This window comes from Homalodisca vitripennis, chromosome 8, assembly GCF_021130785.1.
Source record: "Homalodisca vitripennis isolate AUS2020 chromosome 8, UT_GWSS_2.1, whole genome shotgun sequence".
Lineage (NCBI taxonomy): Eukaryota > Metazoa > Arthropoda > Insecta > Hemiptera > Cicadellidae > Homalodisca > Homalodisca vitripennis.
The window spans coordinates 28,699,402-28,987,759 of record NC_060214.1 but is presented as its reverse complement, the minus strand read 5'-3'; the positions used below and the strand labels follow the sequence as shown (position 1 = coordinate 28,987,759).

General features: G+C 32.6%; 3 protein-coding genes, 1 long non-coding RNA gene and 2 pseudogenes across 12 annotated transcripts; all 6 read right to left on the bottom strand.

Moving 5' to 3' along the window:
- Positions 1-5,644: 5,644 nt before the first annotated feature.
- Positions 5,645-10,381, bottom strand: LOC124368095 (annotated as a pseudogene).
- A 7-nt stretch (positions 10,382-10,388) lies between these two features.
- On the bottom strand, positions 10,389-16,816 carry LOC124367455. Its single transcript, XR_006922901.1, has 3 exons — positions 16,664-16,816; positions 13,225-13,399; positions 10,389-11,132 (listed from the first exon to the last, which is right to left on the bottom strand). It is a non-coding gene; the product is annotated as an uncharacterized LOC124367455 (long non-coding RNA).
- A 13,905-nt stretch (positions 16,817-30,721) lies between these two features.
- Positions 30,722-37,738, bottom strand: LOC124367451 (annotated as a pseudogene).
- Positions 37,739-84,027: 46,289 nt separating this feature from the next.
- LOC124367453 lies at positions 84,028-184,678 on the bottom strand. Of its 8 annotated transcripts, none has more exons than XR_006922897.1 (4): positions 151,560-152,053; positions 146,239-146,390; positions 139,281-139,485; positions 84,028-84,204 (listed from the first exon to the last, which is right to left on the bottom strand). XR_006922897.1 is itself a non-coding variant. In XM_046824276.1 (4 exons), exons 2-4 carry the CDS (start codon positions 147,662-147,664, stop codon positions 142,061-142,063), a joined length of 348 nt encoding a protein of 115 aa, XP_046680232.1. In that variant the 5' UTR covers positions 147,665-147,717; positions 151,560-152,064; the 3' UTR covers positions 141,883-142,060. The 8 variants fall into 8 exon arrangements, 2 of the variants coding, with proteins under 2 accessions (XP_046680232.1, XP_046680233.1); XM_046824276.1 differs by lacking the exons at positions 84,028-84,204; positions 139,281-139,485 and adding exons at positions 141,883-142,181; positions 147,590-147,717 and having other exon boundaries at positions 151,560-152,064; XM_046824277.1 differs by lacking the exons at positions 84,028-84,204; positions 139,281-139,485 and adding exons at positions 141,883-142,181; positions 147,595-147,717 and having other exon boundaries at positions 151,560-152,064.
- Positions 175,322-184,574, bottom strand: LOC124367449 (gastrula zinc finger protein xLCGF3.1-like). The gene is made up of 4 exons (XM_046824272.1): positions 184,435-184,574; positions 179,776-179,950; positions 176,670-178,120; positions 175,322-176,165 (listed from the first exon to the last, which is right to left on the bottom strand). Exons 3-4 carry the CDS (start codon positions 177,355-177,357, stop codon positions 175,966-175,968), a joined length of 888 nt encoding a protein of 295 aa, XP_046680228.1. The 5' UTR covers positions 177,358-178,120; positions 179,776-179,950; positions 184,435-184,574; the 3' UTR covers positions 175,322-175,965.
- A 61,300-nt stretch (positions 184,679-245,978) lies between the features above and the next one.
- Positions 245,979-256,362, bottom strand: LOC124367452 (zinc finger protein 513-like). 2 transcript variants are annotated; one of them, XM_046824275.1, is made up of 3 exons: positions 256,228-256,362; positions 252,033-252,204; positions 245,979-247,235 (listed from the first exon to the last, which is right to left on the bottom strand). In XM_046824275.1, exon 3 carries the CDS (start codon positions 246,728-246,730, stop codon positions 246,110-246,112), a length of 621 nt encoding a protein of 206 aa, XP_046680231.1. In that variant the 5' UTR covers positions 246,731-247,235; positions 252,033-252,204; positions 256,228-256,362; the 3' UTR covers positions 245,979-246,109. The 2 variants fall into 2 exon arrangements, with proteins under 2 accessions (XP_046680231.1, XP_046680230.1); XM_046824274.1 differs by having other exon boundaries at positions 256,187-256,358.
- Positions 256,363-288,358: the final 31,996 nt, after the last annotated feature.

Below are 288,358 nucleotides of genomic sequence, written 5' to 3'. Positions count from 1 at the left end.
CACATTTTTATTTCAAATTTAGACGTTTTTGGCTAATTATCTCATGTTTAGTCCATGTTTAATTTTGCTGTTTCAATTAGTGTGCTTGTTCTAATGTTTTGAGGTGAACTTGGTTTGAATTTTGATGCATTTGCCGAATAGGTTTGACAGAATATGTGTTTTAAAAACTGCAATTGTGGTTTAGATCATGAGTGGCTAGAGTGTTCTTAAAATCTTGGTGCTTATAATGGAAACGGTGTTCTGCCATTCTTGTCCTAAGGTATTTGTAGTTGAGCCGATGTAATCTGAGGGACATTTGTTACATTGAATTTTGTAAATCACATTTTTAGATTCACAAGACAAGTTGCCAATGATAGGATATGCCTTACTTGTTTTGCTACTAGTGAATTTTGACGAATTTGGTTAACATTTTACAAATCAAACATCTTGGTTTGTTACATAGATGTGATCCGTTTTGTTTTTACGCACACACCTGTGTAAAAAACTCACGGAAATATAGAACTTTTGTGAATAACCGCTACCGAGCGAAGACTTCCGTTTTCAAACGAAATTCTCCCACGCCTCCTAATTGCTCACCTGGTTCTGGGGCAGTCTAGCTCTAGATTCTGTAAGGGTAGATCAGTCTATGGGTATATTTTTAAAATGGAGGAAGAAGTTATTGAGTGTGTAGGCATTAAAGGCGGGAAGTTGCCTAACGTGTTTTTACTGCTCAACTACTAAAATAACTGCATGTATAGTCCGGTCAATTTAGCCAAAACATAGGGGTAACTTTGCATTAATTCCCAGAAACCTGAAAATTTGCATAGATGTTAGGGACACCATTGTTATGAAATTGTGAAAAGTCTCCATCGATCCCATGTCTGCAAAATATTTATTCAAGATCTAATATCACAAAAATAGGTTTTTTGAACTTTTAAGCGAAACGGTTAGGTTTATGAAAAAAATGTCAAACAAAAATTGTAGACAATGCAATTATCTACAAAAATGCTCCTTATACTTTTTTTCATAACACTAACCATTTTTGAGAAAAAACAATTACAAACTTTCTTACACTGTATTGTCCATAATAAGCACGACTAAGCTGCCTATGATACAATTGGGAGTGTAATATAAGTAAAACTATAAGTCTGCGTGACTAATACATTCATATTGACTGATAATTCTGAGAATATGGTATTAAAAAAACGGAGTACCTAATTTTAAGGGACCATGTGCCCTTTGAACAACATCTGCCTGTCATTCCATTGTTCGAGTGCCCGTTCCGTCTACCTGCTTTTCTGAGGTCGCACCTAGATCACCGTTAGTCTCTAAAATTTCTGCGTAGTGAAACATGTAGTTATTTCAAATATTCTCTGCTAAAGTTTGTGCTGTATTCACTTTTTGTTGAAAATATGTCGCAATAGTGTTTTATTTGCACTACACTTTTATCTTCAAGTGAATGTGTTATTGTTGATCGCGGCATGAATACGTTACTTAACGGGAGTATTCAAGGGAGGAATCAATTTACTGATTACTTGAAGAATGTAAATTCAGCGAGAAATCATGTGCAGTGTCTCAAACAATACAATAGAAAGAGTACAATTGCAGCAGCAAAACAGCAACATGAAGAGGAATAAGCTAGTACCTCTCAAAAAGTCCTCCTTGTACTAGAGCACATGTAAGTGAGTCATACTTTTCTTTTAAAAATTGTTTATTTTGCGCCGACAAGTTGAGTGAGGAATACAAAAAGAAACAAGCACAGAAATCTCGTCGTAAAATTTGTAACGATATAACTCATTCATTTAAAGACTCAGTTTTGAAAGCAGCTCAGTCTCGTTCTGATGACACCGCAAAAACTATTGCTCGCATCGGGTTTGAACACGATTTAGTTGCTGCTGAAGCTAAGTACCATAATGATTGCTTTGTATAATTTTTTAAGCCGACCACTGGAGGCTAAGTCGGCCGTCCTCAAGATGAAGCATTGTATCTCACCACGGGGGAAATATTTTCATATATTAAAAGAGGTCATGACTGCCAGTTTACGTTAGAAGAATTAGAAAATATAACGTAAGTGCTGATAATAGAGAAATTAAATTACGATTGAAGTTAAATTATGGTAATAGAGTCATTATTACTCAGAAATTAGGACAATTAACATTGTATGTGTTCTTGTTAATTATCATGATATTATCAATCAAGCTTAGAGTGAAAAAAATCATAAAGGCAAAGAAGAGCAATTGAAGGTCCTATCAACTGCGCCAGCAATTATTCGGGAAGATAACCAATCGGTTCAATCAAATCCAGTTTTTACATGCTATGACTGGATGTGATACAACACTAGTAATGTTTCGAAGGGGTAAAACAACAATTTTTTAATTGTTTGAAAAAGAAAATTTTATTACATCTGTACAAGCTTTCAAAGATATCAACTCTTCACCAGAAACTCGCTTTCTTCTGTCTTTATATGGAGCTCAAAAATTTACTTCCATAGACAAATTACGTTACTTATCTTTTGCAAAACAAACACGTAATTAAAACGTGTGCAATTAGCCAGCCTTCCTCCAACAGCGGCTTCCGCTCACCAACAGTTTTATCATGTATATTACTAGGTTCAGGTGTGTGGCTTGGTAATCAACTGGACCCAGAACAATGGGGTTGGAAGCATATCCCACACGCTTCTTCCACCTGAACCAGAAAACCTCATTAATTCTGTTTTTTGGAACTGCAAAAAGGGGTGTAACTTAAGATGCGGCCGCAAAAAAAGTAGGCTTATTTTGTTCACTAGCGTGCACCACTTGTCAAGGCCAATCGTGTTTAAATGTTGAATATTCAACAGAAGGTTTTTACATGAATGACGAAACAACTGATTTATTGCTGTTAGTACAATTTATGTCTACTCAAGATGAGGAAGAAGAATAAAATAGAGAGAGAAAAGAAGATGAAGGGGAAGAAGAGGAAATACCTAATGACGATGAAGATTAAAATCTGTTACAATCAAATATAACGGGACTTGTCACTCGAGCTGTACCTGATCGACAACGACCACACTGACAAGAGTGCAACGACTAAAAAGAAGAATAACCAAAGATTCATTAAATTTTACAGGAATAGACTGTGAAATAGGCCTACTGCGGAAACCACATTAAAAAATTGCGCTAGGTACACTAACTCATAGGTGGCGTGGAAACGTGTTCATATTATAGACAATACAGCGTAAGAAAGTTTTGTAATTGTTTTTTCTAAAAAATGGTTAGTGTTATGAAAAAAGTATAAGGAGCATTTTTGTAGATAATTGCATGATCTATAATTTTTGTTTGACATATTTTGTCATAAACCTAACCGTTTCACTGAAAAGTTCAAAAAACCTATTTTTGTAAAATTTGACCTTGAATAAAAAGTATTGCAGACATGGGATCGATGGGGAATTTTCACAATGTCATAAAAATGGTGTCCCTAACATTTATGCAAATTTTCAGCTTTCTGGAAATTTTTGCAAGGGCCAATGTCTAAATTGACCGGACTAGTATGTAACGATTAAAAAAGGCTCGATAATTATTGATGCATTTTTCAATCATTTAAGTGATACAATTGTATCAATACTCAATCTTAATTTTTGTTGTCAATTAACATATTTTCTTTGTTAGTTATGCTACTGTAGTTATCTTTTAACAATTTTACGTTTAGTGGCTGTTATTAGATTGAGTAAAATTGGTTGTATGTAACACTAGCTACCCTACTAGCTACCAGTTGATAGGCCTACCCTTAGATTCACACGCAATTTTGCTCGCATGACAGATGCGTCATGGAGATATCCTTTTTAATGGCAAATCAGGCATTTCCGACATAAATGGTGGTTATTAAAGAAAATTCTTCGTATAAATCCATTTTCGATTAATTACATAATTATAACAGTAACGATGTTTTAGAATTCAGTTGTGACCCTAGTTGCCTAAAAGATCCTATGAACAGCTTAAAGTAGGTCGTTGTCTCAACGACCCTCTTACTATATTTTATCCATTGAATTGAAAATGGGTTGCTGTCGCTACGACCCATTTACACATTGCTTATATATTGCTATATTTCGGTCTGTTGACACAAAGAATGGTTGAGTAAAAGACCTTGTTCTTTCAATATAAACATTTAATATAATTTAGGGTCGTTGATACAATGAAATAAAACTAAAATAGGGGGCTTTTGAAATATTCAACTAAACAGGCAAAACGTGGCGTTGTTGCTACGAATCTAGTTGATTAATTGACCCTCTTCATTCAATTTAGTGGGTCGTTGTAACAACGAATATTTAAAAAATGTTTATAGTCAAAATTATACAAAAGCCAGTACAGTTATAAAAAATGTACAAGACGCCAACTATTTTGCTATATATGTAAAAATTTCAATGGTTATTTTTTAAACGAAATCCGTCAATGCATAAGCGAGCACGATCACTTTTAGAGTTATGTTTACATAAGCCACGAGCAACAAACACTTTCTCAGTTGAAATATATCGGTTTTGCATCAGTTATACAAATTTTACAAGATCTAACTATCTTAATTTTTTTATAACCATTCAAACGGTACTTTTTTCAACGAAATCCGTCAACGCGTAAGCGAGCACGATCACTTTAAAGCTACGCTTGCACAAGCCAGGAGCAACAAATAGCCCTTGCCTCTCATCTGTGACATGATTGTTTTTTTATTTATATGAGTCATTGTATTTTTACATAAATTTTCTGCAACAACACAAGGAAATGTGAAGAAAACAGGATCTTTCTGGATATAGGCCTCAATAGCTGCTTGTCTTTTTGCACTACTCAGTTTTCTTATTTTAGAAGCAGGAGACAAATCTAAATTGTAACAAGCATAATCTAGTTTTTGAATAACTTCTTCATTAGGAATATAGGCATCAGCCAAACCTTCATAAGTATCTGATGACTCTGGATTTGAAACAGTAGTTAATTTTGAAAAACAGTTCGGGCACAGAGATTTTCCAGGGATTATTTTAAGTTTTGTTTCAGAATCATTTGGGTTTTACAAGGATAAGTGAAGTTTTATTTCTCTTAGGCCCTTAGAAATAGACTTGCTATGAACTTTTAATGGACCATAGCAGTATTTACCAAAAATATTTGAATATGTATTTCAGTTCATGGTAGTCACATATTGTTGAAATAGAAGAACTTACTGTTATATGTCGTTTTAATCCTAATTGGAAGCCAATTTAGAAAGTAGACAGTCACCTGGATATTTCTGTAGGGCAACACCCTTCCTAACATCCTTTCTTAGAGCATTAAGGGTGTCTGGGAATGCAGACAGAATTATCAGAAGTTAGGACTGGCATTAACTATATAGATTAGTTTGAGAAAGAATCTAGTGAAGATTTCCAGGGAGTTACACACTTTCATAAAATGTCCTCAGACAGTCTTGACATTGAGGGGTCATAAGCAGTAAAAATAACATTATCGAAACCATTATCCAGGATGTCGGCTCACCACTAATGGTCCGCTGTGGGAAACCAGTTTCATCCTTATAGGTCACACGTGAAGCCCCGAAAAATCCACTGGCCAATCAAGACTCAGAACTCTTAAGGTGCGGCATAGTAGGGGAGGCCCCGCCTCCTCTGGAGAGGGAAGCACCAACTTAGTATACAAACCAAAACTTAGACGTGAGTTCAGACTTCAGAGTCAGACAAGGGCACAGAGTCCAGTCCAGAGTTCTGCCCGGTGTCGCTCGTCGTGCAGCCATGTCTGTTGGGCCTCTTGACCATGATGCTGGGTAAGTCACTCTATCCTTCAGCTCTAGAGTACATCTGGTAGTCTCCAGTAATAAATAACCCTTGTAACAATAACTTTAGATCAATGCTTAATTGTCAAGTAAATGTTACTATTGCTTTAGATTAATAAATATATTATTCACTCGAGCACTTAAAGTTTGCCCAGTATTTGCCATCCTGACATAGAAAGTACAACCCACTCATACTTTTAACATTACTATAAATTTAAACAAATTTTGATCACTTTCTTCAAATTCATTTAAATGTTTCAGGGTTTTAGAAATGGACGATAAAATGATTTGTAACAATCTTCACTTACTAATTTTCCAATAGCACATTCTTCATCCATTTTAATAATAAAACAATCTATGTAAAAGTTTAAATGGGAAATATTTACAGCATTACTTTAAATTTTAAATTCAAAACTAAACTTTAAACCGATTAAAAAAATACTTGCACTCACTTAAAAGTAAAACTTCAAAGTGTCTTAACCCACACAACCACACATTATGAAGTATCTGGACTGACTGAGCAGGTATGTCTGGTATTGGAGAGGGGATTTCATAATCAAGTACAGACTTGTCCACTGAGCTCCTGTCCAGACTTGTTTACTGATCTGACTCACTGATGAGGATCACATAGATTTTGTTCTGTATTCTTATTGATGTTACTTTTATTATTATAATAGGCTTTTTATAATTATTAATTTATTATAATAATATATTATTATTATAAGTTATTACAATAATAACTGTTATTATTATAACTACTTTCGGTTTATTTGTTTCATAAACCATTGTTCATTACTTTCATTTCAATTTAAAACTATGTCTAAAGAACTAGAACAATAGCTAAAAAGTTTTGTTACTAAATTGTAGTCATATTTTAACACATTAAGTACATGCATTGAGATTAAACCTGCAATTCATCAAACATAGGCCAATACCACCTTTATATTTAAGTAATTCGCGTAATATTAACATTGGCGACAATATCAAATATCAAAGTTCAAATGTATACACTACTTTAGCACCATATATATGTACATGCTGTGAAAAAATCGGATTTATATATCATGTTCCACCAGAGATATAAAGCTTTAAACTTTCAAAAATGTATAAAAAAATTAAGGAAACATGTATTAAGGCTAAAACTCTATTTTATATTGGCAATCTATCCTATCTAACCGTACAAAAAGTTTGAACTGTGATAAATCATCCCTTCTTGGGTTTTTAAGATTCCAAATAGTGAACTTTGCCAATTTTCAATACCTAACTTTGGGGACGATTTTAGGAGTTAAAATTTGCATTTAGAGCTATGAAGAAGATAACAAATATTGTAGAAGAGATCTTTCTGAGAAGAATGGTGTTGGTTTGGAAGCTCTAGCATAATCCAATTGAGTGATAATCAATCTAACGCTAATGTCTACAAAACCAAAAATTGCAAGATTCTCGTAAACAAAAATGCCTACCATGCATAAACGGTAAAAGATAAAATTATTTAAAAATAATTTTTGAACCTCTTATGAGTATGGTAAATTTATAAAAAATTAAAATATTTAAAAATAGACAAGCAACCAATTTAACTTTTATTTGACCACTTCATATGGATTGACCCTACATTTATCATCTACGCTAAAACTAAATAACTAACAAATATAAGAAACACTTCCCTCTTGGTAATGACAAATAAACAAATGTTTTAATACAAGGAAAATATAAACTACTTTTAAAATGGCTAAAAAAACATTGCACAACACATAATTACTAAGCATTTTTTCAAGCAACTGGAATCCGATAAAAATGGATCACCCATTGAAAATAGGCATAATAAGTAAATTGGCAGTTGGAAATAATAAAATATTTATAAGGAGGTTACTCACAAATTACAGGGTTTTTAAAGTTTAACAATAAATCTAGTAAGCAATGTAAGAAAATACAATTAAAGAGTATCTAATTTATACAAAAATATGTACGGTCTGCGTGTACACGTATTCGTGCAGTTAAAAATGTGTCTATATAATTACAGACTACATACTGCTGAAGTGTTAACAAGAAAATAATCTAAATTGGTCAATTAAGTGCGTAATTAGAGCTTAACCATTACTAAGCTTAAATACTGTTTAAAATATAAAACATAATAATATTCACATTAAATCTTAGTGATGATTATACAAGGCAAACTAAGACGCAATGAATGTAAGGTCAGTAAGCTGTCTTTCATGTATGCAGTAATACTTAAAAAGATTTTTGACTGCATTGAATGATATCTGTATGTAATAACTAATTAATAACTATTTATTTTATTCAAGAACGATATTGATTTACTAATGTATATCTAGTAAAATATATCATGGCCTTTGTAATATTTTTGAAGTGTTACAAGTGTGATTTCTTACAGCACAATAACATGACACAGGTCATTTGGCAATATTATGACAGGTTGTAATCTATTAATAAATTACATAAAATAAAAACCGCAATAGAGAGCACATTTTAGCAACAGATACCACTAAAAATTTTTGAATTAGATTATTATTTGATACGGAATTATGTCTCAGTAATCTCAATAACTAGATCATCACATTTTCACTCAATACATTATTCATTGAAGTTATCTAATGTTATATTTTAAAATACAATATAAAAGCCATCCAAATTAACGAGGCAAATAAAAACAAAGTGTAGTAGGGAAGTTAATAAAAATAAAAACTTGCGTTAATAAAAATAAACGTTTAATTGTTTTCTAACTAAAATACAAATTAAAATTCATATGGCTCAGATATAATTCTATACAAATATTTAAAAGTGATGAAAACTTTATTGCAAGAAAAAAAACATTTTAGACTATTCAATACATTTATTTTAGTAAAGCTTAATCACAATGAATAACTGAAATTAAACTCTTTAACATCATCGATCATTTAAGATTCTGTATAAAAAACAATAATAAGAAATTACATAATCAAAATGTGTTAATAATTTATAGCCACGGATCTATTTGAATTAAGCAAATACGTTTTAATGTGACCAAAAGTTATATTCTACTCAAATTAGTATTTCTTTAACAAATCAGGTTTTGAACAATTGAGACTACCATTTAAAGTATACTCTCGTAGGTAATCTATAAATATTAACCAATATTGCGATAAACTAAGTTATATAACCTACTAACCGCTATTTCTGTATAACATTATATGAACATATCGGTAAATAATAATACATTACATTTTAGGGGGTTTAACAAAATATACAGTTTTAATCAATATATAGTAAGATTTTCAACGCATTAATGACTACTTAATTATTGAATTATTACTTATTGAACTTACATTATGTCGAATATAGAAACCTAATATTGGCTCTCTTGAATCAATGCAATGTAATGTATGGCAATCGCGGCGAATCGTCTTCACACACAAACTCACACTCCTTGACGAATTCACTGTAGATTATTTTCCGTTATATAGCATCATTATTGAATATTTCTTGGCCAAGACTACACCAATGAAGGAACAACTTTGATTTGGTTAACTCACATTTCACCTGTGTGAGTAAACATATGCTTTTTTAACTCACGTTTCACCTGTGTGAGTAAACATATGGCTTGTTTAGATCACGTTTCTTATTACATGCATAGCTGCACAGGGAACACTTAAATTGTTTCTCACCTGTGTGAGTTAACGTATGCATTTTTAAATTATGTTTCACATTACATGCAAAGCTGCACAGAGAACACTTAAATGGTTTCTCACCTGGTGTGAGTTAACATATGCTTTTTTAAATCATGTATCTTAATACATGCATAGGTGCACAGAGAACACTTAAATGGTTTCTCACCTGTGTGAGTTTGCATATGCGCTTTTTAGATATGGTCATCTCCGAGTGCTTGAATAGATTGCACAGTGAACACTTAAAAGGTTTCAAACCTGTGTGAGTTAACATATGCGTTTGTAAATGGTGACTCCTAATACTTGCATAGCTGCACAGAGAACACTTAAATGGTTTCTCACCTGTGTGAGTTAACATATGAGTTTGCATATGTGCTTTTTAATAGGTCTCTCCGAGTGCATGAATAGATGCACAATGAACACTTAAAAGGTTTTTCACCTGTATGAGTTAACATATGCGTTTGTAAATTCTGACTCCTAATACTTCCATAACTGCATACAGAACACTTAAATGGTTTCTCACCTGTGTGAGTTAACATATGTGTTTTCAGACGTGCTTTTTGAGTGCATGAATAAATGCACAGAGGACACTTAATTGGTTTCTCACCTGTGTGAGTTAACATATGCATTTTTAAATTATGTTTCACATTACTTGCATAGCTGCACAGAGAACACTTAAATGGTTTCTCACCTGTGTGAGTTAACATATGCTTTTTTAAATTTGTCTTTTAATGCATGAATAAATGCACAGGGAACACTTAATTGGTTTCTCACCTGTGTGAGTTAACATATGGTTTTTTAAACTATGTTTCCAATTACATGCATAGCTGCACAGGGAACACTTAAATGGTTTCTCACCTGTGTGAGTTAACATATGCTTATTTAAATCACGTCTCCTAATACATGCATAGGTGCACAGGGAACACTTAATTGGTTTCTCACCTGTGTGAGTTAACATATGGTTTTTTTAAACTATGTTTCCAATTACATGCATAGCTGCACAGGGAACACTTAATTGGTTTCTCACCTGTGTGAGTTAACATATGGTTTTTTAAATTAAGTTTCCTATTACATGCATAGCTGCACAGGGAACACTTAAATGATTTCTCACCTGTGTGCATTACCATGTGTCTTTTTAACTGTTCATGTTTGGTACATGTATAGCTGCACAGGGAACAATAAAAAGAGTTATCATCTGTGGGAGTGGACATAATTTAATTTGGAAATAGTAATACATATACATAGCTATAAAAGCACCAAAATTAGTTAATATGTGCCCTTTACTTTTGCAATTTAAACCACTACTATTAGTGTAAAATATTTATTCTTTTAATTGAATTCATAGCTACTACGTACACCGAAAAGTGAGCATTAAAAGATTTATTTTTAAACAACCAATTGTAGTAAATAACATGATAAAATTGGAAAAATCATTATTTATCGCCTGTTTGAATAATATCTCTAAATTCATGTCATTGCATGCTAATCTTCGAATTTCTCATGTGTATGTGTTATCTATTATAAAAAAATAACTTTTAGTACTTCCTTGCTCAGGGCAATGGAGCATTTTAATTCTTTGTGGGTAACAATATGTTAAGTTTCCTTCCAAACTTGGGGTAGAAGTATTGCTGGAAACCATTGTACACTTCACCAGTGTTCATTAATAACAGTGAACATTTTGTGTATACAATTGTAAATTTATTGTGGTGCAGCTATCTGAAAACAAAAATATTACAGATGAGAAATAGTACTTTCAGTAAAATACTTTTACATATGAATAAAATCAGGTTGGTAGCTTGTTAATTATTAAAAAATGTATTTCATGCATTCGTTTTATACTACCATTAGTTATCAACAGCTATGCATTATTCCTAGTTAAAGTATATATATTTAGTTGGTAATTACTTTGAAAAACTGTTTTTGTATATGTAAAAAGCTGACTACTTAACGAAGTGATAAATCGTATATTTTGTTGATGTACTTGTGTAATAATGCACACAAGTATGTAGTGCGTACTGTACCTCACTGACCTGTGAGTTGTTTAAAACCAAATAAAAATCTTTGATATTATTGATTAATGAATAACTTACTATTAAAAAAGACTTGGAAGAATTCAATTACAAATATCTGCAAGAGGTGTCTACAATGATGCAAAAAAAAAAAAAAAAAAAAAAAAAAAAAAAAAAAAAAAAAAAAAAAAAAAAAAAAAAAAAACTGTGAGTACACAAAATAAATGTCTTAGTCTAAATAGATGTTAAATATTATTTTGCTCTTTAAAAAACGTTACTCTCTTAATTTAATTATTTACATACACTGACCAAAGTAAGTTTATTCTGATATTGAACATTATATTTATATAATTATAGCTTTATACTCGTATTCGAACAATAATATACTGAAACAATCTTGTCTGGGACGAATCGCTATCTGACTTAATAACTATACAACCTTTAAATCAAAACATAGTCGTATAGCCATTAACATTTCCTTTATATTGACGCAGAGCACCAAAATAAATTTTCCAATTAAATATTTCCCTTTACCTTGTCCTTTCATTTGATTCCACTTTACGCTGGTGATCATGAAAGCTATTAATCTTAAAGGTTGACTAAGAATATTGACCACAAAGTGAATGTCGTCCATGAACCCACCAAAAGCAACGCAAAAAACTAATTAGCTTTAAACCAAATCGAGATATTAATTAATAAAAAAGAAACTGTTTCACCAAAAGTGTTAGTCACGTCCAACTGCACTACTGGCCAAAATCATAAAAACAATGTAACAACTGAATTACTCTGCAATATATTAATATTAAAATGAACAGGACTTACAAACTAATTATTATAGGCAAAATTGGTAACTACGGACAATGTACATGGGAATTTGGTTTTTTGACAGAGATAGGTCAGTTTGTCTAATGGATATCACCAAACTTATACCCGAAGTAGGAGTTTAACCTCTTCAGGAATGACTTCCTTTAAAAATTTCAAAAATTCTTGATATTTTTTTCTTACAACACACACACACACACACACACATAATAAATTATTTACTTGAATATATTTTTAATTGTATAGTACAAAAATAAAATGTGCCAAAATGGACACAACAAAGCCCTAATTTGAAACTCCATTCTTTGTAATCAAGATCTTATATTTTTCATTTCGTACATTTTGGATGTATTAATACTCGTGTTTTTAGTGCTTTATTAATAAATTAAGTTTTATAACATACTAATAAAAAAGTAAAAAGAGCTGCCAGCCAACTAGTATAAATTGATTGCAACAACCTTATATGAGAACTGTTTTGAAAATTTTAATGTTATGCATATTAGTTTAAAATGCTAGCTAACTATAGATAAAAAAATACTTTAAATGTTAAATTGTTTTAATACTCACAAACAGTATATATATATATATATATATATATATATATATATAATATACACATAATTGTAGAAATTTCCTTGTGTGATCTAAAAGCACAAATAGTCATAGATTATCAATTGAATGTAATTCTTTTTTCTAATTACTTCTTATTTAACAACACTCAAATGCTCATCAAAATAAAGTATAAAGCACAAGGAAAAAACTTCCAGACTTGTACATATATTAAAAATGCATCTAAAACATTAAAATTGAAGCATTACACACTTCAGGCACAAGGCGGCTGACAAAATCAGCTGCTAAGCCAACTAAAATAACATATAATTGCTTCTGTTGTTATTGTTAATTATTATGATTCATTATTATTATTATTTATTAATAAAAAACATCACCTTTTCAATGGTGTGTTTAATTTTTCCTACCTTTATTAAAAAATACCCAAAAATTATTTTGTAAGCATTGCATCTAATTGTGGTTCAAAGGAAAACAGGACATGATGTAATTGCAACCAAATTTCTTGTATGAAGCAACCAACACTCTCATTTATCCAAGGAAGTGATGCTTGAAATAAAGCCAATAGATTCAGCAGATCTCCTTCTGGAAAATATAGTGCAAAGAGTCAGTCAATAATGCAATTAGTTCTGCTAAAGCAAAGTAATTCTTAGACTATCCGTACTGAATATTTGTACTAATGTGTTCAGAATTACTGATATCCAACATCTTGATGAATACAATCTCATTAAATCATGACCTACAACAAGTGGTGTTTGTTTACAATATCATTTATCTTATCTCCTATAACCACTATTTTAATGACATTCATTTTTATACTGTGTTTATGATGTGTATACTGATGATTAACACAGGAATATTAAAATATTTCGTTTCTTGGCTGCAGTATAATAAGTGACCACCACAACAATCAATTAGGAATGTTTAATTTGAAAAAGATTTTACCAATTGATATTCATAAATAATAATTGTTAGATATTTTGTAAGTTACCAAATAACAATATTGATAAAAAGCGGCCAACACGATATTAATGATTATCAAATTGATAGTCATGAGTAACACATCCCTGATATAACTACTGAAATCAGATTACGTTAAAAGTATTTCAAATTACAATATAGCTTGGCTATTTTTATCTTACAAAATAACACATTTAAAGATGAATAAAACACTATCTTGCCTTTATAAAACTTAAGTGACAAACAAAATAGTGCAACGTTTAGTTACTTTTTACTATTTTAAAGCACAGACACGTCTTACAAGTTTACCTATTTTATTTTACATTCCGACACAAAAATCCGTTGTTTACAGTTTGAGCAAAGCAATTAAAAAAGTAGATAAATATAGGAAATAGATTTTAGAAGGGTCCAAAATATAAAGAAATCTAACCAATTATTAACAATGCAGATGAAAATATGAACAATGAATAATTGACGTAAATAAATTATTACAATATAACAAACAATAAAATCAAAGATACGAATAAATAATTATACATAGATCAGATAACACAAACACAATTTACACATGTACATTACCATTGTACTTGGAGACATTCTTTACTCAAATACCTTACACGTGATTTTACTTTGTTTGAATTAATTTTGAACAGTTATGTCAAACCAAATTATGTTATAGACTTTTAACATTGTGATAAACAATATAGTTATTCCGTGAAATAAAAACGGGTGGGAACTACTAATTATGATTATCTATAGGTTAAATGTTTGTAGCCTATATTAGATATTTCTGATTAAAGTGATTCTGGAGGTGGTTGCTTATCCTAATTATGTATTTCGATACCTGTTGTTGTAGTGGCCACTTATTATACTGCTATCCACTTCTTGAGCTTTTAAACAAAGATTATCGCATTTAATTTAACCCCTAGAACGCCGATATAAATTTAGTATTATTTTAGATTTACTCACATTTATTCATAAAAATGGAGTATTTCAATAAAAACAAATTCGGGTTTGAGAGTAATCAAATACATGTGATGAAAAATATGAAAACTATGTAAAAGGATAAGAAAGCAAATAAAGTGTGATATTCTGATCTTAATTAGTTTATAAGTTCTGATGATAGATTTTGCAGTTGTATGGTAAACTTCAAAACACAAATCGGGATGAAGCCATGGTGTAAATACAACAGAAAATAAACAATTAAAACTTGACTATAATACCTAAAACATAGTAACAATACATTTTTACAACTGTTTGTATAAGGAATGCCAATGAAAGAACACTTCCCAAAGGCACAATGCGTGCTCCACTGACAGTCGGTAGTGGCGGATAGTATCTTCATCGACGTACAGACAGGAGTGGGAGAACACGTACCAGCATCAAAACAATTTATTGTTTATCTACTGCGGCCAGCTGACAGCTGCAACTGAATTATTTGGTCAAGCCAGTACATTACTTAGTATTGTGGCTTATATATTGAGCTCATAAACTTCAAAAACAGTTATAAAATATATTTTTATTGATTGGCGGATTATTTCGTCTTTGGTGTTGTAAGACCTAACAACATTGCGGTTTATTCTGTCTCCGGTGTGCTAAGGGTTAATTTGATATTAGTTGTAATAAATAATCAATAAGTATATAATCTATAAGTAAAAAATTGAAAGAGTACAATAAGCAGACCCGGTTTTTATATCGATTAGTACAATTCATATTCAATTATCAAATACGTGTTTTATATCATAGCTACATATCTGTAATCATAATAACAATCATAATTTAAATTAAAATAATTAATATAATGCTCATAGTGATAATCTTTTAAATGAGCACTAACGATCAAACAAACAATTAGAACTGGAAGTAGGCCTAGGAAAAAATTAAATAAATAATAATTATAACAACATAACAAACATTTATAACAGGAAATACGAAATATGCGTGATTATTTATTTGTTGTCTCCTGTGTAGCAATGATTGTTGAAGAATCTTCTCTATAAAACCGTACTTCTCTTCTGTACAAATACTCACAGAGATGATCTGCAAACAGGTCGGTTGATATGTCACTTTTAAAACCATTTCGCGGTCCTCCACGAGCTTTCCACTGTCTATTATTAAGTATAAATTAAAATATATTTACTATTTGAAAGTGTGTATAGCTTATACAAGTTAGTTAAAAATCAATATCAGTTGGTTATATCGAAAGTTATAATAAAGTAATGTTGTTTGCTAATATCGATATAAAAAACCGGGTCTGCTTATCGTACCCTACCCAAAAATATATATCCCTAGGTTAAACACTAATTCCCCATCTCAACTATATTATAATAAGCGGCCACCAACACGATCGGATATGTCATTATAAACAAACAGGTGTCAAAACATTTGTTGTGTTATTGTTTTATGAGTTTGAAAGCAAATATTTGTTTTCTTTACTCTACGCAACATTTAATACTATCGTCATGGTGGCGTGTAATATATTACTGCCATAATTTGAAATAACTATAACATTATTTGGTTCAACATTTTGGGTTTAGTAGGTTTAGACAGCGTAATTATTAATATTGATGATTCAGTTGTTGAGGTGGCCACTTATTTTACTGCTGCCCACTTGAGCTTGTAAACAAAGATTATGGTTTTAAAATTTAACTTGACATTGGTGTTTTTTTTTATCTACAAGTAAAAAAGGTATTATATCCTTTCTTTAACACTAATTCAAGGCGCTTTGAAAAATAGAAGGAGAATTGGGTCATTGGGTGTAATATTTCAAAATAAAAACACATAGGTAACAATACCAAGATAGGCATTCAAACTTCTTGTAAGATAGATGTTTGTTTCATAGGCTTACCTGGAAGTAAACTTGTACTAGAATAACTAACAGATGCTTACCTCAAAGCTGTATTTTCAAGTCCCACATCATATCATTGTATGCAACACCTAAAATATGATAAAATATGTACAGTATGCTGATACTTTTATATTCTGCACCTAAAAATTTAGTACAAAGTCGTTACAAGGTGTCAACAACCTTTTTTTTAATTTTTTTATTTCTTCTGGTTTGCTCAAAAGAGCAGGCTTTGAAAAAAACATGCAGCCTCGTAGTTCCATAATATATGTTAATTATTCAATGTTAATGGAGTGGGATTTACATTAATGTTGTGTATTTGTTAGTTTTAAAAGAGGAATGTGATAATTAAGGGAGTGAATTTAAAGGACAGGGCTCTTTTGGAATCTTCATGGCCAGGGGTCCATCAGGCCAGCTTCCTAACCCGAAAAGATTTGGACCTCGGTTTTTTTTATTTTGTTAAGACTCCCAGGTAGGGTAACAATTATGTGACAGAATGGAAGAGATGATTGTTTTTATGTTTAAATGTCTTTTTTAATTTTAACAAAAAAAAACATTATGGTTGCCTGTAAAGTCGGTTTTACGGGCGAAGATTTTACGTGACAACGTCTTTTTCTCGGTAGAATATTTATTGATATGAATATTATTAAATTGCACAATAGGAACAAGGAATTGAATGAAAATAAGAATTGCACAAATTTTAACTATAGAAATATATTTTGTTTACTAAAACATTGTACATAATTTGAAATTAATTAAAATTTTTTATTGTAAATGGTAAAGTTGAATAAAACATTTACTAAAATTGGAATTTGAAATTCTTGCTAAACACAGTTAAATTCTAACTCCGCGCGTGGTGATTGGTCGGTTTAGTTCGTTTGTTTGGTCGCACTGTTATGACAGGTTAGAGGTTATAATTTGTTATTTTAAATGTTTGACTAGCAATACGCGCTTTTTCTTCTCAATCGACTGAATTACGATTGATTGCAGAGTGATTTAAACTAATAATTTACTTAACACTATCAACATTTGTCAATAGTATGACATAACCTATAAACTCAGTTTCTCAACATTTGTGTCAATCTAACAATTAATCAATCAATCATAGTTTACGATAATGAAATATCAGTGTACAATTATTTACCTTTATTGTTGTAGTTGTTGTAAATGACGAATCTAAGCACTCCACATTTTCACGAATAAACATAGTTATCTGCTTTATTCCGTGCGGCGGACCCACAGTTATCTGCTTTATCCCGTGCGGATCCCGTGCGGCGGCCCACTGGACGGGCATCGTAACGTTACCGGGCGTTACACTTTTTCATGAGTGACTCCGAGCCGCAACCTAATTTAAGACGTAGGGGTGATGTGCGTTCCAATCTCCGCATAATAAGCAAAAGCCTTTTTAGAAAATAAGTTGTCTTGCCAAAATTTTTTTTGTACTTTCCTATTTGTACAATAAATATTGTATATGGTTATAGGGGCACTAAAATTATTTATTGTTATTGCTAATAGTTGCATGTTATCAGTATTATAACTTATTTTCTTGCTAAAGGTGACATTTCTATGAATAATAAAAGCTACTCCTCCATAGCCATCAGACCTATCTGTTCTAACGATATTATAATTATTATTTAATAAAATGTCTGTACTCTGTAGCCATGTTTCTTGTAATACACCTATGTGTATTCTATTGGTATTAAAAAGTTGTATGATCTCTGGCCATTTAGGTTTTAGAAATCTCACATTAAATTGAATAATGTTTAACTCATTTATTTCCATATTCCTTCAAGTACTATGTGTGTGTTTTTTTTAAATTACCTGTTGTACTGTTGAGTTTTCCCTGTCTGTCTGGTGGAACTATACTCTGGATTTTTTTAGGCTCATCTTCATTTAAATATGATTGTAATACCTCATCTATCTGTATTTTAGTTTTAATATTTGAACTTTGGATTTTCTTCCTAATTTCAGCAATTTTTTCACTGATTGCTGCTTTCAATTTAATTTTTTCTTGTAATGTTAGTTTAGAAGTGAGTTCCTTACTAGTTGCCATATTTGTTTGATTTTTATTTATACCTACACCACCCTGCTTACCTGATATAGGATTTTTTAATAGCGCCTGTGTTACTTATTTTTCTAGATCTGGAGTTGCCTATTTTGATGTATGAGCTGTTATCCTGGCCTTCCTCATGTTCTTCTATTTCCTCTATCTCTCTTAGGCTATTAAAGCTATTAGTAGTGGATATATTGTACTTACTACCTGTCTCTGTCGGGGTTAAATTTCTTAGTGTGTTGTTTGTTAAGTTTGGGTAGCTTACTTTGTTTGTAAAATCTAAGTGAGATTTTGTAACATCGACATAAGTTTGTAATCTAGCGTACTTAGTTTTTTTATAAGTAATCGGAAAGTACTTACTAGCTGTAAAGTAATCCTCCCGCATAGTGCTCATGCGCTCCTTTATTTGTTTTTGCCTTATATATTCAGGACACTGCCTGGAGTTACTGCTATGAGGGCCATAGCAATGCACACATTTTTTTGGCTTGGAGCACTCTTCTGAATGATAATTATCACCACAATCCCGACAAACACGTGTTTTATTACATGGCGAGTTCATTACATGGCCATAGGAGAAACAACGAAAACATTGTTTCACCGGAATTATATATGGCTCAATTTGCATCCTGACATAATTTAAATAGACTACTCCTGGCAGCTTGTCTGTTTCAAAGGTTATTTTAACAAAACTAGTGTCTACTAGAGATCCATTAACTCTTTTTTTTAGTCTTTGTACGTCTAAAATAGGGTACTCACATTTTGTCTCTTATAGGATTTTGTCTTCTGCAATATCTCTTTCAACAAATGCTACACCTATTGTATAAATTCTAGTTGTTGGTACAAATACATTAAATTGGGTCAAGTGTACTGATGTCACTATGTTATTAGCCGCAAGATAAGATTTACAGGTTATAACTAAATTCTTACCTGCTCTGGTGATAAAATCAACATCGGTATGATGGGATTGAATTATTTTGCCTACACGAAAAGGATTGATTTTTTGTTTGTTTTTGTCTTGAACAATTACTTCAAAAGGACCAACATTCCACTCATTATACAATCTGACAATATGTTGTTTTTTATTTTGCGAAAATTCTGGTACAGGATTGTCTAGTTTATTTTGGCTTATTACCTCAATAGGGTCATAAATATTTTCTGTCTGATCACGTTTTCTTTTATTTTTATTCTTGTGTCTCAGTTACGTCCATGTTAAGTTCAGAGTAATTATGGTCAATAATAGAACTTACCGCTATTTTGATCTCGTCACCCTCCGCATTTTCAACATTCATGTTGTCTGGGTTGGCTAGACCTGCAGACATGTCAGGTCCAGCAGTAACAGGTTTGTGAAAAGGTTACCTCTCTCTTTTGATATTCTATAGACTAAGAATATGTTTAAAATGTATAATATAAACTAAAAATTTCACTGATACAAAACAAAAAATAAATGTTAATTTTTTACATACTTAATACTATATTTGCCACACAGTGACAAACAAGGGATGGACACTAATCTCACGAGGCTGCAAAGAAGTTCTTTAACAGTACGTTGACTACCTATCAGAATGAACGGACACACACGAATGGTCAACAACCTTCTTGAGAGTTTTACAACGCCTAGTCTTTTTTTTCTCCCTTAGGCTTTGGAAATTGCACGAAGCCGCGACGTACACTTGATTTCTCAAATATTCACTGAACTATTGCATATATTTAAGTGTTGTGGTTGCCGATTCTTTCTTTCCAGATCCTTTGAGGGTTTTAAATGCTATATTTTGTTATTGGTTAATGGATTACATTTATGTTTATTTGTTCACAAAGTGTTATTGTTAGTCTAAAGATAGAGTTGGAAAAGTTTTTAAAGAAGGGATTTTCAATGCATAGGAAGATTAGGGGTTTGGTTTTTGGATTAGTGTATGTTTTTGTATTAGTAGTCATGGATTTATTTTAGCAGTTTTAATGTATGAAATTATCTCATTATAAACATCTAAATCATTTGTGCGTAGAATGTCTATTAAACTATGGAGATACTTACCGCATTTATTTTTAATATGAAAAAAGGTTTGTTCTCGAATATATTCGTGCTTTGGGCAAACTAGAATTAGATGATCCAGTGTATCCTTCAACACCTAAGGTGCAATTTAGGCACAATGATGTAAAATATAGCTTTATCCAATATAATCTACTGTTATTTCTGGCATGGCCGAACCTTAGCCTACATATACTTACTATACCAAATCTACTTATCCTAATGTTTCTAAACCAAGGTTGTTTAGGAGGTACAGTAACTATTTTCTTATACCATCTACCTGTTGCACTAGCGGTGAAGAGTTGCTTGAATTGTTCTAATGCTATATGGCTCGTCAATGATTTATGGTCTAGTAATGGTACCTTGATATCTACGTCAAGCCCATCAGTTATAGCTTCTTTAGCTAATTTGTCCACATATTCATTATGTAGGATACCACAATGTCCTGGAACCCAATGTATTACAAAATGTTTGTCCTTGTTCACTACTTCATATAAAACACTGAGGGCTAAGCAATCAGTAGCATTGAAACCGCGTCTTGTTTTCTGTAGTAGTCTTATAGCTGCTTGAGAGTCGCTGTAAATGATAACATGGTCAAAATCGTTGTCATTTGAATATTCAATAGATTTTAATATTGCTATTAATTCTGCCGTATAGTTTGACACATACTTATTTAGCTTATATTTACATTTAACATTCATCTCAGGTATGTAAAAGGCTGCGCCTGCGCCTTCAATGGTCTTTGATCCATCGGTAAATATTTTGACACAATGATTGTTTGGAAAGTTTTGGTTAGAGGTTATGTTGTTAGCTAGGAAGCATTGTTTTAAAACCATTTCGCTATTTTGTCTTTAACTTATATTTCCGCCAATCGTGTGAATGCAAGTGAGTTTTACATTGCTTCTGACCAGGGATTTTTCAAAATCCTGTTCACTTTTGAACTCCCTGTACCTTTCAGGACTTCCAAAATAGTTGTCTATGTTCCCCAAGGATTGTATATATGAGGGAAGTTTTTTCTTCCGCCAATAATCCAGGTTTGAGGTTAACATCCTTAAGTACATTAGTTTATACCAGGCTGGATGGTCCTTGTTAGTTCTTATCTTATAAACTAACCTATCAGTCAACATTTGTCTTCTTATATCTAGTGGCCCTATTCTACATTCAGCTTGTAAAGCAATAATAGGTGTGCTCTTCATAGCCCCAATTGCAATTCTTAAGGCTAGATTTTGAATAAGGTATAATTTTCTTAAATCCTTCTTTGAAGCCGTACTTAATATAAAACTGCAATAGTCAAGTCTGGGTCTTATAAGACCTTTATATACTTTTAAGGCCAGTTCTGGGTGAACACCTTTTTTCCCACATGTGATAGATTTTATTATATCAATATCTTTTAAACAAGTCCTACTTATATTCTCAATGTGAGATCTTAAAGTAAGTTTACTATCTAATATGATTCCAAGTATTTTGCATTGTTCGACAACAGGAATAAAACTACCATCTACTAAGAGTTTTATGCTACCAACATTTTTCTTTCTTGAGAAAATTATAACTTTACTCTTTTCTTCATTAAATTGTAAGTGTAATTGTTTAAAAGATGCCTCGAGTGATTCAAGTGCATGTTGAGTATTACATTGCGTTTGAGCACAATCTTTACCAGATGTATATATAAGAACATCATCCGCATATTGTAATGATTTGGTTGGTTTTGGAATATAATGATTAATCTGTGCCATATAAATTGAGAACAATATAGGGCTTAGGACACTCCCTTGAGGGAGGCCTTTATAAACACGTCTTTTTATTACTGAATTTGAGCAATTTAAAATTAATGTCCTATCAGATAACCATTGGTGGCAGTACTTAACTAGTTTATTGGTAAAGCCAAACTCAAGCATCTTTTTACATAAAGTCGGAATGTCAACATTGTCATATGCACCCGAAATATCCAATGATGTGGCTATTAGTGTCTCATTCAAAGATAGTGCAGTCTGGATTTCAGTTAAAAATGTTAAGATATAATCATTACAACCTTTTTTCCTCCGGAAGCCATATTGGGTGTCAGGTATAATATTCATGTGAACCACTCCAACCTATTTTTAATCATAGTGTTGAGAATTTTAACCATACAAGGAATAAGCGATATAGGCCTATATGAGGATTCATCATATTTATCTTTTGATGGTTTCAAGAGTCCGAAAATTCGAAATTGTTTCCACTTTGGTGGGATGTCTAAATGGCCATTCCAAATATCATTGAATATGTTCAACAGAATTTGTAGTACATTTGGTGGTAAGTGTTTAATCATTTTATAGGTTATACCGTCCAAACCTGGGGAGGTACTCTTCTTCTTAGAATATATTGCTAGTTCTAATTCCATTATAGTAAAATTATCATCTAAAATGCTATTACGGTTGAACACTGGTCTAATACCAATTCTCTTTTATTTGGGACATAATCTGATGCAATTTTTTTCATAAATTTATGACATAAACTTTCATTTTTGGCTAGTTCATTCTGATTGATTTGTGGTACTTTATTGGAATTTAATTTAATCCCCAAATTCCAAGCAAGAGATGAGGACTTTTGTTCACTTATAAAATTACATACTTGGATCCAACCTAATCGTTTTGCGTTTTGTATTGTTTCTCTAGCTTCCATTTGTGCCACTTGGAATTTGTGGTAGTTGAGGGCTGACATATTATGTTTAAAAGTGGTGAATGCTAATCTCCTGCGTGCTACTGCATGAGAGCAATCATCAGTCCACCAAGCCTTAGGCCTAAAGATGTATTTTTGGTTATTACAGGTTTGAACTTGGGTATAGCCACCTCAGCGGCATAAAATATAATATCATACAGGCCTTCAACTTATATATTTAACAGTGATCTTGGAATATTATTAATCTTATCTTCTATTATCTTATTGAATTTTCCCCAGTCTGCTTTCTTCAAGTTATACTTGTTTGAATTATTTACATAAGAATCGAAGTTGCTATCATTGCTTATGCTAGACATGTCAAATTGAATTAAAATTGGAAGATGATTACTTCCTAGTGAATCTTTATTAATTTCCCAACTCACCAACATTGAGTGCAATTTAGGCGAGACAAAAGTCAGGTCAATAGCAGTAGCTTGATGAGATAATGTTGGTAGAGTTGTAGGCCTACCATCGTTAATACAAATAAAGGATGAATTACTGCATTCATCAAAAATAACATTACCTCTAGAATTAGCCCTTTGAAAACTCCAAAGGGGGTGGTGACGATTCATGTCTCCACATATAATAGTATAACCATGATCATTATTAAAAATCCTTTCCCTCCAGAAGGACCGGGGTATATATTTGTTCGTACAGTATACATTATATATATTTATGGGTACTTTAAAATTAAGTATTTGAATTGTTAATAATTGTAAAGAATTGTCACTGTACTCATAAGTTGTTTTATACCACATAGTTTTATGTAGAATTACGGCTACTCCACCGTAATTGTCATCTCGATTTACTCTAAGTATGGTGTAATTACTATCAACTAAAGTATCATTATCAGTTAGCCGTGATTCTTGTATTAGTCCTATATGTATTTGTTGTTTATTAAATAATTGAATGGCCTCTGGCCATTTAGGATATAGACCTAGCATTCCACTGTAGTAGGTTAATATAGTTCTGCATACTTTTTATCTCTTATAGCTAATATTAGTACCTTTACTAGTGGCTGGTTTGGTTACTTTATCTGGGTGTTTAGCATTTTTCCCGGAGTTAAGGCTATCGCTTGAGAGCCACGTAAGGAAAAGTTCAACTTTTTTTTTGTTGTTAGCATTAGAATAGTTAATTTTTAAACATTTTCCTCTCATTTCCTTAATTTTCTCGTGTAAACGAGTTACCAGCAGTACCTTGTTTTCCGTATTTGTCAAATTTACAGAAGTTGTTGTTGAAAGTGAGGTAGACTACTTATATTTTCTGATGGGGAAGTATTTTTGGAAGTACTGTATCTATTGCTAGTATGTTGCCTGTAGTTCTTATTGCTAGTGTAACTAGCAGAATTTTCCCTAGATATAGGTTTTGTATTATAAACATGCGTGTTTATGCCAGAGTTGTAATCATTTACTTCCAAATCGTTAAAAGGTGAAAACCTATTGTTAAAATTAGTGTGTATTTGTCTATTACTTGTTAAGTTGAGTAATTCTGGATAATCAGTTACATAATTTGTTTGAGCTGTATCTGCATAGGATTGTATTTTAAATTGATTGGTTCTGGTTGCTTTGTAAGTAATGGGGTAGTGTAGACTAGTCTTAAAATAATCTTCCTTGTTCGAACTCATCCGATTTTTAATGAGCTTTTGTCTTTTGAATTCTGGGCAGATCTTAGATGAGCTGCTATGTGGGCCATAACAATGTAAACATTTTAGGGGTTTTGTGCATGGTCCCGAGTGGAATTTATCTCCACAATCCCTACATAACCTCTCTCTATTGCAAGGTGAACTAGCCACGTGACCATAGGAAAAGCATCTAAAACATTGTTTTACTGGAATAGCAAAGATCTCAACCTTCATGCGTACATAGTTGAGTTTTATATATTCAGGTAAGCTGTCTGACTCAAAAATAATTTTTGCAAAATGGGTATTATTTAAGTCATTATTGACTCTTCTTTTAATCCTATGAACTTGTACTATTGGATATTCACTAATTACCTCGTCCAAAATTTCTTGTTCAGTTATGTCTGGTTCGACATAAACGACTCCAATCGAGTGTATTCTTATAGAGGGAACAAATACATTTAAGTTAGTCAGATACTGAGAGTCAATTAAATTGTTTGCAGCAATGTAATTTTTGCACATCACTGACAAGTTGTTGCCTGCACGAACAGTAAAATCTATATCATGGTGATGTTGGTTAATAATTTTGCCTATTTGAAAGGGGTTTAACTTTGACTTTTCTTTGTGCTGAATGATGATTTCAAAAGGTCCTTTGTTACTTTCTTTGTAATATCTTTTTGTATACATTTTCTTAATGTTACTCTCATTGGTAGTTTTACCGTTTTCATCTAGATCTCTTTCATGCCTTTTTCGTTTTAAGTCATTTACATTATTTTCGTTAGTGTTAGTATTTACTAGACCGTAATTATGATCTGTTTCCATGTTAGGTGTAAGGATACTTTCAATCGCTCTTTCGAGCTCAGAGGCATTCATAACCTCTTGCTCTGGGTTGGCTAGACCTGATTCAGACATGTCAGATCCAGCCGAGACAAGCAAAAAACTCAACTGTCTATCTAGTAAGGTGTTTAAATAGAAATGAAAATGTAAGTAAAATAAATGCCTTGTATTGTTAGAATTATTAAAGTAAAATTAATGAAAGTGAGATTACATTATTTTACTACCCAACAATGCCATAAGAAGACAGAAGTTCTATAAAAAGGCTCTAAGTATAAGGTAATTAGTCACGGGAAATCGGCAACCATACACTATACTCAAAATCCAACACGAATTTGAACTCTCGCACCACAAAGGTTTTTACGTTATGTACACATCCGACACTATACTCCACCTGCTGACGATGGTTGTGGCGCTGCCTTCCTGATTCCTCGGACCAATACCACTGCGTTGTATTCTCTTAGCATATACATGTCTAGTTATAGTTCCGAATTAATAGCTATACTGTATATAAAGCAATGCAATTTATCAATAAAACCCAATATGATAACGCAGTTATATGTACAGATTCTCAAGCTGCTGTTACAGCAATATCTAAATATACCAAAGATAAGAGTAAAAACCAATTAATTACAAGCATAGTATATAAGTTGAAAGCCTTGAATAAAAATATAGTATTCGTATGGATTCCAGGACATGTCTCACTGGACTTTAATGAAAGAGTAGACAATTTAGCCAGGGATGCAATAACGACAGGTGTAAAAATTCCAGAAATTAAAGTCCCTTTAGGGGACTTTAAAGTAGCAAGAAACAGAAAGGGGATGGAACACTATCAGGTAATCTTTGAATTAACTCCAAAAGCTCACTGGTATAAAAATATTGTAAAAAAGGTAAGTTATGTTCTTTGGTTTAAAAATAGTAAACTATTAAGAAAGTAAATCGTCACATATCTCGTTTTGAGACTGGGCCATGCCAGAGTTAACAGTAAGTTGTTTGCAATAAAAAAATACTTTACTCCATTATGCTTAAACTGTTCTTTAGGTGTAGAAGAAACAATAAACCATGTAGTACTACAATGTCCACATTATGAATATGCTAGAAAAGAATGTTTTAAACTAATATCAGGTAAGTTCAAACATGGAAACTATGACATAAAGGATGTTCTTAAAACCAATGATTTGAATATATATAAGGAACTAGCAACATTTTTTGTTAAAATTAAAAAAGACATTTAAACAAAAAACAATCATCTCTTTTATTCTGTCACATAATTGTTACCCTACCTGGGAGTTTTAACAAAATAAAAAAAAACCGAGGTCCAAATGTTTTCCGATTAGGAAGCTGGCCTGATGGACCCCTGGCCATGAAGATTCCAAAAGAAGCCCTGTCCTTTAAATTCACTCCCTTAATTATCACATTCCTTTTTTAAAACTAATAAACACACAACATTAATGTAAATCCCACTCCATTAACATTGAATAGATAAAAAAAAAATTGGACATAACATATATTATGGAACTACGAGGCTGCATGTTTTTTACGAAGCCTGCTCTTTTGAGCAAACCAGAAGAAAAAAAGGGCCCAGGGTCCAGTCCAGAGTTCTGCCCGGTGTCGCTCGTCGTGCAGCCATGTCTGTTGGGCCTCTTGACCATGGTGCTGGGTAAGTCACTCTATCCTTCAGCTCTAGAATACATCTGGTAGTCTCTAGTAATAAATAACCCTTGTAACAATAACTTTAGATCAATGCTTAATTATCAAGTAAATGTTTATATTGCTTTGGATTAATAAATATATTATTCACTCGAGTACTTAAGGTTTGCCCATTATTTGCCATCCTGACATAGAAAGTACAACCCACTCATACTTAAATTTACTATAAATTTAAACAAATTTTGATCACTTTCTTCAAATTCATTTAAATGTTTCAGGGTTTTAGAAATGGACGATAAAATGATTTGTAACAATCTTCACTTACTAATTTTCCAATAGCACATTGTTCATCCATTTTAATAATAAAACAATCTATATAAAAGTTTAGGTGGGAAATATTTACAACATTACTTTAAATTTTAAATTCACAACTAAACTTTAAATCGATTAAAGAAATACTTTCACTCACATAAAAGTAAAACTTCAAAGTGTCTTAACCCACACAACCACACATTATGAAGTATCTGGACTGACTGAGCAGATATGTCTGGTATTGGAGAGGGGATTTCATAATCAGGTACAGACTTGTCCACTGAGCTCCTGTCCAGACTTGTCTACTGATCTGACTCACTGATGAGGATCACATAGATTTTGTTCTGTATTCTTATTGATGTTACTTTTATTATTATAATAGGCTTTTTATAATTATTAATTTATTATTATAATATATTATTATTATAAGTTATTACAATAATAACTGTTATTATTATAACTACTTTCGGTTTATTCCTTCAAAAACCATTGTTCATTACTTTCATTTCAATTTAAAACCATGTCTAAAGAACTAGAACAAAAGCTAAAAAGTGTTGTTACTAAATTGTAGTCATATTTTAACACATATAAGTACATGCATTGAGATTAAACCTGCAATTCATCAAACATAGGCCAATACCACCTTTATATTTAAGTAATTCGCATAATATTAACATTGGCGATAATATGTTTTTTCTTAACTTTTGAAAGTTTGTAACTTTGCTCAGAATCAAATATCAAAGTTCAAATGTAATACACTACTTTAGCACCATATATGTACATGCTGTGAAAAAATCGGATTTATGTATCATGTTCCACCAGAGATATAGAGCTTTAAACTTTCAAAAATGTATAAAAAATTAAGGAAACATGTATTAAGGCTAAAACTCTATTTTATATTGGCAAGCTATCCTATCTAACTGTATAAAAAGTTTGAACTGTGATAAATCACCCCTTCTTGGGTTTTTAAGATTTCAAATAGTGAACTTTGCCAATTTTCAATACCTAACTTTGGGGACGATTTTAGGAGTTAAAATTTGCATTTAGAGCTATGAAGAAGATAACAAGTATTGTAGAAGAGATCTTTCTGAGAAGAATGGTGTTGGTTTGGAAGCTCTAGCATAATCCAATTCAGTGATAATCAATCTAACGCTAATATCTACAAAATAAAAAATTGCAAGATTCTCGTAAACAAAAATGGCTACCATGCATAAACGGTAAAAGATAAAATTATTTAAAAATAATGTTTGAACCTCTTAGAGTATGGTAAATTTATAAAAAAATAAAATATTTAAAAATAGACAAGCAACCAATTTAATTTTTATTTGGATTAACCTTACATTTATCATCTACGCTAAAACTCAATAACTAACAAATATAAGAAACAGTTCCCTCCTGGTAATGACAAATAAACAAATGTTTTAATACAAGGAAAATATAAACTACTTTTAAAATGGCTAAAAAAACATTGCACAACACATAATTACTAAGCATTTTTTCAAGCAACTGGAATCCGATAAAAATGGATCACCCATTGAAAATAGGCATAATAAGTAAATTGGCAGTTGGAAATAATACAATATTTATAAGGAGGTACTCACAAAGTACAGGGTTTTTAAAGTTTAACAATAAATCTAGTAAGCAATGTAAGGAAATTCAATTAAAGAGTATCTAATTTATAGAAAAATATGTACGGTCTGCGTGTACATGTATTTGTGCAGTTAAAATTTGTCTATATAATTAAAGACTACATACTGCTGAAGTGTTAACAAGAACATAATCTAAATTGATCAATTAAGTGCGTAATTAGAGCTTCACTATTACTAAGCTTAAATATTGTTTAAAATATAAAACATAATAATATTCACATTAAAACTTAGTGATGATTATACAAAGTAAACTAAGACGCAATGAATTTAAGGTCAGTAAGCCGTCTTTCATGTATGCAGTAATACTTAAAAAGATTTTTGACTGCATTGAATGATATCTGTATGTAATAACTATTTATTTTATTCAAGAACGATATTGATTTACTAATGTATATCTAGTAAAATATATCATGGCCTTTGCAATATTTTTGAAGTGTGACAAGGTCAGTTTAAACAGATTTCTTACAGCGCAATAACATGACACAGGTCATTTGGCAATATTATGACAGGCTGTAATCTATTAATAAATTACATAAAATAAAAACCGCAATAGAGAGCACATTTTAGCAACAGATACCACTAAAAAGTTTTGAATTAGATTTATATTTGGTACGGAATTATGTCTCAGTAATCTCAATAACTAGATCATCACATTTTCTCTCAATACATTATTCATTGAAGTTTTCTAATGTTATATTTTAAAATACAATATAAAATCCATCCAAACTAACGAGACAAATAAAAACAAAGTGTAGTAGGGATGTTAATAAAAATAAAAACTTGCGTTAATAAAAATAAACGTTTAATTGTTTTCTAACTAAAATACAAATTAAAATTCATATGACTCAGATATAATTCTATACAAATATTTAAAAGTTATGAAAACTTTATTGTAAGGAAAAAAAAACATTTTAGACTATTCAATACATTTATTTTAAAGCTTAATCACAATGAATAACTGAAATTAAACTCTTTAACATCATCACTCATTTAAGATTCTGTATAAAAACAATAATAAGAAATTACATAATCAAAATGTGTTAATAATTTATAGCCACGGATCTATTTGAATTAAGCAAATACGTTTTAATGAGACCAGAAGTTATATTCTACTCAAATTAGTATTTCTTTGACAAATCAGGTTTTGAACAATTGAGATTACCATTTAAAGTATACTCTCGTAGGTAATCTAGAAATATTAACCAATATTGCGATAAACTAAGTTATATAACCTACTAACCGCTATTTCAGTATAACATGATATGAACATATCGGTAATTAATAATTTATTACATTTTAGGGGGTTTAACAAAATATACAGTTTTAATCAATATATAGTAAGATTATCAACGTATTAATGATTACTTAATTATTGAATTATTACTTATTGAACTTACATTATGTTGAAGATAGGAACCTAATATTGGCTCTCTTGAATCACAATGCAATGTAATGTATGGCCATCACGGCAAATCGTCTTCACACACAAACTCCTACTCCTGACGAATTCACTGTAGATTATTTTCCGTTATATAGCATCATTATTGTGTATTTCTTGGTCACAACACTTATATGGTTTCTCACATGTGTGGGTTAACATGTAGTTTTAGATATACCTTCTGAGTTCATGAATCACAGCTACAGAGGGAACACTTAAATTGTTTATCACCTGTGTGAGTTAGTATGCGTTTTGAGACGCACCCTCAACGTGCTTGCATACATACAAAGGGAACACTTCAATGGGATTTTCCACTGTGAGTTTTCATATGCATTTTTAAATTCCTACTCCTAATACTTGCATAGCTGCACAGGGAACACTTAAATGGTTTCTCACCTGTGTGAGTTAATGTATGCATTTTTAAATTATGTTTCCTATTACATGTATAGCTGCACAGTGAACACTTAAAAGGTTTTTCACCTGTATGAGTTAACATATGCGTTTGTAAATCCTGACTCCTGATACTTGCATAGCTGCATAGAGAACACTTAAATGGTCTCTCACCTGTGTGAGTTAACATATGTGATTTCAGACGTGTCTTTTGAATGCATGAGTAGGTGCACAAGAAACACTTAAATGGTTTCACACCTGTGTGAGTTAGCATATGGCTTTTTAAATGTGCTTTTTGAGTGCATGAATAAATGCACAGAGGACACTTAATTGGTTTCTCACCTGTGTGAGTTAACATATGGTTTTTTAAATTAAGTTTCCTATTACATGCATAGCTGCACAGGGAACACTTAAATGATTTCTCACCTGTGTGCATTACCATGTGTCTTTTTAACTGTTCATGTTTGGTACATGTATAGCTGCACAGGGAACAGTTAAAAGAGTTATCATCTGTGGGAGTGGACATAATTTAATTTGGAAATAGTGATACATACACATAACTTTATAAGAACCAAAATTAGTTAATATGTGCCCTTTACTTTTGCAATTTAAACCACTACTATTAGTGTAAAATATTTCTTCTTTTAATTCCATTCATAGCTACTACTTCCAAACTTGGGGTAGAAGTATTGCTGTAAACCATTGTACACTTCACCAGTGTTCATTAACAACATTGAACATTTTGTGTATACAATTGTACATTTATTGTGGTGCATCTATCTGAAAACAAAAATATTACAGATGAGAAATAGTAGTTTCAGTAAAAAACTTTTACATATGAATACAATCAGGTTAGTAGGCTGTTAATTATTAAAAAATGTATTACATGCATTCGTTTTATACTACTATCAGTTATCAACAGCTATGCATTATTACTAGTTAAATCATATATATTGCATTGGTAATTACTTTGAAAAACTATTTTTGTATATTTAAAAAGCTGACTACTTTAGGAAGTGATAAATCGTATTTTGTTGATGTACTATGTGTAATATGGCACACAAGTATGTAGTGCGTACTGTAACTCACTGACCTGTGAGTTGTTTAAAACCAAATAAAAAAAACTTTGATATCATCGATTAATGAATAAATTACTATGAAACAAGACTTGGAAGAACTAAATTACAAAATATCTGCAAGAGGTGTCTACAATGATGCCACCCAAAAACAAAAACTGTGTGTCCACAAAATAAATGTCTTAGTCTAGATAGATGTTAAATATAATTTTGCTCTTTAATAAACATTAATCTCTTAACTTACTTATTTACATACACTGACCAAAGTAATTCTGATATTGAACATTATATAATTATAGCTTTATACTCGTATTCGATCAATAATGTACTGAAACACTCTTGTCTGGGACGAATCGCTATCTGACTTAATAAGTATACAACCTTTAAATCAAAACATAGTCGTATAGCCATTAACATTTCCTTTATATTGACGCAGAGCTCCTAAATAAATTTTCTAATTAAATATTTCCCTTTACCTTAGCCTTTAATTTGATTCCACTTTACGCTGGTGATCATGAAAGCTATTAATCTTAAAGGTTGACTATGAATATTGACCACAAAGTGAATGTTGTCCATGAACCCACCAAAAGCAACGCAAAACTAATTAGCTTAAAACCAAATCGAGATATTAATTAATAAAAAAGAAACTGTTTCACCGAAAGTGTTAGTCACGTCCAATTGCACTACTGGCCAAAATCATAAAAACAATGTAACAACTGAATTACTTTTATGATTTACTTTGCAATATATTAATATTAAAATGAACAGGACTTACAAACTAATTATTATAGGCAAAATTGGTAACTACGGACAATGTACATGGGAATTTGGTTTTGTGACAGAGATAGGTCAATTTGTCTAATGAATATCACCAAACTTATACCAGAAGTAGGAGTTTAACCTCTTCAGGAATGACTTCCTTTAAAAATTTCAAAAACTCTTGATACTTTTTTCTTACACACACACACACACAATAAAATTATTTACTTGAATATATTTTTAATTGTATAGTACAAAAATAAAATGTGCCCAAATGGACACAACAAAGCCCAGATTTGGAACTCCATTCTTTGTAATCAAGATCTATATTTTCCATTTGGTTCATTTTGGATATATTAATACTCAAATGTTTTTTGTGCTTTATTAATAAATTAAGTTTTATAACATACTAATAAAAAAGTAAAAAGAGCTGCCAGCCAACTAGTATAAATTGATTGTAACAACTTAAAATGAGAACTGTTTTGCAAAATTTTAATGTTATGCATATTAGTTTAAAATGCTAGCTAGCTCTAAATAAAAAATACTTTAAATGTTAAATTGTTTTAATACTCACAAACAGTATATAAATATATATATATATATATATATATATATATATATATATATATATACATAATTGTAGAAATTTCCTTGTGTGATCTAAAAGCACAAATAGTCATGGATTATCAATTGAATGTAATTCTTTTTCTAATTACTTCTTATTTAACAACACTCAAATGCTTATAAAAATATAGTATAAAGCATAAGGAAAAAACTTCCAGACTTGTACATATAAAAAATGCATCTAAAACATATTAAAATTGAAGCATTACACACATCAGGCACAAGGCGGCTGACAAAATCAGCTGCTAAGCCAACTAAAATAACATATAATTGCTTCTGTTGTTATTGTTAATTATTATGATTCATTATTATTATTATTTATTAATAAAACATCACCTTTTCAATGGTGTTTTTAATTTTTCCTACCTTTATTAAAAAACACCCAAAAATTATTTTATAAGCATTGTATCTAATTTTGGTTCAAAGGAAAACAGGACATGATGTAACTGCAACCAAATTTCTTGTATGAAACAACCAATACTCTCATTTGTCCAAGGAAGTGATGCTTGAAATAAAGCCAATAGATTCAGCAGATCACCTTCTGGAAAAGATAGTGCAAAGAGTCAGTCAATAATGCAATTAGTTCTACTAAAGCAAAGTAATTCTTAGACTATCCGTACTGAATATTTGTACTAATGTGTTCAGAATTACTGATATCCAACATCTTGATGAATACAATCTCATTAAATCATGACTTCCAACAAGTGGTGTTTGTTTACAATATCATTTATCTTAGCTCCTATAACAGCTATTTTAATGACATTCATTTTTATAGTGTGTTTATGATGTGTATACTGATGATTAACACAGGAATATTAAAAAATTTCGTTTCTTGGCTGCAGTACAATAAGTGACCACCACAGCAATCGATTAGGAATATTTAAGTTTGAAAAGATTTTACCCATTGATATTCATAAATAATAAATGTAAGTAGCCAAATAACAATATTGATAAAAAGTGGCCAACACGATATTCATGATTATCAAATTGATAGTCATGAGTAACACATCCCTGATATAACTACTGAAATCAGATTACGTTAAAAGTATTTCAAATTACAATATAGCTTGGCTGTTTTATCTTACAAAATAACACATTTAAAGATGAATAAAACATTATCTTGCCTTTATAAAACTTAAGTGACAAACAAAATAGTGCAACGTTTAGTTACTTTTTACTATTTTAAAGCACAGACACGTCTTACAAGTTTATCTAATTTATTTTACAATCCAACACAAAAATCCATTCTTTACAGTTTGAGCAAAGCAATTAAAAAAGTAGATAAATATAGAAAATAGATTTTAGAAGGGTCCAAAATATAAAGAAATCTAACCATTCATTAACAATGCAGATGAAAATATGAACAACGAATAATTGACATAAATTATTACAATAGAACAAACAATAAAATCAAAAATACGAATAAATAATTATACATAGATCAGATAACACAAACACAATTTACACATGTACATCACCATTGTACTTGGAGACATTCTTTACTCAAATACCTTACACGTGATTTTACTTTCTTTGAATTAATTTTGAACAATTACGTCAAACCAAATTATGTTATAGACTTTTAACATTGTAATAAACAATATAGTTATTCCGTGAAATAAAAACAGATGGGAACTACTAATTATGATTATCTATAGGTTAAATGTTTGTAGCCTATATTAGATATTTCTAATTGAAGTGATTCTGGAGGTGGCTGCTTATCCTAATCATGTATTTCGATACCTCAGTTGTTATAGTGGCCACTTATTATACTGCTATCCACTTCTTAGGCTTTTAAACAAAGATTATCGAATTTAATTGAACCCTTAGAACGCCGATATAAATTTAGTATTATTTTAGATTTATTCACATTTATTCATAAAAATGGAGTATTTCAATAAAAACAAATTCGGGTTTGAGAGTAATCAAATACATGTGATGAAAAATATGAAAACTATGTACAAGGATAAGAAAGCAAATAAAGTGTGATATTCTGATCTTAATTAGTTTATAAGTTCTGATGATAGATTTAGCAGTTGTATGGTAAACTTTAAAACACAAATCGGGATGAAGCCATGGTGTAAATACAACAGAAAATAAACAATAAAAACTTGATTATAACACCTAAAACATAGTAACAATACATTTTTACAAATGTTTGTATAAGGAATGCCAATGAAATAACACTTCCCAAAGGCACAATGCGTGCTCCACTGAAAGTCGGTAATGGCAGATAGTATCTTCATCGACGTACAGACAGGAGTGGGAGAACACCGGCCAGCAACAAAACAATGTATTGTTTATCTACTGCGGCTGGCTGACAGCTGCAACTGAATTATTTGGTAAAGCCAGTACATTACTTAGTATTGTGGCTTATATATTGAGCTCATAAACTTCAAAAACAGTTATAAAATATATTTTTATTGATTGGCGGATTATTTCGTCTTTGGCGTTGTAAGACCTAACAACATCGCGGTTTATTCTGTCTCCGGTCTGCTAAGGGTTAATTTGATATTAGTTGTAATAAATAATAAATAAGTATATAATCTATAAGTAAAAAATTGAAAGAGTACAATAAGCGGACCCGGTTTTTATATCGATTAGTGCAATTGATATTCATTTATCAAATACGTGTTTTATATCATACCAACATATCTGTAATCATAGTAACAATCATAATTTAAATTAAAATAATTAATATAATGTTCATAGTGATAATCTTTTAAATGAGCTCAAACGATTAGAACTGGAAGTAGGCCTAGGAAAAAATTAAATAAATAATAATTAAATTATAACAACATAACAAACATTTATAACAGGAAATACGAAATATGTGTGATTATTTATGTGTTTTCTCCTGTATAGCAATGATTGTTGAAGAATCTTCTCTATAAAACCGTACTTCTCTTCTGTACAAATACTCACAGAGATGATCTGCAAGCAGGTCGGTTGATATGCCACTTTTAAAACCATTTCGCGGTCCTCCACGAGCTTTCGACTGTCTGTTATTAAGTATAAATTAAAATATATTTACTATTTGAAAGTGTGTATAGCTTATACAAGTTAGTTAAAAATCAGTATTAGTTGGTTATATCAAAAGTTATAATAAAATAATGTCGTTTGCCAATATCGATATAAAAAACCGGGTCTGCTTATCGTACCCTACCCAAAAATATATATCCCTAAGTTAAACACTAATTCCACATCTCAGCTACAGTATAATAAGCGGCCACCAACACGATCGGATATGTCATTATAAACAAACACTTGTCAAAACATTTGTTGTGTTATTGTTTTATGAGTTTGAAAGCAAATATTTGTTTTTTTTTTGTTCTACGCAACATTTGATTCTATCGTCATGGTGGCACTTAATATATTACTGCCATAATTTGAAATAACTATTACATTATTTGGTTCAACATTTTGGTTTTAGTAGGTTTAGACAGCCTAATTATTAATATTGATGATTCAGTTGTTGAGGTGGCCACTTATCTTACTGCTGCCCACTTGAGCTTGTAAACAAAGATTATGGTTTTAAAATTTAACTTGACATTGGTGTTTTTATTTTTTTTTTTATCTATAAGTAATAAAGGTATTATATCCTTTCTTTAACACTAATTCAAGGTGCTTTGAAAAATAGAAGGAGAATTGGGTCATTGGGTGTAATATTTCAAAATAAAAACACATAGGTAACAATACCAAGATAGGCATTCAAACTTCTTGTAAGATAGATGGTTGTTTCATAGGCTTACCTGGAAGTAAACTTGTACTAGAATAACTAACAGAGGCTAACCTCAAAGCTGTATTTTCAAGTCCCATATCATTTCATTGTATGCAACACCTAAAATATGATAAAATATGTACAGTATGCTGATGATACTTTTATATTCTGCATCTAAAAATTTAGTACAAAGTCGTAACAAAGTGATAACAAGCCTCTTGGGAGTTTTACAACGCCTAGTCTTATTAAACAATTGAAGGGATAGAGAATTTTTTTTTTCTTCTGGTTTGCTCAAAAGAGCAGGCTTTGTAAAAAACATGCAGCCTCGTAGTTCCATAATATATGTTAATTATTCAATGTTAATGGAGTGGGATTTACATTAATGTTGTGTATTTGTTAGTTTTAAAAGAGGAATGTGATAATTAAGGGAGTGAATTTAAAGGACAGGGCTCTTTTGGAATCTTCATGGCCAGGGGTCCATCAGGCCAGCTTCCTAACCCGAAAAGATTTAGACCTCGGTTTTTTTTTATTTTGTTAAGACTCCCAGGTAGGGTAACAATTATGTGACAGAATGGAAGAGATGATTGTTTTTATGTTTAAATGTCTTTTTTAATTTTAACAAAAAATGTTGCTAGTTCCTTATATATATTCAAATCATTGGTTTTAAGAACATCCTTTATGTCATAGTTTACATGTTTGAACTTACCTGATATTAGTTTAAAACATTCTTTTCTAGCATATTCATAATGTGGACATTGTAGTACTACATGGTTTATTGTTTCTTCTACACCTAAAGAACAGTTTAAGCATAATGGAGTAAAGTATTTTTTTATTGCAAACAACTTACTGTTAACTCTGGCATGGCCCAGTCTCAAACGAGATATTGTGACGATTTCCTTTCTTAATAGTTTACTATTTTTAAACCAAGGGACATAACTTACCTTTTTTACAATATTTTTATACCAGTGAGCTTTTGGAGTTAATTCAAAGATTACCTGATAGTGTTCCATCCCCTTTCTTTTTCTTGCTACTTTAAAGTCCTCCAAAGGGACATTAATTTCTGGAATTTTTACACCTGTCGTTATTGCATCCCTGGCTAAATTATCTACTCTTTCATTAAAGTCCAGTGAGACATGTCCTGGAATCCATACGAATACTATATTTTTATTCAAGGCTTTCAACTCATATACTATGCTTATAATTAGTTGGTTTTTACTCTTATCTTTGCTATAATTAGATATTGCTGTAACAGCAGCTTGAGGATCTGTACATATAACTACGTTATCATATTGGGTTTTATTGATAATGGTTTAATTGCACTGCTTTATATATAGCTATTAATTCGGAACTATAACTAGACATATATTTGCTAAGAGAATACAACGCAGTGGTATTGGTCCGAGGAATCAGGAAGGCAGCGCCACAACCATCGTCAGTTTTGGATCCATCAGTATAAACATAAACATAACCTAAATATGATAGTGACATTTTTTCTAACCACAATTGTTTTAGAGTTTCTTTACTCGTATTCTTTTTACTTACTTCTAAATTTGTTAATCTAGTATCGCCTTTTACACTATTTTCTTCCATAAATAAACTTCTTCTGATTCCCAATGGCATCACAGCGGCTTCAGCTTGTAGGGCTATAACTGGTGTGGAGCAAAAGGAGCCTAAGGCAAGTCTGAGTGCCTGATTTTGAATTAAATCTAGTTTACCCAAATTACTTTTTGATACATGACCAAACAATGCACAACAATAATCTAATTTTGATCTTATTAGGCTTTTATATACTTGTATGGTGAAATTAGGGTTGCAGCCCTTTGTTCCACAAATAATAGACTTAATAATATTAAGATCTTTAGAGCCTCTATTTACTAGGTCCATAATATGTTGTTTAAAGGTTAATTTATGATCCAGTATAACCCCTAAGATCCCAACGTTATCTCTAATTGGAACCAGGTGACCATTAATTGTAACTTGTTCAATATTGTCTTGTCTTTTCCTTGAAAAACATATAGTGTTGCATTTTGATTCATTAAAGTATAATTGTAGGCTATCAAATGCAGTAATCAGTTTGTTTAGTGCACACTGTAAGTTTTTACTTACCAATTCTCCTTTTTTGTGTGAAAAGTATATGACTATGTCATCAGCATACTGCAAGGACTTTATTTCATTGGGTAGACTTACATTAATTTGAGAAATATATATAGCGAATAACAATGGTGATAGCACACTACCTTGCGGAAGGCCCCTTGTTGTAGTCCTGGATAAAGATATATAAAAAATTATATATAAAAAACCGGGTCCGCTTATTGGACCCTACCCTAATTACTTGATACATTTACCTGTCTGTCAGTTAGCCAGCTATGTAGGTACCTTATAAATTTACTGGGAAAATTAAGTCTAATCATTTTATTGCATAGCTCAGGAATGTATACATTGTCATATGCTCCAGTGATATCAAGTGAGACTACCATGGTTGTCTCATTATATGTTAAAGCTGTTAAAATATCAGACATAAAATTTACAAGGTAATCATTACAGCCTCGTTTTCTCCTAAATCCATATTGGGTTGGAGGGATCACTCTTAATTTTTCAGAGATCCATTCTATCCTATTTTTTTATTATTGTATTCATTATTTTAACAATACAACTAATTAAAGATATAGGCCTATATGAAGTTTCTTGTAGCTTATCTTTAGTTGGTTTAAGAAGGGCTATTACTTTGACTCTTTTCCATTCTTGCGGAATATTTGATATTCCATTCCAGATGTCGTTAAAAATACTTAACATAAGTTCTAGTGCACTATCAGGTATACTTTATCATTGTATAACTTACCCCATCCATTCCAGGAGATGTATTTCTGGTTTTAGACTTAATGGCTAACTTAATTTCATTTATTGTAAAGTTTTTTTCCAATGGGCTATTTGTCAAAGGGAGATTTGGCTATGCAATTCATTGTAGTGGGGTACATAATCAGCTACAATGTGTTTTATAAATTTTTCACAAAGTTCATAGTTGTTTTGTATTTCATTTTGTTCAGTTAGGCTATTATTATTGTGTAATTTTTTAATTATTCTCCAAGCAAAAGATGTGTTTTTCTTATCATCTATTTTACTACAAATATCCTCCCATCCATATTTTTTTGCTAATTGTATTTCATTTCTCGCTTTAAGTTGAGCCATTTGAAAGGTGTGATAATTTTCCACTGTTATATTTTGTTTAAATTTTTTGAAAGCCAATCTACGGTAGGCTACCGCCCTTGAACAGTTTTCATTCCACCACATTTTGGGTTTAAATCCTTTTGCATTTACACTCGGCTCCTTATGTCTGGGAACAGATTTATCTATTGCTAGGCTTATTGTATTATAAAGTTCCTCAATTTTACTTTCTGTTGTTAGGATCTCTAAGTTTTTGAGATAGTTATCTATATAAGTAGCATATTGTCCCCAGTTGGCTTTTTTAAAATTTCTTTCATTACTACTACTTATATTAAAATTAACAGTAGTGGCTTCCTTCTTAATTAAATTAACAGTATCAAAAGATATGTGTATTGGAAGATGATTACTGCCTAAACAATCATTACTTACCTCCCAAGAATTAAGTATAGAGTGCAATTTGGGTGTGGCAAAAGTTAAATCCAAAGTAGATGACTGATGGTATAGTGTTGGGACTGTAGTGCCCTGGTTATTATTTAATAATATAAATTCAGAATTTGAGTAAGCATTAAAAATATCATTACCCCTAGTGTCTGCTTTGGCAGCACCCCAGTAGGGGTGATGTGCGTTCCAATCTCCGCATAATAAGCAAAAGCCTATATTTTTAGAAAATAAGTTGTCTTGCCAAAAATTTTTTTGTACTTTCCTATTTGTACAATAAATATTGTATATGGTTATAGGGGCACTAAAATTATTTATTGTTATTGCTAATAGTTGCATGTTATCAGTATTATAACTTGTTTTTTTGCTAAAGGTGATATTTCTATGAATAATAAAAGCTACTCCTCCATAGCCATCAGACCTATCTGTTCTAACAATATTATAATTATTATCTAATAAAATGTCTGTACTCTGTAGCCATGTTTCTTGTAATACACCTATGTGTATTCTATTGGTATTAAAAAGTTGTATGATCTCTGGCCATTTAGGTTTTAGAGATCTCACATTAAATTGAATAATGTTTAACTCATTTATTTCCATATTCCTTCAAGTACTATGTGTGTGTTTATTTAAAATTACCTGTTGTACTGTTGAGTTTTCTCTGTCTGTCTGGTGGAACTATACTCTGGATTTTTTTAGGCTCATCTTCATTTAAATATGATTGTAATACCTCATCTATCTGTATTTTAGTTTTAATATTTGAACTTTGGATTTTCTTCCTAATTTCAGCAATTTTTTCACTGATTGCTGCTTTCAATTTAATTTTTTCTTGTAATGTTAGTTTGGAACTGAGTTCCTTATTAGTTGCCATATTTGTTTGATTTTTATTTATACCTACACCACCCTGCTTACCTGATATAGGATTTTTTTTAATAGCGCCTGTGTTACTTATTTTTCTAGATCTGGAGTTGCCTATTTTGATGTATGAGCTGTTATCCTGGCCTTCCTCATGTTCTTCTATTTCCTCTATCTCTCTTAGGCTATTAAAGCTATTAGTAGTGGATATATTGTACTTACTACCTGTCTCTGTCGGGGTTAAATTTCTTAGTGTGTTGTTTTTTAAGTTTGGGTAGCTTACTTTGTTTGTAAAATCTAAGTGAGATTTTGTAACATCGACATAAGTTTGTAATCTAGCGTACTTAGTTTTTTTATAAGTAATCGGAAAGTACTTACTAGCTGTAAAGTAATCCTCCCGCATAGTGCTCATGCGCTCCTTTATTTGTTTTTGCCTTATATATTCAGGACACTGCCTGGAGTTACTGCTATGAGGGCCATAGCAATGCACACATTTTTTTGGCTTGGAGCACTCTTCTGAATGATAATTATCACCACAATCCCGACAAACCAGTGCTTAATTTCTAAAATTTTAGGTGTGGGAACTCTTAAAGCGGGAAGCTCAGACCGGTGGGTATGGAATACACCCCAGGAAGGAGGGGGGCCCTCACCCAGGAAAACTTTTGAAAATTATAACTGTAAACCTTTGTTTTTAGGCCACCCAGACATAATAATACATTCATTTTCATAAAATACCAAGTGATATTTTAATGCTGTTTATTTTCTTTAAGGTGCTTGATTAGGATGTAAGAAAATAAAAACATGAATTTAAATTATTGAGTTTACTCTCTACTCTACTCTACTCCATTAACACCTTGTTGCCTACTTTAAATTTCCCAGAAATATTTGGTTTGATTTCATTGACCATTTTGTTTGAATCAATGAAGCTCGCCAATATTAATTTTTTAAGAATGGTAAAATAAAAACAAATTGAGCCTTATTCACAGTTTTATTTATACACATTACAGTAGTAATAATAATACATATTAATATGTAAATGGATGTTTGTTAATATAACAGCTTTTTTACAAGTTTGCATATTTTACAAAAAATTGCATACCTTATGGGTACAAAACAATATTAATACATTCAAAATAAACCAACTTCTTGGAAAGGAAAAGGAAGCGTTTAACTACACACAAAATAAATGACACACAGAGTGGAGTAACACGGTTTCATTTTTTTAAATTTAGTGTAGTTTTAAAAAGTTAAGGTTGATTATTTTATTTGCTTATTAGTTATTATAACAAATATGTACGGATTTGTAGTATAATATTGTAAGACAATGCCAAGACTGTTGGTAAACTTAGTTTTAGTTTTTTGTTAATATTTTAAAGTGAAAACTACAAAAGAAACAAAACAACAATACACAAAACTAACTGTAAGTACAAAAAAGAACTCAGAAACTTGAGTTCAGAACACAACTATAAGTTAGGCATAGGCTAGTTATTTTAATGAAAACTTATGTTCTGAAATTCTAAAAGATATTTAAAAAACAGATTTAGGAAAAAAGTTCCCACAATGCAATGCTGTCTTCATGGTAAGTTTTCTGCCCTCGTTGTTTCGACTTGGTGTCAAGTGCAGAATGGTGTCCCTTCGCCAGCCAGGTTTTGACGTGTCGCTCGGGATTGTATCTAGCCACAGGAGGTCCTAGGAGCCTGATCCGCAATAAATCGCAAACAGTGCTAATGTAGAGTGAAGATCTAAGAGGAGACATAATTAGATTCATTGCAGAAAACCCACGTTCACATTCAGCACTAGACACTGCAATACTATTTATGATGGAAATCAGTTTCTTAAACGACGGCGGTTGCTCTAGAATAGTAGGTTTCTCTCCACTTAACATAGGCTTCAGTCCCTGCTTGAAGTGTCTGAAGTCTCTAATTATATCCTGAGAGCTGCTAATCTTAAATCTATCGCAGATTCGCTGGATCTCACATTCTCCGTAGGTGATGGATAAGTCTTTTGGCCAATACATGGGGTGGATCACTTTGATGTCATTCATGCTATTGGTGTAGTGTTCAGCCGCATTTGAAGATGATGATAGCAACCTTGAAGTCAAGTTGTTAGCGAGGCTCCGATAGAACTGTTTTTCTGGAATACTGGGTATCTTGGATCTTACACAAAGTTTAACATCTTGAAACATCAAATCGTCAATAGCAATTTTAGCTTCCACTGAACGTCTACCCATGTTTTCAACTCGGTTTTCAAACACTTTGATTAACAGTGTTACATCACTGTGGGCTTGGATAAGGTTGAGGCTTGATTTTTGAAGCTGTAAGGACAAATCCGATAACTCTTCTAGAGCATCGAACATCAATGCCAGGTTGTGTACAAAAGTTGTAGAAGATAATGTACTACAAAGCCCTTTGTAAGTTGAACGTTGCTTCGAGTCCCTTTGTTTGTCTTCAGATGCTTCAATGAAATGATTGTACAAAGCTTTAAAATCTGTCCAAACTGCTTTCACCGCCATTAAGCTGGAGGCTACCCAACGAGTATCTAAAACACGGCCGATTTTCAACATTTGCTCCTCTAGTCCTTTAGCAACTTCTGCCAACTCCCTGCTGTTTTTCGGTGAGCAACTAAACATGTTTCTAATTTTATCCATGAATATCTTAAAATGATTGATTCCAGCTACTTCTTCTATGGAATCGTGCACGGCAAGCTCTAAACGATGGTTCAAACAATGCCAAATGAACAAGTTGGGGAACGTTTCAGTAAGCTGTATAGCAAGGCCAGATTTCTTGCCTAGTAGCACTGAAGCACCATCACAAGTTAGAGCAATCATATGGTCTTTCATGAATTCAAAGCTTAGACCTAATGCTTGTAACTGATTTAAAAGTTCTTGTAATATACCAGCTGATGTTGTGCTATTTAGCTCAAAAAGTGTTAAGAACACTGTCATAGGGTTTTGCATTCCCTTTAGAACAGTTCTGATATAAACCACCAAAGCATTTTTGTTCGAAACTGAAGTGGCTTCATCCAAAAGCAGGGAAAATTTAGAGTCTGACTTGATTAGGCCATTTATCAAGTCTGATTTCATTTCATCAGAAATATGATGAATTATATTGGAGCAAGCAACATTTGAATGTAGGATTCGCCCCATATCGAAGCCATTCATTATTTGAAGATCAATTTCAGTTTCAAACTCAAAAAATGGCCTATTTAGTTTAGCTTGCTTATAAGCCGTGCGGAAAATGCGCTCAGTTACAATCTGCTGCTCTTTATGCATAGAAGCAACAGCTTTTTTCATTGTATCTTTCTTAGCTTCAATGAGTATTTTTTCAGCTAAAGAATGAGCTCGAGACCCACGGTGTAAAAATATCTTTTTCCTAAGAGAGGATTGCTGGTCTTTTTTATTGTTTCCATAAGCGGTAACAGTTCCTAAAACCCACTCTTCGCTAATCTTTAGGCCCTTCGTTTTCTCTGCACCTAGAGTACTCACACTACGGCAAACGTTGCAACCTAGTTCTCTGTTCACAATTAACCATGGATTTTTAGCTTTAAATTCAACAATTTGTTCTTCAGACCAACAAACTGGCTGTTCACCCCTATTAACAAAATCATTATTTTCATTACTAACCTTAGCTTCGTCTGCATCAGATCCCAAACCCACCAACCTGGATACTATTTTGACCGACGAGGAAGTCGAAGGGGAATGGTAATCGCAATTATCCTCATTGATCCCGATTGCGTCTTCTTTTTTATCTTGATCAACGTTTTAGTTGCATTCGCGTTTAAGTTACAAGTTGCATCGCATCCCATCACGCTTAAGTTCGTTTTTGAGTTGCAGGTCGTTGATTGTGTGTGATCACTGGGGCGGTGGCGCGGTGAAGGAATGGAGGGGGAAAGGAAGGGGGTGGGGTGGGTATTGCTTTGTTATTGAGAGGCGCAGCCGCGCATGCGCGAACTAGGATGACTCGCCCGTCACCTTCCTCCTGCCTGATTCCGTGCAAGACTCATCACAGCACAGCTCACAACTGCTTGTACGGGCGCTTACTATCTGCTTACGAGTCACTCGCAAACAAAGCATAGCATAATATTGATCCTAACTACAATTTTTTTTAACTAAAACTTGTACTCATAGTTTTAAAAGCGTTCCCTTGCGTTCCGGCACTCTTGGGAGGTAAGGGAACGCCGTTCCCTTGCGTTCCCACTGAAATTAACCACTGCGACAAACACGTGTTTTATTACATGGCGAGTTCATTACATGGCCATAGGAGAAACAACGAAAACATTGTTTCACCGGAATTATATATGGCTCAATTTGCATCCTGACATAATTTAAATAGACTACTCCTGGCAGCTTGTCTGTTTCAAAGGTTATTTTAACAAAACTAGTGTCTACTAGAGATCCATTAATCCTTTTTTTTAGTCTTTGTACGTCTAAAATAGGGTACTCACATTATGTCTCTTGTAGGATTTCGTCTTCTGCAATATCTCTTTCAACAAATGCTACACCTAATGTATAAATTCTAGTTGTTGGTACAAATACATTAAATTGGGTCAAGTGTACTGATGTCACTATGTTATTAGCCGCAATATACGATTTACAGGTTATAACTAAATTCTTACCTGCAGACATGTCAGGTCCAGCCGTAACAGGTTTGTGAAAAAGTTACCTCTCTCTTTTGATATTCTATAGACTAAGAATATGTTTAAAATGTATAATATAAACTAAAAATTTCACTGATACAAAACAAAAAAAATGTTAATTTTTTACATACTTAATACTATATTTACCACACAGTGACAAACAAGGGATGGACACTAATCTCACGAGGCTGAAAAGAAGTTCTTTAACAGTACTGTCCGCATCTGACTTGTTTGCGTGCGCGGGGTGAGGGGGACGAGGGTGAGGACTCCCCTCCACAGACAATACGTCACCGTTGCCCCGGCAACGGCGCTACTAGTCACCTCCGCACATTCGCCCGCGAATACCTTGTAGTAGAGAGTTGTGATTTCACCAGTGCACCTCAAATTTGTATTATTACGTTTTAATGTATAACATAGTGTAAATTCATTAGATGAAAGGAAGTTTAATTTAATATAGTGTATATTTGTGAGTTTTTAGCTTTTAAAAATGGCTTCGGTTCGCAAGAAGGGACAGACAATTCACAGTGAGGCAAGGGATGTTATAAGGCGAGTTATTCAAAAGTGTGATGAAGAATCAAATACGGGTACTCTCCAACATAGACTGAAGCAGAGTAATATCCGGGTAGCTAATTACACGGGTATATCAGTGCGAAGTGTAACATCTATAAGGAAAGAAGGTGTCGAAGCCGGTAATGAAGCCTTAAGTACTCCTGGGAAAAAAGACCACATTCAGAGGAAAAAAAATTTCACATCGATGAATTTGACCAGAGAGTGATTCGTGATACCATTAATGATTTTTACATTGTACAAAAGAAAGTGCCAACGGTACATAAATTACTAACGGCAATTAAAGAAAAGATTAACTTTCCTTGGGGAGTACACACTTTACGACGCTTACTTCATACCATGGGGTTTAAGTGGAAGAGATGTGGAAAAATCAGGAACGTTTTAATAGAACGGCCTGATATAGTAAACTGGCGTGCTCGTTATTTGCGAGAGATACAGAAGTGTAGACACGAGCAGGACATGGACATGAAAATGGGAGGTACAGCTGTTTTTGGAAAAAATCAAACCAGTGCAAAAAGTCATAAAAATTCTTAAAATTGGAAACAAAATATCAGAAAGAAAAAAACTTTGAGTGTTGTGAAATTAAAGCGTCAATTGATGATAAAATTTTTATTATAGGTGCGCTGTATAGAAGCCCGGATGGGGATATAGACATTTTTAAGCAAATCTCACAAGTTACTTGAGAAACCTAGATCTAGGTGGTGGGAAAACTGAGGTAATTATTGGAGGTGATTTTAATATTAATCTCTTGGAGCCAAACAATAACACAATCGATTTCAATAATATTATTAGAAGTTTTGACTTAATCACCACAATTAATGAGGCCACGAGAGAAACTGAACACTCAGCTACATGCATTGATAATTTTTATCACCAGTCTGGAAAACTGCAACTGTACAGTTATTGAACCTTTTATATCTGATCATCATGGAATTGTTTTAAAATTTGATATAAACCATAAAAAAAATCAGAAAATTAAAAAGACTATTAGAAAGCTAAATCAAAACAATTTAATGGAATTAAAGGCTAGACTCAAAGGTGAAAGTTGGACTGATTTTGACAGAGAGACAGATGTAAACCAAAAATATGAATCATTCATTGAGACATTTTTGTATCACTATAACATATCATGCCCAGTAAAAGAAGTCTATGAAAGAGAAAACTCAACAAATAAAGTGGCAATGCAATGATGTTTTAAGATTGAAGAATGAGATGACAGCTTGCTACAGCCTGTGGAGAAATGTTAAGTCTGAAGAAAATAAATTAAGATACACAATGCTGCTCTTAAAAAGATACAGGGACAATCTTAAAAACTGAAAAAGCTAAGTGGTACAAGAAAAGGATTGAGGAATCTGATAACAAACCAAAAGAGTCATGGAATATAGTAAATGGTATAAGAGGAAAAAGCAAAAAACAAATTCTGAAAAACATGTGCATCATAAATCAAAATAAACAAATATACAATCCAATTCAAATATGTGAGCACTTTAATAAATTTTTTATCAACATTGCAAATGAAATTAAAGGTGATCTACAAGTCAATCATGATGTACATGTTCATGCCCAAGTAGAAAACAACCTCACACTTGATAGTTTTAAAACAATTGATGAAAAAAACTATAAAACAACTCTTTGTCAACTTCAGTCCTAAAGACTTCCTCTGGAGTTGATGGCCTCTGTATGAAGGCACTCAAATTCTGTCAGGAAGAAATTACTCGACCACTGGTGGATCTTGTAAACACATCAATTAGTAGCTGCACCTTCCCAAACGCCTGCAAGATTGCCAAGGTCAAGCCTCTTTTTAAGAAGGGGGATGTTATGGATGTGTGTAATTATCGTCCAATATCGCTCCTACCAGTGATCTCAAAAATTCATTGAAAAAAACCATCTGTAACCAGCTGATTGACTACCTTGAGACAAATAAGCTTCTGGTGGAGAGACAGTATGGTTTCCGAAAATCAAAATCAACCAAATTGGCTCTTATTGACTTTGTGAATTATGTCATTGAGGCAATGGAGGCTGGTGAGACTGTAATGGCTTGTTTTGCAGATCTCTCAAAGGCCTTTGATTGTGTCAATGCTGAAATTCTTATTGGCAAACTTTTCGGCCCTGGGCGTTCAAAATTATGCCAGAGATTGGCTTGCCTCATACCTGTCAAACAGGTATCAGGTAGTTGAAATTATGCACAAAACAAAATCCCAAAATCAAAACCTTTCAGTCTAAGCCAGAATTGATCCTAAATGGAGTTCCACAGGGGTCAATTCTAGGTCCCCTTCTTTTTGTTGATCTACATAAAATGACATCACAAAATCAAATTCCAAAAGAAAACCTTTACATGTTGCAGATGATACCACTCTTGTGACCAAAAGTAGGGATTGTGAAATTCTTGAATTAGAATTATTTCACAAAACAAATGTACTAGCCCAATTTTTTTCAAAAAACAGTCTTAAAATGAACCCCGAAAAAACAAAATGCATTTGCATCCAAACCAAACAAATGAAAATTTCAAAAAACTTTTGGACTCCATCCTTGTTCATTGGTGACACTGAAGTGGATATCTCAGAGTCATCTGAGCTGCTAGGAGTGGTGTTGGGACGATGTTATGGACTGGGGCAGGCAGTTGGGAAAAAGTCACTGGAAAATTATCCAAGGGCACCTTTGTTCTTAGGTGTCTCTCTGGACTCAATAACTTAGACCTAGTTCAAAAGCGTATACCACTGCCTGCTTGAGTCACACATATCCTATTCAATCATCCTCTGGGGTGGCAAAAACAACAAATATCAACAGATTTTTACCTTGCAAAAAAAGAGCAGTCAGAGCTATGCTGGGTTTACCGCCTCTGACTCACTGTAGAAATCTTTTTATTGATTTAAATATCCTAACAGTACCATGTTTGTATGTCTATGAGGTGTGCAGTGTATATTAAAACACAAAATCTTGAATACCAAAATGATGTTCACTCGTATAACACCAGGCATAGAAACAATTTTGCTGTATACCATAGGCTTACTATTTTTGAAAATAACCCTTATTATTCTGGAAACATAAATTTTTCAAGTTCTGCCTTCTAGTGTAAAAGATTTAAATTCTATAAAAAAATTCAAGTGTGAGCTAAAGAACTTTTTAGTCTTAAATTGTTTTCTACAGTGTAGAAGAATTTTTTGAATTTTGTGAGGGCATTGTACCTTACCCACCCTGACCCTTTCCTGGGGCAGTTTGACTGCAGAAGCCCAGTTTGGGCCAACTCCTGCGGAATTGGAAGTACGAAGTACGAAGTACGAAGTACGATAAAGGATGGACTAATAGAAGACGTCATTGACCACTTCGTTATTGAACTTGGTGGCGTGGACTCCAGTGAAAGTGACGACCCCGATGACGACGACCAGAGTTCTTCTGAATCAGATCTCGCATGTCCACTCGACTAAGGTTAGAAAACAAAACGTATTTTGTGTCATATTTTGAAAAATATACGGACTTTTTATTATAATACGTATGGTTTCAAGTCCCAACATTTTTCAAGATAATAAGTAAAACAACTTCATGTTGCTATGGTTTGAATAATAATTTATAATTTAAATAACTTTACAGTTTTAGGATAAGAGCAAACAATGTTATAGCTCATGTAAAAAATGTCATTATACCCAAAATATAGAATTACTTAAATACACCAATTTCCTGGCGTTATAATGTGACAAGGAAATAACTAATAGTTTTAGGCCGGGTAGTAGTGCGGGAAGTGACACCTGGTCGACAGCCTCAGCCAATGGCAGGTGCATTCCTTGAGCTCGCAAACAAGTCAGATGCGGACAGTACGTAGACTACCTATCAGAATGAACGGACACACACGAATGTAGTACAAAGTCGTAACAAGGTGTCAACAAGCTTCTTGAGAAGTTTTACAACGCCTAATCTTATTCTCTTATTAAACAATATTTAAGGGTTAGAGAAAAATAGTACTAACCATCACGTTTGTGGCCAGGACTACAAACACCATCTTTGAGGTTTTTCTTCTTCTTCTTTTTGCCTGTTTGATAGCCTTTATAAACTTATAACGCGGCCACGTAGTACACTTGTTATTACTTCATTCTAATTATTTAATGTTATTTGCCGTATTCACTTTTTTAAACATGAACCTTGTGGTTGCTGGCCATACTGAGAACATTCAGTTAGTCTTTGCATTTCCAAGCTATGTGTTTTTTTTTGTTTTTTTTTTTTTGAAATTAACTGTATTGCTATGACTCTCAGATGTTTATGTTGTTTTGTTTGTTTTTGATGAAGGTTATGTACAGTAAAATCATACCCTAGAACCATGATTTCTAACCTGTTCTGTGTAATTTTATTGTTAGTTAAGAGAAGGAAACACTAAGGATATCTTTTTGATTGGATTATAGGATAGGGGTTTTGATATTCTTCACTGCCAGGTGTCCCTCAGGCATAACCTAATCCGAAAGGAAGGACAACGGACCAAGGACCTAGGCCATTTATTTACGTAACAAACATGTATTCTAAGTGTTCCATAACCTAATCAAATTTACATGGTTCTACTTACTATTTTTAAAAAAATTCATTCATTTCTTTATATATTTGAGTGCCTGCTTTTCGCAGCAAATCGATAAGTATAATTTTCGAATTCTGTAGATTGGCTTTGTATCTTGATTGATTTACTTTTTTGTAACTAAGTTGTCTGGCATAAAAGTACTTGGGACATTCCAGCAAAACATGTTCCATTGTCTCTATTTTAGCCATTGTGCAGTTTAGGCATAGCGGAGTGAAATATCTTTTTATTCTGTATAGACATGAATTTACATTGCCATGACCCAGCCTCAATCTACCGATATTAATGATTTCCCACCTGCTAAAATTACATGATTTAAACCATGGGTATTTTGTAAATTGGCTCTGTATCTGTTTAAACCACCCAGCTTTTGAGGATTGTTGTAAGAGGTTTGTAAATTGTACACCATAAAATTTTTTCTGGAAGGCTTTAAAATCATCAATAGGTACTGGCAGGTATTGTGTTTCCACTCCATAATCAGCTGCTTCCTTTGCTTATTTGTCCACTCTCTCGTTATACTGGATTCTCATATGTGCAGGTATCCACTGCATATATATTCTTTTCTGTGTTTCCACCAACAGTTTAAAAATCATCATAATAATACCACTTTCTTCATATCCCCTACTGCAGTTTTCTAATGACATGATGGCTGATAAAGAGTCAGTGCATATAACTATGCTGACCATTTAAAGGACAGAACAAACTCAACTGCTAAATATATTGCATATATTTCTGCAGAGTAACTCGACATATGCTGGCTTAGCTTAAATTTGTGTTCTATTTGGAGTGATGGAATATAAACGGCAGCTCCAACCTTTTCATTGCATTTTGAACCATCTGTGAAAACTGCCAAACAATCTTTATATTTTACTAGCGGGCCCGGCGCGCTTTGCTGCGCATTTCAATAATTTTTTGCAAAAGTTGCCCGCGGCTTCGCACGCAATTTCCCGTTGAAAACAGTACACTATATTCACTTATTCTTTTTCTATCACATTCTAAACATTGCTGAGATAATTGATAGTCGTTCCATCGTGAGCCTCTTGGGCGTATTATGAAGGTATGTACCATATTCCTGCCTCTATCTAGCTGTTACCCACGGCTTCGCACGCAAATCTTAAGAACCGAAGTCCTTATATTACTTAGTAAATTTTTTTTTTTACTGTAATAAATTTTAGATTAAATTAGTTATATCTTCGATGCCACGATTGAGCTTGCTTTGTTGTCTCGATCGAGAGAATATGTACACACGGAGTTTTGAGAACCATACTTCTGTCAAAAAAAACAACTAAGGTTGATTTTATAACATTCTTTATATTTGTAGCCAACGTAAGATAGTAATTATGATATCTGCATTGCTCTTCTGATCAAGCATGAGCATGGTTTATATTAAATAAATATTGCAGTTAAAGGTGAATTTTTACGTCAAATTTGAATTGTATTATCTGGATAGTAAAGTCTATGTTTAACAGTGATTGCAGAAACAGTTTAAACAAAATTTGTCGTTTCTCTTAAGCTTACTCTATGCTTTAAAACTATAAGTGTAATATATGTTTACAAAGAACAGCTGATTAAAAATTTGAAAAGACGTTAACATATGTTTGCTGCAATGCATTTCTTATGGGTATTTCTGTAACCAGTGGGGCGGAATCCTGAATCGGGAAAGGGATGGGCATAGCTTATAAACCTTCTCCGTGGAAAAATACATATACGTACAAATTTTCATCATGATCGGTCCAATAGTTCACGATTCCATAAAGGACAAACATACAAACATTCATTTTTATATATATAGATTACAAACATTCTATCTATGCCCTGCTGGATTACAGCCGCATTACAGGTCTTTTTACTGTAACTTTCATTATCTATTAATGTATTAAATTCTACATTTGGATTGGTTAATAAAATTGGACGGTCCAAATCCCAGTGGTTTGGTATTTTAAGTTTATGGTCAAAGTAATTATGATCCACTTCTCCAATCTTATGTATGGCTTTTATATAAAGGGGGATTTTCTTATTCTTCCAATAACTTGACATGCTGATTAATAGATTGAGATAATTAATGTTATAGTGTGCTGGATGTTCTTGATCATATACTATTTTGTATATGACTCTTTCTGCAATGGCAGTACGCCTCATACTTAATGGTAATGTTGAGGTTTCGGTTTGTAAAGCTATGATAGGTGCAGATTTAAATGCATTCATGGTTATCCTCAAGGCTTGATTTTGTATAACTTCAAGTTTATCTAGTAACTTCGCAGATACGTAACCGAACAAAAAACTACAACAATCCAGTTTAGCCAGTATGAGACCTCTGTATACTTTAATTATGAGGTCCGGATGAGATCCCTGTCTTCCACATGCTAACAGTTTAAGGATATTTATGTCTTTTTGACATTGGTTGCATAGGTTATTTATATGATCTGAAATTGATAGTTTATTATCTACTGTCACACCTTACAGTTTGATAGTATTTTTAGGTGTTACTTTGTGACCAGTAACATAAAAATATCCATACTGGCCATTATCAGTATTTCTTTTCCTTGAAAATACTGTAATATTACTTTTGGTGGCATTAAGCTCAAGATATAGTTTATAAAAACTTTTAACAATGTTGTTGAGTGCAATTTGCATTTTGTTGAATGCTATGTCATAGTTCTTATGACAAGTGTAAAGAGATATATCATCGGCAAACTGTAATGTCTGTATTTCTTCAGGTAGGCTGTTCTTTAAATCAGAGACGTACATTGAAAAAAGAAGAGGACTTATTACACTTCCTTGAGGCAAACCTTTGTAGGCATGTCTGGTAATTGTTTCATTTGAAAGAATCAGATGTAGACTTCTTCCTATGAGCCATTTACTAAAATGATGTATAAACTTTGTTGGTATACCGTGCATGTATAATTTTCTCAGTAGGAGTGGTATAGCTACATTATCATAAGCACTTGAAATGTCAAGTGCTGCAACAATAACATTTTCTCTTTGAGTTAGCGCAACCTGTATATCTGTGGTTAAGGTAAGTAAATAATCTGAGCAGCCACTCTTTTTCCGAAATCCAAATTGATTTTCAGGAATGATTTTTTGCTTGTTAACTAGCCACTCAAACCTATTCTTGATCATTGTATTCATGATCTTCATTAGACAGGAGATTAATGAGATAGGCCTATATGACTGTACATTACCTTTATTTTTTATTAGGTTTAAGAATAGCTATTATTTTTATTTATTTCCATTGTACAGGTAATTCCATTTTATAGTTCCATATACTATTGTAACAGTTTAGCAGAATACAGAGTGCACTCATTGGGAGGTTCTTTACCATACTATAATATGTGACTCCGTCTAATCCTGGGGATGTATCCTTTTTCTTAGAATAAAAATAGCATTATGAAGTTCTTTCATATTAAAACTATCTTCAAGAAAGCTTCTTTGGCTGTTAATATTGATTATGGGGTAGTTAACTTGTGCTATATAATCTGGAACAATATGACTCATACATTTTTCTGCTAATTCAATATTATTATCAAATTCATGATTGTATGTCATTGTATTGTTCCTTAGCTTTTTAATAATTTTCAAAGCATAGGTTGATGACTGTCTGTCACTAATCTGATTGCGTAGATTAGACCAACCCTGCTTTTTCGCTTGTTGAATTACTACCTGAGCTTTGTGTTGAGCAATTTGATAATTTCTATATGTAAGTGCAGTCATATTAATTTTGTTTAAATATTTTAAAAGACAGCCTCCGCTGAGCAACTGTCAGAGAACATTGCTCAGTCCACCAAGTTTTAGGAACAAAACCTAACTTTTCCGCAATGTTTCCCTATTTTGCACAAGGAGTTGCCATATTTATTGCCTCCGTCATCAAGTTATAAAATGTATTTGTATCTACCGATGAATGGTCAGGGATATCTGCTAACACCTGCTCTATGTAGTTTGTATACATTTCCCAATTAGCTCTCTTAACATTTCTAGTATAATTCTTGTTTCGTTTTATGTTAGAATACAATTAATTGACTAATTTGAAAGCTGATTGTAATTGGAAAATGATCACTCCCCATTGGATCATGTAATATATCCCAACTGAGCATCGTTGAATATAACTTAGGAGAAACAAATGTTAAATCTATTATAGACTGTTGTTGGGATAAAGCTGGAGTTGTGGTTGGATTATTTCAGTTTGCAAGTATGAATAGGGGGTTATTGTAATGGTTGTATATATCATTACCTCTACTGTTAGCTTTATTGCAATCCCAAAAAGGGTGGTGGGCATTGAAATCACCGCAAAATAGAGTATACCCTTTATCATCAGAAAATAAATTTTCAAACCAAAATTCATCGTTTATTTTCTTCTTGATGCTATACAAGTTTATGATTTTAATTGGATACTTCAAATTGGTGGTAGTAATACTAAGGAGTTGGGTAGATTCTGTATTAATTTCTCTAACTACTTGAGTAGTTATGGCTTTGTGAACTATTAGTGCTATGCCACCATATCCATCAAATCTATCTAGTCTTAGTAGATAATGATTGTTGTCAATCAACTTGTCATGATTGGTTAGCCAAGTTTCTTGTATAGCACCAATATGAATGCCCTGATTGGAAAAGAATTGCATTACCTCAGGCCATTTATATTTCAATGACCTAGCATTCCACTGAAATACTTTTAAATTATGTATTTCCATTGTTGCTAATATTGTTAGTATTAATCCGACCTAGAAAGTTGGTTAGGCCCTACAGTTTATTTGGAGCCTGTGGTACTATGTAATGAATTACTGCTGAAATTGTCCCTTGTAGGGGTTGCTTAAAATTAATCATTTTTGTTATTATTTGTATGATCTCCGGATAATTTAGTTTTAGAGATCTCAAAGTAGATTGATGAAGGTTAAGTAAGGTTGACATTATTTAGTTTTAGTAAAGCTACTGCCTTTATTATTTATACCTATTTTGTTCGGTCTTTCAGGAGGTCTTACATTATCACCTTTGCTTATGTTATCTTTATTTATGCCTATAAGGTAAGAAGAAAAGATCTCTTCAATTTGTTTTTTTGCTGTGTTAGTATTCGATAGGTTCATTTTAAGGCATTTACCCCTTAACTCGTTAATTTTTCCTGCAAAAGGGGTTTTAATTGCTCTCTATTACTTTCATTGTCTGTTGACTGTGCAGAGTATGTTTTTTCAATGTTGTCTGAACCTGTACCTTGATTTGGCTTGTTTGTGTTACCAAATCTATTTGAAGGGATTTGTCTGGAATTCATGTTACTACTGTTAGCAACTTAAGGTATTTACTTTAGCTCTAGGTTTTCTGTATGTGTAGGCGCTAGAACTAGCAATATTATCATTTTCAACTAGATCACTCAGAGGTGAAAATCTATTATTAGGATGGTAGTAAGATGGTTTGTTATTTCCAGTTACAGGTAGTTCTGGACAATCCGCATCATTGTTTGTTTTAATTTTTTCTGCATAAGATTGTGTTATAAAACGGTTATCTCTTGTTATTTTATAGGTTATAGGATAGTGTGCACTAGCAGTAAAATAATCTTCTTTATTAGCACTCATTCTGTTTTTAATAAGTTTCTGCATTTTGAACTCCGGGCAAAACTTAGATGAACTACTATTTGGACCATAACAACGTACACATTTCATAGGTTGTGAACAAGGTTCAGATTCTGAATGGAATTTGTCTCCACAATCTCTGCATAATCTATCATTTTTACATGGTGAATTAGCCACGTGTCCGTATGAAAAGCATCTGTAGCACTGTTTAACAGGAATAACAAAAGTTTCAACCTTCATACGAACATAATTAAGTTTAATAAAATCTGGAAGATTATCTGATTCAAATGATATTTTTACAAAGTTTGTATCAACCAAATTATTGTTTACCCTTCTTTTAATTCTATGAACTTGAATTAGAGGGTTTTCACTTACAGATTCATTTAGTATTTCATCTTCGCTTACATCAGGTTCTACATATACAACTCATACAGAATACATTCTGATGGAGGGTACAAACACATTGTAGTTCAATAATTTGTTGTGAGTCAACTAAGTTATTTGCAGCAGTGTAATTTTTGCAAATGACAGATTATTACCGGCACGTGTAATAAAATCTATATCATTGTGGTGTTGTTTGATTATTTTTCCTACTTGAAATAGATTTAGTTTGTGTTTATCTTTATGTTGAATAATTATTTCATATGGTCCTTTATTTTTAGCTGTATAGTACCTTTTAATAAAACTTATTTTTACATTAGTTTTGGTAGCTAACCCATTTTTATTATTTAATGAAAACAAACAGCTCTGACTTTTTTCTTTTTGCCTGAAGGCTGGTTTTTGGTAATTTCCACGAAACCTCAATGTATACTGCTATTTTGTTAATTACGATTACCATATTTTTATGTAATAAAAAACATAATAAACACAATCACTTGGTCATTGTGGTTGCCTGTAAACTGTGATTACATTAGTAGGATTAGATACATGTATACATAGAGTGAATAATTTGTCACATCACCATTACATTATCCCCAACACGAAGTTATTACATTTTCCTCTTTGGTAGAACGTTCCTCTGTAGGAGAAGGTTCCTCTATGGTAGAAACGCATGCTATATTTTCATTTAAATCTCTATCTAGGGTTGTTGCAATATGAGGCTAGTTCCGATATTTGTTATCGATATCAATAACAAGCTTGGATATCGATATACCGATATTATCGAATCCAAATATCGATATATCTAATATCGACCGATATCGATAAATAAGGGAAGGGGAATGATTAAATTGAAGGGGTCGGACTAACAAAGTGCCAACCATCATTTTGTTAGTTTTGAGTTATTTCATTTTGAAAGTTTGGTCAAATCTAAAAATCATAATTTTTAAAACTATTTTGAGAAAATATTATTAAATATAAGCTTATGTAGTTATAAATCATTTTAATAAGAAATATTTTAATTTCTTTGGTCCAAGTATCAGAAAAAAAATAAAACAAATACAAAAACATGAAAATGATGGTTGGCACTTTATTGCACCTTAGTAATTACTGAAAAATCTTAATTATTTACAGGATTAATAAAGTGCCAACCACACATTCCACGTTATGTATTAGGCCAAAAAAACTGTTACGAGGTAAGAAAAAACTAATGTGACACAGGTAGTTGGAATTAAAAACAAAAAAATCATTAAAATTAAAATACATTGTTTTATTGTTTCTAGTTTTACAATGTGTAACACGATTTATTACAACGAGGTAGAAGGTTTACACACGTGGGATAAGATTATTATAATATTCGTGGAAAATTGGAGGAACAAACTTTAGCAATTGTTTCACGTCATCTAGTTTTTTCTTCTCAATTTTATTTGCTTCTCTGTACTTCAACTGCAGAACAGGATTTCCTTCTCGTCCTTTTTTCTTAAGGCTTACAGTATTGAAGGCGGCATTCACCCTATGTTTAATCTTCATTTGAAGATGGTCCTCAACCTCAAACTTAAAGCATAGAACCTTAGAAAACAAAACTTTAGACTTATCATTGCAACACGATCGCTTTGTGTTAATATTTTCAGAATATTTTGTTAAATTCATGATGTCATTCTGTGTCATTGTTGTAACCATAAATCCACCACTATTAACGACAACATTCTTCCACTCATCAGGGCTATATACATTTTGATATTTCCTGGCATGCTTCTCGATTCTTCCGAAGTCACGGTCAGATGGTAGGTATGTGTGTCCAGGAATGAAAAACCAGTGTTCAATTTCTGAAAAAAACTTGTTTTTTACCAAATAAGACCACAATCCCATGATGTTCCAATTCTTATTTTGGCCTCCACAATTATCAGTGAAAATTACCAACTTCTTTGCCTTGACATTAGCTGATGTTACATATTTAAGGATACAGCTACCAATTTCATCGCTTCCTCTTTTTGCAATGGATTCATCCCACATAAACATAAATCCCTTCCCTGTACCACAGTTGTTGATTCCAACATTGTAAGTCCACAATTTTCTTTTATAAAATGCCGGTCCACTCGACAACTTTGGCGTAGGAAGTGTTTGCTGTAAATCAACAGTTATTACGTGGACATCATCAGGTGAATCCTTAGCTTTGGTTGTATAATCTTTCAAAACTTCTCTTACACTTTCGGCATAACGTAAATGAAGTTAATTTTTAGTTGAAGCAGTTTTTTTCTCTTCTTCACTAGCATCAGGATTGTTGATGATAATTTGGAAACTATCACAAGTAGCACATGTATCAGACTTTGGAAACTTAAATCCAATGTTGTACTCTTCACAAAATATACGGCGGTATTTGTCCATGCTTGCTGGTGTTAAATTTCTTTCTTTACAATACTCTACATAAAGTTTGTACAAAATTGAAATATTCAAATCACTGCCAAGGTACACTTTGTTTGGATTTTGATGTCTACTATAGTGGGATTTGTATTTAGGAATGACATCGATATGGTCATGGACACTTTTTAAAATATCATCAGGGATACTGCGTGGCCTATTGTTGTGTCTTCCACGTTTGTCAGATGGTGGGGTTACGTTGGACTTAATGGCCTTTAGAACATTATTTATTCTACCCCTTGAATTTTGGAGACCATGCACACTCATGAAAGATTTTTTGCATAGCCTTACAGAATCTCCGTTGATCTTCACTTTGAACAGGAAACTATTCTGCTTATAGGATTCATCTGGATTTTTGCTGTATCTTCGTTTAATTGCTATTTTTCCTATACAACCAAATAGGTATGAATTTTGAATACTAAAATCACCCATGTCCCAAAATTCATTAAACAACTTGCTTTTTTGAAAATCATTAACTTTTTCTTCACATTTGAGAGGACAATTACACATTGGTCCTATAGTCCTTGATTCTACAGTTTTTTTTACTTTTTGTAATGTATTCCCGGCCCTCATTTCGTCTTTTTTTGTTTCTTTCTATTCTAGTAGCATGAGACTTACGTTTGCGTTTCCTTGGGCTTTTAGCAGGAGACAGAAAGGGTACACGTGAAGAGTCCAGAACTGAGCCTCCTTCCTCTGTATTTTCTTCCATCTCTAAAGTAGGATCATCTACATCTTCACTTTCGTCCGTTAATGGGAGAATGTTTCTTGGATTGGCTTGTTTATTTCCCATTTGCCCAATCTGGAACCAAAATACATATTTTTAATAATAATGCTTCACAGACTTAAACTAAATAAATATCCACAGTAGGCCTATCGTAAATAAAACTAAAGTTGGCTGAAACAAGAATATGTTGCTGTCGGACAGCATCTAAAATACCACGTTAATTGTTTAGTTTATTTGGTTATCATCCTTTTCAACATAAAACATTCAAAAGTTTCAGTTTTTAACGTCAGTGGTGTTTTCTAATTTTTTTATGGCCTAAGTTAGACAGCCACCATATACTAGAGAAAAAATATGATTTTTTTGTAGTAAAGGAAATACCGTAATAATAATTTAAATGTAGGCCTACCGGTATGTTATTAGTTTTTCACTCATTCAAAACTATTGGTTTTCTACAATTAATTATTTAGGTATAAGAAAGTGCCATCCAGCAAGAGGTAAAAACTAGGCCTAAAACAGTGCCAAGCAACAAAACACTATGTCATAACTTTTACTTCTTATTAAAGTTTTTTGGGTAAATAAACCACAAACAAGTTTAACTAAAGCTTCCTCTGGTAATAAAAATGCATTAAAACTAATTTAAATGAACTAATTATACACTAAAAGTACATAAATGCTAACCAACAAGGACATTTCTTTGAGGTTAGGATTAATAAAGTGTCAAGCAACACTTACCTTAAAACTTAAATTTGTCCTTTTTTCCGGTGTCCCAGGGATGAAATCTGGATCCAAATCACTATCATCATTAAATAAGGGTGAGTCACTAAAATATAACTTTTTACGTATTTTAGGTATCTTCTCCATTTCTATTGCCTTCTCCTAAATGCTGTTTGGCACTATATTCATCAAAACAATTGTGAATGAACAGCTGAGCTAATAAGAAGCAAACCTGTTTCTAGAGACATCTAGCGGGAATTTAAGAAAACAGATCAGCACTTATTAAAGCTTACTGCAAATGCCCACAGATCGTGCTCATAGTTCCATTTGGCTAAAAATGATGGTTGGCACTTTGTTAGGCCGACCCCTTCAATTGGTGTATACAACCTTTGATTGTATGAGTGTGTGTAACTAGTATAATCAAAGATACAACTTACGAGTTCATTTCCAAAATAATGTTTTTAATACTAGTACAACTTAATACGTTAAAAATAAACCATTATTTAAAGATAAAAAATAAATTCCTTAAATTATTCTATTTAACATTTTTTAACTAAGAACCATTTGAAGCACAATTATTTAAAAAACAATTGTCAAAGTAAGAAGAAAATTACAATTTTACATTTCAATATAAATGTATAAGAATCTAAATTGAGTTTTAAGAACAAAAATTACATTTTAAAAAGCAACTATATTATATATGCTTAACTGAACCAAGCATCGTCTGGTTACTTTTTTACTTAATCCGCAAAGTTAATTTCTTTGATGGCATTGCATTTAACAACAGAACAAAGCAAGCTGTTTGATTTTTGCTTTTGTAACTAATAAAACCAAAATAATAAATAATTACAACTTTTCATTAAATAAGATATCGAAACCCCGATATTTGTATATTTCTTCCGATATCACGATAATATCGGATAATTTATATCGATATCAATATAGGAAATATCGAAACGATAATATCGATATATATTGATATCGATAATATCGCAACATCCCTATCTCTATCTGTGTGTGTTGGTTTCTCGAACATAACCTAAGTTAACCTAAATGTGTTATAACCCTATTATGTCCGTTAGTAAATAGAAATAGAATAGGATTTGCTAGGGATCCCTAATATATATGGATGTTAAGGAGCGGATAATTTAATGCGATCTTCTCTACCTGGTGTCTTTCAGGCATAGCCTATCCCGAAAAGGTGGACAACGGGTGGAAGAACCTAGGCCAGGATAACATTTATGTGTACTAAGTGATCTGTTGTTCTGTGTGGTTAGATTTACATTGTTCTTTGTATCATGGATAGGAATTTATTAATTTCCCTGAAGATTTCAATGTCTGTTTGTTTCAACAAGTCGATTAATATATTTCTTGAGGATTGCATATTTATTGGACTTAGTGGTTTTATTATCTTGAAACAGTGTTGTCTTGCATAATTGTACTTGGGACATTCCAATAAAACATGTTGTTTTATCTTTTGCCATTGTGCAGTTCAAACAGAGTGGAGTAAAGTATCCTTTTATTTTGTACAAACAAGAATTTACATTTGCATGTCCTAGCCTTAGTCTGCATATATTAATAATTTCCTTTCTGTTGAGATTGCATGCTTTAAACCATGGGTATCTAGTAAAGTAGTTTTGTATTTGTTTAAACCATCTAGCCTTAGGTGATTGCTGAATAATGTTTTAAATTGTTTTCCATATATCTTTTATTGGTAAGCTTTATAGTCTTCAATTGAGGCTGGTAAATGTGTAAGATTTCCATTACATGAGGCTTCTTTGGCTAGCTTGTCTACAATCTCATTATGTTTTATTCCCACATGTCCTGTAATCCATTGGAAAATTATGTTTTTATCTGTTTCTACCAAAAGTTGATAAATCCATAAGGACAATACCATCTTCTTTAAACCCCTTACTGCAGTTTTCTAAAGCTTTAATGGATGCCTGAGAATCAGAGCATATCAGTACATTGATGATTTTTTTTTTTTTTTTTATCTTTTTGTTTAGCGTTAAGGCTAATAGGCTTTGGGGAATCCATGAAGCCTCGATTTGCGATAACTATTATTCTGTGGTTGTCATGTTAATAAGGTATTCAGCAGTATTAGTCAATCCATATACATGTATATCTAATAGACATAATCGAAGATATTAATGGTTAATACATGGAATGTTTCAGTAGTGTACTGTAGTGTTTCGTTAGTCACTCAAAAGATGGGAGTTTGGGAATCTAAGACATATGTGGGAAGATAGGGAAATGGTGGGGTGTTAGGAGAGCTTCTCGCCAGGGGGCCCATCAGGCATCCTATCCCGAAAGGAAAGGGCCTCGGTTGAAGTGCCTATTCCCAAGGTTTACATGTATGTAGTATGTTGATTTCTGTTGTGTATAATTCAGTTTAGTTATATCCTTCGTTTAATTGCAACTAGAAAACTATTTAGTTCTTTGAAAATTTGACTATCATTGGTTTGTAATACTCTACATAAGTTCACATTATTTAACCCAAATTGTTTACTAATTAATTTGAAATTTGTGCTTCTAGCATGGTCATTTGCCGGGCATCTGAAAAATATATGCTCTAAAGTTTCGTTATTACCCAAAGTACATCTTAAGCATAACGGAGTAAAATACTTACCTATAGTAAAAAGACTACTATTTGTATTAGCATGTCCAACTCTTAATCTAAGTAGGTTAACTATCTCCCATCTTTTAAACTTGACATTTTTGAACCAACTTTGTTTTGGGACTGAATCTACAATTTTGTTTGTACCATTTTGCTTTATTTGAACCTAAAAAGTATTCATTAAATTTAGCATGGTATTAGTATTTTTTGATACGCCTTAAAAAATCGTCAAATGGTATGTTAAATTCTACTAGTCTGATGCCATCTGTTATTGCTTCCTTAGCTAAACTGTCCACTTTTTCGTTTTCCAGCGATACCTATGTGACCCGGTATCCACTGTATAATGATATTTTTCTTTGTCACTAATATTTCATAAACTATTGTTATAATAATACTTTGATTATCATTATTCGACCCCTCCATGCTTTTTTCTATGGCTATTACTGCAGCTTGAGAATCAGTTAAGATTATAAAATCGTTGTTATTTAGATTACTTATGTGTTGAATACTTTTCAAAATTGCTACTAACTCCGCAGTATAACTTGAAGAGTACTTATTTAAAGTATATTTGGCTGAGATATTAAGTTGTGGTATCCAGAAGGCAGAGCCAACCCCTTCTACAGATTTGGATCCATCTGTGTAAACACGAATGTAATGTAATCTTTGAAGGTTATGTTTAGTTTGTCCTCTTACTATTTGTTTTGTAACATTTTCATTTTGTTGGTTCTTGATAATTTTGTTGTCTAGTATAAATGCATTACTGGTAGGTTTTTTACCTTTCTATTTATTAAGAAGAGGGGTTCATCAAAATCCCAAATATTCTTAAATACTACATCAGTAATTATGTTTATATTAATCTGACTAATATTATTCAAGGGACTGTAGAAATAAAGGGACCCTTTTGTTTGCCCAATATTGCATGTCAGTAATATATTGAGCTAAGATACATTAAACTTGTATAAGCAGGGTGATTATTTTGCGAAACTATTTTGTAAACTACCCTATCGGCTAGTAGCTGTCGCCTTAAGTTTAAAGGCATTACAGATGCTTCTGCATGTAATGTTACAATAGGGGGAAGATTTAAAAGCCCCAAGGGCAATTCTCAGTGCCTGATTTTGTAAATTATCAATCTTATTCAACTCAGTTTTAGTGCTATGTCCGTAGAGGAAACATCCATAATTCTAGCTTACTTCTTATCACACTCTTATAAATCTGTAATATAAATTCAGGGTGAGCTCCCTGAGTTCTGCAACTGACAGATTTAAGGATATTCAAGTCTTTCCAGCATTGTTGAAGAATACTATTGATATGAGTCTTAAAAGTTAGCTTATTGTCGATGTATATGCCTAACACTTTAATTGTGTCTACTACAGGTAAACACTGATCTTTTATAAAGTACTGTAGATTAGGGTCATTATTTTTTTTTTTCTAGATACAACTAGTATATTACATTTTTTTTGCATTGAAGTCCATGTGTAGGATCTCGAAATATTCAACCAGCCCATTAATAGCTAGTTTGCATATGATTTTGAACCATGTTCATAATTTTTATGTGCGGAATATAGCAGTATATCATCTGCATATTGCACAGATTTGACTTGAGGTGGTAAAGCATATTTTATATGTGATGTAATAAAGGGAGAATAACAAGGGACTGAGAACACCAGCCCTGTGGCAAGCCTCTGTTAACTACCCTAGTGAAAGTATACTTAGGATTAATAAAGCTTTAATTTTCTATTTATCAGCCAGTTGTGGCAGTATATTAAGAACTTAGATGGAATACCTAGGCTAAGATAATCTATCTATCAATGCCGGTATAAAAACATTATCATATGCACTAGAAATATCTAATGCTGCAGCAACAGTTGTTTCGTTAAATGATAAGGCTGTTAGAGAGTGTCGGTTACAAAATGTAATTAGGTAATCACTACAACCCTTCATTTTTCTGAAACCATATTGAGTCATCAGAGACCAAATTGAGTTTTTCGGCCAACCATTCTAACCTATTTTTAATTAGTGAATTCATAAGCTTAGCTAAACAAGATATTAACGAAATTGGTCTGTATGATTCTTCTGAGTTCTTATTTTTTATTAGGTTTAAGCAAAGCAATAATCCTGAAATGCTTCCATGTTGTGGGTATGTCTATATGTCCATTCCATATTTCATTAAATATTGCAAGGAGCATTTTAAGGGCATTTTCTGGCAGGTTTTTAATAATTCTCTGTACGATATACCGTCAAGACCTGAGAGAAGTGTCTTTATTTTATTTTTGATAGCTATCAGTAATTCTTGAAAAGAAAAGTCTTTTTCTAGTGAATCCATCAGAAGGTCTGTACAATTTCCTGTCAATATATTGCAATTCATTGACATGGGGCACATAGTCTGGGACTATGTGTTTTCATAAAACCTTCACATAATTTTTTCATTGTTATTTATAAAAGTGTCATTACTGTTATGACATTTGTTTACTCTTTTAACTTGCCTACAATTTTCCAGGCAAATGAGCTTGTCCTTTTCTCCCCTATATCCTGACACGTTTTTTCCCAACTCAATCTTTTGGCCAACTGAATTTCCTCTCTGGCTTTTAACTGAGCTATCTGAAATGTACGGTAGTTTACTGCCGTCATTTGTTTTTTCTAAATCTTGTAAATGCCAGTCTCCTTTGAGCAATAGCCCTGGAACAATTATCTGTCCACCAGGGTTTAGGAGAAAAACCCTCTACTATTGTTTATTGGCATTTTAATTTTTAGGTATGGATGTCTCACAGGCCTCTGTAATTATATTATATAGCTCATCCATTTTATTAAAGGATGTTGAAAGTTTTAATTCATTAACTTTATTTTCTACTGTCTTAGAAAAAACAAGCCAATTTGCTTTCTTAAAATTAAATTTGTTATGACTAATATTTTTCCAATCTAGGTTATATTTACATGTTAAGTTAGTCATGTTAAAACTTATAACTATAGGAAAATGGTCACTACCCATAGTATCTTGCATTATCTCCCAATTTTCTAGCTGTGAGTGCTATTGGGTGACACAAATGATAAATCTAAGGTAGAAGTGTTTTGATTAGAGTAGGTATTGTAGTGTGTCTGTAATCATTAAGTAAAATTAGAAGGGATTTGTTATATTCCGTAAAAAATATCACTCCCTCTTGGGATTGGGTGATCTGGCTCCCCAGTAAGGATGGTGAGCATTTAGATCCCCGCAGAAAATTGAGTATCCATGGTCTTTATTAAACATATATTGTTCCCAAAAATCTTCTCTTTATTTTATTTTTAGGTTTACAATATATATTGTATATATGAACAGGTTTATTATAATTGTTTATTTCAATACCAATTAATTGTGTTACATTGTCGTTGTAACTTAGTGTTTTTGTGTAAGTTACTGATTTGTGTATTATCATAGCTACACCTCCATATCCATCAATCCTATCAACTTTTTCTATATTTATAATTGTTTATCTTTGATGTTATCATATTCTGTTAACCAAGTTTCTTGGATTAAACCTATTTGAATTTTATTTTTAGTAATATTATATATAAATTCTGACCACTTGGGTTTTAGTGATCTTGCATTCCACTGAATTAATTTTCAATTCATTTAACATGTTTTGAAGTTGTTACTGCTGAAGTATTGCCAGTACCTTTATTTTGGTTCTGTTTTAGTGTCCTGTCAGTGGGCCCATTGCCCCTAGTCTTGGGATTACTGTCCGTAACCTTAAAAGGAGCTAAGAAAATCTTCTATTTTGTTTTTTTATTATTAAAAGTAATAGGTTGGTAGATAGTAATTTGAATTTTTATGTCATCTATTTTTTTGTTAATTAGGGAACGTAAATGTTCCCTATCTTGTGATGTAGACTCAGGTTTTTGTGTATTTTGGTTTAATCGTAAGTGAGTTCTGTTTGCCAGTTACAGTAAGTTTACTGGTATTATTACGGTTTGTATTTATGCTAGTGGTCTTATAATGATTATTACTGTGACTTAGTCTATGGGAAGCATTCCTACTTAGCCCAACTGTAGATCTAGGTTTTTTTAAGGGTTAAAGTTACTCTCACTGCATTGGCTGTGTTGTTCCGATATATACTCTTCAGTTAGGGGAGAAAACATGTTGTGTGTGACTACTGGGTGGTAATTTAATTTATGATGCTGGTAGTTCAGGATAATTTACCTGATATTTGTGTATTTTAGTAGCAGCAGCGTAAGAGCTAGGCCTTATAACATGATTTTTAATTTTTTTTATATGTTATAGGGAAGTATTGACTAGCTGTGTGGTAGTCTTCCCTCATTGAGCTCATTCTATCCTTAATATTTCTTTGACGAGTAAACTTCAGGACAAAATTTAGAGTTACTACTATGAGTACCTAGGCAGTGAATACATTTTAAGGGGGGCCTGGCATTCCTCTGAATGAAAGTCCTCCCCGCAGTTTCTACATATTCTATTATTGGTACATGGTGTGCTTGCAACATGTCCATAAGCAAAACAACGAAAACATTGTTTTAACAGGTATTCTGAATGTGTCTACCTTCATACGTACATAATTAAGTTTAACATACTGTGGTAGTATGTTCTGAGTCAAAAGTGACTTTTACAAAAGAAGTTGGAACTAGGTCATTATTTACTCGTCTTTTAATTCTATTGGCCAAATAAGATTTTACTCTCACTTTCCGTTTCGTTTAAGATTTCTTCATCAGAAATTTCTTTTTCAACATTTATATATACTCCTACAGAGTAAATTCTAATAGAGGGTACGAAGACATTATATTGTGTTAAATATTGTGAGGTCAACCAAATTATTGGCTGCTTCATAGTTTTTGCATTTAACAGACAAATTTTTGCCAGAACGTTCAATATGATGAATGTCTGAGCAATGGTTTTTAATTATCTTACCAACAGAGAAAGGGTTTAACTTACGTTTATCTCTTTGTCTTGAATGATGATTTCATAGGGTCCCTGATTGTCATACTTGTAATACCTTTCTGGTAAATATTTTTTTTTAATTCTGGAGTATTTTCTATCTGGTCAGTGGGGCTACATGGGTCATTGTCTCTTTTTCTTTTACCTTCATTATTATCTTTAGCAGTTTTATTTAAATAATCATGGTCTATAATAATAGATTGAACCGCTTTTTGAGTTTCCTCCTCCTCGAGGGTTACCATGGCCAGACCTTCCGACATGTCGGGGTCCGGCCGGGACAGGTTTGTTGTAAAGATCGTGTATGTATAGGTTAGTGATTATTGGGCTATGTGAAATTGTAAACTGAAATGTAAATTAAATTGTATATGTTAGGAATAAACAGAGATGGAAGAGATTTACATACTATTAGTTTACCCAATACAACAGGTTTGAAAGGAATTCAAATACACTTAACGAAGGAACTTGACAACCACAGATGAAGAACACCTTTATGCACCAAAGTTCACGTACGAATGCTCTACATTGATGATGTTTAATGTAAGTGGGTAAGGTACGATAAGCGGATCCGGTTTTTTATATCGAAATTGGCAAACGATATTACTTAATCATAACCATCGATATAATCAATCGATACTGATTAATTATTTTGAACTATTAACTTAAATAATCTATATCAACAGCTGTAAACACTAAAATAATACACTTATGATAATATTTCAATTTTACATAAGTAATTCTGATTATTAAAAATAGCAGTCAATTTTAGAAAACTACACGACGTTGCTTTTTCGTGGCTTCAACATGTTGGACTCGTACCGAAAAACCCATTATGTGAAAGAAACAACTGTAACTTTGAGAGGAGTTGTAATATGGTTGTCTTCAGTTTTCCTAATTTTGGTTATAACAATTTGTTTGATCACTGTAAATATTAAATTCATATTTTAATTTAAAGCATATGATTGTTATTGAGGACTATAGGTACTTTTATATCGATTGACAGTCTAGGGTTTGGGATGTGAATCTAATATTCACATGACTATATTCTTCGATATAAAAAACCGAGTCCGCTTATCGTACCCTACCCATGTAAGTACATACTCAATCGCAAAGTAAATTGCATACACTTCAGTCGAGTAATTTGACATATTTTTGTTTAGCATAAATTTACTTTGTTTATTTAGTGATGGAATGTAGAAGGCTGTTCCAGTACTTTCTTCATATTTTGAACCATCAGTGTGTACCATCAGATAGTCTTTGTAGTTTGTTTCCAAACACCTATTTGTGATTTGCTGAATTATAATATCACTACAATAATTTTTACTGATCTTCTCTTCATTGAGTGTACTGTTAAAAGCTATATTAGGACTGTTCATTAAAATTGGTAGATATAAATCCCAATGATTTGGGATATTTTGTGTTCGGGTCATGTAATGAGGGTTGAAATCAGCAATTTGGCTTTGTACAGTGGAATTTTCTTTTTCTGCCAATAGTCTGATATATTAGTTTGTAGGTTAAGATATGATATTTTATGGAATGCTGGGTGTTCTTGATCATTTGTTAACTTATCCATTACTCTTTCTGCAATAATTTTTCTTCTTATACTTAATGGGGAAATGGAGGTTTCTGTGAGTAAAGATATAATAGGAGTTGATTTAAATGCATTCAGAGCCAGTCTCATAGCTTGGTTTTGTATAACATCTAATTTATTTACCGTAGTGTGAGAGACATGACCAAACAAAAAACTACAATAATCTAGCTTTGCGAGTATCAAGCCTTTGTGTATTTTAATTATCAAGTCAGGATGAGCTCCTTGACTGCCACAGGATAACATTTTAATTAAGCTTAGATCCTTTTGACACTGATTGCACAAGTTTAAAATGTTCTGTAAAGGTTAGTTTACTATCAAATGTTACCTCTAAAAGTTTAACCGTACACCAGCTTCTAACATTGATTGTTTTCTATTATCACTAGACACTTTTGTTAATTTCTTGCATAAAAAGTATCCTTTCAGCCATTTTATTATTTCAGGGGATTTCAATATTGATATTTTAAAAGATGATTTAAATACTAAAAGCTTCTTAAATCTATTACGCTCTTTTAATTTATATTGTTTGAATACTGAATTCACTAGAAATGAAGCTTGTATTGATAATATTTTTACTAATATGTTAAAAAATAATATAGAATGTAAAGTCATCGAGCCACATATCTCTGACCACTCTGGTGTTTGGGCAGTCTTTCATGATATTCTTAACAGTAACGTTAATAAACAAACAAATTTGAAGTTAGTCAGGGACTTAACTCCCAAAGCAATTAGACTTTTCAGAGATGTGTTAAGTGAGGTTGACTGGACATACCTAAGAACATATAATAATAGTATTGACTTTATTTTTAATGAGTTTATAAATTTCTTGACAACTTCTTTTGAAGAATGCTGTGTTTTAAAGAGAATAAAAATAGATTTATGAAAAAAGAGGTTTAAAAATAAGTGGTTTACATCAGAGTTGAGGTCATATAGAGATTTTGTCATGTATTCATATGACCGTTACAAGAATAATAAAGGTCTTGTAGAAGAAAATGTACACAAGGATGTATACTTAAAAGCTAAAAGACATTATAGGGCAAGAATAAAACAGGCAAAGATAAAATCTCATGAAAATTACATTCTTAGTTCAAAAAACAAGTGTAAAGCTGCTTGGAATGTAATTAAGGTAGAAGGTAATTTAAATTCAGTAAATAAAGAAATAAGAGTTGATTCTGACATTTTTAATGACTATTTTTATTAATTCTACAATCACTCAAGGAGTAACTAATATGAGTAATTGTAATAACTCTGCTATAAAATTTTTGATTACATACACTTCTAATTTAAATATTAGAAATAATATTTTCCACTGGAGACAGATATATTCAAGTGATGTGCTTGAGTGTGTCTCTAGATTGAGCTCATCACAAAGTGAAGATGTTTATGGTTTCTCCAACAAAATAGTTAAAGAAATAATAAATATTATACTTGAGCCCTTAACTTTTCTTTTTAATTTGATACTTGAGAAGAGTATTTTTCCTGATATTCTTAAAGTGGTCAAAGTTATACCGGTTTACAAAAATGGAGATAAATCATGCCCCTCTAGTTATCGCCCGATTTCACTAATACCTATATTTAGTAAGATTCTTGAATATTGTATGAAAGAGCAATTATATAACTACTTTTAGAGCAAACTTCTTTGTAAAGAGCAGTTTGGTTTTTTGCCTGGTAAAAACACTATAAAAGCGGTTGAATTGGTTGTTGAAAAAATCTTGAAGCTTCGAAAATAAGGAAACATTATCTGCCACTTTAATTGACCTGTCTAAAGCATTTGACAGTATATCTCATGATTTGCTTTTAAGAAAACTCCAATGTTATGGTATACAAGGTAGAGAGTTACAATTAATGACGTCCTATCTAAATAATAGAAGGCAAATGGTAGCTCAAGACACTCATGTATCTGAGTTTAAAACTGTTAAAATAGGTGTCCCTCAAGGCTCTGTCCTTGGGCCTTTTTTATTTGTTATAGCCATAAATGATTTTGCATTTAATGTACCCTGTATGTCTGTCTTATATGCATAAGATACAACCTTACTCAATTTTGGAAAAGATTTAACTAACTTAGACATTGTACAGAGTAATGCTATGAGGGTTGCTTTTGAATGGTTTAGGGCAAATTATCTAAATATAAACACTAATAAAACTGAAAATATTTATTTTAGTTTAAGCTCTGCTGTAACAAATATCAATAACTCAGTTAAGCTGTTGGGGGTTCATTTGGATGACAGGCTTAGTTGGGATACTCACACAAGTAGTTTATGTACAAAGTTATCTAGGGTTACTTATTTATTGTGTAGGTTAAGTTTATGTGTAAATAGATATATGTTATTAACATCATATTTTGCCTTTTTCCACTCACTTCTGTCATATGGAATAATTCTGTGGGGCAACAGTAGTGGAGCCCAAAGAGTTTTCCTGTGGCAGAAGCAAGCTTTGCGGTTGATCAAGAATGTGAAGGGTAGAGAATCTTGTAGACCAATTTTTAAAGAGTTTTTAATAATGACTGTACCATCGATGTATATATATATATATATATATATATATATATATATATATATATATATATATTATTGTTTAGTTAAAGTTAAAGAAAATCTGAATGAGTATGAGATGCGTCATGACATTCATAACTACAACACAAGGGCCAAACATATGTTGAATTTAATTCCTGTAAGACTTGAGAAATTTAAAAAAGTCACTGCTTTATGGAGGTTCAGCTTTTCAATAAGTTACCTGATAGTGCATGGACAACAACTATCAATAAATTTAAATTTTTTCTTAAGAATTGGCTTAAGATGACTCCATTATACACTGTTAATGAATTCTTTGCCTGTGATACAAGTACCTTAATATTTTAACTGTAAACTTTGTTGTTTTTAATTTTCTTTTATTATCTGTCTGTAACTTTGTTTTGTTATTTATTAGTATTATTTAATTGATCATTTCAATTGTTTTATTTTAAGTGTTAACATTGAAGCTTTCTAGTCACACTGATAATACTAAGTTGTTTTATCTTCCTATTTTGTGAATTTTTATTTAATAAATTATGTATTTTATTTGATAAAATTTTAATTTTTACCACTAGATATAGGTTAATATTTTTCTTCAGACCACAAATTTGTTAATAATTTAAAGGAAAACATTTTAGTGTAATCTAGCTTATATTAGTATTATAGTACATGCTTACTATGTTTATGACTATGTCTAATGACAATAAAGCTTCTTGATTCTTAATACTGTTTCACACTTTTATTTCTTGTCCAGATATATATAAATGCAAATTATTTGTGTTACATGTCCTTTTTCTTGATAAAATAGTAATATGACTTTTGTTGGCATTTAATTCTAGATGTAATTTATCAAACCTTTTAACTATATCATTTAGGGTATACTGCATGTGATTATGGGCGCTATCATAATTTTTGTGGCTTTTATATAGCGTTATGTCATCAGAAAACTGGACTGAATTAATTTCTTTTGGTAGGTAGTTTTTTATGTCCGATATGTAGATAGAGAACAGGATAGGACTAATAACACTTCCTTGCGGTAAGCCCTTACATGTATGTCTTATAATAGTATCATAAGGAAGTATCAGATGAAGACTTCTATCAGTAAGCCATTTACTGTTAAGTGAGTAATAAATTTGGTTGGAATACCAGCGATATAAAGTTTTCTCAGCAATGTAGGTATGGATACATTATCATAAGCATTTGTAATGTCAAGTGCGGTAACAATAACATTTTCTGTATGGGTTAATGCAACATGGATATCCGTTATCAAGGTCAGTTAGTAATCTTGACAGCTACGTTTTTTCCTAAATCCAAATTGAGTATCAGGAATAATTTTCAATTTATTTACAAGCGACTCAAGTCTATTCTTTATCATTGTGTTAATAATTTTCATAAGGCATGATATTAATGAAATAGGCCTATATGATTTTTCATCATCCTTATTTTTTACTGGGTTTCAATATGGCGATTATTTTAAGTTCTTTCCACTGTACCAATATATCTTCCTCATTTTTCCATACTTTGTTGTAGATGGTAAGTAATATTTCAAGAGCATTCTTTGGGAGATGACTGATCATGCTCTAGGTATCCTCATCAAGTCCTGGGGCAGTATTTTTCTTCTTCGTTTTAATGGCATTAAGAAGTTCTTTCATATTGTAATCGCTATCCAAATTGTGGTTGCTGTTATTGATTAAAGGATATTTTATTTCATAGTTTTGAGGTACGTAATTGGGCACAATGTGACTCATAAATCTCTCTGCCAAATCAATATTATTATAAAGTTCATGATTATGAGTGCTTGTATATTATTTTTAAGTTTTTTTACTATTTTCCATGCATGAGTTGTAGATTTTGTATCACTGATCTGGGTACATAATTTTATCCATCCTTGTTTTTTGGCATGTTGTATTACTTCCTTGCCTTTAGATTGGGCAATTTGATAATTTCTGTAGTTCACAGCAGTCATATTTATTTAAAAATTTTAAATGCTAATCTTCTATAGGCTACAGCTTGAGAACATTTTTCAGTCCACCAAGGTTTGGGTGAAAACCTCAACTTCTTGTTATCAGTTGGCAACGTTATATTGGGAATAAATGATTTAGCAGCGTCATTTATAATGTCGTACAGCTCAGACATTTGTATGGAAGACGTGTTCGAGATGCCATTTATCCTGGTTCGTACATAGGCAGTATAGTATTCCCAGTTTGCTTTTTTAAAATTTCTAGATTTGGACCTATTTAGTTTAGGATTAATATACGAATAAATCTGATTAATTTGAAAAGACATTATAATTGGATAATGGTTACTGCCCATTGGATCCTGCAGTATATCCCATTTCTGTAATGATGAATATAATTTAGGTGTAGCAAATGTAAGATCAATGGTAGACTGTTGATGAAATAAAGCTGCAGTTGTTGGATTGTTTGAATTGGTTAAAATAAATAAAGAGTTATTATAATGTTTGCATATATCATTACCTCTGCTATTGGCTTTATTGCTTCCCCCAAAAGGGATGATGGGCATTGAAATCGCTACATACAATGGTATATCCTTTATCATCGAAGAATATGTTTTCAAACCAAAAGTGTTGGTTAACTTTCTTATTAGTGCTATATATGTGTATAATTTTTATTTGATGTTTTAAATTGGTAGTTATGATACTCAAGAGTTGAGTTGATTCTGAATTCTATTCTTTCTTGGTTGGTTAGCCAGGTTTCTTGAATAGCACTTATATGTATTTATTCTTTTGTGAATAAATGCATAAGTTCAGGCCATTTAGGTTTTAATAACCTGGTATTCCACTGGAATACTTTATGTCTGTTAATATCCATGATTTATTTCTTAGGATTAATTCATTCATTTTTTTAGTATATTTTATTAAGATAGTATACCATAAATTGTAGATTTGTTTATATGTTATTACAGCACATGAAGTTTTTATTATTAGATTAATTAATAATATACACTAGTGATTAGTGATATATGTATTTCTAGTTTATGTATTATATTTTTAATAATTTACATAGTCATATTTAAGAACTATGTGTAAATGTGATTTGTTTTTATCTATAATTTAATTTACATGTCTAATTTTGGATCACTTAAGTTGAATTAATCTAAAATTATACTGTACAAGTTTAAGTTCATTAACATTTTTATCTGGTGGTAATGTTTTTTTTTTGTACCTGTACTTCTGTTTTGATTTGGTTTTAGATTATATATTTTTGGGCCAACACTTGTTTTTATAGCACCGGTACCAAACATACACGATGTTAAAAATTCATCCATCTGTTTTTTTTGTGTACCTGTAAATTGAGAAATAGTTTGCACTTTGGATCTTACTTCTTCAATTTTCTTATTTAATAAATATTGTAAATGTTCTTTATCCTGTACAGTAAGTTGTGGGCGGACCTCTAATTCTGATCCTGAAGATGTTTGACGACTGTTGTGTGTTAGGTTTTGCGTAGAAGCTACAATATTAGTAGGCCTATTATTTTTAGTTTTTATATTAAGGTATCTATATGTATTATTTTTATTTTTATTGTGAGAGTGAGTCCTATGTAGGCCAACTGAGTTGGATGAAATATTCTTTACACTAAGGTTACTTTCACTACATTGGCTATTTTGGTCTGGGTAGTATTCATCGCTTAGAGTTGGTAGTATTCATCGCTTAGAGTTGAAAACCTGTTGTTTGTTTCTAGGTTTTTATATGAGGAAAGTTCCGGGAAGTTTGAATCATATGTGCCATTTCTGCTAGCTTCTGAATAAGAATAGTAATTTAGATAGCTACCTTTATTTTTTTTTATAGGACATAGGGAAATATTTTCTGGCTGTAAAATAATCTTCCTTCATGTTACTCATACTGTCCTTTATATTTCTTTGGCGGGTATATTCTGGGCATGTTCTAGAGTTACTATTATGTGTTCCTGAACAATGAATATATTTTGCTGGTATATTACATTCATCCGAGTGATAGCTTCCCCACAGGTCCTGCATAGTCTATTGTTGTTACAAGGGGTACTTGCAACATGGCCATATGCAAAGCATCGAAAGCATTGTTTTACAGGTATTATAAATGTATCTACTTTGATTCTAACATAATTTAATTTAACATATTCAGGTAGACTATCTGAATCGAATGTTAGTTTTACGAATTGTGTGGATGTGAGTTCATTATTCACTAGCCTTTTAATTCTTTGGGCTTGAATTATTCTACATGGGCTTTCAGTATCTGAGAGAATTTCTTCATCAGATACCTCACGTTCTACAAAAATTACACCTACATAGTAAATTCTTACAGACGGTACAAATACATTATACTGTGAAAGATATTTTGAATCGACTAGATTATTTGCTGCCTCGTACGTTTTACATTTAACTGATAGATTTTTACCAGCCCGATCAATATATTTAATGTCTGAGTAATGTGTCTTAATTATTTTACCTATAGAAAAAGGGGTGTAATTTACGTTTCTGTTTGTCCTGTATTGTAATTTCAAAGGGACCTTTGTTACGTTTGTAGTACCTTTTAATAAACATTCTTTTTATATCATGTGTATTTTGATATTCCTTGCTATTCTCATTAGGTTGTATGTGATCTGTATCTCATTTTCGTTTATTTTCATTTATTTCAGTATTAGTGTTATTACTATAATTATGCTCTAAAATGGTTTCTACGGCTTTTTGAGTTTCTATTTCATAATCTGCCACAAGGGCATCAATGGCCAGACCCTCCGACATGTCGGGCCCGGCCTGAACAGGTTTGTGATGAAGACTACTTACTGGGTATTTGTGTTATAAAATGAAATTAAAATTATACTGAAAAGAAACAAAAATTATTTTATTACTTTAGGGTAGAAGCAGAGTCAGGAAGATTTTTACATCTCATCTTACCTTACCCACACAAATAGTGTACATAAAACACAAATAGTATAATACAAAGTTTTATCACAGGAAAATTGCAACCACAATGTAACGCTACTCGAACCGCAATGCAGATTGCAGAGTGCCTCTCTCATCTGAGCTCTGATTATAGTTTTTTTTTCTCGATTTAGCTCAGAAGACTAAAAGGCGTCGGGGAAACCCATGCTGCCTCGTAGTACACACATTTTACTGTGGTTGTCCCTTTATTATTAAAAAGTCACTGAAAATTTTTATTTATTTAATGAAATATTTATTTTTTTGAAAAATTAGTGGTATGAACATATATGTTTCGACTTTTCTAAATGTTTTGTATTTTATGTGATTTAGTTTAAAGAGGGAATAAGAGAAAATGGTTATAGACGGGATAAAGGATACTGTGAAGGTGTTTGGTTGCTTCTCGCCAGGGACCCTTCAGGCATTCCTATCCCGAAAAAGAGGGCTTCGGATATATACATAAACAAACCATTTCCAGGATACATACATGTATAGTGTAGTGTTAGATAAGCTTAAACGTAAATAAATTTTTTTATTAGGTTTAAAAATTTAATAATTTTTTTGAAGACTTGTATATTGTTGGATTACAAAATATTGATCAAATTCTGCTCTCTGTTTTCAAAATTGTTTATAATTTGTTTAAAATTTTGATTTCTTGCATATTTGTATTCAGGGCAAATAAAAAATGTGTGTTCTAATGTTTCTTCCAGACCTAGAGTACATGTCAAACATAGAGGTGTAAAGTATTGTCCGATTCTAAAAAGATTACTATTTGTTTTTGCATGACCGAATCTTGCTCTACATAAATATTTATCAAAATTCTAGTCTTTTGAATTTTACATGTTTAAACCAAGGATGTTTTGGTATTGAATTTTCAATTTTTTTGTACCATCTAGCTTTATTTTGACTTAGAAAGAATGCATTAAATTTAAAGAAATACACTTTTATTTGATATGCTTTGAAATTGTCCAGTGGAATGTGAAATTGTTCATGTTCATAACCTTCCAGAATAGCTTGTTTGGCAAACTTGTCCACTTTTTCGTTGCCCGCAATGTCTATGTGTCCTGGAATCCATTGTAAAATTATATTTTTATTCGATAAAGCTAATTCGAAGGCTACTGATAAAACAATACTCTGAGTTGCCAAACCTTCATACATCGTCTTTTGGCTGGGAACACTCTTCTGAGTGATAATTATCCCCACAATCTCGACAAACGCATGTTTTATCGCATGGCGAGTTCATTACATGGCCGTAGGAGAAACAGCGAAAACACTGTTTCACCAGAATTATGTATGGCTCAATTTGCATTCTGACATAATTTAAATACACTACTATTGGCAATTTGTCTGTTTCAAAGGTCATTTTAACAAAACGAGTGCCTACTAGAGATCCATCGACTCTCTTTTTTAATCTTTGTACTTCTAAAATAGGGTACTCACATGTTGTCTCTTGTAGGATTACTTCTTCCGTGACATCTCTTTCCGCAAACGCTATCCCTGTTGTATGAATTCTAGTTGTCGGTAAAAACACATTAAATTGGGTTAAGTGTATTGACGTTACTATATCATTAGCGGCAACATAAGATTTGCAAGTTCTTACCTGCTCTGGTGATCAGTGTCGATGCAGTGGTGATCAATCTCATCGTCCTCCATATTTTCAACATGCATGTTATCTGGGTTAACTAGACCTGCAGCACGTCAGGTCCAGCCGTAACAGGTTTGTGAAAAAGTTAATTCTACTTTTGATAATTCTTAAAAGGATCATCATAAATGTATAATAAAGACTATGGGTTTTAGTGGTACAAAACAAAAAAGTGTCTGGTATTTACATACTAACTACTGTATTTACCACAAAGTAACAAAAAAAACATACACACTGCTCACATGAGGCTGCAAAGAAGCTCCTTAACATTCAATGATTCCAAAACTGCAAATACCGGCTTCAAAAAACAAAGTTTACTCAATTTTCAAGACCAAATACAGAAAATAAACAAATCTATGAATAACCGTACCCCAAAAACCTAAGAGTCGATTTCGATAAAACTGTCTATACATGTGCAAAACTATGTGATAATACAACCCTCATTTTTAGGCCGTGCCTATTTTCTGAGCTATATTGATTTTACAGGTCAATTATTACTAAAAAAAACATATCGATGGCCTTACCTATAAAAACGTACGAGCCAATTTTGATAAAACTTTCTATACACCTTCAATACAAAGTCTACTATTTTATATAACTATATCTTAGGCTAGACCCATTTTCGGAGCCACTTTAATTTTACAGGCTACGTGCTGAAAAAACAAATCTATGGATTGCCATACATCAAAAATGTACGAGCAGAGTTTTATAAAACTTGCTATATATCTACATTCAATACATAGTCTATTATATTACGATACTCATTCTTATCCCACCTATTTTAGAAGCTATATAAATTTAGGCTCTCATGCCTCAGTCGCAAGTAGACACAATTAAGAACAAAGTTCTGCCTTATGGTTTAATTGATGATCTTAACTTCTATGTGCCTTTGAATAATTGAGTCTACTATGTTGTTTTATCTTGAAAGATCCAATAAGTAAACATTATGTATACTTATAAGATATGCAAATATTGAACTCATAGTAATGGATTACTTCAGACATTGTCGTAGGTGTTAGTTTCATGCTTCAGATTACGTACCCACATACAAACAGAGTACTGTTTCATGATGACAATTTTGGAACTAATGTTCTTAACGAAGGCTAATATTATGATAGAGAACAACACTTTGCGTTACAAAACTCAATAATCACAGAGCACACAACTTATATTTTTCAGTTAACACTAGTGGTGTTCACTTGTTAACTGTAGTGTGTAGTGGTGTGGGGTCTTGTTTATGTAAAAGAGAAAACACGTTTATAGGCTACATAGATCCTATGGATGATCCTGATAATGTAACTGAAGAAATTTAGACTGAAGAAAAAAGGGCATTTGATAGATTAACTACATTTTTTGCGCATTTAACAAAACAGGAGCATCAACGATGCGTTAGTTAACAATAAACGAGCAATGCTGATCTTTCTTGACCTGAAAAAAGGTTTCGATTCCTTTGACCGGAATATTTTACTAAATTCTATCGGTATCCGGTAGATTGCTTTAAAATGGTTTAAAAGCGATTTCAAAGACAGACTTCAACGTGTGATTATTGTGGGAGTAAATAGTGATTCCATGGAGGTAAAATACGGGGGTATTAGTACTATACAGAGTAGAAGTACTCACAGATAAAAGACAATTAATAAAACGGCCTATTCTGATTTTGTTCGATCCATACTTTCATTTGGTATTATTGTCTGCGGTGCCGCTTTCAAAACTATCCTTCAGCCACTAATTATTGTACAAAAAACAATATTTAAAATAGTGTTCATTAAGAGTAAAACATGTTCTTAAGAATTACTGTTTATCAAAACAATGCTTATTTACTTACACTCTCACTTTCATACTATTTTGCATTGGCAACTCATCCTCATAACCCACGATACTCGCAACAAGTCGCTATTACAGTTCCTATTTTATTAAAAAGATTCAGCATAACAAATTCGTATTATATTTTCCATGTTTTGTAGCGTAACGTGTGTTTGAATTGCAACTTCGCTGTTGTCATGGCCATTGAGTCGGATTAAAAATAAATTCGATAACACTTTAATAATCTAAAAATTACAAAAGTACTGTTTTTATTTACTTATAATATTTGTCCTATTCTAAATTTTAGGTCCTATATTTACCACCAGAGCCTGCGCACAGGCCGTAGGCCCATGTTTTACACGGAGAAGGTTTATATGCTATTCCCATTGATGTAACTCACCACCGGGCGGCGCTGCAAAAATGTGTTTTCAAAGCGCCAGCACATTCTAAACGCAATTACGAGACAGTAACGTATGTTACATAGCCAAACATTATTTGAAGACGCTAGGTTGTGACGTCTTTGTTATTAAGATAAATTTCTGGTTGAACTTAAACCTTAAGTATTAGACCACTTTATAGTACTGTAAAGTACGTGTACAATGGCTTTAAATATACACAGATTTTCTTGATCATAGCAACAAGGCAAACTCTACATCGGCATTGGAAATATAATTCAGTTGAACTAGAAGTGCACATACGACGGGCAAAGCTTAGAAAAGCGTACGAAGCCGCAGGAAACAGCTAGTACGTAAGTGTAATAGGGAAGTTAATAAAAATAAATACTTGCGTTTATAAAAATAAACGTTTAATTGTTTTCCTAACTAAAATACAAATTAAAATTCATATGGCTCAGATATAATTCGATACAAATATTTAAAGTTACGAAAACTTTATCATAAAAAATTTTTTTTGCTATTCAATACATTTATTTTAGTAAAGCTTAATCACAATGTATTACTGAAATTAAACTCTTTACCATCATCAATCATTTAATATTCTGTATAAAAACATAAAATAAGAAATTATATAATTAAAATGTGTTAATAATTTATAGCCACGGATCTATTTGAATTAAGCAAATATATCTTAATGAGACCAGAAGATATATTCTACTCAAATTTATTTCTTTAACAAATCAGGTTTTGAACAACTGAGACTACCATTTAATTAAATAATACTCTTGTAGGTAATCTAGAAACATTAACCAATATTGTGATAAACTAAGTTAAATAACCTACTAACCGCTATTTCAGTATAACATTATTTGAACATATCGGTAATTAATAATTTATTACATTTTAGGAGGTTTAAAAAAATATACAGTTTTAATCAATAAACAGTAAGATTTTTAACGTATTAATGACTACTTAATTGTTGAATTATTACTTATTGAACTTACATTATGTTGAATATAGAAACCTAATATTGGCTCTCTTCAATCAATGCAATGTAATGTATGGCAATCGCGGCGAATCGTCTTCACACAAAAACTCACACTCCTGACGAATTCACTGTAGATTATTTTCCGTTATATAGCATCATTATTGTGTATTTCTTGGCCAAGACTACACCAATGAAGGAACAACTTTGATTTGGTTTCTCACCTGTGTGAGTTAACATATGCTTTTTTAACCCACGTTTCACTTGTGTGAGTAAACATATGCTTGTTTAGATCATGTTTCTTATTACATGCATAGCTGCACAGGGAACACTTAAATTGTTTCTCACCTGTGTGAGTTAACGTATGCATTTTTAAATTTTGTTTCCTAATACATGCATAGGTGCACAGGGAACACTTAAATGGTTTCTCCCCTGTGTGAGTTTGCATATGTGCTTTTAATAGCTCTCTCCGAGTAGTTGAATATATGCACAGTGAACACTTAAAAGGTTTTTCACCTGTATGAGTTAACATATGCCTTTGTAAATCCTGACTCCTAATACTTGCATAGCTGCATACAGAACACTTAAATGGTCTCTCACCTGTGTGAGTTAACATATGTGTTTTCAGATATGTCTTTTGAGTGCATGAGTAGGTGCACAGAGGACACTTAATTGGTTTCTCACCTGTGTGAGTTAACATATGGTTTTTTAAATTAAGTTTCCTATTACATGCATAGCTGCACAGGGAACACTTAAATGATTTCTCACCTGTGTGCATTACCATATGTCTTTTTAACTGTTCATGTTTGGTACATGTATAGCTGCACAGGGAACATTTGAAAGAGTTATCATCTGTGGGAGTGGACATAATTTAATTTGGAAATAGTAATACATACACATAACTTTATAAGAACCAAAATTAGTTAATATTTGCCCTTTACTTTTGCAATTTAAACCACTACTATTAGTGTAAAATATTTCTTCTTTTAATTCCATTCATAGCTACTACACCAAAGTGACTATTAAAAAGATTTATTTTTAAACAACTAATTGTAGTAAATAACATGATAAAATTGGAAAAATCATTATTTATCGCCTGTTTGAATAATATCTCTAAATGCATGTCATTGCATGCAAATCTTCGAATTTCTCATGTGTATGTGTTATCTAATATAAAAAATTAACTTTTAGTACTTGCTTGCTCAGGGCAATGGAGCATTTTAATTCATTGTGGGTAACAATATGTTAAGTTTCCTTCCAAACTTGGGGTAGAAGTATTGCTGGAAACCATTGTACTCTTCACCAGTGTTCATTAACAACATTGAACATTTTGTGTATACAATTGTACATTTATTGTGGTGCATCTATCTGAAAACAAAAATATTACAGATGAGAAATAGTAGTTTCAGTAAAATACTTTTACATATGAATACAATCAGGTTAGTAGCCTGTTAATTATTAAAAAATTTATTACATGCATTCGTTTTATACTACTATCAGTTATCAACAGCTATGCATTATTACTAGTTCAAGCATATATATTGCGTTGGTAATTACTTTGAAAAACTATTTTTGTATATTTAAAAAGCTGACTACTTTAGGAAGTGATAAATCGTATTTTGTTGATGTACTATGTGTAATATGGCACACAAGTATGTAGTGCGTACTGTAACTCACTGACCTGTGAGTTGTTTAAAACCAAATAAAAAAAACTTTGATATCATCGATTAATGAATAAATTACTATGAAACAAGACTTGGAAGAACTAAATTACAAAATACCTGCAAGAGGTGTCTACAATGATGCCACCCAAAAACAAAAACTGTGTGTACACAAAATAAATGTCTTAGTCTAGATAAATAAATTTTCTAATTAAATATTTCCCTTTACCTTGGCCTTTAATTTGATTCCACTTTACGCTGGTGATCATGAAAGCTATTAATCTTAAAGGTTGACTATGAATATTGACCACACAGTGAATGTTGTCCACGAACCCACCAAAAGCAACGCAAAACTAATTAGCTTTAAACCAAATCGAGATATTAATTAATAAAAAGAAACTGTTTCACCAAAAGTGTTAGTCACGTCCAATTGCACTACTGGCCAAAATCATAAAAACAATGTAACAACTGAATTACTTTTATGATTTACTTTGCAATAGATTAATATTAAAATGAACAGGACTTACAAACTAATTATTATAGGCAAAATTGGTAACTACGGACAATGTACATGGGAATTTGGTTTTGTGACAGAGATAGGTCAATTTGTCTAATGGATATCACCAAATTTATACCAGAAGTAGGAGTTTAACCTCTTCAGGAATGACTTCCTTTAAAAATTTCAAAAACTCTTGATACTTTTTTCTTACAACAAACACACACACACACACATAATAAATTATTTACTTGAATATATTTTTAATTGTATAGTACAAAAATAAAATGTGCCCAAATGGACACAACAAAGCCCAAATTTGAAACTCCATTCTTTGTAATCAAGATCTATATTTTCCATTTGGTTCATTTTGGATATATTAATACTCAAATATTTTTTGTGCTTTATTAATAAATTAAGTTTTATAACATACTAATAAAAAAGTAATAAGAGCTACCAGCCAACTAGTATAAATTGATTGCAACAACTTAAAATGAGAACTGTTTTGCAAAATTTTAATGTTATGCATATTAGTTTAAAATGCTAGCTAGCTCTAGATAAAAAAATACTTAAATGTTAAATTGTTTTAATACTCACAAACAGTATATCTTTATATATATACATAATTGTAAAAATTTCCTTGTGTGATCTAAAAGCACAAAGTCATGGATTATCAATTGAATGTAATTCTTTGTCTAATTACTTCTAATTTAACAACACTCAAATGCTCATCAAAATAAAGTATAAAGCATAAGGAAAAAATTTCCAAACTTGTACATATATCAAAAATGCATCTAAAACATGTTAAAATTGAAGCATTTCACACTTCAAGCACAACAAGGCGGCTGACAAAATCAGCTGCTAATCCGACTAAAATAACATATAAATGCTTCTGTTGTTATTGTTATTTATTATTATTATTTAATAATAAAAACGTCACCTTTTCAATGGTGTGTTTAATTTTTCCTACCTTTATTAAAAAATACCCAAACATTTTTTGTAAGCATCTAATTTTGGTTCATAGAAAAACAGGACATGATGTAATTGTAACCAAATTTCTTGTACTAATGATTAACACAGCAATATTAAAATATTTCGTTTCTTGGCTGCAGTATAATAAGTAACCACCACAGCAATCAATTAGGAATATTTAATTTGAAAAAGATTTTACCAATTGATATTCATAAATAATAATTGTTAGATATTTTATAAGTTACCAAATAACAATATTGATAAAAAGCGGCCAACACGATATTAATGATTATCAAATTGATAGTCATGAGTAACACATCCCTGATATAAATACTGAAATCAGATTACGTTAAAAGTATTTCAAATTACAATATAGCTTGGCTGTTTTTATCTTACAAAATAACACATTTAAAGATGAATAAAACACTATCTTGCCTTTATAAAACTTAAGTGACAAACAAAATAGTGCAACGTTTAGTTACTTTTTACTATTTTAAAGCACAGACATGTCTTACAAGTTTTTATTTTATTTTACATTCCAACACAAAAATCCATTCTTTACACTTTGAGCAAAGCAATTAAAAAAGTAGATAAATATAGAAAATAGATTTTAGAAGGGTCCAAAATATAAAGAAATCTAACCATTCATTAACAATGCAGATAAAAATATGAACAATAAATAATTGACATAAATTAATTATTACAATATAACAAACAATAAAATAAAAAATACGAATAAATAATTATACATAGATCAGATAACACAAACACAATTTGCACATGTACATCACCATTGTACTTGGAGACATTCTTTACTCAAGTACTTACACGTGATTTTACTTTGTTTGAATTAATTTTGAACAATTATGTCAAACAAAATTATGTTATAGACTTTTAACATTGTGATAAACAATATAGTTATTCCGTGAAATAAAAACGGATGGGAACTACTAATTATGATTATCTATAGGTTAAATGTTTGTAGCCTATATTAGATATTTCTAATTAAAGTGATTCTGGAGGTGGCTGCTTATCCTAATCATGTATTTCGATACCTGTTGTTGTAGTGGCCACTTATTATACTGCTATCCACTTCTTAAGCTTTTAAACAAAGATTATCGCATTTAATTTAACTCCTAGAACGCCGATATAAATTTAGTATTATTTTAGATTTATTCACATTAATTCATAAAAATGGAGTATTTCAATAAAAACAAATTCGGGTTTGAGAATAATCAAATACATGTGAAGAAAAATATGAAAACTATGTACAAGGATAAGAAAGCAAATAAAGTGTGATATTCTGATCTTAATTAGTTTATAAGTTCTGATGATAGATTTAGCAGTTGTTTGGTAAACTTCAAAACACAAATCGGGATGAAGCCATGGTGTAAATACAACAGAAAATAAACAATAAAAACTTGATTATAACACCTAAAACATGGTAACAATACATTTTTACAACTGTTTGTATAAGGAATGCCAATGAAAGAACACTTCCCAAAGGCACAATTCGTGCTCCACTGACAGTCGGTAATGGCGGATAGTATCTTCATCGACGTACAGACGGGAGTGGGAGAACACCTGCCAGCAACAAAACAATTTATTGTTTATCTACTGCGGCCAGCTGACAGCTGCAACTGAATTATTTGGTCAAGCCAGTACATACCCTTAGTATTGTGGCTTATATATTGAGCTCATAAACTTCAAAAACAGTTATAAAATATATTTTTATTGATTGGCGGATTATTTCGTCTTTGGCGTTGTAAGACCTAACAAGATCGCGGTTTATTCTGTCTCAGGCGTGCTAAGGGTTAATTTGATATTAGTTGTAATAAATAATCAATAAGTATAAAATCAATAAGTAAAAAATTGAAAGAGTACAATAAGCGGACCTGGTTTTTATATCGATTAGTACAATTCATATTCAATGATCAAATACATGTTTTATATCATACCTACATATCTGTAATCATAATTTAAACTAAAATAATTAATATATTGCTCATAGTGATAATCTTTTAAATGAGCTCTAACGATGAAACAAACTATTAGAACTGGAAGTAGGCCTAGGACAAAATTAAATAAATAATACTGAAATTATAACAACATAACAAACATTTATAACAGGAAATACGAAATATGCATGATTATTTATGTCTTGTCTCCTGTGTAGCAATGATTGTTGAAGAATCTTCTTTATAAAACCGTACTTCTCTTCTGTACAAATACTCACAGAGATGATCTGCAAGCAGGTCGGTTGATATGCCACTTTTAAAACCGTTTCGCGGTCCTCCACGAGCTTTCCACTGTCTATTATTAAGTATAAATTAAAATATATTTACTATTTCAAAGTGTGTATAGCTTATACAAGTTAGTTAAAATCAGTATCAGTTGGTTATATCGAAAGTTATAATAAAGTAATGTTGTTTGCCAATATTGATATTAAAAACCGGGTCTGCTTATCGTACCCTACCCAAAAATATACATCCCTACGTTAAACACTAATCCCACATCTCAGCTACAGTATAATAAGCGGCCACCAACACGATCGGATATGTCATTATAAACATACAGGTGTCAAAATATTTGTTGTGTTATTGTTTTATAAGTTTGAAAGCAAATATTTGTTTTTTTTATTCTACGCAACATTTAATTCTATCGTCATGGTGGCCCTTAATATATTACTGCCATAAGTTGAAATAACTATAACATTATTTGGTTCAACATTTTGGTTTTAGTAGGTTTAGACAGCCTAATTATTAATATTGATGATTCAGTTGTTGAGGTGGCCACTAATTTACTGCTGCCCACTTGAGCTTGTAAACAAAGATTATGGTTTTAAAATTTAACTTGACATTGGTATTATTTTTTTTTATCTATAAGTAAAAAAGGTATTATATCCTTTCTTTAACACTAATTCAAGGCGCTTTGAAAAATAGAAGGAGAATTGAGTCATTGGGTGTAATATTTCAAAATAAAAACAAATAGGTAACAATACCAAGATAGGCATTAAAACTTCTTGTAAGATAGATGGTTGTTTCATAGGCTTACCTCAAAGCTGTATTTTCAAGTCCCATATCATTTCATTGTATGCAACACCAAAAATATGATAAAATATGTACAGTATGCTGATACTTTTATATTCTGCATCTAAAAATTGAGTACAAAGTCTTAACAAGGTGTCAACAAGCTTCTTGAGAGTTTTACAACGCCTAGTCTTATTCTCTTATTGAACAATATTAAAGGGTTAGATAAAAATAGTACTAACACTAACCATCACGATTGTGGCCAGGATTTTTTTTTCCTTCTGGTTTGCTCAAAAGAGCAGGCTTCGTAAAAAACATGCAGCCTCGTAGTTCCATAATATATGTTAATTATTCAATGTTAATGGAGTGGGATTTACATTAATGATGTGTATTTGTTAGTTTTAAAAGAGGAATGTGATAATTAAAGGAGAGAATTTAAAGTACAGGGCTCTTTTGGAATCTTCATGGCCAGGGGTCCATCAGGCCAGCTTCCTAACCCGAAAAGATTTCGACCTCGGTTTTTTTTTATTTTGTTAAGACTCCCAGGTAGGGTAACAATTATGTGACAGAATGGAAGAGATGATTGTTTTTATGTTTAAATGTCTTTTGGAGTTAATTCAAAGATTACCTGATAGTGTTCCATCCCCTTTCTTTTTCTTGCTACTTTAAAGTCCTCCAAAGGGACATTAATTTCTGGAATTTTTACACCTGTCGTTATTGCATCCCTGGCTAAATTATCTACTCTTTCATTAAAGTCCAGTGAGACATGTCCTGGAATCCATACGAATACTATATTTTTATTCAAGGCTTTCAACTCATATACTATTCTTATAATTAGTTGGTTTTTACTCTTATCTTTGCTATAATTAGATATTGCTGTAACAGCAGCTTGAGAATCTGTACATATAACTACGTTATCATATTGGGTTTTATTGATAAATTGCACTGCTTTATATATAGCTATTAATTCGGAACTATAACTAGACATATATTTGCTAAGAGAATACAACGCAGTGGTATTGGTCCGAGGAATCAGGAAGGCAGCGCCACAACCATCGTCAGTTTTGGATCCATCAGTATAAACATAAACATAACCTAAATATGATAGTGACATTTTTTCTAACCACAATTGTTTTAGAGTTTCTTTACTCGTATTCTTTTTACTTACTTCTAAATTTTATTAATCTAGTATCGCCTTTTACACTATTTTCTTCCATAAATAAACTTCTTCTGATTCCCAATGGCATCACAGCGGCTTCAGCTTGTAGGGCTATAACTGGTGTGGAGCAAAAGGAGCCTAAGGCAAGTCTGAGTGCCTGATTTTGAATTAAATCTAGTTTACCCAAATTACTTTTTGATACATGACCAAACAATGCACAACAATAATCTAATTTTGATCTTATTAGGCTTTTATATACTTGTATGGTGAAATTAGGGTTGCAGCCCTTTGTTCCACAAATAATAGACTTAATAATATTAAGATCTTTAGAGCCTCTATTTACTAGGTCCATAATATGTTGTTTAAAGGTTAATTTATGATCCAGTATAACCCCTAAGATCCCAACATTATCTCTAATTGGAACCAGGTGACCATTAATTGTAACTTGTTCAATATTGTCTTGTCTTTTCCTTGAAAAACATATAGTGTTGCATTTTGATTCATTAAAGTATAATTGTAGGCTATCAAATGCAGTAATCAGTTTTTTTAGTGCACACTGTAAGTTTTTACTTACCAATTCTCCTTTTTTGTGTGAAAAGTATATGACTATGTCATCAGCATACTGCAAGGACTTTATTTCATTGGGTAGACTTACATTAATTTGAGAAATATATATAGCGAATAACAATGGTGATAGCACACTACCTTGCGGAAGGCCCCTTGTTGTAGTCCTGGATAAAGATATATAAAAAATTATATATAAAAAACCGGGTCCGCTTATTGGACCCTACCCTAATTACTTGATACATTTACCTGAAGGAAACAGGATTTTTCCGGACATTTGCCATCGTTTAAGTGAAACAAGAAAACAGTAACACTACGTTTCGAGATCTGCAATCTGATCTCTTCTTCAGGTAAAGAACTAACCTAATACATAATTACAAACTAGGTTAAAATAAACAAATCTTACTAAAGCGTTGTGGCACGCCTGAGTCAGGAATCACAACCTACATGTTGTATGTCAACTTCACTAACACTAAAGACATGCACTTAATAAAAAAACTATACAAAACACCAATCATTAAACTAAACTACGGAATACAGGTCACAATATGTCTTCACTCGTCTACTAACCATTTACGACTGACCAGAGGGGGTAGCCAATGGTAATCGTGACGGCCGGCTAAAACAAGATGGCGGAAATACAAGGGAAGGGGAACAGGAATGGGCCCTTTCGTTATTATTGGTTCATGCGAGATGAACTTCTTAAAACCATATTGTGACTCCGCATTGGTTTATTGCAAATATCCGATCCGTTTGATACTTTTGGTATTCTCTTTAGTTCATTTTTTAGAATTGGCAACCAAAGCGGCCTAATCTCGACTGATGGTTGACTGATTGGTTGGTCTGCCAATTTAATGTATGTTGCCTCAATTAATTTCCTTTTGAAGAAATGTGGTTCCCGATGTATTATGTGGGCTTCATCCCAATTCATATGATGGTCTTCGGACCAACAATGGTGTGCAATTTTTGACTTTTTCTGTGAAACCCTTTCTCGTGTTTTCTTTGTGTTCTTTTATCCTTATGTTTAGTGGTCTTTTTGTCTCGCCTATGTATTCCCTATTGCAGCTACATTTTATACTGTAAACACAGTTTTTGGAATCCTGTGTGCCATTTTTTGGTTTTGTTTTTACGAGACTTTGTCTAAGAGTGTTGTGTGTTTTTAAAACGCGGTTCTAATGTTGTACTTTCTACCTACTCTTCTAATTTTCTCCGATAATCCCGGCACATAAGGGATTGACATAAACGCAAATTTATCACAATTCTGTTTTTCTGACTCAGGAATGATTCTTCTGGTTCGTTTGCACTTATTAATTACTAATTGAGGGTATCCATTGCTTCTGAGATCCGATTCAATTTTCTTAAATTGTTTTCTTGTTTCACTTAACGATGGCAAATGTCCGGAAAAATCCTGTTTCCTTCACAATCCTTCCATCGTCAAAAATAACCTTCAAACAAAGTACATTTACCTGTCTGTCAGTTAGCCAGCTATGTAGGTACCTTATAAATTTACTGGGAAAATTAAGTCTAATCATTTTATTGCATAGCTCAGGAATGTATACATTGTCATATGCTCCAGTGATATCAAGTGAGGCTACCATGGTTGTCTCATTATATGTTAAAGCTGTTAAAATATCAGACATAAAATTTACAAGGTAATCATTACAGCCTCGTTTTCTCCTAAATCCATATTGGGTTGGAGGGATCACTCTTAATTTTTCAGAGATCCATTCTATCCTATTTTTTATTATTGTATTCATTATTTTAACAATACAACTAATTAAAGATATAGGCCTATATGAAGTTTCTTGTAGCTTATCTTTAGTTGGTTTAAGAAGGGCTATTACTTTGATTCTTTTCCATTCTTGCGGAATATTTGATATTCCATTCCAGATGTCGTTAAAAATACTTAACATAAGTTCTAGTGCACTATCAGGTAAATACTTTATCATTGTATAACTTACCCCATCCATTCCAGGAGATGTATTTCTGGTTTTAGACTTAATGGCTAACTTAATTTCATTTATTGTAAAGTTTTTTTCCAATGGGCTATTTGTTAAAGGGAGATTTGGCTATGCAATTCATTGTAGTGGGGTACATAATCAGCTACAATGTGTTTTATAAATTTTTCACAAAGTTCATAGTTGTTTTGTATTTCATTTTGTTCAGTTAGGCTATTATTATTGTGTAATTTTTTAATTATTCTCCAAGCAAAAGATGTGTTTTTCTTATCATCTATTTTACTACAAATATCCTCCCATCCATATTTTTTTGCTAATTGTATTTCATTTCTCGCTTTAAGTTGAGCCATTTGAAAGGTGTGATAATTTTCCACTGTCATATTTTGTTTAAATTTTTTGAAAGCCAATCTACGGTAGGCTACCGCCCTTGAACAGTTTTCATTCCACCACATTTTGGGTTTAAATCCTTTTGCATTTACACTCGGCTCCTTATGTCTGGGAACAGATTTATATATTGCTAGGCTTATTGTATTATAAAGTTCCACAATTTTACTTTCTGTTGTTAGGATCTCTAAGTTTTTGAGATAGTTATCTATATAAGTAGCATATTGTCCCCAGTTGGCTTTTTTAAAATTTCTTTCATTACTACTACTTATATTAAAATTAACAGTAGTGGCTTCCTTCTTAATTAAATTAACAGTATCAAAAGATATGTGTATTGGAAGATGATTACTGCCTAAACAATCATTACTTACCTCCCAAGAATTAAGTATAGAGTGCAATTTGGGTGTGGCAAAAGTTAAATCCAAAGTAGATGACTGATGGTATAGTGTTGGGACTGTAGTGCCCTGGTTATTATTTAATAATATAAATTCAGAATTTGAGTAAGCATTAAAAATATCATTACCCCTAGTGTCTGTTTTGGCAGCACCCCAGTAGGGGTGATGTGCGTTCCAATCTCCGCATAATAAGCAAAAGCCTATATTTTTAGAAAATAAGTTGTCTTGCCAAAAATTTTTTTGTACTTTCCTATTTGTACAATAAATATTGTATATGGTTATAGGGGCACTAAAATTATTTATTGTTATTGCTAATAGTTGCATGTTATCAGTATTATAACTTATTTTTTTGCTAAAGGTGATATTTCTATGAATAATAAAAGCTACTCCTCCATAGCCATCAGACCTATCTGTTCTAACAATATTATAATTATTATCTAATAAAATGTCTGTACTCTGTAGCCATGTTTCTTGTAATACACCTATGTGTATTCTATTGGTATTAAAAAGTTGTATGATCTCTGGCCATTTAGGTTTTAGAGATCTCACATTAAATTGAATAATGTTTAACTCATTTATTTCCATATTCCTTCAAGTACTATGTGTGTGTTTATTTAAAATTACCTGTTGTACTGTTGAGTTTTCTCTGTCTGTCTGGTGGAACTATACTCTGGATTTTTTTAGGCTCATCTTCATTTAAATATGATTGTAATACCTCATCTATCTGTATTTTAGTTTTAATATTTGAACTTTGGATTTTCTTCCTAATTTCAGCAATTTTTTCACTGATTGCTGCTTTCAATTTAATTTTTTCTTGTAATGTTAGTTTGGAACTGAGTTCCTTATTAGTTGCCATATTTGTTTGATTTTTATTTATACCTACACCACCCTGCTTACCTGATATAGATTTTTTTTAATAGCGCCTGTGTTACTTATTTTTCTAGATCTGGAGTTGCCTATTTTGATGTATGAGCTGTTATCCTGGCCTTCCTCATGTTCTTCTATTTCCTCTATCTCTCTTAGGCTATTAAAGCTATTAGTAGTGGATATATTGTACTTACTACCTGTCTCTGTCGGGGTTAAATTTCTTAGTGTGTTGTTTTTTAAGTTTGGGTAGCTTACTTTGTTTGTAAAATCTAAGTGAGATTTTGTAACATCGACATAAGTTTGTAATCTAGCGTACTTAGTTTTTTTATAAGTAATCGGAAAGTACTTACTAGCTGTAAAGTAATCCTCCCGCATAGTGCTCATGCGCTCCTTTATTTGTTTTTGCCTTATATATTCAGGACACTGCCTGGAGTTACTGCTATGAGGGCCATAGCAATGCACACATTTTTTTGGCTTGGAGCACTCTTCTGAATGATAATTATCACCACAATCCCGACAAACCAGTGCTTAATTTCTAAAATTTTAGGTGTGGGAACTCTTAAAGCGGGAAGCTCAGACCGGTGGGTATGGAATACACCCCAGGAAGGAGGAAGCCCTCACCCAGGAAAACTTTTGAAAATTATATCTGTAAACCTTTGTTTTTAGGCCACCCAGACATAATAATACATTCATTTTTATAAAATACCAAGTGATATTTTAATGCTGTTTATTTTCTTTAAGGTGCTTGATTAGGATGTAAGAAAATAAAAACATGAATTTAAATTATTGAGTTTACTCTCTACTCTACTCTACTCCATTAACACCTTGTTGCCTACTTTAAATTTCCCAGAAATATTTGGTTTGATTTCATTGACCATTTTGTTTGAATCAATGAAGCTCGCCAATATTAATTTTTTAATGAATGGTAAATAAAAACAAACTGAGCCTTATTCACAGTTTTATTTATACACATTACAGTAGTAATAATAATACATATTAATATGTAAATGGATGTTTGTTAATATAACAGCTTTTTTACAAGTTTGCATATTTTACAAAAAAATTGCATACCTTATGGGTACAAAACAATATTAATACATTCAAAATAAACCAACTTCTTGGAAAGGAAAAGGAAGCGTTTAATTACACACAAAATAAATGACACACAGAGTGGAGTAACACGGTTTCATTTTTTAAAATTTAGTGTAGTTTTAAAAAGTTAAGGTTGATTATTTTACTTGCTTATTAGTTATTATAACAAATATGTACGGATTTGTAGTATAATATTGTAAGGCAATGCCAAGACTGTTGGTAAACTTAGTTTTAGTTGTTTGTTAATATTTTAAAGTGAAAACTACAAAAGAAACAAAACAACAATACACAAAACTAACTGTAAGTACAAAAAAGAACTCAGAAACTTGAGTTCAGAACACAACTATAAGTTAGGCATAGGCTAGTTATTTTAATGAAAACTTAATGTTCTGAAATTCTAAAAGATATTTAAAAAACAGATTTAGGAAAAAGTTCCCACAATGCAATGCTGTCTTCATGGTAAGTTTTCTGCCCTCGTTGTTTTGACTTGGTGTCAAGTGCAGAATGGTGTCCCTTCGCCAGCCAGGTTTTGACGTGTCGCTCGGGATTGTATCTAGCCACAGGAGGTCCTAGGAGCCTGATCCGCAATAAATCGCAAACAGTGCTAATGTAGAGTGAAGATCTAAGAGGAGACATAATTAGATTCATTGCAGAAAACCCACGTTCACATTCAGCACTAGACACTGCAATACTATTTATGATGGAAATCAGTTTCTTAAACGACGGCGGTTGCTCTAGAATAGTAGGTTTCTCTCCACTTAACATAGGCTTCAGTCCCTGCTTGAAGTGTCTGAAGTCTCTAATTATATCCTGAGAGCTGCTAATCTTAAATCTATCGCAGATTCGCTGGATCTCACATTCTCCGTAGGTGATGGATAAGTCTTTTGGCCAATACATGGGGTGGATCACTTTGATGTCATTCATGCTTTTGGTGTAGTGTTCAGCCGCATTTGAAGATGATGATAGCAACCTTGAAGTCAAGTTGTTAGCGAGGCTCCGATAGAACTGTTTTTCTGGAATACTGGGTATCTTGGATCTTACACAAAGGTTAACATCTTGAAACATCAAATCGTCAATAGCAATTTTAGCTTCCACTGAACGTCTACCCATGTTTTCAACTCGGTTTTCAAACACTTTGATTAACAGTGTTACATCACTGTGGGCTTGGATAAGGTTGAGGCTTGATTTTTGAAGCTGTAAGGACAAATCCGATAACTCTTCTAGAGCATCGAACATCAATGCCAGGTTGTGTACAAAAGTTGTAGAAGATAATGTACTACAAAGCCCTTTGTAAGTTGAACGTTGCTTCGAGTCCCTTTGTTTGTCTTCAGATGCTTCAATGAAATGATTGTACAAAGCTTTAAAATCTGTCCAAACTGCTTTCACCGCCATTAAGCTGGAGGCTACCCAACGAGTATCTAAAACACGGCCGATTTTCAACATTTGCTCCTCTAGTCCTTTAGCAACTTCTGCCAACTCCCTGCTGTTTTTCGGTGAGCAACTAAACATGTTTCTAATTTTATCCATGAATATCTTAAAATGATTGATTCCAGCTACTTCTTCTATGGAATCGTGCACGGCAAGCTCTAAACGATGGTTCAAACAATGCCAAATGAACAAGTTGGGGAACGTTTCAGTAAGCTGTATAGCAAGGCCAGATTTCTTGCCTAGTAGCACTGAAGCACCATCACAAGTTAGAGCAATCATATGGTCTTTCATGAATTCAAAGCTTAGACCTAATGCTTGTAACTGATTTAAAAGTTCTTGTAATATACCAGCTGATGTTGTGCTATTTAGCTCAAAAAGTGTTAAGAACACTGTCATAGGGTTTTGCATTCCCTTTAGAACAGTTCTGATATAAACCACCAAAGCATTTTTGTTCGAAACTGAAGTGGCTTCATCCAAAAGCAGGGAAAATTTAGAGTCTGACTTGATTAGGCCATTTATCAAGTCTGATTTCATTTCATCAGAAATATGATGAATTATATTGGAGCAAGCAACATTTGAATGTAGGATTCGCCCCACATCGAAGCCATTCATTATTTGAAGATCAATTTCAGTTTCAAACTCAAAAAATGGCCTATTTAGTTTAGCTTGCTTATAAGCCGTGCGGAAAATGCGCTCAGTTACAATCTGCTGCTCTTTATGCATAGAAGCAACAGCTTTTTTCATTGTATCTTTCTTAGCTTCAATGAGTATTTTTTCAGCTAAAGAATGAGCTCGAGACCCACGGTGTAAAAATATCTTTTTCCTAAGAGAGGATTGCTGGTCTTTTTTATTGTTTCCATAAGCGGTAACAGTTCCTAAAACCCACTCTTCGCTAATCTTTAGGCCCTTCGTTTTCTCTGCACCTAGAGTACTCACACTACGGCAAACGTTGCAACCTAGTTCTCTGTTCACAATTAACCATGGATTTTTAGCTTTAAATTCAACAATTTGTTCTTCAGACCAACAAACTGGCTGTTCACCCCTATTAACAAAATCATTATTTTCATTACTAACCTTAGCTTCGTCTGCATCAGATCCCAAACCCACCAACCTGGATACTATTTTGACCAACGAGGAAGTCGAAGGGGAATGGTAATCGCAATTATCCTCATTGATCCCGATTGCGTCTTCTTTTTTATCTTGATCAACAATTGAAATTGTAGTCAATGCTTCCGAACTGCAGTTCTCATTATTCGCATAACCTTTTTGTTTCTTAGGGTTAGGTTTAAAGAAATCAACAATTTTTCTGGTAGTCATAGTCAATTAGGAAATTATTTAGCTGCACCAGCACTAATAAGCACTAAACACGAACACAATCAACGACCTGCACCTCAAAAACGAACTTAAGCGTGATGGGATGCGATGCAACTTGTAACTTAAACGCGAAACACACCAAGGTCAAGTCAACTAGTCAACACACTTGTGATCACTGGGGCGGTGGCGCGGTGAAGGAATGGAGGGGGAAAGGAAGGGGGTGGGGTGGGTGGTATTGCTTTGTTATTGAGAGGCGCAGCCGCGCATGCGCGAACTAGGATGACTCGCCCGTCACCTTCCTCCTGCCTGATTACGTGCAAGACTCATCACAGCACAGCTCACAACTGCTTGTACGGGCGCTTACTATCTGCTTACGAGTCACTCGCAAACAAAGCATAGCATAATATTGATCCTACCTACAATTTTTTTTAACTAAAACTTGTACTCGTAGTTTTAAAAGCGTTCCCTTGCGTTCCGGCACTCTTGGGAGGTAAGGGAACGCCGTTCCCTTGCGTTCCCACTGAAATTAACCACTGCAGCAGTGTACGTTTTGCTATTACCGGCACGTGTAATAAAATCTATATCATTGTGGTGTTGTTTGATTATTTTCCCTACTTGAAATAGATTTAGCTTTTGTTTATCTTTATGTTGAATAATTATTTCATATGGTCCTTTATTTTTAGCTGTATAGTACCCTTTAATAAAACTTTTTTTTGACAATTTTATTTACAATCTATTCAGACATTCTTAGAACAATAAGTAAATCAGATAAAACAATAAATTAACACGAGTTAGACTCTATCCAGCGATAGAGATAACACAAATAAACAAGACAGTTTGAAATTAGAACCTAAGAGGTAATTTTTACATTAGTTTTGGTAGCTAACCCATTTTTATTATTTAATGAAAACAAACAGCTCTGATTTTTTTTTGCCTGAAAGCTGGCTTTTGGTAATTCTCACGAAGCCTCAATGTATACTGCTATTTTGTTAATTACGATTACCATATTTTTATGTAATAAAAAACAGAATGAACACAATCACTTGGTCATTGTAGTTGCCTGTAAACTGTGATTACATTAGTAGAATTAGATACATGTATACATAGAGTGAATAATTTGTCACATCACCATTACATTATCCCCAACATGAAGTTATTACATTTTCCTCTTTGGTAGACCGTTTCTCTGTAGGAGAAGGTTCCTCTATGGTAGAAACGCATGCTATATTTTCGTTTCAAAAGACTCCTTTATATTTGGAATCAGTGAGTAACATATCAAATTTATACCTAGGCCTAAAACAGAACCATATCCCTGAAAGAACCAACGAATGGAAAACAAATATCCCTATCATAATGGCAAAAAATCAATTTGAATGTCTAACAAACTATGAAAATGTACAAGAAAAGAAAAACCAAATTAACAATATAGGATTTAGACAGATTCATAATCTGACATTAAACATAACCTATAAAAATAACTTGTTTGTTTACACTGATGGATCAAAGTCAGAAGAAGGGACAGGGGCTGCCTTCTATATACCACAGCTTCATTTCATAGCCAAATATAAATTACCCAGCATTATATCAAATTATTCAGCTGAATTATACGCCATTTACAAAAGTATATTATATTGTAGGGAATTACAGAACAAAGATATAGTAATATTCACAATCAGCGATAAATGCTCTAAAATACTATGGAAATAAAAAACATGACAATGATTTGCTCAATAGAATTCTCATTGAGACAATTAATAGTAAAAAGCATTTAATTTTTCATTGGATACCGTCACACGTTGGAATAACACACAATAAAGCAGGAGACAGATTTGCCAAAGATGCCTCAACTAGTGGAGATATTGTAAAGGACATAACAATCCCCATAGAAGATTACATGCGAGGAAGAAAGACATAACTAGAAAATAAAAGAGTCCCCAAAAGGCAGATGACACAAAAACCCTGGTTTTCACAAATAACTCCTGAAAACCATTCTTATCTTAGATATCCTGACCTTTTACAACATTACAAAGACAAAACACACTAGGAATTATGCTGTAGATGGAGCTTATATTGGTCACTGTTAAATTACATTAAAAACATAAACCAATATTTAATACATTTTATTGTTTTGTGAGGCCTTTCGATATCCAAGATATCTTCTTCAGACACATCACAGAAGATATCTTGGATATCGAAAGGCCTCACAAAACAATAAAATGTATTAAATATTGGTTTTATGTTTTTAATGTAATTTAAACTAGGAATTATGTTCAGATATATGTATGTTAAAAGTCAACCTATTGACCACTTATTAACAAAAACTCCTAAGTCAATAACCATTGTAACACTAACTTATGTTTGTTTGTTGTAGCATCATAATCAACAATTCAATCTAAGGGTGAAGCAACCACAAAAGTGAACTACGAGACTGCATGGATAAAAAGCCATAGCCTAAAAGAAAGAAAAATTGTTATTTGACTAACATCTAATTAATAAAGATATCTTGGATATCGAAAGGCCTCACAAAACAATAAAATGTATTAAATATTGGTTTTATGTTTTTAATGTAATTTAAACTAGGAATTATGTTCAGATATATGTATGTTAAAAGTCAACCTATTGACCACTTATTAACAAAAACTCCTAAGTCAATAACCATTGTAACACTAACTTATGTTTGTTTGTTGTAGCATCATAATCAACAATTCAATCTAAGGGTGAAGCAACCACAAAAGTGAACTACGAGACTGCATGGATAAAAAGCCATAGCCTAAAAGAAAGAAAAATTGTTATTTGACTAACATCTAATTAATAAATTGTTAAACATAAATGTTATTATCACTCTCTATTGCATGCTATCAATGTCTTTGTGTATTTATAATTCAAGGCAATCACAACTAAAAAGAGTTAAGGGTTCAAAGAGGCTTTTTGGTTTTCAAACCTAGCCTATGCCAAGTGGTATCAACAAGAAAAAAAAAAAAAAATTGTTATTTCAATCTCTATCTGTGTGTGTTGGTTTCTCGAACATAACCTAAGTTAAGCTGTGTTATAAACCTATTATGTCCATTAGTAAATAGAAATAGAATAGGATTTGCTAGGGATCCCTAAAATATATGGATGTTAAGGAGCGGATAATTTAATGCGATCTTCTCTACCTGGTGTCTTTATTTATTTATTTATTTATTTACATACGGTATACACCATTTCACATTTGTTATAGGTATTGAGAAAATACAAGAGGCTTGATATAAACAACTTACATAAATAGTTTACATGCATACATGCTAAAGCAAACAGAAGCAAAAAAATAAGCAAAACAAGTGCCAAATAACATCAACATCGTGAATAAAAAGAAAAATTACAACAGCAATATAGTTCATAAACAAGTGCAACATGAAGGTGGAACCGTAAAAAAGACTTAATTAAAGTACCGGTAGCGTATAAAAATATAGAGTTACTTATATACTACTGAGACATACATATGCATATGAACAAATACAATACGAAAGAAAAAAATAAAGATTAGCGTAGCCTATGTTCATTGATATATATATATATAAAAAAAAAATCACAAGAAACCATTTCCATTTAGCAAAATATAAAACATGCTACAATACATGCAAATTTTGATGCTATTATAATAATATATGAACAAAAGTGTTAAGAAAATAGCAAGCAATATATAACATTCACAAGAAAACATCTCTATTCAGTGAAATATACAATATGCGACAATACATGCAGGGTTTGATGCCATTAAATATAAACAAAAGTGTTAACAAAAAAAACAAAAAAACAGCAAGCAAAATATAACGTTCAGTGTCAGAGTTTCACGTGTGGCCAGAGAGATATTTAGTGACCTCCCTCTTGAATGATGTGTCGGACATGCTGAACAAATCAATATGCGCAGGAAGACCATTTCCCAACCTGTGAATTCTCGGTATTGTACTGTTGTACGCATAGTTCGTAGCGAGGAATTCCCTCTCGAAAAGCTGCACAGATCTTGAAGATGGTCGGGGACAACGAAGATTGATCCTCTCTAAAAGTCTCGGGGAATCACAAGACGACGACAAAATCTTCTTCAAGAACATCAGGTCAGCAATTTGGCGTCTGGTGCTCAAGGGTAGGAGCCCAAAGTGGCGTTGCAGATCTTCAACAGGAACCCCGTCGTAGGCAAATCCAAGTCTCAACCCAATCAGCCTGATGAATCTTATCTGAATTCTTTCAACGAGTTCAACCTGACCCAACAGGTAGGGAGACCATACAGGCGAACAGTATTCCAATATTGGTCGAACCAACTGGACGTACAGGGCCCGAAGTGTCCATGGTGAAAACCCATCTCGAGAAGTCCTAAATATAAGACCGAGAGCAATAGTGGCTTTCCTAGTAATTGCAGACAGATGCTGTTCAGGGCTCAGTGACGAGGACAAGATAACTCCCAAATCCTTAACTGTACTTGAGCGATTCAGTATGGTTCCCTCCATCTCGTAGTTGAAGACTATGACCCCAGCTGAGCGATGGAATGAGACCACAGAGCACTTTGCGAAATTTATATCCATGCCATCCCGCACACACCAGGAGACGACACTTTCCAAGTCAGATTATATCCGTTGCCTTTAGGGGTGTCCGCTGTCACGTTGTCAAGGTACAGGTTGGAAAGTGCTGAAGACTTGCGTTTCATATTCCTGATGTGTCCCCAGAAGACCTTCACATTGCTTGGTATGGAGTTTTCAATACGAAGTATATAGTCCCTGTAACAGGAGGCGGATAGAGTCCTACACCTTGCACGAACACTACGAAATTCCAAGTAGTCAGAGTCTTTTAATGACTTTTTGAACTTGACGTGCAGCTTCTTTTTCAAAATGACTAGTGCCTTCAGCTCTAATGAAAACCAACAAGGGAAGTTGCGTTTTCCAAGTACTTTCGTGGGGGTCAAGTCCCTGATCACCCCACTGAGAGAACCACAAAAATTAATGAATGCTGTCTCCACACTATCCCCTATCACGTTGCTCAGTTCCGGATACGGCCAACCCTGAATCACTCTAAATATCTCAAACAGATCACTCCTCCTAAAGTCGTAGATATGGGTCCTATTATTATCAGTGACTGGTCTGAAACATGGAACGGTAATATCGAGAGCTGGATGATGTGATTCCACCTGAACAAGGCGATCAAGAGACCTTCGGACACTGATGTCTATCCTGGAAGAGAAAACTAGATCCAGTAATATTCCACGGTCGTTGTTAACACCGTTGACCTGTGTAAGATTGAAGATATGGGCAAGATCTTTGATTGGCTGGTTCGCAGGATCATGAATTTGAGAGCCGAGAGGATCCCAATCCGCGTTGGGGAGGTTAAAATCGCCCAACAACAGGATAGGTTCAAAATTTTCAGAGGTGAAGAGCAGCTCTTCGACAATTGAGGCAAAATCAAAGTATTGGCTTGAGGGCATGTTAGGTGGAAGGTAGACTCCGCCGACCAGCATCCGATGACTAGATGATAATTTGACAGTAGCAAAAACACATTCTACAGATCTATTCTTTGGTATGATTTCTTGGGATAGTATGTTATCCTTTATTGCAAGCAAAACACCTCCCCCGCTAACCTTAGATGAGGTCAGTTCTGAACGATCACAACGAAATATATTATAATTCTGCAAACCAAGCTCAGCACTACAGATGTCGGCAGATAAATTAGTTTCGACCAGTATTAATATATCATAATTATGGCAGACAGATATTGATTGTTTCAATGAGGTAAACTTTGTCCTTAAGCCGTTGACATTTTGGAAATAGAGTTCCAAAGCTGACTGGTTTACCCCAGCATTTTCTAGTTTTTTGGCTCGAAGGTAGTTATACAGGGTGATCCTTTCAAGTAACGTATAGTGATGTTACTTTCCCCATTCATCCTGCGTCTCCCCAGTTCATCCCTCAGCTTCTTAAGATATTGCCGTTCCTTCATGGTGCGATCTCTCGATATAGAAATGTCAGAGAGGGCGGGATCAACGTCAGAAATTGCCTCTTTAGAGAAGCCGCTAACGAACTGCATCGCGTCTTCTACCGAACAAAAAACAACTTTCAGTGGTCTATCTTTATCTTTTAATGGCTTGCCCAACCTGAACATTTTTAGGCCGTTGACATGAATGCCGATATTCAAGGCATCAATTACCTTTGAAATCAGCAAAGTGTCATGCTCCTTTTTAGTTTTGGTGTCCCTGCTCAAGCTCTCCTTGAGGTTAAAGATAATAATATTCCGTTTCCGAAATAGACGCTCGTTGATTTCTTGGAAGACAATCTCCTCAGATTCACCCCCACTGTAATTTTCTCGTGTCTGCTTGATTTTGGCTATTTCGTCGTGGATTACTTTAATATCCGTCTCATTTGAGGTCACTCTCGGTTCCAATAAATCCACAGTAGCCTTAATAGCTTGGATATCGGTCTTGATTTCCGAAATTCCTGCAATTATACCGTCAATTTTGTCAAGCTTATCGAGTTTCTGCACTATTATAGCGAATTGGTCGTTCAGATGATCAATTTTTAAAGATAGGTCATCCGTGTTAACGTTGCAGTCTACACGCTCGCATTTCCATGTTTTCTGGGTGCCATCAGCTATTTTCCTGTATTCCGCCGGAGTTATTCTGACGCACTCAGGATGGAACCATCGTTTGCAGGCTCCATCGCATTCCACGCCCTTATTCACAACTTCTCTAACACAGACACGACAATAGTTTTTGCTTGAAATGGACGATGCCATTTTCTATGGTATGACTACCAAAATGAAACAGTAAGTGATACAATATCTAAAAGGCTGTGATTTCTTTTTAAACGTTGATGCAAGTCAAGCACGGAGACAAGTCATTACTCTATGCATTGAAGTAGAAGCAGACGATGTGATCAGCTGAATGGGAGATCTGTGATAGACCAATAATTAATAAAATTACGTAAGTAGTAAAATATTAATTAGAAAAATATTAATTTGTAACAACATGCCAATGATTTGTAAAAACATGCACTAAGAGAGATATGCTTCAAGTTTTTAAAAGAAATTCAGACAAAACTAATAAATTTAATTGAAGTTTATACCAACAGTCACTCACTAGAAACAAGCCGAATCTGTTGACCCAGGTTATGTCCACATGCTAATGACAGATATTACACAATCCACGACACTTTTCGGAGCACAAAATGCAAGTAACTCACTCAATGTTGCCTCCTTCTATATTCTTTCAGACATAGCCTATCCCGAAAAGGTGGACAACGGGTGGAAGAACCTAGGCCAGGATAACATTTATGTGTACTAAGTGATCTGTTGTTCTGTGTGGTTAGATTTACATTGTTCTTTGTATCATGGATAGGAATTTATTAATTTCCCTGAAGATTTCAATGTCTGTTTGTTTCAACAAGTCGATTAATATATTTCTTGAGGATTGCATATTTATTGGACTTGGTGGTTTTATTATCTTGAAACAGTGTTGTCTTGCATAATTGTACTTGGGACATTCCAATAAAACATGTTTTATCTTTTGCCATTGTGCAGTTCAAACAGAGTGGAGTAAAGTATCCTTTTATTTTGTACAAACAAGAATTTACATTTGCATGTCCTAGCCTTAGTCTGCATATATTAATAATTTCCTTTCTGCTGAGATTGCATGTTTTAAACCATGGGTATCTAGTAAAGTAGTTTTGTATTTGTTTAAACCATCTAGCCTTAGGTGATTGCTGAATAAGGTTTGTAAATTGTTTTCCATATATCTTTTTCTGGTAAGCTTTATAGTCTTCAATTGGGGCTGGTAAATGTGTAAGATTTCCATTACATGAGGCTTCTTTGGCTAGCTTGTCTACAGTCTCATTATGTTTTATTCCCACATGTCCCGTAATCCATTGGAAAATTATGTTTTATCTGTTTCTACCAAAAGTTGATAAATCATAAGGACAATACCATCTTCTTTAAACCCCTTACTGCAGTTTTCTAAAGCTTTAATGGATGCCTGAGAATCAGAGCATATCATTACATTGATGATGTTTAATGTAAGTGGGTAGAGTACGATAAGCGGACCCGGTTTTTTATATCGAAATTGGCAAACGATATTACTTAATCATAACCATCGATATAATGAGATTTATTCCAAAAAAATATAAACTTTACAAACAAGATTATTAAGGAATATAATCTAACCACATTAACAAGTTGCGTAGATAGATAAAACTAAACAATAAACAAGGAAAGGTCTGATAACAGTCCGGTTTTCTCTGAAAAGGAGTTGATGTGCAGATCACTGCGGTATATTGAAAGTTTCTCACTATATTTAACTAAAATTAACGTTAAAATAAAAATACATTAACGTTGATAAGAGCACAACTTAATCAACTTAAACTCTAGCCAATCTTATTCTTACATACAATGTTTAAATATACATAAAAGACTAATATATTGAAGACTTTAAATCATCTTTGTAAAAAATACAATTTATCTCATGACAATATTATCTTAACATTTTAGACTAATGGAAATAATATTAAGATTCTACAAAATGTTTTGTTATATTGAATACTAATTAATAGAGCATACAATAAAATAAAATAATTGTCTATAAAGGGGACGAATTTTAGTTTGCATATGAGAAAAAGAAAGAATTCAGTTAAGAATATTTTAGACTAATCTGTTGTGTATAATATCTATCAGTTCAGTTTGACTAAGTAACCAATTAGTTATAGCTGTTCCGAGTTAGTGAAAAATACAGGAGGCCTCGGGGAGTTCTCTGTTCTTCAACGGGAAGAACAGAGAACAGCCAGAACACAGTAAGCTTCTCCGAACGTGTCTGACCGCTCCGAACAGTAGCCAGAGCCAGTGCCGGTGCCGGTGAACAGCTGGTCGGTAAACTAGTCAAGGTCAACCAGCTGACCTCAACCAGGCAGAAAATCAATACTCTGACGGAGTGACTCCCCCACCGACTGACAAGAGTGGCCGAGGTGGGCAAAATAAAAGACAAAAATAAATTGTCCAAACTGAGCCCCGGCTCAACCTCCCCCACTAAAAAGGGTGCAACCCCAAACAAAACCTCTCCCCCACTGAAAGAAGAACCAACAAGCTCTGGCACAGGAAACGGGAAGTCGAGAACCCTAACAGGAAACGAAGTCCTGAGCAGGAGGCAGACAAAACACGATCCTCCTGAAATTTTGAGAGGCGCCTCTCTTGGAGAAAGAAGAAAATAGAAAGAGAGTAAAACGACACCACAGGGAAAACCAGGGGTGATCAGTCCCCGGACACCCCCGCAGCCGCACCAGTATCCAGAGCATGACCAGAGGTATCACCACGGAAGGCCTTCAGATGAGAAACGTGGGCCTTCCGCCACAACCTCCCCGATACGGGATCAACCAACTCAGCAGTAACTGGGGAGAGAAAACGAAGAATCCGGTGGGGACCTGTCCACCGATAGCAAAGTTTGGCTGCCCGTTTATCAACGGCCGAACTGACCGGATGGGCCTTACAAAAGACAAGATCCCCCACCTGGAAGGGGTTAGCAATACGTCCCTTATTGAATTTTCTCCTCACCCTTTCCCTAGACTGTAGGAGCTTAACCCTGACTGCCTCCCAAGTGTCACTCACATTGGGAGTACCAGGCACTGGTAGAAGACTATCCAGACTCCAGAGATTAGACAAGGGATCAGAAGGAGGACGACTAAACATGACCTGGAAAGGCGTGGAATCATGACTTTCGTGAAGAGCAGAATTGAAGGCTAACTGAAGCCAGCTCAGGTTTTCATCCCAGGTAGTTTGTTTCTCAGCGTGATAAGCGATGAGGGCGGCTCTGAGATTGCGGTTGAACCGCTCAGCATGAGAAGGCTGGGGGTAGTAAGGAGATGTCGTAACATGTTTGATTCCATGCCCAAAACAGAAGCGATGAAACTCCCTCGACACGAATTGTGTGCCGTTGTCTGAGACGAAGGTGGCGGGCACTCCAAAATTCTGTAGAAGGCGGGACTTGAGTGCCTTGACGGTGAGCGACGCCGTGGCACTCCTAAGAGGAATCAACCAGCAAAACTTAGAGAAAGCATCCACAGCGACAAGCAGGGAGGTGTTCCCTGACTTGCTACGGGGAAAGGGTCCCACATAGTCAATGAACACCTTTTCAAGAGGCCGCTCCGCCACCTCGGAGGAAAGAAGTCCTAATTTGGTATTTTGTGCTGGTTTACTGACCGAGCAAAGATGACAAGCTCGTACTCTACCAGCAATGTCTCTGTCCATACTCTTCCAGATAAACTTATCTCTGATTTTAGCGATGGTCTTGTGAATACCTAAATGACCGCCCACGGGAGAAACATGAAAGTAGGAGAAGACCATCGGTATGAGGGCACTCGGCAGAACAATCTTGGGACCACCTCCGCGTCGGGCACGACAGCAGAGGACACCCTTGGACAAGAAGTAAGGAGAGTGGGCTTCTCCCTCCTGGAGCTCACCAATGATGTTTGACAACTCGGGGTCTTGAAGTTGGTGAGAGCCAAAACTCTCAAAGGCAGCAGGGAAATCCAACATCACAGTCCCACACAACGGTGCTTGAGAACCAACAGGATCGCTGGGTAGATGATACATTCTAGAAAGAGCATCGGCGACGACGTTTTGGGTGCCGCGAATGTGCTGCACCCTGAATTTAAAGGCCGCAATTTTGACAACCCAGCGACCAATCTTCCCGAGTTGTCGAGGATGGGCCAATAGCCAGGAAAGAGCCTGATTGTCAGTTTCCAGCAGAAATTCGGAATGCTCTAGGAACCTCCGAAACTTATCCATGCCGAAAACGACCGCCAGACACTCCAGCTCATAAATAGAAGATTTCTTTTCCTGAAGGGTCAAAGTCCTAGATGCAAAAGCTATAGGTTGCCGAGCGCCGTCGAATTCTTGAGAAAGCACAGCTCCTACAGCACAGGATGAGGAGTCAGTCTGCAAGATGAAGGGCCTACTAAAGTCCGGTATTCGCAGCACAGGAGGTTGGATAATGGCCTCCCTAAGCAGTTGAAAAGCACGTTCTTGATCTTCACCCCAAACGAACTTTGCGTCTTTCCTTCTTAAGGCGTTCAGAGGGGCGGCCACCTCGGCAAAGTCAGGAATAAACCTACGGTAGAAATTAACCATGCCGATGAATCTGGCAACACCCTTGGCATCCTTCGGAGGAGGGAAATCCCGAATGCCTTGGGTCCTGGCAGGGTCTATAGATACACCCCTAGACGACACGAGGTGACCGAGAAACGATATTTCAGACTTGGCGTAAGACACCTTCTCCGGATTGACTGTAAGGCCAGCCCTACCCAACCTAACCAAGACCTCCTCAAGATGTTTAACGTGTTCCGTGAAAGACTCACTGTAGACCAGAAGGTCATCAAGATAATTAAAGACATACCTGAACTTCACATCGTGGAAGATGGAGTCGAGCAACCTAGTTAACGTTTGGGCCCCCACAGCTAGCCCCATAGGCACAGATCGGTACTGATACAAATTCCACGGAACACAGAAGGCCGTGAGAGGACGTGATTCCTTCTTCAACGGAATCTGATGATATGCTTGGTTCAAATCAAATATAGTGAAAAATTTGGCCTTACCGAACCAATCAAAAGCAGAATGGAGATCGGGGAGAGGCACTGAGTCTATTTCAATTTTGGCATTAAGTTTTCTTAGGTCAACCACCATACGATGTTTTCCATTAGGCTTTGGAACCAAGAACGCTGGACTGGCATACGATGAGTTTGAGGGCTCAATAACTCCTTGATCCAAGAGATCCTTGATGATACCACGCATAACCTCCATCTTTGGAGGAGCCAACTTGTATGGGTGGGAGCGTACTGGCTGAGTGTCAGTCAGACGAATTTCATATTCAATGAGATGGGTAGAACCGAGCTTGGGTGTGAGGACCTCCGGAAATCTTGAGCAAAGCTCACGGAGAACCCCAGCTTGCTCCTCATCCAAGTGACCGAACGGGTCCCCAGGGGCAGAACCTTCCTCACACTCCACCTCCACAACCTGCGGCGTCGATTTGCATTTATCAGAAAAGGGGACTGACACTCGCCGATTGAATTTGAAATAAGACTGGCCCGCCTGAAGATCCAGCACCAAACCAGTCTTTTGAATAAAATCCGCCCCCAAAATACAATCCATACTCAGGTCCTGGGCCAAAAGGAAGCTCCACACCCATGAAAAATATTCAACCTTAAACTTGATTGAAGCCTTCTTCGAAATTGGAAGAGGGGAATTAGAAGCAGTCCAGCAAGTTAAAAAAGACTCCTCGGTGTGCTTCACCAAACCTAACCTTGAAATGGCTTCAAAAAGACGGGAAGAGATGAGGCTACAGGCTGACCCGGAATCAACTAGGGCCTTATGCACTGAGTCTCCCACTAAGATATTGATATAAGGGCACACCGAAGATGCTGTCCTAAGCCGTAGGTTTCCCTTTTCTGCTAGGCTCATAGTGTCCAAACTATTAATCAAATTTTTCGCACAGGTACTATTTTTTTGAAATTTTTTCTTAGACCTCGGGGGAACTTCAGAGAAAACCCCCCTTTGATCTAGTTTTTTGGACCAGTGCGATATCTCCTAGGACACTCCCGACGAGTATGACCTCGTTCACCACAGGCATAGCAGATGGGTGGATGAAGCCCACCAGAGTGATGTGGCCCATCCACGGGATTCTGTACGGCCGTGACAGCCCTGGAGGGCTGGATGGAACGATGATTGTTCCTCTCCGCCCTCTGCCGGTCAGCAAACTGCACGCTGCGCGAAGCAATGCACAGACGGTCCAGTTCAGAAAAGGTGGAAGGGCGACCAGCAAAAACTAGACGGGACCTCTCTTCAGGATTGAGACCCTCAAGAATGGTGGTGACCACAGTACTTTCGGGGATATTGAGCCTTAACACCCTATCAGTGTCCCTCACCTCGGCCACAAACTTAGCCAAACTCTCTCCGTTGCCCTGAGGCCTAAAGAATTTCTCCACACGGAGACGTTCCCTCAACTGACCAGGAACAAAGAAATCCAAAGCCTCCCTATGAAAATCATCCAGGGTACCACCCCTCTGGAGAACTCGAACCAGACAGTCACCCAAAGGTGGCCTACAAAACGGAGAGATGACATGCAGGAAGCTCGCTCCCTGAAGACCAGGCAAGTCATGCAGTCGCAGGATCTCAGAAAGAAACCGCAGCAAAGCTTCAGTATCTAGACCATCCACCGTTGGTAGTCGCTGCAGCAACGGGGTAAGTGGGTTTGGAAGCTTGTGATACTGAACAAAGGATCCCGTCACCACAGTCCCCAGTCCTCCAGATCCAGCAGGCATCTGGGTCACAGGCCCCCGGGCCCCGTCCACACCAGACTCCCCCGACGCCACGCCCACATCAAAATCAGCAACAACTGACCCAGGGATCCGGCATTCACCCTTAACAGCCGCAGCAGAGTCAATCGCAGACAAAGTTTTTTCAGGAGCCTTTGCCCCCTCGTCCCTCTCGAGTACAGTCAGCAGGCCGTCAACCAAGGTGATGCGTTCCTCCAACCACTCCTTATCACCAGAACTAGTAAGCTTGGCTCTAAGTAGCGACAGCCTCATATGTAGATGGGTAAGCCGGGACAAATACCTAGCCCTCTCTCGGCCAGTAGGCGGCGACTCCAACCAGTCCTCCTGACTATTCTCAAATGTCTCCAACTTAGCCTTCAAAATAGGCCTCTGCTTCTGGAACGTCAAATCTCTAGGCCAGGTCGTGTCCAGTTCCATATTATCACGCAGTTGCTTCCGCATGGACTCGCAGTCGGAACCCGGAGTAAGCCCACGAGCCAACAACTCAAAATGGAGATCCTCCTTCAACAAGTATTCAGGCACCAGAGAGACAGGCATGATAAATAAATAAATGACACAGACTAACAAGTAACACACACTGACTCGAAGTCAACGACTAACAAAGCAATAACTAAGGCGACAAGTGAACGCAGTGAAACAACACTCTCAGCAGGGTCCCCAGAATTCCTGCCGTCCACGAAACACGGCAGCGAAACCAAAAAACCGCAACAAAACACTACGCCGTACCAGAACAAAACCAGAAAAAAAAACAACGATGACAAAGTATAACAAAAACACACAAGTAACAATAATCAGAAAATAAATAGGTTCACACACTTCCTGTCGATCGGCGGAAAATAGCACAGCGAGACGGAACAGGCGCAGAAAGTCAACTAACAACTTCAACTCATCCCTCTCACCACCAGTGGCAAAACAAAAACCCCGGGCCCGTAGAGGGTAAAAACACGTAACCACGCTCTGCTACCATTTTGTTCCGAGTTAGTGAAAAATACAGGAGGCCTCGGAAGCGTGCCCCTCCCAAACTCGGAGCAAATCATAAAAAAAAATCACATGCCACTAGTGGGAAGAGACAAAACGAGACAAGATTTCGAGTACAAGAAATATAATTAGTAGGTGGCAAACATTTCCATGCAAAATACAATTATGCAGCACCACGGTGCACCGCGTAACTTAAAAACTAAATAACAACAATAAATATAATTCCAATAATGACAATAACATAATAAATAAATAATATAATAATAACACAATAAATAGAAATTTGGTCTATAAATAACATATATCAGGTACGGCGGTGGTAAATATAAAATTTTTAACAGGTAAATTTTTTATGAACTGAGGGGAGGAAAAAGGTTGTAGAATTTCTAGGCCCACTATTTTTGAAAAGTAATTTTGTTTCAAGTTTGTAGCCGAAATTAAAAAAAAATATATTTAAAGCCAATTTTCGAAGGAGGCGGGGGCTTAGTTGCCTCCACGAATCCGAATTAAAGATGAAATCCTCCCCTTCAGGTCATGTAACTAACTAAATAAATACTGGCTAGGTACTGGCCCTCCTCCAGATCTAACATCTGGCAGCGCTCCCTGCACCCCAGTCCTCGCAAGTTCAGTATAAGAAGTAAAAAAACACATTTTTAATCCAACCTTGTTCCAGAAGAAATGAATGGGAGCACTACACTCCGGTTGGATGCCGGTCCAATAGCGCTGGCAGGGCGCGGGCATTCCATTTTTTAGTTGTTCGGGCAGACTCGCCGCACCAGTCCCGCTGACGGCACTCACGGGGACCCTGCCGAAAGTCGGTGAATTAGCCAGCCATGGAGAAACGGGAAGAACAGAGAACAGCCAGAACACAGTAAGCTTCTCCGAACGTGTCTGACCGCTCCGAACAGTAGCCAGAGCCAGTGCCGGTGCCGGTGAACAGCTGGTCGGTAAACTAGTCAAGGTCAACCAGCTGACCTCAACCAGGCAGAAAATCAATACTCTGACGGAGTGACTCCCCCACCGACTGACAAGAGTGGCCGAGGTGGGCAAAATAAAAGACAAAAATAAATTGTCCAAACTGAGCCCCGGCTCATAGCTTAGAATTTGATTAAACAAATGTGGACCCATGTAGGAAAACAAACGCCTGAAAGCTAGTTTATTAACTTTGGGTTTTTGGATAAGACCTCTTTGCAAATTTCTTGTGACGTATTGTTTTTGTTGTTCAATATTACTTCTATTTCCACTTCTTATAAAAAATAATCTTAATACTTTATAAATAAAAATATATTGTATGGGAAAAGTTTGTAATTGTTGGTAAAGAGGATAAGAAAAGTCTCAACTTTTTTTCCTTAAGATTAAATGTATAAAAGTGTTTTGTGTTACTCTAATATCATCTGTTTTTGTTTTTGGAGCTGCTCCCCAGCATACAATACCGTACTGTAATCTAGAATAAATTAGTGCATAATACAGAGTACCTAACAGCTTTTCGTCACAAAAATTTCTCAAAAAATAAAACTTCCTAACATTACTTCTAATTTGATTTTGGATGAAAGATATGTGTTTTTCCAATTTATTTTCTGGTCAAAATATACACCTAAGTACTTAAAAAATTCACCTCTTCTAATTCAATACATTTACATGTAATAAAGGTTGTACAAGTTTCTTCGTGATACTTCACAGGCACGTCAAAACCACTTAGTCTTATTTACATTTATTAACATTTTATTTTTATTAGACCAGGCTCTTAACAGTCTAAGATCATTATTTTTTCCCATAAGTTATTTGTACATGTATGGGAATATAAATAAGCAACATCGTCAGCAAAGGCACTGATTGTGCCATTAAAATTTTGTTTAACAAATCATTAATAAAAATAATAAACAAATTAGCCGAGATGACTGAGCCTTGTGGGACTACGGCCTTTACAGTAAGAGGCGCACTTAAGTGATTGTCCACTCTCACTTGCTGGACCCGGCCGATTAAAAAGCTTTTAAACCACTGGAGAGCTACCCCTCTGATTCCAGCTGCCTCCATTTTTTTCAAATAGAATATTATGGTCGACTAGGTCGAATGCCTTTGTAAAATCTACAAAAACTTCGGAAGTTTTTTCATTCCTATTCATTTTACTATAAATGTCAGTGAATTGCACCAAAGCATCTTCCGTCCCTATTCCTGCAGTAAAACCAAATTGGTTTTTGGACTGAAAATTTGTAATTTTAAAAAATCCATCAATCTTGACTTCATACATTTTTCTATTATTTTTGAAAAAACAGAGTAGGCTAATTGGACGGATTTGTTCTATACTAAAATTGTTTGCTTTTTTGAAAATAGATACAATTATACTTTTTTTAAGACTATCAGGAAAAATACCTGTCAAAAAGCTCAAATTAATTATATATACAAGAACATGTGAAATATTTACAGCAATCTTCTTTACAAGCTCGACATTAATACTGTCATATCCAGTGGACTTTTTGTTTTTTAGTTTCCTGATAACATTCACTAATTCTGTTTTGTCAACTGGAGAAATAAAAAATGATTGCATTTGGTTGACAAAGCTTACATTCAAAGCAGGGTCGTTACCGATAATGTTATCAGCAACACTAGAAACATTAGCCAGATAAGAATTGATTTCATTTGCAATCAACAGCGGGTCTTCAATGACTGAACCATCTTCCAGTACTACCTTATCAAACTTTGTGTTTCCTATAGCACCTGTTAACTTATTTACAACCCTCCACTGCTGACTGGTATCACCTCCACAACTGCCTATTAACCTCGAGTAAAAATTCTTTTTAGTAGTTTTTTCTATATCAGATTTTAAATGTGACACATATCGATCAAAGTATTTCTTAAAGTTATTGTCATATGGTCTTCTTTTATATATTTTATATAACTTGTTTCTTTTTTAATTCTACTTAAAATGCTAACGTTTATCCAAGGACTAACAAGTTTTGCTTTGCATAAACGGTTTGAAATATAAATTTCAATTTTATTACGTTGCACAATATCAGTTGAAGTTAAAATTTCCTTCCAATCAAAAAGTGCTATTTCAAGTTTAATTTTTTCCAGATCATAAACCCATTTATTAAATGATTCGGATTTCACATTTTTTATAACGGTAGGCTTCAACTTAAGCCCAACAGGGCAGTGGTCTGTTAAACCCATGTCAAAAATGGCACTATTGAATAAGTTTATATTTTTGAACCTTATAAAAATATGGTCCACACAAGTGGAGCTGTGCAGAGTAATTCTTGTAGGATTATTTATCACCGATATGAAACCATTAGTCGACATTAGGTTCATATACTTATGCACACAAGGAAGATCTTTTAGAATATCTAAGTTTGCATCGCCAATGAAAATTGTATTATTAGTTATATTTAAAAGCTTGGTTTCCAGTTCATTAATAAAATTATACTCAGAAAATTCATGTAATCGATATATACAAAATATGTTGAAATAATTATTATCAAGTTTGACGTTAAGTAAAAGGCAATCCGCAGTTGTCATTGTACACTCCACTTCCACACAACACAACACTCCTCCAGTCCTGTAAGTGTCATTACTCTTCGCTTTAACATTATATCCCGGAATTTTGAAAAAATTTACTTCCTCACTTTGAATCCATATTTCCGATAGAATTATAAAATCTATTTTTGTGTTTAATTGGCTTAGCTCAACGATCGATACTGATTAATTATTTTGAACTATTAACTTAAATAATCTATATCAACAGCTGTAAACACTCTAAAATAATACACGTATGATAATATTTCAATTTTACATAAGTAATTCTGATTATTAAAAATAGCAGTCAATTTTAGAAAACTACATGACGTTGCTTTTTCGTGGCTTTGAGAGGAGTAAATATGGTCGTCTTCAGTTTTCCTAATTTTGGTTATAACAATTTGTTTGATCACTGTAAATATTAAATTCATATTTTAATTTAAAGCATATGATTGTTATTAGGACTATAGGTACTTTTATATCGATTGACAGTCTAGGGTTTGAGATGTGAATATTAGGCATCGATGACTATTCTTCGATATAAAAAACCGAGTCCGCTTATCGTACCCTACCCATGTAAGTACATACTCAATCGCAAAGTAAATTGCATACACTTCAGTCGAGTAATTTGACATATTTTGTTTAGCATAAATTTACTTTGTTTATTTAGTGATGGAATGTAGAAGGCTGCTCCAGTACTTTCTTCATATTTTGAACCATCAGATAGTCTTTGTAGTTTGTTTCAGCAAACACCTATTTGTGATTTGCTGAATTACAATATCACTACAATAATTTTTACTGATCTTCTCTTCATTGAGTGTACTGTTAAAAGCTATATTAGGACTGTTCATTAAAATTGGTAGATTGAAATCCCAATGATTTGGGATATTTTGTGTTCGGGTCATGTAAGGAGGGTTGAAATCAGCAATTTGGCTTTGTACAGTGGGATTTTCTTTTTCTGCCAATAGTCTGATATATTAGTTTGTAGGTTAAGATATGATATTTTATGGAATGCTGGGTGTTCTTGATCATTTGTTAACTTATCCATTACTCTTTCTGCAATAATTTTTCTTCTTATATTTAATGGGAAAATGGAGGTTTCTGTGAGTAAAGATATAATAGGAGTTGATTTAAATGCATTCAGAGCCAGTCTCATAGCTTGGTTTTGTATAACATCTAATTTATTTACTGTAGTCTGAGAGACATGACCAAACAAAAACTATAATAATCTAGCTTTGCGAGTATCAAGCCTTTGTGTATTTTAATTATCAAGTCAGGATGAGCTCCTTGACTGCCACAGGATAAAATTTTAACTAAGCTTAGATCCTTTTGACACTGAGTGCACAAGTTTAAAATGTTCTGTAAAGGTTAGTTTACTATCAAATGTTACCCCTAAAAGTTTAATACTGTTTCACACTTTTATTTCTTGTCCAGATATATATATATATATATATATATATATAAACGCAAATTATTTGTGTTACATGTCCTTTTTTTTGAGAAAATAGTAATATGACTTTTGTTGGCATTTAATTCTAGATGTAATTTATCAAACCTTTTAACTATATCATTTAGGGTATACTGCATGTGATTATGGGCGCTATCATAATTTTTGTGGCTTGTATATAGCGTTATGTCATCAGCAAACTGGACTGAATTAATTTCTTTTGGTTGGTAGTTTTTTATGTCCGATATGTAGATAGAGAACAGGATAGGACTAATAACACTTCCTTGCGGTAAGCCCTTACATGTATGTCTTATAATAGTATCATAAGGAAGTATCAGATGAAGACTTCTATCAGTAAGCCATTTACTGTTAAATGGGTAATAAATTTGGTTGGAATACCAGCGATATAAAGTTTTCTCAGCAATGTAGGTATGGATACATTATCATAAGCATTTGTTATGTCAAGTGCGGTAACAATAACATTTTCTGTATGGGTTAATGCAACATGGATATCCGTTATCAAGGTCAGTAAGTAATCTTGACAGCTATGTTTTTTCCTAAATCCAAATTGAGTATCAGGAATAATTTTCAATTTATTTACAAGCGACTCAAGTCTATTCTTTATCATTGTGTTAATAATTTTCATAAGGCATGATATTAATGAAATAGGCCTATATGATTTTTCATCATCCTTACTTTTTACTGGGTTTCAATATAGCGATTATTTTAAGTTCTTTCCACTGTACCGATATATCTTCCTCATTTTTCTATACCTTGTTGTATATGGTAAGTAATATTTCCAGAGCATTCTTCGGGATATGACTGATCATGCTCTAGGTAACCTCATCAAGTCCTGGGGCAGTATCTTTCTTCTTCGTTTTAATGGCATTAAGAAGTTCTTTCATATTATAATCGCTATCCAAATTGTGGTTGCTGTCATTGATTAAAGTATATTTTATTTCATAGTTTTGTGGTACGTAATTGGGCACAATGTGACTCATAAATCTCTCTGCCAAATCAATATTATTATAAAGTTCATGATTATGAGTGCTTGTATTATTTTTAAGTTTTTTTACTATTTTCCATGCATGAGTTGTAGATTTTGTATCACTGATCTGGGTACATAATTTTATCCATCCTTGTTTTTTGGCATGTTGTATTACTTCCTTGGCTTTAGATTGGGCAATTTGATAATTTCTGTAGTTCACAGCAGTCATATTTATTTAAAAAATTTAAATGCTAATCTTCTATAGGCTACAGCTTGAGAACATTTTTCAGTCCACCAAGGTTTGGGTGAAAACCTCAACTTCTTGTTATCAGTTGGCAACGTTATATTGGGAATAAATGATTTAGCAGCGTCATTTATAATGTCGTACAGCTCAGACATTTGTATGGAAGACGTGTTCGAGATGCCATTTATCCTGGTTCGTACATAGGCAGTATAGTATTCCCAGTTTGCTTTATTAAAATTTCTAGATTTGGACCTATTTAGTTTAGGATTAATATACGAATAAATCTGATTAATTTGAAAAGACATTATAATTGGATAATGGTTACTGCCCATTGGATCCTGCAGTATATCCCAGTTCTGTAATGATGAATCCAATTTAGGTGTAGCAAATGTTAGATCAATGGTAGACTGTTGATGAAATAAAGCTGCAGTTGTTGGATTGTTTGAATTGGCTAAAATAAATAAAGAGTTATTAAAATGTTTGCATATATCATTACCTCTACTATTGGCTTTATTGCTTCCCCAAAAGGGATGATGGGCATTGAAATCGCTACATACAATGGTATATCCTTTATCATCGGAGAATATGTTTTCAAACCAAAAGTGTTGGTTAACTTTCTTATTAGTGCTATATATGTGTATAATTTTTATTTGACGTTTTAAATTGGTAGTTATGATACTCAAGAGTTGAGTTGATTCTGAATTATATTCTTTTATTATTTATATTGATATAGCTTTGTGAACTATTAAAGCTGTACCACCATACCCATCTGACCTATCAATTCTTACAATATTGTAATTTGTATCTGATAATTTGTCTTGGTTGGTTAGCCAGGTTTCTTGAATAGCACTTATATGTATTTGTTCTTTTGTGAATAAATGCATAAGTTCAGGCCATTTAGGTTTTAATAACCTGGTATTCCACTGGAATACTTTGTCTGTTAATATCCATGATTTATTTCTTAGGATTAATTAATTCATTTTTTTAGTATATTTTATTAAGATAGTATACCATAATTTGTAGAGTTGTTTATATGTTATTATAGCACATGAAGTTTTTATTATTAGATTAATAATATACACTAGTGATTAGTGATATATGTATTTCTAGTTTATGTATTATATTTTTAATAATTTACATAGTCATATTTAAGAACTATGTGTAAATGTGATTTGTTTTTATCTATAATTTAATTTACATGTCTAATTTTGGATCACTTAAGTTGAATTAATCTAAAATTATACTGTACAAGTTTAAGTTCATTAACATTTTTATCTGGTGGTAATGTTTTTTTTTTTGTACCTGTACTTCTGTTTTGATTTGGTTTTAGATTATACAGGGTGTCAATTAAGTCTGGAACCTCTTTTTTAATTTTTGAACCACAATAGAAAGAAATACCAAAGTTCACACGTGCTTACTGGTGATAGTAACGCACACATCTGCCCAATTACCGACCGGATAATCCCTTTGGGGGACGGTCCACAAGGAGTCAGACAAAATTCTTAAATAGCAGCATAAGTCAAGTTTGGTATCAAATTAAAGGTCTTACTTAGCAGAGTACAATGCCGCAAACCGGACTTCAAAAGGTGGATTTATTCAGTAGTTATAGCTATTTGAATTTTAAAACAATTGAACAATGTAAATTATTAAGTAGGCTATTACAAGTAAACACCAATTTTTAAGTACCTGTGATCAAAGTAAGTGTTCAAAATGTGTAAAAATTGGTGTTTACTTGTAATACGTAATAATTTACATTGTTCAATTGTTTTAAAATTCAAATAGCTATAACTACTGAATTAATCCACCTTTTGAAGTCTGGTTTGCGGCATTGTACTCTGCTAAAAAAAGACCTTTAATTTGATACCAAACTTGACCTATGCTGCTATTTAAGAATTTTGTCTGACTCCTTGTGGACCGTCCCCCAAAGGGATTATCCGGTCGGTAATTGGGCAGATGGATGCGTTACTATCACCAGTAAGCACGTGTGAACTTTGGTGTTTTTTTATATTGTGGTTTAAAAATTAAAAAAGAGGTTCCAGACTTAATTGACACCCTGTATATTTTTGTGCCAACACTTGTTTTTATAGCACCGGTACCAAACATACAAGTTTTTAAAAGTTCATCCATCTGTTTTTTTGTGTACCTGTAAATTGAGAAATAATTTGCACTTTGGATCTTACTTCTTCAATTTTTTTATTTAATAATTGTAAATGTTCTTTATCCAGTACAGTAAGTTGTGGGCGGACCTCTAATTCTGACCCTGAAGATGTTTGACGACTGTTGTGTGTTAGGTTTTACGTAGAAGCTACAATATTAGTAGGCCTATTATTTTAAGTTTTTATATTAAGGTATGTATGTAGATGTGTATGTTTTTTAAGGTATGTATTATTTTTATTTATATTGTGAGAGTGAGTCCTATGTAGGCCAACTGAGTTGGATGAAATATTCTTTACACTAACGTTACTTTCACTACCTTGGCTAATTTGGTCTGGGTAGTATTCATCGCTCAGAGTTGAAAACCTGTTGTTTGTTTCTAGGTTCTTATTTGAGGAAAGTTCCGGGAAGTTTGAATCATATGTACCATTTCTGCTTGCTTCTGAATAAGAATAGTAATTTAAATTGCGACCTTTATTTTTTTTATAGGACATAGGGAAATATTTACTGGCTGTAAAATAATCTTCCTTCATGTTACTCATCCTATCCTTTTTATTTCTTTGGCGGGTATATTCTGGGCATGTTCTAGAGTTACTATTATGTGTTCCTGAACAATGAATACATTTTGCTGGCATATTACATTCATCCGAGTGATAGGCTTCCCCACATGTCCTGCATAGCCTATTGTTGTTACAAGGGGTACTTGCAACATGGCCATATGCAAAGCATCGAAAGCATTGTTTTACAGGTATTATAAAATAATGTATCTACTTTGATTCTAACATAATTTAATTTAACATATTCAGGTAGACTATCTGAATCGAATGTTAGTTTTACGAATTGTGTGGATGTGAGTTCATTATTCACTCGCCTTTTAATTCTTTGGGCTTGAATTATTCTACATGGGCTTTCAGTATCTGAGAGAATTTCTTCATCAGATACCTCACGTTCTACAAAAATTACACCTACAGAGTAAATTCTTACAGAGCGTACTACATTATACTGTAAAAGATATTGGGAATCGACTAGATTATTTGCTGCCTCGTATGTTTTACATTTAACTGATAGATTTTTACCAGCCCGATCAATATATTCAATGTCCAAGTAATGTGTCTTAATTATTTTGCCTATACAAAAGGGTTTAATTTACGTTTCTGTTTGTCCTGTATTATAATTTCAAAGGGACCTTTGTTATCATGTTTGTAGTACGTTTTAATAAACATTCTTTTTATATCATGTGTATTTTGATATTCCTTGCTATTCTCATTAGGTTGTATGTGATCTGTATCTCATTTTCGTTTATTTTAATTTATTTCAGTATTAGTGTTATTACTATAATTATGCTCTAAAATGGTTTCTACGGCTTTTTGAGTTTCTATTTCATAATCTGCCACAAGGGCATCAATGGCCAGACCCTCCGACATGTCGGGCCCGGCCTGAACAGGTTTGTGATGAAGACTACTTACTGGGTATTTGTGTTATAAAATGAAATAAAATTATACTGAAAAGAAACAAAAATTATTTTATTACTTTAGGGTAGAAGCAGAGTCAGGAAGATTTTTACATCTCATCTTACCTTACCCACACAAATAGTGTACATAAAACACAAATAGTATAATACAAAGTTTTATCACAGGAAAATTGCAACCACAATGTAACGCTAGTCGAACCGCAATGCAGATTGCAGAGTGCCTCTCTCATCTGAGCTCTGATTATAGTTTTTTTTTCTCGATTTAGCTCAGAAGACTAAAAGGCGTCGGGGAAACCCATGCTGCCTCGTAGTACACACATTTTGCTGTGGTTGTCCCTTTATTATTAAAAAGTCACTGAAAATTTTTATTTATTTAATGAAATATTTATTTCTTTGAAAAATTAGTGGTATGAACATATATGTTTCGACTTTTCTAAATGTTTTGTATTTTATGTGATTTAGTTTAAAGAGGGAATAAGAGAAAATGGTTATAGACGGGATAAAGGATACTGTGAAGGTGTTTGGTTGCTTCTCGCCAGGGACCCTTCAGGCATTCCTATCCCGAAAAGGAGGGCTTCGGATATATACATAAACAAACCATTTCCAGGATACATACATGTATAGTGTAGTGTTAGATAAGCTTAAACGTAAATGAATTTTTTTATTAGGTTTAAAAATTTAATAATTTCTTTGAAGACTTGTATATTGTTGGATTACAAAATACTGATCAAATTCTGCTCTCTGTTTTCAAAATTGTTTATAATTTGTTTAAAATTTTGATTTCTTGCATATTTGTATTCAGGGCAAATAAAAAATGTGTGTTCTAATGTTTCTTCCAGACCTAGAGTACATGTCAAACATAGAGGTGTAAAGTATTGTCCGATTCTAAAAAGATTACTATTTGTTTTTGCATGACCGAATCTTGCTCTACATAAATATTTATCAAAATTCTAGTCTTTTGAATTTTACATGTTTAAACCAAGGATGTTTTGGTATTGAATTTTCAATTTTTTTTGTACCATCTTGCTTTATTTTGACTTAGAAAGAATGCATTAAATTTAAAGAAATACACTTTTATTTGATATGCTTTGAAATTGTCCAGTGGAATGTGAAATTGTTCATGTTCATAACCTTCCATAATAGCTTCTTTGGCAAACTTGTCCACTTTTTCGTTGCCCGCAATGTCTATGTGTCCTGGAATCCATTGTAAAATTATATTTTTATTCGATAAAGCTAATTCGAAGGCTACTGATAAAACAATACTCTGAGTTGCCAAACCTTCATACATCGTCTTTTGGCTGGGAACACTCTTCTGAGTGATAATTATCCCCACAATCTCGACAAACGCATGTTTTATCGCATGGCGAGTTCATTAATGGCCGTAGGAGAAACAGCGAAAACACTGTTTCACCAGAATTATGTATGGCTCAATTTGCATTCTGACATAATTTAAATACACTACTATTGGCAATTTGTCTGTTTCAAAGGTTATTTTTACAAAACGAGTGCCTACTAGAGATCCATCGACTCTCTTTTTTAATCTTTGTACTTCTAAAATAGGGTACTCACATGTTGTCTCTTGTAGGATTTCTTCTTCCGTGACATCTCTTTCCGCAAACGCTACCCCTGTTGTATGAATTCTAGTTGTCGGTAAAAACACATTAAATTGGGTTAAGTGTATTGACGTTACTATATCATTAGCGGCAACATAAGATTTGCAAGTTCTTACCTGCTCTGGTGATGAAATCGACATCAGTGTCGATGCAGTGGTGATCAATCTCATCGTCCTCCATATTTTCAACATGCATGTTATCTGGGTTAACTAGACCTGCAGCATGTCAGGTCCAGCCGTAACAGGTTTGTGAAAAAGTTAATTCTACTTTTGATAATTCTTAAAAGGATCATCTTAAAATGTATAATAAAGACTATGGGTTTTAGTGGTACAAAACAAAAAAGTGTTTGGTGTTTACATACTAACTACTGTATTTACCACAAAGTAACAAACAAACATACACACTGCTCACACGAGGCTGCAAAGAAGCTCCTTAACAGTTATTTTACTACTTATCAGAACGACTTTTCAAACACGAATGAATTCCAAAACTGCAAATACCGGTTTTAAAAAACAAAGTTTACTCAATTTTCAAGGCCAAATACAGAAAATAAACAAATCTACGAATAACCGTACTCCAAAAACCAAAGAGCCGATTTCGATACAACTGTCTATACATGTGCAAAACAGTATACTATATGATAATACAACCCTCATTTTTAGGCCGTGCCTATTTTCTGAGCTATATGGATTTTACAGCTCAATTATTACTAAGAAACAAATATATCGATGGCCTTACCTATAAAAAGCGTACAAGCCGATTTTGATAAAACTTTCTATAGACCTGCAATACAAAGTTTACTATTTTATGTAACTACCCCATTCTTAGGCTAGATTCATTTTCGGAGCCACATTAATTTTACAAGCTACGTGCTGAAAAAACAAATCTATGGATGACCGTACCTCAAAAATGTACGGTATAGTCTATCATATTACGACACTCATTCTTAGCCCACCTATTTTAGGAGCTACATCAATTTAGGCTCTCATGCCTCAGTCGCAAGTAGACACAATTAAGAACATAAGTTCTGCCTTATGGTTTAATTGATGATCTTAACTTCTATGTGCCTTTGAATAATTGAGTCTACTATGTTGTTTTATCTTGAAAGATCCAATAAGTAAACATTATGTATTTTCATTTTCATTTATTTATCTCATTTACATATAATACAAATATAGTGATAATAATATACACGAGAAGGTACCCACATGGGCAAAAGCCTGTGTGTGAGAACCGAGTCCATCTTCACTCGAGTTTGCAATCACAATAATTCTAATATACAATGTAAATTTTAGAACAAAGTTAAAATTGTATGATTTAAAGCTAACTAAAAATAAATAATAGTAAACATACTCTGTTTGGATGCATATTAACTAAATTCAAGCAGTGTAAAAAGTAATAATTTAAAAGTTATGATAATGGAACGACATGACAAAGATGCAACAAATTCTAGTATATGAAGTTTTATGGCTATAAGACGTAAGACAACATACGGGATGAGCTTAAAGAGTGCGCAAGAAACATTATTTTAAGAGCTATAAAAAAGGAAGAAAAGAATAGAAAAATAAAAAGATAAACAGAAACTAATCATTTTATTGTTGTCGATTTCTGGAACCTACACTATATCGAAATTAATGCATTCCTTCACAAGAAAAAAAAGACACACGCATGCATGCAAAGCTAAACAATACACACACACACTCACCCACACTTATAAGATATGCAAATATTGAACTCATAGTAATGGATTACTTCAGACATTGTCGTAGGTGTTAGTTTCATGCTTCAGATTACGTACCCACATACAAACAGAGTACTGTTTCATGATGACAATTTTGGAACTAATGTTCTTAACGAAGGCTAATATTATGATAGAGACCAGCACTTTGCGTTACAAAACTCAATAATCACAGAGCACACAACTTATATTTTTCAGTTAACACTAGTGGTGTTCACTTGTTAACTGTAGTGTGTAGTGGTGTGGGGTCTTGTTTATGTAAAAGAGAAAACACGTTTCTGGGCTACATAGATCCTATGGATGATCCTAAAATGTAACTGAAGAAATTTAGACTGAAGAAAAAAGGGCATTTGATAGATTAACTACATTTTTTGCGCATTTAACAAAACAGGAGCATCAACGATGCGTTAGTTAACAATAAACGAGCAATACTGATCTTTCTTGGCATGAAAAAAGGTTTCGATTCCATTAATAGGAATATTTTACTAAATAAACTAAATTCTATCGGTATCCGGTATACTGCTTTAAAATGGTTTAAAAGCTATTTCAAAGACAGACTTCAACGTGTGATTATTGGGGGAGTAAATAGTGATTCCATGGAGGTAAAATACGGGGTTATTAGTATTATACAGGGTACAAGTACTCACAGATAAAAGACATTTAATAAAACGGCCTATTTTGCTTTTGTTCGATCCATACTTTCATTTGGTATTATTGTCTGCGATGCCGCTTTCAAAACTATCCTTCAGCCATTAATTATTGAACAGAAAACAATATTTAAAATAGTGCTCTTTAAGAGTAAAACATATTCTTCAGAATTACTGTTTATCAAAACAATTCTTATTTACTTACACTCTCATTTTCATACTATTTTTTACTGGCAACTCATCCTCATAACCCACGATACTCGCAACAAGTCGCTATTACAGTTCCTATATTAAAAAAATTCAGCATAACAAACTCGTATTATATTTTCCATGTTTTGTATCGTAACGTGTGTTTGAATTGCAACTTCGCTGTTGTCATGGCCATTGAGTCGGAGTAAAATTAAATTCGATAACACTTTAATAATCTAAAAATTACAAAACTACTGTTTTTATTTACTTATAATATTTGTCCTATTCTAAATTTTAGGTCCAATATTTACCACCAGAGCCTGCGCACATGCCGTAGGCCCATGTAGGCTCTTCCTAATGATACCACTATTCTTTTTTCAAATTTTAGTGGAATTAAATATAATTACTACAGAAAATATATTATATGGTCAATATAATAAGAAATAACCATGTATAAGTACCGTCTTGTTGCGCTCTAATACATAGTTTTTTTGGACATTGTATGAATGTGCATTCGTTTGTTGCAATACGTGTTTAGGTACATGTGTTTTATTGTACTATTTTTGGGAAAATAAACAATTTTTATTTCATTTCACCATATAAACAAGGGATGGACATTTGTCCAATATATTCACCCATCACAACATGATGGATACATATGTGACGCGTTTGTAATATATTTTATATTTTCTTAATGAACAATAGCATATATTTTTAATCTTTACTTCCAAACATCTATATAGCTTAACTTTACAAGAAAATTGGCTTGTACATTTATGAGGTACGTACACCCATGTGTTCTTCCAGTAATCGATCTGTACCGATATATCTCCGAAAATTGGTACAGGAAATTACATTTATTATTTTCAGTTCCAAGTTACATACGTTCAAACAGTAACTTTTTAAAATTGTTTATGCTAAAATATAAAAATTTTAAAAAATTACTTTAATATATGATACCTTAAAATGCTGTGCCTTAAATGTACAACAATATATGCATAATAAAATAAAAAAGGGTTTAAGTTTTTATCTGTAACGGTTTCTTAGAAAATGGTACATAAAGTTGTACTATTTAACATGGGAAAGATAGAGTAATCCGACTCCCCTTAAAAATTTCAAACTCTTGATACTTCTTACACACACACACACACACACACATATGCACGCACGCACGCACTAATTACTAGGGTAAGACAGGATCTAAAAATCGTATCTGAGTGGATGATCAACAATAAACTTTTAATCAATGTTTCTAAATCAAAGTGTCTTCTTTTTTTCGATCAAAATTGCAATCAAAACCTTTTGAGAAACAGATTAAATTTGGTTTGTCACACGCATCAGTGTAAGTATTCATGTAGGTGCACAACTATAGAAACAGTAGAAAGTGTTAAGTACCTAGGCTTGTATGTTGATCATCATCTAAAATGGGATCAGCATATCAATTACCTTTCAAAAAAACTAAGGAAAATAAATTACTCTCTATTTCATCTCAAGCAGCATATAAAAGATAGACATATGAAACAACTTTATTTTTCTTGGTTTGAGAGTATACTGAGGTTTGGAATAATTCATTATGGAGGAACGTTTCGAACACTACTGCAGCCAATTATAATGGCACAGAGGCATGCATTGCGTATTGTATATGGGATTAGAAGAATGGATAGAATGAGTTATATTTTCAAAGAAAAAAACATATTAAACTTTAATCACTTGTATAACCTTTGTTCGTTATTGCATATTCATAAATCAATTTAAAATTAGAACTGCAAACAGACTAACCCGCATTGCTCAATTTTTACAATTGGAAACACCTTTTTTTACTACAAGTACTTCTAAACGTCAGTTATGCTACCTGGGTCCAAGTTTATTTAACCGTTTCATTATGGATTGCGGCAATGAATTAATTTTTGAAAAAAACCTAAGGTCAAAATGAAAGCAATATCGTTTATTGCCGACAACATCCCTGAATAAAAATGTGATCCATTTGTATAGGTTAGGTTACCATATGCTTCATATATAAGTCTATAATTGGTTATACGTTAAATATTCTGATAATATATTTGTAGTTTTATTTATTATATTTTTATACTACATATTAAGATAATTGTCTGGTTATTGATTGCTTGTTAATTTATTGGTTGTGTACATGTGTTGTTGGTTATTATTTAATTGTTAATTATATTATATTGTTATACATTCTCATAGTTTATATTGTTATACATTTTCATAGTTTATACTGTTATACATTCTCATAGTTTACATTGTTATACATTCTCACAGTTTATATCGTTGTAAATTCTCATAGTTTATATAATGGTTATTTGTTGTAGTGCCATATGTATGTGTACGCAAATGCGTATAATGCATGTGTATGTATGCGGTTGTGTTGTGCGAACTAAGGTAAAATATAGTTTTTTTTGTTCTTGTTTCAGTAACCAAATGTACCTAATTATTGAAAAACTGTAAAACAGAGAAATGTATTGATTGTAGTGGAAACAGGCCATACTTATATAAATAAAAATATCATAACAAGAAAATGCAGCAAGTCAGCAGTAAATGGACATATAATAATTTAGTTTTGGTTCCCGCACGCACCTTGCAGGGTGCATTGGGACAATGTATTGTGACTTATATTAAAATGAATAAAGAGTTTGTGAACTGTGAACACACACACACACACACGCACACACGCGCACACACACACACACACACACACACACACACACACACACACACACACACGCACACACACTGAACCTGTCGATCAGTTGTGCCGATTTATAAGACAGGTGATCAATCACTTTTTTCTTAGTACCGCCCTGTATCTGTTATAAGCACTGTGGCGAAGATTTTTGAGAGTATAATTAAAAAGCAGTTACTAAATTATTTCCACAATAGATCTTTGTTCTCCAGTAATCAATTTGGATTTTTGCCGGATAGAGGTACGGATTTAGCAATAGAAAAGCACGTCAATAGTATAGTGGCATCTACAGACAAAAGTATGTATACATTAGCTGTTTATCTGGACTTCCAGAGAGCATTTGATGTATTAGACATAGACATTTTAATATATAAATTTAGAAAACATGGCATTGGGGGGTGCAGCACTGGCATGGTTGGATTCATTTTGCAGGGGTAGAAGGCAGGTTGTGAAAATAAATAAATGTTATAGTGATGTGTTGGAGCTACGGTACGGAACAGCTCAAGGAGGGGTATTAGGACCAATTATTTTTTTGATTTACATTAATGATCTTTTGAATATTGACCTTCACTCATCTGTGTTTGCCTATGCGGACGACACAGCACTTGTATGCTCTGCCTATAATAGGCAATCACTGCAAAATAAAATAAACAGTGATCTAGAAAAAATATCTCAATGGCTAATTAGCAATAAATTATTGATAAATACCAGTAAATCAAAGTGTATAATGTTTTTTGACTACTGTGAGACTAAGGAAAATCTTACAAATGTTTTCAAACTGTTTTGCCACGTGCATCATTGTATTTACGGTTGTTCTTGTTCCAGTATTGAGGTAGTTGAGTTTGTAAGATATCTGGGGATTTACATTGATCAATTTTTAAAGTGGAGACAGCATGTGAATATTTTATCAAAAAGATTGAGAAAAATAACTTATGCACTATATCATTTAAAAGGACACTTAAAAGAAGATCAATTAAATCAGATTTATATTTCTTGGTTTGAGAGTGTATTGAGATATGGAATTGTACATTTTGGAGGTACCTACCCAACCATTTTAAAGCCAGTTTTAATGAATCAAAGGCACGCCTTACGAATTGTCTATAATATCAAACATAATGATAGATTAAGCTATATATTCGCTGAGAAAAATATTTTGACATTTGAACAGTTATATTAGATAATACCTAATAACATGGCCGCCTGTTAAACATCAAGAATTAGTGAGTGCAGTGAAAAGTGAGTTTTAAAGCTAGAAAAAGATGTCTAGGGAACACAAAATGCTCACCTCAGATTTACATAGAGACTGTGAGTTAAACTAGCAATAAGTTATCACTATATACTCACATAAAGATCACTAAAAAACATAAATCACTGCTACACACTGAGCTGGCATTCCAACTGCCATAACCCACAAACTGTTATTAATACTTCTCTTAACAACAATTAACAACAATTTCTCTCTTTTCCTTACACTATCAAGACCATTTAAAGAAAAAAAAAATTACTTCAGTGACTCAAGATATAAGACAACTAACCATTTCTCACATACAATGGTTTAATGACGTCATTAGGACAGCCAACTCACAAGAAATAGTGACGTATTAGACTTTGTAATAGCATCCAGCTGTACAGCAGAAGCATACAGTACAGAGCGAGGTCACAGACGGGAGCGGTGACCCAGCATCTGCTGACAGTGCAACCTCAGCACCTGACCACACACAACTGCTCTGCCTCGACCACCTTGCTAGCTGTGATAATTATTCATTCTAGCAAATCCTATACTCATCTGTAGCACTGTTTAGTAATGGCAACAACCAGTGATTCTTTCTCAGTTGGAGACATTGTTTTTGCCAAGCTTAAATGCTACCCACACTGGCCTGGAAAAATAATTGGAATGTCTCCTCAAATTGGAGAAAAATCTCCAAAATTCAACGTTCTTTTCTTTGGTGATAACAAAACTGCTGACATAAAATCCAAAGACCTATTCCTGTATGTCAAGCATAAACATATTTATGGGTTACCCAAGACAGATAGTTCTAGAAACAGAATATTTAACAAGGCGCTACAAGAAGCTGACACAGCCATAGGTTCAGTAACAAAAACGCATATAGCCTCTCTTAGTAATCCTTCTGATGTAGCTATCTCCATAGAGTCTGAAGATACCATAAACATAAACCATGTCCAAAACAAAATCAGAAAATATGAGCAAACTGATGAATTTGACCTAGAAACGTCTCTGACTTTAGCAGCAGAAGCTGGGAATGCTCTACTTCACGAGAACAATATTCTAAAGATTGAAATTACTGACCTCAAACTGCTAAATGACAAACTTACATCTCAGCTCAGAGAAGCAAATCAAACTAAATCCTCATTACAGCAAGACATGGAAGGAAAAATAGAAGAACTGGGGGATAAAACGTCAGCACTAACGGACTTTACTCGCGACCTTTCAGAAAATAATGACCACCTAAGCAGAAAGCTCACTAAGGAACAAAGACTAAAAGAAGAGTTATTAGCACAGGCAGATGAAGAAAAGAAAAGTAGTGATGCTGTACTTAAACAACTGCAAACGTTGCAAACTAAGTCAGAGGAAAAAATAAAATATTTGGAAGCAGAATTAGCTAAAACCACAAAATGGGCAGATAATGAAATTCTCATTCTCAGAAATGAAAATGCTCAATTAATTTCACGAGGGAGAGAGACAGAACAAGAGTTACAGAACTATAAAGTAATTTTGTCGAAAACGGAGGAAGAAGTAGAGGAAAACCAGTTTAGATTTACTGAGCTGATAAACAAATTTAAAGTCTACACAAATTCATTCCTTGACAACTTTATGAACTCTGACTCAAATACCCACTTAAATAAACCAGGGAATAATAAAATTACATCTATGTTGGACAGAAAGGAAAGTCCACATTCCTCAGCTAGAGGTCACATGACCAGGACCATGAAGAACAGCCAACTGGATAACACTTTGCAAAAACAAAACCTGTTCAGTATATCACTCCAAGCTGCTAAGTACAAAGCTAGCACTCAAAGTGTGAATCACACTTCTGAACAACACCACAACTTGACCGCAGAAGCCAGACAAATCTGCGTAAACAACACTGAACCTTCATTGACAACCAGGATTACGCCTTACTACAACTTGACCTCGGACAACACTGAACCTTCATTGACAACCAGGACTACGCCTTACTACAACTTGACCGCAGAAGCCAGACAAATCTGCGTTAACAACACTGAACCAACATTGACAACCAGGACTATGCCTCACCACAACTTGACCGCAGAAGCCAGACAAATCTGCGTTAACAACACTGAACCAACACTGACAACCAGGACCACGCCTTACTACAACTTGACCGCAGAAGCCAGACAAATCTGCGTTAACAACACTGAACCAACATTGACAACCAGGACTATGCTTCACCACAACTTGACCGCAGAAGCCAGACAAATCTGCGTTAACAACACTGAATCCATACTGACTAAAGTAAGAGAACACATCTTCCCTGTAAGTTCAGCTTTATGTAAGTCAGACAAGGAAAAAACACAATTTACAAAATCGCCACCTATGTATGCAAAACTGAAGCCTGAAAATCAAAGTTTGGATGAGTTTTTTGCAATGAATATTCAATTCTACCTTCAGATTATGACTAAAACTCAGGAAAATTCTGCAGTCACTAGGAACATGATGCCAATGACTTCTTCTTCTGAGGCACTGCTTCAGATCTCACCAGTTCTCTTGGAAACACTAGGACAGGAGACAGATGAAATAGCCCTGGCAACACCTAATCATCACCTTCCTCTACCGCCACCATCTCCACAGGAACCTGGACATCAGATCCTGGTGCAAGCAGATGTACACCACTCCAATTCTTTTCTAGACCATACCAACATGTCAAGCTGCAATAGTAATATAAAAATTCCGCAATGCTCAGAGTCATCTTCAACAGAAACAAACTGTTTTTTAGGCAGCACTCAGCAGATAAAAATGACTACCTGACAATATGTCATCAAAACATAAGAGGTCTCAATACAAAAATAACCCGGCTAAACCATCTACTAAGTGAAGTATGCCCCAGCCTCTTGGTTCTAACAGAACACGGTCTCAAGCAAAGCGATATTGAAACCACAAAACTTCTAGGATACTCTCTCGTATCTGAATACTACAGAAAAGAACATAGACTGGGGGGGGGTTGCTATTTATTGTAGAGACAACTTAATAAACAATATAGAGGCCATAGATGTGAGTAACCACTGCGAAGAAAAACTATTTGAGGCTGCAATGGCACATATTATAATCAAAGGGAAGCATCTCTTTCTCCTTGGCGTATACCGCCCTCCCGGGGTAAACATTCAAAATAGCTTGGACATCCTATCAAACATTCTGGACAATAGTCAAGCACATAATAGGTCGTTTATTCTGACAGGAGACATAAACATTGACAGATTAAAACCCAACAACCCGGACAGCCTGATGTTTGACAACGAATTGGCAACACACAACATAAGAAGGCTCCCTTTGCCACCAACTCGCATTACAGTTGACACAAGCACTTCAATTGACTGTATATGCACTAATATTCCAGAACATGACCTTAGTGCAACAATTTTACAAACTGGACTATCGGATCATACCGCCCAAATATGTAGCCTGGACTTTTGTAAAAATGACGACAACACGCAAACTCTTCGGCGACAAATGGGAAGGAGAAACCTTGACCAGCTCAAGTCACTGCTTTCCATAAAAAATTGGGATACTGTCTATAATGCTGAAGATGCGGAAACAGCATATAACATATTCGAAGGAGTGCTGCAAACTGCCCTTGACATCTCCTGCCCTCACAAGAAGAGCAAAAATAAAACTAAGAGTAAACCAATTCACTACTATGACCAAGAATCAGCTGAGATAAAAGCTGCCTACTTAAGAGCCTCAAACACCTATGAAATTACCGGAAGGGCACAAGATAAAGAAACTATGGTAAACATAAAAAAGAAGTACGACAGAAAACTAAGGATGTTGCAACAAAATGCAAAATACACAGAAAATAATGACATCTGACAACAAATCCAAAGCTGTATGGGACATAATACATACAGAGACCAATGCCAAACAACTTAGCAAAACGTGTCCTAAGCTAAACATTGACGATGCAGTGGTAGACAATCCTCTTCAGGTAGCTGAACAACTAAACACTTTCTTTACTCAGATAGCAGAAGTGACATTACAGCAAAACAACCAACAGCCAGGAGACAGCAGATTAGAAGAGGACCTAAACCTCTTAAACCACCCTTTAATACAACCATTTGATCTGACCGCCACAACATGGGAAGAAGTAAGTCAAGTAATACACAACCTAAAAAACAAATCATCGAGTGGTACAGACGAATACTCATCAAAAGTTGTAAAGCATTGCGCAGTGGAATTGATTCATCCTCTTGCATCAATTATAAATAAATCATTTTCCCTGGGCCAATTCCCAACAAAGCTTAAAGTCTCCAAGGTCTATCCCCAGCACAAAAAAGGACCAAAAACTGACCCAAAAAACTATAGACCCATTTCCTTAATATCAACGTTTTCAAAAATTATTGAAAAAATAGTATTGAAGAGACTAATGACACATCTTACACAACAGGACTTAATTACTGACTGCCAGCATGGCTTCCAGAAGGGAAAATCTACTTTATCTGCCATCATAAGTCTGGTCGAATCTATAATTGACAGCATAGAGGAGGGACAATTTGTCACTGCCTTATTCCTAGACTACAGTAAGGCCTTTGATTGCTTAGGACACAGCCTCATCTCTAAAAAACTTGTAGCTTTGGGAGTAACTGGTCTGGAAAACAAGTGGTTTGATAGTTATCTCAAAGGGAGATCCCAAATTGTGGAGATTCAGCATACTACATCTGGCGTCACTAGCATGTTCAGATCTTGTCCTCAACCAATTACTAGAGGAGTCCCACAGGGATCTGTGTTGGGACCCATTTTGTTTATTCTGCTGACTAATGACTTCCCAGCTCTAATTCAAAATGAAAGTACGAGCTGCATAATGTACGCAGATGATACCACTCTTCTTCTAAGAAATGACACAGCTGAACAATTGTACAGTAACTCTATCACATCATTAGAAAGCGCCATAATCTACAGTAAATTAAATGACTTAGCAATAAACCCTGACAAAACTACACAGGTACACTTTAGCAGGAAGAAAGAGGTACCAGCAAGCATTCCCAATATATCAGTGGCTAACCAGATCAAGTTTTTGGGAGTAACTCTCGATAGCAGACTCACATGGGCAGATCATGTAAACAACATATGCAATAAAATTAGTACAGGCATCTACGTTGTTAAACGTATTAAATGGGTAGGCTCTCTGGAAGCGGCAAAAATAGCCTACTATGCGCTAATAGAGTCTCACATTAGGTATGGCCTTATAGTCTGGGGAACCTCCCAAGGAAACCTCAAGAGAGTTCTGGTACTCCAAAAGAAGGCAGTCAGGACCCTTGCAAACCTTGAGCCACTACAAACTTGCCGACAGGCCTACCAGACCCTAGGCATACTTACAGTACCTGCACTTTACATTTATGAAGCCATCTTGCACGTAGATAAACTACATCTGCAGACTCACATGGACCTCCATAATTACCCCACACGCCATGCCTCAAGGCTCACCCTACCTCAACACAGAACAGCTTTATACGAGAAGAAACCTTCATACATTGGCCGGAAATTTAAAAACCTTCTACCAGACTACCTCCGCAGCCTGACAGGAAACAGACTAAAGAACCTACTTCGAGAGTTTTTGTTGAAGAGACCTGTATACACCATTGAAGAGTTCCTGGAATCTGCTAACACTGGAACCACGTGATTTTAAAAATTGAAGCATAAACCTCCTAAACTCACAATGATGACACTATTAAACTGTAATTATCTAACTTTGCATTATGTATTATATTTTGACAAATTACTGTACTTAATGTTCACGTAATAAAGACATTTTGATTTGATTTGATTTGGTTATATAAATATTCAGTGGTTATGTACATTCAGAAATATTTACAAAACTTTGAGTTTAAACAGCAAAATAGATTTACTAGATCAGGTCAGTTTATGTCAATATCAGTTCCGTTTTTAGTCAAAGAAGTTAGCAGGTATCAATTTTATAACATGGGTCCGGCCAATTATAACAAGTTTATAATATTTTGTGGGAATGATATTATTTTTGAGAAAAAACAAAGTAAAAATGAAATTGTTAGAATTTGTTCATATGTAATGTTTATTTATACACACAAATTAAGTTATTATTATCATGTTGTATTGTTGCTGTTTTGCTGTTATATTGTTTTTAATTGATATTGTTATTGTTATGAATTTATATTATTATTGTTAGTAATTTATATAGTTATTGTTATGAAGTTATATTGTTATTGCTAATAATTTATATTGTTGTTGTGAATTTATATAGTTATTTATATAAAGTTAAATGTTATTGTTGTATTTTTCTTATAATTATTACTTTGTTGTTATTTGCTTTGTTTATGGTTCAGGTGGTATATTGAAAAAATAAAACATTTAAATGATAAATTATCTATGTTTATGATTATAAAAATAAGGTATGAAATATTTAGTGACTATAGACTGCTGTCAAAATACAATTAGGATAAAATAAAATAAAAATAGCCAACTGTATTCCCGCACGCGCCGTACGTGGTGCATTGGGAATGATCGATGTAAACTGTGTTCTGTATTGTATTGAATAAAGGATTTTTGAACTTGAACTTGAACACACACACACACACACACACACACACACACACACACACATAAAAACCAAAATAATTTTAGACATAGACAGATACAAAGAGTTACACGTGCAGCACAGTATGATTTACTTAAAGTACCTTTTGTTGTTAAAGAATCAAGCAGACATCAGTTTTGTTATTTGGGCCCACAGATTTTCAACAGATTTCTCCAATCAAATGGCAATGAATTGTACTTAGATAAAAAACCGAAAGTTAAAATAAAAGCCACTGAGTTTGTTACAGCCATAGATGTATGAATTATTATATTGTAAAATTTACTGTTTTTTGAATATAAAAATGTAGAATATATTTATACTTTATCGTTATGTTTTATTATTTATTTGATTGAATGCTGTTATAAATGTTTTTGTATGCTGGTTAACTATTCCTTAATAGATTATTTTTGTAATGTTTGATTATTTTTATTATGTTTGAATTGTTATATTGTAAAATTTACTGTTTGTTGAATATAAAATGCCGAATTGATTTACACTTTATTGTTAAGTTCTATTATTTATTTGATTGATACTGCTATAAATGTTTTTGTATGTTGATTAATTACTCCTTGTTAGATAATTTATATAATATATTTAATATATAACTGTTAACTAATTACTAATGATTGTTAAGTTTTTAAAGTTTATTGTAAAGTTAGTAAGAAACAACTGAAATATGAAATAACTTATGGAACTGCCAGTCAACAGTAAAACTTATATTTATATAATTATTAGTGAACAGTTTTTTTATACTCCGCACACGCTAGGTGAGCGCATGGAGTTTTGATGCATGTATTGTTTGTATGTTTTCAAGAAATAAATGATTTGATTACTGATTACACACACACACACACACACGCACGCGCGCGCGCACACACACACACACACTTATTGTTGTTATTTGTTTCTATGTTTATACCTTGTTAATTGATTATATTATTTATCTCTTGTTATTTATATGCAGATGTGTGTATGTAGGTGTGTAGCCTGTATGTATGTAGATTTACATGCATATATGCAAACATTGTTATTGAAGGATATAAGTATGTATTCATGCGTGTTAGTTGTTAGCAGTAGCAAATTGGAGAACATGGTGGGCTCAATCAATTAATTTGTGTCATAATAAATTTACTATAGTACAATTTAAACATTTATATTTAAACATATTTATATACTGGAAAAATGCATTTGTATCAAATATCACTTTTTGAATGTAGTGCTTAATTGGAATAATGGTAAATGACTTGTGCATAGAGATCTTAAATAACTATTAAAAGTAAAGGAATGACTGTCAAAAAAAGCAATGTAATTTAGTAAGCCAACTTTAATTCCCGCACGCGCCATTACAGGGGCATTGAGAATGTACGGTTAAAAATGCATGTAATGATAGATATATAAACTGCATGTACTGTTAATGTTTTGCATGTATTCAACTTTTGTAATTCTCTGAATAAAGATCTTTTGAACTTGAACACACACACACACACACACACACACACACACACACACACACACACACACAATGAAATTATTTACTAGAATATATTTTTAATTGTATAGTAAAAAAATAAAATGTGCCCAAATAGACACAATAAAGCCCAGATTTCAAACTCCATTCTTTGTAATCGAGATCTATATTTTCCATTTGGTTCATTGGATATATTAATACTCAAATGTTTTTTGTGCTTTATTAATAAAATTAAGTTTTATAACATACTAATAAAAATTAAAAAGAGCTGCCAGCCAACTAGTATAAATTGATTGCAACAACTTAAAATGAGAACTGTTTTGCAAAATTTTAATGTTATGCATATTATTTTAAAATGCAAGCTAGCTCTAGATAAAAAAAATACTTTAAATGTTAAATTGTTTTAATACTCACAAACAGTATATCTTTATATATATATATATATATATATATATATATATATATATATATATATATATATATATATATATATATATATATATATATATATACATAATTGTAAAAATTTCCTTGTGTGATCTAAAAGCACAAAGTCATGGATTATCAATTGATTGTAATTCTTTTTCTAATTACTTCTTATTTAACAACACTCAAATGCTCATCAAAATAAAGTATAAAGCATAAGGAAAAAACCTCCAGACTTGTACATATATCAAAAATGCATCTAAAACATGTTAAAATTGAAGCATTACACACTTCAGGGACAACAAAGCGGCTGACAAAATCAGCTGCTGAGCCAACTAAAATAACATATAATTGCTTCTGTTGTTATTGTTAATTATTATGATTCATTATTATCATTATTTATTAATAAAAACATCACCTTTTCAATGGCGTGTTTAATTTTTCCTACCTTTATTGAAAAATACCCCAAAATTATTTTGTTAGCATTGCATCTAATTTTGGTTCAAAGGAAAACAGTACATGATGTAATTGTAAACAAATTTCTTGTATGAAACAACCAACACTCTCATTTGTCCAAGGAAGTGATGCTTGAAATAAAGCCAATAGATTCAGCAGATCACCTTCTGGAAAAATGAGTGCAAAGAGTCAGTCAATAATGCAATTAGTTCTGCTAAAGCAATGTAATTCTTAGACTATGAATATTTGTACTAATGTGTTCAGAATTACTGATATCCAACATCTTAATGAATACAATCTCATTAAATAATGACTTCCAACAAGTCGTGTTTGTTTACTATATCATTTATCTTAGCTCCTATAACAGCTATTTTAATGACATTCATTTTTATAGTGTGTTTATGATGTGTATACTAATGATTAACACAGCAATATTAAAATATTTTGTTTCTTGGCTGCAGTATAATAAGTGACCACCACAGCAATCGATTAGGAATATTTAAGTTTAAAAATATTTTACCAATTGATATTCATAAATAATAATTGTAAGTGGGCAAATAACAATATTGATAAAAAGCGGCTAATCCGACTAAAATAAAATATGATTGCTTCTGTTGTTATTAATAATTATTATGATTCATTATAATTATTATTTATTAATAAAAATGTCACCTTTTCAATGCTGTGTTTAATTTTTCCTACATTTATTAAAAAATTACCAACCATTTTTTTGTAAGCATCTAATTTTGGTTCAAAGAAAAACAGGACATGATGTAATTGTAACCAAATTTCTTGTACTAATGATTAAAACAGCAATATTAAAATATTTGTTTCTTGGCTGCAGTATAATAAGTGACCACCCCAGCAATCGATTCGGAATATTTAAATTGAAAAAGATTTTACCAATTAATATTCATAAATAATAATTGTTAGATATTTTGAAAGTTACCAAATAACAACATTGATAAAAAGCGGCCAACACAATATTCATGATTATCAAATTGATAGTCATGAGTAACATCCCCAATATAACTACTGAAATCAGATTACGTTAAAAGTATTTCAAATAACAATATAGCTTGGCTGTTTTTATCTTACAAAATAACGCATTTAAAGATGAGTAAAACACTATCTTGCCTTTATAAAACTTAAGTTACAAACAAAATAGTGCAAAATTTAGTTACTTTTTACTATTTTAAAGCACAGACACGTCTTACAAGTTTACCTACTTTATTTTACATTCCGACACAAAAATCCATTTTTTACAGTTTGAGCAAAGGAATTAAAAAAGTAAATAAATATAGAAAATAGATTTTAAAAGGATCCCAAATACAAAAAATCTAACCATTAATTAACAATGCAGATGGAAATATGAACAATGAATAATTGACATAAATAAATTATTACAATAGAACAAACAATAAAATCAAAAATATGAATAAATAATTGTACATAGATCAGATAACACAAACACAATTTACACATGTACATCACCATTGTACTTGGAGACATTCTTTACTCAAATACCTTACACGTGATTTTACTTTCTTTGAATTAATTTTGAACAATTACGTCAAACCAAATTATGGTATAGACTTTTAACATTGTAATAAACAATATAATTATTCGTGAAATAAAAACAGATGGGAACTATTAATTATGATTATCTATTGGGTAAATGTTTGTAGCCTATATTAGATATTTCTAATTGAAGTGATTCTGGAGGTGGCTGCTTATCCTAATCATGTATTTCGATACCTAAGTTGTTGTAGTGGCCACTTATTATACTGCTATCCACTTCTTAGGCTTTTAAACAAAGATTATAGCATTTAATTGAACCCTTAGAACGCCGATATAAATTTAGTATTATTTTAGATTTATTCATAAAAATGGAGTATTTCAATAAAAACAAATTCAGGTTACAAAGTAATCGGGTAGGGTACGATAAGGACCCGGTTTTTAATATCGAAATTGGCAAACGATATTACTCAATCATAACCAGCGATCTAATCCATCGATACTGATTAATTATTTTTAACGATTAATCAAATAATCTATATCAATAGCTGTAAATACTTTAAAATAATACTCTTAATGTAATATTTCAATGTTATATAAGTTACATTTGATTATTAAAAATGACAGTCAATTTTAGAAAACTACACGACATTGCTTTGGAATATGATAAGACATGTTTTTCATGACTTCAACATGTTGGAATCGTGCGAAAAACCCCATTATGTGAAATTTGTGGGAAAGAAACAACTGTAACTGTGAGAGGAGCAAATATGGTCTTCAGTTTTCCTAATTTTGGTTATAATAACTTGTTTGATCACTGTAAATATTAGATTCATATTTTAATTTAAAACACATGATTGTTATTGAGAACTATATATACTTTATATCGATTGATAGTCTAGGATTTGAGATTCGCATATTAGGTATCGATGATTACATTCTTCGATATAAAAAACCGGGTCCACTTATCATACCCTACCCGAGTAATCAAATACATGTGATGAAAAATATGAAAACTATGTACAAGGATAAGAAAACAAATAAAGTGTGATATGCTGATCTTAATTAGTTTATAAGTTCTGATGATAGATTTAGCAGTTGTATGGTAAACTTCAAAACACAAATCGGTGTAAACACAAAGCCATGGTGTAAACACAACAGAAAAGAAACAATAAAAACTTGATTATAATACCTAAAACATGGTATAACAATACATTTTTAGAACTATTTGTATAAGGAATGCCAATGCAAGAACACTTCCCAAAGGCACAATGCGTGCTCCACTGACAGTCGAAAATGGCGGATAGTATCTTCATCGGCGTACAGATTGGGAATGGGAGAACACCTGCCAGCAACAAATAATTTGTTTATATACCAGCTGACAGCTGCAACTGAATTATTTGGTCAAGCCAGTACATTACTTAGTATTTTGGCTTATATATTGAGCTTATAAACTTCAAAAACAGATATAAAATATATTTTTATTGATCGGCGGATTATTCCGTCTTTGGCGTTGTAAGACCTAACAACATCGCGGATTATTCTGTCTACGGCGTGCTAAGGGTTAATTTCATATTAGTGGTAATAAATAATCAATAAGTATATAATCTATAAGTAAAAAATTGAAAGAGTACAATAAGCGGATCTGGTTTTTATATCGATTAGTACAATTCATATTCATTTATCGAATAGGCTACGTGTTTTATATCATACCAACATATCTGTAATCATAATAAAAATCATAATTTAAATTAAAATAATTAATATAATGCTCATAGTGATAATCTTATAAATGAGCTCTAACGATCAAACAAATGATTAGAACTGGAAGTAGGAAAAAATTAAATAAATAATAATTAAATTATAACGACATAACAAACATTTATAAAGGAAAATACGAAATATGCGTGATTATTTATGTGTTGTCTCCTGTGTAGCAATGATTGTTGAAGAATCTTCTCCATAAAACCGTACTTCTCTTCTATACAAATACTCACAGAGATGATCTGCAAGCAGTTCGGTTGATATGCCACTTTTAAAACCATTTTGCGGTCCTCCACGAGGTTTCCTACTGTCTGTTATTAAGTATAAATTCAAATAGTATATTTACTATTTGAAAGTGTGTATAGCTTATACAAGTTATTGTTCAAAAATCAGTATCAGTTGGTATATAGAAAGTTATAATAAAGTAATGTCGTTTGCCAATATTGACAATATAAAAACCGGGTCCGCTTATCGTACCCTACCCAAAAATATATATATCCCTACGTTAAACACTAATTCCACATCTCGGCTACAGTATAATAAGCGGCCACCAACACGATCAGATATGTCATTATAAACAAACAGGTGTCAAAACATTTGTTGTATTATTGCTTTATGAGTTTGAAAGCAAATATTTATGTTTTTTTATTCTACGCAACATTTTTTTTTTTTTTTTTTATCGTCATGGTGGCGCTTAAGGGGGGTCGGCCAGGCCTATCTAGCCCATGTTAAATTCCTCTACTTAAGGTACATTTTTCTCAAAAAGTATAAAAGATAGGTACATAATTTTTGTGTTACTAGAAACTTTGGACATTTTTGCATAGTTTGTATGGATAACTTCAAAAAATATATATATTTTGGATATTAAAAATTTTTTTTCCAAACTACTTTTTTTCCAGGAATTTTTTGTATAAAATATTTTTTTTTTTAAATATAGGATTTAAAAATAAGGAATTTGCTTCATACAAAATGTAAAGGAAGACCTAATAAACAAAATATAAAAAAAAATTGTTCAGATATCTTCAATAGTTTTTTAGATAAATGTACCTTTGTGTTAAAAAACTAGATTTTCGGAAAAACGTGTTTAAAGCAAAAAATATATGATAATTAAAATTTGGGGCCGACCCCCCTTAATATATTACTGCCATAATTTGAAATAACTATAACATTATTTGGTTCAACATTTTGGTTTTAGTAGGTTTAGACAGCCTAATTATTAATATTGATGATTCAGTTGTTGAGGTGGCCACTTATTTTACTGCTGCCCACTTCTTGAGCTTGGAAACAAAGATTATGGTTTTAAACAACAAACAAACAGGTGTCAAAACACTTGTTGTGTTATTGTTTTATGAGTTTGAAAGCAAATATTTGTTTTTTTTTATTTTACGCGACATTTAACCCTCCATCTGATAAGATCGCATGGTGCGACTCACACGCACAGTGCAATCCTTAGTTAGCGTCATATAATACGAAAGAGGAAGAAATGCCCTTCCCACCTGTATTACTGGAATCGATATTTGGTGGTCTTTGGAATGTAGTGGGATGTAACAATCAGCTGATTTGCACCGAGCCCACGCCTTTACTGTTGCATTCAGCTCTTGCTTTGGTTTGCTGTTATTGTTCTCGGCACATGTTTGCTTACTGTCTTGCCCGTTGTAAATCGTTTGTAATACTAGTTTATGTTTTATTATGAGTGAACTTAGCCGCTCTAGTGCGATTAGGCACTGTTTAGTTGACGAGATTAGTGACGCTTAGATGATTGTTAGTGAGAGGAGGGAAGAGCAGAGGAGTCAGGATCTGAATCGGAATATGTAAATGTATTTTGGGTTATACAAATATGTATATAAAGAGTTATATGTTTTTTCCTCATGATTTAATTTTGTTATACATTAGATATTTTTAGGATTGTATTTGAACCAAAATAACAACATTTATGAGTGGTTTATTGAAAAAAAACATTGAAAGTTTGAAGTATTGCAACAATAGTCAAAATTGACCTACGTACCATTTTTTAATTTTTAAGTTCTTAGTGTTAGTGTTCTTATTTTCATTAAGATACGTGATGTGTTTTCAACTCAGCATTAAATTTTGAACATTTTGATTATTTTGGAATTTAGAATACAACAAGTTAGTGTACATATATATTACTTCAAAGTTGAAATTTTAATTTTTTTATCGTTATGCCCGGGTAAAAAAGAAAAAAAATTGGAAAAAAGGTAAGTTTTTATTTTTGTTACCAGCTTGTATAATATATTCTTACAAATAATTTGATGTACAACACTTGATAATTTCTCATTGTTTTCTATTTTTTTATAATTCTTTAAGCAAACCATGCAAATGTCTTGAAAATGCCCTATTATTTTAAAGTGAAATAGTCATCAGCTGGAGGGTTAATTCTATCGTCATGGTAGCGCTTAATATATTAGCCTACTGCCATAATTTGAAATAACTATTACATTATTTAGTTCAACATTTTGGTTTTAGTAGGTTTAGACAGCGTAATTATTAATATTGATGATTCAGTTGTTGAGGTGGCCACTTATTTTACTGCTGCCCACTTCTTGAGCTTGTAAACAAAGATTATGGTTTTAAAATTGAACTTGACATTGGTGTTTTTATTTTTTTTAATCTATATGTAAAAAAGGTATTATATCCTTTCTTTAACACTAATTCAAGGCGCTTTGAAAAATAGAAGAATTGGGTCATTGGGTGTAACATTTCAAAACAAAAACACATAGGTAACAATACCAAGATGGGCATTCAAACTTCTTGCAAGATAGATGGTTGTTTCATAGGCTTACCTGGAAGTAAACTTGTACTAGAATAACTAACAGAGGCTAACCTCAAAGCTGTATTTTCAAGTCCCATATCATTTCATAGTATGCAACACCTAAAATATGATAAAATATGTACAGTATGCTGATACTTTTATATTCTGCATCTAAAAATTTAGTACAAAGTCGTAACAAAGTGACAACAAGCTTCTTGGGAGTTTTACAACGCCTAGTCTTTTTTTTCTGTTTATAATAAAGGCTCGGGCATAATCCCATGCAGCCTCGTAGTTCACTGTGTTGTTAAACCTCTGTGGTAATTTAATTGGAAATAATTAGTTATTATTATTAGTTTGGGTTTAATGTATTGGACATATATGTTTTGTGTACCTATACTGTTTGTGTTTGTTAATAAATAGCGGGATTACTATGGGATTCTATAGATAGATATTCAGGATTTGGGGAGTCTTCCCGCCAGGGGTCCTTCAGGCATTCCTAATCCGAAATATGGACCACGGATATAAAGGCCAAAACCAGGATACATATATGTATTGTGTTTTGTTGATTTGTTATTAAATGTATTTGTTTATGGTCATGAGAAAGTTATTTATTTCTTTATATACTTTTGTGTCTTCTAATTTCATTAAATACGTTAAGTTAATATTAGATATCGATGTTAAATTTTTAATTAACTTAAAGCACCGATCTCTTGCATATTCGTAGGCTGGGCACTATAAAATTACATGGTCTAGTGTTTCGCGTTGAGCTTGAGTGCAGCTTAGACACAATGGAGTGAAATATTTTTTTAATATCATATAGTCTAGCGTTTACTTTGGCATGTCCAAACCTTAATCTAATAATATTTACCATTTCCCTTCTGTTGAAGTCTGCATTACTATACCATCGATTATGAATAGTCGTTGTCTGAATTTGTTTATACCATTGCGCTTTTTGTGATAGTTGGTACTCCTGTTCATTTTCTGCTGCAGATTTTCTCCGTTGGTAGGCTTTGAAATCATCTGGTGGAATGTAAATATTTGTTAATATTTGTTATCTTGTTGCCGTTTGTTATTGAGTCTTTGGCTAGGCTATCTACATATTCATTGCAATAAATACCTGAGTGTCCCGGGATCCATTGAAATGTTACATTTTTACCACTTTTAATAACTTCATAGATAATACTCACTGGAATGCCTTCTCCTTTATAGCTGTTATAGACTTTATCGAGTGCTTGTATAGCTGCTTGTGAATCAGTAAATATTACTATATCTTGTTGTTCTATTGAGTTAAAGGTTTGTGTTGCTTTTAAAATAGCAAGTAGTTCAGCTGAGTAACTAGAAACCTGATTTTCTAATGAAAACTTACCTGTGATGTCCAGCTCTGGGACATAGTAAGCTGCACCTGTCCCCAATGTGGATTTTGATCCATCAGTGTAGAAGTGCAAATGTTGTTCATAGTTGGTATTGATTAGTTCCAAAAAGGTTTGTTTGGTAATTGTGCTATTGCTTACCTTTTTTGAAGTATGTGGATTGTCTATGTTGTGCTTAAATTTAATATTGTTGGTCATCATTAATATTGGATTGTTGAAATCCCAAAAGGTTTTGTAACTCTCCTTTTTTAATATATTTAAATCTAAGGAATGAATTTTTGATATAGATTGTATGTACAGTGGCTGATTTTTTTTCTTCCAGTATGACATACAGTCTGTCAACATTTTAAGAAACATTAAACTTCTGTATGCTGGATGATTTTCATGAGTTATGATTTTATAAATAAATTTATCACATAGAAACTTTCTTCTGTTGCTTAAGGATTGAATACCGGCTTCTGCTTGTAGAGCAATAATTGGTGTTGTTTTAAAAGCACCTAATGATATTCTTATGGCTTGGTTTTGGATTGAATCTAGTTTTTTTAATTCTTTTCTACATGCATGTCCATAAAGAAATGCCCCATAATCTAATTTTGCTCTTATTAAGCTTGTATATATAATCGTTGCAAACTCAGGTGTTGCACCGTTAGTGCCACAAACTACAGACTTTATTATATCAACGTCTTTTTGGCATTTTACAAACAATTTATTAATATGAATTTTGAAATCTAACTTATTGTCTATAATCATACCTAATAGTTTGATAGAACTTACTACATGTATTATTTGATTATTAATTGTAATTTGTTTATCAGTGTTAATGTTTTTTTTCCGTGTGAATATTATTACCTTACTTTTGGTTGCATTGAATTCCAGATGGAGTTGACTGAAGTTTGATTGTACTGTGCTGAGAGTGTGTTGCATGTTTGTGTAGACTGTCTCGATATGTTTTACAGAGGAGTATAAAACAATGTCATCTGCAAATTGAAGTGATTTTACATAATTAGGAATATAATCATTAATGTGAGCTATGTACAGTGCGAACAACAAGGGACTTAGAACACTACCTTGTGGTAATCCCTTATTCGTTACCCTAGTTATAGTTGACTTAGAGCTAACTAAAATTAATTGTCTATTGATTAGCCATGAATTAATATGGGAAATAAACTTCCATGGAATATTATAACACTTCAGCTTTCCTATTAATTCTGGTATGTGTACTGTATCATAAGCATTTGATAAATCTAAAGAGGCAGCAATAGTAGTTTCATTATAAGTCAGTGCAGTTTGAATTTCTGAAACAAAATTAATTAAATAATCATTACATCCAATTCTTTTCCTAAATCCATATTGGGTATTTGGTAGAATATTAGAGTTTTCAACAAACCATTCCAGTCTACTTTTAATAATTCTATTAAATAATTTTAGTATGCAGGGTATTAATGATATAGGCCTATATGAAGTCTCCAAATGTTTATTTTTTTCCGGTTTCAAGATAGCTATAATTCTACTTTGTTTCCACTTACTTGGTAATTCTATACTTCCATTCCATATATTATTAAATATATTTAGAATATATAATCGAGCAACGAGTGGTAAATGTCTTAACATGCTGTAAGATACTCCATCTAAACCAGGTGTTGTATCTTTCCTCTTAAAATCTATGGCTACATTTATTTCTTTAATACTAAAATTAGTTTCTATAGGAGAAGCATTTTCATAGAAGGTGTACCTGGGAATAAATATCTCGCTTTCCATGGGAACTGAATCCGGAACTATATGGCACATGAATTTGTCACAAAGATCGTTGTCTTCAATGGTTGAAGAATTTGTATTTGCCTTATTATTAGTTTTAAGTTTTTAAATTATTTTCCATGCAAATGAGGAGTTATTTCTGTCATTAATTTTTTGACATACATTTTCCCAACCTTGTTTTTTAGCTCTTCTAATTACTTCCCTAGCTTTAATTTGTGCAGCTTGATAATTTTGATAATTGAGAGCAGTCATACAGTTTTTAAATTTACTAAATGCAAGCCTTCTGCTGGCAACAGCTTGAGAGCAAGCTTCATTCCACCATTGTTTTGGTGTAAATTTAGGCCTATTAATTGCTGTATTGTACTTTGGTATTGCTTTGTCTGCTGCTAATGTAATTATACTATACATTTCATCCCATTGTTTTTCCAATGGGATGTCTGGCAGTTCATTAGTCAATTTTTCAACAGTCTCTGTATATAGAGACCAATTTGCCTTTTTAAAGTTCCATTTATTATTAGTATTAAAATAACTTGTATGTACATTGAAGTCATTAGATAGGGAATTAATATTAAATTGCATGAATATAGGCAGGTGATTGCTGCCTAACGAATCATTACCTACCTCCCATACGTCTACTAAGGCATGAAGATTGGGTGTGGCGAAGGCCAGATCTATTGTAGATGCTTGGTGATAAAGGGTTGGTAATGTTGTATGGTTTTTATTATTTAATAGTATGAATTGTGATTCATTATACTCATTGAAAATTATATTACCTCTGTGATTTGCTTTGCTCGAATTCCAATAAGGGTGATGGGCATTAAAATCACCACATAACAAAGTATAACCCTCATCTTGGCTAAATAGTTCGTGCCAAAAACTATTCCTAATCTTATTATTTGTGCAGTAAATATTATAAATGATAATAGGTCTATTGTAATTATTTACCTGTATTGCTTGCATTTGTGTATTAGTTATCGTTATATTCTGTAACAACATTATATGAAATTGACTTATGTATAATAAAGGAGGTTCCTCCATATCCATCAGGTCTGTTAAGGTTATATACAATGTAATTATTATCTAAGAGGTTATCATTTTTTTGTAACCAAGATTCTTGGATAATACCTATGTGGATCTCCTTTTTTGTAAATAATTGCATGACCTCAGGCCATTTAGGCTTAAGAGACCTTGCATTCCACTGTACTATGTTAAGTTTATTTGTTACCATTCTTATTTACTAATTTCGTTTGTTGAGATAGGCCTAACTGTTTGTTGCCTGGCGATGTTCCGGGAGTAGATTTTATTTTGATATTTGGTGAATTTATTTTCTGTTGAACTGTTGTACCAGTCTTTAAATAGCTTAGTAAAATTATTTCATCAACTTGTTTGAGATTGGTAATGTTTGTAGAGTTCAATTTATTTCTAATTTCCTCAATTTTTATTTTTAGGAGTGATGTGAGGTGGGACTTATCTTGAACACTAAGTTTATCATCCTGAACTGGTTTGGTAGGCGAATTGGTTTTATCTACAATAGGCCTACTTATTTCTTTAGGTTTATATAAACTACTATTTCTGATGGGCCTACGATAGCTAGTTCTACTAACCTTAAACTGTGACGAAAACGGTTGCTGGCGGGATGAACTTGGTTCTGAGACTGCAAGCAATGGTGTATACCTATTACTTACATTTAATTGACTGATAGGTGTTGATGCCTGTGAGCTTGGTAGTGTTGGGTAGATTTCATCATCAGTGAAGTCTAATTGGGCGACCTGTGAATAAGATAGGCCTAATCGAGATGGTTTACCTGGTTTTTTGTAAGTAATAGGAAAATACTGTGCTGCCACATGATAACCTTCTTTCATGAGACTCATCCGATCTTTAATATTTTTTGCCTTATATACTCTGGGCAATATTTAGAGTTACTGCTGTGTGAATCACCGCAGTGAACACACTTGCGAGGAGCCTGACAAGGATCTGTGTGGAAGGGTCCAGCACAGTCCCTACATATTCTAGGTTTATTACAGGGTGAGTTAGCTACGTGTCCATAGGCAAAACAACGATAACATTGTTTCACTCTGATCATGTAGGCGTCTACCTTCATACGAACATAATTAAGGTACAGAAAATCTGGTAATTTTTCAGACTCGAAGGTAATTTTAACAAAATGAGTGTTAGTGAGTTGGTCATTACCATTCACTCTACGTCTGATCCTTTCAGCTTGAATGATTGGGTATATTGACGATGCCTCAGATAAAATTTCTAATTCACTTACCTCGGGTTCTGCATAGACTACACCGAGAGTGTGTACTCTAATTGAGGGTACAAATACATTAAATTCTAACAGATGTGGTGAATTTACTAAGTTATTGGCTGCTATATAGTTTTTACAAATAACAGATATATTCTTACCCGCTCGTGTAATGTGGTCAATGTCCATATGATGTTTTTTAAGTATTTTTCCTACTGTAAATGGGTTTATTTTGTTCTTTTTTTTATCCTGTATGATTACCTCAAAAGGCCCTGAATTTTCAGGTTTATAGAGACGTTGTATGTGAGGCTTTTTAAGTAATGGTGGATTAAAATCATTGGTAGATTGAATTTGTTCTGAACCATCTGTGTCATTATTTTCTTGTACCCTTTTGTTTCCCCTGTTATTTAGATTTAGGTTAGAATAGTCATGATCTGTGGGCAAAATAGTACTTACTGCCTTTTGAATTTCCATGTCGCTCTCGACATGAGCTTCCAAGGGCGAGGCTGAACCTGTCGACATGACAGGTCCAGCCTGAACAGGCTCAAAGTTAATAGTTTATATGTTAAGATATTTACAAAATATATAAAGTATAAAATATTTCTAGTTTGAGTTAGAGGTCAGTGTGATGTTAGACAAACAGTTATACACAAAGTAGTTACCACTACCAGAGTAATTGATCTGGACGTATGCACAGAGGTTTAACCTAAAATTACAAGTCAACGATCTGAGCACTTCAACAACCAGAGCGGGAATGAACGCCTAGTCTTATTGAACAATTGAAGTATTGAAGGGATAGAGAAATATAGTACTAACCATCACGTTTTTTTTTTCTTTCTTCTTTTAGGCTATGGCTTTTTATCCATGCAGCCTCGTAGTTCACTTTTGTGGTTGCTTCACCCTTAGATTGAATTGTTGATTATGATGATCTACAACAAACAAACATAAGTTAGTGTTACAATGGTTATTGACTTAGGAGTTTTTGTTAATCAGTGGTTAATAGGTTGATTTTTAACATACTTATATATCACTCAACATAATTCCTAGTGTGTTTTGTCTTTGTAATGTTGTAAAAGGTAAGGATATCTAAGATAAGAATGGTTTTCAGGATGGAAAAGGTGGGTCACTTTTCTTTGCTAGGGGCCCATCAAGCTTTCCTATCCCAGAAATGGGGAGGTAGGCCGCGGATGAAGAATCCCAGGAATGGATACCACATTTATGTGTCAGTGTTGGAGTGAGTTTGTGTGTAACTTTAAAATTACATTTTTCTTTTGATTTGTCTAAGGAAATTAGTTATTGAAGTGAAAACTTCTTTAGGCGCGTTGAGCGTTTTGGTAGAGGGTAAAATCCTCGGTTCGCGTCACCGACATGCTAATGATACTAACCTGCATGAAAAAGTCAGTCTCGCTGTGTTTTTTAACCGTAGACTTGGCCGCGGACTACTAACCTGCATGAAAAAGTCAGTCTCGCTGTGTTAAAACTGTCCCGGCGGAGTATGAAAACAGACTGCGAAAATCAGTGACCTTTACGGCTTCCTCTTGCGATTTAAAAGTGAAGCCAATGTCGTACAATTCTGTAAGATGCGTCAAATTAAAGCTCTTAATATTGGCAATCTATTGGTTACATTTTTAAATATTAAAAAAATTTCGAAATAATTTTGATTATTGTTTACATTTTACATAGCGTTTACAATGACAAGAAAAAAGTAGTAAGCGAGGATTTTTTTTATTTTTTGGTCAGACAAAATTTGTCAGCGAGAAAGTTGTGTGAAAATAGATGAATATTTTTTTTGTAATTTATCATTTTTTTATTGGAAGTTTAGTTTAGCCTGTAGTAGCGTATGAAGTGATGAGTGAACGTTTCTGCCGGAACTGTAGTTGGCGCATTGGCTCACTGATACCGTATTAACTCAATAAATTAGTTTATTGTGCAATAAAAATACCTTTACGAAAGAACCAAGTTAATTTAACTAATTTATTAGTTTTAAAAATATTGTGGGTTTAATTGTTATTGCAATTATATACTTTATCCGTAGCAATAACTGTATTATTTACAACAGTGTTCAACTCACTGTTGTTCACTCGGTGTTTACTCACTTGTATTCTATGTTTATTAATATTTAACCTCTTCATCATGAAATGAGTATTATTACGGTATAAGATTTATCTTACTAGCGTGGTAAAATAGATTTCTAGTTATTTGATAATATTTTTTCGTGGATTTTAAAATTGGAAAATTAAAAAAATGTTATAATAATATTAGATTTTATGAAATATGTTCATTTATTGTTTTTATTAAGATATTGTTAAGATAATTGTATATTAATTATTTTTTCAAACCACTTTGTATTTATATTTTGTTCATGATTTGTTTAACCCATCATATGTAACTAATAAATAAAACATAAAAAATTTCATATAATTTTTGCATATAGTTTTAATTACTCTCAACTTAATAGTTCCGTTTTCACTTCTATCGGCAGTCCCACGACTGCTACTGTTTTTGTTTCGTTATATATTTCAATTTGGTTTGATTTAAGAACTTGGGTTAGATTGTGTTGGTATTGTTTTAATGTTTCTTTCAGATACTGGTTTCTGAAAGTATAATAATGTGGGCATTCAAATATCAAATGTTCTAGAGTTTCGTCTTCATTTAGTGTGCATTGTAAACATAAAGGTGTAAAGTATTGTTTTTTAGAATGTAATATTTTGTTAACTCTAGCATGGCCTAGTCTTATTCTACAAATTGTAATTGTGTCCTGTCTGTTCAGAGTTATTTGTGAAAACCAGGGTTTTTGGGGAATGTCAGGCTGTATTTTTTTTGTGCCATCTGCCTTTTGGGGACTCTTTTATTTCCATATTATATTTTCTAGTTATGTCTTTCTTTCTCCCTCGCATGTAGTCTTCTATGGGGATTGTTATGTCCTTTACAATATCTCCACTAGTTGAGGCATCTTTGGCAAATCTGTCTACTGCTTCATTGTGTGTTATTCCAACGTGTGACGGTATCCAATGAAAAATTAAATGCTTTTTACTATTAATTGTCTCAATAAGAATTCTATTGAGCAAATCATTGTCTTGTTTTTTATTTCCATAGTATTTTAGAGCATTTATCGCTGATTGTGAGTCTGTGAATATTACTATATCTTTGTTCTGTAATTCCCTACAATATAATATACTTTTGTAAATGGCGTATAATTCAGCTGAATAATTTGATATAATGCTGGGTAATTTATATTTGGCTATGAAATGAAGCTGTGGTATATAGAAGGCAGCCCCTGTCCCTTCCTCTGACTTTGATCCATCAGTTTAAACAAACAAGTTATTTTTATAGGTTATGTTTAATGTCAGATTATGAATTTGTCTAAATCCTATATTGTTAATTTGGTTTTTCTTTTCTTGTACATTTTCATAGTTTGTTAGACATTCAAATTGATTTTTTGCCATTATGATAGGGATATTTGTTTTCCATTCGTTGGTTCTTTCAGGGATATGGTTCTGTTTTAGGCCTAGGTATAAATTTGATATGTTACTCACTGATTCCAAATATAAAGGAGTCTTTTTCTTTTGCCAGTATTGAAAATTGCTTTTAATAAAATGAAGAAACAATAGGGCATTGTTTGCTGGGTGTTCTAAGTCTGTCATAACCTTATAAATTAATTTCTCGGTAAGTAGCAACCTTCTTTTGTGTAAAGGAAGAATCGCAGTTTCAGAATTTAGGGCTATGATTGGTGTAGTTTTATATGCTCCTATGGCAGTTCTTAGTGATAGGTTTTGTACAATGTCTAGTTTATTTAAACTTCTTTTAGAAACGTGGCCAAATAAAAAACTCGCATAGTCAAGTTTGGGTCTAATTAATCCTTTATAGATTCTAAGGATGAATTCTGGATGAGCCCCATTTTGCCCACTGGACATTATTTTTAAGATATTTATGTCCTTGAAACATTGTTTTTGAACAGCAATAATATGTTCATTGAAGTTGAGTTTGTTGTCTATTATTACTCCTAGTAGTTTAATTTTATCAACATTTGGGATGAGCAGTCCAACAAGGGAAAGGGTTATATTATTTAGATCAAATTTTTTATTTCTGGTAAAGCAAATAGTTTTACTCTGTTTAGGGTTAAACTCCAGGCTATTTTTGTGTGAGTATGTTTCTAGGTTACTAAGAGTTACTTGTATCTTTGTATGAACTATTTCGTAGTTTTTATGTGAACTATAAATTATTATGTCATCTGCGTATTGTAGTGAATTAACCTGAGTAGGGAGTTCCAGAAATATGTCAGGAATATATATAGAAGATTAGGGGACTTAAGACACTGCCTTGAGGTAAGCCTCTGTTGGTTATTCTACTACAGTGCATGCTAGGGTGTTTCAGTGTTACTTGTCGTTCAGTTACCCATTTATGGCAATGTTGAACAATTTTTACCGGTATATCATATTTTAACATTTTTCTGAGAAGGGAAGTAATGTCTACCTTATCATATGCTTTGGTAAGGTCAAGTGATACGGCAAGTGAATATTCGTTGTATGTCATTGCAGTGTTGATTTCCGTAATGAGGTGAAGAAGATAATCACCGCATCCTTTTTTCCTCCTAAATCCATATTGAGTGTTCGGTATTATGTTATTTTTTTCCACAAACCATTCAAGTCGTTTTTTAATTAAGGAATTGAATGAAAATCTTCATTAGACATGAGATAAGTGATATCGGTCGGTAAGATTCTTCATTGTTTTTATCAGTGTTAGGTTTGAGGATAAATTTAAGATAGGTGTGTTTCCATTCCTTCGGCATAGGGATTCTATTGTTCCAAATTTCATTTATTATATTTAAAATGATCAATTTTCCATTGTGGGGAAGATTATTTATCATGCTATAAGTTATGTTGTCAAAGCCTGGGGCAGTATCCTTCTTTTTAGATGAAATTACTTCCTCTAATTCGGTTATTGTAAAGTTGTTTTCCAGTACGTGAGTAGGCCTATTTTCTGGTATTAATTTAGGAAAGTTGATCTCTGTAAGTGTTGCAACATAGTCTGGTACAATTTGTTTCATGACCTTGTCACACAAATCTGTATTATATATAAGAGGGTCTGAGTAGTTAGGGTTCTTGTTTTTAATTTTTTTAACGACTTTCCATGCATATTGTGAACATTTTTTGTCACTTATTTCAGCACAAAAGTTTTCCCATGCTATTTGTTTTGCATGTTTTATGATTTCTTTCGCTTTTAGTTGTGCTCTTTGATAATTATTGTAATTATAGGCTGTCATGTTAGTTTTAAATATTTTAAATAATAATCTGTGGTGAGCAACTGCTTTAGAGCAGTTTGGAGTCCACCATTGTTTTGTCGTAATGTCGTTAGTGTGTTTAATTGTTTTTTTAAATGGTATATATTTTTCTGCTGCTTCATTAAGAATGTTGTATAAGTTTTCTGCATTACAATTTTTATTTTCCGAGAAAGGCCTATTATTGTCAGAACTTATTTCGTGGGATATTTTTTGTTCTATGAAATTTTTATAGTCTGTCCATTTAGCTTTAGTATAATTTCTACGCTTTTTGTTGTCTCTATTCAGTATTTTGTCATCTACATTTTTATCCATGGTAAAGTTTAAGATAATTGGAAGATGATCACTTCCCATTGGGTCGCTATAGATTTTCCATTTTTGTAAGTTTAAGTACGGTACATGTTTGGTGTTATAAATGTAAGGTCTATGGTCATTGGTCTCCTATATATAGTAGGAACTGTTGTATGTACATTGTCATTGGCTAATATGAATTGAGAATTATTGTATGCATCAAATATGTCCTTGCCTTTCCGGTCAGCATACGAACAATTCCAAAATGGATGGTGTCCGTTGAAATCACCGCTTAAGATTTTGTATCCTTGATCATCTTCAAAGAGCTTATTCCAAAATGTCGGAGCAATTTGTTTTTCGGGGCAGTATATGTTATATATAGTTATTCATGCTTTATATTTTTTAATTTTAATTACTGATATCTGTATAGGTTCCTGAGTAATAAAATCTATTTCTTCGTATGGAATGTCTTTATTGACCAAAAATGCAATTCCCCCATAACCGTCTTGCCTGTCTTGTCTGATGACATTGTAGTTTTGGTGTGTAATTTTAACTTCTTTATTGAGCCAGGTTTCATGGAGAATTGCTACGTGGATTTTTTGTTCTTGTAAAAAATGGGTGAATTCAAGCCACTTTGGTTGAATTGATCTAGAGTTCCATTGAACTATATTTAGTTGCCCTACTTGGGATTGTTGAAAAATATTCATTTAGCGAGTGGAGGTAGTTGAGGATGGATTTAACAGGTTATTGTTTCCTGCGAGGTCTATATTATCACTAGTATCTAAGTTTTCCTCGGCTAAGAATACTGGTTCATTTAAATAGTAATCAAATAATTCATCTAATTCACTTTGGGTAGTGTTTTCCTGTATGCCGTTTCTAAGCTCTTCTATTTTTGCTTTTACCCGTCTTACCAGCCATTCCCTATCGTTGGGAGGAATTATTATTGTGGAGGGTTTTTGATAGGGTTTCGGGTTACTATTTTTTTGGCTATGGTAGGTGTGGTCTAATAGGTTGTTATTGGGTTGATTTTTATTTCGTCTGTTAACCTGCCTAATGGGTCTTTGGTAGGAGAAAGTTGATTCTGTTTCAATGTGATTATTGTCTTTTTCAAGGCTATTAAGTGTTTCAAATTTATTTTTCAGTGGGATTCGGTTTTGCTCTGCTGGGGATTTTACTTCTTCGGAGTATTTTTTTGGTTGAACTGGGATGAAGTTAGGTTGATGAGTTTTTTTGTATTCTATAGGGAAGAACTGGCTCGCTGTAAAATAAGATTCTTTATGTAGGCTCATGCGGTTCTTAATATTTTTTTGCCGGATAAATTCTGGGCAGTTTCTGGAATTACTGCTGTGTTCTCCGCTGCAGTAAACACATTTCAGTATTTTGTTACAATCTCCGTCATGGAACGGCTCTGCACAGTTTCGACATAATCTTTTGTTGTTACAAGGGGAATTTGCTACGTGCCCATAAGAGAAGCATCGGTAGCATTGCTTTACCGGTATTTGGTAAGGTTCTACCCTCATCAATACGTGATTAAGTTTTATGTCTTTTGGTAGTACGTCAGAGTCAAAGGTTATTTTCATGTAGTGTGTGTCTACTAGTAAGCTTTTTTTAGTTCCATTTTCGTTTACCCAGATTTTTTTTTTAAGTCTATACGCATTTAGAATTAGGTTTTCACTAATTGCTTCATTAGTGACTTCGGACTCTGTTACCTCCGGATCTATGAAAACTACTCCTACAGATTGTACCCGCAAAGTGGGTATAAATACTTTGTAACTAATCAAATCTTGTCTGCTTATTAAGTTATTAGCGGATACATAGTCTAAGCATGTTATGGTTATGTTTTTTCCAGATCTCTTAATAAATTCAATACCGTTGCATTTTTTAAGTATTTTTCCAATTTGGAAGGGGCTTATTTTCTGTTTATCTTTGCTTTGAACAACTACTTCAAAGGGGCCTTGGTTATTAGGGCTATATTTAGGGATCCTATAACTGATTTTTTTATTATCAGGTGATATCATATCGTTATTACCTTTAGTCTCATTTGGATCGATAGAAAGTTGTCTTTTTAGGGATTGTGAATTGCTTTTTTCAATATTAGTAAAATTAATATTTTCATTTTCAGGAAATTTAATTACTGAATCTTTTTTTACCATTATAGATTCAACAGCCTTTTCAGTTTCGCTTGAACCAGACATGGCTAGACAGCAGTGTGAAACTGGCCATAGATTCCATCCATTAAAAGCACTAGTCCGCTGACTTGAATCCTAACCTGGTTCATGAACTACTCCTGACCTAGTTCCTGAACTACAACTAACCTAGTTCCTGAACCAGTTCAATCAGTTCAGGATTAAATTATATTATTAAAATTAAATTTTATAATTTAAAAAAAGAACAAATACAAAAATATCTATAAATACTTGATACATTACTTTGAATACATGGTCTACTGTATTATATTACTACCCTCATTTTAGACCTCTCCTATTTTTGGACAAATACCAATCTATAGATGGCCATATCTCAAAAACTTACGAGCCAATTTTGATAAAACTTTCTATACACATTCACTACATGGTCTACTATACTAAAATACAAGAATCATTCTTAGGCCGCGCCTATTTCCGGGGCCACAATAACTTTATAGGCCAAGTGCTGACAAAAACCAATCTATGGATAGCCATATCTCAAAAACGTACGAGCCAATTTTGATAAAACTTTCTGTACACGTTCACTACATGGTCTACTATAATACTAAAATACAAGCCTCATTCTTAGGCCGCGCCTATTTCCGGGGCCACAATAACTTTATAGGCCAAGTGCTGACAAAAACCAATCTATGGATAGCCATATCTCAGAAAGGTCGAGCCAATTTTGATAAAACTTTCTGTATACATTCACTACATGGTCTACTATACTAAAATACAAGCTTCATTCTTAGGCCACGCCTATTTCCGGAGCCACAATAACTTTATAGGCCAAGTGCTGACACTTTTTCGGTTTGTCCTTCACTATAATTACCATATTAATATGGTACCATATAATTACCATAATATGTACTTGATACGTCATTGCAGCAAAACTAGATTTACACTCAGTTGTGTATCGTTAACATAGTGACTCATCAATTGCCTGTGTGGTCGCTGTTGTCATGGCCATTCAGTCGGATTAAAAGTAAATTCTATAACACTTTAATAATCTAAAGAAATTACAAAACTACTGTTTTTATTTACTTATAATAACATTTGTCCTATTCTAAATTTTTAGATCCAATATTTACGACCAGATCCTACGCACAGGCCGTAGACCCATGTAGGCTCTTCCCAATGATACCACTATTCTTTTTTTAAATTTTAGTGGAATTAAATATAATTATTACATAAAATATATTACATGGTCAATAAATTAATAAATAATCCTGTATAAGTACAGTCTTGTTGCGCTCTGATACATGGTTTTTCGGACAATGTATGTATGTGTATTCGTTTGTTGCAATGCGTGTTTAGGTATATATGTATATGTGTTTTATTGTACTATTTTTGGGAAAAAAACAATTTTCATTTCATTTCACCATACAAACAAAGGATGGACATTTGTCCAATATATTCACCCATCAAAACACGGTGGAAACCGTTTGACGGTTTAGGTAGTTATACTAAATGTTAATATACAAAATTTTTGTTTTTATTATGATGACCTTAAATATTCTCGAACTCATAAGATTTAAGTAGATACTGGTGGAAATTAAAACTGCACCTTTTTAGAAATATTCAGGTTTATTAAATCAATCCAAATTTCAATTATTAACCTGGTATTCCACCAATGAAATGTTTTTCACAATAGTTTAAAATTACTACTTCCTTAGGCAAGGCACTTTCGATTTAACATGGACTCACTGTCCTCCAAATACGTGTGTATAAAATATAAAATAAAATAATAATCTTGAATAAATTTGTATGAAATAAAAATAAATAGACTTCTTCTCAAAACTAATAAAATAAAATTATAAACTTCTTTAAAATAAAATTCTCAAACAAATCTAAACAGTACTCAACAGGAATTTTTCACAAGTTCCTACAGGATATGGTGCAGCACCTGCAGCTCTTAATTTTAACTAGAATCCCTATAATTTCAATTAAATTGTTACGTTTGACTTTAAATAAATAGCTCCTTTACATTTAGATATATATTAGTCCACACTCTACAGAATTTGATCGTTAATTTCAAATTTCAATTCCAATTTCAAATTAATTCACTTCTTAAATTTTCAAATTTCAAATTTAGAAAAATTTAATAATTCAGTCAAAAGTACTTAGCTCTTTGGTCATGAAGGTCTTGGAGTTCGGTATTAAAATAATCTATACCGACGGATCCTACGCCCGACACTACTTTTAAACTCGCACTAAAGACTTTACTCTTTCGCTTCTCAACTCGGAATGGAAGCAGAGCGTGTTTTCTTGGCCTGCACCGACTACGCTCCTGTTCCTGCAGGCCTGTTTGAATCACTCTCAACGCAGGTTCGCCGCCTAACAAAAGATTGAGTCCACTGTAGACTATTGTTTAGCATTCACTGCCATCAAGTCAGGTCTAGACCAGATTCCAAGCGCGTTGTGCCTGCCGCTGGATTACAATATAAATTTACTTTTTTATTCCCTATCCATTTACAATTCTAAAATAAAATTTTATTTATTAAATTTTTATTTTTATTTAAAGTATACCATGTAATTGGTATAGTAGTATTAATCCATATATTACAGCGAAAGTAAAATATTTTTGGGATTTTTATTGATTGTGTAAATCAAAAATATGAAGAAAATCACAGCTTTTGTTTTAAATTTAAGCTTTCTCCAATTCTAGCTCTCATTCTAGCTCCAACCGGCGAGATAATAAGACGCTCTGACCCACTGTGTGTCTTGCGTGTTTCTACTCGTAGTGCCGTATTAACTGTGTTTTCAGTGCTCTCCAAGATTTTAAAATGCAGATGATTGAAGAAATGAAAACTACAAGAAATGAGATAAATATCCTAGCTGAATCTGTACAGTTCATGTCTAATAAAATGGACGAGTCTACTAACCTAATGAAAACTATTAAAGAAGAATTAGCAGTGATTAAGAAAGAAAACGAGCACCTAACGGCTATGAACAGAACCCTTAATACCGAGGTGACTTCTCTCAAGAACAGAGTTAGAGCACTTGAACAGTACTCTAGGAAGAACATTGTGGAAGTCAACGGTATTCCTGAGACTCCTAGAGAGGATGTGGTCGGCCTGGTGAGAGACGTTGGTGCTGCCTTGGTAGTGGAGATCCAGGAGAGCGACATCTCGACGGCCCACCGAGTCCCGTCCTTATTACCAGTACTAAGCAAGTATAAAGGCCGTTTCACACCGCGGTCACACTATGTCACGTTACGTAACGTGACAGATTTTTCAAAAGATCTGTTTCCATAGTTTTAAATGGTGTAATTCACACCGACCTCGCAGAACCTCACAGACGAATCTGCGGAATCGCTCCGAGAGCGATCTTTTCAAAACATCTGTCGACGTCTGTGGCCTCGCGCATGCGCAGACCTGTCGCGCAGTTTCGAGCTGTAACTCTTTACAAGAAGCTGGATTGATATTTTTTTATTTATTATGGAACAGTTAAATTGAAGCCGTCAGAACGCGTCCACTGCTGTGGAATACAGATTTGGAGGAGTATAGAGATAGCAATTTAAAGGACACAGCATGGGGTGAAATAGCAGAGCAACTGGAACAAAAAAAACTTTCAAAATAACCCTTCATAATTGAGTATAGTTTAATAATATTGGCAACATAAATGTGTGGTGTCAATATCTATTTCACTGGCTTTAAATTTGTATAATATTTTATACTCTTTAATGAACATCCCAAATTAAATGTAGTACAAAATCTCGCAAGGGTAAAAAAACACGACTTAAAAAATGAAAAACACATGCATGTTAAATACAATATGGTATTATGTTTATACGAAAGTGATTCAACCGAAAATTACATATTAAATAATGTTCACATACAGACAGAATAATAATCATTCTTACTACATGCCACAAACTGTTAGAAACATATTTTTTTAAATATTAATCATACACAAGAGCAGAATACATACAAATTGTTAGAACAATTAATTGTTGTTTTGGTTATCATTAAATGTGGTTCCACTGCCATGGCACACTTCCTTCTTCGGACATGAAGTATTTAACAACGTGATTTCTTATCTCGGTAGCTTCTTTAGATGCCTGAGCACCATAACGAGGAATAGGTTTCCATGCTTTGTCAAAGCTTCTAAAATTTCCTCAGGCGTCAGTACTGGAAAAATGATCCCTTTGAGCAAAGATAATTGTGGAGGATGGCTGTTGCTTTGACTATCTTGTTTACTAAGTGCAGCTTACAGTTTAAGGGTCTGAAGTAGATACGCCATCTTTTTGCAAGAATGCCAAAAGCATTTTAAACTACTCTTCTACATCTACAAAGTCTATAGTTGAAAATTCTTCTTTCGTCGTTAAGATTAGTATACTTACCATCTTAACGCATGGTAAGATTGGCGCATAGCGCCAATATTTCTCTGCTAGAAATACATCTCCTGTAGTTGGTATCTTTTTTACTAATATCGTTACATATCAATGTTAAGATCTCTTAAATAATCAGGTTTAGATAGCCGAAAGTATGTTGTGAATCTGTCATCAGCTCCAAATCCTTCATCATATGATGATACTCGCCGCACTGTCTTTGGTTGATAGGGTGCACCCAGTGCGTTCGGTTTGTAACCGAATACAACAGCATGAGTTCCTCTTCAATACTCGAACTACTATCGCCGTCATCCAACCAAGACACATTTTTAGTAAACGCGCTATCTCTCTACGAACCACTTGCCATGTTACCTGCTTCAATTAAACTGACAGAGCAAAAACACTGTCCCAGTATCTGACAGACGCCGGTGGCGGTGTGAAGTGTACGTCTGTCACGTGACATCTGTCACTTTAAGTAACGTGACATAGTGTGACCGCGGTGTGAAACGGCCTTAAGGACAAGAAAGAGTTAACTGCTCGACAGATAAATCCCGCCTTCCCGGATAAGATCGTCAAACGTCAACGAGCACCTGACTCCTGATAACAAAATTTTTCTCTCTAAGTTGAAAGTTAAGTGCAGAGAAATAGGGTACCAATACGCTTGGTGTAAGGAGGGGAAGTTTTTTGTCAGGAAATATCAAGGGGACCGCTATATCAAGGTGGACTCGTACGATGAACTAAACAAGCTTAAATAAACATGTAAATCACAGTATTTATTATACAATTATTTATTATTATTAAGTTTTGTTGTTTTTGTTTTTTCAGAGCTTTATTGTTGTCGTTAATTATTGTTGTTGTTGATTGTTTCATTCATAGTTATCTGTTGCTAATTTATACTGGGTTTTTTATTCTAATTCATTATTTATTTCTATGTTACTTATTTATCACTATAAATGGTTATCTCACATGAGTTAAGCTTTAAAAATGAATGAACACATGCATAGCGAAGGTACTGAATTACAAGTATTTTTTTGATCATGGAAGTACATTGTACAAATATAACTTAATTTATACTAATATCAGGAGTTTGAGGAAGAATTTTAATGCATTTGTTGTTGAATTAAGTAATATCAAACAAAAAATACACTTTATTGTGCTAAGTTAGATTTGGATTAGTAGTGATGAATTCCATCTTTATGCGCTACCTGGTTACAGTACTTATGCTAATTGCAACAACAATCATAGAGCAGGTGGTGTTGTGTGTTTTGTTGATGAATCAATAGACTGCAAAGAAATCTTGTTATCAAATAATATGACTTCTGCTGATGCTCTTTTACTTGAGGTCAAATTGAATAATATGTTTTTTAAATTAGTTTGCTTATATAGATTACAAAATGTACATGAGAACTCCTTTTTGCTTGAACTTACTCAACTTGTTACTGAATTAAGAAATAATGTTATTTATATTGGTGATATAAATATTAACTTACTAGAGGAAAACACAGTAACGTATTCTTACAAAGACATTTTAAATAGTAATGGTTTTGTTTCCTTGATAAATAAACCTACTAGAATTACTGATAATTCACGAACCAGTATTGATCATATCTTTATTAGAAATAGATTTATAAATACATTCTATAGTGATGTATTTGAATTAGGTATTACCGACCACTGTGTTTTGGGACTTAAATTTAGTAAGCAGACAATAGAGGCTATTGATAATAGTGTTGTTGATGCATTTAAATATAAAATAGACTATAATAAGGATAAGATTGAATTAAGAAACATTGATTGTAGTGAAGTGTACGTTGGAAACGATGTCAATTTATGTTATGATAGGTTTTATAAAATTCTAGATAATATTATAATTAACAGTAACAGGATATTTAGACTGTAAACTGAGGAAAGCCAAGTTACAAGCTAGGTCCTTGGATTACATCAAAACTACGTAAAACATTGGAAAACGAAAAAACTTTTTAAAATCTCGAAAAGAAGACCGTATGATACAGAATTTATTAACTATTTTAAGAAATTCTCCACAAACTTAAAATCTGAATTGATTTTGTAAAAAATAATTATTATTCAAATATGTTAGAAAACTGTAAAGGAGATATTTCACAACAATGGAAAATAATCAATAGCTTAACTGGAAGCAACAAGGATAAATGCGTCGACCGGATTGAGCTTGATAACGCGACAGTGATAACGGAGCCGTTCTCTATTGCCCAGTAAATCAATAGGCATCTTATCTCAGTACAGTCAGTCCAACAAGGTTCAGCACCCTCCAATGAAACATTCCCTACCCGTGTCATACATAATTCCTTCTTTATAACTCCTACCACCGTGGATGAAGTAACAGCTGTTGTTCATAGTCTAAAAAACAAAAAAATCCACTGGCTTTGACAAAATTAACGTTTGTCTGTTGAAAAATATAATAAAAGAAATTTCTTCATTTTATCATTTCTTAATATTTATAAATGACTTATTAGATATTAATTTTAAAGGAAATATAAATGCTTTTGCAGATGATATAGCTCTATTCTACACTAAAAAAGATTCTGGCCTTCTTACTAATTCAATTAACTCTGATCTCCTACAACTAAGAAAATGGTGTTTTAATAAATAGAATGCAAGTGAATTTCAGTAAAACAAATTTTATAAATTTAAATTCTTTTGGTTTTGACTTACCTTCTCCTTTAATTTTCCATTTACTAAACTGCAATTTGCAATTATGTAGCTGTCAGCCTTTGAAAAAAGTGAAATCAATAAAATATTTGGGTCTTTTGCTTGATGAAAAACTTACCTTTGAACCGCACATTTTAGACTTGCACTCAAAATTAAGATCACAAATAAGAAAATTTTATTTTTTAAGAAATTTTTGTAATTCTGATCTTTTAAGAACCCTTTATTTTGCATTAATCAATTCAAAACTACAGTATGCTCTACCTTACTGGGGGGGGGGGTACTTACAAAACTTTAATAGATAAGATAAGAACAACTCAAAATTGTTTTCTTCGAATAATTCTTAAAAAATTTAAACGAACAAGCTCGTTCCCTTTATTTCAAGAGCTACAAATCCTACCTGTTCAACATCTCTTTATATTTAAGGTCCTGAGACTGTTTTTGTTAGGAACGGAAATAGAGAAAGTATTATACCAAATGACCATATTTACAGTACGAAAAGCTTCGTAAATAAATCGTTTAAACTACCCAAAGTCAACAGATCTATTTTCCGTCATTCCATTCAATACCTAGGTCCTTAATTTTTCAACCAAATAAAGAACTCAATCAATATAAAGTATTTTTGTAAAAGTACAGTCGCTTGGCTTTATGGTCAGAAGGATATAAGGTGTTTCACCAACGTGCTAGAGTAGTGGTTTTTAAGCATGTTTTAAATAAATATCTCTGCGCACAGATGCTACAGCGGTCAGACAACTTGTAATAAACATAATGCTAGACTCTAATTAGTTTATTTTGGATAATTTAGTTTACATTAATTAACTAATCAGTTAATTAATCATAGACTGGTTGCTAAATAAAAAATTGTAATTTATATATGTTTGTAATTGGCAAAACTACTTGTAAAATTGGCCAGTTTTTTTTCTCTCAATTGTTTAAATGATTGTATTGTGGAATTGCTATATGGGAAATAAATTCGTTTATTCAATTTAACTCCTCATAATTCAAAAATAATTACAGTTAAAAATATAATACATCATTTGTTGTATATCTCTTAAAGAACGACATACTGAGTTCTAAGTTAATAATTAAAGGCGTAACAAGCTTTTTGGAAAATTCATTACACTTGTATGTATTTATAATCCACGCAATGCTTATTACTAATTGTCTTTACTTGTAAGTGAGGGTGCAGAACAAGCGAGGTATACAGTAACTGGTGCTACATAATGGCTTAATGAAACTTGCCCCGTGTGCCAAAAACACAAGATAAAATATCGATAGTTTTATTTTCACACAAACCACAACAGCAAAATGTTTCTATTCTGTGCTCTATGCTCTCTACAGCCTCCCTCAGCAATCATTCATTGGTCTAAGCGTTATCAATAACTATTTTGGTATTCTCTACAACTTTTATCCAACAGTCAGGTGTAGTCTTTTCCAAAGCTTATTTACAAACTTTATGATAGAAGTAATAGTAAACGACTTCTTATTTTTGCGATATTTACTTACATTTTGAGCCCATATTAGTTATATCGCGTGGAGCTTGACTGTCACTAGAAGTTCGACTTTTTCATATCTGAACTAAAGTGACTCTTTTCTGGTAAACCATCCCGTAATTTCTGCTTTATATCTTTTGCTCCTAGGTGCTTTACATATTTATTTTGAATTATACAGTGTATTATACATAGCAATAACTACATCTTTCATTAATGTAATCCACCCATAGGGGTAGAAATGGGCTTATATTCCTAGAAGAACTTCAATTTTGTTTTTACAACTTCCCTATGTCCTATGTACATGAAATGTGGCACACACGTGCCCCATGACTTACATAGAAAAACAAGAGCGTCTTTATGAAGATTAACTACCATAGCGACTGAATTATAATTAATTGCATGCCCTAGAAAAAGTATATTATTACTTTTCATCTTCCCGCTGTCCGAAAAAAGTTAAAATGTCACACACACGCACGCACGCACGCACGTTTCTAGTCATATAAATAGATCACAAAACGTATATTAAAGAAGATAAACCCAGAATACGGGTTTACATGGGAGTTGTATCCCCTATAACAACTACGTTAAGTTTTATAAAACTTCCCGGTATCCATGAATGTAAAGTTTAACATACATGTGTATTATGCTTTAATGGAAAACCAAGCCGGGGAACCTATTTTCTGGATAATGTTTTTTTAGTCTGCCTAGATCAGGTTATTTCATGCAACATCTTTGATTTTTCTTTCTTGGATCGTAATTGACTTATTTTAAATATTCAAAAGAATACTTGTCTGAAACATCTAAAACCTTGCTAATCCAAACCTTTTATTTTAATTTTTCCAGAATCCTCTATTGGTGGTCTGAAAAACAATTTGTTTTTACATAATTGGAATACCTTACTTAGTAATGGAAAATAATACTCTGTCTAAAATTCGTTCATGCATTTTTCTCCATTTTAGTTAATAAATAAACATTTTACTCTACAGTGAAAAATCTACGTTCCACAGTTAGAGAGATTAAAGGTCGAAATAAAAATGATTGGTATAGTGGGGAACTGGACCAAATGAAAGAAACACTTTTTTGGACGAATCGACAAAACATTTTACTAGTGATAGGCTTCGTGTTGACTATGTGAATCTCGAGAAATGTTATAAAAAGTCCATAAAAGATGCAAAGCGAACTCATAATGGTGCAAAAATAGAAAATAGCAGTAACCAATATAAGGCCGCCTGGGATTTGATAAACGAAAATACAAACATTTAGCATCTCAATCAGCATTATCAATAAATATCACTCCAGATAACTTAAAATATTTGTTTACCATACCGTTTTAAACCCATTAACTAAATGTATATCTGCCCGATTCTTAAGAAAGGGTCTAGGAGTCTCCCTGAGAGCTATTGCCCAGTATAAATTATACCTGTCCTATCAAAAATAATAGAAATTGTTGTACACGATCAACGTTTTGCGTATCTGGAGAACAACAACAATCTAAATCTATTACAATAGAAGAGATAAATATACAATTGATGCTGTTTATTCACTAATTAATGAGGTCCTAAACAATTTTGAGATCAAAGCCTTTGCTCAGGCAACATATTTTGACCTGAGCAGGACCTTAAACCTTAACTATTACGGTATTAATAGGAGTCCGGCTAAGTTTGTTTGTATTAATGGAAATCGGTCCAACAAATTGGTGGTCAGGAATGTTGTACTTAAGGGTCATTCCTGGGCCCTATTATGTTTTTATGATATATAAATAATTAATTTCCTACCGTTGTTAAGGCCAAATCTCTTTTATATGCTGACGACATAACTCTTTAAAATATCCATACAAACTTTGACAAACTACAAGTTCTTGTCATTGAAACAGTTAAGGAAGCCTCAGTGTGGTTTAGATCAAATCGATCTTTACTAAATAAAATCAAAACTCAAAACATTTTGTTTACTCTACGAAAACCCCCTTCCATTGACACACCAAATTATTTCTTTTCTTGTGCTAAATTTCTAGGAATATTTTGGTAGATTAGTTTTTTTACTTAGATGTATTATAAATTGTGTTACTGAAAACTATGTTAATTCTGCATAATATGCCTATTTTCAATCAATAACAAGGTATGGCCTAATATTATGGGGTAATAGCGGTAAAAGTAATGAAATCATTATCCTGAAAAAGAAAGCTATAAGAATAATAACAAAATAACAACCACTAGAACAATGTGAACCACTTTTTATTAAGCTTGTGTTATAAATTTATATATTTTTGACTCAGTATTGTATATTAAAAAATACATTTCATCATTAATTTTGACTAGCAACTTGCTAAATTATAATACAAAAAATAAATATAATATTGTTATTGAGCATTGCAGAGTAAACAAAAAACAAAATAGGCATGTTATAATTACTCAAAGGATTTACAACAAATTAAATTATCTAGTTTATAATTATCCAACAAAAATGTTCAAAATCAAACTGTACAACTGGCTTCTCAAATACCCTTTTTATGATTTGTCAGAGTTTTCAGTATGAAAGATATTAATTAAGTTTTAGATAGTTTATTTGTATAAAGTATAACTATTTAATGTTTTTTCTTCTGCATAAAGTTATAAACATACAAAATACATGTAAAAAGTATACTGTAATAATACTTACTGTTTTGTCTATGTCCCTTAGATGTATAATAAGACTTTGTCAATACCTTCTGTAAAATTACAATAAAATCTTATTTATTTATTACACACTAAGAAGATTATCGGCACCAAAAATACATTATATCGGAAGTCGATGACAAGGACCGAATGTAGACTACTTTTGACTGAAGTAAGATTTTCAGGCCGAGTATATAATGTGTCTTAAAAGTCCCACCCTCCTCACCGTATTAATTGTGTTATGAATAGAGATGAAGTGATATTCTTTAGGGCATGTTTATATGACCAAATGAAGAGTTTTCATGTTAAAATATTCTTTTCGTAACAACATTATTCACAAACAATGGTTTTTTTTATAAACCAATTGAAACTTTAATTAGCCACCAACATTTTCACAGTAATATTAGATACATCTAGTTCTTGTCATTCTTCTTATTTTTATAATACATTAAAATGAAGTGTCACTTACTAGGGTTTCTTATTTACAAAATTTTAACTTGCTACCCCATTGGGGGTGGGGGTGTTAAGCCACCCGGTATATCATTTAACATGATAAGGAAATCTTTACTGTAACGTGTGTAATCTAATTGATTTTAACCAAAAATGATGCAGCACACGCTAAAATTCGTGGTTTGCATAGAAGAACTCTACGGTTGAAAGTTACGATAGCCTTTCATTAATTAAGTTGGCAGTTGCCCGCGGTTTTGCAAGCGATTTCCTACTGAATGAAATGTATGTCATAGGCATAATAAACACTCCTGAAAACAACTGATGGTCACTGAATGATATTCCAGTATCCAGATCCACTTAAGAATAATTCCACTTTAATATTAAAGATCAGTGCTTTGGAGTTTCAAAATTGGAGATTAAATAAGTTTTGATGCAAATCCATAATATTTTCATGAATTGCTCTAACAATTTCACCACATACTTTTTAGGAGAGAATGACGAATACTACGTCGGCCGTAGTAATGTTGAAGAAGGCACTTTTAATTTAATTTTATGGAACCTTATAATTTATTATTAAATTTGGAAGAAGACCTGTTTATGGTACCTATTATTTCATTGTAACTTTTAAGAGAATATAAGCTAAACAAAATCTCAACTCCCACAATAACAGCCCGTCGTCCTACAGCTGCGCCAGCCGCTCCTCCAGCAGACGCAGCTCCTACAACACACAACGCAGCAGGAGTGTCTCGTAACTGTGCAGTGTGCCTGACTCAAAGGGCTATACACGTAGTCTTTCCTTGTGGCCACTTCTGTATGTGCACTGAGTGTTCAGACACACTGCCTGGTTACCAGGTGAATCTCCAATTCCCATTATGTAAGCAAGTCTTTTCAACAATCAGTCCACAAGTAGACTGCGGCAAACTCTTTACGGCGCAGTGGGAGGACTGAGAGTAGTAGATTTCATTCAGTATATACCAGCAGCAAAGGTGTTAAGATACTTTTTCATTGTTGTCGTCTTGCACTGTATGTCATGTTATATGGGTATTCTGGAGCATTATACTTGTTCTCAGTTTTTTCAAGTAATGTTCTAATCGCCCTCATCCTCTTTTTAAGATTGGCAACATTTTTTAACATGGTCTCATACATTCTTTTTAATCTATGAATGTTCAGCTTTGACAATGTTATTTAAAGATTACTTTAAATTGGTTATGTAAATCATTACTAAAAGAGAGATTTGCGCCGATACACAAACATTCAGAGATGGCAGGCTGACAAATGGTTTTGTAAAGACTCATAACAAGTTTTCATATATTCTTAGAACAGCCAAACAAGACTCTATTATAAAAGTGCGCTACTGGCGCAATATTTAATAAGAAGATATATATATATATATATATATATATATATATATATATATATATATATATATATATACAGGGTGACCATTAAGTCTTAGGACGACTTTATAACTTTTAAACGGCAAGAGATATCATAACCAAATTTTGTATACCGTTACTGGAAACTGTAACCTACTTTTCTGTGTACGTGGTGGTCGTATTTCACCTTTGGGGGACGGCCCGTCGGGGGTTATAAGAAAATCTTTAATGACAGCCTATGTTGAGTTGTACATCATTTTAAAGGTCTAGTTGAACTGAAAACAATGCCGCTAACCGGACTTCAAAAGGTTGATCCAGTCGGAAGAAATCGCTGTTCAAAGTTTAAAAAATGTTTAATACCATTATACATAAGAAATAACTAATACTGTAGCTGTTAGAAGTTAAGGGGAATACTTAGTGAAGTCATTTAAAAGTAGATGTTCAAAATGTTTCCTTTCGGCCGTCTGACAATGTGCTACGTTTAATCAGAAAAACCTGCTGCATTAAGAAGTACAATGAAAAGTGAAAGCAGTACTTCTAGGTCAAGGATTCCCATCCACTGGACTTCCGCATAATGGCTGTTATCTATCTATCAGTTCTCTTATCAGCTTCACTTTAGCTACAGTACTTTTTGCAGCCATATCCTGTAACTGCAAGTTATAAGTTTTAAGAGATGTTGCTTAGTGAGCGTGAAAGAATTACACTTTTAATGATACGCGATTGGGGTGATAATGTAAGACCGTTTGCAGAAGTAACACATTTATTTAATGCTACTTTTCCTGATAGAGCTACTATTTCTAAATCCACACCACAGTACACAGTTCCTCGCTTTGTAGATACTGGTAGTGTTAAGGATCGAGCCAGATCTGGACGACCAAGTACTGTGACAGACGAAGACGGCTCATTAGACAGTCTTTCATTGAAAATCTAACTAAGCGAAGGTGTTTTTGATCGCCGGATGGAATTCAGTGAAATTATGATGAATAAAATTGACCAAAACCCAATACATTTAGACGGTATTGTATTGAATCGACTTTTATGTTGCATGGCCATGTTAACAGGCATAACTGCCGGTATTGGGATAATGTTATAACCCACACTGGATGAGTGAGTGTCACACACAAAATCCCCAAAAATTAAACGTATGGGCAGGTATCGTACGTAATTCAATTATTGGACCATTTTTCATCGATGGAAATTTAAATGCCAACAAGTATCATGATACGCTCCAAAATGAGATTGTTCCTGCTTTACAAGCTACTCTGGGCGCTGACTTCCAAACATGATTTTTCCAACAAGACGGAGCACCGCCACACTATGGTGTTCAGGTAAGGCAATACTTAGATTCCCATACCGGTGGATTGGAAGACGTGGTGCGATTGAGTGGCCGGCTTGTTCCCCTGACCTAACTCCGCTTGACTACTTCCCATTGGGCTACATTAAGGACAAAGTGTATCGAACTCAGCCTACAGATCTGAACGAACTCAGACATAGGATATCACATGAAGCTCAACCTATTCCACGAGAATACATACAAAATGCAGTATCCGGCTTTTATAACCGGTTAGCACATTGTCAGACGGCCAAAAGGAAACATTTTGAACATCTACTTTTAAATGACTTCACTAAGTATTCCCCTTAACTTCTAACAGCTACAGTATTAGATATTTCTTATTTAATAATGGTATTAATCATTTTTTAAACTTTGAACAGCGATTTCTTCCGACTGGATCAACCTTTTGAAGTCCGGTTTGCGGCATTGTTTTCAGTTCAACTAGACCTTTAAAATGATGTACAACTCAACATAGGCTGTCATTAAAGATTTTTTTATAACCCCCGACGGGCCGTCCCCCAAAGGTGAAATACGACCACCACGTACACAGAAAAGTAGGTTACAGTTTCCAGTAACGGTATACAAAATTTGGTTATGATATCTCTTGCCGTTTAAAAGTTATAAAGTCGTCCTAAGACTTAATGGTCACCCTGTATATCTTCTTATTAATATAAATATACAATTTTATATATATATATATATATATACCATATAAATTTTGTTACTGTCTGCATATCGACTAATCAAGCACTGTTCTGAAATTTAATTTGCATTGAAATGTTTCTGCCTGTTTTACGAACACGAACTGAAAGTGTCCACAACTGTTAAATACTCAGTTAAAATTCGATTATGAAACAATAATATTACAATAGTTTTCAAATTGTAACATCTTCCAGGCAACTATTCTGATCCACCTCTTCTTATAAAACTTCTTCACATTTCAACGGATTACCAAATATTTATCTCGCCATTCTCGAAATAAGCGTATTTTGTGATTCATTTTTTATTTATAATATGTAGTCTATTCATTTGTAATCGTAATATGGATATTATTTTATATAAGCCCATAAGCCAGATTGTAAGACTTTAGACATCTTCACCTTTTTAAATATTAAAAACTAATATAATCTATTTTCGTCCCAGTTTGATTTTGTCACTATAAAAAGCTCAGGTTAGTTTCGTTATTTTATAGAATGAATTATAGAAATTATTTATTAACGCTTTATAAAGAATCGAAAGGTTTTATTGAAATGGTTTGTTGTACGTCTGTCTGTGCGATAACTCTTATTATAAAGGTCTTAGTGACTTCAAACTTGGTACATATGTTCTTATGGTCTAAATAAGAACTCTATTGATTTTTAGATAAAGAAGAATCGTCTGTGCGCTACCACTTATGTTACGCTCTGTCGAGTCTTTCAATGCTTCTAACTTAGTTGGGGTTATTTTTATGTAATCTCGTATTTGGTTCACAAAAACATCATATATGCATAGTACTTGTATCCATTATTACATTAATCTAACATTTTGACATGAAATAGCTTTGTCGTCTGAAAGTATAAAACACTCGTGAGTCAAATTTCACTGTTAAAGAACATCGGGAAGATAAAAAGCTAAACTATAGTTCTTCTAGTGGTTGCAATCCCCTATGGATGTTACATTTTAATCCAAATACTTTTGCTTTTTATTTAAGTCAAGATGCTTACGTGTATACAAATTTTACTTTGTGTGATGTAGGGAAATTGGAGAATAAGTGATGATTGATTTAAGGCTTTATCTATTTTTAGAGATTTGAATGCAAATTATTACAGGTTTTTACTGCATGGTATATACGATTTGAATACGTTTAATTCCAATGACGATAAAACTATTAAAAAACTTATATAACAGTGTAAAATATAATAAAATTAGATGAACAAATCATTGACATTATTGGATTATGTGCAAGATTTGCGGTTTGGCCTAAACAATCATTCAAATTCAAGGTACTTAATTCTTGGTGCCATCATTAGTTGTAATCAACAACCGCCGCACGCCACACGCACGGACCCTTCCCTTGTGCGAGGTGACATACATTGTCTATCTCGTCACGCCTCGCCTTGTGGTGTTCACTGCTCGCTCTGCTGTAGAGGACAGTAATGGCGGATCGTCGGAAGCGGGATGAGGTGCAAGGTTGGATTCTCCCACCAAGGCCCCTTTGGAACAAGCCGAGAGGTGCCGTGACACTGAAACATGAAACAGTGTCATGGCACCTAACCGAACCGTGGATCGTCGCACAGTATCTAACCTTATAGCGCCTAATATCACAGCACCTAAATGACGATTATTTTGCTGTAGGTGGTATGAGATTAGGTGCTATGAAGCCGCACCTTTCTCGCGTCAGTTATTTGATATGTTCACGACGTAAACAACTTTTTTATAGTTACAGCAAAATAACTTTTTTTGGCGATTCAATACATTTATTTTAGTAAAGCTTAATCACAATGTATTACTGAAATTAAACTCTTTACCATCATCAATCATTTAATATTCTGTATAAAAACAATAATAAGAAATTACATAATTAAAATGTGTTAATAATTTATATCCACGGATCTATTTGAATTAAGCAAATATATCTTAATGAGACCAGAAGGTATATTATACTCAAATTAAGGTATTTCTTTAACAAATCAGGTTTTTAACAACTGAGACTACCATTTAATTCAATAATACTCTTGTAGGTATCTAGAAACATTAACCAATATTGCGATAAACTAAGTTAAATAACCTACTAACCGCTATTTCAGTATAACATTATATAAACATATCGGTAATTAATAATTTATTACATTTTAGGAGGTTTAAAAAAATATACAGTTTTAATCAATAAACAGTAAGATTTTTAACGTATTAATGACTACTTAATTGTTGAATTATTACTTATTGAACTTACATTATGTTGAATATAGAAACCTAATATTGGCTCTCTTCAATCAATGCAATGTAATGTATGGCAATCGCGGCGAATCGTCTTCACACAAAAACTCACACTCCTGACGAATTCACTGTAGATTATTTTCCGTTATATAGCATCATTATTGTGTATTTCTTGGCCAAGACTACACCAATGAAGGAACAACTTTGATTTGGTTTCTCACCTGTGTGAGTTAACACATGCTTTTTTTAACCCACGTTTCACTTGTGTGAGTAAACATATGCTTGTTTAGATCATGTTTCTTATTACATGCATAGCTGCACAGGGAACACTTAAATTGTTTCTCACCTGTGTGAGTTAACGTATGCATTTTTAAATTTTGTTTCCTAATACATGCATAGGTGCACAGGGAACACTTAAATGGTTTCACACCTGTGTGAGTTAACATATGCTTATTTAAATCATGTTTCTGAATACATGAAAAGTTGCACAGGGAACACTTAAATGGTTTCTCACCTGTATGAGTTAACATATGCGTTTGTAAATTCTGACTCCTAATACTTGCATAGCTGCATACAGAACACTTAAATGGTTTCTCACCTGTGTGAGTTAACATATGCTTTTTTAAATCATGTTTCTGAATACATGCATAGGTGCACAGGGAACACTTAAATGGTTTCTCACCTGTATGAGTTAACATATGAGTTTGTAAATTCTGACTCCTAATACTTGCATAGCTGCATAGAGAACACTTAAATGGTTTCACACCTGTGTGAGTTAACATATGCTTATTTAAATCATGTTTCTGAATACATGCATAGGTGCACAGGGAACACTTATATGGTTTCTCACCTGTATGAGTTAACATATGCGTTTGTAAATTCTGACTCCTAATACTTGTATAGCTGCATACAGAACACTTAAATGGTTTCTCACCTGTGTGAGTTTGCATATGCGCTTTTAATAGGTCCCTCCGAGTGCTTGAATAGATGCACAGTGAACACTTAAATGGTTTCTCACCTGTATGAGTTAACATATGCGTTTGTAAATTCTGACTCCTAATACTTTCATAGCTGCATACAGAACACTTAAATGGTTTCTCACCTGTGTGAGTTTGCATATGCGCTTTTAATAGGTCTCTCCGAGTGCTTGAATAGATGCACAGTGAACACTTAAAAGGTTTTTCACCTGTATGAGTTAACATGTGCGTTTTTAAAACCTGACTCCTATTACTTGCATAGCTGCATACAGAACATTTAAATGGTTTCTCACCTGTGTGAGTTAACATATGTGTTTTCAGATGTGCCTTTTGAGTGCATGAGTAATTGCACAAGAAACACTTAAATGGTTTCACACCTGTGTGAGTTAACATATGCTTTTTTAAATCATGTTTCTGAATACATGCATAGGTGCACAGGGAACACTTAAATGGTTTCTCACCTGTATGAGTTAACATATGCGTTTGTAAATTCTGACTCTTAATACTTGCATAACTGCATACAGAACACTTAAATGGTTTCTCACCTGTGTGAGTTTGCATATGCGCTTTTAGTAGCACTCTCCGAGTGCTTGAATAGATGCACAGTGAACACTTTAAAGGTTTTTCACCTGTATGAGTTAACATATGTGTTTTCAGATATGTCTTAAGTGCATGAGTAATTGCACAAGAAACACTTAAATGGTTTTACACCTGTGTGAGTTAGCATATGGCTTTTTAAATTTGTTTTTTGAGTGCATGAATAAATGCACAGAGGACACTTAATTGGTTTCTCACCTGTGTGAGTTAACATATGGTTTTTTAAACTATGTTTCCAATTATCGTACATGTATAGCTGCACAGGGAATAATTAAAAGAGTTATCATCTGTGGGAGTGGACATAATTTAATTTGGAAATAGTAATACATACAAATAGCTATAAAAACCAAAATTAGATAATTTGTGCCCTTTACTTTTGCAATTTAAACCACTACTATTAGTGTACAATATTTCTTCTTTTAATTCCGTTCATAGTTACTACGTAGGCCTACACCGAAAAGTGAGCATTTAAAAGATTTATTTTTAAACAACCAATTGTAGTAAATAACATGATAAAATTGGAAAAATCATTATTTATCGCCTGTTTGAATAATATCCCTAAATTCATGTCATTGCGTGCAAATCTTCGAATTTCTCATGTGTATGTGTTATCTATTATACAAAATTAACTTTTAGTACTTCCTTGCTCAGGGCAATGGAGCATTTTAATTCTTTGTGGGTAACAATATGTTAAGTTTCCTTCCAAACTTGGGGTAGAAGTATTGCTGGAAACCATTGTACACTTCACCAGTCTTCATTAATAACAGTGAACATTTTGTGTATACAATTGTAAATACTGTGGTGCAGCTATCTGAAAACAAAAATATTACAGATGAGAAATAGTAGTTTCAGTAAAATACTTTTACATATGAATACAATCAGGTTGGTAGCTTGTTAATTATTAAAAAATGTATTTCATGCATTCATTTTATACTATTATGAGTTATCAGCAGCCATGCATTATTACTAGTTAAAGCAAATATATTGAGTTGACAATTACTTTGAAAAAATATTTTTGTATGTTTAAAAAGCTGACTACTTTAGGAAGTGATAAATCGTACTTTGTTGATGTACTATGTGTAATATTGCACACAAGTATGTAGTAACACACACACTGTAACTCACTGACCTGTGAGTTGTTTAAAACCAAATAAAAAACACTTTGAAATTATCGATTAATGAATAAATTACTATGAAACACGACTTGGAAGAACTAAATTACAAAATATCTGCAAGAGGTGTCTACAATGATGCCACCCAAAAACAAAAACTGTGTGTACACAAAATAAAATTTATTATTATTAAAATTTATTAAAATCTAGATTAAGACATTTAATGTCTTAGTCTAGATAGATGTTAAATATCATTTTGCTCTTTAATAAACATTACTATTTTAACTTACTTATTTACATACACTGACCAAAGTAATTCTGATATTAAACATTATACTTATATAATTATAGCTTTATACTCATATTTGATTAATAATATAGTGGATCACTCTTGTCTGGGATGAATCGCTATCTGACTTAATAACTATACAACCTTTAAATCAAAACATAGTCGTATAGCCATTAACATTTCCTTTATATTGACGCAGAGCTCCTAAATAAATTTTCTAATTAAATATTTCCCTTTACCTTGGCCTTTAATTTGTTTCCACTTTATGCTGATGATCATTAAAGCTATTAATCTTAAAGGTTGACTAAGAATACACACACACACACACACAATAAAATTATTTACTTGAATATATTTTTAATTGTATAGTACAAAAATAAAATGTGCCCAAATGGACACAACAAAGCCCAGATTTGAAACTCCATTCTTTGTAATCAACATCTTATATTTTCCATTTCGTACATTTTGGATGTATTAATACTCGTGTTTTTAGTGCTTTATTAATAAAATTAAGTTTTATAACACACTAATAAAAACTAAATAAAAAGAGCTGCCAGCCAACTAGTATAAATTGATTGCAACAACTTAATATGAGTACTTTTTTTGCAAAATTTTAATATTATGCATATTATTTTAAAATGCACGCTAGCTCTAGATAAAAAATACTTTAAATGTTAAATTGTTTTAATACTCACAAACAGTATATAAATATATATACATAATTGTAAAAATTTCCTTGTGTGATCTAAAACCACAAATCAATTGAATGTAATTCTTTTTCTAATTACTTCTTATTTAACAACACTCAAATGCTCATTAAAATAAAGTATAAAGCACAAGGATAAAACTTTCAGATTTGTACATATACAAAAAATGAATCTAAAACATGTTAAAATTGAAGCATTACACACTTCAGGCAAAGGCGGATGACAAAATCAGCTTCTAAGCCGACTAAAATAACACATAATTGCTTCTGTTGTTATTGTTAATTATTATGATTCATTATTATTATTATTTATTAATAAAAAACATCACCTTTTCAATGGTGTATTTTATTTTTCCTACCTTTATTAAAAAATACCCAAAAATTATTTTGTAAGCATTGCATCTAATTTTGGTGCAAAGGAAAACAGGACATGATGTAATTGCAACCAAATTTCTTGTATGAAACAACCAACACTTTCATTTGTCCAAGGAAGTGATGTTTGAAATAAAGCCAATAGATTCAGCAGATCACCTTCTGGAAAATATAGTGCAAAGAGTCAGTCAATAACGCAATTAGTTCTGCTAAAGGAAAGTAATTCTTAGACTATGAATATTTGTACTAATGTGTTCAAAATTACTGATATCTAACATCTTGATGAATACAATCTCATTAAATCATGACTTCCAACAAGTCGTGTTTGTTTACGATATCATTTATCTTAGCTCCTATAACAGCTATTTTAATGACATTCATTTTTATAGTGTGTTTATGATGTGTATACTGATGATGAACACAGCAATATTAAAATATTTCGTTTCTTGGCTGCAGTATAATAAGTGAACACCACAACAATCGATTAGGAATATTTAAATTGAAAAAGATTTTACCAATTGACATTCATAAATAATAATTGTTAGATATTTTGTAAGTTACCACATAACAATATTGATAAAAAGCGGCCAACACGATATTCATGATTATCAAATTGATAGTCATGAGTAACACATCCCTGATATAACTACTGAAATCAGATTACGTTAAAAGTATTTCAAATTACAATATAGCTTGGCTGTTTTTATTTTACAAAATAACACATTTAAAGATGAATAAAACACTATCTTGCCTTTATAAAACTTAAGTGACAAACAAAATAGTGCAACGTTTAGTTACTTTTTACTATTATAAAGCACAGACACGTCTTACAAGTTTAACTATTTTATTTTACATTCCAACACAAAAATATATTCTTTACAGTTTGAGCAAAGCAATTAAAAAAGAAGATAAATATAGAAAATAGATTTTAGAAGGGTCCCAAATATAAAGAAATCTAACCATTAATTAACCATGCAGATGAAAATATGAACAATGAATAATTGACATAAGTAAATTATTAAATTATTATAAAGCACAGACACGTCTTACAAGTTTAACTATTTTATTTTACATTCCAACACAAAAATCTATTCTTTACAGTTTGAGCAAAGCAATTAAAAAAGAAGATAAATATAGAAAATAGATTTTAGAAGGGTCCCAAATATAAATAAATCTAACCATTAATTAACCATGCAGATGAAAATATGAAAAATGAATAATTGACATAAATTATTACAATATAACAAACAATAAAATAAAAAATACGAATAAATAATTATACATAGATCAGATAACACAAACACAATTTACACATGTACATCACCATTGTACTTGGAGACATTCTTTACTCAGATACTTTACACGTGATTTTACTTTCTTTGAATTAATTTTGAATAATTATGTCAAACCAAATTATGTTATAGACTTTTAACATTGTAATAAACAATATAGTTATTCCGTGAAATAAAAACAGATGGGAACTACTAATTATGATTATCTATAGTTTAAATTTTTGTAGCCTATATTAGATATTTGTAATTGAAGTGATTCTGGAGGTGGCTGTTTATCCTAATCTTGTATTTCGATACCTCAGTTGTTATAGTGGCCACTTATTATACTGCTATCCACTTCTTAGGCTTTTAAACCAAGATTATGGAATTTAATTGAACCCTTAGAACGCCGATATAAATTTAGTATTATTTTAGATTTATTCATTAAAATGGAGTATTTCAATAAAAACAAATTCAGGGTAGAGAGTATCAAATACATGTGATGAAAAATATGAAAACTATGTACAAGGATAAGAAAGCAAATAAAGTGTGATATTCTGATCTTAATTAGTTTATAAGTTCTGATGATAGATTTAGCAGTTGTTTGGTAAACTTCAAAACACAAATCGGGATGAAGCTATGGTGTACATACAACAGAAAAGAAACAATAAAAATTTGATTATAACACCTAAAACATAGTAACAATACATTTTTACAACTGTTTGTATAAGAACACTTCCCAAAGGCACAATGCATGCTCTACTGACAGTCGGTAATGGCGGATAGTATCTTCATCGGCGTACAGACGGGAGTGGGAGAACACCTGCGAGCAACAAAACAATTTATTGTTTATCTACTGCGGCCAGCTGACAGCTGCAACTGAATTATTTGGTCAAGCCAGTACATTACTTAGTATTGTGGCTTATATATTGAGCTTATAAACTTCAAAAACAGTTATAATATATATTTTTGTTGATTGGCGGATTATTTCGTCTTTGGCGTTTGGCATTGTAAGACCTAACAAGATCGCGGTTTATTCTGCCTACGGCGTGCTAAGGGTTAATTTGATATTAGTTGTAATAAATAATCAATAAGTATAAAATCTATAAGTAAAAAATTGAATGAGTACAATAAGCGGACCCGGTTTTTATATCGATTAGTACAATTGATATTCATTTATTAAATACGTGTTTTATATCATACCAACATATCTGTAATCATAATAACAATCATAATTTAAGTTAAAATAATTAATATAATGCTCATAGTGATAATCTTATAAATGAACTCTAACGATCATCCAAACGATTAGAACTAGAAGTAGGAAAAATTTAAATAAATAATAATGAAATTATAACAACGTAACAAACATTTATAACAGGAAATATTAAATATGCGTGATTATTTATCTGTTGTCTCCTGTGTAGCAATGATTGTTGAAGAATCTTCTCTATAAAACCGTACTTCTCTTCTGTACAAATACTCACAGAGATGATCTGCAAGCAGGTCGGTTGATATGCCAATTTTAAAACCATTTCGCAGTCCTCCACGAGCTTTCCACTGTCTGTTATTAAGTATAAATTAAAATATATTTACTATTTGAAAAAGTGTGTATAGCTTATACAAGTTAGTTAAAAATCAGTATCAGATGGTTATATCGAAAGTTATAATAAAGTAATGTCATTTGCCAATATCGATATAAAACACCGGGTCTGCTTATCGTACCCTACCCAAAAATATATATATCCCTACGTCAAACACTAATTCCACATCTCGGCTACAGTATAATAAGCGGCCACCAACACGATCGGATATGTCATTATAAACAAACAGGTGTCAAAACATTTGTTGTGTTATTGTTTTATGAGTTTGAAAGCAAATATTTGTTTTTTTTTATTCTACACATTTAACCCTCCATCTGATAAGATCGCATGGTGCGACTCAATTAGACCCGTCTGTACTGACAGTCGCACAGTGCAATCCTTAGTTAGCGTCATATAACAACTATAAAGAGATATGCAATAAGCTGGTTATTTATATAACAGTACAAATGAGGAAGAAATGCCCTTCCCACCTGTATTACTCGAATCAATATTTGGTGGTCTTTGGAATGTAGTGGGATGTAACAATCAGCTGATTTGCACCGCACCGGCGCCTTTACTGTTGCCTTCAGCTCTTGCTTTGGTTTGCTGTTATTGTTCTCGGCACATGTTTGTTTACTGTCTTGCCCATTGTAAATTGTTTGCAATACTAGTTTATGTTTTATTATGAGTGAACTTAACCGTTCTAGTGCGATTAGGCACTGTTTAGATGAAGAGATTAGTGACGCTTAGATGATTGTTAGTGAGAGGGGGAGAAGAGCAGAGGAGTCAGGATCTGAATCGGAATATGTAAATGTATTTTGGGTTATATAAATATGTATATAAAGAGTTATATGATTTTTTTCTCATGGTTTAATTTTGTTATACATTAGATATTTTTAGGATTGTATTTGAACCAAAATAACAACATTTGTGAGTGGTTTATTGAGAAAAAAAACATTGAAAGTTTGAAGTATTGCAACAATAGTCAAAATTGACCTACGTACCATTTTTTTATTTTTAAGTTCTTAGTGTTAGTGTTTTTATTTTCATACGTGATGTGTTTTCAACTCAGCATTAAATTTGGAACATTTTGATTATTTTGGAATTTAGAATACAAGTTAGTGTACATATATATTACTTCAAAGTTGAAATTTTAATTTTTTTTATCATTATGCCCAGGTAAAAAAGAAAGAATTTGGAAAAAAGGTAAGTTTTTATTTTTGTTACCAGCTTGTATTTAACATATTCTTACAAATAATTTGATGTACAACACTTGATAATTTCTCACTGTTTTCTATTTTTTATAATTCTTTAAGCATACCATGCAAATGTCTTGAAAATGCCCTATCATTTTAAAGTGAAATAGTCATCATCTGGAGGGTTAATTCTATCGTCATGGTGGCGCTTAATATATTACTGCCATAATTTGAAATAACTATTACATTATTTAGTTCAACATTTTGGTTTTAGTAGGTTTAGACAGCGTAATTATTAATATTGATGATTCAGTTGTTGAGGTGGCCACTTATTTTACTGCTGCCCACTTCTTGAGCTTGTAAACAAAGATTATGGTTTTAAAATTTAACTTGACATTGGTGTTTTTATTTTTTTTTTAATCTATAAGTAAAAAAGGTATTATATCCTTTCTATACCACTAATTCAAGGCGCTTTGAAAAATATAAGGAGAATTGGGTCATTGGGTGTAATATTTCAAAACAAAAACACATAGGTAACAATACCAAGATAGGCATTCAAACTTATTGTAAGATAGATGGTTGTTTCATAGGCTTACCTGGAAGTAAACTTTTACTAGAATAACTAACAGAGGCTAACCTCAAAGCTGTATTTTCAAGTCCCATATCATTTCATTGTATGCAACACCTAAAATATGATGAAAATATGTAGTATGCTGACGATACTTTTATATTCTGCATCTAAAACTTTAGTACAAAGTCGTAACAAAGTGACAACAAGCTTCTTGGGAGTTTTACCACGCCTAGTCTTATTGAACAAGATAGAGAAATATAGTACTAACTACTAACCATCACGTTTGTGGCCAGGACTTTTTTTTCTCTCTCTCTTCGGCTTTGGTCTGACCATGAAGCCACGAAGTACACTGACTATTTTAATATTAACAGTCTTTTCTAAAACATTGAATTACTTATAATCACAATATTGTGGTTGCCGATCTTATTTGTTTATAATTATTTGATTATTGTGTTAGTGGGTTCACATTTATGTCTACAAGTGTTATGGTTAGTTTCAAAGAAGGATTTGGGAAAATTCTAAGATGGATTTTATTATAGGATAATTTTTGCATAGGTGTTTTGGGTGTCTTCTCGCCTGGGACCTGTCAGGCATTTCTAAACCGAAAGGTAGGCCACGGTTATAAGAACCCTGGGTGATGCAACAATTATGTTTGAGGTGTATATGTTTTTGTGTTGCTAACTTATATTTTTAATTTGAGTAGATTAATGAATTTAATAATTTCGCTGTAAATATCTAGATCGTTTGTACGTAGTACATCAATTAAATTATATGGGCGATTACTGAATTGTTTCTTAATATTGATGAACGTTTGATCTCTAGCATAACTGTACATTGGGCATCCTAGAATTAAGTGATCTAATGTGTCTTCTACTCCTAATGTACATTTAAGACACAAGGGAGTGAAATATAATTTCATCCAGTGTAGTCGGCTATTGTTTCTGGCATGACCAAATCTCAGTCTGCATATATTAATTATGTCGTGTCTCTTAATCCTAACATTTCTGAACCATGATTGTTTCGGAGGAATTTGTTCTATGGACTTATACCATATACCTGATGTACTTGCGTTAAAAAGTTCTTTGAATTGGTCTAATACTACATTGCAAGTTATTTTCTTATGGTCTGTTGATGGAATATTAATGTTATCTAAGTTATCTCCATCCAATATAGCCTCCTTTGCTAATTTGTCTGCGTATTCATTCTGCGAAATACCACAGTGTACTGGAACCCAGTGGATCACAAAATGTTTGTCTTTAGCTAAATTTCATGTAAAAGGCTGAGGATTATGTTATCTGTATCCGGAAAACCTTGATTTGCTTTTTCTATTGCCCTAATCGCTGATTGAGAATCTGTATAAATGTCTATACTATTATATGCAGTATTGTTTATATACTCTATTGACTTTATGATTGCGATTAGTTCAGCCGTGTAATGACTCATTTCATACACCCATCTCACATCCATTTCAATACTTAGGCCTAATTTAATTTAGAAATTTATTAGTAATAATAATTAAGGAATAATTATTTATAAATTGTCTCAAATTTTAATACAAACAATAATAAATACAAAATTAAATATATCAAAATTAATCAAAATTCACCTTATTACATATAAAATTCAAAAGTTATAAAGTGAACTAAAGTCAGTGATACAGTGTGCAGGGATGATTGTTGAAGAGTGAGGAGAGCAGATATTTGAAAGGTGAAGAGGAGAGAGGGATCTGGAAGAAGTGAAGCAAGATTATTATTATAAAGAAACTGGTTACATTTATTCAGCAGTATTTGAAAGGTTACTTTATTAAATTCTTATTATCACTGAAGTACAAAGAAGCAGAAGACAGACATTGGGTGAGAAAATTCCTTTTAAGTTTACTAGTGATTCATTGGAAGAACATAAAACCCAGGAACATTCGATTTTGCTAATAATTCAAAATTAATATAATTAAAATTTAACAACAATTATTTTTCAAAATTACAACATCTTTTATAAAATAAAATACCCAATATTTCTATTTCATTAAGCCAGCACGACCACCCTGCCCTAAAAATTAAGAATTGTATTTAAAAATTTACCATTATTGTATCCTCCATCTTGTTTCAAAATTCAAACTTGTATGTCAATTAATTTATCATCATTAAATTTCACATTTATATCATACTGAGTTATTTGTTATTTCTAACTATAATCAGAATACAAATTAAGTTTAACCATTTATTTAAAGTGTATAATAGTAATAGTATATTACAAAATTGGCGTCCAACGTAGTGGCTTAATGAAATATTTATAATCTTTGATTTGAGACAATTTTCTAGATCGTAACAATAGCCTAGACATAAGTACTGTACGTAGTTAGTTGTCATTTATTCATATTGTCTGTCAATAGGCTATAGGTTATTTAATAACTCACTATATAAAGATTTAATTAACAATACATTAGTCCTGTAATATTATTCTATCTTTTATCGCAATTAATGTCCCGTGATTTTAATTTAAGATACCCTAAACGGTACCCATTCCCAACAGATAATATGGAAAATAACCAAGTGCTAAACGTAAACAAAGACGCCATTAATCCCGGTATCGAAGACGAAAGCGAACAGAGAGAAGAAGCAGAACAAACTCCCACAATTCCTCGCGCTAACCAAGTCAACATTCTCACAGCGGTCGACAACCAATCACGGATGAATGAAAACAGTGCTACCAACACCTACGCGGCAAATTTCCCCGATTCCCTGCAGAGACGTGAAGATGGAGCTACTGCGCCTCCCACACTAAACGTAGTTGAACATTCTCATTATACTCAATCAGTTGATGCCATTGGCAGTGACAGGTCAAATAAACAAACCGCTGACGAATCCCAATCGACAGCTCTTCATGCTATCATGAACGGTTTAAAACAACTTAATGAAAATTTGATTAACACTAAATCTGAGTTAAACGAAAACCTAAACGCAAAAATAAACGAAATAAGTGATTGTATTTCTAAAACTAAAATCGAACTTAGCTATGAAATCAAATCTTGTAGGGAGACACTCGAGACACAAATTAATGAACTGCGGGATAATCAAACTGAATTCCGAAATGAATTGAACGCTATAAGGGACAATCAAGATCAATTCCGTGAAAAAATAGACCTGAAAATTAAAGAATCCACTGACAGCATTAGAGGAGAATTAAATCATAGTTTTGAAGAACATAAGGCATTTGTAAACCAACAGATGAATAACCAACAGTTCAAGATATTAGAATCGGTACAAAACAAAAATCAAACTCTAGAAAATAAAATTGCTTTTGAAATAAAAAATGCTATAGACCAAGTACGACATGAAAACGCGGAAACAAATAAAATACAAATCAAAACCATTATAAATGAAATTCAACCACAAATCCAAAACAATCATGATAGAATAAACAATCTAGCCGAGTGTATTAATAAATATGAATGTGAATTAGAAAATATAAAATCTAAATCTCAAATTGAGACGAAACCATGTGAACCATTGCAAGTCATTTGTACCGGAGGAGATTCTGTAGACAGACAAGTGCCAAAATTCAACGGACGTTCTACCAGTCCAATGGAATTTTTACAAAAAATTAGAAGGTATTACGAAAAAAATATAGGTCGTGTGCAACTCACACACACATCTAACACTGAACATCTCATTGACATATTAGAAAGTAGTCTCGAAGGTCACGCGTCACGATGGTTCCAATTAATAAAACACGATATTAAAAGCTGGGAGGATTTTGCACAAGAATTTACTACGAAATATTGGAGTCGTGATGTGCAACGCGGCATACGTGCAAAAATAGAATGAGAACATTACAAGAATAATGGAACATTGACTCGTGCTGAATACTTCACCGAGCGTGTTATCACACTACAATCGATTACCCCACTAATAACCGAAGAAGAAATCGTCACCATTTTATCGGAACGGTTTGAACAAATTATTCAGGATAGCCGGAGCGTTCAAAACATTAACACCATTAAAGAGTTCGAACGATTACTACAACGAGAAGACATCCGAGACGGCCCAAAACGGAACAAAATAATTTCATCCCAAAATCACAATTCATCTGGTTATAAGCCAATACACCAGAAACCTCACCAATCCCCAGTCACACCACATAATAACATTGAACAAAGAGCATATCAGCCAAGGAATCAATGTCACGGACAAAATCAACATTATAATGATCGAAACCAACATAACAAGAACTATTACCACCCATACAACAGTCGTAATAATAATGAATTCAAGAGTAAGACACAACCATACAGAGACCACTACCAAAATCGACAGAATACCCATTACTACCCAGGAAACGACAGACATCACCCCACCACAGAACAGGCACAAGTATGCACTATCGTGCGGCAGGGAGAAAATGCTCGAAATCCACCTTCTAGTACCGGCAACGACCGCAGCGAAGACTTCCCAGCGGCGGGAAACGGCTGCGCGCTGTAGAACGGAACCGAGGAAACATAGCACCAGGAATAAAATACGAAACTACAGCGCTAGGAAATAACGACCTCGGATATTTAAATCAGAATTATTCTTCGAACTATAACCCTAGTAGTGAATTTCAAGTTAACAACATAATATGTGATAAAGATTTCCTTTTTGATGAAAAAATAGAACATCCACTAATAACTAATCCTATACAAATAAGATGTCCAGAAATTAACATCAAAATTAATAATGTAGAAACTAATGCCTTAATTGATTCCGGATCATCTATTACTTGTTTGTCAGAGTCTTGGTTTATGGATAACCAACAATCATTAAAGCCATTTGAAGAACTGCCTCTAGCCAATACTACCATTAAAACTGCTATTGGAAACATTTCAAAACGAATCAACAGAGTAATATATGTACCTGTGACAGTAGCTGACGAGACTACTCACATACAATTCCTTATAGTACCGCATCTTGTCAAACCAGTGATTTTAGGAATGGATATGCTAGTATTATGGAAAGCAGAGCTAAACTTTAATAATAATACAATAAATATGAAAATAAACAATACACATGTTGTAATGAAGTTTGTAATGGCAATAAATGAAGAGCACTTACGTGAAATCACCACTCAACAAGGCGTTATGCTTATGGAAGATTTTAATGACTCAATGTCAACATTTAATGAGTATGGCACTATAAAACAATGGGAAGATAACAATATTAATAATGAGAATAATGATTACATTGATGCACAACACAATATATCATCCAAAGATAATATGTCGGTGGAAGATATAATGAAAACTCTAAGCCCTAATAACTACATAAATGAAGAACAAAAACAATGTTTGATCAATCTACTATACCGATATAGGGACGTTTTCTCAGACAAACCCGGATGTTGCACTAAATATGAACACGAATTAAATATAGAAAATCCTAAAAATTTTAAATCATTAACCTATCCAGTACCTCAAGCTGTACCAAGACGCTGTACAAGCTGAGATTCAACGCATGGAGAACCTTAACATAATCGAGAGAAGCAAAAGTACCTACGTAAATGCTATCATCCCAGTAATTAAAAAGTCTGGAGAAATTCGATTGTGTTTAGATGCCCGCAAAATAAACGCAATAATTAAACCAGATTTCGAATGTAACCGCAGTGTTAGCGAAATTCTGAGTAAATGTAGAAACGCAAAATTCATAAGCAGTGTAGACTTAACGGCTTCATATTGGCAAATCCCACTTACTAAAACTTCGCGTCAATACACCGCATTCCAATTTAGAGGCAAGACCTACCAGTACAAAGTCACACCATTTGGAATTTCTACATCCCAAGCTGCACTAGTAAGAGCTCTTGATAACGTGTTTGATGATGAGATAGAAGCTTTCACAGCAATTTACGTTGATGACATATGTATCATTTCCCCCGATTTCAATACACATCTACAACACCTAGAATACATATTCAAAAAGCTAGCTGAAGCCAATATGACAATAAACTTTGAAAAATCTCAATTCTGTAAAGATTCTGTACCATTCCTAGGTTTTACTCTAACAAATGAAGGTCTTCGTATGGATAACAGTAAGATTGATCCAATTCTAAACTTCCCAACTCCCAGAAGTCGTACACAATTAAAAGCATTCCTCGGATGTATCAATTATTACAATAAATTTATTCATAAATTCTCTGAAACAGTCCAGCCACTATTACGACTAACGTCAAAGAAGGTTAAATTTAATTGGACTAGAGATGATGATACAACATTCAACAAAATTAAACAGCTGTTCATAAAAACTAACACTCTAACACACCCCGATCCATCCAAAGAATTCTACTTACAGACCGATGCGTCCGAATTTGCAATTGGCGGACATCTATATCAAATAAAAGACAATAACGAAAAAGCTGCAATTATGTTCATATCACGCACATTACAACCAGCAGAACAGCGTTTCACCACAACCGAAAAGGAATTATTGGCTATAATCCACTGCCTACAGAAGTGTCGATACATTGTTATGGGCGTTAAGTTAACAGTAATTACAGATAACCACGCCTTAACCTTTTTGAAAACCTGCCGTTTGCTAAACAATAGATTAGCAAGATGGATATTGGCTATACAAGAGTACGACTTTAAAATAATCCATTGCAAAGGGACGGACAACATTACTGCTGACACTCTCAGTCGTATATCCCCACAACACATGTCAAGCGATGCAAACAACCTCACTGAGTTATCTATTCATTACATCGAGAGAATTCCCGACCAACATCTACAAGATCAACTCCGAAACTTACCTCAGCTTCAACATCAAGACCCTAAACTACAACCACTTATAGAAATCTTACAGTCACCTATGGAAACAAATGAATTTCAACAATTATATACTAATTATCGTTTATATGACAACACTTTACTACAAAAATTTAAGGGCAAATGGCTTATAGTCATCCCAGAATCAGTAATTAAACCACTAATACTAGAATGCCATCTCTATTATCTACACTGCGGTGCAAAAAAATGTTTCCTGTTACTGCGTGAAAATTTTATTTTCAAGAATATGCATCGAACAATCAGGCAACTGTTATCATCATGTGATAAATGTCAGCGCTGCAAAATCAACAACCATCCACTCAACAGTCAAGCCAAAGGAGTTAAATGCAGAGAGAAGAATGACCAGTTAGCAGTTGACATCATAGGTCCCTTACCGACTAGTGTAGGAAATACAAAATACATGTTAATTGTTATTGACATATTTACCAAATTCGTTAAACTTTATCCACTGCAAAGAGCAACAACCAGAAGTATATTACATAAATTATTTCACCATCACTTTCCTAATTACGGTTTTCCTAAACGAATTCAATCAGATAACGGAACCCAATTTAAAAGTAACGAATGGATCAGGAAATTTGAATCCCACGGCATACAATTAATATACAGTCCAGTGTATCACCCCAGTTTTAATTTGGCAGAACGGCCAATTAGAGAAATAAAGCGCTGTCTCAGAACATATTGTTCACAGAATCATAAGAGATGGGTGAAATATGTACCTGTTATAAATGAATGTCTTATTGAAATTTACCATGAATCAACTGGATTCACACCAAACGAACTACAGTTTGGAACAAGAAATATCAGATTTTGGGAAAAATATGTATCAAACCCTCTAGCTGAAGAAGTACCAATCGAACACAAACTACTGATTGCAAGGCGTAAACTTGAAGAAAGTAGAAAGAAGAGATCTGATAAGATAAATGAAAAGAGAAAACCAGTTTCTCTCCAAATTAATGACCAAGTATTGGTAAAGTCCCATCACATTTCTAAAGCTATAGCTGGTGAAACATCAAAATTATTTGAAGTGTACGAAGGACCATTCATAATTCAAGAAATCCTCGGGAAATCGACCTACCAAATTTCTGATTTATCCCAAGAGCATGTATATGGACCTTATCATATATCCTCTTTGAAGCCATATAAAAACTCGGTCAACAACGCTACAGAAGATACTGAAGTTGACGCGTTGGGACCTGTGTGAAATTAATACTATTTCCCCAAATAAACAGTGCAACTATACACCCAGTGACATAGACACTTTTAATCAATACTATATAAACATTTTCCTATCAGGAGGGGATAATAATTTGTTAGTGGAAAGTATACCGCTATTCGGTACACAATTCATTAAATGTGTATTTCCAAAAATAAAACTATGTCCTTTGACATTAAGTTAATATTTGCCATTGATCTAATGTTTCTCTATTGTTTGTTTATTGTATACTAAGAAACTTGTAACTTTGTTCGTTGGCTTAGCTTAAATACTACCTAACCCTAATGTTAATTTTGTTCTCCTTTTCCCTATTGTTTGTTTGTTAATTAAATTTATTAAATAGTATGTAAGATCATCAATTAATTCACTCATTTAATGTGGTTCATCCTTCTCTTTAAGTATCACACATCTATATGTGTCATTTGCTATTCATTCGTCATTGTATCGAAACCATGTTCATTTATTTCACATGATTTCTAAGGGGATATTGTAATGACTCATTTCATACACCCATCTCACATCCATTTCAATACTTAGGCCTAATTTAATTTAGAAATTTATTAGTAATAATAATTAAGGAATAATTATTTATAAATTGTCTCAAATTTTAATACAAACAAAAATAAATACAAAATTAAATATATCAAAATTAATCAAAATTCACCTTATTACATATAAAATTCAAAAGTTATAAAGTGAACTAAAGTCAGTGATACAGTGTGCAGGGATGATTGTTGAAGAGTGAGGAGAGCAGATATTTGAAAGGTGAAGAGGAGAGAGGGATCTGGAAGAAGTGAAGCAAGATTATTATTATAAAGAAACTGGTTACATTTATTCAGCAGTATTTGAAAGGTTACTTTATTAAATTCTTATTATCACTGAAGTACAAAGAAGCAGAAGACAGACATTGGGTGAGAAAATTCCTTTTAAGTTTACTAGTGATTCATTGGAAGAACATAAAACCCAGGAACATTCGATTTTGCTAATAATTCAAAATTAATATAATTAAAATTTAACAACAATTATTTTTCAAAATTACAATATCTGTTATAAAATAAAATACCCAATATTTCTATTTCATTAAGCCAGCACGACCACCCTGCCCTAAAAATTAAGAATTGTATTTAAAAATTTACCATTATTGTATCCTCCATCTTGTTTCAAAATTCAAACTTGTATGTCAATTAATTTATCATCATTAAATTTCACATTTATATCATACTGAGTTATTTGTTATTTCTAACTATAATCAGAATACAAATTAAGTTTAACCATTTATTTAAAGTGTATAATAGTAATAGTATATTACAAAAGTATAATTCGATACATATTTATTTAACTTAAACTTTACACTGGTATTCAAATCGGGTATGTAGAAGGCAGCGCCTACGCCTTCTTTGGTCTTTGACCCATCAGTGAATATTTTAATACTTTCCTTGTTAGCCTCAAGATGTTGTTTACTTGCATTTGAGGTTAACTTATAATTTTTTAGAAAGTGTTGTTTTAATACTGTCATATTATTTCCCTTTTTACTTATACTATTATTATAATCTACTGAATCAATACATGTGAGGTTTATATGGGTCATAACTAAAGGTTTTTCAAAGTCATTTTGGGTTTTATATTCCAAATTGGTATCAAAATTTGGATTGTATTTGCTTATTCTATCTACCGATTTTATAATTTGTGGAAGCTTTTTATTCCTCCAGTATGTAAAGTTGGAAGTTAACAACTTCAAGTACATTATTTTATAGAAGGTAGGATGATTTTTTCCTGTACAAATCTTGTATATCAATCTATCTGTTAGCATATTTCTTCTCATTTCCAGTGGGGCTATTTTACATTCTGCTTGTAAGGCAATAATTGGCGTGCTTTTCATAGCTCCTATTGCGGTTCTTAAAGCTAGATTCTGAATTAAATCTAATTTACGAAGGTCTTTTTTGGGAACATTACTATATACAAAACAACAATAATCTAATCTGGACCTTATAAGGCCTTTGTATATCTGTAGGGCCAAATCAGGGTGAATTCCTTTTGTACCACAGGCCATAAATTTAATTATATCAATATCTTTCAAACATAACTTACTAACATTTTCAATATGCGGTCTTAGCGTGAGTTTGTTGTCTATTGTGACTCCCAGAATTTTTAAATTATCCACTACAGGAATAACAAACACATCCTTCCACTAACAGATTTAGATTGCTTACATTTTTCTTTCTCGTGAAAATAATTACTTTACTTTTATTACCATTGAAATGTAGGTGCGATTGGCCAAAATATTTCTCAAGTGAATCAATTGCTCTTTGTACATTAGTTTGCGTTTGCTCGAATCCATTACCAGACGAATATATTAAAACGTCATCAGCGTATTGTAAAGATCTGGTGGGTTGTTGTATAAAATTATTAACCTCAGCAATATAGATGGAGAACAATATAGGACTCAAAACACTGCCTTGAGGGAGGCCCTTATAATTGCGTCTTGGTATTACTGAACTAGAATGACTCATGATTATTTCCCTATCAGATAGCCATTGATGACAGTATTTAACAATTTTATTAGGAATACCAAGTTCTAACATCTTACTACACAAAACTGGGATTGAGACATTATCGTACGCACTCGTAATATCCAATGATGTGGCAATAAGTGTCTCATTGAAAGACAATGCTGTGTGAATATCGGTTAATAATGTTACAATATAATCATTACAACCCCTTTTCCTTCGAAAACCATATTGAGTGTTTGGTATTATGTTTGACCTGTCGATGTACCATTATTCAAGCCTATTCTTAATCATAGTGTTGAAAACTTTAACCATACACGGAATAAGTGATATAGGCCTGTATGATGCTTCATCATTTTTGTTTTTTGAGGGCTTCAATATACCTATCACTCTGAATTGTTTCCATATTTGTGGTATATCCGATTTATTATTCCATATATTATTAAAAACATTTAAGAGATATTGTAGTGCATTAGATGGTAAGTATTTTATCATTTTATATGTGATGCCATCCAAACCTGGTGAGGTATCTTTCTTTTTAGACAAAATCGCTAACTCTAATTCCTTGAATGTAAAATCATCTTCTAGGAAAGGGTAAGTACTGTTATTAGAGTCACATAGGCCTATATGAAACAAATCTTCTCTATTAGGAACATAATCTGGTGTGATTTGTTTCATAAAATTCTCACAAAGCTGTTCATTATTATTAAGTAGGCTTCCATTTTTACAGTTAGATTGATTACACTTTAATTTTTTGATCATTCTCCAAGCGAGTGGAGAAGATTTGTGTTTGCTTATCTCATTACATATTTTAACCCAGCCTAGCCGTTTTGCATTTTGTATTGTTTCTCTAGCTGCTACCTGAGCTAGTTGAAATTTGTGATAGTTGAGTGCGGACATATTATTTTTAAAATTACTGAAAGCCAGTCTTCTGCGAGCTACGGCTTGGGAACATTCATCTGTCCACCATGCATTAGGCCTAAAGTTAAAGTTTATATTATTACACACTTTGTATCTAGGTATAGATTTATCTGCAGCTTCTAGAATGATATTATACAACACTTTAATATTACAATTTTGCATTAGTATGCTATTAATCTTATTTTCTATTAAATTATTGTATTTACTCCAATCCGCCTTCTTAAAATTGAATTTTTTACTTTCACCTACATTGTTGTTTAATATTCTATTAGGCCTATTACAAATACTAGTTATGTCAAATTTGATTGAAATTGGGAAATGATTGCTACCTAGTGCATCTTTATTTATTTCCTAGGATGTTAATAGTGAATATAGGTTAGGCGTCACAAAAGTCAGATCAATAGCGGTTGGTTGATGACAAAATGTTGGTATGGTTGTAGTCCTACCATCATTTATACATATGAATGATGAATTACTGTATTCTTCAAAAATAGTATTGCCTCTCGAATTAGCCTTTAATGGACCCCAAATCGGATGATGTCCATTCATGTCACCACAAATAATTGTATATCCATTATCCTTGTTAAAAAGTTTGTCATTCCAAAAGGAACGAGGTATATATTTATTAGTACAATAAATATTGTATATATTAATAGGTACTTTAAAATTTCTAATTTCAATAGCTAATAATTGTACTACATTGTCATTGAATTCATATATGGTTTTATATTTAATAGATTTATGAATAATGACAGCTATACCTCCATAGCTGTCATCTCTGTTTACTTTTAATAATGTATAATTATCATCGGTTAAAGATTCATTTTCATCTAACCATGATTCCTGAATTAAACCTATATGTATTTTTTCCGTCTTAAATAATTGTATGGTCTCTGGCCATTTAGGCTTTAGAGACCTAGCATTCCATTGTATCAGATTGAGGTCATTTGACATGTCCTGATGTATTATCTCTTAATGTTTGTGTTACTACCTCTAACAGTAACTACTTTATTCAGTTTATCTGGGGGCTTAGCAGTTTTTCCCTTGGGTGGACTCTCATTGGAGAGGAAGGAAGAAAAAATCTCTTCCATTTGTTTTTTTGCACTATTTACATTTGACAAATTGACTTTAAGGCATTTGCTTCTTATTTCACTAATTTTACTGTGCAGGAGATCTTTCAATTGATCCCTACTTACACTACTAGGGTTATGTCCAGGTACTGATTTACCTAGGCTAAGTATATCTGATGACTGTGGTTCTTTTAGTGGAATTGTCATATCTGGTTGGATGCTTTTGATTGTATTGCTTATTACTATTGTAGCTTATTGTACTTTCCCTAGATATAGGTTTTTTATAATTGAACATATTTGAACTAGCTCTGTCATCCTGCTCCATTACATCGCTCAAAGGTGAGAACCTGTTATATGTATTGATATTTGTTGATATATTATGTGTTAATTCAGGTAACTCTGGATATTCAGAGTCAAAATTTGTTTTGATTTTGTCAGCGTATGATTGTCTTTTAAATTGTGTGCTTTTTGTTGCTTTGTATGATATTGGGTAATGTAGGCTAGCCTTAAAATAATCCTCTTTATGGTGACTCATTCTATTTTTAATCAATTTTTGTCTCTTAAATTCTGGACATAATTTTGATGAACTACTGTGTGGGCCATAACAGTGTATGCACCTTCGAGGTTGTGTGCACTCATCAGAGTGATATTTATCCCCACAGTCCTTACAGAGACTGTCACTTTTGCAAGGAGAATTGGCTACGTGTCCGTATGAAAAACATCTAAAACATTGTTTAACCTGGATGACAAATGTTTCTACCTTCATTCAACTATAGTTAAGTTTAATGTATTCAGGTAAACAATCTGAATCAAAGGTAATTTTAACAAAGTGAGTATCTATAAGAGAGTTGTTAACTCTCCTTTTAATCCTTTGTACTTGTACCAATGGATATTCGCTAACAGTTTCATTGAGTATTTCATTTTCGCTTATGTCTGGTTCAATGAAAACGACTCCAACAGAATAAATTTTTATGGTTGGTACAAATACATTATAATTTGTTAAGAATTGTGAATCGATTAGATTATTTGCAGCAGTGTAATTTTTACATGTGACAGACAGGTTGTTGCCTGCACGTACTATGAAATCTATGTCATTGTGGTGTTGTTTTATTATTTTACCAATCTGAAATGGATTTAATTTTTTTTTACTTTTATGTTGAACAACTATGATTTCGTATGGCCCTTTGTTACTTTCTTTGTAATATCTTTTAATAAAACTTTTTTTAATCTCAGTTGTCTGTTCATTTTTTGAGTTAGTGTTCTCTACATTTTCCCATTTTCGTTTTAACTCATTTGTATTTGTGTCATTATCAGTGTTAATAGTACTATAAGTATGATCTGACGTATCCATGTTAGATTTTAATAACGAATCTACCGCTATTTCTAGTTCAGAGGGGTTCATGTCCTTCCTGCATCCATCGTGTCAGGTCCAGCCAAGTCATGAAATTATTACACTACTCTGTGTGTGTGATGTAATTTATAGAAAAATGACAAATAAAACTATTTAATGTTATGATAAAATAATATTATTAAAACAAAAGAAAACTCCAATTAAGGTTAAGGTTACATTTTATTAAACTAAAATACCAGTTAAAAAGCTCGAGAAGAAGAACCAGTAAGAATAGAACACAGGAAATCGGCAACCACACGTCCTAATCACTCGAAGTTCCGTAACTCAATGAACACAAGAGTAAAGATTGGAATCACAGCTATCCATGATTGTCAAAGTCGTAACAAAGTGACAATAAGCTTCTTGGGAGTTTTTTTTTTTCTGTTTATAATAAAGGCTCGGGCATAATCCCATGCAGCCTCGTGGTTCACTGTGTTGTTAAACCTCTGTGGTAATTTAATTGGGAAGAATTAGTTTATATATTATTAGTTTGGGTTTAATTATTGGACATATAATGTTTTGTGTAACCTACAATTGTTTTGTGTTTGTTAATAAATAGCGGGATTACTATGGGATTCTATAGATAGATATTCAGGATTTGGGGAGTCTTCCCGCCAGGGGTCCTTCAGGCAATTACCTAATCCGAAATATGGACCACGGATATTAAAGGCCAAAACCAGGATACATATATGTATTGTGTTTTGTTGATTTGTTATTAAATGTATTTGTTTATGGTCATGAGAAGTTATTTATTTCTTTATATACTTTTTATGTCTTCTAATTTCATTAAATACGTTAAGTTAATATTAGATATTGATGTTAAATTTTTAATTACCTTAAAGCACCGATCTCTTGCATATTCGTAGGCTGGGCATTGTAAAATTACATGGTCAAGTGTTTCGCGTTGAGCTTGAGTGCAGCTTAGACACAATGGTGTGAAATATTTTTTAATATCATATAGTCTAAGCGTTTACCTTGGCATGTCCAAACCTTAATCTAATAATATTTTACCATTTCCCTTCTGTTGAAGTCTGCAGTACTATACCATCGATTATGAAATAGTCGTTGTCTGAATTTGTTTATACCATTGCGCTTTTTTGTGATAGTTGGTACTTCTGTTCATTTTCTGCTGGCAGATTTTCTCCGTTGGTAGGCTTTGAAATCATCTGGTGGAATGTAAAATATTTGTTATCTTGTATGCCGTTCGTTATTGAGTCTTTGGCTAGGCTATCTACATATTCATTACAATAAATACCTGAGTGTCCCGGGATCCATTGAAATGTTACATTTTATTTACCACTTTTAATAACTTCATAGATAATACTCCACTGGAATGCCTTCTCCTTTATAGCTGTTATAGACTTTTTATCGAGTGCTTGTGAATCAGTAAATATTACTATATCTTGTTGATCTATTGAGTTAAAGGTTTTGTGTTGCTTTTAAAATAGCAAGTAGTTCAGCTGAGTAACTAGAAACCTGATTTTCTAATGAAAACTTACCTGTGATGTCCAGCTCTGGGACATAGTAAGCTGCACCTGTCCCCAATGTGGATTTTGATCCATCAGTGTAGAAGTGCAAATGTTGTTTCATAGTTGGTATTGATTAGATCCAAAAAGGTTTGTTTGGTAATTGTACTATTGCTTACCTTTTTTGTAGTATGTCGATTATCTATATTGTGGCTTAAATTTAATATTGTTGGTCATCATTAATATTGGATTGTTGAAATCCCAAAAGGTTTTATAACTTTCCTTTTTTAATATATTTAAATCTAAGGAATGAATTTTTGATATAGATTGTATGTACAGTGGCTGATTCTTTTTCTTCCAGTATGACATACAGTCTGTCAACATTTTAATGAAACATTAAATTTCTGTATGCTGGATGATTTTTCATGAGTTAAGATTTTATAAATAAATTTATCACATAGAAACTTCCTTCTGTTGCTTAAGAATTGAATACCGGCTTCTGCTTGTAGAGCAATAATTGGTGTTGTTTTAAAAGCACCTAGTGATATTCTTATGGCTTGGTTTTTGGATTGAATCTAGTTTTTTTAATTCTTTTCTACATGCATGTCCATAAAGAAATGCCCCATAATCTAATTTGCTCTTATTAAGCTTTTATATATAATCATTGCAAACTCAGGTGTTTGTACCGTTAGTGCCACAAACTACAGACTTTATTATATCAACGTCTTTTTTGGCATTTTACAAACAATTTATTAATATGAGTTTTTGAAATCTAACTTATTGTCTATAATCATACCTAATAGTTTAATAGAACTTACTACAGGTATTATTTGATTATTAATTCTAATTTGTTTATCAGTGTTAATGTTTTTTTTCGTGTGAATATTATCACCTTACTTTTGGTTGTGCATTGAATTCCAGATGGAGTTGACTGAAGTTTGATTGTACTGTGCTGAGAGTGTGTTTGCATGTTTGTGTAGACTGTCTCGTTATGTTTTCCAGAGGAGTATAACACAATGTCATCTGCAAATTGAAGTGATTTTACATAATTAGGAATATAATAATTAATGTGAGCTATGTACAGTGCGAACAACAAGGGACGTTAGAACACTACCTTGCGGTAATCCCTTATTTGTGTCCCTAGTTATAGTTGACTTAGAGCTAATTAAAAATTAATTGTCTATTGATTAGCCATGAAATTAATATGAGAAATAAACTTCCATGGAATATTATAACACTTCAGCTTTCCTATTAATTCTGGTATGTGTACTGTATCATAAGCATTTGATAAATCTAAAGAGGCAGCAATAGTAGTTTCATTGTAAGTCAGTGCAGTTTGAATTTCTGAAACAAAATTAATTAAATAATCATTACATCCTATTCTTTTCCTAAATCCATATTGGGTATTTGGTAGAATGTTAGAGTTTTCAACAAACCATTCCAGTCTATTTTTAATAATTCTATTAAATAATTTTAGTATGCAGGGTATTAACGATATAGGCCTATAATGAAGTCTCCAAATGTTTATTTTTTTTTCCGGTTTTTCAAGATAGCTAATAATTCTGCTTTGTTTCCACTTACTTGGTAATTCTATACTTCCATTCCATATATTATTGAATATATTTAGGATATATAATCGAGCAACGAGTGGTAAATGTCTTAACATGCTGTAAGATACTCCATCTAAACCAGGTGTTGTATCTTTCCTCTTAAAATCTATGGCTACATTTTATTTCTTTAATACTAAAATTAGTTTTCTATAGGAGAAGCATTTTTCATAGAAGGTGTACCTGGGAATAAATTATCTCGCTTTCCATGGGAACTGAATCCGGAACTATATGGCACATGAATTTGTCACAAAGATCGTTGTCTTCAATGGTTGAAAGAAATTGTATTTGCATTATTATTAGTTTTTAAGTTTTTTAATTATTTTCCATGCAAATGAAGGAATTATTTTTGTCATTAATTTTTTGACATAAATTTTCCCAACCTTGTTTTTTAGCTATTCTAATTACTTCCCTAGCTTTAAATTTTTGCAGCTTGATAATTTTGATAATTGAGAGCAGTCATACAGTTTTTAAATTTAACTAAATGCAAGCCTTCTGCTGGCAACAGCTTGAGAGCAAGCTTCATTCCACCCATTGTTTTTGGTGTAAATTTAGGCCTATTAATTGCTGTATTGTACTTTGGTATTGCTTTGTCTGCTGCTAATTTAATTATTCTATACATTTTCATCCCATTGTTTTTTCCAATGGGATGTCTGGCAGTTCATTAGTCAATTTTTCAACAGTCTCTGTATATAGAGACCAATTTGCCTTTTTTAAAGTTCCATTTATTATTATTAAAATAAATTGTATGTAACATTGAAGTCATTAGATAGGGAATTAATATTAAATTGCATGAATATAGGCAGGTGATTGCTGCCTAACGAATCATTACCTACCTCCCATTACGTCTACTAAGGCATGAAGATTGGGTGTGGCGAAGGCCAGATCTAATTGTTAGATGCTTGGTGATAAAGGGTTGGTAATGTTGTATGGTTTTTTATTATTTAATAGTATGAATTGTGATTCATTATACTCCATTGAAAATTATATTACCTCTGTGATTTGCTTTTGCTCGAAATTCCAATAAGGGTGATGGGCATTAAAATCACCACATAACAAAGTAATAACCTTTATCTTGGCTAAATAGTTTCGTGCCAAAAAACTATTCCTAATCTTATTATTTGTGCAGTAAATATTATAAATGATAATAGGTCTATTGTAATTATTTACCTGTATTAGCTTGCATTTGTGTATAGTTATCGTTATATTCTGTAACAACATTATATGAAATTGACTTATGTATAATAAGGAGGTTCCTCCATATCCATCAGGTCTGTTAAGGTTATGTACAATGTAATTATTATCTAATAGGTTATCATTTTTTTGTAACCAAGATTCTTGGATAATACCTATGTGGATCTCCTTTTTTTGTAAATAAATGCATGACCTTCAGGCCCATTTAGGCTTAAGAGACCTTGCATTCCACTGTACTATGTTAAGTTTATTTGTTACCATTCTTATTAACTAATTTCGTTTGTTGAGATAGGCCTAACTGTTTGTTGCTTGGCGATGTTTCCGGGAGTAGATTTTATTTTGATATTTGGTGAATTTATTTTTCTGTTGAACTGTTGTACCAGTCTTTAAATAGCTTAGTAAAATTTCATCAACTTGTTTTGAGATTGGTAATGTTTGTAGAGTTCAATTTATTTTCTGATTTCCTCAATTTTTATTTTTAGGAGTGATGTGAGGTGGACTTATCTTGAACACTAAGTTTATCATCCTGAACTGGTTTGGTAGGCGAATTGGTTTTATCAACAATAGGCCTACTTATTTCTTTAGGTTTATATAAAAAACCTATTTCTTATGGGCCTTAACGATAGCTAGTTCTACTAACCTTAAATTGTGACGAAAACGGTTGCTGGGGGGATGAACTTGGTTTCTGAGACTGCAAGCAGTGGTGTATACCTATTACTTACATTTAATTGACTGATAGGTGTTTGATGCCTGTGAGCTTGGTAGTGTTTGGGTAGATTTCATCATCAGTGAAGTCAAATTGGGCGACCTGTGAATAAGATAGGCCTAGTAATCGAGATGGTTTACCTTGTTTTTTATAAGTAATAGGAAAATACTGTGCTGCCACATGATAACCTTCTTTCATGAGACTCATCCGATCTTTAATATATTATTTTGCCTTATATACTCTGGGCAATAATTTAGAGTTACTGCTATGTGAATCACCGCAGTGAACACACTTGCGGGGAGCCTGACAAGGATCTGTGTGGAAGGGTCCAGCACAGTCCCTCCCTACATATTCTAGGTTTATTATTACAAGGTGAGTTAGCTACGTGTCCATAGGCAAAACAACGATAACATTGTTTCACTCTAATCATATAGGGTCTACCTTCATACGAACATAATTAAGGTACACAAAATCTGGTAATTTTTCAGACTCGAATGTTATTTTAAACAAAATGAGTGTTAGTGAGTTGGTCATTACCATTCACTCTACGTCTGATTCTTTCAGCCTGAATAATTGGGTATATTGACGATGCCTCAGATAAAATTTCTAATTCACTTACCTCGGCTCTGCATAGACTACACCGAGAGTGTGTACTCTAATTGGGGGTACAAATACGTTAAATTTCTAACAGATGTGGTGAATTTACTAAATTATTGGCTGCTATATAGTTTTTTACAAATAACAGATATATTCTTACCAGCTCGTGTAATGTGGTCAATGTCCATATGATGTTTTTTAAGTATTTTTCCTACTGTAAAATGGGTTTATTTTGTTCTTTTTTTATCCTGTATGATTACCCTCAAAAGGCCCTGAATTTTCAGGTTTATAGAGACGTTGTAAATGAGTGAGCTTTTTTAAGTAATGGTGGATTAAAATCATTGGTAGATTGAATTTGTTCTGAACCATCTGTGTCATTATTTTCTTGTACCCTTTTGTTTTCCCCTGTTATTTAGATTTAGGTTAGAATAGTCATGATCTGTGGGCAAAAATAGTACTTACTAGCCTTTTGTATTTCCATGTCGCTCTCGACATGAGCTTTCCATAGGCGAGGCTGAACCTGTCGACATGACAGGTCCAGCCTAAACAGGCTCAAAGTTAATAGCTTATATGTTAAGATATTTACAAAATAATATAAAGTATAAAATATTTCTAGTTTGGGTTAGAGGTCAGTGTGATGTTAGACAAACAGTTATACACAAAGTAGTTACCACTACCAGAGTAATTGATCTGGACGTATGCACAGAGGTTTAACCTAAAATTACAAGTCAACGATCTGAGCACTTCAACAACCAGAGCGGGAATGAACGCCTAGTCTTATTGAACAATTGAAGGGATAGAGAAATATAGTACTAACAATCACGTTTGTGGCCAGGACTGTTTTTTTTCTTCTTCTTTTAGCCTATGCCTTTTTATCCATGCAGCCTCATAGTTCACTTTTGTGGTTGCTTAACCCTTAGATTGAATTGTTGATTATGATGATCTACAACAAACAAACATATAAGTTAGTGTTACAATGGTTATTGACTTAGGAGTTTTTGTTAATCAGTGGTCAATAGGTTGACTTTTAACATACATATATATCACTCAACATAATTCCTAGTGTGTTTTGTCTTTGTAATGTTGTAAAAGGTCAGGATATCTAAGATAAGAATGGTTTTCAGGATGGAAAAGGTGGGTCACTTTTCTTTGCTAGGGGCCCATCAAGCTTTCCTATCCCAGAAATGGTGAGATAGGCCGCGGATTAAGAATCCCAGGAATGGATACCACATTTATGTGTTAGTGTTGGAGTGAATTTGTGTGTAACTTTAAAATTACATTTTTATTTTGATTTGTCTAAGGAAATTAGTTATTACGTTATATATTTCAATTTGGTTTTATTTAAGAGCTTGGGTTAGATTGTGTTGGTATTGTTTTAATGTTTCTTTCAGATGCTGGTTTCTGAAAGTATAATAATGTGGGCATTCAAATATCAAATGTTCTAGCGTTTCGTCTTGATTTAGTGTGCATTGTAAACATAAAGGTGTAAAGTATTGATTTTTAGAATGTAATATTTTGTTAACTCTAGCATGGCCTAGTCTTATTCTACAAATTATAATTGTGTCCTGTCTGTTCAGAGTTATTTGTGAAAACCAGGGTTTTTGGGGAATGTCAGGCTGTATTTTTTTGTGCCAACTGCCTTTTGGGGACTCTTTTATTTCCATATTATATTTTCTAGTTATGTCTTTCTTTCTCCCTCGCATGTAGTTTTCTATGGGGATTGTTATGTCCTTTACAATATCTCCACTAGTTAAGGCATCTTTGGCAAATCTGTCTACTGCTTCATTGTGTGTTATTCCAACGTGTGACGGTATCCAATGAAAAAATAAATGCTTTTTACTATTAATAGTCTCAATGCGAATTCTATTGAGCAAATCATTGTCTTGTTTTTTATTTCCATAATATTTTAGAGCATTTATCGCTGATTGTGAGTCTGTGAATATAACTATATCTTTGTTCTGCAATTCCCTACAATATAATATACTTTTGTAAATGGCGTATAATTCAGCTGAATAATTTGATGTAATGCTGGGTAATTATTTATATTTGGCTATGAAATGATGCTGTGGTATATAGAAGGCAGCCCCTGTCCCTTCCTCTGACTTTGATCCATCAGTGTAAACAAACAAGTTATTTTTATAGGTTATGTTTAATGTCGGATTATGAATCTGTCTAAATCCTATATTGTTAATTTGGTTTTTCTTTTCTTGTACATTTTCATAGTTTGTTAGACATTCAAATTGATTTTTTGCCATTATGATAGGGATATTTGTTTTCCATTCGTTGGTTCTTTCAGGGATATGGTCCTGTTTTAGGCCTAGGTATAAATTTGATATGTTACTCACTGATTCCAAATATAAAGGAGTCTTTTTCTTTTACCAGTATTGAAAATTGCTTTTAATAAAATGTAGAAACAATAAGGCATTGTTTGCTGGGTGTTCTAAGTCTGTCATAACCTTATAAATTAATTTCTCGGTAAGTAGCAACCTCCTTTTGTGTAAAGGAAGAATCGCAGTTTCAGAATTTAGGGCTATGATTGGTGTAGTTTTATATGCTCCTATGGCAGTTCTTGGTGATAGGTTTTGTGCAATGTCTAGTTTAATTAAACTTCTTTTAGAAACGTGTCCAAATAAAAAACTCGCGTAGTCAAGTTTGGGTCTAATTAATCCTTTATAGATTCTAAGGATGAATTCTGGATGAGCCCCATTTTGCCCACTGGACATTATTTTTAAGATATTTATGTCCTTGAAACATTGTTTTTGAACAGCAATAATATGTTCATTGAAGTTGAGTTTGTTGTCTATTATTACTCCTAGTAGTTTAATTTTATCAACATTTGGGATAAACAGTCCACCAAGGGAGAGGGTTATATTATTTAGATCAAATCTCTTATTTCTGGTAAAGCAAATAGTCTTACTCTTTTTAGGGTTAAACTCCAGGCTATTTTTGTGTCGGTATGTTTCTAGGTTACTAAGAGTTTCTTGTATCTTTGTATGAACTATTTCATAGTTTTTATGTGAACTATAAATTATTATGTCATCTGCGTATTGTAGTGAATTAACCTGAATAGGGAGTTCCAGAAATATGTCAGGAATATATATATAGAAGATTAGGGGACTTAAGATACTGCCTTGAGGTAAGCCTCTGTTGGTTATTCTACTACAGTGCATGCTAGGGTGTTTCAGTGTTACTTGTCGTTCAGTTACCCATTTATGGCAATGTTGAACAATTTTTACCGGTATATCATATTTTAACATTTTTCTGAGAAGGGAAGTAATGTCTAACTTATCATATGCTTTGGTAAGGTCAAGTGAATATTCGTTGTATGTCATTGCTGTGTTGATTTCCGTAATGAGGTGAAGAAGATAATCACCGCATCCTTTTTTCCTCCTAAATCCATATTGAGTGTTCGGTATTATGTTATTTTTTTCCACAAACCATTCAAGTCGTTTTTTAATTAAGGAATTGAAAATCTTCATTAGACATGAGATAAGTGATATCGGTCGGTAAGATTCTTCATTGTTTTTATCAGTGTTAGGTTTGAGGATAAATTTAAGATAGGTGTGTTTCCATTCCTTCGGCATAGGGATTCTATTGTTCCAAACTTCATTTATTATATTTAAAATGATCAATTTTCCATTGTGGGGAAGATTATTTATCATGCTATAAGTTATGTTGTCAAAGCCTGGGGCAGTATCCTTCTTTTTAGATGAAATTACTTCCTCTAATTCGGTTATTGTAAAGTTGTTTTCCAGTATGTGAGTAGGCCTATTTTCTGGTATTGATTTAGGAAAGTTGATCTCTGTAAGTGTTGCAACATAGTTCGGTACAATTTGTTTCATGACCTTGTCACACAAATCTGTGTTATATATAAGAGGGTCTGAGTAGTCAGGGTTCTTGTTTTTATTTTTTTTTTAACAACTTTCCATGCATATTGTGAACATTTTTTGTCACTTATTTCAGCACAAAAGTTTTCCCATGCTACTTTTTTTGCATGTTTTATGATTTCTTTCGCTTTTAGTTGTGCTCTTTGATAATTATTGTAATTATAGGCTGTCATGTTAGTTTTAAATATATTAAATAATAATCTGCGGTGAGCAACTGCTTTAGAGCAGTTTGGAGTCCACCATTGTTTTGTCGTAATGTCGTTAGTGTGTTTAATTGTTCTTTTAAATGGTATATATTTTTCTGCTGCTTCATTAAGAATGTTGTATAAGTTTTCTGCATTACAATTTTTATTTTCCGAGAAAGGCCTATTATTGTAAAGACTTATTTCGTAGGATCTTTTTTGTTCTATGACATTTTTATAGTCTGTCCATTTAGCTTTAGTATAATCTCTATGCTTTTTGTTGTCTCCGTTCAGTATTTGGTCATCTACATTTTTATCCATGGTAAAGTTTAAAATAATTGGAAGATGATCACTTCCCATTGGGTCGCTATAGATTTTCCATTTTTGTAAGTTTAAGTACATGTTTGGTGTTATAAATGTAAGGTCTATGGTCGTTGGTCTCCTATATATAGTAGGAACTGTTGTATGTACATTGTCATTGGCTAATATGAATTGAGAATTATTGTATGCATCAAATATGTCCTTGCCTTTCCGGTCAGCATACGAACAATGGATGGTGTCCGTTGAAATCACCGCTTAAGATTTTGTATCCTTGATCATCTTCAAAGAGCTTATTCCAAAATGTCGGAGCAATTTGTTTTTCGGGGCAGTATATGTTATATATAGTTATTCATGCTTTATATTTTTTAATTTTAATTACTGATATCTGTATAGGTTCCTGAGTAATAAAATCTATTTCTTCGTATGGAATGTCTTTATTGACAAAAAATGCAATTCCCCCATAACCGTCTTGCCTGTCTTGTCTGATGACATGTAGTTTTGGTGTGTAATTTTAACTTCTTTATTGAGCCAGGTTTCTTGGAGAATTGCTACGTGGATTTTTTGTTCTTGTAAAAAATGGGTGAATTCAAGCCACTTTGGTTGAATTGATCTAGAGTTCCATTGAACTATATTTAGTTGCCCTATTTGGGATTGTTGAAAAATATTCATTTAGCGAGTGGAGGTAGTTGAGGATGGATTTAACAGGTTATTGTTTCCTGCGAGGTCTATATTATCACTAGTATCTAAGTTTTCCTCGGCGGAGAATACTGGGTCATTTAAATACGAGTAGTAATCAAATAATTCATCTAATTCACTTTGGGTAGTGTTTTCCTGTATGCTGTTTCTAAGCTCTTCTATTTTTGTTTCACCCGTCTTACCAGCCATTCCCTATCGTTGGGAGGAATTATTATTGTGGAGGGTTTTTGATAGGGTTTCGGGTTACTATTATTTTGGCTATGGTAAGTGTGGTCTAATAGGTTGATTTTTATTTCGTCTGTTAACCTGCCTAATGGGTCTTTGGTAGGAGAAAGTTGATTCTGTTTCAATGTGATTATTGTCTTTTTCAAGACTATTAAGTGTTTCAAATTTATTTTTCAGTGGGATTCGGTTTTGCTCTGCTGGAGATTTTACTGCTTCGGAGTATTTTTTTGGTTGAACTGGGATGAAGTTTTTTTGTATTCTATAGGGAAGAACTGGCTCGCTGTAAAATAAGATTCTTTATGTAGGCTCATGCGGTTCTTAATGTTTTTTTGCCGGATAAATTCTGGGCGGTTTCTGGAATTACTGCTGTGTTCTCCGCTGCAGTGAACACATTTCAGTATTTTGTTACAATCTCCGTCATGGAACGGCTCTGCACAGTTTTGACATAATCTTTTGTTGTTACAAGGGGAATTTGCTACGTGCCCATAAGAGAAGCATCGGTAGCATTGCTTTGCCGGTATTTGGTAAGGTTCTACCCTCATCAATACGTGATTAAGTTTTATGTCTTTTGGTAGTACGTCAGAGTCAAAGGTTATTTTCATGTAGTGTGTGTCTACTAGTAAGCGTTTTTTAGTTCCATTTTCGTTTACCCAGATTTTTTTCTTAAGTCTATACGCATTTAGAATTAGGTTTTCACTAATTGCTTCATTAGTGACTTCGAACTCTGTTACCTCCGGATCTATGAAAACTACTCCTACAGATTGTACCCGCAAAGTGGGTATAAATACTTTGTAACTCACCAAATCTTGTCTGCTTATTAAGTTATTAGCGGATACATAGTCTAAGCATGTTATGGTTATGTTTTTTCCAGATCTCTTAATAAATTCAATACCGTTACATTTTTTAAGTATTTTTCCAATTTTGAAGGGGCTTATTTTCTGTTTATCTTTGCTTTGAACAACTACTTCAAAGGGGCCTCGGTTATTAGGGCTATATCTAGGGATCCTATAACTGATTTTTTTATTATCAGGTGATCTCATATCGTTATCGTATTACCTTCAGTCTCATTTGGATTTGGATCGATAGAAAGTTGTCTTTTTAGGGATTGTGAATTGCTTTTTTCAATATTTGTAAAATTAATATTTTCATTTTCAGGAACTTCAATTACTGAATCATTTTTACCATTATAGATTCAACAGACTTTTCAGTTTCGCTTGAACCAGACATGGCTAGACCTGCCCTGACAGGTCCAGCCCACGAGCCAACTTAGTGAACTGTTTTGAGTTTGTGTTAATTTTATGCTAAAATCAAGTGTTTAATAAAGCTAAAAGGTTATTTTGATCTAATCTAGTGTATCAACATATAATTACATACTAACATGAAATTAATTACATTACCACACATAAATCAGGTTAGGACAGGGATCAGCAACCACGATAGGATAATTCACTTCCTCACTGTAGTATAGCTAACTCCAGAATGAGGATAGAATGATTGATCAAGGATTCTAATAATGGAAATTTAGGGGTATCAGGTGATCTTCCCGCCAGGGGTCCATCAGGCATTCCTAATCCGAAATATGGACCATGGATATTCAGCCCAACACCAGGAATTCATATATGTTTTATGTGCTGGTTGATGCTCTATTTTATTATATGTGTTTCTTAATATTATCTAGAAAGTTGTTTATTTCTTTATATATTTCTATGTCTTCAAGTTTCAATAATTTTATTAAATTTACCGTCTGAGTAGGTGTGATTAAGTTTTTTATGACTTTGAAGTGTTTATTTCTCGCGAATTCGTAAGCTGGACAATGTAGAATAACGTGATCGAGCGTCTCTTGCTGAGCCCGAGTACAACTTAAACATAGTGGAGTAAAATATTGCTTAATATTAAATAGTCTAGAGTTCACCCTGGCGTGTCCAAATCTTAATCTAATTATATTGACTATTTCCCATCTCTTGAAGTTTGTCATTTCATACTATCTGTTGTGGATGCTTGTAGTCTGAATTTGTTTATACCATTTACCTTTCTCTGTGCGTTGGTATGCCTGTTCATTTGCAGCTGTAGCTTTTTTGAGTTGATGAGCTTTAAATTCAGCTGATGGGATGTAAATATCTGTTACCTCACTCCCGTTGTTTACTGCTTCCTTTGCTAGGTTATCTACGTATTCATTGTAGTTAATATTTGTGTGACCTGGGATCCATTGAAAGGTTACCTTTGTATCACTTTTTAATAATTCATGGATAATACTCACAGGAATTCCGTTTCCACTGCATTTATTGTAGACCTTGCTGAGTGCTTGTATTGCTGCTTGAGAGTCCGTAAGAATTACTATAGGCCTATCTTGTTGTTTTATGAGGTGAAATATTTGTGTTACTTTTAAAATAGCCAGAAGTTCTGTTGTGTAGCTTGAGAAGTGTTTATCCAGTGAACACTTACCAGTGATGTTGTCCTGGAATATAGTAAGCAGCACCTGTACCAGATCTGGATCTAGATCCATCTGTATAGATGTTTAATGAGTGACTGTAGTTAGGAATTAATAAATATAAAAACATTTTGCTTTATAACTGTACTATTGCATACTCTTTTTGGACAACTTAGGCTCTCTAAATTGTAACTGAACTTTATGTCATTTTCAGCCATTAGTATTGGTATATTAAAATCCCAAAGAGTTTTATTATTTTCTTTTATTGAGATATTAGGATCCAGATTGTTAATTTTTGTCAATGATTTTATGTATATTATAAAAACTTAATGATTTTTTTTCCAGTATGGATGACATTCAGTGAGCATTTTGAGGAATATCAACCTTTGAAATGCTGGATGGTCTATATCTGTGATAATTTTATAAATAAGCTTGTCAATTAGTAACTGCCTTCTACTACTATTTATTTATTTACTATTATACTAAGGGGCATTATGTTGGCTTCAGTTTGTAGAGCTATAATAGGAGTAGTTTTTAAAGCTCCCAATGATAATCTAAGTGCTTGGTTTTGTATAGAGTCTAATTTTTTTAGTTCTTTTTTACTGACATGTCCGTATAAAAAGGAACCATAATCCAGTTTTGATCTTATTAAAACTTTATAAATCTTGAGTGCAAATTCAGGAGTAGGGCCCTTTGACCCACAAACTATTGATTTTATTATTCCTATGTATCTTTGACATTTTAAGCTAATATTGTTAATGTGGTTTTTTTAAATCTAACTTACTGTCTACAACTACACCTAATAGTTTGATGTAGCTTACCACAGGAACCTGCTGATCATCAATGGTTATTTGTCTTTGAATGTTAATGTTCCTTTTTCGTGAAAATATTATTACTTTACTTTTCGATGCGTTGAACATCAAGTGGAGTTTGGTAAAATCGTTGCATACATTGTTGAGTGTCTCCTGTATAATGGATTGAGTTGTCTCGATATGCTTACCTGATGCATATATCATAATCATCAGCAAACTGCAGAGATTTGACATTATTTGGAATAAGAGAGTTAATGTGTGCTATATATAGAGCAAATAATACAGGGCTCAACACACTTCCCTGTGGTAATCCTCTATTAATATGCCTGGTTATTTTGAACTTAGAACCAACTAATGTTAACTGTCTATTAATTAACCATGAGTTAATATATCTAATGAATTTAGTTGGAACATTGTAAAATTTAAGTTTACCTATTAATTCCGGTACTTGGACTAAGTCATATGCATTGGATAAATCTGTGTACATAACTGTGCATTATTATCTGGTAGGTGACGTAGCATGCTGTAAGATATACCATCTAAACCTGGAGTGGTATCCTTATTTTTACTGTCTATGGCTATATTTAACTCTTTAATGCTATAGTTATTTTCTATAGTTGAGCCTACTATATTGTTACAATAAATGTTAGTTGGGATATTAATCTCACATTCCATAGGCACTTGATCTGGTATTATGTGAAACATGAATTTTTCGCATCATTCTTCATCATTTAAGAAAGTAGATGATGTGTTAGCTCTAGTGTTTGATTTAAGTTTTTAATTAGCCTATTTTCCATGCAAATGTAGAATTATTTTTGTTACGGTACTTATTTCCTGACATACCATTTCCCATCTTTGTTTTTTTGCTACCGGTACTCGAATTACTTCTCTGGTTTTGATTTGTTCTAATTGAAAGTTTTGATAGTTAAGTGCGGTCATATTATTTTTGAATCTACTAAATGCTAACCTTCTAAGAGCCACCGCATGAGAGCATGCTTCATCCCACCATTTTTTAGGTGTAAATTTTGTACAGTTGTTTGCTAACTTATACCTTGGTATTGATTTATCAGCTGCTAGAATAATAATGTTGTGTATCTTTTCCCACTGTTCCTCCAATGGTAAATCAGGCAGATTATTGATATATTTGTGAATAGTTTTAGTAAATAGTGACCAATCTGCTTTCTTGAAGTTCCATGTAGGCCTGTTACTTGTATTGTTAATCTTATCATTAGTGTTATAATTATTTGATAAACAATTAGTCTTAAATTGCATGTAGATTGGTAGGTGGTTACTGCCTAATGTGTCATTACCTACCTCCCATTTCTCCAGTAGAGTGTGTAGACTGGGCGTGGCAAAGGTAAGATCTAGGGTTGATGCTTGGTGATACAGGGAAGGTAAGGTTGTACATTTTTTGTTATTTAATAATATAAATTGAGAATCATTATATTCTTTAAATATTAAATTACCTCTATGATCTGCCTTGTTAGAATTCCAAAAGGGTTGGTGAGCATTAAAATCACCACATAACAGAGTATAGCCTTGGTCTTTGCTAAATAATTTATTTTGCCAAAAACTATTTTCTACTTTTTTAACTGTACAATATATATTATAAATGTTATTGGCCAACTAAAATTAGTTATCTGTATTCCTTGTAGTTGGATTACATTATTATTATATTCTAAAATAGTATTAAAGGTAATTGATTTATGGATAATAAAAGCGGTTCCACCATAAGTATCATATCTGTCTAGATGATGTATTTCATAGTTATTATCTAGTAATGTATCATTTTTTTAGCCATGTTTCCTGTATAATGCCTATGTGAATATCTTTAATAGCAAATAAATGCATGATCTCCGGCCATTTAGGTTTTAGAGATTTAGCATTTCATTGCATTATATTTAATTTATTTGTTGACATTTATTGATATATGATTTTGGATCACATAAGCTAAATTAATCTAAAATTGTACTGTACAAGTTTAAGTTCTTTTAACATTTTTATCTGGTGGTAATGTTTTTTTGTACCTGTACTTCTGTTTTGATTTTGTTTTATATTATGTATTTTTGGACCAACACTTGTTTTTGTGGCACCGGTACCAAACACAAACGATGTTAAAAATTCATCCATCTGTTTTTTTGTGTACCTGTAAATTGAGAAATAGTTTGCACTTTGGATCTTGCTTCCTCAATTTTCTTATTTAATAAACATATTAAATGTTCTTTATCCTGTACAGTAATTTGTGGACGGACCTCTAATTCTGACCCTGAAGATGTTTGACGACTGTTGTGTGTTAGGTTTTGCGTAGAAGCTACAATATTAGTAGGCCTATTATTTTTAGTTTTTATATTAAGGTGTCTATATGTATTATTTTTATTTATATTGTGAGAGTGAGTCCTATATAAGCCAACTGAGTTGGATGAAATATTCTTCACACTAAGGTTACTTTCACTACCTTGGCTATTTTGGTCTGGGTAGTATTCATCGCTTAGAGTTGAAACCTGTTGTTTGTTTCTAGGTTCTTATATGAGGAAAGTTCCGGGAAGTTTGAATCATATGTACAATTTCTGGTAGCTTCTGAATAAGAATAGTAATTTAGATTGCGACCTTTATTATTATTTTTTTATATGACATAGGAAAATATTTACTGGCTGTAAAAAAATCTTCCTTCATGTTACTCATCCTGTCCTTTATATTTCTTTGCCGGGTATATTCTGGGCATGTTCTAGAGTTACTATTATGTGTTCCTGAACAATGAATACATTTTGCTGGCATATTACATTCATCCGAGTGATAGGCCTCCCCACATGTCCTGCATAGTCTATTGTTGTTACAAGGGGGTACTTGCAACACGGCCATATGCAAAGCATCGAAAGCATTGTTTTACAGGTATTATAAATGTATCTACTTTGATTCTAACATAATTTAATTTAACATATTCAGGTAGACTATCTGAATCGAATGTTAGTTTTACGAATTGTGTGGATGTGAGTTCATTATTCACTCGCCTTTTAATTCTTTGGGCTTGAATTATTCTACATGGGCTTTCAGTATCTGAGAGAATGTCTTCATCAGATACCTCACGTTCTGCAAAAATTACACCTACAGAGTAATTCTTACAGAGGGTACAAATACGTTATACTGTGCAAGATATTGGGAATTGACTAGATTATTTGCTGCCTCGTACGTTTTACATTTAACTGATAGATTTTTACCAGCCCGATCAATATATTTAATGTCTGAGTAATGTGTCTTAATTATTTTACCTATACAAAAAGGGTTTAATTTACATTTCTGTTTGTCCTTTATTATAATTTCAAAGGGACCTTTGTTATCATGTTTGTAGTACCTTTTAATAAACATTCTTTTTGTATCATGTGTATTTTGATATTCCTTGTTATTCTCATTAGGTTGTATGTGATCTGTATCTCGTTTTCGTTTATTTTCATTTATTTCAGTATTAGTGTTGTTGCTATAATTATGTTCTAAAATAATTTCTACGGCTTTTTGAGTTTCTATTTCATAATCTGTCACAAGGGCATCAACGGCCAGACCCTCCGACATGTCGGGCCCGGCCTGAACAGGTTTGTGTTGAAGACTACTTACTGGGTATTTGTGTTATAAAATGAAATAAAATAAAATTTATACTGAAAAGAAACAAAAATTATGTTGTTACTTTAAGTTAGAGACAGAGTCAGGAAGATTTTTACATCTTATCTTACCTTACCCACACAAATAGTGTACATAAAACACAAATAGTATAATAAAAGTTTTATAACAGGAAAATAGCAACCACACTGTAACGCTACTCGAACCGCAAAATGTTCTAATTATTTAATGTTATTTTCCGTATTCACTTTTTTAAACATGAACCTTGTGGTGGCCGGTCAAACTGAGAACATTCAGTTGGTCTTTGCATTTTCCAAGGCATGTGATTTTTTTTGTAATTAACTGTATTGCTATTAGACTCTCAGATGTTTATTTTGTTTTGTTTGTTTATGATGAAGGTTATGTAGAGTAAAATCATACCCTAGAAACATGATTTTTTTTTTTTTGTCTAAGAGGCGGTCTGGTTTAAATAAATATGAGACCTCAATATACACTATTGTCCCTTTGTTCATCATAGTTTTGATTGTTATAATACATACACCTAATCATCATCTATTCACATATACAAACACATCACAGATATTATTTACAAAAAATATATCAGCATACGTAATCATTATTTTTCCCTACTATATGTGTGTTTGTTATATACAATGAAAATTGGGATCTTTTAGGATTCTATGTTCAAGGAAAAAAGGTAAAAAATGGATTTTGTCTTCTCTGCCAGGGGTCAATCAAGCAGTATCCTCCTAACCCGAAAGGGTGGGCCACGGATAGATGAACCCTGGGATTAGTTTCACATATATGTTTTAAAAAGTGTTAGTATTGTTTTATATTTTGTATAGTCTTTTATTCATGGAAAATAAAAATTTATTTATTTTTATATGAATTTGGTGATCCTCCATGCTCATAATTTCTCTTAAGCCTGTAGAAAAATTTTGACCGACTGTTTTGGTCTTTTTTAACCATTTCTCTCTTTCACAGTAATATTTCGGACATTTCATTAATATGTGTTCTAGCGTTTCATCTGAACCTAATGTACAATTTAGGCATAGTGGAGTGAAATAACATTTAATTCTATGTAAGCAGGTGTTTACATTCGCATGGCCTAACCTAATTCTAACTATATTTACAATTTCATTTCTAGTATAGTTTGTTGCCTTAAACCATGGTTCCCTTGAAAAGGCTTTTTTGACACTTATGTACCATTGTGCTTTGTTACTTGTATTAAGACTATTTGTCAATGTCCTTATATTCCTTGTATTCTGATATGATTTGAAATCTGCCATGGTAGTGTAAAATTCTCTAACATTATTTACATTGTGGGTTGAGGACTTGGCTAATTTATCAACAACTTCATTACCTCTTATTCCCATATGTCCTGGAACCCATTGTATAATGTACGTATTCGTGTTATTGTTTAGTATTTCTTTAATTATGTTCAATATTATGTCATTATCTTTTACCATGCCAAACTTTGTATTTTCAATAGCTTTGATAACGGATTGGCAGTCAGAGCATATAACTACCTCAGTGTTCTTCAGTGATTGGGTGTGCTGTACAGCTTTATAGATAGTGTATACTTCAGCTGTGTAGCTTGAAGTAATATTGTTAAGTTTAAAATTTATCCTGGTTTCAGTACATGGAATATAAATCGCAGCTCCTGTGCCATTATCTGTTTTAGACCCATCTGTATAAATAATAAATTTTTCTTTGTAGGTTATGTTTACCATTTCTTGCAATTCATTTTGTAATAAGACATTATTAACGTTTTTATCTACTTTTGTATTACGTATTTACTAGAATATTGCAGTTTACATTAAAGTTAATTAGCTCTAAGGGTAGTATTAATTCATGTGCATCTATAAATTTGACATAGTGGTTTTCAATTGGGTTGATGTGCTATGCTGTGTTAATTGTTGAAATGTAGGCCTACAATGGTTTTTTCTTTTTTCTCCAGTAAGGGTGATTATTAATTATAATATGGAGATAACTTAAGTTTTCGTATCCTGGATGGTTGGGGTGAGTCATAATTTTATAAACAATTCTCTCTGCAAGTGTTATTCTTCTTATGTTTAAAGGAATTACCGCACATTCCGCTTGGAGTCCTATAACTGGAGAGGTCCTAAAAGCTCCTGTGGCTATTCTTAGAGCTTGGTTTTGTACTACCTCTAGTTTATTGAGTATGTTTCTTGGGGCATGGCCATATAAAAAAGAACAATAGTCAAGCTTCGCTCTAATTAGGCCTTTGTGTATCGCAAGTATGAAGTGGGGATTTGCTCCATTACTGTTACATGCTAACATCTTTAAAATATTAATATCTTTCAGACATTGTGTATGCAATTGTTCAATATGCGGTTTAAATGATAGTTTATTATCTAAGGTAACACCTAGAATTTTTATCTTATCGGCTACTGTGATCATTTGTCTGTTTACGTATAAATTGGTTCCGAAGTTTAAAGATCTTTTCCGTGTAAATATTGTAACTATATTTTTACTGGGAGGGGAGCAGGTCGATGAAAATAAAAAAAAAATTAGAAAAAATTTTTATTGCATTTTTTAATAGTTTAAAGTGTGTATTTTAAAAATATGTAAGTATTAATGCTCAAATAAATTTATAAATTACCAAAAAAAAATTCACAAACAAAAGATGTTCAATAGTTTTTTGCAGCAGTTCGTAAGATGTTGGCTGACACAATCATATATATCATGTGTGTTAGTTATAAGTATGTTATGGCTTTGCTCTGTTGGTCAACCTGGTACTGACAACTGGGAATACAGATGACAGAAAGAATATTGCTTTATTTGTTTTGATATGCTTAGGAGGTTATGTTATATGTGTTTGTGTCGGATAATTGTGTTTTACTAAAAGTGTTGCACTTTATTCATAGTTAGTGGTAGATTAGGTGTGTGTATTGTTTCTTGAAGTGTTTTACAACTTCTTATAACCATGCCAAGAGCAAAGGTTAGTTACAAAACTAAATCTAAACGTGAGTTTAGAGGAAACAAGTACCGTAAGTTGGACTCTAAATCTAGGCCTACCCAAACAGATTCTGCTAGCCCTAGCCCTAGGCCTACTACTAATGCAAACATTAGCTCTGCTTCTAAAAAACTGTCCTTTGATAAATATGACAATTATGAAGGAACTGGAATGGGTAGTGTTATTTTGGATCTTAGTTTATTTAGTGAGCAATTAAAAAAATTTGTAAAATGTAAATTCTGCGATAGCGAAGACTGCATAGAACTTTGTACTACGGATAAGAAAAGATTTGGATTGGCTGTGAATATTGAACTGAAATGTTGTGTTTGTTTGGAATCAACTAATTTTTACAACTCTAAAAAAAATGAGAATGGAAAATATGAAGTAAACTTGAAATTTATTTACGGCATGAGAACGATCGGAAAAGGTATCAGTGCAGGTAACATTCTGTGTTCATTATTAGACTTACCTTTACCACCTCAAAAAATAGGACCTTGTAGTAACATAATATATCAGGCTGTTGAAAATTGTGCTAGTGAAAGTATGAAGCAGGCAATTGAGGAAGCTGTGTCTGTAAATGAGTGTGAAGAAACGTCAAAAAGAGATTTGACTGTTTGTTTAGATGGGTCTTGGCAAAGGAGGGGACACAAGTCACTGAATGGGGTTGTCAGCGTAACATCATTAGATACTGGCAAGGTGTTGGATGTTTCCATAATGTCCAAATACTGTCAAATCTGCACTGTACATGAAAATAAAAAAAAAATAGTACCTGATCATATATGTTCCAAAAACTACGAAGGGTCAAGTGGCGGCATGGAAGTTGCGGGTGCCCTAGATGTTTTCCGAAAGTCCAGAGATCGAAATGTACGGTATGTACGATACTTAGGAGATGGTGACAGCAATGGTTCTAAAAAGGTGGTTGACGATAAGCCATATGGAGATGAAGTAGAAGTAAGAAAACTGGAATGCGTCAATCATGTCAAGAAGAGAATGGGGAGCAGACTAAGGGAATTGAAGAAACGGTTGGGAAAAACAAAACTAAAAGATAATAGAGCAATAGGGGGCAAGAATAGGCTAACAAATAATGACATAGACAAGCTGCAAGAATATTATGGCCTAGCTATAAAAAGAGGTGGATCAGATCTTCAACAAATGGTTAAAAATGTGTGTGGGCAACTTATTTCCACAAAATATCGAATGATGACACTCCGCAACATGGCCTATGTCCAAAGGGGCCGGAGTCGTGGTGCGGTTATAATAAAACCGAAGCCCTACATCAGACTTTCAGCCATAAGTCACACAATTTGCCATATGAAGTGATGGTACAGATCAAACAAATTTATAGAGATTTAGCCAATCCAGATCTTCTAAAAAAATGCCTTGACCAAAAGACTCAAAACCAGAACGAAAGTTTCAACAATGCCGTCTGGTCTAAGGTGCCTAAAAATGTTTTTGTAAAGCTAAAACACTCTAAAACTTGGCATATATGATGCAGTTTTAACTTTTAATAATGGATTCACCAGCAAATTGGATGTGTATAACAAGCTAGGAATCAAACTGAGCGAGAAGTCTGTTGCCGCATTGCGAAATTTTGATACAATACGATTGAAAAAGGCAGAAAAATCTGCTTTAGACATGACCAAGGAGGCTAGAGTTGCTAGGAGGAAAAGAAAACTTGCATTAGAAGAGGAAAATGAAGACCCAGATGACCCTGAGTACGGAGCTGGGATGTTTTAGCAGCAAAAGGTTAGTTTAGCAGTCATTTTTGCCTTTACCGGACATTTCCAGGAAACTTGGTTTTTTTCATATAAAGGTACATGTATCTCAAAAACTATAAATGCTAGAGAATTGAAATTTGGTATGCATATAGAACAGTGCAATTCCAAATGGTGTTGCATCTTTTATCATTCTATCTAAAAAAACAAATGAGAAAAAAAATTGTTTGGTATAAAAAAATAATTTTTTTACACACAATATTTAAAAATTCCTAAAAAATTTTTTTTTAAAGCTTTTTTTACTGAAGTTGCAAGAGATGTTTATAAAGGAGTACTCTTTGCCTACAAAAAATTTGAAGGTTGTAACTTACTTAGTTTTGACAATACATGTACCTAAAGTTTGTAAATTTAACATGCGCGGGATAGGAACGACCCGCTCCCCTTAGACAGATAATATTTATGACCCTATTGATGTAATAAGCCAAAATAAACTAGACAATCCTGTACCAGAATTTTCACAAAATAAAAAACAACATATTGTCAGACTGTAGAATGAGTGGAATGTTGGTCCTTTGTAGTAATTGTTCAAGACAAAAATAAACAAAAAATCAATCCTTTTCGTGTAGGCAAAATAATTCATTCCCATCATACCGATGTTGATTTTATCACCAGAGCAGGTAAGAATTTAGTTATAACCTTAGTTTTCATTGTTTCTCCTATGGCTATGTAATGAACTCGCCATGTAATAAAACACGTGTTTGTCGGGATTGTGGTGATAATTATCATTCAGAAGAGTGCTCCAAGCCAAAAAAATGTGTGCATTGCTATGCCCCTCATAGCAGTAACTCCAGGCAGTGTCCTGAATATATAAGGCAAAAACAAATAAAGGAGCGCATGAGCACCATGCGGGAGGATTACTTTACAGCTAGTAAGTACTTTCCGATTACTTATAAAAAAACTAAATACGCTAGATTACAAACTTATGTTGATGTTACAAAATCTCACTTAGATTTAACAAACAAAGTAAGCTACCCAAACTTAAAAAACAACACACTAAGAAATTTAACCCCGACAGAGAAAGGTAGTAAGTACAATATATCCACTACTAATAGCTTTAATAGCCTAAGAGAGATAGAGGAAATAGAAGAACATGAGGAAGGCCAGGATAACAGCTCATATATCAAAATAGGCAACTCCAGATCTAGAAAAATAAGTAACACGGGTGCTATTAAAAAAATCCTATATCAGGTAAGCAGGGTGGTGTAGGTACATATAAATAAAAATCAAACAAATATGGCAACTAGTAAGGAACTCAGTTCCAAACTAACATTACAAGAAAAAATTAAATTAAATGCAGCAGTCAGTGAAAAAATTGCTGAAATTAGGAAGGAAATCCAAAGTTCAAATATTAAAACTTAAATACAGATAGACGAGGTATTACAATCATATTTAAATGAATATGAGTCTAAAAAAAATCCAGAGTATAGTTCCGCCAGACAGACAGGGAAAACTCAACAGTACAACAGGTAATTTAAAAAAAAACACACACATAGTACTTGAAGGAATATGGAAATAAATGAGTTAAACATTATTCAATTTAATGTGAGATCTCTAAAACCTAAATGGCCAGAGATCATACAACTTTTTAATACCAATAGAATACACATAGGTGTATTACAAGAAACATGGCTACAGAGTAAAGACATTTTATTAAATAAGGTTTACAATATCGTTAGAACAGATAGGTCTGATGGCTATGGAGGAGTAGCTTTTATTATTCATAGAAATATCACCTTTAGCAAGAAAATAAGTTATAATACTGATAACAGGCAACTATTAGCAATAATAATAAATAATTTTAGTGCCCCTATAACCATATACAATATTTATTGTACAAATAGGAAAGTACACAAACATTTTTGGCAAGAAAACTTATTTTCAAAAAATATAGGCTTTTGCTTATTATGCGGAGATTGGAACGCACATCACCCCTACTGGGGTGCTGCCAAAGCAGACACTAGGGGTAATGATATTTTTAATGCCTACTAAAATTCTGAATTTATGTTATTAAATAATAACCAGATAACTACAGCTCCAACACTATACCATCAGTCATCTACTTTGGATTTAACTTTTGCCACACCCAAATTACACTCTGTACTTAATTCTTGGGAGGTAAGTAATGATTGTTTAGGCAGTAATCATCTCCCAATACACATATCTTTTGATACTGTTAATTTAATTAAGAAGGAATACACTACTGTTAATTTTAATACAAGTAGTAGTGATGAAAGAAATTTAAAAAAAAGCCAACTAGGGACAATATGCTACTTATATAGATAACTATCTCAAAAAACTTAGAGATCCTAACAACAGAAAGTAAAATTGAGGAACTTTATAATACAATAAGCCTAGCAATAGATAAATCTGTTCCCAGACATAAGGAGCCGAGTGTAAATGTAAAACGATTTAAACCCAAAATGTGGTGGAATGAAAACTGTTCAAGGGCGGTAGCCTACCGTAGATTGGCTTTCACAAAATTTAAACAAAATATGACAATGGAAAATTATCACATCTTTCAAATGGCTCAACTTAAAGCGAGAAATGAAATACAATTAGCAAAAAATATGGATGGAAGGATATTTGTATTAAAATAGATGATAAGAAAAACACACCTTTTGCTTGGAGAATAATTAAAAAATTACACAATAATAATAGCCTAACTGAACAAAATGAAATACAAAACAACTATGAACTTTGTGAAAAATTTATAAAACACATTGTAGCTGATTATGTACCCCACTACAACGAGTTGCATAGTCCAAATCTCCCTTTGACAAATTGCCCATTGGAAAAAACTTTGCAATAAATGAAATTAAGTTAGCCATTAAGTCTAAAACCAGAAATACATCTCCTGGAATGGATGGGGTAAGTTATACAGTGATAAAGTATTTACCTGATAGTGCACTAGAACTTATGTTAAGTATTTTTAACGACATCTGGAATGGAATATCAAATATTCCGCAAGAATGGAAAAGAGTCAAAGTAATAGCCCTTCTTAAACCAACTAAAAATAAGCTACAAGAAACTTCATATAGGCCTATATCTTTAATTAGTTGTCTTGTTAAAATAATGAATACAATGATAAAAATAGGCTAGAATGGATCTCTGAAAAATTAAGAGTGATCCCTCCAACCCAATATGGATTTAGGAGAAAACGAGGCTGTAGTGATTACCTTGTAAATTTTATGTCTGATATTCTAACAGCTTTAACATATAATGAGACAACCATGGTAGCCTAACTTGACATCACTGGAGCATAGGACAATGTATACATTCCTGAGCTATGCAATAAAATGATTAGACTTAATTTTCCCAGTAAATTTATAAGGTACCTACATAGCTGGCTAACTGACAGACAGGTAAATGTATCAAGTAATTATATATCTTTATCCAGGACTACAACAACGGGCCTTCCGCAAGGTAGTGTGCTATCAACATTGTTATTCGCTATATATATTTCTCAAATTAATGTAAGTCTACCCAATGAAATAAAGTCCTTGCAGTATGCTGATGACATAGTCATATACTTTTCACACAAAAAAGGAGGATTGGTAAGTAAAAACTTACAGTGTGCAATAAAAAAACTGATTACTGCATTTGATAGCCTACAATTATATTTTAATGAATCAAAATGCAACATTATATGTTTTTCAAGGAAAAGACAAGACAATATTGAACAAGTTATAATTAATTAATGGCCACCTGGTTCCAATTAGAGATAACGTTAGGATCTTAGGGGTTATACTGGATCATAAATTAACCTTTTTAACAACATATTATGGACCTAGTAAATAGAGGCTTTAAAGATCTTAATATTATTAAGTCTATTATTTGTGGAACAAAGGGCTGCAACCCTAATTTCTTCATACAAGTATATAAATGCCTAATAAGATCAAAATTAGATTATTGTTGTGCATTGTTTGGTCATGTATCAAACTAGATTTAATTCAAAATCAGGCATTCAGACTTGCCTTAGGCTCCTTTTGCTCCACACCAGTTATAGCCCTACTGTAATGTATTGAATTACAATAATAAATATAATAATAATTATTATACATATTATAAATTGTTACTGGCAAGTTAAAGCCACAGCCAAAGACCAACTGTATGATCGTATGATGCTGTGACGTCATATGGGGTGATCAGTTTGAATAAATGCCATTGGCTGTTCTCATCACGCCACCAGATCATACCACCACTACCACTTCCAGTGTCCTGCCCTTGTCTCTCTCTCAGTTACCCTCCAACCTTAACCGAGCACAGTCGATGATGTAAACTAATTCAGTCTTTTATTCCGATTCCCCGTAACACGTACACAACAATTAGCGACGAGGTATTAATGCGATCCCGCGAGTGCAATGCAACCTGTTCGATTGTGCGTAAATAATTTCTCCGAAAATTATAGTGGGAGGAAGTGTGTCTGTAGTTTGGCGTCACGTGGACTCAAAATCGGTACATTTTGATGTTGGAAGACAATGTCGTAAATTGGAACATTTCGTCTTTATTTAGTGAAACAGTAAAAATGGCGGGAATTATTGGCGGAATCGGTGACTTCGACAACAGTGCAGAAACTTGGAATTCGTATGTTGAACGATTTGAATTATTCGTTGACTGTAACAGTATTAGTGACGACAAAAAGGTTAGTACGTTACTAACAGTCGTGGGTGTGAAAACGTACAGTTTGTTACGAGATTTATGTACGCCGGAAAAACCTTCAGTGAAAAAGTTCGATGAATTAATAATGATGAGTTAATTCAGGACCATTTGTACCCGAAGCCATCATTCATAGCTGAAAGGTACAAGTTCAGCAAAAGGAATCAGCAGGAAGGAGAATCAGTCGCAGAGTACATCGCCAGCCTCAAGAAGTTGTCTGCATACTGTGAGTTTGGCGCATCCCTCAACGACTATCTCAGAGACAGACTGGTGAGCGGCATCAGGAGTGAGTCGACCAAGCAGAGGCTGTTGGGAGGGGACGCTGCTTTAGCACCCCCTGGAATAAGCACCCCCTCGGGCTCTGACGTCACGGCAGGGGGTGCTAATTCAGCGCACGGACACGGACCAGGCACTGAATTAGCACCCCCCGACTACAAGGGGGTGCTAAATCAGCGCATGAACATGGTCGAGGCCCTGAATTAACACCCCCCTGTTACAAGGGGGTGCTTATTCAGCGCATGGACATGGCTCAGTCACTGAATTAGCACCCCATAGCATTCAACCAGCAAAAGGGATATTTTTCTTTTACATATTCAATTTAATCATAAATATAATATTTGTTATCTGGATTTTTGTGACGCTGCCACTTATAAGCTACTATCTACAATTGTTTTGCAATTTCCGATAAACGATTAAATAATATAACAATCAAATATGGCTACTTTCTCTTCAAAATTACCATAGACTTAATATTACATAATAATACTCCGACTAAGAAGGCTAATAGACCTTAGCACTCCTCCCTCTCACACGCATTGTCAAATTTGTGTAATAATTTTCACTCATGACTTTGCTTTCTTAATTTTTTCTAAATATCACCTATTAAAATAATTAATTAAATCATATCCTTCATTTATTCTATTTCAGTTTATTCTTTCACTTAATCAGTTTGTAAATTTACTTAACGCACTGCTAAATATATATTTTAAAAAAACATAAAATTCTCTACGCACAGATCATTAAAGCCCATGTAGGCTCTTTTCCCTTTACTTTTTTTTTATTTACGAGTATACAGTAATTAGAGACAAATTAAAACTTACGATAAATGCTGCTCTTGTTTTAATTTTAATTAGCTGACTTAATTTATATGTATGTAATCTTTTGAGATATAAGATTTCTATTATTGTATATTAAGTTCTTTCATATGAACTATAAAAATACCATAATTTGTTTTCCTCTCGAATATAAGATATTTACTGCTGTATCTACAGTTATACATTTTTGTGAAAGTAAAAGCTATTTTTGAGTAGATTTTTGGAATATTACGGAAGGAAAAATGTAATTATTGTTTTTATACACAATTAGTCTAGTATCTATGCTGTGTCATTTTTATTGTACAGGTAGCGTCCATACCAATGGAATATCTACTTAAGAGTATTCACTGTGCATTAACAGTTCAAGCTTAAGCTCAGCTGTGGATTAATCCAATCGTGAAAACTCAATGAAACATGTTTCTAGATATAATTAAAACTATGTTATTTCTATATGAATCCATAATAAAACTATTTATTTTATTTAATCGCTTCACGGAAATGGAGTGGTCTCTTTTTAGTTTAATTAACTCAAATTTAAAAAACTAATATAATTTTGTAAACAATTTATGCTCGTATTTTAGTCAAAATAGTTCACTGTCAAACAGTATGGAATTTTTCTTTGCGGCATTTTTGTTTCATATTTAATTTTAATTAAATTTCAAAATTAAGTTTTATGGAATGAAACAGATGAAGCATGAAAATTACAGTTTTTGACTTGTCATTTACGACAGAAATAATGTTTCAGTACCTGCCATTAAATAATTACTCGTAACCATCCGCAGTAAGAAACTAGATCATAATTTGTTATCTTATGCACTATTAGGCGTACCGTTTATCATCTGCACAATGGAACAGCTCCATAGACTTAACACTACAAAAAAATCCGTAGTATGGTACTCACAAAAATATCTCAAGGTTACGCCCACAGGTATTACTATTGCTTACGTGTAAAATATCCTCTATAGAATCATGCCTAACTATTTTTCATAATTAAAGGAATATATAGAAACATCAAATACACAATATCCCTTCCGGCTGAGTCGGAAGAAAGTTATATTTCATATGAGGGTACAACTTGAAGATGCATTATTGGTTTATGAAATTAACACCGTGATAAAACACTTATGGATGAGGTATTGGTAGCTAAGGATGAAGTATATTAATCCGCAAAGGTTTCTTCCTAACTAGTTATTATAAAAAAATGTTTGGTCGACTTCTATCCGTCTTACCTCTAACAGATATATCCCTCTGGTAAAGGATTATACCCTCGATTATATTACTTTTTCTAACGGTATCGATGATAATTAGTGTCATATTACGAGAATGAATAATAGAAATCATATTGGGACTTTCATTTAAGTGATATCAACTATTACATGTAAAATATTCTCACATATATGTTTTGTTGCTCCTTTTATGAGTAACCCTATTTTAAAATGTGGATCATAAGTCTTTTATTACCTACAGTACTATAGGAAAGGAGGGATCGTGATTTGTAATTACTTTAGAACATCAGTTCAGAAAATCATGGAATGTCGCATTGAAATTAAAATTGGAATATTTTCCAATGACCATAATTTATTTTATCAGTAGTATGCCATTTTTTTAAAGACATGAAGGAGATGTCTATGACGTACCAGTTATTCTACAAAAATTCCGTAAGAACGGGCGGGTATCAGCTAGTAAAAATATAAAAACTTCCTTATTTTTGCCTTAATATCGTTGCTCGTTATATATAGGCCGTCTACCAAATATGAAATATACAGAGTGAAATCAACCTGCAAATATCGATTGTAGAACTGTAGTTCCACACATAATTTTGACGAAGCTGACGAAACTCGTCCGTGCACTACCGACCCTACTGTTCAAAACTGATGTGGCCGTATCGAGTGGTCGAGTAATAATATCGATGTTATTCTCAGTTGTTATTCCTATATTAATACAGAACTTACTATGTATAGTGAATTTGTTTGATGAAATTTCGTAAAAAATATAAGAAGAAATCAAACAATGTTTGAGTGTACAGGCCCAAGGTGTGGCATATTATACTCTCTAGGTAAAGGATACTTTTACACGAGTAAAGAGAAAAGATAAACTAGAGCACGGCAATGATGTATGGACAAAAACTGAAAATCATCGCCTTTTTGTATGCCGTTAAAGAATCTTTATCTATTGTGTGTTGCATTAGTCACACGTGCACTTCTAACCCCATGTATCTGGAAGTGTCAAACTTAAGGATGAACATTCTTACAATATTGTAAAAAGAAGATTGAAATCTCAGTGAAGTCTTTAATAAAGCGTCTATAAAAAGGTAAAATTTAAAATTACACTTCAGCTTAGCTGTACTTTTATTTTAAGGGTATTTATATCGGAAAGTGTAATGAATGTTGTTACACTCTAATTTTCAATTCGTTGTAATTTTTATAACAGATTTGTAAACTAGGTAGTCAACAGATGTAAAGAAGCATACATATTACTTCATTAATAATAAAAAAAATACTATACAAAAATACATAATATTTTATTTTGTATACAGTAAACTTTTATGTTTTTGTCATGTTTTATTTTCCGGGTAGAACAAAATCTTCAAACCTCGGTTAGAACAAACTTAACAACTGCAACAAATAGGAATCTTTACTGGTACATTTGAGCATCTACGTTTACCACCGTAATCAATAATGTTATCAAGCATATCTAAAAACTCCGTATAAATTTACAAGCCAGAAGTAGGTCAGAGGTCTTCCATTTAAAAAACAAAATATTAAATAGAAATATAATAACTATAAAGACATTTTTAATTTTTTGTCTAGGTAATCAACATGTATTAGAGGGTTTTTCTGATGTCTTAATCAAAAGAAACTTATATTCAAAAATAATTAAGGATATTATGACCACAGTTCAGCAATGTAATGTTAAAATCCCCTGATTAGAGCAGCTAAAATCGAAACACCTGATTGTTGCAGGCCATATTCAGTGCTGTCATATAATAAAGGCGGATATTGTTTGGTAATTGGTTTAAAAAAAACAGTAGTTGGTTTTAAAAAACAAACTATCTCCCTTATTTCACAACCAATTTTTAAAACTTGTTATAGTTGGATTTTTAATTAAATTGTGTAATAATTGAGACTTTTTTACCATATATCGCTTTTAAGATATTTACCCTTTTTTTAGAAATCATATATTAAGATTTTTTAGAAATCACTATTTTGAAAATAAAGCTTGTAAGAAATTTAAATTTTTTATGTAATTATTCCTTAAGGTTATAAAGGTATATACAAAATTTTAACCTAAACAATCCATCAAATATAAATAGTAAAGTAAAAAAGACAAAAACAAAACAAAATTGTGGCTATTTTAGTAGTTATTGAGTTTTAGAAAGGTGAACATGATTGTTTTTGCCTTTGGTCCATGAATAATGTCTGAAAATATTGGTAGAGGTTGTGGAACACTCTGTATACTAATTTTATATACATATTGCCCTGTAATTCTTAGGACAAGTCTATATATCGCAACTGCTCAGGTCATGGCAAACGCATTTCAGAATATGGAAATAGATCTTTGGTACTTAGTTTCCTATCCCCCACTCTGTATGTGTTTTTTACAGACAAATTCGCTTTAATATCTTAAAACGAATAAACAAATCCTACCTAATTAATTGGATCAAATATTTGTGGTAATAAGGCCAGTTATAAAAAATATTCATTAATACTTTCGAAATGGCGGCCATTAAATCTGATTAACTTTGAATGTCTTAAAATCCGGAAGGTATACAAGAATAAATCTGATCGTGGATTGTATCACAAATCTAATTACTCGAATACTATTTAAAACTAATAATAAATAACTCATTTAGAGCATCTTTACTGTAAAAAAACATGGTTCGTGAAAATAAATTAACATCAGCTTTAGAGTATCTTATCCCTATTTTTTTTAATTTGTCATTTATTATGCAAACAAAACATTTAAAATACATGTTTCAGGCCTATCTAAGGATATAATAGAATCATATGTTTGATGTTTAATATATTTATTTAAATATCTGTTGTTTTAGAACAAATTTATTTACGAAAATTTAGTCAAGCGTCAATCAGATGTATTTCCATTAAAACCGATATCTTTGATTTTGTCATCTATAAAAGCATTATTGTCTGAATATTACTGTACGATTTTTCTTGTTGTTTATTATTCTTAATATGTAACAGATAACCTAGTCAATTTATTTAGTTTTTTTTAACATATATTGTGAATAAATTTAAGCTTCATGATAAATACAACAGTTTATTATTGTTAATTAAGACGTTTTTGTCCTTCATTGTTCATAAAGGCGTACATTGTTGATAAATTTGCAATATCTCTCTTAGTTTTTAATTTATTAGAAAAAAAAGTTGCTTGGCAACAGATATTAATGTATTTCCTGTACTTTAAATGAAGGGACTAAGATATGAGCACAATTAATTGGCATAAGATATTCTGGAGCTGCCGTTTACTCGATTTTTGTATTGTGACCTACTCGCTGAGAACCTCAATGTCGACAGTGTTTTGTTACAGTAAATCTGTGCATATGATATTTTATATATTTGGTCATTAGATTTGTGATAGAACCCTCTCAAATTCATTTTCTTGCAATATTTAAAAATAATTGCAGATTATAAGAAGTTAAAATGTAATATATAGCACTATTTTCAAAATATTAAAGATAACATCATAATATATTTTTAGCCGCCATAAAATTTTGACCAAGACTAGGTAGGATTAAATTTTTTAGGTTTTCCTTTTAGATTTTGCAAGATAATCCATTTTTAACAACAACAAAAAAACGCACACTAACCGACATAGGGGAAATTAAGCGATGTAGATCCATAATACTCAGTATATAAATGTATGTTTTGACCTAGGCAGTATCGCTTTTGAAAATACGGTAGTATACTTATTGCTACGTGTTTTAACATTGTTTTCAACGTTTTTTTTTTACTTATAGTTGAACTAACCGATATGGATATAACTGAATGATATTGATTCTTGTAGATATAAACTAATATTTGAATTGTCTGTCAAGTGCGTTTGAATTATACTATTCAGTTTAAATAGTATAATTCAGTTTATGATGCGTCTTTAAAAATAATTGGCTCTTAGCCGTCGCAAAATTACAACTTCACGGTTCTAAATTTTCCCGCTTTTGATTGGTTTTCTAAAAATTAAAATAAATAAATAATTGTTTTTAAAGTGGTTAATAGGTTGATATAATCTCTGACAATGCATATTTATTACACATGCCGGATTTACGCAATATCAGTTCCTCTGCGTTGTTCGTACCATGATTTCAAATTAATTTTACTTTAAAATAAACCTGTATTTGAATGCCTAGAACCTAGTCTTTTACTTAAGTATATTTGATGCATAGTATTTTTACAATTGGTAATGAACTGTTTGTTTTTTTAAATATTAAGTAAACCACGGCAATGCAGTAAATATACTCATTGCAATATATTTTAATCATGTATATATATATATATATATATATACATATATATATATATATATATATATATATATATATATATATATATATACATTAATCAAGTTCGTATAAATGGCAATAGCCTTATTTTATTTTTTTTGCAATAAACATTGAATCGCAAAAAGTACTTGCTCCGCTGGGGCTCGAACCCGGATCTTTCACTTGCCGGGTGAATGTGCTTATATTTTTTTATTTTATTGAAAAATAAATCGCAATATGGTTAAACATTTATTATTATATTCCGTTGGGATAATTATTCATCTCATCAATACGGCGCTGATTTAGCAGCCCCAGATTCAAGGGGGTGCTAAATCAGCACATGAGCACGGTCAAGGCGCTGAATTAGGACCCCCTTATTCGAAGGGGGTGCTAAATCAGCCCATGAACACGGTCAAGGCGCTGAATTAGGACCCCCGTATTCGAAGGGGGAGCTTATTCAGGGCCTGGACACGGCCACTGTGCTGATTTAGCACCCCCTTTCGTGACGTCAAAATGACGTCAGTAGCGAGGGGGTGCTATGTCCAGGGGGTGCTAATTCAGGCGCACCTGTTGGGAGAGACCACCCTAACCTTCGACCAGGCTGTGAAAATCGTCTGCTCAGTGGAAGCGGCGGAGAAGAATGCGGCGGCATTGACAGTGAACGGTGGCAGCCGGGTCCAGCGGATGGCAGCGCATCACCACCCACATGTGAGAGTCGGCGGCAGCGGTGGCAGCGCGAGCTACAACGCAAGGCACGAAGTCAAGGTGCAGTGTACGTGCTGTGGGCAGTGTGGTCACTATAGGAAGCAGTGCAAATTGTTTGGTGTTGTGTGTCACAAATGTGGTAAAAGAAATTACATATCTAAGGTATGTCGATCTACTGAAATTAGTAAGTTACCAGACAATCAGCTTTCGAAAGTTAAGAAAGGTATATCTTATCAGTCTAATTTTCAAAACAAGAAAAACAAAGATTATAAGAAACATAATTTTGTAAGTGATAGTTCAGAACTGTCAGATTCAAATAATTCTAAGAATTATGTTCAGAGAGATGAAAATCTTGAGAGTTATGTCGAGGACACACAGAATTTATTTAAAGTAAATGAAACTCACGGTGAAAGAATTAGAGTTGACCCAATTAAGATTAAAGTCCTAGTGCAAGGTCGAGAAACCATATTTGAAGTTGATACTGGAGCTAGTGTCACAGTGTGTAGTGAGGATTTTTATGAAAATAATTTTAGTTCTTGTAAATTGTTAGAAAACGACCTAACTTTGAGTTCGTACACTAATGAACCTATTATACCTGTGGGCAAAGTTAATGTTGATGTTTGCTATGAGAAAATACATAAATGCTTAGATTTGTATGTGATTAGAGGAGGTTCACATCCTTTAATGGGTCGTGATTGGCTTAAAGTACTGGGAGTTGACATTTCGTTTAAAAATAACTTGTGTGTTATAAACAGACCTATAGATAACAAGGCTAATTTCGAGACAATGACGTCCGAGCTAACTAATCAATTTCCAGAAGTGTTCACTGAGAAACTAGGTCAGTATACAGGCGAACCAGTAAAACTAAATCTAAAAGAAAATGCTAGACCTAGGTATTTTAAGCCAAGACCGATACCATTCTCATTGAAAAGTAAGGTAGAAAAAGAACTACAACGCTTAGTTGACGAACAAGTGTTAATTCCAGTAAGCAGCTCGGAATGGGGAACGCCCATTGTACCAGTATTAAAAAAGAACGGTGAAATTAGGCTATGTGGAGACTTTAAAGTTACTATAAATCAGTATCTAGAAGTAGACAAGTACCCTATACCTAGAATAGAAGATTTATTTGCAAATTTACAGCATGGAGAACGTTTCTCTAAAATAGATCTTAGTCAAGCCTATATGCAATTAAAGTTAGACAGTGAGTCACAAAAATTATGTACAATTAGCACGCATAAGGGTCTTTTCTCATATTGTAGAATGCCTTATGGAATCTCATCAGCCCCAGGCATATTTCAAAGAGTTATTGAACAATCTTTGCATAATTTAGAAGGCATATCAGTGTTCATGGATGATATTCTTATCACTGCACCTAATAACGAAACTCATGTAAGTAGGTTGCAAGAGGTTTGTAAACGTCTGAGTGAAAAAGGATTTACCGTAAAGAAAGATAAATGTACGTTCTTTGTAGACAAAATCGAGTATCTTGGTTTTAGTATCGATAAAGATGGACTGCATACCTCTGAATCTAAAATTAAAGCTATAAATCAAGCACCTGTACCTAAATCTGTCACTCAAGTCAAAGCTTTTATTGGCTTGGTAAATTATTATGGAAAGTTTATCAATAATTTGTCAACAATCTTGAGTCCGTTGTACAACTTGTTAAAAAAAGGACGTGCCATTTGATTTTGATGAAAAATGTCTCAAATCATTTAGCCATGTCAAGGATGTTTTGACTAAAGCACCAGTTTTGGCGCATTATGATTCAAAGTTGCCTGTAAAACTAGCAGTAGACGCAAGCTCGACAGGGCTGGGCTGCGTACTTAGTATCATAACCCCTGAAGGCGTTGAGAAACCTATTGCATACCACTCTCGTACTTTATCACCAGCAGAATGTCAATATTCACAAATAGATAAGGAAGCTTTAGCAGTAGTATATGGAGTAAGGAAATTTCATCAATATTTGTATGGCCGAAAATTCACATTGTGTACTGATCACAAACCTTTAATTAGCATATTTGGACCGAAAAAGGGTTTACCTGTTTTCGCAGCAAGCCGATTACAAAGATACGCATTATTTTTAAGTGGATACAATTTTGATGTACAGTATGTAAGGTCAGAAAAGCATGGTAACGCAGACGCATTATCACGCTTACCATTAAGCACTAAACACGTTGTAAATAATAACAATGAACCAAGGTGGAAAGGTACCTATTTACACTGTATCGCTGAAAGTTCAGTACCTTTAACTTTTGAAGATGTAAAAGCTGAAACCCAAAATGATCCTATTATAAAACAAATACATAACTATGTGATGTACGGATGGCCAAATTTTTTGTCAGGAGAGAATAGGGAATTGTTACCTTATTTCCAAAGGAAGGACGAGCTAACAGTTGAGCATGGCATTGTTATGTAGGGATATAAAATTGTTGTTCCTAACAAGTTGCGTAGCTACGTATTAAATGAGTTACACGCGAGTCACTTGGGAATTGTAAAAATGAAGTCAGTAGCAAGATCCTATATTTGGTGGCCAAATATAGATGAAAACATTGAAAGCCTAGCGAACAATTGCTCTTCCTGTCTTATGGAACGTTCTAGTCCTAGTAAGAGTAATCTACATGTTTGGCACTATCCATCTATGCCATGGGAAAGATTGCATATTGATTACTTGGGTCCTTTCAAAGATAAGACCTACTTGGTAGTAATTGATGCTTACACTAAGTGGTTGGAAGTATTTGAAGTAGGCTCTACTTCAGCTAAGCTAGCTATAGAAAAGTTAAGAGAACTATTTTTTAGATTTGGATTACCTGTCACTATCCATAGTGATAATGGACCACCATTTACCTCAGTTGAATTTAAAAATTTCATGCAACTTAATGGTATAAGACATACATTTTCACCAGCTTATCATCCTCAGTCTAATGGTCAGGCTGAGAACTCAGTTAAGTATGCTAAACGTAAAATAAGATTGGCTTTTCAAGAAAATATTGATACTAAAGTAGCCTTGAATAGGATGTTATTTGATTACAGAAACTCCGTTCATAGTACTACTAACGAGACACCTGCCAAATTAATGTTCAATAGACCACTAAGATGCAGGCTAGATTTACTCAGACCTAATGTAGCCAGAACTGTGCAATTAAAACAGGACAAACAAAAAGAATATTTTGGCGGTAGAAAAACGAGAATTCTATTTCCTAATCAATCTGTATTAGTGAGAGATTATCGCTCTAAAGACAAATTGATAGAGGGCATTGTAATAAAACAGTTAAATAATGTGATGTATTCTGTTATGACAAAAACTGGTTTAATTTGGAGTAGACATATTGATCAGCTGATAGGACTACACAGTAGTATTGTTGACAGTGACAGTCAAATTCCACCATCTCAGGACCGTACAGTTGCGGAGCGTGAGACAGGCGCTCAGTGTCCGCCAACTCCAAGCCCAGTCAGAATTAGTAACACTGACCTCACTAGATCAGCTGGTCTCTCCCCCTCCTCACCGCATCATACCTCTCCATGTCACATCACTACCCCTCATTCTAGACCACGTCTTTCTCTACCCTCAGCTGTTCCTTCTCCTGTCACTAGAACAGCTGATCATACAAACAGATACCCAACTCGTATTAGGAAACCTGTAGAGAAATTAAACTTGTAAATAACTTACAGTACTTAAGGATGACATTTAATAATGATATGTGTTATTTATATTTAAATGTGTTTATTATATATTTATTATTACACTTGTATTGTTTAATTTATCTATGACTTGTGTGAATTCAATTTATTTTGAAATTTGGAAGGGAGGAAATGTAATGTATTGAATTACAATAATAATTATAATAATAATTATTATACATATTATAAATTGTTACTGGCAAGTTAAAGCCACAGCCAAAGACCAACTGTATGATCGTATGATGCTGTGACGTCATATGGGGTGATCAGTTTGAATAAATGCCATTGGCTGTTCTCATCACGCCACCAGATCATACCACCACTACCACTTCCAGTGTCCTGCCCTTGTCTCTCTCTCAGTTACCCTCCAACCTTAACCGAGCACAGTCGATGATGTAAACTAATTCAGTCTTTTATTCCGATTCCCCGTAATTCGTACACAACACCTACAAGCTGAAGCCGCTGTGATGACATTGGGAATCAGAAGAAGTATTCTTACAGATAACTTAGCATATAAGATACTCTTAGAAAACAGTCATCCAGCATTTAGAAATATGTGTTACTTAAATATGTTAAGTCAAAATAATGATTACTGGCAAAAGAAAAAGTTACCCTTATTTATAAAGTCATTTAATAATGTAACTGAAATGATGCCTAACATCATGGAAACTGAAGGATTTAAAAATGACTGGGATTTTGAATTACCTTTATTTATGGAAGAAAATAATATAAAAGGCGATACTAGATTAACAAATTTTGAAGTAAGTAAAAAGAATACAAGTAAAGGTTGGGACACACATAACCGCACCGCGCCCGACACGTCAGTCGGCCGTATGCTGGCCGTCATACGGTGAAAGAATTGCAGCGCAGTTTTCAACCTGCAAGTCCACACATGTCCGCACCGACACCAGACCGTCGTGGCCGCACCGTCACCGATGTTTAGTTTGAATTTTGACGGGCACGGTGCGGTCTACGAGCGGCATCATATGTTGTTTACTGTTGCATTCTTCTTTTTAAAACTATTTAAGTAGTCTACACGTTCTATTTTAGTGAATTATTTAGTATAGCCTACTAACTCTACATCCTGTGTTCGCGTACAAAATCATATTTATTATTAAAAGTATTACATTTTCTTACCTTAGAGTAAACTAGTCATATTTTCTTATTACATCAAATTTGAAAACCATGTTGTACCTTAAGTGATTTTAAACAACTAAATTCGAATTATGAAAAATCTATAAACATTTTTCATTAATTAAAAAATAACAAGCATGTAATTATTTGCGCGAAAATCTATTTTTCTTTGATGTATTGAAGTTACTTGATACTTTATTCCGGTATTTTGTAAGGGTCATCTTTAGAATGTTTCTATGACATTTTTATTTTTTTTATTCTTTTCACTTCAATAAAGTAAAAATAAAAATATTTTATTTACAATACGATTTTCAAGCAAGAAAAACCCATGTTAAAAATAAATAATAATAATAAATAATTTATTTCCCCATAATAACAAACTGAATATTACAAATAAATATTATTGCCAGTGCTTAATAATAAATAATACTATGACAACGTATAAGTAGGTTACATCCTTTTAGATTTTTTTCTTTTTTTAAACTAATAATTAGGCCAATAGATTTACAAAATAAGGGAAATTTAGGTACCCCATAAGAAGCTGTGCCTGTGTTGGGGATACTATATACAAAAAGGGTAAAAAATAAAAATAGCTGAATCGAGCAACAATGAAATGATAAAAATGAGTTATTGTAGCTTATGTAGTAAATAATGTACACTTACGTTTCAAAGTTTAAATTTAGTATAACTAGTGTGCTGTATTAAACAAAAAGGATTTATGCATGATTTACAATTCAAATATTAGGCTTTACACATGTAACATTAAATATTATATTATAAGTAATTATTTTATAATGCTCTAAAGTGTCTATTTAAATATTATTATAACTTAGCAGACAAAACTAACCATACACTAATGAATTATCTTAAACAAATACTCAATATCATTTTGACTGATCAACCATACTCTAATTTTTTTAGAAAATATATTTATGTTTCTACTATTTTTGACTAATTCTGGCAATAAATTATTTATCCTTGGAGCTATAAAAGAAAAACATTTTGTAAAATCTGTTTTTTGTAAGTTCTCCAGCATATATTTTACAAATATTTACTATGCTTTACAAATTATTATAAAAGGGCTTGCAACATGGCAAACTCTCTGGCATCACACTATAGCTCTTGGGTTTAATAAAAAAAAAAAACACACTAAATATACCGTTTATAGTGTATTTGACCGAAATTCATTGCAATGAAACACAATGAACAAGAATTATAGGGATAAAAAATATAACCAAGATAATGATATTTACACATTTTACATACTAGCTGATTGTACAAAGCTTTACTATAATAGCATTACTTTAGTAGCATTGCAATATTTCATTCACCACAGCGATTAATAAAATTAACAACAATGAAATTAACAATTATCTCAAGCAATACTTAATCTTCCGAATATTTTTTATCATTTATTTATTTTTTTATATCACTGTCACTTCGAATTCAAAAGAAACATGTTCTATTACAAACAGTGAGATTGCTGCGCTCGGTCTGCATACGGACATGTGTGGCCTCACGGTAACCGAGTCGAGCCCGCACCGACAATCGGCCGACTCACGTGTCGGGCACGGTGCGGTTATGTGTGTCCCAACCTTAAAGAAACTCTAAAACAATTGTGATTAGAAAAAATGTTACTATCATATTTAGGTTATGTTTATGTTTATACTGATGGATCCAAAACTGACGATGGTTGTGGCGCTGCCTTCCTGATTCCTCTGACCAATACCACTGCGTTGTATTCTCTTAGCAAATATACGTCTAGTTATAGTTCCAAATTAATAGCTATATATAAAGCAGTGCAATTTATCAACAAAACCCAATATGATAACGTAGTTATATGTACAGATTCTCAAGCTGCTGTTACAGCAATATCTAAATATAGCAAAGATAAGAGTAAAAACCAATTAATTATAAGCATAGTATATGAGTTGAAAGCCTTGAATACAAATATAGTATTCGTATGGATTCCAGGACATGTCTCACTGGACTTTAATGAAAGAGTAGACAGTTTAGCCAGGGATGCAATAACGACAGGTGTAAAAATTCCAGAAATTAATGTCCCTTTGGAGGACTTTCAAGTAGCAAGAAAAAGAAAGGGGATGGAACACTCAGGTAATCTTTGAATTAACTCCAAAAGCTCACTGGTATAAAAATATTGTAAAAAAGGTAAGTTATGTTCCTTGGTTTAAAAATAGTAAACTATTAAGAAAGGAAATCGTCACAATATCTCGTTTGAGACTGGGCCATGCCAGAGTTAACAGTAAGTTGTATGCAATAAAAAAATACTTTACTCCATTATGCTTAAACTGTTCTTTAGGTGTAGAAGAAACAATATACCATGTAGTACTGCAATGTCCCCATTATGAATATGCCAGAAAAGAATGTTTAAAACTAATATCAGGTAAGTTCAAACATGTAAACTATGACATAAAGGATGTTCTTAAAACCAATGATTTGAATATATAAGGAACTAGCAACATTTTTTGTTAAAATTAAAAAAGACATTTAAACATAAAAACAATCATTTCTTCCATTCTGTCACATAATTGTTAACCTACCTGGGAGTTTTAACGAAATAAAAAACCGAGGTCCAAATCTTTTCGGATTAGGAAGCTGGGCTGATGGACCCCTGGCCATGAAGATTCCAAAAGAAGGCCTGTCCTTTAAATTCACTCCCTTAATTATCACATTCCTCTTTTAAAACTAACAAACACACAACATTAATGTAATTCCCACTCCATTAACATTGAATAGATAAAAAAAAATTGGACATAACATATATTATGGAACTACGAGGCTGCATGTTTTTTACGAAGCCTGCTCTTTTGAGCAAACCAGAAGAAAAAAGGGCCCAGGGTCCAGTCCAGAGTTCTGCCCGGTGTCGCTCGTCGTGCAGCCATGTCTGTCGGGCCTCTTGACCATGGTGCTGGGTAAGTCACTCTATCCTTCAGCTCTAGAGTACATCTGGTAGTCTCCAGTAATAAATAACCCTTGTAACAATAACTTTAGATCAATGCTTAATTGTCAAGTAAATGTTTCTATTGCTTTGGATTAATAAATATATTATTCACTCGAGCACTTAAGGTTTGCCCATTATTTGCCATCTTGACATAGAAAGTACAACCCACTCATACTTAACATTACTATAAATTTAAACAAATTTTGATCACTTTCTTTGAATTGTTTCAGGGTTTTAGAAATGGACGATAAAATGATTTGTAACAATCTTCACTTACTAATTTTCCAATAGCACATTGTTCATCCATTTTAATAATAAAACAATCTATGTAAAAGTTTAGGTGGGAAATATTTTACAGCATTACTTTAAATTTTAAATTCACAACTAAACTTTAAATCGGTAAAATAATATTTGCACTTACTTAAAAGTAAAACTTCAAAGTGTCTTAACCCACACAACCATACATTATGAAGTATCTGGACTGACTGAGCAGATATGTCTTGTATTACGAGCTCCTCACGCCTGAGATTTAATGGGGCGATCAACCGAGGCGGAGAGAAAGAGTGGGGGCAGAGCCGAGCAGTTCCGATAAATCCCGAAAATTCCTGACAAACTCTGTACATGCGGCTGATAGCGACCTCAGTTCGGAACGGTTCTGATTTCTATTATCTTACGAATTAATGAGTCGTTTTATATCCGAATTAATAAGTCGTTTTATATCCGAACATATCTGCAAAATATAGAAATTATATCGAATTAATTATATTAATATTGAACTTTCTATATAACTCCAAAGACACTTTACAAAATGTGAGATGGTGCACAACGAATAAAATGTCATAATCTTTTTGTGCTATTGGAATATATTCAAATTAATAGGGCAAAAGCAACATATTATAATGTGGAGTCCTTAATTGGTAGTAAATAAATTAATAATTACGCTACAAAATCTGTAATAAGAGTTATGTAATAGCTGTAATAAACTAAGGGTATTAAAAAAGAAACTTGCGAGTAAATATTCAACCAAAAACATAATTATAGAAATATGACAAAATCAATGACAACTACCTGACTTAAATACCTAACATAGCACTTGACATCATTAATAAATACAAAATTTTCCTAATTATATTATATTACTGTAACTGACAAATTCAGTTTAAGATGATATATGAGTATATTTTTGGTTTACAATTTTAAACACTTATATTTATGCAAGAAATATTACACTTATATTACTCAAATATTTATGTAATACAGATGATGAAAATAATTTATTCCTACTGATCTCTAATGCTATGAATATACAGATTTATGATACAATTACAATTACACAAATTTATATAATTTATTGAAGTCTGCCATTGTCACTCAGAAGGCTTAAAGCGGCCCATACACTAGACGTGCATTGCACGCCGTGCAGTTTTTTATACTGGCACGCCGTGCTTGGCATGGCACTTTGTGCCCCACACACTGACAGTTTGGTCAGTCCCGTGACGTGCTAGAAGTTGGCTGTGGTATTGTGATATTGTGTAGTATTGTCGTGCTACATAATGCATACATGCACATAATCAACTGTACAATCAGGCACCACAGTTTTGCACAGTTCCACAAGGTCTAAATAGGCTACACATTTTACTCTTTACACTTCACTCGCCACAAACAATGGTGATTTCTGTACGAATCTATAAAAAATAATGGTAAGAAATTATGAGAGAGAAAAATTTGTGTGTCAGCAGTCGACATGGTAAAAATATAGGAGAGTATTTGCTGCGAGAGAACGAAAAATGACCTCAAAGACACTCCACTCTCAGCACGTGGCGCGGGACTGGTCCACACACTTGCAGGATGGCACGGCGGTAGGTGGCACGGCACGCCGAAAATCAAACCGATCTTGATTGCCATCGTGCCATGCAATGCACGGCGTGCTGAGCACGGAGACCTCCACACACTGGCACGTTTCTTCCAATTTTGGCACGTCGTGCTTGCACGGCGTGCATTGCACGTCTAGTGTATGGGCCGCTTAAGTCTAGGCAAATCTCTAACTTTTCTCCTCTGTGAGGCCTCTCTGCGAGGATTTTTTTTGTTCTTTTTCGTGGAATATATATATATATGTTGTTTTATCAAATTACTGAAATGTGTTTAATTCAGAGTAGAAGCTAAAAACACAGTGGTACATTTTAAGAGGCTTGTCACATTGATTGCCTGCAATTTAATTGTGCTGCATCCTGCAACATCCAGCTTTGAAAATGTAATTTAAATAAATGTATGCTGTACTAAACTACGGAAAGGGGTTTGAAAATACAGTGATACATCTTAATAGGTTTGCCAGGTACTGAACTAAATTAAATTCAGAGGAGTACAGAGCGAGAACGCGCGGACTGCTCATTCCACTATTCTAATACACGGGCTATCTGTAGTTGGCAGGAGGGGCCCCTCCATCCCCACTCTTTCTCTCCGCTTCGGTTGATCGCCCCATTAAATCTCAGGCGTGAGGAGCTCGTGTCTTGACTTGGAGAGGGGATTTCATAATCAAGTACAGACTTGTCCACTGAGCTCCTGTCCAGACTTGTCTACTAATGTGACTCACTGATGAGGATCACATAGATTTTGTTCTGTATTCTTATTGATGTTACTTTTATTATTATAAGAGGTTTTTTATAATTATTAATTTATTATAATAATATATTATTATTATAAGTTATTACAATAATAACTGTTATTATTATTACTACTTTCGGTTTATTCCTTCATAAACCATTGTTCATTACTTTCATTTCAATTTAAAACTATGTCTAAAGAACTAGAACAAGAGCTAAAAAGTTTTGTTACTAAATTGTAGTCATATTTTAACACATATAAGTACATGCATTGAGATTAAACCTGCAATTCATTAAACATAGGCCAATACCACCTTTATATTAAAGTAATTCGCATAATATTAACATTGGCGACAATATGTTTTTTCTTAACTTTTGAAAATTCGTAACTTTGCTCAGAATCAAATATCAATGTTCAAATGTATACACTACTTTGGCACCATATATATGTACATGCTGTGAAAATCGGATTTATATATCATGTTCCACTAGAGATATAGAGCTTTAAACATTCAAAAATGTATAACAAATTAAGGAAACATGTATTAAGGCTAAAACTCTATTTTATATTGGCAAGCTATGCTATCTAACTGTACAAAAAGTTTGAACTGTGATAAATCATCCCTTCTTGGGTTTTTAAGATTTCAAATAGTAAACTTTGCCAATTTTCAATACCTAACTTTGGGGACGATTTTAGGAGTTAAAATTTGCATTTAGAGCTATGAAGAAGATAACAAGTATTGTAGAAGAGATCTTTCTGAGAAGAATAATGTTGGTTTGGAAGCTCTAGCATAATCCAATTCAGTGATAATCATTCTAACGCTAATGTCTACAAAACCAAAAATTGCAAGATTCTCGTAAAGAAAAATGGCTACCATGCATAAACGGTAAAAGATAAAATTATTTAAAAATAATTTTTGAACCTCTTATGAGTATAGTAAAAACATAATAATTAAAATATTTAAAAATAGACAAGCAACCAATTTAATTTTTATTTGACCACTTCATATGGATTGACCCTACATTTATCATCTACGCTAAAACTCAATAAATAACAAATATAAGAAACACTTCCCTCCTGGTAATGACAAATAAACAAATGTTTTAATACAAGGAAAATATAAACTACTTTTAAAATAGCTAAAAAAAATTGCACACATAATTACTAAGCATTTTTTCAAGCAACTGGAATGCGATAAAAAATGGATCACCCATTGAAAATAGGCATAATAAGTAAATTTTAAAATACAATATAAAAGCCATCCAAACTAACGAGACAAATAAAAACAAAGTGTAGTAGGGATGTTAATAAAAATAAAAACTTGCGTAATAAAAATAAACGTTTAATTGTTTTCTAACTAAAATACAAATTAAAATTCATATGGCTCAGATATAACTCTATACAAATATTTAAAAGTATAAAACCTTTATTGTAAGGAAAAAAAAAACATTTTAGACTATTTTTTCAATACATTTATTTTAGTAAAGCTTAATCACAATGAATAACTGAAATTAAACTCTTTAACATCATCGATCATTTAAGATTCTGTATAAAAACAAGCCACGGATCTATTTGAATTAAGCAAATACGTTTTAATGAGACCAGAAGTTATATTCTACTCAAATTAGTATTTCTTTAACGAATCAGGTTTTGAACAATTGAGACTACCATTTAAAGTATACTCTCGTAGGTAATCTAGAAATATTAACCAATATTGCGATAAACTAAGTTATATAACCTACTAACCTATTTCAGTATAACATTATATGAACATATCGGTAAATAATAATACATTACATTTTAGGGGGTTTAACAAAATATACATATATATATATATATAGTAAGATTTTCAACGTATTAATGACTACTTAATTATTGAATTATTACTTATTGAACTTACATTATGTTGAATATAGAAACCTAATATTGGCCCTCTTGAATCAATGCAATGTAATGTATGGCCATCGCGGCGAATCGTCTTCACACACAAACTCACACTCCTTGACGAATTCACTGTAGATTATTTTCCGTTATATAGCATCATTATTGTGTATTTCTTGGCCAAGACTACACCAATGAAGAAACAACTTTGATTTGGTTTCACACCTGTGTGAGTTAACATATGCTTTTTTAACTCACATTTCACCTGTGTGAGTAAACATATGCTTATTTAGATCATGTATCTTATTACATGCATAGCTGCACAGGGAACACTTAAATTGTTTCTCACCTGTGTGAGTTAACGTATGCATTTATAAATTATGTATCATATTACATGCATAGCTGAACAGAGAACACTTAAATGGTTTCACACCTATGAGTTAGCATTATGGCTTTTTAAATTAATTTTCCTATTACATGTATAGCTGCACAGAAAACACTTAAAATGGTTTCTCACCTGTGTGAGTAAACATATGCTTGTTTATTAGATCATGTTTCTTATTACATGCATAGCTGCACAGGGAACACTTAAATTGTTTCTCACCTGTGTGAGTTAACGTATGCATTTTAAAATTATGTTTCCTATTACATGTATAGCTGCACAGAGAACACTTAAATGGTTTCTCACCTGTGTGAGTTAACATATGTCTTTTCAGATATGTCTTTTGAGTGCATGAGTAGTTGCACAAGAAACACTTAAATGGTTTCACACCTGTGTGAGTTTGCATATGTGCTTTTAATAGATCTTTTCGAGTGCTTGAATAGATGCACATTGAACACTTAAAAGGTTTTTCACCTGTATGAGTTAACATATGCGTTTGTAAATTCTGACTCCTAATACTTGCATAGCTGCATACAGAACACTGAAATGGTTTCACACCTGTGTGAGTTAGCATATGGCTTTTTAAATTTGCTTTTTGAGTGCATGAATAAATGCACAGAGGACACTTAATTGGTTTCTCACCTGTGTGAGTTAACATATGGTTTATTAAACCATGTTTACAATTACATGCATAGCTGCACAGGGAACACTTAAATGGTTTCTCTCCTGTGTGAGTTAACATATGCATTTTTTAAACTATGTTTCACATTACATGCATAGGTGCACAGGGAACACTTCAATGGTTTTTCACCTGTATGAGTTAACATATGCCTTTGTACATCCTGACTCCTAATACTTGCATAGCTGCATACAGAACACTTAAATGGTTTCTCACCTGTGTGAGTTAACATATGCATTTTTAAACTATGTTTCACATTACATGCATAGGTGCACAGGGAACACTTCAATGGTTTTTCATCTGTATGAGTTAACATATGCCTTTGTACATCCTGACTCTTAATACTTGCATAGCTGCATACAGAACACTTAAATGGTTTCTCACCTGTGTGAATTAACATATGGCTTTTTAAATTTTCTTTTTGAGTGCATGAATAAATGCACAGAGGACACCTAATTGGTTTCTCACCTGTGTGAGTTAACATATGTTTTTTTAAACTATGTTTCCAATTACATGCATAGCTGCATAGGGAACACTTAAATGATTTCTCACCTGTGTGCTTTACCATATGCCTTTTTAATTGTTCACGTTTGGTACATGTATAGCTGCACAGGGAACAATTGAAAGAGTTATCATCTGTGGGAGTGGACATAATTTAATTTGGAAATAGTAATACATACACATAACTTTATAAGAACCAAAATTAGTTAATATGTGCCCTTTACTTTTGCAATTTAAACCACTACTATTAGTGTAAAATATTTCTTCTTTTAATTCCATTCATAGCTACTACGTACACCGAAAAGTGAGCATTAAAAGATTTATTTTTAAACAACCAACTGTAGTAAATAACATGATAAAATTGGAAAAATCATTATTTATCGCCTGTTTGAATAATATCTTTAAATTCATGTCATTGCATGCAAATCTTCGAATTTCTCATGTGTATGTGTTATCTATTATACAAAATTAAATTTTAGTACTTCCTTGTTTAGGGCAATCGAGCATTTAAATTCTTTGTGGGTAACAATATGTTAAGTTTCCTTCCAAACTTGGGGTAGAAGTATTGCTGGAAACCATTGTACACTTCACCAGTGTTCATTAATAAGAGTGAACATTTTGTGTATACAATTGTAAATTTATTGTGGTGCAGCTATCTGAAAACAAAAATATTACAGATGAGAAATAGTAGTTTCAGTAAAATACTTTTACATATGAATACAATCAGGTTGGTAGCCTGTTAATTATTAAAAAATGTATTTCATGCATTCGTTTTATACTACTATCAATTATCAACAGCTATGCATTATTGCTAGTTAAAGTATATATATTGAGTTGGTAATTACTTTGAAAAACTGTTTTTGTATATTTAAAAAGCTAACTACTTAACGAAGTGATAAATCGTATTTTGTTGATGTACTTGTGTAATAATGCACACAAGTATGTAGTGCGTACAAAAACTGTGAGTACACAAAATAAATGTCTTAGTCTAAATAGATGTTAAATATTATTTTGCTCTTTAAAAAACATTACTCTCTTAATTTACTTATTTACATACACTGACCAAAGTAATTCTGATATTGAACATTATACTTATATAAATATAGCTTTATACTCGTATTCCATCAATAATATACTGAAACAATCTTGTCTGGGACGAATCGCTATCTGACGTAATAACTATACAACCTTTAAATCAAAACATATTCGTATAGCCATTAACATTTCCTTTATATTGATGCAGAGCACCTAAATAAATATTCTAATTAAATATTTCCCTTTACCTTGGCCTTTAATTTGATTCCACTTTACGCTGGTGATCATGAAAGCTATAATCTTAAAGGTTGACTAAAAATATTGACCACAAAGTGAATGTCGTCCATGATCTCACCAAAAGCAACGCAAAACTAATTAGCTTTAACCCAAATCGAGATATTAATTAATAAAAAAGAAACTGTTTCACCAAATGTGTTATAGGTAAACCGCTAACAAAAAAACCTTGGTTGATTTGAGTTCACGCAGGGTGGGGTAAATATCCCAACGCCGCCCCTCCAAGCATCCCCACCACTGCTCGACGCTCACTCTATTTCAATCTAATAAAATCAGCTGACTAATCCGTCTCAGTCGGTATCGTTCACTGCTGCGACCCGTTCAGTTGAACCGGTCAGTACAGAGTTACTAAGCCTTCCCGCTAGAGAGGTGTTTTACCGGTCATCGTGTTGACTGAACGAAATGAATGAATGAACGACTGGATGTAATGACCAAGTAAACGAAAGGATCTGCTTGCAAAAATGTGTTCGGATAGAGGAAGAAACAACATATTTTACAGTGAATGGATAGATATATAACAATAAATGTATTGTTTCAGGAATCTAGTAAATGTAAATATATATTATTAATAGAAATGATTAACAAAAATTAACTGTATGTTACTAAATGCAATACTAAATATTTTAAACGTTAATACTTAAGAACAATGGACTTGGTTGATTAATATGCCTTTGATTTATCATGATTATTTCACTACAAATGTTTCAATAAATTACTAAACATCAAACAGACACATAGCATTGTTTGAAAAAAATTTATTTTTATAAATAACAACACATTTTAAAAATTTAATCGATTAAGTTACCACCACTTTTCATAATACCCATGCTGAGTCATTAAAATAATATTACGCACACAACTACACAGAACGCCTCCTCTCAGATCGACCCTGCACATCGCACCTATATCGACCATGTGTTACCACATGATAACCTTTTAAATGCTAATTGGCAATCAATTTTTAACAACACTAATGTTAATGTTTTTACATTACAACTTCAGAATATTATTACAATTTCAATAGACAATCGAATAAGTTTAAAACGAGGTCAAAAAAAAAGCTAAAACCATGGATTACTTCAGATTTAGTCCATGCTATAAGACAAAGAGATAAATTACGTAAATTAGTGAAAAAGCAACCATTTAATGTGGAGCTTAAAACCAGCTATGTCAATTGCAGGAACATTTTAAGCAGAAATTTAAAGCAACAAAAAATATTATTTTTGTGATAAATTCGACCAAGCTAATGGGGATTTAAATATGTTTAGGGGGTTTTAATTAAATTGAGTGGTAGAAGGGTTAACAAAGTTTCTTCCCTAAATAAATATTTGCCAAATACCAAATTATTCAATGACAAAATTAAGCTTGAAGTAGCTAACGAATTTAATAAATTCTTTACTAATGTGGGTCAGAACTTGGCGAACTCTAATGGCTCAAATATAATAATTTTTTTCGAAGACAGATTTTATAGGCTTCATTCGACCTTTAACTTACGCACTGTTACAAGAGGTTATACGTTACGTGTCCAGTTTGAGAGGAAATTTCGCTCTTGGGCACGATTCAATACCTGCAAGTATATTTTAAAAAATCACATCATAATGTGAATGTGTCAAAACACATTCATTTTTTGACAAGTAAAATCCGCAAGTTCATTTTTGCCTTCAGACAATTACGAGAAGTGCTCATAGATAAGGAAATTAAAGTGGTCTATTTTGCTTTCGTTTAATCCCAACTTTCATTTGGTATTAGTCCATGGTGCTGCTTTCGAAACTGTTCTTGAGCCATTAATTATTGAACAGAAAACGATACTAAGATTAATGTTCTTTAAGAGTACAACATATTCTTTAGAATTAATTTTCTTCGAGGAAGAACTAATGACTATAAGAAATTTGTTAATCAAAACCATTCTTACTTACTTATACATTAATTTTCATACTCTTTTAGCGTTGAGAACTTATACTCATAACACACGGTACTCGCAACAAGTCGTCATTACAGTTTCTATATTAAAAAAAAAACATTCAGCGTAACAAATTTGTATTATATTTCTCTAGTTTTGTACCGTAACGTGTGTTTGAGTTACAACTTCGCTTCTGTGTTGCAATCACCTAATCTTTACCGGTTTAAAAACGCGTGAAGGATGGGTTACTATCGTTAGATGGCGAAGAAGTATATAGACTTATAGTCCCTTGTTATCGCTGAACTTCTAACCCTTCCTCGCTATTTTTATTGTTATTCGGTCTGTCCTTCACTATAATTACCATAACTAATACTTCATACGACAGTGCAGCAAAACTAGATTTATACTCGGTTACGTATCATTATCAATGTGACTCATCAATTGCCTGCGTGGTCACTGTTGTCATTGCCATCCAGCTGGATTAAAAATAAATTCTAAATCATTAATAATATAAAAAATTACTAAACTACTATTTTTTACTTATAAAATCATTTGTTCTATTATTATTTTTGAGTTCCAATATTCACGACCAGAGCCTATGCACAGGTCCTAGGCCCATGTAGGCTCATCCCGGTTATACTACTCTTCTTATTTCAAATTTTAATTGAAATAAATAGAATTAATGCAAGGTTTATTATAATAAGAAATAATTAACTACGTATAAGTACCGTATTGTTACACTCTGATACATGATTTCAGACATTGTATATATTTATTGCAAAACGTGTAGGCCTATATGTTTTATTGTACTATTTTTAAAAAAATAAACCATTTTCATTTCATTTTTCATTTCACCTGATTTGGAAAAAGTATCAAATTTATTCAGTTGCCAGGCCAAATTGAACAAAACTTTCAAAGTGAACGGGTCTTTTGAAACACGATCCGGATCACTCGTTCACCTGACCGACTCGTTCGAATTGAACGGTCCAAGTAAGTAACTGCAGTATAAACAATATGGCGCGAGCAAGACAAGATTTAAACAGCTGACAAGAAGATGCTCCGCCCACTCGCCATTCCCCCCCCGCCGGAGGGGGGCCCCTCCTGCGCTGTGCTGCTCAAATATTTGCTTCTGCGCAGGTTCCTTTATTAGCGGTTCACCTATAGTCACGTCCAACTGCACTACTGGCCAAAATCATAAAAACAATGTAACAACTGAATTACTCTTATGATTTACTTTGCAATATATTAATATTAAAATGAACAGGACTTACAAACTAATTATTATAGGCAAAATTGGTAACTACGGACAATGTACAGGGAATTCGGTTTTGTGACAGAGATAGGTCAATTTGTCTAATGGATATCACCAAACTTATACCAGAAGTAGGAGTTTAACCTCTTCAGGAATGACTTCCTTTAAAATTTTCAAAAAGTCTTGATACTTTTTTCTTACAACAAACACACACACACATAATAAATTATTTACTTGAATATATTTTTAATTGTATAGAACAAAAATAAAATGTTCCCAAATGGACACAACAAAGCCCAAATTTAAAAATCCATTCTTTGTAATCAAGATCTCATATTTTCCATTTGGTTTATTTTGGATGTATTAATACTCAAGTGTTTTTAGTGCTTTATTAATAAAATTAAGTTTTATAACACACTAATAAAAAAAAATAAAAAAGAGCTGCTAGCCAACTAGTATAAATTGATTGCAACAACATAATATGAGAACTGTTTTGAAAATTCTAATGTTATGCATATTACTTTAAAATGCTAGCTAGCTCTAGATAAAAAAATACTTTAAATGTTAAATTGTTTTAATACTCACAAACAGTATATAAATATATATATATATATATATAATTGTAGAAATTTCCTTGTGTGATCTAAAAGCACAAATAGTCATGGATTATCAATTGAATGTAATTCTTTTTCCAATTACTTCTTATTTAACAACACTCAAATGCTCATCAAAATAAAGTATAAAGCATAAGGAAAAAACTTCCAGAATTGTACATCAAAAATGCATCTAAAACATTTAAAATTGAAGCATTACACACTTCAGGCACAAGGCGGCTGACAAAATAAGCTGCTAAGCCAACTAAAATAACATATAATTGCTTCTGTTGTTATTGTTAATTATTATGATTCATTATTATTATTATTTATTAATAAAAAACATCACCTTTTCAATGGTGTATTTAATTTTTCCTACCTTTATTAAATACCCAAAACTTATTTTGTAAGCATTGCATCTAATTTTGGTTCAAAGGAAAACAGGACATGATGTAATTGCAACCAAATTTCTTGTATGAAACAACCAACACTCTCATTTGTCCAAGGAAGTGATGCTTGAAATAAAGCCAATAGATTCAGCAGATCACCTTCTGGAAAAGATAGTGCAAAGAGTCAGTCAATAATGCAATTAGTTCTGCTAAAACAAAGTAATTCTTAGACTATCCGTACTGAATATTTGTACTAATGTGTTCAGAATTACTGATATCCAACATTTTGATAAATACAATCTCATTAAATCATGACTTCCAACAAGTCGTGTTTGTTTACAATATAATTTATCTTAGCTCCTATAACAGCTATTTTAATGACATTCATTTTTATAGTGTGTTTATGATGTGTATACTGATGATTAACACAGGAATATTAAAATATTTCGTTTCTTGGCTGCAGTATAATAAGTGACCACCACAGCAAACAATCAGGAATATTTAATTTGAAATAATTTTACCAATTGATATTCATAAAGAATAATTGTTAGATATTTTGTAAGTTACCAAACAACAATAGGTACTTTGGGATTATACCGACCACACCCAGACATGAATCGTTATTTCACATTTCGTTTCTACTGATTACTAGATTAGCGTAGAACAATATTTCGTCAATATAAAACAGGAATTGTCTTATCGCAAACACCTCCCCATCCTCAGACAGAGGTCAAAGTCGAGCGTCTAGTAGATAACGTGATTGCAGAGTCTCGCCGCCCGTTCAGCTGGTGCATCGCTTTGTTGTACTTCCGTGTTTTACCTCTACATTTCTCCAAACACAAAAATTCAACAAAAACAAACATTTACCAAACTAAACTTTTTATTAAAAAAACACTCAAAACTTGTTTTTATTCTTGATCACATTCCGCCACCCAAAATGCGAGTGCCTCCGGCCATCAGCGCGGGCCGAAGGTGCTGCCGAAGCCCGCGCTGATGTCGACGAAAGAAAAACATCCCTCGAGATAGTACCTATCAGTAAAATATCAAATTCTAGAGGGGCTAATCAGAAATATAAATTGAATTGTAATGGAAAGGCAATGATGTACCGTGCAAATCACGTGATGCCGCGCGGCCTGCCGTAATCAGGATTCTCGAGAAAGATAAGATAACAGCGACAACAATACCGATCACAATACCTGGAAATGCTTGTAAGTTTGTAATTTTGTAATTGAAGAGTTGTTTTTTTCGTTCTATCATGTTTGTTTCTATAAATTTCTATTTTTGTGTTCTTCATACTGGTGTGGTCGGTATAATCCCAAAGTACCCAACAATATTGATAAAAAGTGGCCAACACGATATTAATGATTATCAAATTGATAGTCATGAGTAACACATCCCTGATATACCTACTGAAATCAGATTACGTTAAAAGTATTTCAAATTACAATATAGCTTGGCTGTTTTTATCTTACAAATTAACACATTTAAAGATGAATAAAACACTATGTTGCCTTTATAAACCTGAAGTGACAAACAAAATAGTGCAAAGTTTAGTTACTTTTTACTATTTTAAAGCACAGACACGTCTTACAAGTTTACCTATTTTATTTTACATTCTGACACAAAAATCCGTTCTTTACAGTTTGAGCAAAGGAATTAAAAAAGGAAATAGAAAATAGATTTTAGAAGGGTCCGAAATATAAAGAAATCTAACCATTCATTAACAATGCAGATGAAAATATGAACAATGAATAATTGATATAAATAAATTATTACAATATAACAAACAATAAAATCAAAGATACGAATAAATAATTATACATAGATCAGATAACACAAACACAATTTACACATGTACATCACCATTGTACTTGGAGACATTCTTTACTCAAATACCTTACACGTGATTTTACTTTGTTTGAATTAATTTTGAACAATTATGTCAAACCAAATTATGTTATACACTTTTAACATTGTGATAAACAATATAGTTATTCCGTGAAATAAAAACGGGTGGGAACTACTAATTATGATTATCTATAGGTTAAATGTTTGTAGCCTACCGGTATATAAGATATTTCTAATTAAAGTGATTCTGGAGGTGGCTGCTTATCCTAATCATGTATTTCGATACCTGTTGTTGTAGTGTCCACTTATTATACTGCTATCCACTTCTTAAGCTTTTAAACAAAGATTATCGGATTTAATTTAACCCCTAGAAAGCCGATATAAATTTAGTATTATTTTAGATTTATTCACATTTATTCATAAAAATGGAGTATTTCAATAAAAACAAATTAAGGTTAGAGAGTAATCAAATACATATGATGAAAATATGAAAAACTATGTACAAGGATAAGAAAGCAAATAAAGTGTGACATTCTGATCTTAATTAGTTTATAAGTTCTGATGATAGATTTAGCAGTTGTATGGTAAACTTCAAAACACAAATCGGGATGAAGCCATGGTGTAAATACAACAGAAAATAAACTATAAAAACTTATAACACCTAAAACATAGTAACAATACATTTTTACAACTGTTTGTATAAGGAATGCCAATGAAAGAACACTTCCCAAAGGCACAATGCGTGCTCCACTGACAGTCGGTAATGGTGGATAGTATCTTCATCGACGTACAGACAGGAGTGGGAGAACACCTGCCAGCAAAAAAAACAATTTATTGTTTATCTATTGCGGCCAGCTGACAGCTGCAACTGAATTATTTGGTCAAGCCAGTACATTACTTAGTATTGTGGCTTATATATTGACCTCATAAACTTCAAAAACAGTAAAGCTATAAAATATATTTTTATTGATCGGCGGATTATTTCGTCTTCGGCGTTGTAAGACCTAACAACATCGCGGTTTATTCTGTCTTCGGCGTGCTAAGGGTTAATTTGATATTAGTTGTAATAAATAATCAATAAGTATATAATCTATAAGTAAAAAATTGAAAGAGTACAATAAGCAGACCCGGTTTTTATATAGATTAGTACAATTCATATTCAATTATCAAATACGTGTTTTATATCATACCTACATATCTGTAATCATAATAACAATCATAATTTAAATTAAAATAATTAATATAATGCTCATAGTGATAATCTTAGAAATGAGCTCTAACGATCAAACAAACTATTAGAACTGGATGTAGGAAAAAATTAAATAAATAATAATTAAATTATAACAAAATCACAAGCATTTATAACGGAAAATATGAAATATGCGTGATTATTTATGTGTTGTCTCCTGTGTAGCAATGATTGTTGAAGAATCTTCTCCATAAAACCGTACTTCTCCTCTGTACAAATACTCACAGAGATGATCTGCAAGCAGGTCGGTTGATATGCCACTTTTAAAACCATTTCGCGGTCCTCCACGAGCTTTCCACTGTCTATTATTAAGTATAAATTAAAATATATTTACTATTTGAAAATGTGTATAGCTTATACAGGTTAGTTAAAAATCAGTATCAGTTGGTTATATCGAAAGTTATAAGAAAGTAATGTCGTTTGCCAATATCGATATAAAAAACCGGGTCTGCTTATCGAACCCTACCCAAAAATATATATCCCTATGTTAAACACTAATTCAACATCTCAGCTACATTATAATAAGCGGCCACCAACACGATCAGATATGTCATTATAAACAAACAGGTGTCAAAACATTTGTTGTATTATTGTTTTATGAGTTAGGAAGCAAATATTTGTTTTTTGTTATTCTACACAACATTTAATTCTATCGTCATGGTGGCGTTTAATATATTACTGCCATAATTTGAAATAACTATAACATTATTTAGTTCAACATTTTGGTTTTAGTAGGTTTAGACAGCGTAATTATTAATATTGATGATTCAGTTGTTGAGGTGGCCACTTATTTTACTGCTGCCCACTTGAGCTTGTAAACAAAGATTATGGTTTTTAAATTTAACTTGACATTGGTGTTTTTATTTTTATTTATCTATAAGTAAAAAAGGTATTATATCCTTTATTTAACACTAATTCAAGGCGCTTTGAAAATAGAAGGAGAATTGATCATTGGGTGTAATATTTCAAAATAAAAACTTATAGGTAACAATACCAAGATAGGCATTCAAACTTCTTGTAAGATAGATGGTTGTTTCATAGGCTTACCTGGAAGTAAACTTTTACTAGAATAACTAACAGAGGCTTACCTCAAAGCTGTATTTTCAAGTCCCATATCATTTCATTGTATGCAACACCTAAAATATGATAAAATATGTTCAGTATGCTGATACTTTTATATTCTGCACCTAAAAATTTAGTACAAAGTCGTAACAAGGTGTCAACAAGCTTCTTGAGAGTTTTTTTCTCTGTTTATAATAAAGGCTCGGGCATAATCCCATGCAGCCTCGTAGTTCACTGTGTTGTTAAACCTCTGTGGTAATTTAATTGGGAAGAATTAGTTATTATTATTAGTTTATAGTTTAATGTATTGGACATATATGTTTGTCTACCTATACTGTTTGTGTTTGTTAATAAATAGCGGGATTACTATGGGATTCTATAAATGGATATTCAGGAATTGGGGAGTCTTCCCGCCAGGGGTCCTTCAGGCATTCCTAATCCGAAATATGGACCACGGATATAAAGGCCAAAACCAGGATACATATATGTATTGTGTTTTGTTGATTTATTATTAAATGTATTCGTTTATAGTCATGAGAAAGTTATTTATTTCTTTATATACTTTTATGTCTTCTAATTTCATTAAATACGTTAAGTTAATATTAGATATTGATGTTAAATTATTAATTACCTTAAAGCACTGATCTCTTGCATATTCGTAGGCTGGGCATTGTAAAATTACATGGTCTAGTGTTTCGCGTTGAGCTTGAGTGCAGCTTAGACACAATGGTGTGAAATATTTTTTAATGTCATATAGTCTAGCGTTTACCTTGGCATGTCCAAACCTTAATCTAATAATATTTACCATTTCCCTTCTATTGAAGTCTGCAATACTATACCATCGATTATGAATAGTCGTTGTCTGAATTTGTTTATACCATTGCGCTTTTTGTGATAGTTGGTACTCCTGTTCATTTTCTGCTGCAGATTTTCTCCGTTGGTAGGCTTTGAAATCATCTAGGTGGAATTATCTTGTTGCCGTTTGTTGTTGAGTCTTTGGCTAGGCTATCTACATATTCATTACAATAAATACCTGAGTGTCCCGGGATCCATTGAAATGTTACATTTTTACCACTTTTAATAACTTCATAGATAATACTCACTGGAATGCCTTCTCCTTTATAGCTGTTATAGACTTTATCGAGTGCTTGTATAGCTGCTTGTGAATCAGTAAATATTACTATATCTTGTTGTTCTATTGAGTTAAAGGTTAGTGTTGCTTTTAAAATAGCAAGTAGTTCAGCTGAGTAACTAGAAACCTGATTTTCTAATGAAAACTTACCTGTGATGTCCAGCTCTGGGACATAGTAAGCTGCACCTGTCCCCAATGTGGATTTTGATCCATCAGTGTAGAAGTTCAAATGTTGTTCATAGTTGGTATTGATTAGTTCCAAAAAGGTTTGTTTGGTAATTGTGATATTGCTTACCTTTTTTGAAGTATGTGGATTGTCTATATTGTGCTTAAATTTAATATTGTTGGTCTTCATTAATATTGGATTGTTGAAATCCCAAAAGGTTTTGTAACTTTCCTTTTTTAATATATTTAAATCTAAGGAATGAATTTTTGATATAGATTGTATGTACAGTGGCTGATGTTTTTCCTTCCAGTATGACATACAGTCTGTCAACATTTTAAGAAACATTAAACTTCTGTATTCTGGATGATTTTCATGAGCTATGATTTTATAAATAAATTTATCACATAGAAACTTTCCTCTGTTGCTTAAGGATTGAATACCGGCTTCTGCTTGTAGAGCAATAATTGGTGTTGTTTTAAAAGCACCTAATGATATTCTTATGGCTTGGTTTTGGATTGAATCTAGTTTTTTTAATTCTTTTCAACATGCATGTCCATAAAGAAATGCCCCATAATCTAATTTTGCTCTTATTAAGCTTTTATATATAATCATTGCAAACTCAGGTGTTGCACCGTTAGTGCCACAAACTACAGACTTTATTATATCAATGTCTTTTTGACATTTTACAAACAATTTATTAATATGAATTTTGAAATCTAACTTATTGTCTATAATCATACCTAATAGTTTAATAGAACTTACTACAGGTATTATTTGATTATTAATTGTAATTTGTTTATCAGTGTTAAGGTTTTTTTCCGTGTGAATATTATTATCTTACTTTTGGTTGCATTGAATTCCAGATGGAGTTGACTGAAGTTTGATTGTACTGTACTGAGAGTGTGTTGCATGTTTGTGTAGACTGTCTCGATATGTTTTCCAGAGGAGTATAAAACAATGTCATCTGCAAATTGAAGTTATTTTACATAATTAGGAATATAATTATTAATGTGAGCTATGTACAGTGCGAACAACAAGGGACTTAAAACACTACCTTGCGGTAATCCCTTATTTGTGACCCTAGTTATAGTTGACTTAGAGCTAATTAAAATTAATTGTATATTGATTAGTCATGAATTAATATGGGAAATAAACTTCCATGGAATATTATAACACTTCAGCTTTCCTATTAATTCTGGTATGTGTACTGTATCATAAGCATTTGATAAATCTAAAGAGGCAGCAATAGTAGTTTCATTGTAAGTTAGTGCAGTTTGAATTTCTGAAACAAAATTAATTAAATAATCATTACATCCTAGTCTTTTCCTAAATCCATATTGGGTATTTGGTAGAATGTTAGAGTTTTCAACAAACCATTCCAGTCTAGTTTTAATAATTCTATTAAATAATTTTAGTATGTAGGGTATTAACGATATAGACCTATATGAAGTCTCCAAATGTTTATTTTTTCCGGTTTCAAGATAGCTATAATTCTGCTTTGTTTCCACTTACTAGGTAATTCTATACTTCCATTCCATATATTATTGAATATATTTAGGATATATAATCGAGCAACGAGTGGTAAATATCTTAACATGCTGTAAGATACTCCATCTAAACCAGGTGTTGTATCTTTCCTCTTAAAATCTATGGCTACATTTATTTCTTTAATACTAAAATTAGTTTCTATAGGAGAAGCATTTTCATAGAAGGTGTACCTGGGAATAATTATCTCGCTTTCCATGGGAACTGAATCCGGAACTATATGGCACATGAATTTGTCACAAAGATCGTTGTCTTCAGTGGTTGAAGAAATTGTGTTTGCCTTATTAGTAGTTTTAAGTTTTTTAATTATTTTCCATGCAAATGAGGAGTTATTTTTGTCATTAATTTTTTGACATAAATTTTCCCAACCTTGTTTTTAGCTACTCTAATTACTTCCCTAGCTTTAATTTGTGCAGCTTGATAATTTTGATAATTGAGAGCAGTCATACAGTTTTTAAATTTACTAAATGCAAGCCTTCTGCTGGCAACAGCTTGAGAGCAAGCTTCATTCCACCATTGTTTTGGTGTAAATTTAGGCCTATTAATTGCTGTATTGTACTTTGGTATTGCTTTGTCTGCTGCTAATTTAATTATACTATACATTTCATCCCATTGTTTTTCCAATGGGATGTCTGGCAGTTCATTAGTCAATCTTTCAACAGTCTCTGTATATAGAGACCAATTTGCCTTTTTAAAGTTCCATTTATTATTAGTATTAAAATTACTTGTATGTACATTGAAGTCATTAGATAGGGAATTAATATTAAACTGCATGAGTATAGGCAGGTGATTGCTGCCTAACGAATCATTACCTACCTCCCATACGTCTACTAAGGCATGAAGATTGGGTGTGGCGAAGGCCAGATCTATTGTAGATGTTTGGTGGTAAAGGGTTGGTAATTTTGTATGGTTTTTATTATTTAATAGTATGAATTGTGATTCAATATACTCATTGAAAATTATATTACCTCTGTGATTTGCTTTGCTCGAATTCCAATAAGGGTGATGGGCATTAAAATCACCACATAACAATGTATAACCTTCATCTTGGCTAAATAGTTCTTGCCAAAAACTATTCCTAATCTTATTATTTGTGCAGTAAATATTATAATGATAATAGATCTATTGTAATTATTTACCTGTATTGCTTGCATTTGTGTATAGTTATCGTTATATTCTGTAACAACATTATATGAAATTGACTTATGTATAATAAAGGAGGTTCCTCCATATCCATCAGGTCTGTTAAGGTTATGTACAATGTAATTATTATCTAATAGGTTATCATTTTTTTGTAACCAAGATTCTTGGATAATACCTATGTGGATCTCCTTTTTTGTAAATAAATGCATGACCTCAGGCCATTTAGGCTTAAGAGACCTTGCATTCCACTGTACTATGTTAAGTTTATTTGTTACCATTCTTATTTACTAATTTCGTTTGTTGAGATAGGCCTAACTGTTTGTTGCCTGGCGATGTTCCGGGAGTAGATTTTATTTTGATATTTGGTGAATTTATTTTCTGTTGAACTGTTGTACCAGTCTTTAAATAGCTCAGTAAAATTTCATCAACTTGTTTGAGATTGGTAATGTTTGTAGAGTTCAATTTATTTATAATTTCCTCAATTTTTATTTTTAGGAGTGATGTGAGGTGGGACTTATCTTGAACACTAAGTTTATCATCCTGAACTGGTTTGGTAGGCGAATTGGTTTTATCTACAATAGGCCTACTTATTTCTTTAGGTTTATATAAACTACTATTTCTGATGGGCCTACGATAGCTAGTTCTACTAACCTTAAACTGTGACGAAAACGGTTGCTGGCGGGATGAACTTGGTTCTGAGACTGTAAGCAGTGGTGTATACCTATTACTTACATTTAATTGACTGATAGTTGTTGATGGCTGTGAGCTTGGTAGTGTTGGGTAGATTTCATCATCAGTGAAGTCTAATTGGGCGACCTGTGAATAAGATAGGCCTAGTAATCGAGATGGTTTACCTTGTTTTTTATAAGTAATAGGAAAATACTGTGCTGCCACATGATAACCTTCTTTCATTAGACTCATCCGATCTTTAATATTTTTTTGCCTTATATACTCTGGGCAATATTTAGAGTTACTGCTATGTGAATCACCGCAGTGAACACACTTGCGGGGAGCCTGACAAGGATCTGTGTGGAAGGGTCCAGCACAGTCCCTACATATTCTAGGTTTATTACAAGGTGAGTTAGCTACGCGTCCATAGGCAAAACAACGATAACATTGTTTCACTCTGATCATGTAGGGGTCTACCTTCATACGAACATAAGGTACACAAAATCTGGTAATTTTTCAGACTCGAAGGTTATTTTAACAAAATGAGTGTTAGTGAGTTGGTCATTACCATTCACTCTACGTCTGATCCTTTCAGCCTGAATGATTGGGTATATTGACGATGCCTTAGATAAAATTTCTAATTCACTTACCTCACTTACCAGCTCGTGTAATGTGGTCAATGTCCATATGATGTTTTTTAAGTATTTTTCCTACTGTAAATGGGTTTATTTTGTTCTTTTTTTTATCCTGTATGATTACCTCAAAAGGCCCTGAATTTTCAGGTTTATAGAGACGTTGTATGTGAGGCTTTTTAAGTAATGGTGGATTAAAATCATTGGTAGATTGAATTTGTTCTGAACCATCTGTGTCATTATTTTCTTGTACCCTTTTGTTTCCCCTGTTATTTAGATTTAGGTTAGAATAGTCATGATCTGTGGGCAAAATAGTACTTACTGCCTTTTGTATTTCCATGTCGCTCTCGACATGAGCTTCCATGGGCGAGGCTGAACCTGTCGACATGACAGATCCAGCCTGAACAGGCTCAAAGTTAATAGCTAATGTGTTAAGATATTTACAAAATATATAAAGTATTAAATATTTCCAGTTTGAGTTAGAGGTCAGTGTGATGTTAGACAAACAACTATACACAAAGTAGTTGCCACTACCAGAGTAATTGATCTGGACGTATGCACAGAGGTTTAACCTAAAATTACAAGTCAACGATCTGAGCACTTTAACAACCAGAGCGGGAATGTAGAAATTTATTAATTTCCTTGAAGATTTCAATGTCTGTTTGTTTCAACAAGTCGATTAATATATTTCTTGAGGATTGCATATATATTAGACTTGATGGTTTTATTATCTTGAAACAGTGTTGTCTTGCATAATTGTACTTGGGACATTCCAATAAAACATGTTCTGTTGTTTCAACTTTTGCCATTGTGCAGTTCAAACAGAGTGGAGTAAAGTATCCTTTTATTTTGTACAAACAAGAATTTACATTTGCATGTCCTAGCCTTAGTCTGCATATATTAATAATTTCCTTTCTGCTGAGATTGCATGTTTTAAACCATGGGTATCTAGTAAAGTAGTTTTGTATTTGTTTAAACCATCTAGCCTTAGGTGATTTCTGAATAAGGTTTGTAAATTGTTTTCCATATATCTTTTACTGGTAAGCTTTATAGTCTTCAATTGGGGCTGGTAAATGTGTAAGATTTCCATTACATGAGGCTTCTTTGGCTAGCTTGTCTACAGTCTCATTATGTTTTATTCCCACATGTCCTGTAATCTATTGGAAAATTGTGTTTTTATCTGTTTCTACCAAAAGTTGATAAATCCATAAGGACAATACCATCTTCTTTAAACCCCTTACTGCAGTTTTCTAAAGCTTTAATGTATGCCTGAGAATCAGAGCAGATCAGTACATTGATGATGTTTAATGTAAGTGGGTAGGGTACGATAAGCGAACCCGGTTTTTTATATTGAAATTGGCAAACAATATTACTTAATCATAACCATCGATATAATGAGATAATGAGATTTATTCCAAAAAATATAAACTTTACAAACAAGATTATTAAGGAATATAATCTAACCACATTAACAAGTTGCGTGGTTAGATATAACTAAACAATAAACAAGGAAAGGTCTGATAACACTCCGGTTTTCTCTGAAAAGGACTTGATGTGCAGATCACTGTGGTATATTGAAAATTTCTCACTATATTTAACTAAAATTACGTTAAAATAAAAAATACATTAACGTTGATAAGAGCACAAATCAATTTAAACTCTAATCAATCTTATTCTTACATACAATGTTTAAATATACATAAAAGACTAATATATTGAAGACTTTAAATCATCTATGTAAAAAATACAATTTATCTAATGACAATATTATCTTAACATTTTAGACTAATGGAAATAATATTAAGATTCTAAAAAATGTTTTGTTATATTGGTTACTAATTAATAGAGCATACAATAAAATAAAATAATTGTCTATAAAGGGGACGAATGTTAGTTTGCATATGAGAAAAAGAAAGAATTCACTTAAGAATATTTTAGACTAATCTGTTGTGTATAATATCTATCTGTTCAGTTTGACTAAGTAACCAATTAGTTATAGCATTACAAAAAGAGTTTAAGGTTTTAATTTTTTTAATTTTATTTGGAATTTGATTAAACAAATGTGGACCCATGTAGGAAAACGAACGCCTGAAAGCTAGTTTATTAAATTTGGGTTTTTGGATAAGACCTCTTTGCGAATTTCTTGTGACGTATTCTTTTTGTTGTTCAATATTATTTCTATTTCCACTTCTTATAAAAAATAATCTTAATACTTTATAAATAAAAATATATTGTATGGGAAAAGGTTGTAATTGTTGGTAAAGAGGATAAGAAAAGTCTCACCTTTTTTCCCTTAAGATTAAACGTATAAAAGTGTTTTGTGTTACTCTAATATTGTCTGTTTTTGTTTTTGGAGCTGCTCCCCAGCATACAATACCGTACTGTAATCTAGAGTAAATTAGTGCATAATACAGAGTACGTAACAGCTTTTCGTCACAAAAATTTCTCAAAAAATAAAACTTCCTAACATTACTTCTAATTTGATTTTGGATGAAAGATATGTGTTTTTTCCAATTTATTTTCTGGTCAAAATATACACCTAAATACTTTAAAAAAAAATTCACCTCTTCTAATTCAATACATTTACATGTAATAAAGGTTGTACAAGTTTCTTCGTGATACTTCACAGGCACGTCAAAACCAAAGCCCTTAAAATCAAAATTGATAAACTTAGTCTTATTTACATTTATTAACATTTTATTTTTATTAGACCAGGCTCTTAATAGTCTAAGATCATTATTGTTTTCCATAAGTTATTTCTACATGTATCGGAATATAAATAAGCAACATCGTCAGCAAAGGCACTGATTGTGCCATTAAAATTTTGTTTTAACAAATCATTAATAAAAATAATAAACAAATTAGCCGAGATGACTGAGCCTTGTGGGACTGCGGCCTTTACAGTAAGAGGCGCACTCAAGTGATTGTCCACTCTCACTTGCTGGACCCGGCCGATTAAAAAGCTTTTAAACCACTGGAGAGCTACGCCTCTGATTCCAGCTGCCTCCATTTTTTTCAAATAAAATATTATGGTCGACTAGGTCGAATGCCTTTGTAAAATCTACAAAAACTTCGGAAGTTTTTTCATTCCTATTCATTTTACTATAAATTGAGTCAGCGAATTGCACCAAAGCATCTTCCGTCCCTATTCCCGCAGTAAAACCAAATTGGTTTTTGGACTGAAAATTTGTAATTAAAAAAAAATCCATCAATCTTGATTTCATACATTTTTCTATTATTTTCGAAAAAACTTATAGTAGGCTAATTGGACGAATTTGTTCTATACTAAAATTGTTTGCTTTTTTGAAAATAGGTACAATTATACTTTTTTTAAGACTATCAGGAAAATTACCTGTAAAAAAGCTCAAATTAATTATATATACAAGAATATGTGAAATATTTACAGCAATCTTCTTTACAAGCTCGACATTAATACCGTCATATCCAGTGGACTTTTTGTTTTTTAGATTCCTGATAACATTCTCTAATTCTGTTTTGTCAACTGGAGAAATAAAGGAATGATTGCATTTGGTTGACAAAGCTTACATTCAAAGCAGGGTCGTTACCGATAATGTTATCAGCAACACTAGAAACATTAGCCAGATAAGAATTGATTTCATTTGCAATCAACAGCGGGTCTTCAATGACTGAACCATCTTCCAGTACTACCTTATCAAACTTTTTGTTTCCTATAGCACCTGTTAACTTATTTACAACCCTCCACTGCTGACTGGTATCACCTCCACAACTGCCTATTTACCTCGAGTAAAAATTATTTTTAGTTTTTTCTATATTTTTATATATTTTATATATTCTATATATTTTTTCTATGTCATATGGTCTTCTTTTATATATTTTATATAACTTGTTTCTTTTTTTCATTCTACTTAAAATGCTAACGTTTATCCAAGGACTAACAAGTTTTGCTTTGCATAAACGGTTTGAAATATAAATTTCAATTTTTTACGTTGCACAATATTAGTTAATATATTTATAAATTCATTGTAGCAATGATTTTCATCAGTTGAAGTTAAAATTTCCTTCCAACCAAAAAGTTCTATTTCAAGTTTAATTGTTTCCAGATCATAAACCCATTTATTAAATGATTCGGATTTCACATTTTTTACAGCGGTAGGCTTCAACTTAAGCCCAACAGGGCAGTGGTCTGTTAAACCTATGTCAAAAATGGCACTATTGAATAAGTTTGTATTTTTGAACCTCATAAAAATATGGTCCACACAAGTGGAGCTGTGCAGAGTAATTCTTGTAGGATTATTTATCACCGATATGAAACCATTATTCGACATTAGGTTCATATACTTATGCACACAAGGAAGATCTTTTAGAATATCTAAGTTTGCATCGCCAATGAAAATTGTATTATTAGTTATATTTAAAAGTTTGGTTTCCAATTCATTAATAAAATTATACTCAGAAAATTCGTGTAATCGATATATACAAAATATGTTGAAATAATTATTATCAAGTTTGACGTTAAGTAAAATGCAATCCGCAGTTGTCATTGTACACTCCACTTCCCTAACATTAACATTTTCGTTACAAAAACACAACACTCCTCCGGCCCTGTAAGTGTCATTACACTTCGCTTTAACATTATATCCCGGAATTTTGAAAAAATTTACTTCCTCACTTTGAATCCATATTTCCGATAGAATTATAAAATCTATTTTTGTGTTTAATTGGCTTAGCTCAACGATCGATACTGATTAATTATTTTGAACTATTAACTAAATAATCTATATCAACAGCTGTAAACACTCTAAAATAATACACGTAGGATAATATTTCAATTTTACATAAGTAATTAATTCTGAATATTAAAAATAGCAGTCAATTTTAGAAAACTACATGACGTTGCTTTTTCATGGCTTCAACATGTTGGACTCGTACCAAAAAACCCATTATGTGAAATTTGTGGGAAAGAAACAACTGTAACTTTGAGAGGAGTAAATATGGTCGTCTTCAGTTTTCCTAATTTTGGTTATAATAATTTGTTTGATCACTGTAAATATTAAATTCATATTTTAATTTAAAGCATATGATTGTTATTGAGGACTATAGGTACTTTTATATCGATTGATAGTCTAGGGTTTGAGATGTGGATATTAGGTATCGATGACTATATTCTTCGATATAAAAAACCGAGTCCGCTTATCGTACCCTACCCATGTAAGTACATACTCAATCGCAAAGTAAATTTCATACACTTCAGTCGAGTAATTTGACATATTTTTGTTTAGCATAAATTTACTTTGTTTATTTAGTGATGGAATGTATAAGGCTGCTCCAGTACTTTCTTCATATTTTGAACCATCAGTGTATACCATCAGATAGTCTTTGTAGTTTGTTTCTAAACACCTATTTGTGATTTGCTGAATTATAATATCACTACAATAATTTTTACTTATCTTCTCTTCATTGAGTGTACTGTTAAAAGCTATATTAGGACTGTTCATTAAAATTGGTAGATTGAAATCACAATGATTTGGGATATTTTGTGTTCGGGTCATATAATGAGGGTTGAAATCAGCAATTTGGCTTTGTACAGTGGGATTTTCTTAATCTGCCAATAGTCTGATATATTTATTTATTTTTTTTATTTATTTATTTCCACGGCAATTGCCACTTTTACAATACCATTACATACATGTACATGAAATAATCAATAAACTATAAAATACAACAACAATATCGAACAATTTAAATGCAAAGACTATAATATATAACAAAGTACTACTAAAAAAAGGCGAGTAAAAACAGAAAAAAGGTATAGTTGAAACAGAATTATAGAGTGCCATATACTAATTTGATGATTTCTTCTCGAAATCTAGCAGGGCTGGTGGCGAAAAAGTCAACAAGATGTCCCATCTCATTTCCGCTGCGTAGAAGTCGAGGTATCGTACTCTGTTGTTGGTAGGTCGTTGAGTAGTACAGTCTTGCAAAGGTGTCTCGCAGTCTCGTATGCCCAGGAACATGTAAGTAGATTTTGTTGAGTAGTTGCGGGCAATCAATGCTTCCGATGATGATCTTGTGGAGAAAGATAAGATCATGTATCTTTCTACGAGCCTCAAGAGGAGCAAGGCCATGCTGTAGTTGATAACCAGCAATTGGAACATTCATGTAGTGGTGGCCATCTCTGAACCCAGCTGTTCTGACAAGTCGATGCTGAACTCTTTCAAGTTGTGTTTTGAGTCCTTCTTGGGAAGGTGACCAGATGGAAGAGTTGTATTCCAGGAGAGGACGAACAAGTGCTTTGTAGAGGATCAGCAGGGCGTCTACTGAAAGATTACGAGTAGAGCGGAAGATAAATCCAAGAGTTGAGTTTGCTCTATTACAGATGTATTGGATGTGCTCAGCAGGGTGAAGAGTTGGTGTTGTGATGACGCCAAGGTCCTTTATTTTATCTACTCGATGAAGAACGGTGTTGTAAAGAGAGTAGTTGAAGAGACAGGGTGTAAAAGATCTTGAAAAGGTCATCACAGCGCATTTAGATATATTAAGGTCCATAGCGTTCATAAGGCACCATTTTTCGATATGGAAAAGTGCTGATTGAAGCAGTTGGTGATCAGTAAAAGAGTTTATTTCTATGAAAATCTTTGCATCATCAGCAAATAGTAGCAGCTCAACTCCAAGGCAGTGGTCGATATCATTTATAAAGAGGTTAAACAGATGAGGCCCGAGGAGAGATCCCTGGGGAACCCCTGATAGAGCACTTAATGACCGAGAAATAGCGCCTCCACATCTAACCTTGAGTGTACGATCTCTGAGATAGGAATGAAGGAACGTCAAAAGAGAGTTTGAGAATCCCATGGCATCAAGTTTAGCCATAAGGTGCTTGTGGCTCACTCTGTCAAATGCCTTAGAGAAGTCTAAGAATATGCAGTCACCTGATTTCCGTTTGAGAATGCAGATGTTATGTAGTGATGGAATAAGGCAAGATTAGTGGTTGTAGATTTACCACTCATAAAACCGTGTTGTTCAGGAATAATTGTGTGTTTCAGCTCAAACTTCAGGCCATCCATTATGAGAGATTCAAATACTTTTGAGAGAGAAGAGAGGATAACTATGGGCCTATAGTTCTTGGCTTCTGTGCGGTCACCGGATTTAAATATAGGTGTAATAAAACCGGGCTTTAAGCAGGAGGGAAATATGCCAGAAGAGAAGAAGCAATTCCAAAAGATGGAGATATGAGGAGCGAGAATTGAGCTGCAGAACTTCAGTACAGAAGGAGGGATGTTGTCAGGACCAGCTCCTTTGTCAGGGTTGAGATTTTTTAGTTTCCTCTTGACGGTCACAGCAGATGTTTGCCAGATTGATATGTTCTTTGACTTGGTGTAGTTGTAAGTTGGGGGCTCACATATTAGTTTGTAGGTTAAGATATGATATTTTATGGAATGCTGGGTGTTCTCGATCATTTGTTAACTTATCCATTACTCTTTCTGCAATAATTTTTCTTCTTATATTTAATGAGAAAATGGAGGTTTCTGTGAGTAAAGATATAATAGGAGTTGATTTAAATGCATTCAGAGCCAGTCTCATAGCTTGGTTTTATATAAAATCTAATTTATTTACCGTAGTCTGAGAGACATGACCAAACAAAAAACTGCAATAATCTAGCTTTGCGAGTATCAAGCCTTTGTGTATTTTAATTATCAAGTCAGGATGAGCTCCTTGACTGCCACAGGATAACATTTTAATTAAGCTTAGATCCTTTTGACACTGATTGCACAAGTTTAAAATGTTCTGTAAAGGTTAGTTTACTATCAATGCTACCCCTAAAAGTTTAATACTGTTTCACACTTTTATTTCTTGTCCAGATATATAAATATATATACATATATACAGGGTGATTCATGAAGTTCTCCCCCCATTTCTACAGCACATTGTACTAGTAAAAATAATGAAAAAATGTTATATAAACATAGGTCCGAAAACGCTTCGTTAGCGAGTTACAGCTAGCGAAAGATTTCGCCTGAATTCCTGGGTAAAGAGTAAAATAAAGCCATACTGAACTTTTGGAAAGGTTAATTAAGTAAGAAATATCGTGGATTCTTATGTATTTTTACCTGATAAAGCTAATAAAATAGGTTTCAGAACTGTACCTGTAGTAGTTTTTGAGGGATTCAGGGTTAAATGCAAAAAATTGGGGCACGAAACAATGTTTTTTTAAGTTTGATGTACAATAACTTTGTTAAATTGGTAATAAATACATAAAATCAACAAACATTAATTGTAGAGAATTTAATTCTGAGAAAATTGATATAATCAAAGTCTAAAATAAAACAGAAATAAGTACCAAAAAATCTATTTTATTCAGTATAATACATTACTAGCTGTAAAGAAATACCGTACGGTATTTAGTTAAAATAAAACAAAAACAAAATGTTTGTTCCTTAATGATGAGATAAATTGAGAAAACAAGATTAACTGTTAAATAAATTTGTTTGTAAATAAAAATATCATGTTTTATTACGTTGTATTTTTTTTAATAAAAATTTACATCAAATGTTCGAAAATAAATGAAGCAAACATTTTCCCATTATTGTTTACTAATCATAGAAATGCAGTTTTTTGTTTTATTAATTTCTAAGTTGGTAACGCACGAATAACAGCTGATCAACAATGCTATTCTGTACTGTTACGTTAGAACTGTGTATTAGTGGTGTTTTGCAAGCTACAGCAGGAGATCGGGTTCTGTGAATCGTGTTATTAAATGCAATTTTTCTGTGTTTATAAACAATCGAATTATAATTCGATTGTTTATTCAGCGAAAAAATGCCTTACTTATTTACATCAGAGGAATACGCTGATATGGTTTTTATTTTGGGTTACTGTAATGGTAATGCTAGAGCTGCTGTAGAAGAATATGAACTACGTTACCCTAATAGGAGGATTCCAGATACCAAAACAATTTCAGGAACTTTTCGTACTCTTCGGGAAACAGGATCACTACCAAGTACTAGAACCAATTATGAACGAGCTGTCCAACTTGATGATGATATTGTTATTAATGCTGTTCATCACAGTCCAGGTGTAAGTACACGACGTATTTCTAGGCGGATAGGAGTTTCGCAGTCAACGGTGTGGAGGTCGCTTAATCGAAACAAATTTTATCCGTTTCATAAACAAAAGGTTCAACATCTACAGCTAGGGGATGGTCCGCTTCGCTTGGAGTTTTGCAACTTTTTGAATATTAATAATCAACTCTACAAGCGTATTTTGTTTACGGATGAGACACAATTCACTCGGGATGGTGTCAATAACTTGCACAATGAACACTCATGGGCAGAAGAAAGTCCACATGAGGTAGTGGAACAGAACTTTCAACACCGATTTAGCATCAATGTCTGGTGTGGCCTTTTGCACAATCGGCTGATTGGACCTTTCATATTACCTGGACGCCTAAATGCTGAGTTCTATTTGCATTTCCTTCAAGAAGAGTTGCTGCAGCTGTTAGAGAATGTTCCTTTACATCTCAGACAAAATTTGTACTTCCAGCATGACGAAGCACCTCCCCACTTTTCACGTGCCGTTTCTGCTTACTTAAATCAACAATTTCCTGGACACTGGATTGGTCGTGGAGGGCCTCACCCTTGGCCACCAAGATCACCAGATCTATCTCCATTGGATTATTGCATCTGGGGATGGATGAAAGACATTATATACAAGACAAAAGTGAATTCTCGTGATGAATTAATTGCCCGTATTATGGATTCGGCTGTGCAGATACAGGGAAGTCCTGAAAAATTAAGAAACGCAACAAAAGCAATACACAAACGTGCTGCAAAATTTATTGACAATGATGGCCTCATTTTCGAACATCTATTATAAAAAGGTTCGTACGGTTGGCCCAACCTGATTAATTTTGCTTATAACTAGTAATGTATTATACTGAATAAAATAGATTTTTTGGTACTTATTTCTGTTTTATTTTAGACTTTGATTATATCAATTTTCTTAGAATTAAATTCTCTACAATTAATGTTTGTTGATTTTATGTATTTATTACCAATTTAACAAAGTTATTGTACATCAAACTTAAAAAAACATTGTTTCGTGCCCCAATTTTTTGCATTTAACCCTGAATCCCTCAAAAACTACTACAGGTACAGTTCTGAAACCTATTTTATTAGCTTTATCAGGTAAAAATACATAAGAATCCACGATATTTCTTACTTAATTAACCTTTCCAAAAGTTCAGTATGGCTTTATTTTACTCTTTACCCAGGAATTCAGGCGAAATCTTTCGCTAGCTGTAACTCGCTACCGAAACGTTTTCGGACCTATGTTTATATAACATTTATTCATTATTTTTACTAGTACAATGTGCTGTAGAAGTGGGGGGAGAACTTCATGAATCACCCTGTATATATATATATATATATATATATATATATATATTATATATATATATATATATATATATATATACATATATATACAGAAGATATATATACCAATACATATGTAGATAGTAATATGGGGTTTCTAGACCACTTTCGAAAAGCAATGTAAAATCTTGTTCAATGTACCATAAAGGAAACTGAGAAACAACACAGCAAACCTCAATGAAAAATTAACCAAATCTACATCCGTTCGTCTCCAAAAGCAATCTAGAAACCCCATATTACTATCTACTCTAGTGAACCATAAACGAATCTGTAAACCACGAATGAACAATTACCGAATCTGAGCTTCTACTTTCTTAAGCTGTTTTAATGTAAAATCTCCTTAGAATCAATGTAAAATATATTGGAAATGTTGATAAATCTTGAAAAATCTTCGAAATCTTAATAAAATTTAATCAATTTAATTATTTACTAAAAACTTTAATAAATAAATTTTTCTATATAAATGGAGCGCGAAAAAAATATCATGTCCGTTCTGCAAAAAAGGAATTTTAAGATAAAACTATGATCGCCATTATAATTCTAAAAGTCATGACAAAAACAAGCAAATTTACAATAATGAACTAAATTATTTAAGACAATGGGCTAGAGAAAATCAAATTGCCGATTACGAAAACATGAATAATATTGAGATATTAAGGGAATTAAAGAGAAATTTCAAAGTTGAAATGAAAAATCTCGACCTATTTAATGATGAAAAAATTCATTCAATAGCTGAAAAGTTGGATATCGGTACTACCGATAAAACCAAGTCTGAAATCATTGAAAACATTGATAAAACTCTTAACGAAAAACCTGAAAATATCATAGATGTTGAAGTTTTATCCTCTATACAAGGTCTTTTCAAGCAATACATTTTAACGAATTTGAGCGATAATTTTATGTCAATTTATAAATATCTTTCAATTATGCGCCCAGAAATTAAAATTTTAATAGAAAAATTTCAAGAAACTGTGAAAAATAGTAAAGGATATCTCTCTTTGGAATGCGAATACGAACGAACTTTAGTAAACGGTTAACCACAATCTTGTCCAATGTACTTTACTATAAAAGCAGACGAGATCTTTGATGTAAACGATTTTATCACTAAGCAATTTAATAAATTATCACATCGAGAACAGACAAATCATCCAAATAGGGGTTCAGGATGGACATTTAAACGCTGCAAACAACTAGTTTTGAGCCTTAACAAACACGAAATGATGAATGCTGGATCATATATCGATTTGCCAAAGAAAATCAAAGATAAAAAAGCTTGTATAAATATCAAAAATAAAGATGATTATTGCTTTATTTATTCTATCCGATGTGCTATTGAAAACCCCGAGACTCATGTTGACAGAGCAAAGCAATATAAAAATTTGTAAATGACGAAATATTTTCGGAATTTGAGTATCCAATGTCTTTAAAGGATATACAATTATTTGAAAAACGAAGCCATAATTCCAAGTACAAATATCCAAAAATGTCTATAAATATCTATACTTATGATGAGAAATTTAACATTGTTCCGTTGCAAATTTCAGAAATTTATGACGCCGAGTTAGAAGTTGATTTATTGTATGTAAAACAAGAAGATAAATCTCATTATGTTTTGATAACCGATTTAAATAAGCTCGTGAGTTCTCAGTTATCCAAGCATAAAGAAAGAAAATTTCTTTGTAGAAGATGTTTAAGCCATTTCTACAAATCTGGAGATTTAACAGATCATTTAGAAATTTGTAAAAATCATGAAGTTTGTAAGCCAATTATGCCGTTTCCAGGTCAAACAACTAAATTTACTAATTATCAAAAGAAGTTTAGCCATCCGTACGTTATTTATATGGATTTTGAGAGTATATTAGAAAAAATTCCAACATGCAAGAACAATCCACAAAGATCGACTACAACCAAGATTCAGAAGCACATTCCTTATGGTTTTACTCTATATTTAGTGTCGAATGTGACCAATCGCATGTATAAACCGATATGTTATCGAGCCAAAAATGAAGAAGATTTGCCAAATGTTCCTACAAAATTGTTTGAAGAGCTCAATAAATTATCGAAATATATAGCTAAAAAATATAATTCAAGGAACATGAAGCCTATGAAATTAACTGAAGAAGAAGAAATTTTTCATCAAAATTCAAAAGTTTGTGATATCTGTGAAACAGAAGGTTTTGATGGTGAAAAAAGATTAAAAGTAAGAGATCATTGTCATTTAACAGGTAAATTTCGAGGCGCAGCTCATTCATGTTGTAATCTGAATTTGAAATTTCCACAAAATATTCCAGTTTTCTGTCATAATATGTCAAATTACGATACTCATTTGTACATAAAAGAGATGGCTAAACAATATGGAAATGTTGATTTGATCGCAAATACCGATGAACGATATATAAATTATTCAGTAAATTCTGGATATGGCTATGAGTTTGACAATGATAAGCCTAGAAAATTTATCAAGTTTTCTTTCGTAGATACATTTAGGTTCATGGCATCGTCTATTGAAAAGTTAGCTAAAAACCTCAAGAAAGAAGACTTCAAACATACAAATCATTTTATACAAGATGGACGAATATTAAACGCAATTCTAGAAAGACAACCAAATGACGAAGAAGAAATCTTTAAAATTCTATCTGGAAAAGGCATATTTCCTTACGAGTTTATCGATAGTATTGAAAAACTTGATTACACAGAAGAGCTGAAAATTGAAGATTTCTATTCACTTTTGACAGATGAGAGCATATCTGTGAAAGATTTTCAACACTACTTGAGTGTTTGGAACAAATTAAAAGAGAAAAATCTTGGAAATTACTCTGATTTGTACAATATCCAAGATGTTTTATTGCTTGCTGATATATTTGAAAATTTCAGAAATATTTGCTTAAATTGCTATAAACTTGATCCGGCACATTATCTAACAGCTCCAAGTCTCACATGGGACGCTATGTTAAAATTAACGAAAATAGAATTACAATTGATTAGTGATTATAATATGTATTTAATGATTGAAAAAGGTATTCGTGGAGGTATTTCTCAATGTATTAAGCGATATGTGAAAGCAAATAACAAATATTTGAAAGATTTCGATAAGACAAAACCTGAAAACTATTTACTTTATGTCGATGCAAACAACCTTTATGGTTATGGTCTTATGCAAAAACTGCCGTTTAGTGATATCAAGTGGATGGATCCTAAAACATATACAAAAGAAGAGTGGCAAGAAACAATTTTGGAACTCACTGGCGACGAAGATTATGGCTATATTCTCGAAGTTGATCTAGGATATCCAACAAATTTACATGAACATCACAAGGATTTACCTCTTGCTCCCGAACATTATAAAAACAAACTTTGCACAACTTTACTGGATAAAACTGAATACGTTGTTCATTCAAGAAATTTGAAATTTTACCTCGAACAAGGGATGGTGTTGAAACATGTGAATAGAGTTATAGCATTCGATCCTTATATGAGTTATAGCCTTTTATGAAAAAGTACATTGATTTTAACACAAAAATGAGAACCAAAGCTACAAGTGACTTTGAGAAAGATTTTTATAAGCTCATGAACAACTCTGTTTTTGGAAAATCTATGGAAAATGTGCGACATAGATGTGATATCAAACTATGAAATGAAGAATTTTCAATGAAACAGGCCAAGAAAACGAACTTCAAATGTTTCAATATCTTTGACGATAACTGTATAGCGAGTCACATGTACAAACAAAAGGTTAAATTTAACAAACCGATCTACATAGGATTTTCAGTTCTTGACCTATCAAAATTGTTAATGTATGAGTTTTATTACGATAAATTAAAGAAGTTTGACCCAGATTTGAATCTGTGTTACATGGATACAGACAGTTATTTCCTAGAATTGAAACGAGATCCTTTTAAAATTATTAAAGAAAATATAGATGACTTTGATACAAGTGATTATCCAAAAGATCACGAATGTTTCACTACTAAAAATAAGAAGGTAATAGGGAAATTCAAAGATGAGTTAAATAGCGAAGTTTTAGAAGAATTTTGTGGATTGAGATCGAAAATGTACTCGTACAAATATCTAGACAAAAATCCAGTAAGATGCAAAGGGATTAAGAGAAGCGTTGTAAATAAAACAATAAATATCGAAAACTTGAAGAAATGTTTGTTCGAAGATAAAGAAGAATTTAGGGAGATGACAGTAATCAAAAGCTACAAACATGAGTTGTACACTGTTACTATAAACAAGTTAGCACTGAACGCTAAAGATGATAAGAGAATTGTCCTAGAAAATAAGATCGATACAGTACCGTATGGATATAAAGACGAAATTAAAACAGATATTTTAGAAGAGTTAAACAAAGTTGGAAACTTTGATATATAAATGGAAGATTATTTAATTCACTGCCACAAATGTAAGAAAAAAACGAAAAATATAGATTCTAAAATTGTTCAAACTCAAAACGGATTGTATAGAATTGCAGCAAAATATTAAAAATGTAAGACAAATAAGAGTAAATTTATAAAGAATCCTTATGAAAAACAAGTAAAGAAAGAATTGAAGAATAAAGAAGAGATAGAAATTGAAGCTAGAGAAATTCATGCACCAGTACGAAAAAAGTTTAAAAAGAGAAAAATTATAACATTAGGAATTGACGATTTATGGGCAGCAGATTTAGTTATAATGTCTAACTATTCAGATCAAAATGATGGATTTAAGTATATGTTAAATGTTATTGATACTTTCTCAAAATATGCTTGGTCAAGAGCTATCAAAAGAAAAAACGGCAAGGATGTTTCAAAAGCTTTCGAAGATATAGTAAAAGATGCCATAAGGATCAATCACAAACCTCCTAACCTACTTCATACAGATACGGGTTTAGAGTTTAAAAATAAAGAATTTAATGATGTTTTGAGAAAATACAACATTAAGATTTATCATACTGAAAACGAAGAGAAATCAAGTATTGTAGAGAGATATAACAGAACTCAAAATGAGAGAATGAAAGTAATTTTTGAGATTAATAAAAACTTTAAATGGATCGATATTCTTAAAAAAATCGTAAACAATTATAACGATACAGTTCACAGTACAATCAAGACGAAACCGAAAGATGTGGATAAGGATGTAGAAAAAGAGTTATTAGAGACCGTTTTCAAGTATGTTCCACCAGAAATTCACACGAAAACTAAATTTAAAGTCAATGATCATGTAAGAATTGTTAGTAAAAAACAAACATTTTCAAACAAATATAAGAACAATTGGTCAAGAGAAATCTTTGTGATTTATCAAATTAATAACACAGATCCTGTAACTTATAGTATAACAGATTTAAATAATGAAGAAATAACCGGAAAGTTTTATGAATATGAATTGAGAAAGTCAAAGCTATAATTTTTTCTATATAAATGGAGTTTCAAAGGAAATGTACAAAGTGTCAAGAATTTAAAGATTTTGAAGCTTTTTATAAAAATAAGAATAAAAAAGAAGGATTAGGGTCTATGTGTAAGGATTGTCGTAGTAAATATGAGAGAGAATTATACGAAAAAATAGAAAAATTAACTTTAGTAGAGAAAGAATGTTGTATTTGTAAAGAAATTAAGAATATTTCAGAATTTCACAACTGGCATTATAGTAAAGATAAAAAAAACAAGCTTTTTGTAAGGATTGTGCTAGAAGAATTTTCCGAGAAAGTCAAAATAAACCGACTCATTGCGAATGTGGAAGAGTTCTTCAATGGTTACCTAGTTATGCTAAACATTTACAAACCAAATATCATAAGTCAAGAGTTTTTAATAAAATTTAGTAACATTTTCATCGTGTAATAATTTTTTCTATATAAATGGAGTCTCAAAAGAAATGTACAAAGTGTCAAGAATTTTATAAGGAAAAGAATAGAAAAGACGGATTGTACTGTTATTGTAAGGATCATGATGAATTATATGATAAAATGGACAAATTAACTTTAGAAGAGAAAAAGTGTTACTTTTGTAAAGAAATTAAAAATATTTCTGAATTTAATAACTGGCAGTATAGTAAAGATAGAAAAGATGCTTTTTCCAAAGATTGTGCTAAAAGAATTTTCAGCGAAAGTTATAAAAACGAAATGCCATGTGAATATGAAAAAAAATCTACAATGGTTACATAGTTATGCTAAACATTAACAAACAAAGTATAATAAATCGAGAGTTTTTAGTAAAATTTAGAAACATTTTCATCGTGTAATTTAGATATTCTATAAATCAGTCGAGATTCTGCCATATTTGTAGTAAAATAATTTCCGTTGTATAAAATATTCAAAGATTCTTTCATTTGGTTGTAGAGATTTATACTATTTGGATCTCCATGTCTTAATAAAATTTCCATTTCTGGGTAATCAATTTCAATTTCTTTCAATCTTTTCGGTATTTCTCTCTTTTGAGCTCTGATAACGTAGTAAGGATATTCCCACATGTGATTCTTCTTAATTAATACAAAAACATGGTGTTTTTTCTTATCAAAATTTTTACATATCATATCTCTCTTCATTAATTCCATTCGCAATTCTTGATTCTCTATTTTCAAGGATTTCATTTGACCTGAAATTTGTAACTGTTTTATTTCATCTTTTAACTGCTTATTTTCGTTTTTGAGTTTGTACTCACCATATTTTCTAATGGAACGTAATAATACTTTTTTCGTAACCCAATTTTTAAACAATTTCGCTTCTGATTTATGCGATCTCAAAATTAAAGAATAAAGTCCAGATTCATTAACGAAAACAGTGTTGTTTTTAAAGTTTGAAGGTAAGCTATTCAATAGCTCCCCTTGATTCATGTCTTTAAACGTTAATTTATCATCTTCGTCAACGTTTAATCTGATCGTTTGCATAGTATTTTCATATTCTAGAATTTTTGCAACATCTTTAGCCTTAAACCAGATCATATTGTTTTCGTCTACAATCGTTAAGATATTTGTGTTATTGAATTTGAGTTGATTATTGAGTAGGTCTACAAGTGACTCCATTTAGATAGAAACATTTTTAACTAGTATTTTTATTTCAGTTTAAAGACCAGGTTCATTAATGAAAACAGTGTTGTTTTGAAAGTTTGAAGGTAAGCTATTCAATAGCTCCCCTTGATTCATGTCCGTTGCTTCATCATTCTTTCGACAATCTTAAATATATTGTTGTTTTACTCTCATTATTTAATAAATTTCCCTCAGAGTCTTGTATAGTTAGAACGATTTTTGAATTCTTTTAATATTTTTTCTAATTGGAATATAATCGATTTCATTCGGTTTTTCACTGATTTTTGATCCATAAGCAACATTTGGAAAAAAAGTGTACAAAATTTCAGATTCTTTGTATAAATGTTCGGTATGATTTTCAAAACTAGATTCAACGAGATTACAATGTACTTCAATTACATCGAACGGTCTAAATTTTGGCGTTTTATTTCCTAAGGCTCGATAGTTTCTTGAACAAACCCTAATAAATCTACTATAATTGCTGAAAACATTATTCTTACTGGTGATTTTATTTGAATTTTATTAGAGAGATAATTTTTTTTGCATTTCAAACTTGTTTTCGTCAAAGTTTAAAGATTTATCTGATTGTTTGAATGTTTTCAGATAATTTTTAAGGGAATTTTTTATTTGATCGAAGGTATAATAACCTTTGTTTAAACCATAATATTTTGTTATGTTCTTCTCACTAAATCCTATACAATAAGGAGAACTTTCACTAATATTTATTACAAAATTGTCAGAATAAAAACCGCTTAAACCGATAAAATAATTTGATTCTTCCTCTAAATAAATAGGATGTTCCAAGTTTAAAACTAATTTAAAGCTTTCTGAAGTCAACTTGAACAGCTTCATTTTCGCTATTTAAATGGAGAAATTTTTAAAGCAAAAAGATCAGATAAAACTTCAAACGTTTGAAGAAAATAAAAAAGATCAACCAATCAGATTGTTAATTGTTGGTTCAAGTGGATGTGGAAAAACAACTTTATTATTGAATTTTATCTACAATAGGTTGATTCCTTATTCCAATTTGTATGTTTTTAGTAAATCTTTAGAACAAGACGCATACAAAAAATTACAACAAAGATTCAAAAATATTGAGAAGAACTTAAGCAAAGAAATATCACATTTTTATAATGCTTCTGAGGACATAGTTCCGTTAAGCGAATGTAAACCCAATTCGTTAATCGTTTTTGATGATTGTATTTTGGAAAATCAGGATGTTATTAAAGAATATTTCGTGATGTCTCGTCACAAAAACATATCTTGTATCTATCTTTCTCAATGCTTTTCAAAGGTTGATAAACAGGTTATAAAAAATAATTTGAATATGCTTTGTATTTTTAAACAAGATAATCACTACACTAAAAAGATTTACAATAATTATGTGGGATCTGATATGAGTTTTAACCACTATAATGAATTATGTGATAAAATATGGAAAGAAGACTATGGATTTTTAACTATTAATCTAACTTTAAAGCCTAAAAATGGTAAATACTTGAATAAATTTTCTAATATAAATGCTGCTCAGTGGTCTGACAAATCTACTTGATAAAATATTTGTTACAATTATTTTTACATTATCTTTACTTTTTATTTACATTATGAAAACAACTGAAAAACGGTAAATATGTTCACGTTTTTACGTTCCACGTTCATGTTTTTACGTTCCACGTTTATGTTCACTTTTTTTCATTCCACGTTCACGTTTTACGTTCCACGTTCATGTTTTCACGTTTCAAAATTTTTCTAATTAAATGGTGAACGTAACTTCTGAAGAAGCGAAAAAACTTGATCAAATCGAAAAAAAATTAATCAAAGAATTTAAAGAACAGATTCGAATTGATGAAAAAGAATAAGAATTTATTCAAAAAATTAATCAACCTGTAACTTCTGCAATTAAAAATGTTGAAGGTAACATTGAAAACGTTTTAAGTGATAATCAAAATTTGATGAATTTAGTTCCAGTTGTACGACAATTTGCTGATATTTCAATTCCAGAATCTGAAGTAGAAGAGTTTGAATTGCCAAAATTACCATCTTCAACACCATTTAGACCTCGAATCATTGAAGACTCCACCATAGTTGAACCAATAAGTCCTGGAACAACGGATATAATAATTGGTGAAATTGGTAAAAAATTCCTTCCTAGAGTAAAAGATGATAAATTTGGTTTGTATTGGGATAAAAAAAAGAAAAGTTTTATGATTGGAAATTTGCCCGTTAATTTTGAGCATAATGATATCATTATTAATGAAAAAACATATGAAGGAACTCAAGGTTTATGGAGATTATTAACAAACTATGACGCTCCAAAATATAATTTATATTCTGAAGAAGATTTGAAAAAGTATACAGAAATTTTATGGGAATCTGACTCAATTTACAAAAATAATGATCCATCTACTAAACAAGCCTAAGTCAAGTAGAGGTCAAAAATATATGAAATTAATTAAACCAATTTGGGAAAAACGAATCGAAGGATCAGGTGTAAGAAAATACAGTGATAATAAGATTGATACAGATATATCGACGATTTGACAAAACTCGATGGAATTATTAATTATATTTATGCTCAAGAAAAGGCTGGAAATAAAAATTTTTTGAATGAAAAGAAAGCGATTAAAGATTTTATTTCGAACAAACTTGATGAAGTGATTGAAAAACCTGATGGAATTAAATATTTAAAACGAATTTTGCCGGCAATAAGTTCATCTATGATTGAGGGTAGCGGACTTTTGAATGATTTTATCAACAATTTACCTTTTGAATTACACGTACCATCTTATCAGTATCTGGGGCCTGGCACAAAACTCGAAAAAAGACTAAAAAGAGGAGATCCTGGTATAAATAAATTAGATCAAGCTGCTATGGAACACGATATTTTTTATGCAAAACATAGAGACACAAATTCCAGACATATAGCAGATAAAGTTTTGCAAGATAAGGCAATGGATAGATTTTTTTATCAAAAGATGCTAGTTTAGGTGAAAGATTTGTTGCGCTTCCAACAGCTGGAGCAATGTTTTTGAAGAGAAAACTAGGAATGGGAATCGAAGACAACTTGAAATTTTAACTATATAAATGGAGGTGAACGTATTTTCAGCAAAAATCAGAAAGAAAAAATAAAATCCGCTTTTAAGAAGAAAATACCTGTTAGTATTCAATTTAAAATAGATCAACTAAAAAATGGCGAAGATAAGATATTTTTAACAAATAGACAATACAATAAACTCGAAAAACATAAGAAAAACAATAAAGGAACCAGAATAGAATTTTCTTATAATCAGTTGAAAGAACTTAAAAATGGTGGACTTTTGAAAGACTTATTAGATTTTGGAGAAAATATTCCAGTTGTTAAAAATATTGTTCCTTATGTTCGTAAAGCTGCTCCAATCGTTAAAAAAGACGTGATTCCTATTGTTCGAAACATTTTAAATTGGTTAGATAAAGAGTTGGAAGATGTTACAGGATCTGGATTAGATGAAAAAAACTTTGAATTACGTGAAATCAAACATTAAAAAAATTTGAAATCATACCTTTAACATTCGGGGAATTGGAAGAAATCTGCAAAAATATTAAACATTTTAGAGGAATCTTCATGAGAGATACATTACCTGAAAAAATTAAGAAATTTGAATGTGGAATTGTGAATTTAGACTCGATTATGGGAAGTGGAACGCATTGGGTTTGTTATTATAAAAATGATAAGAATGCATGTTATTTTGATTCGTATGGAAGAATTGAGGACAAACCACCGAGAAAATTGATGAAATATTTGAAAAAATCAAGCGTCTACTACAATGATTCTCAGATTCAAGATTATAAAGATCCCCCAATTTGTGGTAATTTATGTATTTTTGTTTTGAATGAGTTGACTGATGGTAAAGATTTTAAAGAAGTTGTTAACAAATTATTACTTAATAAATATGGATTCACAAAATATTTTTGACGTATTTGGAACACAAATTAAAACAGAAATTATTCAAAATGTAGATAATAGTTTCAATTTTGATAGTTTGAGAAATGAGTTTGATAACAAGTTAGAAAATTTATTACAAAACCTTCCAGATTCAGATATGTTTGCTGTCGAGATTGAAGATTTTAAAGCAGAATATGATAAAAAACTTGCAAATTTCATGAGTTCAAGTGAAGTTGCTGATAAAATAAAAACATTGAAAAAAGAATTTGAAGATGGTGCAAAAAAATGATTTACCAATTTAATGTCTCATATCGAAAAAGCTGATACAATTACTGAAGCGATCAAAGTTGAAAAGAATTATGTTAGTTTGGCTAATAAAAAAAGAATTGTCGGTGTTCGACCTGGTATTGACAAACATGATGTTGTTGTTAAAGAACAAATTTTGAAACCTCTAAAATTATCAGAAAACATCGATATTGTTGATTTACATGATCCGAATGTTAAAAATGCCTTAGATTTTAAAGGAAAAAGACTTAGCAGCGTTAGTAAGGGAAGTTATCCGTTTGATGTTATCGTAAAAGATCAATTCGAAGATCATAATAAAATGTTTAATGAACTAAAACAAAATTATGAGAATCATAAACAGCATGTTAAAGATTTTACAACAGAAGTCTATGACAAGTTAGAAGCCAGAAATAGAAGATCAGTAGACGATTTTGGTGAATTACTTGATAAAGTAAATAAACTAGAAGAAAACTTTAATAAATTTAAAGAATATGTTAATAAAACTTTTGAAAATATTGATAACAGATTTAATAGATTAGACGGTTATGATGATTCATTTTAAATTATTCCTTTATAAATGGCGCTCATATATTGTGTGAGGTATAAGGCAAAAACTGAAACAAATGATATAAAATACTATGCAAATATCAATGGAGTTAAAAGAGTTTCTGGAAAATGTGCTGAATGTAACGCTAAAAAGAGCCAATTTATAAAAACTTGATTTTGAAATTTTTTCTTAATAAATAGAGATGGCGGGACATTACAGTGCTTTCGATCTTTTTATAATGCAACACGAAAGAGATTTAAAAAAAAGAACATTGGGATGATATTTCTCAAAAATATGAATTATCCGAAGATATGATGAGATTATACGTAAACAAATTGAATTGGTATAACATTGCTAAATATCAAACTTTATCATCAGAGTTCATTCAAGAAAATATACATTATCAATTAAAAGATCATATGTCTGTTCTTTGTCTCTATCAACACTTGAGTATAAAGTTTTTGGATGAAAATAAAGATACAGTTGATTGGAATAATATTATAGATAGTGGTTACTATCCTGTGCAGATTTTATTGAAATATGTGGCCGAAATTGCAAAATTTAAGGAAGAGAATCCTGAATATGACTAAGTAGATCATTAAAAATGACTCTAATCTTTTTAATTATTTTACTAAAATTTATATCTTTTCTTATAAAAACGTACATTAGATCGATGAAAAAATGATATCTTTCTTATACATGATGTTTAAAATTTCTAAATTTTTTCTTAATAAATGGCGGACTACAAAAAGTATTCAGGCGATATTGAAAGGGCGGAGTTTAAAAATTTCTATCCAATTAGTAAACAACATTTGAATGAACCGAATAAAAGAACAGAGTTTAATATTGATTTTGGAGATAATTTTTTTGCTCGTCTAACTTCCAGTTTTATATTTCTGGAACTTTAACAAAACAAGATGGTCAAGCATATCTTGGAACTGATAATGTTAGATTAATCGATAATTTTATACCGTTTTTATTTTCTAAGATTGAAGTAAGAAAACACAATAAATTGATAGAAGAAGTCGAAAACTGTGGCCAATTAAGCACAATTAAAGGAACTATTTCGTATTCAAAAAGTGATGTTATTTCTCTAACTTCTAATGGCTTTGAATCAGATTTTACATTTGGTGTTTTTGAAGCAGCTGGAACTTTATCTCATTTTGGATTAGGATTTTTTGAAAATGTTACTATTCCGATCTATAAAGGGAGGATTTTATCTAAGTTTTATAAGAGCAGAAGACGATGATGTGATTCTGAAGACTGCAACTGGAAATGTTATGCCTGTTGATGGAAAAATAACAATTACAGATTTTTTTATTAGAGTTCCAATGATTGATTATAAAACCGCGAGTAAAATTAGGTTGATTGATGAAATTACAAAAAGTCAAAACATTATGTTTAATTTTCCTAGATTGGCAATGTATTGAACAAAAAGGTATTACTGGAACAACTTATTCGTTCGATATTACAAATATTTATAGAAATATTTTAAATCCCAAGTTCGTTATCATTGGTTTTCAAACAGATAGACAGAATAATCAAGAAAAAAATCCTTCAAAGTTTGATAGTTTGAATGTAAAAAATATCAGAGTAAAATTGAACGGTTCTTATTATCCAGATGAATTACAAAATTTAAACATTTCAGGAGGTCTTTTCAGAATCATGTATCAAGATTTTAAGAAAGTTTATTGTAATAATAAGGAAATGTATTACAATCCTAAAGAATTTTTAGCGAATAGACCTATTTATGTCATTGATACGACAAAGAGTTTGACAAATATTTCTGGTTGAAAGAACGATATAATTATCAATATGGATTTTCAAAATGCTGTTACAAACGCGATTTGTTATGTTGTTGTGGTTTCTGAGAAATCTTTAGCCTATGATGTGATTAAGAACGATATTAGAGAAATTCAGTAAAAATCGCGTAAATTTTCACTATTATTCATCGGATAATTTTAAAACATAACAGAATTGTTAAAGACATTGATAAAAGTATTCATTTTAAATTGCATTAAAAAACTTTGAAAAATAGGGATGATATTAGGAAAAAACTATTTCAAGGTCATGGACCGGAAGTGATGATTTTAAAAAATATTTCAATATTTACTGAACGTAGGCTATATACCAAATTTCACCAAAAAAGCTCCAATAGTTCTCGAGATATAAGAGTTTAAAGATAAGGGATGATTGGGGGAGATTTTGAAAATGTTGTTATTTTCATGAAATTTTAAGTTGAACTCGCTTGTTTTTTAAGTTTCAGATTTTTCAGATTTTTTTATGAATATTAAGAAATAGGGGATGATTTCACCCTCATGGATAAGTTAAGTCGAAAGAGTTAAGTATTTACTATATGTGTACCAAATTTCATTAAAATCTGTTGAGTAGTTTTTTAGCAACAAGGTTTGAAAGAAATATTGATTTTGACTCATTTAATATACATTCTCACTTATAATACCTCTAGGGAATTGAGACATTTCATTTTAACATGTTGGTAACACTACATCTCGTCTTCATCTAGAATTTTCCTTCTTGCTGGGCGTTGGCCACGTATAGCTAGCCATGTGTGATCCTCCTCTGTTTTAACGAAATTTAACAAGATATATCATTATTTAGAAGATTCTAATGTATTTGTGAGTTGAAGAAAGAAGATATGGACTTTATAAAGTAAGAAGATTGCTGTGAAGATCTGTTTTTTGTTAAATATGTTTAAGAAGTGAAGTGTTCAATTGGGCTTGGTCCTTCATATTTAATAAGTTTCTATTATATTCTCGAAGAAAGACATTACAAGAAGATTGTGTGTTAAATTTGTTTAAACATTCTAACATGTGATAAAAATAATATTTGAAAAATAGTGATATAAAGTGATCAAATGTACGATGAAAAGTATCAAGGTCAAGCGTTAGTGACACGAACGCCTCTCAGATGGAAAAGTATCAAGGTCAAGCGTTAGTTGAACTAACGCTCTCAGTAAAATATAATATGCTACGAGGTCAAGCGTTAGTGACACAAACGCCTCTCACATGTTTCAATAAAATGAGATTCGAGGTCAAGCGTTTGTGGTACAAACGCTCTCAGCTGAAAAGCAGACGTCACAAATCTAGCGTTGATTGAAATAAAACATATGATACCTTTCTTCTTCTCTCATTCCCAATTTCTTAGAAGTTAAGTAGATATCGCAAAAACACGCACACTAACAACACTCATTTTGTATGTCTTTCATTATATCTTTAACAATAATTGATGATGTTCATATTATTCTCTTTCATTCCTTCTAATACTTCAAAAATATACTCTTTCGCTGATGAAAAATCTCGATTTCTTCCGTAATAATCTTTGTAATCATAGACAAAATATCCTAAATAGTTGAATAATAAAATAAAATCATTTCTTTTTATCTCGGTAGTTGAAATATAAACATAAACATTTGCGCTGAAAGATTTATATCTCGGCAGACAGTTCCATAATCTCCATTTATAACAAAAAATCTTTCTATATAAATGAATGAAGAGTATAATGCCAACTGTTACAAGTGTTATAATAGAGGAGAAATTATTGATAAAAGATATTTAGTTTGTAGAGGTTTTAATTTAATTTTGTACGAAAGACCTAAACCTAAGAAATTTCAAAATAAATTAACACATTTGAATAACCTGCTTAGAAAATTACAATATGGAGACAAGAAGCAAACAAAATTTGTTACAGAATTTAGAAAACAGAATAAAAATTTTTACTTATCTCTTAGAACCATTGACAAAATTATTTTCCTTTTCAAAGAATACATTAGGTTTGTGGGTATCGATACACACGTTTATTATGAAAAGATATTACCTGATTTTTTCATTATCTGGATGTTGAATTTGTCTACGATTTTAAGCCAGAAATCCTCGATGATTTTATAGTACACTTGGAAAAGATAAATAATGAACCTCGTCAAACAATGAAGATGTTGGCAATTCCCTTGACTTCTCGAGTGATTGTTAGCAAATTTAATTTTTTCCGTTTTTAAATTTTTTCTATCTAAATGGAGTTCTTGAAAGAGTTGAACGCGGTTGGTGAATTAAATTTTAAAGAATATAAGAAGTTGAATGAATTAGAAGAAAATAAGAAATACAAAATTTTGAATTTGGAGAAAATAAAAGATAAATTCGGGTTTACAATAATTGCCAAGTTGGAAGATTATAAAGTACACTTACCGAACAGATTTTTGACTGTTTTGGATGAAAAAAAGATTAAAGAATTGAATAAACATTATAAATTACACTTGGTTGTTACTGGAAAGAAGACTATTAAAGATAAAGACTGTGTTACTATCAATTTTGTAGAATAGAAGATTATCATTAGTTCTCCATTTCATAGTACTCTTTTGATAACCATAGTTTGTGTCTCTCTTCTTCAGAATCACATGAAATATTATCTATAGTAATACCTTTTGTTTCACGCAAAATATAGTGATATTTTATAAGAAAAATCTGATAGTGCTCTTTAATGAATTTTGTTGATAAATCTTGATTCTCACAAAAAATCCTAAGGAATTCAACAAGTAAGTCTTGATTGTATTCGAAAAACGTACAGTATTTAAAAAACTTCATAAAATATCGATGAAAACTCTCTGTTTGTTTCTTTTTTTAATTTCTTTTCAATATCTTTCGTAATTAAGTTAAATAAACAATCCAATACATTTCGTGCTATATGATGAAAAACA

Coding starts and splice junctions, on each gene's coding strand:
- LOC124367449 (XM_046824272.1), bottom strand. CDS start 177,357: ATGTTAACTCATACAGGTGAAAAACCTTTAAAGTGTTCACTGTGCATC. Junction 176,166..176,669: donor GCATATGCAAACTCACACAG/GTGAGAAACCAT, acceptor TAACTCACACAG/GTGTGAAACCATTTAAGTGT.
- LOC124367453 (XM_046824276.1), bottom strand. CDS start 147,664: ATGCAACACACTCTCAGCACAGTACAATCAAACTTCAGTCAACTCCAT. Junction 146,391..147,589: donor TCAATGCAACCAAAAGTAAG/GTAATAATATTC, acceptor ACATTCCACCAG/ATGATTTCAAAGCCTACCAA. Junction 142,182..146,238: donor ACTTCAACAGAAGGGAAATG/GTAAATATTATT, acceptor TGTTGCTGGCAG/GTGTTCTCCCATTCCCAATC.
- LOC124367452 (XM_046824275.1), bottom strand. CDS start 246,730: ATGTCCACTCCCACAGATGATAACTCTTTCAATTGTTCCCTGTGCAGC.